This window comes from Tasmannia lanceolata, unplaced genomic scaffold (assembly GCF_043159265.1).
Source record: "Tasmannia lanceolata isolate RefF3 unplaced genomic scaffold, GAP_Taslan_0.1 ptg000006l, whole genome shotgun sequence".
NCBI lineage: Eukaryota > Viridiplantae > Streptophyta > Magnoliopsida > Canellales > Winteraceae > Tasmannia > Tasmannia lanceolata.
This window is the reverse complement of record NW_027518683.1, coordinates 13,090,240-13,351,076: the sequence shown is the minus strand read 5'-3', so window position 1 is coordinate 13,351,076 and position 260,837 is coordinate 13,090,240. Positions and strand designations below refer to the sequence as shown.

The 260,837-nt window shown below is 38.9% G+C and overlaps 10 protein-coding genes, 1 non-coding gene and 1 pseudogene across 29 annotated transcripts in view; 7 read left to right on the top strand and 5 right to left on the bottom strand.

The window, feature by feature from the left end:
- Positions 1-4,754: 4,754 nt before the first annotated feature.
- On the bottom strand, positions 4,755-28,737 carry LOC143879778 (nucleoporin). Of its 5 annotated transcripts, XM_077382348.1 has the most exons (12): positions 28,575-28,737; positions 28,131-28,223; positions 26,843-27,829; positions 21,160-26,514; positions 15,329-16,142; positions 14,203-14,888; positions 9,530-9,668; positions 9,333-9,414; positions 9,127-9,245; positions 8,958-9,034; positions 6,185-6,228; positions 4,755-5,220 (listed from the first exon to the last, which is right to left on the bottom strand). In XM_077382348.1, the coding sequence occupies exons 2-9, from the start codon at positions 28,179-28,181 to the stop codon at positions 9,143-9,145; spliced, it is 8,217 nt and encodes a 2,738-aa protein (XP_077238463.1). In that variant the 5' UTR covers positions 28,182-28,223; positions 28,575-28,737; the 3' UTR covers positions 4,755-5,220; positions 6,185-6,228; positions 8,958-9,034; positions 9,127-9,142. The 5 variants fall into 5 exon arrangements, with proteins under 5 accessions (XP_077238463.1, XP_077238461.1, XP_077238460.1 ...); XM_077382346.1 differs by lacking the exon at positions 6,185-6,228 and having other exon boundaries at positions 28,131-28,226; XM_077382345.1 differs by lacking the exon at positions 6,185-6,228.
- A 17,668-nt stretch (positions 28,738-46,405) lies between these two features.
- LOC143879776 (transcription factor bHLH35-like) lies at positions 46,406-53,696 on the bottom strand. Its single transcript, XM_077382342.1, has 5 exons — positions 53,547-53,696; positions 52,856-53,018; positions 48,586-48,828; positions 47,092-47,262; positions 46,406-46,809 (listed from the first exon to the last, which is right to left on the bottom strand). Exons 1-5 carry the CDS (start codon positions 53,618-53,620, stop codon positions 46,720-46,722), a joined length of 741 nt encoding a protein of 246 aa, XP_077238457.1. The 5' UTR covers positions 53,621-53,696; the 3' UTR covers positions 46,406-46,719.
- Positions 53,697-64,938: 11,242 nt separating this feature from the next.
- LOC143879777 (transcription factor bHLH35-like) lies at positions 64,939-69,611 on the bottom strand. Of its 2 annotated transcripts, none has more exons than XM_077382344.1 (5): positions 69,459-69,610; positions 68,775-68,937; positions 67,572-67,814; positions 65,381-65,551; positions 64,939-65,107 (listed from the first exon to the last, which is right to left on the bottom strand). In XM_077382344.1, exons 1-5 carry the CDS (start codon positions 69,530-69,532, stop codon positions 65,018-65,020), a joined length of 741 nt encoding a protein of 246 aa, XP_077238459.1. In that variant the 5' UTR covers positions 69,533-69,610; the 3' UTR covers positions 64,939-65,017. The 2 variants fall into 2 exon arrangements, with proteins under 2 accessions (XP_077238459.1, XP_077238458.1); XM_077382343.1 differs by lacking the exon at positions 64,939-65,107 and adding an exon at positions 65,207-65,284 and having other exon boundaries at positions 69,459-69,611.
- Positions 69,612-91,636: 22,025 nt separating this feature from the next.
- On the top strand, positions 91,637-130,509 carry LOC143879775 (P-loop containing nucleoside triphosphate hydrolases superfamily protein). 4 transcript variants are annotated; one of them, XM_077382337.1, is made up of 16 exons: positions 91,637-91,791; positions 100,143-100,314; positions 101,122-101,277; positions 101,603-101,692; positions 101,931-102,059; positions 103,784-103,884; positions 106,065-106,179; positions 111,373-111,504; positions 112,868-112,933; positions 114,670-114,849; positions 116,223-116,318; positions 122,262-122,402; positions 129,115-129,197; positions 129,299-129,336; positions 129,441-129,655; positions 130,244-130,509. In XM_077382337.1, the coding sequence occupies exons 2-16, from the start codon at positions 100,159-100,161 to the stop codon at positions 130,346-130,348; spliced, it is 1,803 nt and encodes a 600-aa protein (XP_077238452.1). In that variant the 5' UTR covers positions 91,637-91,791; positions 100,143-100,158; the 3' UTR covers positions 130,349-130,509. The 4 variants fall into 4 exon arrangements, with proteins under 4 accessions (XP_077238452.1, XP_077238456.1, XP_077238455.1 ...); XM_077382341.1 differs by having other exon boundaries at positions 91,642-91,786; XM_077382340.1 differs by lacking the exon at positions 91,637-91,791 and adding an exon at positions 91,804-92,054.
- A 1,815-nt stretch (positions 130,510-132,324) lies between these two features.
- Positions 132,325-155,634, top strand: LOC143879773 (GATA transcription factor 28-like). 3 transcript variants are annotated; one of them, XM_077382335.1, is made up of 8 exons: positions 132,328-132,552; positions 132,869-133,352; positions 144,912-144,992; positions 145,083-145,216; positions 147,751-147,900; positions 150,511-150,616; positions 155,004-155,072; positions 155,176-155,634. In XM_077382335.1, the coding sequence occupies exons 2-8, from the start codon at positions 132,930-132,932 to the stop codon at positions 155,332-155,334; spliced, it is 1,122 nt and encodes a 373-aa protein (XP_077238450.1). In that variant the 5' UTR covers positions 132,328-132,552; positions 132,869-132,929; the 3' UTR covers positions 155,335-155,634. The 3 variants fall into 3 exon arrangements, with proteins under 3 accessions (XP_077238451.1, XP_077238450.1, XP_077238449.1); XM_077382334.1 differs by having other exon boundaries at positions 132,751-133,352; XM_077382336.1 differs by having other exon boundaries at positions 132,325-133,352; positions 145,104-145,216.
- Positions 135,438-135,568, top strand: LOC143880535 (small nucleolar RNA snoR74). Its single transcript, XR_013251755.1, has one exon. It is a non-coding gene; the product is annotated as a small nucleolar RNA snoR74 (small nucleolar RNA).
- A 2,851-nt stretch (positions 155,635-158,485) lies between the features above and the next one.
- On the top strand, positions 158,486-164,835 carry LOC143879772 (4/1 protein short form protein). 2 transcript variants are annotated; one of them, XM_077382332.1, is made up of 8 exons: positions 158,490-158,764; positions 160,606-160,711; positions 162,671-162,726; positions 163,039-163,116; positions 163,205-163,278; positions 163,368-163,480; positions 163,590-163,685; positions 164,451-164,835. In XM_077382332.1, exons 1-8 carry the CDS (start codon positions 158,702-158,704, stop codon positions 164,591-164,593), a joined length of 729 nt encoding a protein of 242 aa, XP_077238447.1. In that variant the 5' UTR covers positions 158,490-158,701; the 3' UTR covers positions 164,594-164,835. The 2 variants fall into 2 exon arrangements, with proteins under 2 accessions (XP_077238448.1, XP_077238447.1); XM_077382333.1 differs by lacking the exon at positions 162,671-162,726 and having other exon boundaries at positions 158,486-158,764.
- A 981-nt stretch (positions 164,836-165,816) lies between these two features.
- On the top strand, positions 165,817-184,552 carry LOC143879771 (mannosyl-oligosaccharide 1,2-alpha-mannosidase MNS1-like). Its single transcript, XM_077382331.1, has 14 exons — positions 165,817-166,139; positions 169,885-169,932; positions 170,116-170,310; positions 172,662-172,774; positions 173,219-173,284; positions 173,466-173,637; positions 175,147-175,236; positions 177,702-177,826; positions 180,521-180,586; positions 180,788-180,896; positions 180,995-181,093; positions 182,650-182,730; positions 182,980-183,150; positions 183,960-184,552. The coding sequence occupies exons 1-14, from the start codon at positions 165,987-165,989 to the stop codon at positions 184,197-184,199; spliced, it is 1,728 nt and encodes a 575-aa protein (XP_077238446.1). The 5' UTR covers positions 165,817-165,986; the 3' UTR covers positions 184,200-184,552.
- A 2,034-nt stretch (positions 184,553-186,586) lies between these two features.
- LOC143879769 (CLEC16A-like protein) lies at positions 186,587-218,218 on the bottom strand. Of its 7 annotated transcripts, none has more exons than XM_077382327.1 (21): positions 217,721-218,217; positions 214,434-214,485; positions 214,279-214,355; positions 214,062-214,195; positions 213,861-213,957; positions 213,672-213,729; positions 213,325-213,460; positions 213,092-213,215; positions 212,708-212,894; positions 212,272-212,597; positions 209,428-209,516; positions 209,270-209,340; positions 207,472-207,582; positions 198,833-198,898; positions 198,513-198,650; positions 197,710-197,830; positions 197,488-197,559; positions 197,338-197,384; positions 196,911-197,043; positions 196,376-196,542; positions 186,587-187,405 (listed from the first exon to the last, which is right to left on the bottom strand). In XM_077382327.1, the coding sequence occupies exons 1-21, from the start codon at positions 217,771-217,773 to the stop codon at positions 187,085-187,087; spliced, it is 2,580 nt and encodes an 859-aa protein (XP_077238442.1). In that variant the 5' UTR covers positions 217,774-218,217; the 3' UTR covers positions 186,587-187,084. The 7 variants fall into 7 exon arrangements, with proteins under 7 accessions (XP_077238442.1, XP_077238439.1, XP_077238438.1 ...); XM_077382324.1 differs by having other exon boundaries at positions 196,911-197,070; positions 213,325-213,433; positions 213,666-213,729; positions 217,721-218,216; XM_077382323.1 differs by having other exon boundaries at positions 196,911-197,070; positions 217,721-218,216.
- Positions 211,176-211,601, top strand: LOC143879770 (small ribosomal subunit protein uS15 pseudogene; annotated as a pseudogene).
- A 20,966-nt stretch (positions 218,219-239,184) lies between the features above and the next one.
- On the bottom strand, positions 239,185-239,614 carry LOC143878743 (secreted RxLR effector protein 161-like). The gene is made up of 2 exons (XM_077380987.1): positions 239,421-239,614; positions 239,185-239,314 (listed from the first exon to the last, which is right to left on the bottom strand). The coding sequence occupies exons 1-2, from the start codon at positions 239,612-239,614 to the stop codon at positions 239,185-239,187; spliced, it is 324 nt and encodes a 107-aa protein (XP_077237102.1).
- Positions 239,615-243,225: 3,611 nt separating this feature from the next.
- Positions 243,226-260,837, top strand: part of LOC143878399 (metal tolerance protein C4-like) — an 18,091-nt gene continuing 479 nt past the window's right edge. Inside the window, exons 1-12 of one of the 2 annotated variants that reach the window (XR_013250952.1) lie at positions 243,226-243,705; positions 243,865-243,916; positions 249,687-249,819; positions 250,010-250,065; positions 250,523-250,637; positions 250,790-250,847; positions 250,964-251,082; positions 251,559-251,678; positions 256,519-256,620; positions 256,714-256,786; positions 260,372-260,453; positions 260,765-260,820. Coding sequence is in view for 1 of the 2 variants with exons in the window: in XM_077380688.1 (XP_077236803.1) it covers positions 243,390-243,705; positions 243,865-243,916; positions 249,687-249,819; positions 250,010-250,065; positions 250,523-250,637; positions 250,790-250,847; positions 250,964-251,082; positions 251,559-251,678; positions 256,519-256,620; positions 256,714-256,786; positions 260,386-260,453; positions 260,765-260,825 (1,273 nt within the window). In the remaining variant the exon portion in view is untranslated. Of the gene's footprint in view, positions 243,706-243,864; positions 243,917-249,686; positions 249,820-250,009; positions 250,066-250,522; positions 250,638-250,789; positions 250,848-250,963; positions 251,083-251,558; positions 251,679-256,518; positions 256,621-256,713; positions 256,787-260,371; positions 260,454-260,764; positions 260,826-260,837 lie in introns of those variants that run through there. The other variant, XM_077380688.1, reaches the window with a different exon arrangement.

Here is a 260,837-nt window from a genome sequence, read left to right as displayed (position 1 = left end):
GCAACGTGCCTTTATCGAATATCGTACCGGCACGTGGCAGAATCTGATACGAGTGTCTATTTAAAGTAGCGTTTCTCTTTCTCTCTCCACACAAATCACTTCAAATCGATTCACCGTTCGTTGTAATGCCACGTGTCGAAAAATCAATGGGCATCAAAACTTTGTGACTTTGACCGTTCCACGTAACATGCGGAGGGCGTGAAATGGAATGAATTCCAGACGCACAAACCACATGATTTTTGTTCTCCAACTCCTTTCAATTTCAAATCTTCAGTCTTCGTAACTTTTTTATTCCACAACTGCCGCGTTCTTCTCTTCGAATATACTCGAGTCACGAGAAAAAATTGAATTCTTTGGAAATTCTCACCTTCTACATTGAAGGTCAAGGATGATCTAACGGTCAATATATGGGTCCCACAAAGTGGGGATGCAATCTAGACCTTTGATCTTATAGAACATTATGAGCTGATCCATTGATTATGAAATGAGATAAAGATAACCTAGGGGCGTTTGGATACGAGGATTTTAGAATCCTAGTTTTTAGTTTAAAAACAATGTAAAAGAGGGTATGAATCAAGCTGTTGGATGCTGCCTTGGCAGCATTTCTTGGATTTTAAGCAAGAAAATCAGGTTTTAAAAGTCTCTCCTACATCCTATGATTCCTAAAACCTGGAAATATGGCAAGACCTACTACTCACTTGCTGATGGAAAGAGCGGAGAGAAGTCAAATATGAGTAAAAAACGACGGTTGGTCCTGCTCCTCTTTTGTCTCTAACCCTCTTTTACACTGTTTTCAAACTAAAAACCTGGATTCTAAAATCCGCATATCCAAACGCCCCCCCCCCTAATGTCTGAATAAAACACTCAAAAGATAAATATAGAAATGACTAAATTGATTGTAGGATGAGATTCATAGATTGTGAAATGAGATAAAGATAGAAACATTCTAATTCAACATAGTTACCACTTCTTGATTAGTAGCCTAATCAAGATTAATTCCCTAATATTTCAAAGATGCCTCTACTAACCAACTTGGGTATATATAATAAGATGATCCAAGACATTGATACAATCCAACGATGAGGTCTTATGACATCTCACATATTCTAACAGATCATTTGATCACTTCTATGTGGAGATTGCTCTTTCTTGTCTTTTCTTTATTAATTAGTTTCTTATTGTTTAAATAATACAAACCATAATGAAAAATGATCTGGAATGTCGGATCTTTGGGCCCCACATATATATATGCAATGACACCCATTGGATTATTTCCCAATTGATGCCCTTGTTTCCCATCCTGACCGTTCTTTATTCGTTATGCTTTTTTGTTTTCTGCATATACTTAGAATCGATTGATAGGACAATTAGGGGAGTTCGATCACTATAATTTCCGTTGGATTGAAGTTAGAACGTTTGACAATTTGGGGACCATTCAGCTAATTAGGACTGTTTGATCAATGTTAATGGTGGGCCCCACTAGATGGATTGTGTGGATTGAAGCCTGTGTGGCTATGTATACTGACTCTATTGAGTAGCCTATAAATAGCCACACAGTTATTATGCAGCCACTTGTTTTGGTGTTTTTATATGGTGAGTGAGCGTGAAGTCCTCTACAAAAACTACAGTGGGGTCAACATCATAGGATGATCCAAACCGTCCATTTGTTGGGCCACAGTATAAATAGTGTTTACCCCATGCATCATCTCCATAGGGTGATCCTGCTGACCCTCAGATCTATTGAGGTTTCGATTATGCAGCGCTCTACAGATTGGAGGTTTAGGATCGTACTATGGAAATGATCTACTAGGTACAGCCTATTTTTGTTGTGGCCCAACAAATGAATGGTTTGGATAAACCTATGAAGTGGACCCTACTGCACTTTTTGAAAAAAATAAATACGGACTTAACGTGCACTCGCCGGATAAAATCTTCTTTGTTTCGGTACTTTCCATCCATCTCTTTTATTTACATTTTTTTCCTTTACGCCTTGTTTGCAGGAAAAACATTTTCGAAGAAAACGTTTTCCTCAAGAAATTTTGTTGTTGTCATGATTTAGAGGAAAATGAAATGATTATGGTTAATTTAGGGAGACCCATGGTTTTAAATTTCGACCAAAATCCGAAATTTCGGATTTCGGTGGAGACCGACACCGAAATCACCAAAAACCAAAAAGGTATTTTATTTCGGCCGAATTTCGGCCAAAATTTCAATTTTTCCGAAATTTCACCAAAAAAACCTGTTTTTTTTTAAATTTAATTTAATATTCCACCGAAATTTAATATTGAAAAAAAAATTATTTTCTTTGTTGTACTGGATTTCGACCGAAATTTCAGCCAAAATTTTGAAATTTCAGGGTCCGAAATCGGTACTGAAACCGAAATTTCAAACCATGGAGAGACCTCGTCAGATATCGAAGGACCCTCTAGAGAAAAATTGAATAGGTTCCGTTCAATTTATCTTTTTTGACAAGTAAAAAAGTATGAAATTTAAGGAATATTTTTCCTTTCCATACATTTTTCCTTTAAATGGGTGTCTTTATAGATGAGAAATGACCTACAAATCTCGCCAATGGATGATCTTAACCATCCATTGATGATGTGTACATGAAGATGAGAATTTTTTCTTCATTTATCGACGTAGATCATAGAGAAGAGATTGCATCAACGGACAGATTAAACTAATTACAGAGCACATTAATCTAATCATAGTGGTCGGATCTAAGAGCAACTTCTTCAGTTAAAGTTTCAATAAAAGTCTTACAAGAAAGGGATTGCAATCAACTATCAAAATTCAATTACCAAACGAAGATCAAATGGTTAGAAAGTTTTAAATGAAATAATTTTTAACCAACTAAGGGCGCGTACCGCAACCAGTTTTAAAATGCATTATTTAGCCATCTGATCGAACGGTTAGGATCATCTTGTTTTCCCAAAATCATCTACACAGAATTATCTAACCATCTGATGTGTTGAGAATGGCACATTATATGTCCCTCTACAGATCGGACGGTTAGGATCATCTTCTTTTCCATAGCTGCTCAACAAAAGCTAAATAAGGACTTATTTGAGAATTAGTTGTCCACTAAAACTTATTCCCTAATCAAACAGGCCCTGAATGGATGTCACAAGATTGTGCAAATCGGGATAGTAGAAACAGTATAACAAGTCTAAAAACTTTTCTCAGGACAAGCTCGACCTTGCTACTAGGCAGAGCGGAAGGGATCAACCTATAGTAGTAAGGCCACAGAGGCTGGCAAGAACTCCAGGGTGTGGCTATATAACCTTAACTCTAAGGCTTAGAAGTACCTTTCACCGTGGCCATAGCTCCAAGCTTTGCAATCCGATGAAGCTATCATTTTTTCCCTGAGCACAGTGACGACTCAGAAACGCCCCTTGTTCTTCTCTTCCTTGTACTCACCACTAGGCTTATGGGAGACCTTTTCTTTTGAACGTGAGCACTCTCAAGAAAGAGTTGGAACTTGTGGTGAGAGGAAGAGGGACCAAGAAGAAAACACCAATAAAACTTTATAGTCCAGCCAATTTTCATTTGGTGACTCTACAATTTGAGCTCAAGAACCTTCCAAAACATAAGTGAGTAGTTTTCACAAGAAAAGAGTTGCCTTAATGCAAGGCCATACACAAGGTTAGCAAGTTTCAAAGATAGAAACTTCTAACAAGGCCCTCCATGAGGTGACCCTAGAGTGCCATAGACACTGTCACTCTCTTTGTCCTTAGGAGTGCATAGCAGTGAGCCTGAAGAAACTAGTGCACCATAACACTGACCTTGCCCTTCCTTACGCAACATGACCAGGAGGGGTTGTAGCAGTAGAGGTTCAAAAAAAAAAAAAAAAGTCCAGTTGACAGGTAATTCCCATTCCATGACACAAGTGGGTTCTCATATGCTGTATTTTTCAATACTTCAAAAAAATGGTGGATAGACAACTAAAAAACAAGGAGAGTGACAATAAGATCAGTTTTCGTCAAGGGTCTTAATCTCTACTGTGTTGGCTCACAAAGAATAATATAGGTAGAGTAGCAGTTAACATGCGTTTGTGACAAGGGCCCATATATAATCCGATGATGGACGAAGGATTCAGCTAAGCAAGTGCCCAGAGCTAATACGAGAGCTTAAACCATAGCACAAAGGATGGTTTTAAATTTCCGCCGAAATTTCGGATTTCGGTGGGGACTGAAACCGAAATTTCCCAAAATTCAGAATTTCGGCCTTTACCACCGAAAATGCCATTTAAAAAAAAATTATTACCAAATTTCGGAAATTCAGTTTGAAATTTCGAACCGCAGTACCAAATTTCGGATTTCAGTGGGGTCCAAAATTAGTGCTGAAACCAAAATTTAAAACCTTGTTTATGTGACAAGGGCCTATATTTTCCCATATTTTCAAAAAAATTAAAAGAAAAATTAGATTGATAGGGGTCTGTCAGGCCTCTAAGAGTCTAAAACCCTACATAAAATGCATTAATCTCTTCCAATTTTATAGGGGCTCAATCCCGTTCTAAACACTTTCCTAAAAAACAATAGTTTTTTCACTGTAAAAAAAAAGAGTTTTAAACGGAGTATTAAACTGTGAGCCTACAAAAAGCATTTTTTTCCGCCATTTACAACGGTGCTTTGCTAACATATCCAACAACACATAAATAACATGTTTTCTGTGAAAAAAAGATGAGCAAAATACCCTATTTTCATGCACAGCAGCAACTGATTCATGTAATTTCAGAACATTTAGACATACCATTTTCGGCCCCGAAATATATATAAATTTCTGCAATTACAAAGCTATATAGCATCATATCCTCCTCTAAAAGATATTCAAAAAAAAAAAAAAGGTGAAAATATTTCTTTCAACCTGTGTAACACAAAATACAGAACAGTACATGTCTGTAAAAAAATGCATATATAGAATAATAATATACAGGGGATAAAGAACTTGAGCAGAAGAAACCCCATATACTCCTCTGATTGAGAAGAATTGCTGAAGGGGGTCTCCTAATCTTAGTATGCATTTATTGAATGCAACCACGGCAAACTGAGATTTACAAAACAAAAAAGGAGAATCACAGCTGCCAGTATGGCCAAAATAATTGAAATCACCCTGTAGCATCAAATCTAAAAAAGAATTGTGTCATAAGGACGACTTGGCTGTCTCCCTAGAGGCATTGCCTATCTCTGTTCTGCGTAAATGGGGACGCCAAATGGGTAGCTGCAAATCAAGAAAAGAAATAGCCAATCAGTGTCCATATGGAGAAATGTAACATGTAAAAAAAAAAAAAAGCAGAGAGATAAAGCTTAAGATTGACCCAAAATCTGTTTTATAATTTATGGGTGCAACTTGGGTGGGGTCGGGTTGAGCATTGAAATCGGAAATGCCCTACGCACGGGAAAATAACTTTTGGGAACCAACATGCATGTGATGATGATGCATTGTTCAAGAACTTAATTGTAGACTACGAACTTCATCAAATTAACTTGGTTAGGCTGCTTCGAGTACCGAGTCTGCATTCAAACTCTGAAAAAGTAAAACACCGTTACCCATAAATGGAGGATTCAAAGTCGAACTCAGGCACCGAGTTCGAGTTTTGTACGATGGTCAAAGGTTCAAATATTTGTTAATGTATTCAGTCACTTAAAACACAGGGGCCAACTTCAACTAGGTTGAATGTGTCCATGCATATTTGCATGATGTAGGCATGCATACATGTTCTCCACAAAGACAAAGATACTTTTCAATTGATAAATTATACTGAGATTAATGATGATCTAACAAATACCTTCATGGCAATCACGAAGCTCCTTATTAATCAAAGATTCATTTCAGATTGAATGTCAATCAACCATAGATAAGTAAATGTAACTCTTTTGAAAGTACATTGATGGACAGTAGCAAGCCACAGACTACTAAGGAGAGATGCTCATTTCATAAGTTAATATGACAGTAATGATGACTTAAAAAAAGCCGCTGTCAGCAATCAAGAAACTCTTGTTGGTTAAAGATTCATTTCGCATTGAATCTCTATCAAACCAAAGATTGGTATTTGGCAACTCCTTTGAAGCATGCTGATCGACACTAGGTAAATCCACTAAGACTACTGAAAAGAGTTGAAGATGACCTTGAATTTGAACCTTTGGCAACGATGAATGAATGTTTAGATTTGGCCAGTACTTACTCTAGATAGGCACGGACTAGCTGAAGACAAGCTGTAGGATATACCTGCTCCGACACCAAATAAAAATGCAAGGTCAAGAAGAAGAATTTCCTCTGCGCATAAAAAGCAAAATCCCATCAACATATAGGGGTATAAGGATAGGCAACAATGCCAAGTTCCCAGAATGAGATATAGGATAAACATAAACACAAGATTGGGCATGAAAAATGCAATGCTCATTTAAGAACAAGAGATATCAATAGTTGAAGTGGAAAGGAGGACAGGGCTGCCATTGATGAGAGTCAACAAGGGGTCGATCTTAATACAGGTGGAAGGGTAATGCTTAATACTGGCACTCCGGTACCGGAGGAGAGGGCTGCCATTGATGAGATCAGCAAAGGTAAAAAAAAAAAATCTCTCTCAAGTAGAGGACAAAGGACCTTTGGACCCCAATTTCAAATTTGAATTAGGTTCTCACGAGGCTGAATCCTCATTGGCCGGGTTGCTAAGAGCATGGCAGCCTGTTGCAAAAGAAGGTCGGTTACCTGACATGACTTAGCATAGGGCATTAAATGACTCTACTCGTGGCACTGTGAGAATGGATACCCAAAGTAGAGGGGACACGAAACAAGGCAGAAAAATCGATAGTATCCCTCTTTGGGTCCCGAGGCAAGATAAGCTGTCAATTCCCCCTGTCATTGAAAAGGATGACCATCATATGGATCTTCGAAAAGGAAGCCATAGATCTTTTGTTTCGCGTCCCACTCCTGGAAGACGTGGCAACTACATTAAGAAGTATACAAAAAAGTTTCGTACTAACTTCTCCCCCAATATGCATCGCGGTTATGGAATCGAGAATAATAATTACTCAACGCACTCAGAAGTCGGTCCATCCCTATATAAAAAGAGGGAGAGTAAGCGTTATAGCAGGCGTGAATAGAATAAAAAAAAGGAAATTTGTTTCTACCCTTCTTCATCTTTTAGAAAACTTTAATATGGATGGGGATTCTAGTTCCTCTGCTGAAGGAAAGAGGTTTGACCACAAAGGTAAAAGGAAGCTTGCAAGGGAGGAAGGATTAGGGGTGAACGAGAAGATGCCCTTCAAAAGACATGGTCACGGCAAAAGGAGGAAGCGGCAACAATCAGCATTAAGGGGGGAAGTCAGGCTTTTTTGGAACTTCAGAGGAAGAATCTCCAAGAAGAAGCCAAAGACAAGGAAAAGGAGCTCCAACCCCTCACCGGCAAAAATATCTCTGGAGGAAATCTGCGCCCCTCTTTATGAGCTCCCCCACTTCAAAAAAGCTCAGGCAGAAGAGAAGAAAGACTTGGATGAGGGGTTGGAATTAGAAGAGGATTGGAAGGATGAGGCCAGTGAGGGGCTATCACGAGAGATCGGTCAGTCTAGAGATTCTATGGATGTAGATCTCAGTGGAAATATTAAAGGGTGTCTTGAAAGGGATGGGCAGGCCTCGGTGGGGGGAAATGTGGAATTGCTAGAAAAGGAGAAGCAGGCATTCTCGAAGGAATTTGTCGACATGTCAATAATGGGTCGGGCTCTGGGAATTGGTTTTGAGGAAAATGTAGAGAAGACGTAGGAGATGCTCCTTGATATAGAGAAACGAGATGTGGTTGAAAAAAGGAAGACGCCGGACAGGGGTAGTAGGGAGCTCAAAGCTCTGAAGAAATGAGGGGGATTCCTTAGGGTGTAAATAGCTTCTGGCAGGTTCTTCGGGGTTATTTTGGTGGGGAATTTGTTTTTTGGAAGGGTTTTGAAAGGAGGAAGTTGGAAAGTTTTTATCTCTCCAGTTATCGGTTTCTTGACTTTAATTGACGGATTTGGGCGGTAATGGGATTACTTGGGTGTGCTGAGGGATCTTGGTCCTTCGTTGCTCGAGGAATTATCCCTCTGATAATCTTCGCCGTGCCATGGTAAATGAGTCTTTGGTTTGACTCATGAATGGTTAGATATGGATAATGAAGGTCTTTGGTGAAGTGTTTAGTTGATTCAGATGGTATGTAACGACCTCTTTGAAGGTTCCAATAGGTCTCTTAACTTTTTTCTCTTGGCATTAGAATCTAATTCTTTGCCTTTCATATTTTGTATTCAGGGGGACTCTTGGTCCCTTCTGCTTGTAATGCGTGGTATGAATGTATTGTCATTTAAAAGAAAAAAGTACAAAGGAGGAGGGCAACATAATGCAAAAAAGTAAGCCTCAAGGAATACTAAACAGCATAATAGCATGTTGCATAAAATTAGTGAGAGAAGCAGGTCAACGGAATATGGGAACATTAAACCCTCATACTAGATCAGCGGGTGAGTAACTTTTGGTTTGCCAAAATATGGTTTGAATGCCACCCTAACCTGATCCAATTCAAAGACACTGCTCATAATATCTACCTCACTAATCAACTCGATTCGGATGTAATGACGTGATGTTGTCCCGGATAACACCATCTCATTCTCAATCAATCCTTAAACAGCATAAGACATTGCCAAAAGAACAAAACAGTGAACTTGCTCCTCGATAACACAACACATGCGATCAAGATAGATGTGGAGAAAATCTATTCACATGTGCCATTATATAATGCTTCACTCATGCAGAATGAATATGTGAAGAATCTAAGTTTATTAACACACACAAAAAAAAGTACTGCCTTAAAAAACAACAAATTTTTTTACTTTAATTCAAGTCTCCCTGATACAAGCAACATCTACAAGTGCACAAATTCCACACGTATCGTACTTTGTGAACAAGTAAAAGATAAATGGATGAAGATATTCATCACTCACCGGAGAGAATTCTTTCTCAAACAATCGAAGTTGCGAGTAATGCATGCAACGCAATCCAGTACATTATAATGCCAAGCCTTAAAGTAGGTTGTGTCTCATTAGCATCCGATCAACTGAAATACTTTGTGAACAAGTAAAAGATAAATGGATGCAGATATTCATCACTCACCGGAGAGAATTCTTTCTCAAACAATCGAAGTTGCGAGTAATGCATGCAACGCAATCCAGTACATTATAATGCCAAGCCTTAAAGTAGGTTGTCTCATTAGCATCCGATCAACTGAAACCCTGGTAGGTAATCAATGCAATTGACATTAGCTCCAGAAGAAAATCTAGGCAATACTCTTGAAAATGAGAAAGTCGGGAATTGCCTACCATAGTCCGTCAATCCTGTCAGTTACGGGCCTAGTAGCTCTTGGGACAATTCTCGAGAGGGTAAGTGACTTGAAACCATGAGCTTCAGATTAAGAGAGAAAATGTATAATTATTAGCACTACAGAGCTTCCATAGATACAGTGAAATATATTATAAATTTATTCTATAAATATAAAGGGAACAAGAATCAAACTTACCTTTATCATCATCTTCGTCATCTAATAAACTGTTGCCAGCCTCCACGTCTACAGCTATAGCAACTTGATCATTGTTGACTTTGCGGACACTGCGGGCAAGTGGTGCAATAGAGCCAGAAATAACTGGTCTTTTGTTTCTCTGTGTTACACGTCAGGTATCCATCAAGACCAATGCCAAGAGTTTAAATCATCACCATTATTTGCAGGTCAACAGAAACATAAAGTTGCCTAAATGTAGCGATAAGGATACATTCCTTTGGAATGATATAATAAAACAAGTGATGATAAAATAATAGATTCTGATTGGCAACAGCTAACTTACTCACATAAGAGAAACAAGCAAGGAAAGAGACAATATGACACATGGTATTTAACACAAACTACCCTTACCAAATATCTCGATCAGTTCTTCTAACACCCAAAAAAGAAAAGAAAAGAAAAAAAGAAGATGAGCTCCTTGGGACATGGTTAGCTTGCCTACTAAGTTCTTATGATGGTCAGTAATAAGAGCACCACCTCTCTCTCTCTCTCTCTCTCCACCCACCCCACACCCACACCCCACATCGTAAAGATTAGCAAGCTGCACATGCCTAGTTACAAAAAATAGGATTAATTTCACCATTCTCAACTTTTTTAACAGACAATGGGATAATCGATTCAATTTGCTTTGTCCTTGGATGGACAATGTTTGAGGTAGGTTAGTGGCAAGCTGGTTGTCACAATAGAGAGTATGCGTACCTGACCCCCTATGTTCCTACAAGAGGTGTCTCAACCAAGTGAGTTATGTTGTAGCGGATGCCGAAGCTTGAGATTCTACCTGGTAAGGTGGACATGCAACTTGGCCTCCGAGCGCCATGACAGACCACATCTTTCAACCTCCCTCTTTAACTACTCTGGATCTAGCGCCTCTGGACCTAGCCACGGCATTCTGTTTACTACCCCAGAGGCATAGCAATCATTCATTAGATTGCAAAACCCTGCCCAATAAGCATTTGAATATCATACTTCAAGTCTTTGATTGTCTTATATTGATGGATTCTCAACTCAATTCAACTCAACAAAGCCTTTGCCCCAAACCAATTGGGGTCGGCTAAATGAATCCTTTAGAAAGTTTTCAAGAAGAAGGTAAAAGGAATCTATCCGGCTCTAATCCTGGCTGTAGTTGGGTTCTTCTAAGTGGATCATTTTCTTCCATTCTATCCTATCCAAGGTCATGTTCTCTGTTATGTTCCTAGCTATCAAGTCTTTCCTCACTGTTTCTACCCAAGTTGTCTTATCTTGATGGATTCCCACCTCATAATCTGTTTGGCTACCTGTAAGTGCTTGTACAGTTGTACTGTGGATCATAGACCTGATTCACTTCGTTAGTTATGTCAAGTCTGGTGATGTAAGATATTGAAGCTCCTATCGTGCTGCAAAAAGTATGTGGATCTCTCAGATTTTTGCCTTCCTTTCCATTGATCTTCTTGTTATACACTACAGGAGAGCTCACTAGCTTGCAAGTCATCAAGCCGAGTATGTTAAGATCTGCAGACTTACTACAAGAAGAAATAAAGGATTGAGGCACTAATGCTAACATTTGTGGGAGGCAAACAGTGATGCCTCTAGACAAACAAAGAGATAATGCCGATGCTAATAAGGCATCCACAACAGGAATAGGAATGTAAGGGGGCAAAGCAAACTGTCCTTCAAAACGTAGATGTCGCCACAAACTGTGCATCTAGCAGGAGCTTTCCAGCTCACAAATCCTTCACAAGAACAAAAGTTGGGGAAATTAAAAAAAAAAAAAAACAGCCAAATTAAGAATTAAACTAAGAGAAACAATAATTTTTGTTGAATACCAGACATTAGATATACATCGAAAACATGGAAAGAACCAAAGGAAGAAAAGATAGATGCAAAACCAACAAAGGGTTGTGGGATTCAAGATCCATAACTCATAAATAGGCAAGGAACTGAAATAGAGAAGAGAAGTCGTGCTACGTGACTCATTCGACGTGATGGATGGCACTCATATCGACCACCCATGAAGGCTTTGAAGAGTGATTGAGAGAGATCACCCACATGATATGCCAATACCATAGGCAAGACTGAATGGTGATGGGAGTCACAGTGACAAAAACAATCAACGGCGGTGTGATTGCGACGACTACAAATCTGCCAACTGACAATATCTTCAGCATGTGGCGCAGAACAAAGAGGCAACAGAACTTGGGGCATGTGGATAAAATTGGGGCAATGCAAAAACTGGATGTGCTGGTGGTGAAAAAAGATACAAGAGAGACTACGATACAATATTAAGGATGAAGGGAAAATCAAGGGGGAAAATAGTCAAGCTGCTCCAATCTATCCCTGGATACCCCATCTTTGGCTAGCTTATCCACTACACCATTTGCGGATCTTTTCACATGATAAGCATTAATGTGTGTCCCTCCAACTCTATCTTGGAAAACATAGAAGAAAGCAGCGAATCTCCATGGTGCTGAATGTGTCACATTGATCCAACTTATCACATTCTTTGAGTCTCCTTCTATCTCCACCTTTTCCAAGTCGACACTGTTTAAGAGCTTGATCCAATGATGGGCGGCTCACACTTCCGCCTTATTTGCATCCGAGACTCCAATGGACCTGATTAGACCCAAATTCCATTTCCTTGATCATCTCTTGGTACTCCCCCAATTCCAGAAGGTCCCGGATTTCCCATGGCTAGGGCCCATCCTATTGCCAACCAAACAAGGAAGATGTCTACACATGCCTCAAGATAGTGAGGCACCTGCTACTGGAAGCGTGGAAAGCCTCATCCACGACCTTGACGGCTTGACCAGGCTATGTCCTTGACGATGTTCATGTCTAGAGCGAGAATAAGTAGGCAACTAAAGCACATCAAATATGTCAGTTGAGAAGGTGTGCAAAGTGAGAGGCTTAAATGAGGCCTTAGAGACAGACATAAGACCATGCTAGATCAGCGACACCTGAAGCTCAGACAAGGATGGAAAGGCTGAGCATGTGAGGACGGATGCAGTGAACATGGCATAGGCAGCCCTATGTCCCTGTATGGTATATTGAACCTTGTCATGCTCATCCAAAGGCTGGCAAATAGCACAAAGTTGGTCAAAGAGGCCTTTCATCTTTAATAAGAACGTATGGAGCTAGTGACTTGCCTTTCTTAATGATGTGCCTTTTCTAAAGCTGAGGCACAGAAATGCACCTATTTTAAGGATAAATTGATGGGAGAATAGAAAAGTCACGGGAAAGGGATGGAGAACATAGGGAGGGGCTGGAAAAAAAGTAATGAGGTAAATGAGAGATTAGAAAAAGGAGGATGATGTGCAAAATAAAGTGGAATGTTTGAGACTTCTAAGGTTAGGAAAATGGAATAGAAGATATGAAGAGAAAGTTAGGGTTTGAAATAAGGAACTACTAATGAGAGGAAGAAGAAAAAAGATGAAGAGAGAAAGTACAAGTACCTTTGTGATGAAGAATGAATACTTGCCTTTTGCTCTTGATCAAATTGTCTTAACACCATGTAAAACAACAATAGAATTGATAAATAAATCTTCTAGAATTTGGGTTTTACTTGTTTAAGTTAAATCTTCTAGAATTTGGGTTTTAGTTGTTTAAGTCACAAATGACACACATGTTAGGGTTTTAAGTTGTTTGGAAGTCACTAGAAGATAAAACATATGTTGCTTAAATTGTCACAAACAAGCTAGAGAGATCAAAACCACAATAGATTTGATCAGCACATGATCAAAGTAGGGTAAAACCCAAAAGCTAAATAGAGGAATCTTGTAACTACTCATTAACCTAATGAACAATGCATCAAAACTTCATATTTAGATATAGGCAAAACTTCATATTTAGATATAGGCCCAAAATACCTTAAACGCCTAGTTTAATACAAAGCATTGGTGTAGGATCAATTTCAGCCTTTAGATAAACCTTAATTAACCCTAGTTTCTATTTTAGAACAACCAAAATAAAAATAGGAGGTGTCTTATGTTGTTTTTGTTCCAAAAACACTTTCAAAATTTTCATTACACAACCCCCATCAAAGTCTACTGAAACTTTGCGCAAATTAAACAAAAATCTCCATAAATCAGGACCCCAGACGGTCAATTTTTGTGATATATGGAGCTCTGTAGGGCCTGCTATTGCACTAGCATGATGTTTCGATGCCTATGAGCCTACTTTCGGTTCTCGATCGAACCTCTTCGTTTGAATCATATTTGCAGAATTATGAGCTTAGTTACTCTCTGAATATTGCTTTACCATTAATCATGATACTTAAGGTATTGAAAAACTGCTCTAACATGTGGCCCAGCAAAAAACTAGTTTAGATTTGGCTATGTGATTTCTTAGAGCTTCACAAGTTGGGGAATATTCATTTAAGATGGGGTATGAAAAGGACAAAAGATATGACCACTGCTTTGATCAAGTTCTCAGCTCAATGCATGCCGCTTCAGATAAAGTTATCTAGGGAATTAAACACCCAAAACTATGAATTATCTTCAAAAGTGACGGATTATTTGACATCGGAAATACTCAAAATAAATGACATGAAATTTTTCAACAGAAAGGTCGAAGTAAAAATAACAACCAAAAATATTTGAAAAAACACAATGATTTGTGAGATGCATCAAGAAAAGTGTAACTTATGAGATAAAACATACCATCGGTTCAGCCTCCAACGGGTCCAGGTTGTTCAAGTTAGCTGGTTGTCCAGAATCATTCCCTCCTTGAAGTAACTCCAATTGGGATTCCTTCTCTTGTAGAGAAATCTCAAGAATTTCTCTATTATTTAACAGCTCTTCAACTTTACTTCTTTCAGCTTGCAACAAGCCATCTCTCCTCTGAGCTGTTAGCCGTAGATCATCTAGTTCAGAAATTGCAGATGTAATATGCTTTTCTAGAATCTCTGTATATGCATGAATATGACTGCCCTCTTGATCATCAATATGCACATCATAAACCCCAAAACGTGAAACCATCGTGTTCAGCCATGTCAGCAACTCATGTACCTCAGTTGAATTCTTCTTCTTACTCTCCTTTGAAGCTAGAACATCAGTAGTACACCTAGTTACCTCTTGACGTAAGAATGAAATCTCTGAATCCCGACCTTTCAGTTGTGATTGAAGATTTTCAACCTCTGAGATAAGGCTCTCTGAGAGTTGATGCAACTCATTAAATTTGCTTACAGTTGTAGCAAGCTTTGCCATAGCCTTTCCTCGTGAAACTTCCACGCTCTCCAGTGCCAGATTCTTTTCTTGCACAATTTTTTCCAGTTCCTCATTCCGGCTCGCCAAACCCGCCATCTGTGTCTCTTCTTCATCAAGTGCTTGCATGAGGTCCTCAATCTCTGCAGTTTACCACATAATATATAAAACATGTATACAGATTTCAAATTGCTCATTTCGATCCACGCAACAATCCTAAGGGGCTATTTGGATAAGTGGATTTTAGAAACCAGGTTTTAGTTTGAAAGTGGTGTTAAATTCTGGATTTTACAATCCATTATCCTGGATTTTAAGTAAGAAATCCAGGTTTTAGAAATCTCTCTCCCATCCTGAGATTTCTAGAACCTGGAAATGGGACGATCTCCTACTCTTTCACTCGATGGAAAGAAGGGCGAGAAATCAAAAAATGACGGGCGGTCTCCTTCTCTTGTCTCCCATCCATGAGTTTTAGGGAATCCAAGATTCTAAAATCCGCGTATCCAGACAGCCCCCCTAAATTTTTTCAGAGTCAAAGAATTTAGAGAACATGAAAGTTTAAAATAACAAGCTCAAAATAACTCACCTTGCTCTTTGGCCGTTAAAATACCAGTCAAAGATTTTATCCTCTCCTGTAACTGTTCTGAGGATGCCTCCAAATACTTTAGCTCATTAACTCTAGTCTCCATTAAGTCCCGCTCGTTCTTCATCACTTCAACTTGTTGCTCCAAATTATGCACCTGGTTTTTGGCAAAGTCGAGTTCTACCAGGTAACTTCTTGCAGTAGTTTCAGCTTCCTTGATTTGAGTTACAAGCTCCGCACAAATCCTATTTCTTTGGATGTCCTTTTCCTGAAGTTCTTTCTGCAAATGCAATATGGTGGCCTTCAATTCCTTTTGGTTGCCCTCTTCATGCACTGCAAGTCTATCTGTTAACCCCTTCACAGATGACAATAAGTCATCGGCCATTGTCCTGACACATTCCTCCGTGATAGAAAAAGTGCCTCCATCGGCTTGTCCTACCATATGGGCTTCTCGATTCTCAATTTCCGAGATGGAACTGATGCATGCCTCATACAGCAAGGTGATGTTTCTGCGCATCATATTAATTTCAGAATCTTTTTCCTTCTTTAACAATTCGAAGCGAGTGATATCTTGCTTTATAGATTCCGAAGATTCCTCTTGAAAAGTTATTTCTCTTTGAATGGTCTCAATGATTTTAGGGAGGCGAATAGCTTGTTGATCAAAATTAATGGAGTGTGTGTGACATCTTCTCTTCAAACTATCATTTCTGCTCATGCATTCTTGCAAGCCATGGACAGCAAGACCTAATAGATCAATTATTACACTGTCATCTTGAATCTTCAGTTCTGAAGAACCACCGATAGCAGGAAAATCCTCCTAAAAAAATCATGAAATTAGAACAATTAAAATATAGGGCAATAATACTAAGTACAACAAATTGAAAACCTTTAAAAGATTCCTGAAAAAATCATGATATGAGAACAATTAAAATATAGGGCAATAATACTTAGTACAACAAATTGAAACCCTTTGAAAGGGTAACAAATTACTATTGCAAGATAAGGAGATTTTATTTATGTATATGTTCACCAGAAAAATAGCATCAGAGGATTATTTTGCCAGAGGTTATATACTTGGAGGACAAATAAAATAATGCAGCAAAGAAAAGCAGATCATTATGTGGCACTTTAATGATATTCATCTATCATCTAAAAAAAGGAAAGCAGAAGACAGAATATATAAGAACTAAATATGGATACACATAAGAACTAAATATTCGGAAAAGCTACCAGCGGTGACCCTATGGGGCCCACGAATTCAAATTTCAAATTTCATCACCTAACAGCAGCGTCAGGTCACTTGATCGGAACCTACTAAGAGAGGGTCCAAAAGGAATAAACAACCTTCTTGGCATGCCAGTTCCATGCGTCATAAGCTACTGAAGTGTAGACTTGCGAAGTTAAGGAAATATCTGGGTATTTACATGCCTGGGACTTCTGGACTACCCACCCAGGGAACATTTCCGAATCTTAGAAACACGAAAAATGTCCATCCAAGGAAACAAAGATTCAAAATGGACACATATGATTCCATCGGGAGGTCATCTTGTGGAAGATTATCCAAGGACAAAAGGGGCATCCCCTTCAAATTCACATCAGAAGGGGTTGAAGAAGTTTTAAAGATAAATAAAACGAGGTTTGTTGGAGCCCTCTTGCTACCCAATGTATGTGTCATTTGTGGATGAGGGGGTGCCCCGAGTCTTGGTTGGGGTTAGGGGATGGCGTCTGGGAAGGTAATATTTTTTATTTTGATACTGGCGACGTAGCGTCATTGTCAATTGGATGAATGATTACTCTCATTTAACAAAGGAATGACTGAAACACCTTTTGGGACGAACCCCCAAGGAAATCTTCGAGATATGAGTAAAATATTCATTTCTTGGAACTTTAATATATGATGGGAAGCCGTAAAGAATTACCTTTATTGGGATGGCCGGAAATGGCTACTACGGCGCTATTAATATTCATGTATGATAGAAGGAGATCTTGCACGCAATATTCAGTGCGAGTTTGGACACCTGGCATATAGTCAGTAATCCTCCCGAGGCGGTTCATCATTACCACCTCCCTTGCCTCTTCGTTTTCCCTCTAATATATCCGAATATAGGAAAACTCACACCTATACACAAGATGGAAAACCAGAACGCTTCGTCCTCATCTCGCCCGTCTTCTTCGAATCCCCTGGTTTCGGGACGGAATAGGAATCGAACGGTGGAATTATCGAAAATGGAGGACTCTTTGAGAAGGATGAAAGCGATGGTATATATTGAGGAACTAGACTCCAAACAATCGCCTACTCATAGAGAAGTCATTAGAGATTTTCTAAAACGTCAATCGAAGCTATTTAAAGAGGCGGGCAACAAAAGGCTGGAAGTATTTTTCAGTTTGACTGGGTCACGCAATGTGAAAGAAACTCATTCTCCCATGCACAAACATCCCTTCTTTATCAAGGTGATGTCAGAGGAAAAGACCTCAAGACTTCTTCGGTGGAAGGAGGATAAAGAGGTGGGGATCCAAAAATTGGGGGCTATGATTTCTAGGAAGAAGGCAACAAGAGATAAAGAACCATCAGATGAGGAACTCTCGGCCATCAGCCTTGATGAGGAGGTATTTGCTTCTGAAATAGTTGGGCTCCTGACGGATTTACAGAGGTGTTCATCTTAAGGGGAGTCTCTATAAGAGGTTCTTTTTTCAGGGTTCTGGATCTTACTGTTTTAGAGGTAATTTGTTTTGAGTTTGGAAGGGTGGTCCTGGACGAATGACAAATTATAATGATTTTTGGGTTTCTTAGAGTCCTTGACGCGGTAAATATGCAGGGGACTACTGATCCCTATCTTCTGTAAATTCAGTTATATATATATATATATATATATATATATATATATATATATATATATATATATATATAGAGAGAGAGAGAGAGAGAGAGAGAGAGAGAGAGAGAAAAGTGTAGCTACACAACGGCTTAAAATACACTGGGCCTCACATTGTTTGGGTGATGCAAACCATTCATTTGATGGGCCCTCATATAGATAGGGTGTGCCCAAAAAATCAGCTCTATAGGATCATCCCAACCCTACGATTTGTGGAGGCAAAAATGGACGCATAAAAACCTTCACAAATCTGTCCATTTTTGCCTCCACAGTTTGAAGGGTGGGGATGATCCTATGGACCTGATTTTTTGGGCACACCCTATCAATGTAAGGGTCTATCAAATGAATGGTTTGGATCACCCAAACAATGTGGGCCCACTGTATTTTAAGCCATTGGTGTAGCTAAGTTAGCTACACGTATGTGTAGCTTCACTTAACTCATACATATATATATATATATATATATATATATATATATATATATATATATATATATATATATGAGGAAAAGGATTGTACGCTCGAGTGTACCAACCTTATGGTACGCTCGAGTGCCCAATCACATGTGGGCCCACATTTTTAGGATGATCCAAAGCATTCATTTGCAAGGCCCTTATATAGATGGGGTGTGTACCAAAAATCAGTTCCATAGGATCATCCCTAACCCATCCATTTGTGGAGGTCAAAATGGACAGGCACTGTTTGTCCACAAATCTGCCCATTTTTGCCCTCCACTTTGGAGGGGTTAGGATGATTCAATGGAGCTGATTTTTGGTACACACCCTATCTATGATAGGGCCTTGCAAATGAATGCTTTGGATCACCACAAAAAAATGTGGGACCCATGTGATTGGGCACTCGAGCGTACCATAAGGTTGGTACGCTCGAGCTTACAATCCTTTTCCTCTCTCTCTCTCTCTCTCTCTCTCTCTCTATATATATATATATATATATATATATATATATATATATATATTTGTTGCCTTTCAAAAAATATATGGATACACATAAACGGCCGAATGTTCAGAAATAACGAAACAAACTCGGCATATGCATACAATGATCCCTTTCATAACCCCCATTTAAAAAAAAAAAAAAAAAAACAAGGCTCTGTTTGGATTCAGACATATACCCAGTTTAATAACTACGGTCTTAGAAAAATTTTATTCAATCCTCATCCTAGACAAGGACAGGAAGAAAAAGGAAATCATGTAAGTTGCAGTCCATGTGGCACCTACCTAAAATGGTCCAGTGGATGCTGAATGTTTAGGCCCTGTTTGGATTGCAAGAAAAACATTTTTAAGGGAATTTCCTTACGATTTTTTTTTCTTCCCATAATTTAGATGGAAATAGTATGATTATGGTAAATTTAGAAGGATATTATCATAAATCGAAGGCCGCTCCAGGTAAAAATTGAATAGGGTTTGTTTAAGTAAAATGTTTTTCGCATGTTAAAAAAGTAGAAAATTTCAGCAATATTTTCAATTCCAAACTGTTCCAGAAAATTCCTGCAATCCAAACAGGGCCTTAGGTTAAACTGTATGACTTTTCATTCCTCACCAATAAAAGAATGAAACATATAAAAATCCAAAGCAGGGAAACCATCCAGGAGGCCAAGAATTCTACGCAGAGATTAACCACGCAGTAGCAACTATACCGTTAGAAACTGGCAGCGGGCTTCCGAATAAACTAATCAACTACACTATTTGCACCATAATAGGTGACATGGACGGTGAGAAAAAGACACTTGAGAGATCAACCAAATGTTAGGTACCTTACCAATACGCCTAAAGCTCAAGAGTTGATGGAACGTGTTATGCAAGGCCCTTTAAACCTGTCCCATACCAGGCTGGGTCCCAACCAGTCCCATACCTAGGCAGGCCCCCACTCAGGACCGTAACATACCACCATGCTTCCGCATCCACCGTCCTCGGCGGCCCACTCTGTGACGGCTTTCACTCGGGCCTTTTCTCCAGGTAGCCCTTTCCACAGGTAGCCCCTTCCGTGACTCGAACACGGAGCATGGTGGGTGCTCTGATACCAAATGTTAGGTACCTTACCAACACGCCAAAAGCTCCAGAGCTAATGGAACATGTTAGGCAAGGCCCTTTAAACCGGTCCCATACCAGGCTGGGTCCCACCCAGTCACATACCTAGGCAGCCCCCACTCAGGATCGTAACCCACGAGACCACTTTTGTGGGCCTTTCAAGAACCACATTAAAATCCACATTGTAACAATAAAGTGGAGTTAAAGCATATTACACTCACGTATGTGCTGTTTATTTAGTTTGTGGTGATATTTACAAAGAAACATAAAGCAGGTATTTTGCCAAACCAAATAGGATAAAAGTGATGTGATTTGCTTTATAGGACTTTATAAACATGTGAACTTAATTACATAAATGTGCCCGATGTCAGTCACTAAGATGAATCATTAGATCGTCATACCATCCCTATCTTCATACCACAATGCCACAGATTTTGATCAATATATATCTTTTTTGCAGGACAAATACATCTTTTTGTGCATCTTTCGCATAAACTCGAAATGGGTATTTACTACATCATCTGTTTAGGTACCAACACAGATCCTCCAGAATCAACCAGGTACATTGCATTAATGTCGTTAAAAGAAAACAAGTTAGAAGGCCAAAAAGTCAAAAATAGAAACAGAAAACCATCAACAGTCCTAGAGAAATTTGTATAAAGCTCAATACTCTAGATTCATTGTATCTTTTGTCTACAAAGGGTAATCCACTTAGTTTGGGTGTAAGGCACAGATTCCTGAATTCAAAATGGTTGATGAATGTACATCCTTGGGTGCAATCGTAGGGTAATAAAACAGAGATATAGTACGCTTAAACATGGCCAGGAAAGAATGTGTCTTTATGGAAATGACATAATGGAAGAATAGAAGACACAAAATTAAAATAAAATATGCAGATAAGCACAGATCTTACCTCATTTATTGGACTTGTATCAAAAATGCGTCCAGATATATGGGGATGAGGTAAGTCGACCACAATAGTACTATTCATCTGTTTCACGAAAGACTCCATACCAGATTCCACATAGTATAAGAGCTCCAAATCCTTGGAGAAACAATTGGCAAGCAGATTATCAACATTGAAGTACTCCTTCCTTAGTTGATCAACGAGATCTTTTAACTTCATGAGATTGGCATGCTGTTTTTTTCTTTCTTCTGAATGGACAGCGATGAACTGTTCAAGATTTGAATTAGCTTCAACTCTTGCAGATTCTGCCATTATCAGCTCTTCCTGGAGGCTGTCGGCCCTTTCCTGAACCTCATTCAACTCTGCAAGAAGTAGCTCAGCGGCTCTTTTAGATTTCATCGCTTCACGTTCAGAAGAAAGTGATGCAGCATGTAATTCACGGTTTAGTTTCCCGATCCCTTCTATTTTCTGCACAGGATCAATAAAATTAACTTGACCACCAACATCAATGGCATTTAAAACAGTCAATACCCCACTCAACGTATGGTTGCCATCTTGCAAATGATGCTCGGTCTCTTCCAAACGACTCCTTAAAGCAAGATTTTCAGATTCTAGAGCTTCCACCTTCCCGGGTAAGGTTGATAATTCCCTGACTTTCTGTTCATACTGCACAACGGCCTTTTCCCTTTGGTTAAGATCGTGCTTTAACTGTTCAACTTCAGTATTCATCTCCTCGACGGTTTGTTTCATACTGTCCCTTTGTTGGACCAATCCCTTCCCTTTTCTAACTGCAATATTTAGTTTCTCTCTTGCAGATGCAGTCTTTTGTTCCTCCTGAATAACTCGTTCTTGCAAATCATCCCTTTCTTTACGTATTGCTTCTACTTCCAATATTAAAGATTGGTACTTCTCCAGAGTTGCATTCCTCTCCTCCTTCAAAGGAGCCAAATTAGCCAAAGCCAAATCAAGCTCTTCCTTCAAACCCATTAAGTCCCGCTCATTGGCATCTAGTCCACCTTTCACTCTCTCTTCCACAAGGGACTCATCAGCTTCTGTAACATGTTCTTTCTCCATTGCTATGGGCACAGATTTCTCTGATGAGAGAGTGGTGTAGTTATCAATAAGCTTCCTCAGTGACCCTTCTAAACATTCAGTATTGCCTCCACTGACAACAGATTCCGCCATAGCTTGATCTGGTAATGCATCATTAACTAAACCCTGTAGTTTCGCAATCTCATTTTCAATATAGGAATATTTCTCCAGATTCTCAGCCAATTTCTCTTGCAAATCAGACATTTCTTTGCATAAATTTTCACGATCAACTTCAACTTGAAATACCTTCTTTAATAATTTCTCTTTTTCATCTGTGAGTTTCTCCAGATTTTCAGAAAAAAGCTCTTTTTCCCGTGTAACATCTACCAGTGCCGCCTTAAGATCAGCTGATTTCTTTTGCGACTCTTCCAGTTCAGATAAAATTGACTCAGAAGAGATTTCAAGGTTCTCAATCTTTTGCTTAAAAGAATTTATATCACGTTGAGCCTCAGATAGTGCTCTTCCAAGCCACTCAATCCTATCTTCTGGCTCCATCGACCTCAATTGGAAAGGTATATCAATTCTGTCCAAGATCTCTTCCCATCTCTGCACAAGGTTGTTCCTTTCCACCAATGATTGCTCCAGCATATCGTTGTGCTCAGCCAAACCATAAAACTTACTCTGGAGCTCATCATATTTTCTTCTCAAATCATCAATCTCTGGATTTGACGCCAGTTGTGAATCTTCCTTCCAGGTATCCATCACCACAAACCCCCCATCAGAATATGATCCTCCCACAGAGCTTTTCTGGTCCCAATCAGTTAATGGCAAAGAATTCCCAGTGGCTGATCTCGCCAGCCACTCAATTTTTTCAAATATGTCTCTTGAATGAAAATGCTCTGGTAACTCTAAATCCTCCAATATCTCTTCAATCCTTTGAAGAACAGAGTCTTTAAGAAGAAAGGATTCTCTTAATGCAGCGGCCGAATTCCGTATATATGACAACTCGGATTCTAGAGCCTCAACACGTTCTCCTGCCTCTGAATAGGCCTTCAGCTTTGCTTCAACCTCATGAAGTAATACTTCTTTAGACTGTAACTCCTGAAAGCACTTTTCAACCTCGCTCGTCTTCTCAGCAAGGGACTGTTTTAGACTGTCTCGCTGCACAATCAAACCTTTCCCTTTTGCAACAGCTATGCTAAGCTTCTCCCTGACAGATGATAGCCTCTGCTCCGACTGTTCGAGTTCAATTCCTTTGGAATGCAATTCTGAACGAGCCACTTCGAGGGCCTCTTCCATCTGATTTAAACGTTCTTTAAGAATGAGCATTTCATCTCCCTGCTGAATATGTGTAGAGCTTAACTGGTGCATATTTTCCTGCAATTCACTCAATTCCAGCACCTTACTGGATAAATCAAGACACGACCGTTCGAGTTCAATTCCTTTGGAATGCAATTCTGAACGAGCCACTTCGAGGGCCTCTTCCATCTGATTTAAACGTTCCTTAAGAATGAGCATTTCATCTCCCTGCTGAATATGTGTAGAGCTTAACTGGTGCATATTTTCCTGCAATTCACTCAACTCCATCACCTTGCTGGATAAATCAAGACACTGTTTGTTCAGTTCTTCAATATCTTGGGTTTTGTTAATTAACTCTGACTCGAGATTTTTTCTTGCAGACTGGAGCTGCTGCCTCTCATCTAGCAACTTTCGCAGTTGCTGAAAAAGTGTTTCACACTTACTGGGTACAAGATCTAAAAGCTCCTCAGATTCCACATTCATGTCCCTTTCCTCTACATGTCCACATGAGTCATTAACGAGCTTCTGGAGATTACCATATATCTTATCCAGCTCCCGAACCGCCACTTCTTTCCTTCCATGTATGTCTGTAAGTTTCTCATTTAGTTCCTCATATGAATTATGTATTCTTCCGTGATCCAGATAAGCTGCTTCGAGTTTCTCATGAAGACCTTCAATTGCATTTGTAGCAGAGTTGACTAAAGCAGTCAGACGGGCACAAACATCTGAGTTATCAGAGGTGGTTACACTTGGAGAGACAAGCAGCCTGATACACATATCTAGCTTTTCAACTGCATTGGAGACTGTAGCCGTTAGAGAACTTCTTTCGTTTTCAAGAATAGGCATCTTCTCACCTACTTCCTTCTGCAGATATTCTACTTGATTTAAGATTCTACCGGTTTTTTCATCCGCATTTTGCTGTAATTCATAAATGTGACTCTGCAGATCATCCGTTCTTGATTGATATTCAGTCAGTTTCTTGACCAGCTCATTGTTCTTTGACTCGAGATTGTAATTTTGTTGCTTTTGGGTTTCACAGTCAACCTCAAGCTCTTTTAATGCCGTGGTAGCAAGTCTCCTGCTATCCTGCTCTTCCTTTATTATTTCATTGGCCTTTTCAGCATCCAAGTTCAATTGCTTCAGCATCTCTAGGAGACTAAATGTATGTTCCTTTGCTATCTTAAAGGAATCTGTTGACTGTTCTTCTTCAGTCAAAGGCACTTCATCCGAAACTGTCTCATCGTGATGAACCTTTGACTCAAAGGCTAGAATTAGTTTCGATACACCAGATTCTGCCATTTTACCACCAGACCTACTTAAGGATATTGAATGAGAGTGCATCGCTTGAATCGCCTTTTCGAGGTTCTGCACTATTCTCTCAGTCTCTTCCAAATGCCCCTTAAAAACAAGCAAACCAACAGAACCATCAAGATCGTTCCTTGCAACCTGCTGAAGAGATGACCCGTACTCAAAGTCAGGCGCTACAGATTCCCCCGCCGTATTAGAGACAATATTGCCATGGCATCGTTCATTGCTTAGCTGATAATCTTCTACTAACTCCCCTCCAACCACACTTCGGACATTAGAACTTTCTAGCTGATTACCAACTTTCTCGGCTTGAAGAAGCAACTGCTTATATCTGTCATCAATTTCTTTTACCTTCTCTTTATGTATATCCAAACTGTGGGAAAGACAAATATTGTCCTTGGTGAGTTGTTCGAAACATGTCATTGCTTCTTTTAGCTCATCCTCAAGCTGCACTTGTTTATCATGTGCCATAACCAAAGAGTCCTTATGTTCAAGCAGCTCAGCTGTAAGTTTCTTGTTTTCGCTGGAAAAAAACTCTTTCTCCTCCTCAAACTTCCTTCTCTCCTCTGTTGCCAAAATGAGATTCCCTTTTAAGTTGGCATTTTCTATTTCTAAGGCTCCCAGTAAACCTTTGCAATCCGCAAGTTTGTCCGACAAGTGTGTTACCTCTTCTTGTGACTGTTCCAGTTCATTCTGCAATCTGCATGCTCTAGCACTAAGGTCCTCAACCTCTGCCCTAGCAGAAAGGCATTGGATTTCGACCTCCTCCTTTCCAGAAGCCATAGCCCGGAGCTCCAACCTACAGTGCATAAGTTCTTCGCTGATGCTTGTATTGCTTTCTTGAGTTTCTTCAACTAATGCCCGGAGCTTGGAAACTTCATCAAGCAAATGCCGGTCCTTGTGTTCAAACTCCATTTGCACCTCACTCTGTTCCGCAAGCTGCAAATGGAGAAAATCTTTCGCAACATTTGTCAAGTACAGTTGCTGTTTAAGACACTCCAAGCCATCAACAAAGCCACCTTGCGGTAGAATGCTATTACCCGTATCCCTTAAGTCTGCCACAGAAGCCAGTTCTCTCAAGTCTGCCGTAGAAGCTGATTCTCTCAATTTAAGCAGAAACCTGACTTCTTCTTCCTCAAGCCCTCCAAGAACCTTCGCCAGTCCATAAAGGTCGATGAAACCAGCATTCTTGCCAAGAGAAATGGTCCGTCCTCCAACTACACTTGCTTTTTGTGCATCAGGAAAACCTTCAATGATCTTACTATCAACAACAACAGCACCCTCTGGAAAATACACCTGTTTATACGCTTCTTGGTCAACTCTCCCTTCCTGTTCAGTATCTTCTTGAACCCCACCTTCATGTTGAGGTGAAAAATCTTGGGAGAAATATGGGTCTTCTAAATTTTTCTTCTGAATGGTATTCACCTCTACATCATCATGCTGAGAAGCTGATTTCTCCTCATGCTTAATAGCAAGAGGTCCTTCTTCGCCATGGGTTGCTTCAGCTGGAACAGAAAAGGGATCTGCCTCTTGAGTATTGTTAAATCTGGGACTACCCTCCTTCACTTCATCCACATCTGGAGTCTCAGATACCACAACACTGCTATCTGTTTCATTCGCAATTCTTGAATATCCAATTTCCAAGCACCCACGATCTTGTAAAGACCCATGACTTCCTTCAACATTTCCATCACATTGATCCAAACCAGAACGGTCAGCTTCCTGCATTGTCCCTACCCAGCAACAAATGAGAATGTAATTATACATCAAATCCAAATTACATTTCCTAATAAGACCAACATTTTCTTAGGCTCTGTTCGCTTGAGATTGTGACAACCGATTGAGAGCCCCAAACTGATTATTGGACTCAAAAATTTGACTGAGACCCAAACTGATTATTGAACACAAAATTTTGAATCAAATTTTTTAGTCCAATAATCGGTTTGGGGCTCTCAATTGGTTGTCACAATCTAAAATGAACAGGGCCTTAGAGTTGACTAAAAGAGAAGGTGGGAAAGCATATCAAGGAAGCACAAACAACATCTCTTACCTGGTCTACTGAACTATCAGATTTTGTGTCTCCATCTCTCAATTGAACTTCAATCGCATCAGGAGGATCTTGTCGTAAAGCCAATGAATCATTATCCTCTTCCAACTTCGCCCCGCCTGCTTCACCGCCCTCCTCCATTGAAGGAATGGCTGACAATGCCAATCCACCATCCCCTTCCGATGATACAACGGACAAATCAACAGGCGCCACCTCAGCATCAGCTTTAACCATGGCTTCTCCATCGAACGCCTCCTCCATAACTGATTGAACTGGCAAATCACCATGTGCCACATCGTCCGTCATAATGCCTGCTTCACTGCCCCCCTCCATAGAAGGCATGGCTGACAATGCCAACCCACCATCCCCTTCTGATGATACAACGGACAAATCAACAGGCGCCACCTCAGCATCAGCTTTAACCATGGCTTCTCCATCGAACGCCTCCTCAATAACTGATTGAACTGGCAAATCACCATGTGCCACATCGTCCGTTGTAATGCCAGCTTCATTGCCCCCCTCCTTAGAAGGCATGGCTGACAATGCCAACCCACCATCCCCTTCTGATGATACAACGGACAAATCAACAGGTGCCACCTCAGCATCAGCTTTAATAACGGCTTCTCCATTTGACACCCCCTCCATAATTGATTGAATTGACAAATACCCACGTGCCACATCAGCATCGGCTATCGACCCAGCTTCTCCTTCGCCCTCTTCCTTCACTGTAGGCATGACAGCAGGTCCAACAGACTCAACAACACTATGAAGGGCATGTAGAGTTACCCCCTCAGACGAATTTGACGCAGAACGTGAGACTATTGAATTATCAGATGCCACATCCGTGTTGGGGGCCGCAGATGGCGGGATCAACGAATTGACAGGTGCCATGTCAGCATCAATTTCATGCTCGGGTATACTGGTTTTATTGGAGGGTTTCCCATGACTAGTACTGCCTTTATTCTCCTTCTTGTTTCTGAATTGTTGGAGCTGATTGCAAGAAAAAAAAAATCAAAATAAAAAAAGAAGAAGAAGAAAGAAAGAAAGAAAAGCAAACAAACTTCAATTTGCCTGGTTTGCAAAATATGAATATGATTTAAAAAAAAAAAAAAAAAAACTACGGTTCAAACGTGTTGGATGTGCGAGCTTCAATCAATAAACAAATGAACTGAAAGCAAGCAAACTTTCAATTTGCCTAGTTTACGAAATCTGAACATACTCAAAGGGGAAAAAAACAAGGGTTCAAATGCATTGGATTTGTGAGTTTCAATCAATAAACAAATGAACTGACCTTTTTCCGGCCGGCGGCAAGCAGATCGGTCCGGCTTTTGTTCTTTTCCATCCGATCTACGCCGATTTCAACACTCCAGACATCAAAAACCCTCTGCTGCCATCATTAGCCACTTTTAAACACGTAAAATCAAACCATTTAACCCTAATTCTCGAATACCTCTTATTTTATACAAAAAAAAAGCCCAATCAAACAGTTCAACAAATTCGAATTACTATTTAACCCTAATTCTCGAAAACCTACTATTAAAACAAGAAAATAATCCAATCAACAGATTTACAAAGTTCCGCATCTAAACCTAATTTCCAAACTCCCATACTATCTTGAAATGAAAAAATGATCAGATCTTCACAAAAAAAAAAAAAAAAAAAAAAAAAAAATCAAACGAAAAAACAGTTAGATCATATGACGAAAAGAGGGGAGACGAGAATCAATAAAACGGACCTGGATTTATTAGATCGAGAGAGATGGAGATTAGGTTTTTGCCCTAACCTTAATCTTCGTCTTCTTCTTGAATTGTGGAATAGTTGTCGGTTACTTGGACGTTCATGTGGTTTTTGCCTCTGTCTCGTAGATCTAACGCCAGCTTCGATTTTCCGACCCAAAAAATGAGGCAAAAAATAAAAACTAAAAAACACTTTTAAGACATAATTATTTAATTAATTAAAGAGATTGTCTGAATCATTCTGTAATCCATTTCGAAAAATTATATTTGTTTCGGCAATACAAGATCCCAACCGTCCATCTAGTGGGCCCTACTTTGTTGGGGCCATTGCATTCTTGCGTATGGGATTATCATATCATAACCATCTGATTGGGTAACTTTTTTTAATCTTTGTTTAATTTGCTTCTAGACGTCATTTGCAAGCCGTCCTTCACAGTTAGAGTATTCTCCCTTATTTGATGGGTCCTCATTAGATAGACATCTTTTTCATCTCCATCGACCAAGGGCTAGGATTGTCTAGACCAGATTGGGCCCACGGGCAATAAGTAGGACCCTGACAACAAGATTCACAAACCCATTTTCCCATAAATTTTGGGCGTTTTCCTTTGCCAGTATCTCAAATGGAAATATAAATTTTCCATTCTCAGCAACTTTTGACTTGGAATAAAAATTACATAACAAACACTACGGGAGTGATAAATTGACCCCTGCATCTCTTAAATCAACTCCCCATGTGTCTTTCTCTCTCCCCTGGGTTAGAGAGAGAAAGACACATGGGTCGATTTAAGATATTTGGGAGTCGATTTATCACTGCCCAAAAAACTATTCTCCAAAGTAATTCCAGGCAATTCCAATGCTTGTCTCCTTGTTGACTTAACTTGTTCCATTACTCTTCGAGCCTATGCCGCGCATCCAAACGGACCCAAATGTTCTGGGACGGAGTGGAAGGTGGTCGGCTGAATCATTTTTTTTTGTAAATGTGGTTGCAAGGCTGAATTTTGTGCCTGTGCTATATTCTAGGCGATTTCTCAGGGGTTTCCTAACTCTCAATTCAGTTCTGGGTGGGATGATCATTAGGACAGCGATTAGTTAGAACATAAGGTAGAAGAATTGGCACGCCGGTTACATGTTGAAGTACTAGAATTACACCTGGATATTGAATGATCATTGCGAGAACTTCATTGGAGGTTCAAGGCCATGGTGAAACTTTTAATTGATGCGCATGGAAAGGGTGAGACTAGACAGTGACTTTCATTTGACTCTCTTGCGTTGCAATGGATTTAGTGATTGTTCAGAGCCAGGAACAATGCCCCTACTCACGCCTAACGCCTGGCCAAGGCAGCCAAGCCATAGTCTAACTAACTATTCACACTTTGTTGAATACTTACATTTATCATCCTCAGAGAGCCCTGGTCAAAGGGGATGAGCTAAAGGGTCTTGAACTGACCTCTCTAGCTGGGGTGGACCTAGAAAGTATGAAGGATCAATATCGATATTTAAGTCACAAGAAGTAGGAGTCGTCTTCTTTTCAGCTCTTCAAGTTAGAGAAGGACTTCCACCATCTGGGGACCGGGTTCGCGAGACTCTGGGCGGAGTACTCAAAATATCGTCCATGATATCCGGAGTACACCCTCTACTTTGGGCCATCTCCGGTAGTAGCCTCGGCGGCCCAAAGTCACGCCAAGGCTGCTTGGGATTGGTCCCCCAACGGGAAGCAGGTGAGCGGTATGAGCCGCCCTGGCTGGAGCCGATTCCTAAACCGCGAGGGGCAACCGTTGCCTGTAGAAGGCCGCCTCGTTTTCAGCAAGAGATCGGGGGACAAGTCCCCCTGAGTACTATGTCACTACAAGCTATACTTCTCATGTTTCATTTAAAGCATTACGCAGACGAGGTGAAATATGACGATCACAAGTCAAATCTTCTTCTAGATGATTCAATTTTAATAAATCGAGATTTCTTATGCATGCTAAAAACAGAGGAAGACCCACAATAACAAGAAGAGGTTTTAAAATCTATTTGTATTAGTCGGAAGTTTTCAGCATGATGTCGTATTTCATTTAAAAAGTAGTATCAAGATGAGGCTTGTTTCTTATGGGTCGTGTATGATATTAAAATTCTTCACGGAGAGCAACCAGAACAAAACTCTAGGACAAGAGGGGTGACACAGTTTCTAATTTTCTTTAGATTTCTTCTCCCCCCTTTTTTTCTCTAAAGGAGGCCGCCAATGTACAAAAATATCCTTCATAGAATCATATTCATATTTATTTTTGTCTATTTATGAGGGGTACGTATTTTTTTTATAACATCAAACCTACTCATAAGTCATAACCACAAATAACATTTTATTTTTGCAAATTTCATTTCGATGACCATTCTCTTCTTTGTATTGAGTCTCTTCCTTCTCTCCTTCTCGGACACTCCAAATAGATTGTGACTGAGACATAGGTGGATTCGATCCGATGTGAATCCATTGACAATTCTAAGCTTGAGAGATAAGGAAGGAAAGAATTTAGAAATCAATCAATACGTGTTCGTGCCCCAACCTTCACGTGAATCTTAGAGATTGACTACATCTCTTGCCAACTATATTGCTGCATGAGTTGGCAAGTTCACTGCATGTGGAGTTTGGATCGAAAAGAAAACTGGCATGAAGAGTCTTTCTCGCTGTTGGATTTATAAATCTCAATTAATAAGAACACATGGTTAGTGGAACTGATTTGGAACTTCTTTAATTATTTTTTTAATAGAATGACTTATTTGAAGTTTTGGATTGAGCAGAACTGTAGACACCCCATTTTGACCAGACCCAAATTCGTATTGATTGTGCAAAACCCTGTCCAATGAGTGAGTACGTGCCCCAAATTTAACCCCAGCGTAGATTAGGGTCCCTTCCAGATCCTCACAAAATTTCGTCGAGATTTGAACCCATTCACCTAGCCAACGAGCCGTGAGAATGTGCGTAGTACAGATGTAGAAAGGGAGGGTGAATCATATGTAAAGGGGCTGTCCATGGAATGGAAAGGAGGCGAATTTATCATTTCCCTTAAATATCCACCGAATTAGGGCTTTCAACAGAGGAGGGCGCCTCATTTTTCTCTCTAAACAAAAACAGAGAGGGAGGAAGAGAACTCGACCCCACAACTTCATCTCCTCCGGCCACTCCTCCGGCAAAATCCCTCTGTTGCCGCCACTACTACTTCCTCCATAGCCACCCATTCTACCCCCCCTTTGCCTCCATTTCCATTAGACCTAACCTCATCCCACCTTCATTTCCACCGACCACTTTTTCTTCCCTTTTGCCATTGATTCCGGCAACCTTGCCGGAATCCGGCGAGCCCAAGACCATCACCACCACCATCAACCTTCATTAAATCCAAAACCAGCCTCATCTCTCCTATTCCAAGCCTTCTAAATCCCACAACTTAGATTAATAGAACCCTCTTTATCGCCTCCATCTTCAACCTCCATCTCAGATCTGCGATATAGATCCCTCCAAAACCCATCTCCTCCATTTTAAACCGAAAACCCCCTTCTCTGCAATTCGCAACCCCCCAACACCTCCATTTTCGCCCATTTTATTCCACCCCCAAACCCATCTCATTTCTACCCATTCCTTCGCCCCATAATCCCCATCTCAGCCACCGATTTCACCATCAAACCCTCTTCTCACTTCACAAAAATCCCCATTATCCCTTTCCTCACATCATTTTCCGACAAGGATCGTCTTCTCCAGCCGTACTCAGGTTATATTCTGGTTGGATTTCAGCTAAACTATAAAAAAAAAAATCTGCTATTACTTTCCTTGAGCACTGATTTGGTCATTTATGTTTTAAATCTAATTCTCTATTTACAGAGCCTCTTTTGTCTCTTTCATTTGGTGGAAATTTGTTTGTTTTGTCTGAAATCATTCATGGAATTGTGATTTTTTCTACAATTATGGTGATGAATATGAGTTTTGGGGTCCAACATCTATGCTGCCTATGTTCCAGTTTATCTTTCAAATATTAGTAACCATCAGCAGTACAAGTTTGGGCTCACATATTGTTTGTTAAATGGCCCCAAAGGATTTGGACATAATGTCATGTTTTCTTTGAGCATTGACTCCATCATCAGTAGACGAATATTCGTCTACTGATAGCACTTCTCTTTATATTTGTGGATGTTAGTGTACGGTGACAATGATTATGGACAACTAGCCAAGTTGCTTGTTGGTGCTTTTATATTGTAGTTGATTGTTTTGGGCAGAATTTCAAAATTTTGGTGCTAGTTGCTGATTTGCCATTGTTGCGTTCTATCCTTGATTGCGTGGCACTTGTTACCCCTGCTGTTGGGGAATGAGTTGCTAATGTTGTGGTGATACTTGTAAGCCCTTATTTCAGCACAGTACCAGTCTATGTTGCTGCCCATGTTTTGTCATGATGCTAGTCCTTATTGCTACCTCCGTTTCAGCACAGATTCACCTCTATTTCAGCCCCATTGCTGCCCTTGTTTTAGCATAGATGCTGTCCATACTGCTGCTCCCTGTTTCAGCACAGTTTTCACCCATGATTCACCCCATTTTTAAGCGCATCTCTGCCCCAGTTTGAGGCACGATTCTGCCCACAGTTCGGTCCATGTTGCTGTCCCAGTTTCGCAAAAGTTCAACCCATGATTCAGCTCCCTGTTTTGCACATTCAGCCCATGATTCCGTCATAGATTTTTACACATTTCAGCTCATGGTTTAGTCCTAGTTTCGGCAATTCAGTTTGACGTAATGCAAGGACGGTTCAATCTCTTGTTGTTTAGTCCATGTTCTCTGCTATGGAATCAGCCCGGTTACTTGTAATTCAGCCTATGAAATCAGTCTCTGTCTAGCACAAAAATTTACTCCATAGAGATTGTATGAGTACATCATGGATGAGTAATAGTATCACTAAGATGTATGTGGATGTGTACTTGTTTGCATGCATGTAAACGTGAGTTTGTGACTATGTGTTTGAATGAGAATGTATGTGAGAAGATATATATGCGCATGTCTATAAATAGATGTATGTGTTTGAATGTGTGTGTGTTCTCATAGGTATAGTGATCTTTAGTTTTGAATTTTTCATTTTTCGATCTCAAATGCTCAAAACTTTTAAAAGCAAACATCATCAATCTTGTAGATCTCGTCGAGCCGGTCAGTTCGACATATGGCGGCCCAAATTTGGCCAAAAGACGAGAGAGTTATGCTCGTTTAAAGTTTAGTCCATAATGATATTTTTGTTCCAAGTGTTTTAGAAATTATCGTGTCGAGTAATTTTTGGGCTGCGTCTGATCGGAATTGTTCAAAACTGTCAACTGGAAAAGTATTTGTTATAATGTTTCCTAAAACTGTCTTATTGAGCAAATGTTTCCATAAATGCTTTTTAATATGTCAAAAACGACTTGCAAGCTTCAGTTTTTCTGAAAAAAAATGTCATTTCTGCAACAGCAGCTTGCTGGCCATTTTTAGGCTATTTCAGATCTGTTTCGTCCGAAGCCATACAAAGAAAAAATGTTCTTCACAAGATTTTCTAATACTTTGTCCTTGAGTGAATTTTTCCAGAAGCGATCTTTTAAGTGTCAAAACTAAGCCCGAACTTTCAGTTAAAACACTAATATGTCTTTTAATGGCGATAGATCGGAAGAGGCCATTTTCCGGCCACTTCTGGCCAGATCCGAACGAACTGGTCAACTGAGAGAATGTCATTCATGCTGAGATCTACAATTTTGATTGGTAGAGTTTTTGATGGTTTTGATGTTTGAAGGGTCTAAAAGTCAGTTCAAAGTTGCACTTTTAACATTATATGTCATAATTGTGCTATTTCTTGAAAATCATGGACAATATGAGCTCTATTCAATTTTAATGAGTGTTTGGGATGTTTTGAGCTTGGTAACAAGTTTTAAATCATATATTGAATCATTCCCATGATTTGTTTGGCATTTTTAACCATTTTGGTGAAAATTACATGTTAGGTGGAAATTTTACCTTTTCTTTTTTTTTTAGATTGTTTTGAGCCTATATTGATTCTAATGCTTGTATCGGGGCGATGAAGGCGCTAGCCCAAGCCCATCCTTAGGGGACTTGCTCAGTCCAAGTAGCATACCCCTCCTTTGTATATAGGAGACTTGTCCAGTCTCATTCTCTTGCTTAACCTCCTCTTTGTGTGTCGTTTGGTTTTGGGAGAACACCCTACTCGGCTTGGCAGCATACCCCTACCCTTATGGGTATTGGGTTGCACATTTGTTGCACCCTACGGCTAGGTAGCTGTCCGGCCCGGCTGGGTGTTTCACCTTTGCCAAATATGCACAGGGTCTCTTATTCCTTTTTACGTCATTTGTGTCTCGGAGACAAGCCTTGTCTCCTGTAGGGAGTTTCCCCTTTAGGAGGCTTACCTAGCCTCATGTTAGAATAACCCTTCCTCCTGGCGAGTCTTTGACTCATTTTTACCCCTTTCTTGGTAGTGTTTTTAGTGAGTCTCTGACTCATTTGTGCTCTTTTTTTAGTGTGTTAGTTAGTAGTTCGCCTTTAGATTTGTTGTCATTCATCCTTGTTTGAGACTAACTCAGTCATATAGAGCCTTCCCTGCTTGGGATCTTAGATTGTTTTCTCTGTTCTTGGGACACTTCTTTACATGTTGTGGTTTGTCTCTTTGAGACGCTAGTTGCTTATCCGGGGTTTCCCCTTTTGCTTTAGGGCTTTGCCCTAGTTTGTGGTATTACTTGCGTGTTCCCTTTAAGATTGAAAACATTTAAAGGTCCTGAGCATTGGAAAAGCTTTAAAATCCAAAAACATTAGAAATTTAAAACTCAAAAACATTTGAAAATTTTAAAAATATCAAAAACATTTAAAAATATAAAAAACCTTAAAAAAATTATAAAGTGTTGAGTGTTTCTTTTAGAAGCGTAGTTTGAGAGTTCGTTTCGAACTACGTTGGCTTGATCCTCTCTCACGAGGTACGTAGTGCAGCTTGGGATCTTCATCCCAAGTCCAGCCAAACTTTGTAAATAAATGCTTTAACCCGTTTTCTTCAAAACCTTGTTTTCAACAAAATCTTCCTCTAGAGTTAGGAGTTTGTCCTAGATAGAGAGTTTTAGAGGTAGGAGTTCGTCTTTGATGTGTTGTGTGTTTGTTTTAGAGTTAGGGGTTTGTCCTAGAGTTATAGGAGCGCCTCCGTCCGGTCAGTTGGCAATTCAGATCGCCGACTGATGACTAGGTCTAAGATGCGCTAGTGATCCCATTGTTTTCCTTAGGAAATACAGCCTAGTTACACAGGTTGTAGGAACCACCTGCATTAGCTTAGGGCTAACCTGCATTTAGTAAGGGCATATAGGGTATCCTAAAATCTACGATCCATTGGAATTTAAATAATCGCATAAGAAACTTTAATAACTGGTCCGGTCTTTTAGATCGAGTCTAGGATAGAGGTCTAGGTGTCTTAGGCATCCTAGTTTAGAATAGGTGCGAAGAACTACGTTGCCTTGATTCTCGTGGAGGCGGGGATACGTAGGCTTCTTTGGATGAACATCAGACCATCCGAAGGCTCGGGCTAAATCGTTTTAGAGTCTTAGGATTTTTGTGGTGTTGTTATATTGTATATTTTGTTGTGTTTTCTTACTTTCTTGTGCAAACCTTATACCTGTAGCTGTAGCATGCATGTGTTTGTCCACCAGAACTTAGACACCAGTTAGGTATGTCACTCACAACCTAGCAATATTTAGGTGGCACCTCTTTCATTTATTTTTTATGTGTTTATTATTTCTATTCTCAGGAAATGCATGTTTAGATAGACGACTCCTGAGGATTGTTCCCATTTCACATGATTTTTGCCCAAAACTCTTCGAGGTTAATAATAAATGGCATAAGAGACCAAGTGTTCGCACTCGGGCGAATTGGGGGCGCTCTTCGGACCTTCTCCATTCGTCATCAGGCACGGACCTTCTGTATCTCTGGTTATCCATTGCAAACAGAGCATTTGTTTTGGTTCCATGGCGTGTCCATGGATGGCGACTCTGAGTTATTTTCGGATATATCTTGGTTTCGAGCCCTGGCTCCGGATCAGGATGTATCTCTTTCCTTTTTACATCGCCACTCATGCTATGCTGTGAGGGTGGCATCCGTTTTCGAGAGTTCCTTGGCAGAGCTCTCTTCCATTGTGGAGATCTTAGAGGATTGCAGGAGGGATCTCGCGTCCCTCGGCGCTCGTCCTCGGATCGGGGTCCACAAGAACCCATGAGATGGTGAGAGTGACCTAAACCATCTCATCTAAATCCCCTCAGAAAACATTGAAGGCCTCTTATTTTAGATAACTGAGAAAGCCTAAGCCCTTCAGCATTCCAAATCAAATGGGCAATGAAGCTTAAAGTTAATGTATCCCAACATAACTCAAATGATTTTACAATTTAGCAAAGAGAGTACATATCAAAACTTAAATTGAAACTAAGGCACAACCAAGCCCACTCGAGGAAGTTAGTGATTGATCCGACATATTTTTTATTTACTCAAGCCGGTCGAGTGAGGTTTTTATTGACTTGGGTGAATCAATGTTATGATCCTGAGTGAGGCTTGCCTAGGTATGGGACCCAGCCTGGTACGTATGGGACAGGTTTACAAAGGGCCTAGCCTAACCTGCCCTTTAGCTCTAGAACTTTTGGTGTATTGGTTAAGTACCTAACAATCAACCACATTGATCCTGTCGAGTTTCTAATCATTGATGCATGTACCTTAGCTAACTCGATTATTTACTCGATCTCTGTAGTGTTTCAAAACCCGGATGCGGGTCTTGTTGAACAATAATCAAAGACAGAGAGTAGAAGTTCCTGAGGCGTGTCGAATGACACTGTCCTTAAGAATAGTTTCGCCCCTCTGAGATGGTATCTCGGTGCAGCAGGTTCGTTGGCGATCTACCCTCCAGGATTTAACAGCTCTTCACTACAAGCGTGCACTCGCAAGTGTAGTGGGTACAGGAACAGTACAAAAATATCCGCACTACTGGATTGAAGGGAAAATCAAGCAAAAAGAATTTTATAAAGAAACAAATTTGGGAAGGCAGTATTTAGGGAGAGAGAGCTTTTCTGGTTATGTGTATTCTGAATGAGGTGAAAGCCTCTATTTATAGGGATTTCTAGGACAATAGAATAAATAGAAAATTAACTCATATTAATTTTATGCACTCAAACGTTCAAAAAAAAAAAAACGTCAGACATAGCATTGAAGGAAAATCAAACAGTAGACAAAATCCCACATTTAATTTGGTATTAAATGGGCTACAACGGTAATGAAAGGTTGTATACAATTGTAATCTGACCATTCAATTTTTGGGACAAGCCAAAAGCTTTTAAATACTACAATTTATACAATGGATTCTATTTCACTATTTATAGCTTCCTTCCAGAAAGGAGCATCTCGAGAGGTAACAGCCTCTCTATAAGTCAAAGGATCATTATCTATTAAATAGGTATAAAAATCATCTCCAAAATTTGTTTATTTCCTTTGTCTTTTACTTCTTCTTGGTTCAATTTCTTCATTTTCATTTCCTTCATTTTCTGGTTCAACATTTGAATTCTTAACTGGTCTTTCAATTGACTCCTTTAAAGGAAAAATGTTTTCAAAGAAACTTGCGTTCTTTGTTTCAATTATTGTGTTAAGTTCTAGCACCTCACTTTTAATAACTAGAAATCTATAAGCAGGACTACTATCAGCATATCCTATAAAGACACAATCAGATGTTCTAGGACTTATTTTAGTTCTTTTGGGCTCAGGTAACATTACCTTGGCCAAGCATCCCCACACTTTCAGGTATGTCAAGTTAGGAGAGTAATTATTCCATAACTCATATGGTGTTTTTTCAGTTTTCTTATAAGGAATTCTGTTTTGTATATGGCAAGTGGAAAGAATAGCCTCCCCCCACAAGTTATTAGGAGTGCCCGAGCTCACAAGCATGGCGTTCATCATTTCTTTTAATGTTCTATTCTTTCTTTCAGCTACTCCATTAGACTCAGGAGAGTAAGGAGGAGTTATTTCATGGATTATACCTTGTTCTTCACAATATTCATTAAAATGGTTGGATTTATATTCTCCTCCTCTATCAGATTTAAGTCTTTTAATCTTTTTACCAGTTTAGTTTTCTACCATTGCTTTAAAGATTAAGAATTTTTTCATTGCTTCATCTTTGTTTCTAAGTAAGTATACTTTTGTGTATCTAGAAAAATCATCTGTAAAAGTAATGTAGAATCTTTTACCACCTCTAGTCATAGTAGATTTCAAATCTCCTAAATCTGTGTGAATTAAACTAAGTAGTTCAAATTCTCTTTGTGTAACTGGTTTACAAGTTTTCTTAGTGAGTTTTGTTTCAGCACAAATTTGACATTTATCACTATTTGTTTTTGTCATATTGGTAATTAAACCTAGTTCTTTCATTTTTATGATATATGAGAAGTTCACATGTCCTAATCTACCATGCCACATATCCATACAATCAACAATATTAACAGAGGAATTAAAATAATTTAAGACAGGCATATAAGCAGAAGAAGATGCATTCTCATTCATTATTTTAGAAATGTTCAAAAAAATAGCCCATTGTTACAATATCCTTTCCCCACAAAATTCCCATTCCTAGTCATCACTAGCTTATCAAACTCAAAAACAACCTTGACTCTAGCTTTGCCCAGCAGAGATACAGAAACTAGGTTTTGGCGAATGTTTGGCACATGCAGAACATCAGTGAGAGCAAGGGTCTTTCCGGATGTCAGCTTGAGGAGAACTTTCCCTTTGCCGATCACTGGTGAGGGCCTTGAATCCCCCATAAACACTTGTTCTTCTCCTTCTCCCATTGGAGTGTAGGAACTGAAGGCACTCTTGTTAGCACAAATGTGCTGAGTAGCTCCAGAGTCTACCACCCAGTTCTTCTCACCGGATACCATGTTCGCCTCAGAAACCACTACTGCAACAATAATATCAGATTCCACCAAATTAGCAATTAGTTTTCCACCTTGGTCACTCTTCTTATGCCTACATTGCTGGGCATAATGTCCAGACTTTCCACAAACAAAGCAATTCCTTTTCTTCTTAACAGCAAAATTAACAGCCTTGAGCCTAGTGTCATGTTTGTTGTGACTATTGTTGTTGTTGTATTTCTTCCCCTTATTCCCAACCTTATTTCCGAATTTTCTATTATTATCCTCCACTAAATTAGCCTTGGATGTTAACTCCTTAGCCTTATCAGAATTGATCAAAGACATATTTTTTTCCTCTATACGAATATGCACTATCACCTCTTCCAAACTCATATCCTTCCTCTTATGTTTCATATTGTTCTTATAATCTATCCAAGATTCTGGAGGCTTTTCAATAAAAGCCCCAGCAATAAAAGGTTCGGGTAAATCCATACCCTCACGCTTGAGTTCACTAACAACTAAGTGAAACCCATGGATTTGGGAAGACACATCCTTGTTATTAGTCATATTAAATTTCAGAAAATTTCCTATAGCATATTTCTTAATTCCAGCATCCTCAACTACATATTTTTGAAGTAAAGTATTCCAAATATCAGCAGCATGAGTCAATCCACAAAACACATCAAACAATTCATTCGACAGCGCATTCAAAATCATACTTTTACACAATTTATCAGCCTTAGTCCATTCAGCTAAAACCTTATCATAATCTTCAGACCCTTCTATAGGCTTAGTAGTTTTTAGAACATATTCCACCCCAGAAATATCAAGTATCATCAAAATCTTTTGTTGCCAACGTTTGAAAAACATCCCATTAAAAGGTTCAATTTTAGTAACATCAGAAACTGACCTAGATGCAATCAGAATACTAGTAGCAGCCATAGTAGACTATTCTTAAGATTGTTGAACAAAACTAGTCTTTTAATCAAAGATAGAGAGTAGAAGTTACTAAGGCGTGTCAAATGACACTGTCCTTAAGAATAGTTTCGCCCCTCTGAGATGGTATCTCGGTGCAGCAGGTTCATTGGCAATCTACCCTCCAGGATTCAACAGCTCTTCACTACAAGCGTGTACTCGCAAGTGTAGTGGGTACAGGAACAGTACAAAAATATCCGCACTACTGGATTGAAGGGAAAATCAAGCAAAAAGAATTGTATAAAGAAACAAATTTGGGAAGGCAGTATTTAGGGAGAGAGAGCTTTTCTGGTTGTGTGTATTTTGAATGAGGTGAAAGCCTCTATTTATAGGGATTTCTAGGACAATAGAATAAATAGAAAATTAACTCATATTAATTTTATGCACTCAAACGTTCAAAAAAAAAAAAAAAACGTCAGACATAGCATTGAAGGAAAATCAAACGGTAGACAAAATCCCACATTTAATTCGGTATTAAATGGGCTACAACGGTAATGAAATGTTGTATACAATTGTAATCTGACCATTCAATTTTTGGGACAAGCCAAAAGCTTTGAAATACTACAATTTTTACAACATGTCTAAATGGGGCCAAAAGCAAATATCAGTCGACTATGCGCAGCAAGATCGCCTACTCAGTTGATATGGTCGAGTGCTCGGTTGATGTGGACAAAAGAGTTTTAATTGACTTTGTAGGGCAAAATGAGTCCTTGGACAAGAATACGGTCAAGGTAAAAGCGAGTCGACTCGAGTGGGTCCATGAGGATGAAAGGGGGTTTGAAACTATGCAGTGTATGACCAAGAGAGACTTGTTTGATAGGAAAGAAAGGATGAATGTGGCAACAAATGCTACTTGGATGTTATTTCATTGTGATATGAACATGACCTTGGATGCTATTCCATTGCGGTCAGGAATTTCATAAGAGCTTTCAGCCCTTAGATTTTTTAGCCTTTGGATCCTCATGATGTTGTGTTTTTGTAAAGTGACGGAAATAAAAGTTTAAGTATAAGGAAATTGTTTCATGCCGCACCTTCTTTATTCTTTTCATCCGCATCAGTTTCAGTCGTTGTTGCTCTACTTCACCTTCCAACAATAGGACCCATCATTCTTTGACGTCAAGATGAAACATGCTCTTTGTGCAATTATCGTGCATGGATGGACGGTCAAGAAGATAGTAGAAAATAAAATACTAGAGAAAGGGTGGGTGCTTCACATGACTTGAATCACATCGATCGTTTTCATAGCTCCCAGCTTCTCGAGAAACTGATTTTGACCTTCAAACAAGCCCAAACCCAAATCCTGCTAGGGAAATGGTATTTTCACCCTTCAATCAGCTTTCCTTCCCCCTTTGTTTGGCTTTTCTTAAAAATATCATTTCTCTCTCCGTGGCACCCCCTTCTCTTTCTTCACAAAAGGAGTGGAGCCCTTTTAAAATGAAGAGTAAGACAAACGCCAGATCAAACCAGACATAAAACACGAGGGATGCTAAGCCTAGACAAATATGGGGAAGTGGGACCCACCATCTCATTTTTGTGAATGATAAATGGGACCCACCATCTCCTGGGCCACTATCAAACTTCACATTCACAAAGAGTGGCGACCATATAATACGCTAATGGATGAATCTCTTGATATATTACCTGAAATTACTAATAGAAAAAGGCTTTACAAAATGCATATTGCCTGTAAATTACTAATAGAAAAGAAGGCTATCAAATGTGTTTCCATCCTAGTAATAAAAATGAAGGTGAAAATGACCAAAAAAAAAAACTTATTTGAGGGTTAAATTTTCAAACAAATCTCATCACCACTAAGTTGTCACCAATGAGAGGATGCAACCAATGTCAATAGGAGTTTCTCAACCTGACTAACATGCCATCGGAGGAGGGCCTCACCAACAGAAGGTGATGATCTCCGGCCAGCCAAAAATCGATCCAAAATCTACATTCGATTTTGGAATGATTTTTTCATCGACCAAGAAACTCACCTTTCATTGGCTACACCCTCATATATATAATGTCTATTCGCCTAACAAAGGGAGTGGCCAGAGATCACTGACTATTATTTTGAAAACTTACTTATAAAATAGGGGTACTTCATTCATTTCACTGCCACTGAAAGCAAAATTTGGTCTAAACGAATATGGGTACTCTTTCTTGTATTGGGTACTCTTTCTTGTATTCTTTTGCATAGTCCATGTATATGGTCTTTCTTCTTCTTTTTTAAACGAAGACATATATATTCTCATTATCCTAGCAGCTCTCTTTATGTAGTTGGGATCTAATATTATTGCGTAGATCAAGAACTAGAATTGTTCATGATGCTGATAATTTAGGGAGTCATAAATTCGCCCCTTTTCTTTACATCGGACAGCCAACTCCAGTGTACGTGGCAATCAGCCCCTCTACAGCCATATATACACCATAGGTGGCTGTCCCAAGTAAAGAAAAAGTGGGGGATATAACATGATGGGGTCCAAAATATACGACCAACCGGCTGTTGACACGTGGCCCTCACAGGGGCCACTGCAAAGCCAACACCTGTCCTCTGCTAGGTATGCTGCCTGGACCAATCAGGGACTTCCACCAACGCCTCCTAGGTTCCACCTGCACCTCTTAGGTATGAGATCTGGTCCATACAGGGGCTACCACCTGTCTTGGACAGGTGGAAGGACAGGTGGCTCCGAATCACTATAAATAGCCTTCATTTATGCTAAGGTGAGGGTTCTGAAAAAATCTAAGACCCTTAGTGTTTTGCTCTGACATTGCTCTGCACTCCTGCTCATACTGACTTGAGTGTCGAAGCGTCCGTCCGGAGCACCACTCCGTGTCGGTCTTCTGACCCTTTGTCTTCTTGTCTGTGCCCTTGTGCAGCGTAGGACTCCACCAGCCCTCTAGCCGTGGCTTGTCAAATCAGCCCTTCCGGCCCTACCATAACCTGTTACCGATTTTAGACCTAACATAACACTTCCCATAATTTTAACTCTCTTATTTCTAATGTCCGAAACGTTGTTTTTTTTTTTCCTCAAAATGGAGGATCTTTATTGAAGAGAAAAAAATGCCTAAGACTAAGACAATCATAGGGCATAGGAGCACATGAACCAAATACCAAAAGAACATATACAAGAATTCTCAAAGGGGGAGAGAAAAAAAAAACTGTAAATCAGCTCTAGCCACTCCTGTTTGAGCAAGGTTATCTGCCTCACAATTCGCTGATCTCCTGACATGATTGTAGCGAACTACATGACCCTTGACCCGATCCAAGATCTCATCAAGGAACTCGGAAAATCTCCAAGGATGAGGAGATCAGTCTTCCAACCATCTAATGACATTAGGGAATCATCTTCCACTATGAGATTATCTAATTCTCTTTTTGATATCAGTCTAATGCCCTAGAGAATAGCCTTCACTTTCGCTTCATTTGAATATGTGGTTCCTATCAGACCTGAGATGGCCCACTTTGTGATACTTCTCTCGTCTCTAAGGACACCTCTGATACCTGAGGGCCCTGGGTTTCCCAAGCTAGAACCATCAAAATTAAATTTCAACCACGCTTGTGCAGGAGGGGTCCACCTAGGAGCAACTATCTCTTCGCCTTCTCTACTTCCACAGATCTCCTTTCAATGTCTTCTAATGTATGATGGTGAGTAAAAAAAAAAGTCAGGGAGAACTTTAGCCCTCGATACAACTAAAGCAATGATCCCGGGGAAAGATAATGAGGCTCACTTTTGGAACGTTGTTCAAAGTACATACAGATGAACAATAATGTTGGTTGAAGTACATACTATACGTAAGTACATAGGAAATGTTATTTAGTCTCTTTAATGAAATTCGGTGTATTGGTTGCAGCAGTCATGGATTTGGCACAAGAGTGACAATGACACCAATGATAGATGCAATCAAGGCAGCGGCATCAGACTCCTGCGTTGCAATGTTAGTAGGAGGTCCCTAAGTTTTTTTTTTCTCAAGATAGATAGATATAGAACCTCGTGTACTAGAAACGTGGGCAAGATGAGGATATAGACTAGGACGAAGGAAGTGCTATGAGGCTACGACTAAGGGGGTGGTGATGGACAACAAAGTGTCATGAGGCTAGGGCTAATTAAGTGGGTGGTGATGGACAACACTGTATGATAATTAATACTCGCTAATATATGCCTAATATAAAATGTGGTCATCAGCGATATTAATTTTCAGAGCTCCAACTATATATATATATATATATATATATATATATAGTCATTAAATAAAATTATAACAATACAACATGTTGCCAAGAAATTCCAGATATTTTCAATTACAATGGTATGGACTATGGACTGTTCCAAAGAGAATATGTTAACCCTCCAACAAAAAGAGGTTTCCCCAGACAATTTTGATTGTTGACATAGACATATGACCATTCATCTGGCGACAATGAGATGTCAATGAGTAGATTTAGTATTATTGATAAAACATAACAATTTTATTATTGCTCGAAAATTCTATTATAATATAGCAGGATGGGGTTTTACTGTTCATGCTAACGTGGACTGTCCCCCATCCAGCATCGATCCGACGTGGGTAAAAAGAAAATCGGTGGGAATTCCGAATTGCGCCGAATGTCAAAGCCCTTTTAAAGGCAACCTTTTTCTCTTCACACAATTCATAGTAATTCAAGATTTCCAACTTGTGCTATAATTTTTTATGCCTTTTTTGCAAGTATTCCTTAAACGGCTCTCTCTCTCTCTCTCTCTCTCTCTCTCTCTCTCTCTCTCTCTCTCTTATATGCTATTTAGGACTTTGTGGAAGCAATCGGAAACCTTCACAAAATCCAAGAGATGTAGTTTTTCAAAGAACCCGGAGAAAAATCTGAAATGCCGAACTCATGCCTTTTTGGATAATTTAGAAAAGCGAATTGCTAGCGTCCATCGCAAAATGGTCTTCTCGGTTGGTCTGTCGCACATCATACCAGCCACCTCGTTAATGAAGACAACAGCTTTTGTCTCCATTGACGAGGTGGCTGGTCTGACGCACGAAAAGCCTTTTGCAATGGAGCTTAGCAAATCCCTTTAGAAAATGTAGATGCATGTTGCATTAAAAGTAGATGCATGTTCCAAAATATTGTCCTATAAAATCATTAAAGACTGAAATCTGGGTATCTTAAATTTTAGGAATTCGGGTTTATTTTGGTCATTGATGTGAGCCTTTCTATGATTTTGCATGTATAATAAAAGCCTTGGGATGTTTTATGGTCTATTTGATCCTGCACATAATGTTGGATGCAAAATTTTCTCTTCAAATACGTGGGTTATTGTGTTCTATAGTTTATTCCTTTTTCTGTCGACTTTCAATTCCCTCTTTCATTGCCAATGTAAATTGCATTAATATTTTTCTTTCCTCCAATAATAAGGTATGTTGTGAGGCAACACAATGTGCTCTCATCCAACAAGATATGTAGGTTAAAGATGGATGTGACTTAAATGTCTTCCAATGAGATATACAATAGCCATGCACTTGGCAAGCACATCCATTCCCATCCCAAGGTACCTTACCAATATGCCCAAAGCTTCAAAGATGATGGAACGCGTTAGGCAAGGCCCTTTAAACCTGTCACATACCATGATGGGTCCCATCCATTCCCATCCCTAGGCAGGCCCCCACTCAGGACCATAACATACAACCACGCTTCCGCACCCAAAGTCCACGGCGGCCCACTTTGTGATGGCTTACACTCTGTGGCAACTTTCACTCTGGCTTTGTTTTTTTACCAGGTAGTAGGTTGCCCCTTCTGTGACTCGAACATGGGATGTGGCGGCTACTCCGACACCAATTGGTAGGTGCCTTATCAATGAACCAAAAGCTCTAGAGCTGATGGAACAAGTTAGGCAAGGCCCATGTCCCATACCAGGCTAGGTTCCACCCAGTGCCATACCTAGGCGGGCCCCCACTCAAGACCGTAACAAAAATAAACTGCTAATGCAACCAAAATTCAACTCAAATTTTAAGTTCACAACATTCAGGTACCAAACAATAATGAAATACAGTGAACTGAAACAGTTAACAGCAACAAATCACACTCATTACTAATTGTTTTCGATTTTATTTTTGCTTCCAAACCCGTGCAATGCACGGTTGGTCTCATTAGTAGCAAAATAAATGGAAAATATAAAATGGAATACATGACTTTGGTAACAGACACCAATACAAATAAGATGGCCCTTCCTCTTGTTGTAATCCAAAATTTATGGGCTGCATAGAGAAAACTTGGATAGGATTCCTTCCCTTGTACTAGAAGCTCATTGAGGTTTTGGGGACATCCAAATCTGCTATGGCAATTTCAATCTTCTCCTTCAGTTGGGCATTTTCTACTTCATCCGCCTGGCCAAACAAGTTACTCTAGTTAGCAATTTTGAGAATTTAAAATGAACCGGTCATAATCAATTTTGAGTCCAAAATTAGTTTTCAACTCAAAATCCAAAATCAACAGGGTAACAGTGGTTCCACCTTGATCATCCATAGGCACAGAATTGGGTCCAAACGAATAATCAAAACATTCTGCCCAGAATTGGGCTCGATCAGATCAATGTAGCACGTGAACGGTGTACCCAGTCTTCTTAGCATTTTTTCAAAATGAAAAAGTAGAGAATAATGGAAATTTACCTCCACACAAATGGTCTTCATAAGCCTCCCAGAGAAAGCAGTGATGTTTGCTGTGATAATTTTAAGCTTCAAAGACTCGAAAACTTCGCATAGCTTTACCATTGTATCCGTCTTCTTACTGCATGTGATGCTAATAACCGATTGCCTTTCTCCCACCTCATATACCCTAAGCTGCAATTTTATTCAAAATATTTTAGAAATGAATTTATGTATTTATTCAACTTCATTTTCTTTTCTTTTTTCTTTTTGATAATTCAAAGGAATTGGAAATTTAAACTAGATTCTTATTTCAAAATTAACGAAGTTTACAAAAAAAGAGAACCATTAAAAATAAATTGATAGTTGCACACTCTTGTTTCAATAATGGCATTCCAACTTTTACGTTATAGCTGAGTTTGGATTGGTGGAATTAGGAGTCGGAATTGGCATCCTATTTCGAATCTTATTCTAATTTCCGACTAGTGCACCAATTTTTGCTTTTAAAGGTGTTGTGAGAAAACACCAAATAGTGATAAGCGATTTCAACGGCAGAGCAAAACAAAAAGAACAAACACAAGCAAACGCACAAAGACGCAAAGATTTACATGGTTCGGCAAACCCACAAGAACCCTCTTCTCAAAGACAAGAATACGAAAATAAACCCTAAAGCCCCTTTATATAAAGTGGGGCATAACTTATTCTTATAAGGCCAAAAACACTTAAAACGGGTTGGGCCAAAATAGCATCCGGGTCGCACACAATATTTCAGACCCCAACCGGGTTGAATTCGAGACACCCAACTCAACAAAAGCTCTCTCTCTCTCTCTCTCTCTCTCTCTCTCTCTCTCTCTCTCTCTCTCTCTCTCTCTCTCTCTCTCTCTCTCTCTCTCTCTCCAGCCTAGGAAAAATGTGATAAGGCGGAAAAACAGGAGAGGAAAATTCAGGTTTAATATGGTATTGGTTAAAATAAAAACCAATACCATGGTCCATTAACACAGGATGAGGTTGGTCCATTAACAAAACATGGTAATGTCAGTATCAGTGGTCTAACTTTATTATAAGAATTATAAAAGACGGATGTTGCATTCTCAGTAACAGTTTTCTCATTGGTATTCAGAGTAACTTGGGAATGGGATCCATGGCTTACAAGATACTCGACAGCCAATGAAAAATGCAGCGTGGTATTTTAACAAGGGAATAGCTAGCGTCCATCGCAAAACGCATTTCGCGGTTTTGTCCACCTCGTGAATGCAGACAAAACCACGAAAATGCCTTTTGCGATGGACCCCAGCAAATCCCTTTTATACCACGTAAATTTTGTTACATAAAACAAAATTTACGCCCATTTTTACGATGAAAGAATGAACAGAAAACAAATTTTACGTCCATTTTTAAGTCGAAACAAACGGAGCCTTAGAGTAACTAGGGATACTCAACAATCAATGAAAACAGGGGGGTGGTATTATAACAAAATGGGGGTGTAGATGTAAATTCTTAAGAAATTATGCAACTTACTTCTAGGACCTCGATCGAACCAGTCCGTGGCCCGCCAACAACTTCACACTCACAGCTCTGCTCCATTTTCTTTTTCTTCAATCGCGAAATCGACGACGATACTGGATGATCAATGTCAGAGAAAGGTATTTTCTTTTGCTTCCCCGTCTCTAGCTCGAGGATCTCGGCTTGGATCTTCCTTTCTTCTTCCTGAAGTTCTTGGATATAGTCAATTGCGTCCTTGATTATTGATGCCTTGTCCATCTAATTTAATACCAATTAATCAATTAATTATTTGATTAAATAATAGTCTATAGCTCTATAACACACGTTAACACAAGCGTGTCTTACTCTTCATAACCTCACCTAGGGATACCATACAAATCTATTTTGTAGTGCTCATAGGTGGAATCGGGGTCCCATATAGAACGTAACCGGCACCAAAAGGAAGTGATTTATTCTCCCCCTCTACTTTCCATGGCCACCCCCATTTTAAGTGTATTTATGACTACTTTTTACACTACGAAGGGGTGGGCCGGAGAAGAAAGGGGGACTGATATATCAGTTCCCAGCCCCAAATCATGTCATGTGAGGCCTATCCCTTCCATTGATGGCCCCACCATCAAAACTAAAGCCTGTGCGGCTTTTTCTTTTGCTTTTGTTTTAATTTTTGAAGGGCGATGATAAGGGAAATGTTATTAGCACTACTGTATTTTGATGAGGGCACTCCTCACTTTACTAAAAGTACGGTATGGCATGCACCATAAGATGATCCAAACCGTCCATTAGATGGGCCACAGCCTAAATAGGCTGTCCTCAGAAAATTATTTCCATAGGATAATCCTAACGCTCCGATCTTTACAGGGTTAGGATCAACCCTCTAACATTCAGATCAGAGGGTTAAGATCAACCTATGAAAATGATTTTTGAGGCACATCCTAATTTAGGCTGAGCCAATCTAATGGACGGTTTGGATCATCCTATGGTGAGGGCCATACCGCACTTTTAATAAAGTGAGAGTGCCCTCATCAAAATACAGTAGTGCTGATAACATTTCCCGATGATAAATTCATATCCCCTATAAGATAATTCGCACCTCTTTAAACGAGGGTATATATGTTTCTAAATAAGGGGTGCAACTCAACCCGACCCGACCCTATCATTTGATAAAACGACAAATATTTTCCTGTGGTAAATACACTAGTCAAAATTAGGATGGGTATTTGGGAAAACGTCAACACAAGCTATCTATAAAGCAAAATGATGGGTTATTTTCTTCCACCCTCTGTCTTTATTTCCATTTGTGTCCTACAGCCCTAAAGTCTAATTTTGTCCCACTGCCCAGGACATTTCTGCCATTTGCATATTTCTTCCAGTGTGAGTTCTTATGGAGATAGCAGTTGTGAAGGATTCATAGTCCGATCCAAGACCGTTAAGAGCGTAAAGGATTAAATCAGTATCCGTTACAGGTTGACGGATAAGAGCAAGAGCATCGGCAATTGCCTTCAACTGTTGGAGATATTCGGTGATAGTGGAGGATCCTTTGCGAGCAGACTGAAGTTGATAACGAAGGCTCATGATCCTTGCATTGGAGAGAGAGGAGAAGGTGGATTCAAGAGAGAGGGATTCATCACAAGCAGTAGGGAGACCGACAACTTGAGCGAGTACGGTGTCTGACAAAGTGGCATTGAGCCAACTGAGGAGCATTTGATCAATGCGAACCCATGTGGCATAGTCTGGGTTTGGGATGGTGAGGACATCATTATCATCGCCAGGTTGCGTGATAAACGGACTAGGGGCCGAGAGACTACCATCAACGTGGTTGCGTGATAAACGGACTAGGGGCCGAGAGACTACCATCAACGTATTTCAAGAGGTCTTAGGTCTTAAGGATAGGGAGAAGTTGACTATGCCATAATAAGTAGTTGGTTCTATCAAGTTTCACAGAGAATAAGACAAATGTTGCATGAAAACATCACTGAAAAAACTGCCACCAAGGCTAAAGAAGAGAGCAACAAAAGGGATGCTCTATTCTATGCCGCCCATTAGTTGATCCAACATTTCTTACTATCTACATCAGGTTAGTCTACGTTTCCTTACATTCTAGCATCAACATTTTTCCTTTTCTTGGTACTTTCACCCATACATGATAAAATGGCTGACGATTCTATTATTTTTTAACAGATTCTTCCTTTGATACAAAGGCACAAAATTTTGCAATTGAATAAAACTGATGCTCGTCTTGCCAATAATGGTCTACCTACAGAGAATCAGAAGCTGTGGTGCCAAGTAAATTTTAGTTCTATGTGCTTCATCTCCGATATGAAATGGACATGTCGGCATTATCTGGCTGGACTCATGGTTGCAGTGACAAAGAGGTGGAGGAATTAACAAGAATGAGGTGAATTTTTTATTTTCTTTTAAAGTCTACCTATGACAGTTTCTTTTTACTGTTGGTTTCAAAAACTTTTAAATAAGAGGACAGGAATTTCTCCAAGCCTGCCTTTTTCTTGGATTTTGGCTGGGGATTTTTATTTCAATTTTTAGACAAATTTGTTTTTGGTTGATATGTGGACTTAATATGTCACAAATTAATTTACGCATTTCAAACGTTTTTTTTTTTTTTTTTTTGGTATTTGGACTAATTATATCATGCCGATAGGTTTTCTTTCAAGTGTTTCTGATATGCCTTTGTGTATTTCTGTTATTTAGGTCATCACTATTGTTATGCAAGATCAGATTTAGTTTTGGGTTTCACTTCAATCTTCTATTTATATCGACTCTTGTGGTTTTTTATGGGTGATCTGCATAGACTCTTGTGTTAACTCTATAGTTGTTTACTATTTCTCCAAGAACATTTCTCAACTTTATGCTGAGGCCCTGTTTAGATTGCATGAAAAACCTTTCTGTTCTTTTACATGATTTAGAAGTAAATGATAAGATGTGGCTTATTTAGAGGCATATCATCAGACATTAAACTGTGCTGGTTCAAATTATTATTTTTCATATTTGTCTATACAATGGAAAAGCAGGAAATTCTGGAAAAAAAAATTGCTTTCTTAACTCTTCCTGAAAATTCCTGCAATCCAAACAAGGTGGTTAATCTACAGAGATGCTGAAGTAGTGAGGGTGGGAATTTTCTTCCTTTTAGTATCAGCAATTCAGCATTTTGAGTTGAGCTTGAATATGATTGGTTATTGTTTTCTATAAATAACATGTCTAATTTAGATTTTTATTAAGCATCTAGCATAGATGGTGTGATGGTTTTTTGCATATAGATGTCGTGCCTTAGAAGTCGAGTTGTTGTTTTTGTGTTCAATCTCTGTTATTTTTCTTCTTCTGTTTCTTTATTTCTTCTTTAATGTTGTTTTTCTTTACGGAGTGTAGATAAGGCTGATGAAGCAAATGCAAAACGAAAAGCAACCATCAACAAGAACAATCAACAACACTGGAAATAAGAACAGTTGAGCGTAGTTAATTTGATAAAAAAAAAATTTATGTTATGTTTTGTAAATCAGTCCATGTTCCTGAGTGGTCATTATTTCTTAATAATATTCAAAAAAAGAGTTATATTTAGTTTTAACTCAGGAGATTGACTTTTTGAAGTAGAATTTTTACTCTTGTTAGAATTAAAAGTGAGGTTTTGTACTATACTTTGTCTGGTCATGTCTCATATGCATTATGTCTTGATGAGAATATTCTGAAAATTTTCAGGCAAGCTGCTGACTCATGAAGAATTTCTTACAAGAGCTTCATATCAAATGACTGAATTTATTCTTAGAATTTATTGAACATATTATGTGTAAGCTCTGGATTTGCTGAACGTTCCGAAACCGAAATCGCCCAAATATTATTTTTTATTTCTTTACAGAATTTGGGCCGAAATTTCGGCCAAAATTTTGGGATTTTGCTACAATTTCAGTTTTGGGTGAGAACAGAAATTACCCCGAAACCGAAATTAAAAACCTTGTTTATGACTACTCTTTTTCCACTACCAAGGGGTGGGCGGGAGAAGAAAAGGGGCGAATATATCACTACCCTATTCCTTCCATTGATGGGCCCACCATAAAATCTAAAGGAGCCACTCCTTTTTCTTTTGCTTTTGTTCTAATTTTTGAAGAGCGATGATAAAGTCGCACCCCTTATAGGATAATTCGCACCCTTTGTAAGGAGGAGGGTATGTGGCCGAGTTTAACGCTTTTTAACCCAATTTACGTTATAGGGCCATAGGGGTGCGAATTATCTTACAGGGGGTGCGAATTTATCATTGCCCTTTATGAATATCTCATACCTTACTGATGTTGGGAACCACAGCTCTAAGGGCAAAGAGCCTGTCGTTGAGCTTCTTCCTTCTATTTCTCTCTGATACGATGTTTTTAGCCGTGGCCGAAGACGCAGCTCCGTCAGGAGAACTCGAATCGTAGTACCCAGAAATAGCCTCATCCAATCCCCAACTGCCCAATCACATAAAAAAAAATCCAAAGTAACTAAGATTCTTTACCATTCTAATTTCAAATTATCAGCTAATTTGCCTAGAATTTTCCCAAAAAAGGGGAACAAGAAAGAGAAACAAATCTAAAAATAACAAAATAAAAGCTACAAAAACCAAGAAAATGATTAGAAAAAGGGTAGAGATCTTAAAATTTCTTATTTGAGAATCTAGGGGGTTGGAAATATCAGTTCCCTTACTCCCTGTTTGGATTGGAAGAAAATCGTTTTCAAAGGAAAAATATATATTTCTTTCCATGATTTAGAGGGAAATAATCTCATTATGATTAATTTAGAGGGATATTATCATAAATTTTAGAAATATTTTTCCTTTCCAAACTTTTCCAAAAAAATTCAAGCAATCCAATAAAATCTTTTGATTACCCAAACAAAAATAGAAGAACAAAACCCATCAGTAATCCTTGAGATCTCAGAAACCCAATACTGAAAAAGAAGAAGAAGAAGAAGAAGAAGAACTGATTTTTTTTTAATACCTGTCAAGCTCTTCGTTCTGCAAAAACATATTGGTTTCCCAATATAATTTGTATTCCTCATCGATATTCTCCATTTTTTGCAGTTTTAGGGATGTGGTGAGTGTGTGATTTCTAAGCGGGGGTGCTTTTATATAAGGGGGAGAGAAAGAGTAAGGAGATTAAGATTCTAATGGGGAAGAGGAGCCACGTGGAAAATATTTCATCTATGCAGCTTCGTAGGAAGGATCCTGGACCGTTGGATCAATAGCGGAATAGACCGAGGTAGGTTTTGAAAGACGAGGAAGTCTCTCTCCTCCACTTCTTTTCACACCATTATTGTGATACCCGTTCCACTTTTGTGAGAAAAATCCAGGTTTCTTCTTTTTAAGTCGAAATTACCATATTGCCAATTTGAGACCCCAAATTACCACAGCCACTCACATGAATTAAATGAATAAGACAAATCTGTTAAAAATTGAGCCTCTGTAACTGTTGTCGATTGCAAAAGTGAGCCGGTAAATGGGTTTAATAAAAATTGCCTAGCAAAGCTTTGTTTTTTTTATCAGGGGTGCAACTGTGGTCGGGCTCAACCGGAGCCGACAGGTTGAACCCGATTTTGGCTCAGGTTGGGTTGGGTGTTACGGTCCTAAGTGGCGGTCAGCCTAGATATGGGACTGGATGGGACCCAGCCTAGTATGGGACATGTTTAAAGGGCCTTGCCTAACATGTTCCATCAGCTCTAGAGCTTTTGGTGTATCGGTAAAGTACCTAACATTTGATATCATAGCAGCCATCACGTCCCGTGTTCGAGTCAAAGAAGGGGGGACCTGTGAAAAAGGCTACCTAGAAAAAAAGGCCAGAGTGAAAGCCGTCACAGAGTGGGCCGCCGAGGACGGCGGATGTAGAAGCGTAGTGGTATGCTACGGTCCTAAGTGGAGCCCGCCTAGTTATCGGACTGGGTGGGAGCCGACCCAACTCAACCCAATTAAACCCATCCCGACCTGGTTTGGAGATGGGTAGGGTTAGGGTTCACCATCCTCAGCCCAAGGCTTGGGTTGGGTCCAGTCCTGAGTTGCACCCTACTTTTTATGGAGGAGAAGATATGAAATTATTTAGTACTTTCAGGTATTGGAAGTGACATTTCCACCCCTTCTGTTTGTCATACCTGAGAATGACTTAAAACAAAAAGGATACGGAAATATATTAATGAGAAATCCTCCCATTTATTTTCTCCGCCACTTCCTTTTTAGTGATTTATGAGTTATGACTGACAAAGTAGCAGACGATAAAAGTAGGTGCATGGCCAAGGTTGGTCGAGAAACTATACAGTGTAAGGCCTTACACCATGTAAAAAGTGAAAGTGAGCTGTTGTTGGATAAAATATCAAGGTACCTCCAACGATAGTTGTAAGGCCTTACATCCTATAAAAACTGGTTAAAATATGGGGTGCATGTATCATTATTATATTGCTACTATTATTACGAAAAGACAAACAAAAGGAGTGGAAATATCAATTCTCTTTCATAAATACCAATGTCACGAGCTCATTTTCCTATGACATTATAATTGATCATATGAAGGACGAACTAGGGGTGCAAGTTTGGCCTTGTCAACCCTGACCCGCCCTGAGCCCGAACTGGGTCAAGGCTGGATTTTCCAACTCTGAGGGCGGGTCAGGGTTCATTTTTTTAGACCCTGACTCAGGTCGGGTCGGGTTCTGGGTTAATGCCACAGGTACCCTGACCCGGCCTGATCCTGAGTTTTCTATTAAAGAATTGAATCATCTGTGCATGTTTCTTTTGCTAATGTTTTCTATTATCTTGAATTGATGTTTCTTTAGATTATTATTATTAATTGTCTCTGTTGCCCGTCATGTTGTTGAATTCATATTGTCTTATTTTGTTCCCTGTCTCTATTTATTGATCATTTTGTTTTATATGATAAGTGGTTGTTTTATTTTTGGCACTCTTAACAGGTGTTTGCTCCATTTGCAGATTAAAAAATATATAAAATATGTCTTACAAGCAAGCCTCTAAAAAAAGCCAGAAAACATCTCACATATATACAAGTAAAATATTAAAAATAAGGGATTTGCTAGGCAACTTTCCAAAATGCAATTTTACAACTCACTTTTGCATGAGAGAACAGCCACGCATTCTCACGTTGTAGAATATTTTGTCTCATTCATTTAATTCATCGAAGGTGGCTGTTCTCCCTTTCAAAAGTAAGCCGTGAAATGGCTTTCCGCAAAATTGCCTTGCAAAACCCTAAAAATAAGGAGGTCATATTCATTACGCATTTTAATAGCATAAAACCCCTCTAATTATTTTGACCTAGCTAGCTCGTGCAACACATGAGAACTGCATGGACCAACAAAAACAAGGTCGTGCAACACATGAGAACTGCATGGACCAACAAAAACAAGGGGATGTAGACACGGCAACAAAATCATGTTTTACCGGCAGCCTTAACCATCGGATAAAGTCCTAAAATGTGATTAATTAATTTCAAAAGGAATACTTTACAATGTGATAATGTGAAAACATATATTGGATCTTGACCTTCCGCCTAAAGCGCGCGCCATCAACGGGGGAATAAAGCCCAAAATCACACCAATCAAATTATTCTAACTTTTGATTAAAGGATCTTGGTTGTTTGAAGGGTAATACTAGACAATTTGAAAACATATATTAGATCATGACCTTCAACCAAACGCTCACGCCATCAACGGAGGAATAGAGCACAAAATTACACTAATCAAATTATTGTAACTTTTGATTCAAGGATCTTGGTGTTTGAAGGGTGGTATAGCTTTTCTTCTTCTTCTTTTCCCCTCTCTTTTATTGGCCATACATGGTGCTCGAAAGTCCTCGAGATGCCCAATATGATTAAGATCGTCCAATCAAATTTTGATGATTAAGATCGTCTGATCAAATTAGGTTTGTGGATCTGGGATTGTTTATGATGGGCACTCTTGTGGCTGCTCTTTTCAAGGCCACCCTTTTGTTTAGTCTCCCTCATTATTTCCTGGTTACTGATATTGGCACTATCATGTTTTGATATATATTTAGATGAACTCAGCTTGCCTTTCTTTTTTAATTTACAGTTGTTTAAATAATAAAAAAACAAGACAAGCTAGTGCAAGAATTGTAGCATGTGGTGCCAAAATCAATAACCTATTATTATTATTATTGTTATTATTATTATTATTATTATTAATATTATTAGGGCGGTGATAAATCGACCCCTATATATATCTTAAATCGACCTCCATATAGGGCAGTGCCTAGAGAGAGAGAGAGAGGGAGAGGGGGGAGAGAGAGATGGGGGTTGACTCATTATTATTATTATTATTATTAGAGGAAGGGCGCCCCATTGATGGGAGTGTCCTTTCATCTGATTTTCTGAAGGGACCCTTCAGTTTAGACTTCCTCTTATTATAATTAGGGATTTACTAAGCAATCTCCCATAAAACCATTTCGTGGCTCACTGCAACCAAGTGGTCTCTCCTTATTAAAACAGTGACCCATGAAAGTCTCTTAACTCTCTGTACCAGTTTTGGAGGCTTTCCAACAGCCCCTAGCCCCACAACTATAAGCTAAGGTTGCTGGCTGGTTTGGAAACCACTATTTACAAGTTTTCCCTCGCCTAAAGAAAGCCTTCTTCCACTATCATGTAGATACGCTTTTGGAATCTTTGGTGAGCTCATACTGATATTGTTATTGTTATTGTTATTGTTATTAGGGAGATGATTTTTTCGCCCCCCCCCCCCCCCCCCCCCGAGGATTATGCGCCTCACTTTTAACGTGATTTGATGTCGAAAAGCGTTAAAAGTCCGCCACATTCACGTTAAAAGGCGGGCACATAATCTCTCTTGTTATTATTATTATTATTTTAAATAGCCAGTGATTTTAATTCTCCAAATGATTTGCTATAAGGTATAGTTCAAGGAAAAAAATACCACATACCTTGCTCAAATGGGTTTCATCATTTTAGGAAAATTTTGAAGACTGGGGAGTAAGTGAGAAAAGCTCTGTATCAAGTATCAACAGGGGTATTTCCGTCATATTCTGAAGTTATAGGAATCGTTCCGGCCTTCCGGGTGGAGTGTGGGGTCGATATGTCTGCTTTCTGCTTTCATTTTAAAGACGTGGATAGCAACAGCAATGCTGACGCACGTATGAACGCTGGCGTCACTGGTGAGACCACGAGAGCTGTCACGTGAGTGGGGCCTATGAGCGTTTTCCTCCGCGTTATTGCAAAGGCGTACGCTATAATTTTGTACCCTGCTTTTGAAACCATAAGGTTCACGTGCTCTTTAATAATTCCGCGTGTTTCTTGCGGAAGCACTTAGATATAAATCAAATCACGTCACCAGTGAGACCACGAGAGCTGTCACGTGAGTGGGGCCTATGAGCGTTATCCTCCGCGTTATTGCAGAGCCGTACGCTATAATTTTGTACCCTGCTTTTGAAACCATAAGGTTCACGTGCTCTTTAATAATTCTGCGTGTTCCTTGTTCGAACTCTTCTCACTGCTTCAATCTACTTGCTCCGGCCGGAAAGAAATTCGAGACTATTTCAAAAAAAAAAAACCCATAAAAGGTTCCTTTTAAGTAGAATTATCAGTGCAACGAGGTCTCGTATTTTGGTCCTCAAGCTGGAAGATGAAGACTCTGAAGAAAATCAAAGAATTTCCAACTCCTTTAATCTTCCCCTGTTCAACAAAGCCACCGAACCAAAATTCTGGCATTGGAAACCTCCTGCTGCCTATGAGATCAAGTTGAATCCGGACGCCTCCCTGGCTAGTGATACCGCCTCGATTGGAGGCCTTCTCCGAGACCACAAGGGTACAATCCTTTTTCTCTTCTCTGTTAACTGCAATCCTCACCCAATCCAAGAATTAGAAATTGAAGCCATCCATCATGACATCAAATTAGCCGTGAAGCACCAAGTTAAGAGGCTGTGGATAGAATCTGCTTCGCTCATCACTGTTATGGCCATAAAGCTGCTTTGGCCGTGCCCATGGCGGAAAATCCCAACGCTCGAATCAATTAGATCCATGCTCATATCTTTTGAGAGCTGGAAGCTGACCCACATTTGGCGTGAAGGCAATAGAGCAGCTGACTTCTTATCCAAACCCAACTGTATCTGTAAAGGAGACTCAATTTCTCTTGAATGGGTTCCACAGGAACTTGCAAAAATTATTTCTGATGATGTATCGGTAATGATCTATCCTAGATTGTAATTTTTTTTTTCTTTTAATTATATAGCTGGTGGGGGTCTGCCTAACCCCAAATTACCGATCAAAAAAAAAAAAACTCAAGTTAATATGACAATTAAAAGACTTCTAACACCTACGCCTATCTTGTCTTTCATGATAATACCATTATTATTAGGGATTTAATTGCTAGGCAATTTCGCAGAAAGCCATTTAGAAGCTCACTTTTGCACGAGAGAACAGTCACATGGGTTGGCTTTTTTGCAGATTTTGTCTTATTCATATTGTTCATCAGAGGTGGCTGTACTGATATGCAAAAGTTAGTTCCGAAATTACCTAGCAAATCCCTCATTTTAAAGAACCATAAGGATCGTGCGAAGAATGTTTAGTTGTAACAATAATGAGTGTTGCTATGAAACCAGTTGCCTAACCGTGAGTGGAGGGAACAAATCGATCCCTACCCACCCTCATGGCATAGCGTAGGCTATTTTTTCCATTTTAAGAAAAAAGCAAAGAGAAAAAGAACATAAGGACAAGTAGTTCTTAACATTTGCTAGTTCCGAACCGGTTCCCCACTCGATTACCATATAATTATTTTTCGATAATTTTATCTAGCTAGCAGATATTTCCATCCCCTTTTCGTGGCCACCCTCATTTTATGATTTTCAAGTCCACTCTAGCTAGGTCGGGTGGTGCACCCGGAGTGAAAGCTGCTCACGCGGCTGGAGTAGTAGGAAGCCGAAGATTAAGGTAATAAATACCTTTTCAAAAAAAAAGGTAATAAATAAGATAGAAGGTGTCAGGCTCTCTCTCTCTCTCTCTCTCTCTCTCTCTCTCTCTCTCTCTCTCTGGAAATGCTAAAAAGACTGGTTATTAGGCTTGTTCTTAAATAATACTTGATGGGCCCGGTTGCGCCACATATATGGGATCCTATACGTCGGGCCAAATGTCATTGAGAACACATTGGTGTAATGATAAAAGGCATTTGATCCGTCAATACTCGATTAAGGTTTCAATGAGAAAAAACTTAAAGGCTGGATTATTGTAGCCACGAGATGTTCGTTTAGTATAGGACGAAGACCAAGTGAGTCGCCTAATGAAGTACAACGGTAGTCTTGATTTCACATGTATGGCTTGTGTGGGACCCACAAAAGAATGTATGCGTTACTATATTGATCCCAACAGAGATTTCTTGGGCCTGTATTTATCAAAGTCATGAATATATCTAGCAACCCATCAGTAAGAAGCTTCATCCTCATACAACTTTAGACTCTTTAGTATGTTGAATATCTCCTAATAATTCAATTTTTTACTTCCGGTCTTCGTCAACCAAGCCATTAAACAGTCCCGATAAATCTACATGCACCACCTCTATGGAACACACGCAAACTTTAAGACACTCCAAGCTCTTTCATTACGTAAAGTCCCGTGCTCCACGCGCATCCACTGGTATAAAGGAGTCAACCTCTTTCATTACATAAAGTCCCGTGCTCCACGCGCATCCACTGGTATGAAGGAGTCAGCCTCCTCTTTTTGTTTCTATTCTTTTCTTAAACGTTTGAGAGAGAGAGAGAGAGAGAGAGAGAGAGAGAGTTAGTCTAAATCAGGTTTTGAGAATGAGTTCCAGTTAGTCAAAGTCAGGTTTTGAGAATGAGTCTTGGGAGAGTTGGAGTCTGGTACGAGATTCACGTTGAATCCATGGGGGGAGAGAGAGAGAGAGAGAGAGAGGTCAAAGTCGCGTTTTGACAATGAGTCTTGGGAGAGTTGGTGTCTGGTACAGTGGTACGAGATGCACGTTGAATCCATGGAGAGAGAGAGAGAGATTAGGGTTTTGCTGTGAAAGGGTAAGAAAAGCGGGCTCCAATGTACATGTGGCCATGTGTATTGCAATCTCCCACTGCTCATTTGGGGCCTAAACCGCAGATAGTATCCCTAACTTTACTATTAGGGCCCGTTTGGATAATGAGAAGATTTTGATTTGGATTTCTCACATTTGCAGCCCTTTTTGCACTATAATTTGAATCGGATCAAATTCTTGGATTTCTATTTCAGCAGTTGACAAGTTGACAGTGAAAAAAATCACATTTCTAAATTTGCTGTGCAAATAAGAAATTGGAAATCAACAGATTTGGCAGTTTCCTTCACCCTTTTTGCTCCTCAACCTCTCCCCTCCACTAGGAAGTACCTCCTTCCTTCTCTGTCTCCCTCTACGTGAGCTGCCGGATCTATTCAATTTGTAGTCAAAACTCAATTCCAAATCCAAATACAAAATGGGATGTATCCGAACGGGCCCTTAGGCATTTGTTAGGAACCATTGCAGATTAAAAATATATATATATATATATATATATATATATATATATATATATATATATATATATATATATATATATATAAATATGTCTCGCAAGCAAAAGCAAACCTCTAAAAGAAAAGGCCAGAAAATATCTTACATACATAAAGAAAAATATTAAAGATAAAGGATTTGCTAGGCAACTTCACGAAATGCGATTTTACAACTCACTTTTGCCAGAGAGAACAGCCGCGGGATCTCTCTTTCTATCAGAGTTTGTCTAATTCATTTAATTCATCAAAGGCGGCTGTTCTCCCTTGCAAAATGTAAGCCATGAAATGGTTTTCAGCGAAATTGCCCGGCAAAACCCTAAAAATAAAGAGTTCATATTTACTATTTGTTGTTTTAGTAGCATGAACTGATAAACCCCCTCGACTTATTTAAACCAAGCTCGTGCAACACATTGAGAACTACATGAGCCCAAAATAACAAGGGGAGATAGACACGGAAACAAAGTCGGGTTTTACCGGCACTCACAACCACCTCATATAAAGTCCTAAAATGCAATTAATTTCAAAAGGAATAATAGAGCCCAAAATCACACTAATAAAATTATTCTAACTTTTGATTAAAGGATCTTGGTTGTTTGAAGGGAGGTATTGTTTTTCTTCTTCTCTTTTTACTCCTCTCTTTTATTGACCGTATGTGGTACTCGAAAGTTTTTGAGATGCCCAATATGATTAAGATTGACTGATCAAATTTGGTTTGCGGATGATGATGGGCATGCCTACAGCTGTTTTTTTCAAGGATTTTCTCGTCTCCGATATCTACATACTCCTCGTCAAGGTCCACAAATATGTTCTCCCCCCGGCCGGCCATGAAGGGGCCTGGATGTTTATGTAGATCAGACCTAGTCCTCTCTGACGAACTAGAACCCGAATCACTCGGGGAGGAGGACCCTCCTGAGGACGATCTGGAACCCGACTCTGACCTAGAGCCACTACTACTGGACATTTAAAAGAAAACAAAATGCAAAGAGAAGACGAACTGAAACAAAATTACCAGACTGAACAGGAAAGGCCTCGAACTCAACGACGACACAGCAAACCCAGCCGAATAGACCCAGCCGAACAGGCAGAGCAAAAACAGAAAGGGGACTGCGAATGTGAGGAAAAATGAGGTCTCAAGGGCCTCTAAACCTGTCAGAGGGCGGTTCGCATCAGCGATGATGCGAACCCCAGTTTGCCACGTGGCAAACATTAATAAAGAGGGGCATCATCTCTCAACAATTCAACTTTTTGGTTCCTGTTAGGGGTGTAAACGAGCCGAGCCGAGCCGAGCTTGGCCAGGCTCGGCTCGGCTCGGGCTCGAACCAGGCTCGGCCAGGGTCGTGAGCGGCTCGCGAGCCTTATCGAGCTCGAATTATATTAATTTCACACCCCTCATCTTCCCTGGACATCCCTATCTAGTGTTTTTTTACTACTCTTTTTACACTACGGGGAGTGGTCCAAGTAACAAATGGGGTTCCAAAAAAGAAGTGACATATTTTGCCTCCCCCTTTCACTCCCTGGACAACTCTTTTAGTGTGTGTGTGTGTGTATATATATATATATATATATATATATATATATATATATATATATATATATATTAAATTCTTCAAGAGCCTTAACGAGCCGAGCCGAGCCGAGCCTGGCCAGCCGGCTTGGCTCGGCTCGTTAAGGATTCGAGCGAGCTTCCGAGGCCGAGCCAAAATTGACACCCTTAGTTCCTGTCTTCTTCAACCAAGTCAACAATGTGAACGGTCCCTACCAATCTACACGCACCACGTGTGTACGGTGGATATGTGTTGCATATGGTGCACATGCAAACCTTAAGATACTCCGATATATTAAGCTCTTGAATTACGTACAGTCCTGTGCTTCACGCGCGGCTTCTGCTATAAAGCAGTCAATGTCCTCCTTTTGTTTTCATTCTCTTCTTTTTCTTAACCGTTTTGAGTGAGAGAGAGAGAGAGAGAATCAAAGTGGGGTTTTGAGAAGGAGACTTTGGATAGGTGGTCAGGTGGTGTTTGGTAAGAGATGCACGTTGAATCCATGTGGAAAGAGGAAATTAGGGGTCTGTAGTCAAAGGGTAAGAAACGCGCGTTCCACTATACATGCTGCCATGTGTTTTGCAATCTTCTACCATTCAACTGGCGGCCTAAACCGTGCGCGGATCTGTCATTTAATAAGTGATCCCACCTTTAATAATAGGGATTTGCTGGCGTCCATCGCATGAGGCATTTTGAGGATGGTTTGTTGCATCTGACAGTAGCCACCTCGTGAATGAAGACACCTCCGGTTGGAACTAATGGGGGGAAATGCCAAAATAAGTTTCTCACCATCGCCTAGTGATATTCTGATTCCATTTTAGTTGGAATGGAATTTTTATTAGATTTAATAATCAAATTTTTATTTTTATTACTATCTCATTTCATTTTAGGGACAAGTGGAATATGATCTTCATGATTCTGTCTAGACCTGGCAAACGGGTGGGTCGGGCAGGGTCAACCCGCGAGTGATGCGGGTGCGGGCCCACGGGTCGGGTGAGGAAATGACCCGCATTTTTGCGGGTCAGAATTTAGGTGACCCGCGCGGCCCGCGGGTGGGCCGGGTCAACCCGAAGGTCACCCGCAAATATGGGATTGTAATAATTATATGGATTTGACCGCATCTGTTTTTCAGGTAATTGTCATAACTTCTTATGTTTTATTGGTATTTTTCTCGTAATTTTATAACCGGTAATTTTTCATCTAAACTTTATAATTTAGCAATTTTACTTTTTCTCATGATTACTTTTTTTTGTTTTTTTTGTTTGGTAGCAACATTTGCCATGTGCGCAGATTTGCACCCCGACGACGCCACATGCCGAGAAGTTCCCCGAGGAGAAGTTTGGTAGCAAATTGTTATAAAATAAAAAACATAAGAAAATGTTATCAACACTCTGTTTTCTTATGACCGCACTCTCACTTTATTAAAAGTAAGTTATGGCCCACACCATAGGATGATCCAAACCGTCCATTAGATGGGCCATAGCCTAAATAGGTTATGCTCCAAAAATCATTTCCATAGGATGATCCTAACCCTCCAATCTGAATGTTAGAGGGTTGATCCTAACCCTCTATAGATCGGAGGGTTAGAATCAACCAATGGAAATAATTTTGGGGCATAACCTATTTAGGATATGGCCCATCTAATGGACGGTTTGGATAATCCTATGGTGCGGGCCATACCGTACTTCCATACCGTACTTTTATAAAGTGAGAGTTCCCTCTAAAAAACAGTACTGCTGAGTGATGATGACATTCTAAAAAAAAAGATAAAAAATGCGGGTGCCCGTGGGTTGACCCGACCCGACCCATGTTTTTGCGGGTTGGGTCACCCGCGGGTTAGATTTTCACGGGTCACTAAAACTTATACCCGTGCCCGCAAATTTGCGGGTGGGTCGGGTCGACCCGCGGGCACGGGTAGCTTTTGCCAGGTCTAATTCTGTCATTATAAACATATTCCAAAATCATCTCGTGCAGCCCCTTACATTTCTTTAACCCTATTTGTATTGCAAGAGTTTACCAAAAAAGTCTGGAAAGGTACAATATTTCATACATTTTCTATTTTTCACATGCGAAAAACATAACTTGAGCTAACCCTATTCAATTTTTAATTAGAAAGACATTCAATTGTTTTAAATGATGGAAATTTATTAAATGGAAGATCTTACAAGTTACGGATCGAGGATGTCAAGAAAACAAAGAGAACAGAAAAATGATCAAATAGCTACAATAATTACGATGTTGTCGCTCTGAATTAATCATAATCATATTATTTCCCTCTAAATTGAGGCAAGAAAAAGTTTTCTCAAGAAGATGGCCCTTCCCCTTGTTGTAATCCAAAATTTATGGGCTGCATGGAGAAAACTTGGATAAGATTCCTTGCTTATACTAGAAGCTCATAGAGGTTCTGGGGACATCCAAATCTGCTATCGCTGTTTCAATCTTCTCCTTTAGTTGGGCCTTTTCTACTTCATCCGCCTGACCAAACAAGTTACTCTAGTTAGCAAATGTTACACGAGTATGTGAATGTTTAACTCTTCTTGTCGTCAAATCACATTAAAGGGGGGTGAATGCATACTGGGGGGGGGCAAAAAGTGGCTCCACCTTGATCATTCATAGGCACAGAATTGGGTCCAAACAAATAATCCAAACATTCTGCTCAGAAGTGGGCCCGATCAGATCCATGTGGACGTGTACCCAGTCTTCTTATCATTTTTCAAAATGAAAACATAGAGAATAATGAAAATTTACCTCCACACAAACGGTCTTCAAAAGCCTGCCAGAGAAAGCAGTGATGTTTGCTGTGATAATTTTAAGCTTCAAAGACTCGAAAATCTCGCATAGCTTGACCATTGTATCCGTCTTCTTACTGCAGGTTATGCTAATAACCGATTGCCTTTCTCCCACCTCATATACCCTAAGCTGCAATTTTATTCAAAATATTTTATAAATGAATATATGTAATTATGTATCTATTTAACTTCATTTTCTTTTCTTTTTCCTTTTTGATAATTGAGAGGAATTGGACATTTAAACTAGACTCTTATTTCAAACTTAAGCAAGTTTACAAAAAAAAAAAAAGAGAACAATTAAAAATGAATTGATAGTTGCATGCTCTTGTTTCAATAATGGCTTTCCAATCTTTACGTTATAGCTGAGTTTGGCTTGGTGGAATTAGGAGTCGGAATTGCCATCCTATTTCAAATCTTATTCTAATTTTCCTACAAGTAGAATGGGAAACAAACTAAAATAAGATTTTAATTAAAAAATTCTAATAAAATTTCATTCCGACCAGTGCACCAATTTTTGTTTGTGAAAAAATCCTAAATACCAATACACGATTTCAATGGAAAAGCAAAACAAAAGAACAAACACTAGCAAATGCACAAAGACACAAAGATTTAAGTGGTTCGGCAAAGCCTACGTCCACGACAGAGGTGACGAGAAAATCCACTATAAGAACAAGAGCTTACAAGACAAGATCAGTATCTCTCAACCCATCCTACAAGAAACCCTAATACCCACTTCCCCTTCTTGAGCTCTCAACTCTCTTCTCAAAGATAAGAATACGAAAATAAGGCCTAAAACCCCTTTATATAAAGCATGACATAACTTATTCTTATCAACCACTTCAAACAGGCGGGGCTAAAGGGCTGCATCCGGTTCGCACACAATATTTCAGACCCCAACCGGGTTGAATCCCGGGTTGAATCCGAGACACCCAACTCAACAAAAGGTCTCTCTCTCTCTCTCTCTCTCTCTCTCTCTCTCTCTCTCTCTCTCTCTCTCTCTCTCTCTCTCTCTCTCTCTCTCTCTCTCTCTCTCTCTCTCTCTCTCTCTCTCTCTCTCTCAGGCACATAGTTAAAAAAAACCTAGTAAAAAAACAGTCATATAAATGGAAGCGCAAAAAATATGTTGTAAATGTGTTTAAACTTTAATGCACTTTGGTATTAAATAAAAGGATTAAAAAAAGGGATATATGTGTATATATGTGTGCTCGTGTATCAATGTATATGTAAAACCAAAATCTTAATAAAATATTAACTTTAGGGTACTGTTATTGGCACTACCATGTTTCGATAATGGGTCAAACTTAGCTCGCCATTTCTGTTTAATTGGTCTATGAGAGCTTCGGGGGGTATCGTAAAGGCTAATTAAATAAAACAACACAAGATGAGTTTGGTCCATTAACAAAACATGGTAATGTCAATATCATTGACCTAACTTTAATATAAAAATCATAAAATAACCTATGCCAAAAAATATTATGGCTTGTAGGTAAAAGGCCAAAATCAAGAACCCCTCTCAGAAGTAATTTTGTTATTCTAAAATATAGTGAGTAAAGTTGTAAAGTTCGTCGGAAAAAAAAAAAAAACTGCTGTTAATATGGATGGAAAATAATGCCTTTGAAACATTTTCTTCATAAAAGAATACAGTTTAATCATTTAAAAATGTTCTAAATGGAGTATTAAACAGCAATTGTACAAAACACGTTTTTTTAAAATAATTTAACATAGAGTTTTGCCAACTACGGTTACTCAAACCCGTATCCTGAATTTTTTGCTAGGTAAACTGAGATTGAACCTCCGACCTCAAATTTGAAGATCAAATCCACCCCTACCGGATTTATTAATAAAAGACGGATATTGCGTTCTTAGGAACACTTTTCTCATTGTTATTCCGGCTCTGTTTCTTTCGACATAAAAATGGACGTAAATTTTGTTTTATGTTACATAAAACAAAATTTACGTCCATTTTTACTTCGAAAGAATGAACAGAAAACAAATTTTACGTCCATTTTTACGTCGAAACAAATGTCGACCTGAGAGTAACTAAGGGATCCATGGCTTACAAGATACTCAACAATCAATGAAAAAAGCGGCGTGCTATTATAACAAAAAGGAGGTGTAGATATAAATTCTTAAGAAATTATGCAACTTACTTCTAGGACCTCGATCGAACCCGTCCGTGGCCCGCCAACAACTTCACACTCACAGCTCTGCTCCATTTTCTTTTTCTTCAATCGCGAAATCGACGACGATACTGGATGATCAATGTCAGAGAAAGGTATTTTCTTTTGCTTCCCCGTCTCGAGCTCGAGAATCTCAGCTTGGATCTTCCTTTCTTCTTCATGAAGTTCTTGGATATAGTCAATTGCGTCCTTGATGATTGATGCCTTGTCCATCTAATTTAATACCAATTAATCAATTAATTATTTGATTAAATAATAGTCGATAGCTCTATAAGACCTAATATAGAATCCACGTTCCTAGAGTGGAAATATATTTATCATTAGTTTCTTCTTTTTTTAGTAACCTTCATTAATTAAACTTCATTAATTAGGGTATAAAAAACAAAGGCAAAAGCACAAGCAGGATGGGTGTTTGGGATAGCATACAAATCTACATGCGAATCTATTTTGTAGTGCTCATAGGTGGAATCGGGGTCCCATATATAATGTAAACGGCACCAAAAGGAAGTGATTTATTCTCCCCCTCTACTTTCCAAGGCCACCCCCATTTAAGTGTATTTATGACTACTTTTTACACTACGAAGGGGTGGGCCGGAGAAGAAAGGTGGGTGGATATATCAGTTCCCAGCCCCAAACATGTCATGTGAGGCCTATCCCTTCCATTGATGGCCCCACCATAAAAACTAAAGCCTGTGCGGCTTTATCTTTTGCTTTTGTTATAATTTTTGAAGGGCGATGATAAGTTCATACCCCCCTATAAGATAATTCGCACCTCTTTAAAGGAGGGTATGTTTTTAGGGGTGCAACTCGGGTCGGAGTCGACCCGAGGAACTCATTTTTCCAACCCCGATTTCCAAACCGACGAGGTTCAACCATCGAGGAACCCTTTTTTCCAACCCATACCCGACCTGACTCGACTTCAACCCGGCCCAACCTCAGTTTTTAAGCCTTAAAAACTTAAAAATGCCGGGTTCCACTTGGGTCAGGTTGCCAAACCCTCAACCAGAACCCGACCTGAACTTAATCCGGGTTGGGGGAAAGTCATCCCGAACCCGACCCGACCTTTTTACCGGTTGAACACCACCCGAGTTACACCCCTGGTACGTGGCAGACTTTAACGCCTTTTATTTTCCCAATTATCCTATAATTGCCTTTTTTTTATATATCTCATACCTTACTGATGTTGGGAACCACAGCTCTAAGGGCAAAGAGCCTTTCGTTGAGCTTCTTCCTTCTATTTCTCTCCGATACGATGTTCTTAGCCGTGGCCGAAGACGCAGCTCCGTCAGGAGAACTCGAATCGTAGTACCCAGAAATAGCCTCATCCAATCCCCAACTGCCCAATCACATATAAAAAAATCCAAAGTAACTAAGATTCTTTACCATTCTAATTTCAAATTATCAGCTAATTTGTCTAGAATTTTCCCAAAAAAGGGGAACAAGAAAGAGAAACAAATCTAAAAATAGCAAAATAAAAGCTACAAAAACCAAGAAAATGATTAGAAAAAGGGTAGAGATCTTAAAATTTCTTATTTGAGAATCTAGGGGGTTGGAAATATCAGTTCCCTTACTCCCTGTTTGGATTGGAAGAAAATCGTTTTCAAAGGAAAAATATATATTTCTTTCCATGATTTAGAGGGAAATAATCTCATTATGATTAATTTAGAGGGATATTATCATAAATTTTAGAAATATTTTTCCTTTCCAAACTTTTCCAAAAAAATTCAAGCAATCCAATAAAATCTTTTGATTACCCAAACAAAAATAGAAGAACAAAACCCATCAGTAATCCTTGAGATCTCAGAAACCCAATACTGAAAAGGAAGAAGAAGAAGAAGAACTGATTTTTTTTAATACCTGTCAAGCTCTTCGTTCTGCAAAAACATATTGGTTTCCCAATATAATTTGTATTCCTCATCGATATTCTCCATTTTTTGCAGTTTTAGGGATGTGGGGAGTGTGTGATTTCTAAGCGGGGGTGCTTTTATATAAGGGGGAGAGAAAGAGTAAGGAGATTAAGATTCTAATGGGGAAGAGGAGCCACGTGGAAAATATTTCATCTATGCAGCTTCGTAGGAAGGATCCTGGACCGTTGGATCAATAGTGGAATAGACCGCACTATCCTTCCTTCCACCCGATGCGAGTGCGAATAGAACGACGTAGGTTTTGAAAGACGAGGAAGTCTCTCTCCTCCACTTCTTTTCACACCATTATTGTCATACCCGTTCCACTTTTGTGAGAAAAATCCAGGTTTCTTCTTTTTAAGTCGAAATTACCGTATTGCCAATTTGAAACCTCAAATTACCACAGCCACTCACATGAATTAAATGAATAAGACAAAATCTGTTAAAAATTGAGCCTCTGTGACTGTTGTCGATTGCAAAAGTGAGCCGGTAAATGGGTTTAATAAAAATTGCCTAGCAAAGCCTTGTTTTTTATCAGGGGTGCAACTGTGGTCGGGCTCAACATGAACCCCGATGGGCTCAACTGATTTTGCCTCGGGTTGGGTTGGCTTTTTCTCCGCCGACGATAAAAGTAGGTGCATGGCCAAGGTTGGTCGAGAAACTATACAGTGTAAGGCCTTACCATGTAAAAAGTGAAAGTGAGCTGGATTAAATATCAAGGGAGTACCTCCAACGTATACTTGTAAGGCCTTACATCCTATAAAAACTGTGCTTAAAATGGGGGGTGCATTTATCATTATTTTATTGCTACTATTCTAAGGAAAAGACAAACAGAAGTAGTTGAAATATCAATTCTCTTTCATAAATAACAATTTCGCGAGCTCACTTACCCACGACATTATAATTCATACGAAGGACATTGAACCATTCTTGTCGATTGTAAGTACAAAATTAACAAAATTAACCACTCAGAATGTTAGAAAATGTTTCTGGGATTTTTTAGTTTTTTACGTCTAAATCCATATTTGTACAGTTTATATTAATTGGTCATTAAGAATAATTAGATAGAAGTTTATCATTAGCAGATTAAATGACATGAAAGAGATTGCAAACATCTTGGGGTTGCATGCATGCTCCATTTGCAGATTAAAAAATATATAAAATATGTCTCACAAGCAAACTCTAAAAAAAGAAAGAAAATATCTTACATATATACAAGTAAAATATTAAAAATAATGGATTTGCTTTAGTAGCATAAAACCCCTCTAATTATTTTGGCCTAGCTCGTGCAACACATGAGAACTCCATGGGCCAACAAAAACAAGGGGATGTAGACACGGCAACAAAGTCACGGTTTACCGGCAGTCTTAACCATCGGATAAAGTCCTAAAATGCGATTAATTAATTTCAAAAGGAATACTTTACAATGTGAATATCTGAAAACATATATTGGATCTTGACCTTCCACCGAAAGCTCGCTCGCGCCATCAACGGGGGGATAAAGCCCAAAATCATACTAGACAATTTGAAAACATATATTAGATCATGACCTTCAACCAAATGCTCACGCCATCAACGGAGGAATAGAGCACAAAATTACACTAATAAAATTATTGTAACTTTTGATTCAAGGATCTTGGTTGTTTGAAGGGTGGTATAGTTTTTCTTCTTCTTCTTCTTTTCCCCTCTCTTTTATTGGCCATACATGGTGCTCGAAAGTCCTCGAGATGCCGAATATGATTAAGATCGTCCAATCAAATTTTGATGATTAAGATCGTCTGATCAAATTAGGTTTGTGGATCTGGGATTGTTTATGATGGGCACTCTTGTGGCTGCTCTTTTCAAGGCCACCCTTTTGTTTAGTCTCCCTCATTATTTCCTGGTTACTGATATTGGCACTATCATGTTTTGCTATATATTTAGATGAACTCAGCTTGCCTTTCTTTTTTAATTTACAGTTGTTTAAATAATAAAAAAACAAGACAAGTTAGTGCAATAATTGTAGCATGTAGTGCCAAAATCAATAACCTATTATTATTATTATTATTATTATTATTATTATTATTATTATTATTATTATTATTGTTATTATTATTAATATTATTAGGGCGGTGATAAATCGACCCCTATATATCTTAAATCGACCTCCATATAGGGCCGTCCCGAGAGAGAGAGAGAGAGAGAGAGAGAGAGAGAGAGAGATGGATGGGGGTTGACTTATTATTATTATTATTTTTAGAGGAAGTCTAAACTGAAGGGCGCCGTTCCAAAAATCAGATTAAAGGGCGCCCCATTGATGGGAGTGTCCTTTAAGGAAGAAAATTACAAATCTGGCTCAAATGGGTCTCATCATTTTAGGAAAATTTTGAAGCGCTTTTTGCTGTAAGAGTAGGGGAGTAAGTGAGAAAAGGGTGTATCCACAGGGTTATTTCCGTCACATTCTGAAGTTTCAGGAATCGTTCCGAGTGGAGTGTGGGGTCGATCTCTCTCTTTAATGCTTTCATTTTAAAGACGCGGACAGCAACGGCAATGCTGACGCACTAATGATCGCTCACGTCACTGGTGGGACGCATTAATTTCTTACCCTGATTTTGAAAACATAAGGTTCATGTGCTCTTTTACTTTTGTCCTTTAACAATTCCGCGTGTTTCTTGCGGCAGAACTTTGATATAAATCAAATCAAACTTAAGTCAATATGACAATTAAACGCCTTCTAACACCCTCTCTTATCTTCTCTTTTATAATAACATTATTATTATTTTAAGGGACTTGCTACTCAATTCCTCCTAACGCAATTTCGCAGCTCACTTTTGCACGAGAGAACACCCACATTCTGTCTTATTCATTTAGTTCATCTCAGGTGGCTGTTTTCTTATGCTAAAGTTAGTACCGAAATTACCCAGCAGATCCCTTATTAAATAACTACTATTGAGTGATCATGATGGTCCCACATAGTTGAGTGAAGAATTAAAAAGTTTGCCTAAACAAGAGAGGAACGGAACAAATGCCTACCAAGCCTCATGGCATAGAGAAGGATAATTTTTCCATTTTAAGAGAGAAAAAAAATGAACATAAAGAGAAGTAGTTGTTAATGTGTGAATAGGCCATTTGGTAGCTCCATATGCGGTCCCGACTCGATTACCTTATAATTATTTTTAAATAATTGTATCTAGGTAGCTGATATATTCGTCCTCTTTTCTTTAGATGGCCACATTTCCTGATTTTCAAATGACGGGTCCATTATAGCTCGGGCGGTGCACCCGGGGTGCAAGCTGCTCACGCGGCTAGAGTAGTAGGAAGCCGAAGAGCAAGGCAATAAATAAGATAGATCGAAGGGGTCAAGATGTATAGTACTTTACAAGATGTGTAATACAAAAGCTCTCTCTCTCTCTAGAAATGCTAAAGAGACTGGTTGTTAGGCTTGTTCTTAAATAATACTTGCTGGGCCCGCTTGCGCCACATATATGTGATCCGATACGTATGGCCAAATGTCATTGAGAACGCGTTGATCTAATGTTCAAATGCATTTGATCCGCCAAGACTCGATTAGGGTTTCAATGAGAAAAACTTGAAGGGTGGATTTTTGTAGTCACGAGATGTTTGTTTAGGATAGGACGAAGACCGTGTGAGTCGCTGCTTAATGAAGTTCAACGGTAGCCTTGATTTCACATGTATGGCCCTTGTGGGACCCACAAAAGAATGTATGCGTTACTATATTGATCCCAACAGAGATTTCTTGGGCCTGTATTTATCAAAGTCATGAATATATCTAGCAACCCATCAGTAAGAAGCTTCATCCTCATACAACTTTAGACTCTTTAGTATGTTGAATGTCTCCTAGTAATTCAATTTTTTACTTCCGGTCTTCGTCAACCAAGCCATTAAACAGTCCCGATAAATCTACATGCACCACCTCTATGGTGAATATGTTTTAATATTGCGGGGGGTACACATGCAAACCTTAAGACACTCAAAGCTCTCGCATTATGTAAAGTCCCGTGCTCCACGCGCATCCACTCGTATAAAGGAGTCAACCTCCTCTCTTTGTTTCCACTCTTTCTGTTTTTTTCTTAAACGTTTGAGAGAGAGAGAGAGAGAGAGAGGTCCACTTAGTCAAAGTCAGGTTTTGAGAATGAGTCTTGGGATAGTTGATGTCTGGTACAGTGGTAAGAGATGCACTTTGAATCCATGTAGAGAGAGAGAGAGAGATGAGAGATTAGGGTTTTGCGGTCTAGGGGTAAGAAATGCGGGCTCCAATGTACATGTAGCCATGTGTATTGCAATCCCCCACTGTACATTTGGGGGCGTAAACCGTTGATAGCATCCTTAACTTTACTATTAGGGATTTGCTAGCTGGTGACCATCTCAGATTGAAAAAAATATATAAAATATGTCTCACATGCGAACCTCTAAAAGAAAAGGCCAGAAAATATCTTACATATATATATATATATATGAGAAAAGGATTCCTGAGGTTAATCTCATATAGCTTATATGAGGTGGCGCTCACAAAACATAAAGGGCCTACATTGTTATGATGATCCAAAGTATTCCCCCATCATAGATAGGGTGTGTACAAAAAATCAGCTCCATTGGATCATCCTAACCCATCCAAAAGTAGAAGACAAAATGGATAGACACTTTTTGCCCACAAATCTGCCCATTTTTTCCTCCACTTTTAGAGCGGTTAGAATGATCCAATTGAGCTGATTTTTGGTACACACCCTATCTATGATGGGACCTTGCAAATGAATGGTTTGGATCATCCAAACAAAGTTGGTGCCTTATGTTTTGTGAGCGCCACCTCATATAAGCTTATGTGAGGTTAACCTTAGGAACTTATCTATTCTCTCTATATATATATACTAGTAAAATATTAAAAATAAAGGATTTGCTAGGCAACTTCACGAAATGCAATTTTATGACTCACTTCTGTAGGAGAGAACAGCCACGCGGTCTCACACTTTTTAGCGGAGTCTGTCTAATTCATGTAATTCATCAAAGGTGGCTGTTCTCCTTTGCAAGACATAAGCCATGAATGGCTTTCCGGGCAAAACTCTAAAAATAAAGAGTTCATATTCACTATTCGTTGTTTTAGTAGCATAAACTGATAAACCCCCTCGACTTATTTAGTGCTAGCTCGTGCAACACATTGAGAACCACATGAGCCAAAAAATTTAACAAGGGGATATAGACACGGCAACAAAGTCTGGTTTTACCGGCAGTCACAACCACCGGATAGAAAGTCCTAAAATGCAACTAATTTCAAAAGGAGTACTAGACAATGTGAAAACATATATTAGATCTTAACCTTCCACCGAAAGCTTTCTCTCCATCAACGGAGGAATAGAGCCCAAAATCACACTAATAAAATTATTCTAACTTTTGATTATAGGATCTTGGTTGTTTGAAGGGAGGTATTGTTTTTCTTCTTCTCTTTTTTCTCCTCTCTTTTATTGACCATATGTGGTACTCGAAAGTTTTTGAGATGCCCAATATGATTAAGATTGACTGTCCATTTAAAAAAAAATTAAGATTGACTGATGAAATTTGGTCTGTGGAGGATGACGGCATGCCTACGGCTGGTTTTTTCAAGGGCACCCTTCGGTTAAGCATTCCTTATTTTTTATAGGCTACTGATTTTGGCACCGACATGTTTTTAAATTTACATTAACTCTACTTGTCTTCTCTCTTTTAATCGACAGTTGTCTAAATAATAAGACATAACGAGTTAGTGCGATTATTAATGTATCTAGTGCCAATATCAGTAGTCTGTCGTCGTCGTCATCATCATCATCAGCATCAGCATCAGGGATTTGCTAAGCAATTTCACATAACACCGTTAAAAGGCTTAATGCCTAATTACCTAGCATGTCCCTTGACCCCCTCTACTAGTTTTGGGACTTTCGAGCAGCCCGGCCTACCCCTATTTCTATAAAGCTCAAGTTAAACCACTCTTTACAAACCTTCTTTCATTTAAACAAAGCCCTCTTTCATTATTGCGTGGATAATCTTTTGGTATCTTTCTTAAAGTGATAGAAGATTGAGAAACCATTGCCAAACAAAGATCGACAATGCACAGATGTCTCACGGGCATGAAGAACATGAGCATGTGAGCTCAAATTAATATTGTTATTGTTATTAGGGATTTGCATGGGACAGAAAATAGCCACATAGTATGAATTAAATGGATAAGACAAAAAATAAGGTTATGCTGTGTGGCTGCTTTCTCATGGCAAGTGAAATGCCTTCTGCGAAGGTCCCTAGCAAATCTCTTGCTGTTATTATTATTATTATTATTATTAGGGAAATGATATCACTACTATCGTATTTTGATGATTGCACTCCTCACTTTATAAAAAAGTACGGTATGATCTAACCGTCCATTAGATGAGCCACAGCCTAAATAGGTTGTGCCCTAAAAATCATTTCCATAGGTTGATCTTAACCGTACGATCTATAGAGACTGAATATCAGGGCCAACCTATTTAGGATGTGGGCCATCTAAGGGACAGTTTGGATCATCCTAGACCGTACTGTACTTTTGAATAATGTGAGGAGTGCTGTCATCAAATTACGGTAGTGGTGATATCATTTCCTTATTATTATTATTATTATTATTTTAAAGACGCGGTAGCAAATAGAAATGCTGACGCACATGGATCTCTGGCGTCACTGATGGAGACCACCGCCATGATTTTTGACCTGCTTTTTAAAACGTAAGGTTCACATGTTTTTTTTTTATTTTTGTCCACTTTCGAACTACTCCTAAATGGGCGTGTTTCTTCTGTCAAACTCAGCACATGTAAACGAAATTTAAGTCAAAAGGACAATTAAACGAGTTCTAAGTTTCCAACACCCTCCCTTATCTTGTGTTTTATAATGTCAATATTAGGGATTTGCTAGGCAATTTCGTGGAAAGCCATTTCATGGCTGACTTTTGCAGGTGAGAACACCCACCTATCTGAATTAAATTAATAGGACAAAAACTGCCAAAATGTCAACAATTGTAGCTCTTCTCATATGCCAAGGCCAGCAACAAAATGGCCTTTTTTGAAAAATTGGCTAGCAGATACACTGTTGTTTTTTTTTTTTTAGGGCTAGTTCGGATGCTGAGAAGATTTTGATTTTGATTTCTCACATTTGCAGCTTTTTGCGTTGTCATTTGCATCCGGATCAAATCCTTTGATTTCCAAATCAGCGGCTGATAGTGAAAAAAAATCAGATTTCCAAATATGCTGTGGAAATAAGTAAATGGAAATCTAAAGATCTGGCAGTTTCCTTCACCCTCTTAGCTCCTCAACCTCTCCCCACCAGTAGGAAGTACCCCCTTGCCTACTGCTGGCACGGCTGGAGCAGTAGGAAGCCGATGAGCGAGGAAGTGGATAAGATAGAAGAGGTCAGGCTCCAAGTGGAGCAGAGGACACAGTTGGGATAATGAACTTGGATCCACAAGAAAAATATGTTCATATTAAAGACAATGCCATGTTTAGAGAACGACCAAAACATGATAATAGAATTTTTCTTCATTATCAACCGTAGAGACTTGATTTCTATTTAGTTGTTTTTGTTTTGTTTAGAAATAGACATTACTTTTAATTCTACTGCTAAGATGATTTCAATATATTTAGTTATTGTAAGAGAGTTGGTTTAGAGTAGAAGTTGAAGTTCGAGTTTTCGGATTGATGTTTGTTTTGGTTTTCTGTTGTACAGAGCATGCATATGCCATGGAGAGTCACTTTCGTATCGAAATTCGAATAGATATTCTTAGATAGCTGTGTGATTTCAAAGCACAACATGCACCACGCTTCACGTTTTCACACTTCTCTCAATTAATGAACAAAACCAAACTGTATAATAACTATACTTCACTAAAACTAAAACTCCATCAATCAAAATCCCAATCTACTTGTAACTCTAGAAATTAAAAAAAAAAAAACCACGACAATCACACGTATGTCTCGTATTCTATCAATAGTTGGACACTCCAATAAATAAAAAGATCTGCTCTACGTAGAATTCTAGAAATCCAAACATGTGTGGCTAATGAGTCTAAGAGTATGACTCTTGCACTTGACAGATTAAAAACATAAACGAATGAAGTTCAGCCTGCACCTTCTTCTCCGTGTCTATCGTAGTCTGCAGTAATCAAACAAGGGATTTGCTAGGGTCCATCGCAGAAGGTCACGGAACGTCTGTTGCATGAGAGTGCAGCCACATAGGCTCACTTTTCAACAAATTTTGTCATTATTCATAAGGTGGCTTCTCTCATGCAACATAAGTTCCGCGAAATGCCTATTGCGATCGACCCTAGCAAATCTTATATGCGATCGGATCCAAATACCGTAGTCCGGCCAAATGTCATTGAGAACACCTCAATCTTATGATCCAAGGCATTTGATTCATCAAGCCTCGTTTAGGGTTTCACTGAGATTAACTTAATTGTAGATTTTTGTAGTCTCGTGATGTCCGTTTAGGATATGAAGAAAACTATGAGTCGCCTAATGAAGTTCAACGGTCTTGATTTCACATGCATGGCTCTTGTGGGACCCACAAAAAATGTATGTGTTGCTATTAATCCCAACAAAGACTTCTTGCCTTTATAAAAGTTAGGAATCTTTCAACCCGTTAATACGTTTGTCTCCCAATAATTCAACTTTTTGCTTCCCGTCTTCGTCAACCAACCCCACTATTTGAAAAGGCCGGATCAATCTACATGCACCACGTGTACGGTGGATGTGTTCTTCGGGTGCTACACGTGCAAACCTTAAGACACTCCAAGCTCTTGCATTAGGTATAAAGATTAAAGCAGTCAATGTCCTCATTTTGTTTTCATTCTTTCTGTTTTTCTTAACCGTTTGAGAAAGAGAGAGAGAGAGAGAGAGAGAGGGGGGAAGGGGTTCACTAAGTGAATGTTATTGTTTGAAAAGGAGACTTGGGAGATTTTGGTGTATGGTACGAGATGCACGTTGAGTCCATGTAGAGAGAGGAAATTAGGATTCTGCAGTCAAAGAGCAAGAAACGCGCGCTCCCACTACATGATTATTTTGTAGCTGCATTTTAAGAGAAATTATATGATGAAGGGCTGTATAAACACGTACCGATCATCCCATCCTTGATATTTGATCCAACAGCAGCTGTTGGAACAAATTTCATGGGTGGGGTATCTCTGTCTCTCACCGCCCTTAAGTGTTTATAAGGCCTTTCATCATATAATTTCTCGCTTTTTAAAACATATGGTACATGTGCTCTTTTATTTTTGTCCTTTTTCGGATTACTATAACTCCGCGTGTTAAAAAACTTCTAACATCCTCGCTTATCTTATCTTGCCGTTTGTAATACCATTATCATTATTTTAAGGGATTTACTAGTCAGTTCCACATAAAGCCATTTCGCGGCGACTCACTTTTGCATCAGAGAACAGCCACACGCGTTGATTTTTTATTCATTCAGTTCATCTGAGGTAGCTGTTCAGTGGGCTGCTAAAATGTCCTTTCCGCGAAATTGCCTACCAAATACCTTATTTTAAAGAACTATTATTGGCCTCTTGACTCATAAACATTGAGTGATCATGATGGCCCCACATAAACTCGAGAATTGACAAAGTGTGAGCGATTATTCATGATTTTATGTAGTTCTTACAATAATGAGTGCTGCGATGAAAAATATTTAGTTCTTATAAAGTAGTCTGTCAATGTCCTCGTTTTGTTTTCATTCTTTCTTCTTTTTCTCAACCGTCTGTGAGAGAGAGAGAGAGAGAGATCAACAAGTCAAAGTGGGGTTTTGAGAAGGAGACTTGGGAGAAGTGGTGTTTTGTACGAGATGCATGTTGAATCCGTGTGGAAAGAGGAAATTAATTAGGAGTTTGTAGTCAAAGGGTAAGAAACGCGCGTTCCACTTTCTATGTGGCCATGTGTTTTGCAATATTCTACTATTCAATTGCCGGCCTAAACCGTTGATATGTCATTTAATAGGTGTTCCCACCTTTAATAATAGGGATTTGTTAGCATCCATCCCAGAAGGCATTTCGTTGATGGTCAGTTGCATCTGACAGCAGCCACCTCGTGAATGAAGACAAACTCTGCTGAAAAGTTAGCCTAGGCGGCTACTTTCAGCCAGACCATCCACAAAATGCCTTATGCGATGAAAGCTAGCAAATCCCAATTCAAAACCTCCATTTTTTTTGTGTTTCCGTTTTTTACTACGTTTTTTTTCAACCGGTATTGAACTATAATTTTTGCCGAATCATGTTTTGCTAACTATGATTGAGGCTTGAGAGAGAAGTTTTAGAGCACCTTTGTCATTTACAACAGGGCTACATTTAGATTGCTGGAATTGGGGATTGGAATTGGATTGTGGTTATGATTCCATCCTATTATGGCATTTGGTTTAAAAAAGAACGAAATAAAATGGGCCGAATTGACATCGGGATGGAATTAATGGGAGGGAATGCCAGAATATGTTTCTCACCCGGATCCAGTGGTATTCTGATCCATTTTGGTTGGAATGGAATTTATATTAGATTTTAATAATTAAAATTTTATTTTTATTACTATCTCATTTCATTTTAGGGAGAATTGGAATATGATCTTCATGATTCTGTCATTATAAACATATTCCAAAATCAGGTGTTGGAATTGGCATCCTATTCCAATCGAATTGCCAAATTATAGCATTTGGTTTTAAATGAATCAAATCATAGGGGAAAATGGACACCGCGGTAGAATTAAAGGGGAAATGTTGTAAATTGTTTCCCGCCCCAGGTGGGTGGTAGTATTTTGATTCTGCCCTTTATAAATGGAATATTTATTTTTCTATTTTGTTTTAATTTTATTTTTTTCCTCCACTAATAATGGAATTTTAATAGGATGCAGAATCCGATTCCTGATTTCGGTAGCCCAAACTCAGCTAAAGGACATATTAGGTAGGAAGATGATACGAGAAATGCCGGTTGTAGGACTCAATGGTAGTATGGCCCACCTACATATACTTTGCACGAGTCCTGTTATGGGTGTGGGTTTCTCCTTATCGGTCGACTTGCCATGGAATCAGTTTCCTTGTTTAGCTTGATAAGTACCGGGTTTCCTCATGGGAATTGATTTCTATATTGGACCACTGAACTTCTAGGAGAGTTGTCGTGCTAGGTTTGGTCTTTCCCCTAGGGCACTTTCTTTTTTATTCGGGGTTGCTAACCGTGGAGATGGAAAGTCCTTATTGCCCTTGTGATCTAGGAGGAAAGTTCGATTACTTACATTGGCTAGGTGCTATATGTCCTTCTTATTGGGTGCGCAGATTTCTCCCCCAACAGATGGTTTCATAGCTCTTCTTTTATTCTTCATCCCTCATCTAGTGCGGCCCCTTACATTTCTTTAACCCCATTTGTATTGCAAGAGTTTACCTGAAAAGTCTGCAAAGTTACAATATTTCATACATTTTTCTATTTTTCACATGCGAAAAAACATGACTTGAGCTAATCCTATTCAATTTTTAATTAGAAATAAATTCATTTTTTTTAAATGATGGAAATTTATTAAATGGAAGATCTTACATGTTACGATTGAGGATGTCAAGCACAAAAATGATCAAATAGCTACAATAATTACAATGTCAAGAGGGACCTTCAGTTTACAATGATGTCACTCTGAATTAATCATAATCATATTATTTCCCTCTAAATTGAGGCGAGAAAAAGTTTTCTGAAGAAGAAATTTTCCACAAGGAACCTTTTTCTTGCAATATAGTCTAAATAGGGCTTAATATTGCTTACTAAGTTTCAACGCACTTTGTATATTTCAAATGAAAATAACCAAACACTTGGTGTCCCCTTTGCAGTGCTATACTAGAGACAATCATTTTGCCCACAAATAGATTATATTAACCGAGAGTGGAACTAAACAAATCCCTGATCGCCACATGGCATAGAGAGATAGTTTTGCCAATTTGAGCAAAATACAAAAAGAAAAAGAAGCATGGTAAAGCCAAGTATAATTGTTAACGTGTGAAATATGCTATTTGATAGTTCCATACACGGTGCCCATATCAATGTTCATATTGAAGACATTGTAGCATCTCGAGAATGATCAAAATATGATACTAGGTCTAGGTCTCTTCATTATCTGAAGTATGAAGTTGATTTCTATTAAGTTGTTAATTTTGTTTTGTTTACAAATATAGCCATTACTTTTAAGAGGAAGTCTAAACTGAAGAGAGCCCTTGCAAAAAAGAGGTGAAAGGGCTCTGTAATGACCCCAAAAAACTATGATTCTATGGCCTTTCTCCCAAGCTTGTTAACACATAAAATGCATGACAATTCACTCAGACATTTCAACAAGCACTTTCAATAAGTGAATATATAGAGGACTGTTTTGCATTTCCCTTTAATTCAACCCACCAAACATGGTATTACAAAGAAAATACAGCTATAGCTTCCTTAAGATGATGACCGGAGAGGTCCAAATTCGTCAATTACAAAAGTGAAGAGCAACAAAAGGAGAACATTAGATCTTGAGATGGAGAAGTTTGCTAGCTCCGTCATGGAATTTGGTGGGATGGAAGAGGTAACCACTTAAAGTGGTGATGGAAAGGATATGCTCCAAGTGCACACTGCCACAAGGAGGAAGGGTAAATAGATGGGGTGCTCACTGCACCAATTGCTAGAGGAAGTAGAACGCACTGTTCATTCCTCTTGCTAACACACAACTTCAGTAGTCGTAGGGTGTTCTTGGTTACAAAGGAAAGATAAAAACATGCATAATCTCTTCTCCCTTCACCACAAGGCACTTATAACTCCCCAATTACACCTACCCAAAACATATGGAGTGCCTCTACCAATTTAATGCCCTCTTGAAAGCAACCACAAGAGGGGCCTTTGCCCCCAATGGACAACAAAAAGGGTGCCCCTATCATTTCAGCACGGAAGCATAAATAGTTCAAAACATGGCCCATGCCATAGCCTCTTTAACACTAGATGGCACCTTGGCCTGTATTCTAAAGAGGGTCTCCCACTCCGTATGCCCCACAAGTGGACCACCTCCACACGATCTGGCCCCACAGATGATGCCCAAACACACAAAAGGGGCCCCACACTGCTCAAACCTTGCACATTTGTCTGATCATCGGCCCACTGAGTAGTCCCACACGACCCAATCCTTGTGTTTCCATTCAATCCATAATACTTGATCAATGTTCCTAAAAAGGAACATTACAAATCTCCCCTTCCCGAATTGTTTGCTCCCAAGCAATTGGAAAAGAAATGATACTAATATGTCATTGTGACGCCCGCGATCGAATGGGAACCTGGGTGGTACGTTGGGATCATGTGCTTGAAGTTGCCCATGAAAATGGAGAAAATAGCGACGACATCCCTTTCGATTGATGTTGGGGTCCCATGTCGGTTCCACAAGATAGGGGACAATTACGAATTGAGCTCCTCTATACGGCATGATCACATGTGCCCATGCCAATGTGAGGGTCAAGTGAGCGAGGTGCCAAGAAACATCCCCATCATGGGCCACAGACTCTTGTAATAAATCACGTAGCTTGATTGCCTCCTCTTTATACGGAGGAACATCAATGATATGCACTTGAACGCTTGGTCCCTCGTCTGTAGCATCACCCCTACTATCACTGTGATCAACAACAACCACTTCACACTTGGTCTTTGAATCAGCCCCAGTCATATCAATATGCATTGGCGTATGCTGTGTTAACGGTGGTGTTGGCGTCGTCATGCAAGTTAGGAGTGGTGGTGTTGGTCTAGGAGTGCAAGTCACCATCGCATTCGCTTCACTCTCGACCGATGTCGTAGTATCCTTTTGAGCCATTGGCATGTGTGGATGGAGGGTTGGTGTATCTATATTAAGATGAGTAGAAATGGCCCTCTTCAAATTAAGGGACTCGGCCACTGCCCCGAAATTGTCACCCCTACTATAGTGAGTTGACAACCGCTCCAAAGCCTCGAGTATGGTGCTTTCAAGGCGGGCAAAGCGAGTGTCGATAGCAGCGGCGAAGCATGCTACCAACCGCTCCTCTAAATCATTGTCCCTAGACCACCTCTGTGTTGACTCCATGAGGTCTTTCCGAATGAGTCCACTTAGGCGAAGGTAGTCAATCTAATAGCTGTAGTTATCTCACAGACCACGCAACAAATAGTTGGTATGCAGTCCCTCATAGGCCACACGACAAATAGTTGGTATGCAGACTAGAAGACCTTGCTACTCCTTTGTAGGAATTCTTGCACAACACTCACATTTGTAGGATCCACACCCCACAATCCTTGCCTCAAGATCTAGTGATTGATGCCTCACAAATTACCCAACAAGAACTGGTTGTGCAGGCCCCTTGAAATATTGTTTGCGCAGACGTTTCTCTCTTGAGCATTTCATCAAACAGCTAGGGGCCTCGTTGGCAAAGTCTTTCTGCAGCCCAAAGTCAGCCAAAATGCGTCTTGCACCGGGCCTTTCCTCAAACACCTGAGGGCGTTACAACTCACAACTAGATGCTTTTGATCTAACAGATGGCAGGCTTATTGAAGCATTTCATCAAACATACGGAGGGCATCCTTGGCTGGGCATTTCTGCAGCCCAAAATCGTCCAGAACCGTGTATTTCTGTTAGGCTTTTCCTCAAACAGTTGGTGGTGCCAATGATGCAATGTCACGGCAACTCACAATTGGGTAATGTCACTCGAGCAATTCTTCGAACACTTAGGAGGCGTCATTTTCAAGGCTTTTTTTGCAGCCCAAAAACTAACCAGAACATTCTTGCTCTTGGGCCTTTCCTCAAACAGTTGGTGGGCGTCTTTGCAAGAGTTTTCTGCAGTTCTAAACAGCCCAAAACCACCTTCACTTGGGACTTTCCTCAAACACAAAAGAGGCGTAGTGGATGGAGCAATCAAGCCACTAAAAGCTGTCCAAACGTGGACCAATTTTCTCGCAGCGCGTTTGTGAGTTCCGTTGGCCGCCAAGGCTGGTAGGATGATGCTTTGATACCACTTGTAATGACCCCAAAAAACTATGATTCTATGGCCTTTCTCCCAAGCTTGTTAACACATAAAATGCATGACAATTCACTCAGACATTTCAGCAAGCACTTTCAGTAAGTGAATATATAGAGGACTGTCTTGCATTTCCCTTTAATTCAACCCACCAAACATGGTATTACAAAGAAAATACAGCTATAGCTTCCTTAAGATGATGACCGGAGAGGTCTAAATTCGTCAATTACAAAAGTGAAGAGCAATAAAAGGAGAACATTAGATCTTGAGATGGAGAAGTTTGCTAGCTCCGTCATGGAATTTGATGGGATGGAAGAGGTAACCACTTAAAGTGGTGATGGAAAGGATATGCTCCAAGTGCACATTGCCACAAGGAGGAAGGGTGAATAGATGGGGTGCTCACTGCACCAATTGCTAGAGGAAGTAGAACGCACTGTTCATTCCTCTTGCTAACACACAACTTCAGTAGTCGTAGGGTGTTCTTGGTTACAAAGGAAAGATAAAAACATGCATAATCTCTTCTCCCTTCACCACAAGGCACTTATAACTCCCCAATTACACCTACCCAAAACATATGGAGTGCCTCTACCAATTTAATGCCCTCTTGAAAGCAACCACAAGAGGGGCCTTTGCCCCCAATGGACAACAAAAAGGGTGCCCCTATCATTTCAGCACGGAAGCATAAATAGTTCAAAACATGGCCCATGCCATAGCCTCTTTAACACTAGATGGCACCTTGGCCTGTATTCTAAAGAGGGTCTCCCACTCCATATGCCCCACAAGTGGACCACCTCCACACGATCTGGCCCCACAGATGATGCCCAAACACACAAAAGGGGCCCCACACTGCTCAAACCTTGCACCTTTGTCTGATCTTCGGCCCACTGAGTAGTCCCACACGACCCGATCCTTGTGTTTCCATTCAATCCATAATACTTGAGCAATGTTCCTAAAAAGGAACATTACAGGCTCCCCCATTGGCTGCAAATCACCATCATATTTGACTTTTCGGTAGTTATTAATGCATGATGGTGACGTGCAGCCCTTTCACCTCTTTTTTACTTTTCGGTAGTTATTAATGCATGATGGTGATATGCAGCCAATGAGAGAGTCTTTTCACCTCTTTTTTGCAAGGGCTCTCTTCGATCAGTCTAGGATTACTCTACTTTTAATTATGTCTACTAAGACGATTTCTATAACTAGTTATTGAGAACACCTTGATGTGATGATCCACATCATTTGGTCAATCAAGCGTCATTCAGGGCTTCACTGATGAAAAACTTAACTGGAGTTTTTTTAGTCACGAGATGTCCTTTTGAGTCACCTAATGAAGTTTAATTAACTAACGATCTTGATTTCTTTGACCCTTCGGGGACCCACATTTGTACGTGTTACTATGGATCCCAACATCAATGACTTCTTGCCTCTAGAAATGTCATGAATCTTGCAACCCATCAGTTGTGAGAAAGCTTCAGTATGATACGAGATGCGTCAAAGTGGGATTTTTAGAAGGAGACTTGGGAGAGGTGGTGTTTGGTACGAGATGCACGTTGAATCCGAGTACAAAGAAGAAAAAATTCGGGTCTGTAGTCAAGAGGGTAAGAAACTCGCGTTCCACGCTGTACATGCGGCCTGTGTTTTGCAATCTTCTACTGTTCAACTGGCGGCCAAAACTGATCTGGCAGTTGGCACTGAATATAGTGTTCCCCTTTACTATTGTCATTGGTGCTTGTATTTTCTAAGGACTAATATCTGTAAATGGCATATGTGTCTTATGTTTACGAATTGAGAGTTGAGTCCATAGTTAGAAAAACTCCCTTTTAAATTTTAATACTCCATTCAACACTTCCACACTTAAAAATAACTCCATTTTCTTAGGAAAACATTTTAAACACGTTATTTTTGCCACCTTTCCAATTTTAACCCCGCGCTATTTTGTAAATGACAAAATTTTAAATGCTTTTTTTGTGTGTTTCTGTTTTTGTTTTTGCTACTTTTTTTTTCTTTACCAATACCGTATTAAACTCGAATTTTTCCTGTTCCGTTTTTTTTTTTTTTTTTGAGATATTTTTTCACCCCTGTAGGATGGATACACCCCATTTAACGTGATTTGACGTCAAAAAGCGTTAAAGCCTGCCCACGATTCACGTAACAGGGGGTGTACCATCCGGGTGGTGAAAAAATCATCTCCCCCCTTCTGTTTTTTTGGCCAAATCACCTGTCGGCTTTCGCTAACTATGGTTGAGACTTGAGAGAGAAGTTTTAAGGCACCTTTGTCATTTACAAGTTGGATTGCTGGAATTGGCTTTTGATTCCGATTCCATCCTATTATGGCATTTTTTTTTTTTTTTTTTAAAGAACGGAATCAAAGGGGCTGAATTGACACTGGATTGGAATTAATGGCGGAAGATGCTGGAATCTTTTTTTCTCACCCCCATCAAGTGGTATTCTGATTCCGTTTTGGTTGGAATGGAATTTTTATTAGATTTTTTAATTAAAATTTCTATTTTTATTAATTTCTCATTTCACTTAAGGGAGAATTGGAATATGATCTTCATGATTCCGGCAATACAAACATGTTCCAGAATCAGGTGTTGGAATTGGCATCCTATTCCAGTCGAATTGCCCAATTTGTTTCCTTCCCCGAGCGGTATTCTGATTCTACCCGTGTAGAAATGAAATATTTATTTTTTCTATTTAAATATTTTATTTTAATTTTTTTTTCATTCCACTTACGGTGGAATTTGAATATGACGCAGATTCCAATTCCTGCAGTCCAAACTCAGCCAAAGGACATATTATTAGATGGAAAAAATGATACGACGCACCGGTTTAGAAAGGTACAGTATTCCTAAAATTTTCTATGTTTTTTACACATGAAAAAACATAACTTGTGCCGAGCCTATTCAATTTTTATTAGTAGGACATTCGATATTTTAAAATGATGGAAAATTATTGAATGGAAGATCTTACGAGTTACGATTGAGGATGTCAAGAGAACAAAGAAAACACAAAAATGATCTAATAGCTACAGTAATTACAATGTCGAGAGGGACCTTCGGTTTACGTTGAGATCACTCTAAATTAATCATAATCCTAGTATTTCCCTCTAAATTGGGGAAAGAAAAAGTTTTCTCCAGAAATTTTTCCCATGGAAACATTTTTCTTGCAATATAGTCCAAATAGGCTTAATATTGCTTATTCAATTTCGGCGTGCTTTGTAGATTTCAATGAAAAATAACCAAACACTTGGTGCTCCATTTGTAAAGCTATACTAGAAACAGTCATTTTTCCCACAAATAGATGAGTCCATTTATGAGGCCATTTACAGGTTAATTCATATAGATATCATGATAACAAATTTTGGATAAAATAAAACTAAAATGATAAATAATTTGAGATTTGTTCAGAAAAAAAATCTTTTAAAGAATAATAATATCAAAAACTCTAAAATCTATGACTTATTTTACAAGGAGTTACGAGCTTAAAAAATGTTCGTTAATTTTCGGGAAAACGGATAAAATCGCCCCCTTGAACGAACGGTATTCGTTAAGTTTTAAAGGCAGAAAAAAACGTTAAAAGTGGTGAATTTATCCTCGAGCAGTGAACCATTCTCACAGAAACCGTTTTTTTTAGGGTGGGGGGATATCATTTCCCTAATTGCCTCTGATCACACCTCCCTAAGGGTGATTCTAGATCTTTGATCAAGCATGATGAAGATGGTTGTGTGAATAGTATTTGTCATTATAAATTATTAAATTTCCTTCCACCTTCCTCATTTATTCACCAATCACCACTTCAAAATCCACACATCTCATGGCTTTGGCTGCTAATAATGGTTTGAGGCTTGGTTTTGCTTCAACTCTTCCAAAGAATTCGATCCGCATCTGAAGCATGATAATTTTGAAGGGAATTACATATTCGCCCCTTTTCTTCCCTTGGCTACCACCTTTTAGTGTAAAAAGAGTAATAATAAATACATTAGAAAATTTGGGGGTGACAAAAGGATTTGGGTTTGCTGCACATTGGGACTCTTACGAGTAGAACTTTTATACTACCATATTGCAGACTCCTCGGTCCTCGCAGCCCTCCCACTTATCCAAAAGGTATGACGCATTCTGGTTCCTCCTAAAGTTCGTGAGTTTGGGTGGACAACTTTTTCAGGACAAGATCCTAATGGTGGACCACCTTTGTAATCTCTAGGTGTGGATTATAGACCATTGTCCATTATGTACGAGGAGTGTCGAACCAATTGATCATTTGCTGCTTCGTTGCTCTTTCGCTAGAGGTCTGGTGCTTGATTCTAAGTAAGTTTGGGATGTCGTTGGTTTTCCCTCGCTAGCTAGCAAGCCTTTGTGGATTGTTGGTTTTAAATGTCTTCGCCTCCCAAAGGCAGAATTTTATGAAGAGCTGCAATGCTAGTTGCGATATGGCTTCTACGAAAATAGAGAAATGGCATACTCTTCAAAAAAATGAGCCAACGGACCCATGTTTACTTTCTCTAAGATCGTCTCCATCGCTCTTACCTTTCAAACTTTATTCCAGCTCTGATGTCCATATATGCTGAAAGAGATATGTTATGAGTTCTAAAGAAAGCATCAGATTACCCTTAGTTGGATGCCGCCTGAACCTGGTTGGCACAAACTAAATTTTGATGGCTTTAGTTTTGGAAATCCAGGGCCGGCTTGGGTGGGAAAATTGCTTAGAGACGAGTAGAGAGTGACTGAATGGGCATTTTTGGGTCCCATTGGGGTAAAGGATTCCAATGAGACAGAGCCTAGAGCGGTTCTCATGGGGGATGAGGATAGTGGATGATATTATGTTGGACAATTTGATAGTGGAGGGAGACTCTTAACACCGTCCGATGATTGGATGGCAGCAGACAATATCCATGGATATTCGAGGTTTTGATTGATTAGAATGTGGCCATGTGGATGGTCCTCAGGAACGTTTTCAGGAACGTTTTCAGCACAGTCGTTCGGCTAACAGTAAGGTGAATTATTTAGGTAGGAACGAGTTGTATTGGACGGATTTGGAGATATTTGATTTTCTTTCCTTGTGATTAGTTTTCTGTAGGACTCATGTCAGGTTGAGGCCAACCCGAACCCGACGTGACCCAACCCAAGTTTTTAAGCGTGGTAAAAAGATCGATATGATTAAAAATGCCAGGTTTCACTCGGATCTGGTTGCCCAAGCCCTCAGCCCGAACCTGAGCCGAACTCAACCTAGGCCGAGAAAGTCAACCCGTACTCAACCCAACCCGATCCGAGTTGCACTCCTAGTTTTCTGTCTTTCTTAGGCCCTGTTCGGTTGGGATTATGTACAATCAACTGTGCTTCATAATCGATTCAACAATCGGTTATGGTTAAAGGGGTACTCTGTATGTTTATATAATAATGGCTTTTTTTCATAATCGATTTTAGGCGGAGTTTTCTGAAATTCTCATCTTTTTTTCCAATAATGCCCTCACAATGATAACATTACCCGCGATCAAAAAATTCCCTTTTGGCTCCGTTCACTTGCGTTCTCGGTAAAACGGATCCTGGAAAAACAACCCTTTTTTTCCCCAAGAAAGCTAAAATAGCAGCGTTCACTTGCTTTCCTGGGAAAGTAACAGTGCCTATGTGGAAAAAAGTAAAAAAATGACATGGATTTTCAAAAAATGACGCGGAAAGAGATCTTTTCTCACTCTTGTGGAAACCAAATCCCACTAATTTGGTGCGATTCGGTTTCCCGAGAAAATAAAGTGCCGTGGTTGGGTTTGGTGAAAGAGAAAAGTCAGTGGGCGGGTAAAAAACCCTACATCATCTTCTTCCATATCAAAGCCCTACATCGTCTTCTTCCTCCATCCTTCCATGGAAAACTTCGTCCTCTTCCTTGCATCTGCCTGAAAGAGTTGTAAGTCAATCTCTCTCTCTCTTTCTCTGTTGTTTTTTCATCCTCATATCTCATCCCAACATGATAATAAAAACATGAATCTCTTTTTTGATCGGCCTTTGTATGTGGTGCAAATTTTTCCGATTTTTATTTTTGTTTTTTATGAAAACAGATCTGGGTTCTTTGGAAAAGTAATGTGGAGGAGCAGGAAAAATCGTTTTTGCCCACAAAAAGTAGGAAAATCAATAGACAAAGAGATGTGTGTGAGACATAATCTCATGGATTTAACAATTTTGAGAAGCTATTATACCTTAGATGGATGCAAAGATAATCTGCTAACTAGTGATAACTCTTTAAATTGGAGTTTAAAATTTGACAAGTGAAGGAATTCACTGAGAATTTTGAGTTTAATGTAAATATTTTTTATCCCCTTTTAAAATTGGAGTTCTGAATTGTCCCTGCTATCCTTCCTTTCTTGTAAATTGGAGTTATGAACTAAACATCAAGGCAAATACAACAAATTAAAGGGTTAGATCATCCAATGGCGATGATTTTTGAGGCATAATATATAAATATTGGGACCAAAACAACTGAATGGTTTGGATCTTCGAACAAGGTGGGCTTCATTGTATTTTTCAAAATATAAGCTCACCTACAAATGGCCGTAATACACATTGGGGCACACCTAAAAATCGTCTACTTAGGAAAGGATTTTGGGATAATGTATCCTTGGTGTGGGCAAACAAATGAATAATATAGATTGTAGACACAAATTCCACCTTTTGAAGTAAATGACCATTTAACTCTCTCATTGATCAGTTGTGGTTTTTTTTTTGTCGCTTTTAATTTTTTAATTTCATCAGTTGAAAATTATAAAATTTTCAGGATTTCCAGTGCAAGTGAACAAGCGCGGAAAACCTTTTTCTGCACAATTTCTCGGGATTTCCTGCGCAAGTGAACAGGCGCGGGAAACCTTTTCCTGCATAATTTCTTGGGATTTCTTTTCCTTTTTGCCACGTCAGATTCTCAGGAAACCTTTTCTTTTTCTTTCCTGAGAAAATGCCTCATTTTTTTCCGAGAAACCTAAGGGCCTGTTCACTTGCGCTCCTGCAGTGAGAAAAGAAAGGAACAGTGTGTTCGTTATTTTTCCTGAGAAACCTTACAATTGGATGTTCACTTGCTCTCTCAAGAAAGCATATTTATCTACGTGGAAATGTGAAAAGAAATATGTGGAATTTCTGTTTTCTCGCTAACACGAGACTTCATTTCCTCTGAATAGGCGCGATTTCATTTCTTTTTCCGCGGAGGAAAATACATCGGGCACAACTTTTCACAAGCAGAAACCCTAGCCTCTGCCATTCTCATCTTCTCCGGTGAGAAGAGAGACTCCAGCAACCTCCTTCCCCTCTGGCAAGTACCTCTCTCTCTCTCCCTCCTATCTGTATCTCTCTCTCTCTCTTTCTCTCTCTCCTCTAGTTTCACGAGGTAGGGCCGTAGGGGAGAGCGTTTTCCTAAACCCTAACTCTATCTCTTTCCACAAACCGTAGACCTCACTAAACCCTAACTTTATCTCTCTCTCCCTCTCCACAAACCCAAGACCTCACGAAACCCTAACTCCATTTCTCTTTCCCTCTCCACAAACCCTATACTCCGTGAAACCCTAACTCTATCTCTTACGGTAAGATCCTAACATCAAGCTCTTGAGATTTTCTTCAAGTTTTTTATGAGAAATTGTACATCTTTCCAAAGCTTGTTATCTTAAACTCTTGATCTACGTCTCTAAATTGAACTTTTTTTTAATCTTAAACATTTAATAATCACTTATTAAATGTTACGGCAGAACACCATTTTTTCATAATAGATTATTTGTACAATAGGTAATTGTAATAATCAGTAGCAACAATTGCAATCAGTTGGTCCATAATCCCAATCGAACAGGGCCTTATTGTATTGTATCTCTTGCTCTGTATCCCTCCCTATGATCCTCTGGATCTTAGGGTCTTTTTCTTCTATCAATTAAGCTCTTACCATTTAAAAAAGAAAAAAAGAAGAGAGAGATGTTGGTTCATCTATATTCACCCCTTTTTACTTGGGGAAGCCCCTTGTGGTGTGTATTTATGAATTAATGAATTATGACAACTCTCTTGCTCTAGATGGGGCTGTCCCATGTAGAAAAAGGGGCGAATATCATTGAAAATGTGGTCCCCACCTCAACATTTCGGCTACTGGCATCAATTTTTCCCCCGCTGCTCAAGTTAAAAACTTGAAATCCCCAATGGCCCTGTCTGGCACAGGGATTCTTGAATCCATGGATAGCTATCCCAAGCCCTGTCAATTGCTTGTAAGTAGGAGATATTGTTGGACAAAATCAACCAATTACTTCCATAGTGCCTGTTTCAACCTATCAACCATGGAATGCTTATGTTTATTTTGGATTTTGAGAACAATCCAAAACTTATTATTGGATCAGTTTCATGTGTCAGACTGTAATGTAACACAACGTGTGTGTACACCTGTCTGTCTTCATTTATCGGCTATGATACATGATGCATTTCAAAGGACGATGCTATCGCATTGAGCTTGTTGCTGAGGAGAAAGATCAATATATTGCTCATGTAGCTTACTCGGGCGTTTTCAAGCGGCTCAATCTCTCTTCCACATAGTTCTTCAGAATTTTGAACAGTACTTAAGATCCTCTGTTTTTTTTTATTTGATAAATCACTTGGCGGCGGTTTGGATACGTGGATTTTAGAATCCAGGTTTTAGTTTGAAAATAGTGTAAAAGAGGGTTCATGATCAAGCTGTTGTATGATGTCCTGACAGCATTTCTTGGATTTTAAGTAAGAAATCCAGGTTTTAGAAATCTTTCCCCATCCTGAGATTTCTAAAACTTGGAAACATGGGACGATCGCCTGCTCTCTTGCTGTCGGAAAGAAGGGCGAGAAATAAAAAACGACGTCCGGTCTCCTTTTTCTCTTGTCTCCCATTCATGATTTTGATGAAATCCAAGATTCTAAAATCCGCATATCCAAACGGCCCTTTAGTGAAAGTTCTTGTTGGCGCCCATGGTCTTTGCAAGCCGACATCTGTGGCGTGGCGCCCAATAGGCAGAGGGCGATAAGCCAGTCACGTTCCACCATCCCAAACATCAAAGTAAACCTATTCATTTTAGATTGTGTAAACCGATTGTAAGCTCCAAACCGATTATTGGACTCAAAATTAAACGTAATTTGGAGTCCAATAATTGGTTTGGGACTCACAATCGGTTGTCACAATCTAAAACGAACAGGTAAGTTAATCAATTGTGGCTCACAATCGGTACTAAAAATGCAAAATATAGGGCCAAAACGAACAGGGAATAAGTATTCCACGGAAATCTGTTTTAGTATAACCTAAAAACTTCTCCCTCGAACGACTCCTCATCTACACCGCGCCATCTCTCCATCGCCACTCTCGTGCCCTCGTTCTCTCTCCGGCTAAGGTATCTCTCTCTCTCTCTCTGCACAGATTTTTCTCAGTGTTGTTTCTATTGGAAACAATATGCATTCATGATCCAGTTGAAAAATTAGTCCCATCTCCTTCTCATCTTCTCTTTCAGCAAACGGTTACATGGATTATAGATGCCACTATTTTGTCTTCAAGAACAGTCTATATTTTGTTTAAGAAAATAGTCGCGCGCCCAAACTAGGAAACGCTCATTAACCTTGTTTAAATCGGTCAATTTCATTACATCTGATTTCATCATCTTCTGATTAACTTGAAAATTGTAACAACTTGAAGCAAAGGTGGATTCTAACAGTTATTTGATTTCAACAGCATCTAAACAGGAAAGCATTTTTTTTTTTTGATCGGTAAGCTGGGGTTAGGCGGAAGGAAAGCATTTTCTTGACGACCCATGCTGGCGAAGTACTGAGCTCTAGCTTATTCCATTCAATAACACCTTGGTTTTTATTTTTAGGCAAAATAAGAGCAATTATTCATAGATTCTACTGGTTGAGGGACTTGATTTCGCACATGTTGTGCCACAACTAAGCTAGTGTTGGTAGAGCAAGTGTGGGTTGGCACTAGGATTCATATTTATCTGACAAGAAACCCTTTTATGTCCGAGATTTGAGTCAAGTATGTTGTGCACATGTCTTTTATTCTGGCATTATACAGGACTCTAACCTTAACCCTAACGGACTAATGTTGGCAGTAAAATTCATATTTAATTGATCAAAGCTATTCAAAAAAAGGAAAAAAAGAAAAAAGAGGACTAATGTGTGCTGCACATGCGAGTTGAGTTGCGCCGTCAGCTTGCTGGGGGTGTAAAGGGCGGCGCCTTTGCAGGGTGTCCGGGGAAACGTCTTGGAAGAAAAATTTATTTTTTGTGATACAAGAAAGGGTATTTCAAGAAATTCTTTCATGCATTGGCATTAATATATAAGCTATGTATTAGGGTTATGGGTAGCTAGATTTTTGTTGGCCTAGGCGGGTACTGGAGACGCAGATCGGAGGTTGGCCGCATGGTCCTATGCCTTGTGCCAGCAATGCCCAATGGTTTGGACTCTTAATAAAGATAATTGTAGTGCCTTTCTTTTCAGCAATTGCTTTTGAGATAGTTGGTAAGTGCCACGATCCTACAATTTTCTTTGTGTTTTCTTGGCCAAGTTGGAGGAGATTTCGTAGCCCCAAACTAAAATAGTTAAAACTCTTCTCCAGTGGACATAGGCACACTGCCGGACCACACAAATCTTGTCTTCTTGCATTGTGTGATATTGTTTCTCGCGTTCTCTTTTTATGTTTGCTGCAAATCGTGTTTATATTTAGAAGGTATTCCTCAGTTTTTTTCTACAGAGTATGCTCTGCTCAGCAATCGCGTAATATCCATTGTTTTGAAAATCTTACGATTTACGATTCGATTTACGATTCAATTAACGATTTTAGGCAAAACGATTTGAATCCCATGATTGAATCTTAATTTGTACGAATCTTACGATTTTTTATTGAATCTTACGATTCGATTGTAAATCGTACGATTCATACGATTCATGCGATTTATCCAAATTAAGTTTTGTATAAAAGAAAATATGACTTCTTTCAAAAAACCTCATTTACTTTCTACATTACAAGAAGCCTTCGAAATCCCTCTCATCAGAAGGAAGAAGACAGAGGTGTAGGAGTTCGAACGAATCGAACCAGTCAAGCACAAAGCATTTGCTTGAGGGCATTACTCACATCGAGGTGGGAGACTACCATAATGAGGACAATATCGACTTCCGTCTTTTATAATTGATATTTGTCCTTTGATGTTTGAGACTTTGAGAATTGATATGATCTTGTGTCTTTTTTTAAAGATTATTATCTAAGATGCATGGGTTTGGATGAGAATTAGATGATCAGTATGTGTCAAGTTTGTCAGCAAACAATTCATATTACGATATTGAATGCTAATCATGGTAGTTTGTATTTGAATTAATGAATTTGGATGAAAAATGAATAATTGGCTATTTTTATTCTTTAATTTGTTTATAATTTTTTATTATATATATTTTTATATTTCTGAATGAATCTTACGATTTACGATACGATTTACGATCCGATACGATTCGGCCCCTATTACGATTTACGATTCGATTCCGATTTTCAAAACATTGGTCATATCCTTATTGGGTAATGAAAATTTACTGGAAGTGATTCGGGGATATATAGATTGGTTTTGGATTTGCATTAGTCCACTATTAACGTTCTATGAATTCACATCTGCATGGAGTTTTAAACCATGGCGAGAAGTTATCCCTTTACCATTCAAATTCACTTTTTTCAGACCCTAATGAATTAGAAATTGATCAGTTCATTATTTTATTTTATTTGCATAAAAGTGTTCTTCAGTTGGTGTAGAGGTAATGAGGCTTATTCTTAACTGTAAGATTACATAGAGATGTAAGAACTTGAAATCCTTTGGATAAACACGTGCTGAAATGAAACATAAAACATGGTTAATGTCAAGGAGAAGTACAAAACTCTGTCTTGCAAGGTTACCGCATTATATGTATCATACAATCTAACTAAGGGGAAATATCGAATTATGTTCAAGTCATTTTATATTAGAGGAACTAGGGGATGAAACTGGAGTAAAAGATGTGGTTTCATAGATCTAGTTGTAGGGAGTGAACAAAAATGGTGAATGGTGTTGGTCCTTTAACCTAGAAAAGTATAAACAGACAAACTCTGCTTTGCATCAAAATAATGACTCACGAGCAGTCCTAAAAGAAGAGTATTTCTATAGCTAATAGCTAACCATAAACAAGTAGACGTTTGGTGACTAAGAAAAGAATGCAATGTCATCTCTGCTTCCTCTTATTTTTTCTATAATTTTTTTTTCTTCTAGTGAAACTATGGGGTTGACATTTTTTGTTTTTTTTTTCAAAAAATTTAGTGGAGATGCGAATGTTTAAAATTTAGACGCTTAATTGTGTCCATATGATCCTGATCGTCTGGTGGTTCCCATCATGTATTGGCCATGCTAAAATATGACACCAATACTACATTCAAACCATTTGATAGATGGGATTTTTCCCGTTGAGTGCTGGTCATTGATGTTGTCCATTTTTTTCACCATCCATTTTCCGCATGTCCCTTGTGGGGATGGGAGCTAGACCATCTCAATTTCACTTGCTTGATAGCTAGGCTACAAAATAGCGCTTTTGAAATTTATACTGTATTTAATGAGATGAGAAATGGGAAAAAAATAAAAAATGCTATTGATGAGAAATGAGCTCTTTGGTACGTTTTATTTTTCATTCCTTATGTTTTCATGTGTTAATTCTTTAGGTCTTTCTTCATTCGTTCGTTCTCTTTCTACCATTCTGCATTGCTTGTCTTGGTATATGTTAATAGTTAGTTAAGTTGATTTATATCTATGTTTTGGTGTAATTCTGTCATTTACTTTGATGTTTATTTACATTATTTGAGTGTGTCCATCATTAGTGGCCCTTAGTTGCAACTTATGTAATTATAGGAAGTTTATATCTATATATACAAGTGATCGTGGGGTTGGAATTACAATCTCCACTCGCAAAATCTTTCTCCTTTTTCTTCCTTCAACTTCTTCCATATGAAATACTTGTGGACGGATTCTTAAAACCCATCAGGGTATTAGAGCATGGTCGATCTTGAATAAGATTCAAGAGATATGTTCATTGATTTGAATCCCCAATTCTCCGTTCTCTTAGTCATTTGGCTCTCTTACGTTGCACCTTGTATCTTGTTTCTAATTTGAAACCCTAATTCCTTCACATCCAAATTTCCAATTCTAATTCCACATTCGTGAAAATTTTGAAACCCTAAATCCATCAATCTGGCTTCTCCATATATATCATTTAAATTCTCCAAAATCCCAACTCAAAATCCTAACCCTAATCCTTGAAATCTGAATTGCTCCCTACCTAATTTTGAAACCCTTATTCTTCTAGAAATCCTAGCTCTATTTTTTTTTTTGGAACGGTATCCTAGCTCTATTTGTAACCGTACTTTCTAATCCTATTCAAGTTTTAATTCCAAACTCTTGCCACATTTGAATTTCTAACACAATCCTTTCATCACATCCATTCAAAACCCTAGTTTGTTATTTCTCCTACTGTCTGTCATTTTTCTTCTCAGGCTTTCTTTTTCCCTTTGTTTACAGACATTCCATGTTGTGCTATCTGTTGCATAGTGTGCTTTGGTCAATCTGGTCTTTTTTAGTTGCTAATTTCAAGAGGATATAATTGCTATGAAGCTGTTTCAATGAAGACTAGACTATGGTGCTGATGTGCATGAAGTGTGGACTGCCTTTTTTTAATGAAAGTGTGGAATGCTTGTGTGGATTTATATGCGTAAAGTGTAAAAATTTTGCCTTCTTGAAATATCATGAAGGCAACCGTAAAACTCATCTCTTTCATAGTAGTCTTCAATCACATCGACTCACATGCAGAATGACTCATCACACAATTCTCTACACGCCTTCTACCACCGCCATTGTCTCCCCCTGGCTCACAACCACATTCTCTACCAACAACACAATGTCCTCGACTAGAATCACCTCTTCCTATTGAAGATCTCCAGGCAGAATCCTCTCCAACGCCGAACCCCTTTACGAAGTAACAGGACAGCAAGGCAACACAATCCTCAAGATGGAAGTACAACTGTTATAGAGGCACAACAATCCTCAAGAAAGCACAACAACTTACACGAAGAATGCATAGCAGCCCATACAAAGAAGGCATAGCAGCCCACAAGATGGCACAACAATTCACATGAATGCTCATAAGTCCACACGAGGATACAACAGTCCAAACTAAGATGATGTCACAGGTCAATACAGCCCTCTCATAGCAGCAATTCACACGAAGCAATGGATACCAAGACTACATAGTAGTCCACCAGAAGCTGTTACACAGCAAGAGTGTCCCATAATCCACAACAATCCACACAAAAATTGCTCAACAATCCCTTTGAAGACTTCCCACACACATGCTACCAAATAGCCGCATAAAAGCTACACCATTGTCTGAAGCGGGTCCACAGTTCATACCGGACAACACAAGTACACAACGCAGTCCTCCCAAACCGGTCAATCACAACCACTGGTTAGGGCAGCACACTAGCTACTCCACACAATGGCACAAATTAGGGCAACGCACTAGCTCCTCCACACAAAGTTACAAATTAGGAAGCAAGATAACACCAATCTCCAGAAAGGCAACAAAATGCACATGGCAAAGCTTCAGTCCTCACAAAACACAACAGTCAAAAGGATGCGCAGCAGTCCCCATAAATACAAATCAGGCCACAAAACAATGCAACAATCCTCACACAAGGGTATAGAGATACTAAAAGGAAGAGTAGATGCTAATGAAGCTGAGGTTAGGGCTATTCATCTAGGTATTCTTCGGTTAGACAAGGAGTGTCTTGATAAGGTGATTGTGGAAGGGGATTCTCTAAACAGGATTCGATGGCTTATGGGATCTTTGGTCCCTCCTTGGAGGTTCGCTCACTTTTTTGATGAAATCTTGGATAGAATAGAGGGACCCTCTATTTCTTTCAATCATGTTAAGAGATCAGCTAATAGTGTGGCAGATCGTCTGGCTAAAGAAGGAGTAGATAGGCAATCATTGTTGTGGTTTGATTTCTTGCCTCGAGTTGTTCGCGTAGTTGTATTTTTTTTCTTTTTCTTTATTTGTATTTTCCATGTATCCTTTGGGTTGACAAGCTCGCCTGTTCTATTTATTAATATATTCTCGCTACCATTAAAAAAAAGAGATACTAAAAGGAAACATCATTTCACAAAAAGGTGTAGCAATCCAAACATAGACACAAAATGCGTTAGTTTAGGTTGATTTACGTCTAATGTTTTGTGTAACTTGTCTTTTGCTTTTATGTTTATTTATATTGTTAGGATGAGGCCCATCGTTAAAGGCTCTTAGTGGCAACTTATCTCATTATAAGAACTATCTTTCTCTCTCTCTCTCTCTCTCTACAAGTGCTCCTGGCGTTGAAGTCATATCCACAACTCCCACGAAATCTTTCTCTTCTTTCTTTCCTTTTTTCCTTAGTTTCTCAATCTATTCTTCTTCCTTCCTCTTCTTCCATACGACATGCTTGTGGATGGATTCTTAAAAGCTCAATAATATATTTCCATATTATGGGCATTATTATTTATGTTATGAACATTTTGATGCTACTGAAACCACATTGAAATTTAACTTCTTCTGTCATACTGTTTGGTTATAACTTTTGGATGTAGATTGAGCTTGCTGCCAATGGCTGCTGTTGCTGAGAACTTACCCAATGAGAATGAAGAAGAGGATCTAAGCTTTGAAGAACTTGGTCTGGAACCACGATTGATTCGTGCTCTGACAAAGAAGGATATTATGAAACCAACTCCCATTCAGCGGGTGGCTGTTCCTCTGATTCTGGTTAGTTTGACCATGATTGAATTTAGTAATCTCGCAGCATCTTTTGAAGTCTTTGGAAACTTAACTGTGGATCTTTTAAATTAATACACTTATGACTCAAATTAGAAGTCAAAATTTTCAATCTGGTTATATGTATTTGTTTATGCGACAAATTGGCTTATTGACTTTCATACTTTCTTTTGTGAATTTGGGTTCTTTTTACCAAAATTCCGGGATTAACTTGTTTGGCCCCATTATTAGAGTCTTTATTTATGCGAAACTAAATCATTAGAATGAGTAGAACTTTTAATGCTTTATTTGCCCAAACTTTTTTTAACTATCCATGACTGTTTATATGACGGTAAGGATGTTGTTGCACTTTTAATGCTTTATTTGCCAAAAGTTTTTTATAATTAGATTTAGTAGACCTTCTCGCACGCTAGAAGGCATAGTTGCAAATTTCAGTAAATTCCGGTCAATTTCGGTTGAATTTCGGTCGATTTCGGCTGAAATCCAGAACGGAACGAAATTTTCGTCATTTCGTTCCGGTTTTCGGCCGAAACCGAAACGTTTCGTCCATTTCGGACGAAACGAAACGAAATTCACAATGATGCTTCGTCTGCCAATGCCGAAGCCCATAGACTTGCGAGAGAAGGGATGCACAAAGATAGTCTGGAGCTTTTTTATTTTCTCCCTCCTTAGTTATTTTGTTTTTTTATCTTTCATTTCGGGTTTAGAGCATATCTTTTTTGGACCTCCTCAATCTCTGTTGTTTTAATGAAATATATTTGCCATTTAAAAAAAAATTATATATGACTCTGTCTATAGGAAGGTAAGGATGTTGTTGCTAGAGCGAAGACTGGTTCTGGAAAGACCTATGCCTACCTTCTTCCCTTGCTTCAGAAGCTTTTCTCAGAGACTGCTTCAAGGAAGACCGCCCCAAGTGCCTTTGTTCTTGTACCAACTCGTGAACTGTGCCAACAGGTGTGGTGAGCTTTAGTGTAATTTGCTTATAGCAGTGTCTCTTTTTGCCTTATAGTTGTTTGTGTGTTTTTTGAAATTTATACGACTCGTGTAGTGAGTTTTGCTTGAAGTAGTGGCAAGTCTGGTGACTGTTCGAAGTGAATCCTTCATCATTGGAGTGATTTCCTGATTTTTTTAATTAAACCTGAATTTATCTATGAACCTGGGGAGGCACCTGAAATTTTATTAAGATTTCCTGATGTTTATCTTGGCATTTTAGCAAATGGAATTGATACCTTGCATTTCTCTATCTTTTCATTGGGTTGTTGACTCAACACTTTCCCAGGTTTATTCAGAGGTCTCATCTCTCCTTGAGCTTTGTAGAGTCCAATTGAAAGTTGTACAACTGACAAGCAGTATGACGGTTTGTGATATGGTACGTTCATTTTGTAAAGATATGCTAAATTTGGCTGGGTCTATGGTTGGGCATGCTTCAAACAAGTGTTATCTTTTTGGCCAATGCTAACTGAACCCTTTAGAGATGTCAGAATTTAGTTCTTATTGTTTTAGCATATAGTTTTAAGCGATAATGGAAACTTAGCAATTCTCTTTCAGTCTTTTGAAATCTGAGTTACTGATATTCTTGGCTGGTTGACACACTATTCTGTTTGCAGAGAACTGCACTGGCTGGGCCTCCTGATATTCTGGTCTCAACACCAGCTTGTATTTCAACATGCATGTCAAAAGATACCTTACAAGCAGCATCCCTTCAGGACTCCCTTACTATTCTAGTTCTAGATGAGGTGCACAATCATTTTTTTTTTTTTTGAGTAATACAATAAATTCTTTACATACTATTACTTTTCTTTACATGATTTTTTGGCCTGTGATTGGATTATTTATAACTTAAAAATATTTAGATTAAGCCTAATGGCGAGGGCGAAATTGCATTTTCATGGATTATTATGCTTTTCTTGAGGACACTGTTGAGAGAAGCCTTCACAAGAGACATGGAATATGGGTTTTCATTAAAGAAATAATCTACAAATTGTTTTTTTTTTAATGGTAATAATCTTCAAATTGTTACTGAATATCTCTACAAGTATATTTGGAACTCATAAATGATTTTCACCTTTTACATGCATCCAAATAGTATGCTTAATTAATGGCAATGGAATGGCCATAGCTTGAGGCTGGATCTCTGGAATCTGCCCTGCCATATGCATCTACTCAACTCTCATCCAGTGGTTTCTATGATGAATGGAGCTTAAGAGAATTATCTATTTAATAAATATTTTTCCAAAAGAATTCCCAAGAATCACATGTGCGTTCATGTGAGCTTAGTAAAACCAATTATAATACAATGATACAAATTTCGAGGTTGTGGAAGCTAGCTACGCGGCACAGTCGAAATGTCATAGCGAGGTTGCAACGGTTCGAGCATAAAAAAGTACTGTATGTCGCTGGGTTTTCCCGTGGCGACAACTGTGAACTGTTCTGACAACATGAGTGGTATCTCTAGTTATCGTGATGTTGATTGGGTCGGGTCGGCCACTGATCAACGTTTTACATCTGGTTATGGTACCTTCAGGAGAGGAAACTTAATCACCCTGGTTGTCTCCTATTCTAGCTTCGAAGCAGAGTATCAGCCATAGCTTAGGGCATGTATGAAGTTATGTGGTTACAATACCTCCAATTGGAGCTTGGTTTCCCCTCGAATGCTCCTAGTTCTCTCCATGACAAGCAGGCTGCCATCCACCAAGGTTTTAAATTTCGGTTCGGTCTTGATTGGCATGGAAACAGAACCGTTTCAGTTTCTATTGTAAATTTCGGTGGAAATCTTGTAATTTTACAAAAAAGTATGGGAACATGTGCAAATGATGGACATTTAAGATGAAACTTCACGAAGTGCTAGAATAATCATTTTTTTAATGGAAACACCAATCATAATATATACTAAAAATCATTGGTAAACGAAAAAACCACCCATAATTGTTTGTCAACATCAAAACCTAGTGGCATACTCTTCAGCTCATATGTGATAATTAAATACATACCACATTTCACATATAATTAATATAAATACTTGTACACAATACATCCACCACATTTCACTTGTAATTCATATAAATATAACAACTTTGGATTTGCTAGCATCCATCGCAGAAGACATTTCGCAGATGGGCTGTTGCATGTGAGAGAGAAGCCACACAGTCTCACTTTTCAGCAGATTTTGTCTTCATTCATGAGGTGGCTGCTCTCATATGCAACAGCCCATCCGTGAAATGCCTTCTGCGGTGGACGCTAGCAAATCCCTAACAACTTATATTTCACTTGTGCCTTAGAAAAGTACACTAAGGCAGAGTTCGCCCCGCATACAACTTATCACTAGCCTGCCCTCTTTTTGCATGGGCATCAAATTTTTCATGTTAAGCATAACCGATGTAATTTGATTGTATTTGATTCCTCTCATATTCTTTCCTTTTCTATTGCAAGTGGCAATGCTTGATCTCTATTTTATCTTCAGGCAGACTTGCTTTTGTCATATGGCTATGAAGACGACCTAAAAGCCCTTATCCCTCATGTCCCTCGACGTTGTCAATGCCTTCTTATGTCTGCGACTTCAAGGTTGGTTCTCTAAATCTTTTATCAACTGGATTGTAAAGTTTTTAACCCACTTCATTTGTTACTTTTAGTATTTTCTTTTATGTTTCTACGCATTCTTTTGGATTACTTTATAGACTGTCCATAGCATCGGCTGATCATGTGGGAGCATAGTTACACAATTTGGAGAATAATTGAATCTTAGCATTTAATCCAGCTAAATTTTCATGGCATACATTTTTGATATATTTGTGAGATTTGTTTTTTGAAAGGTAATATATTTGTGAGAAATTATTTAGTCTCCCGATGATTTTTTTTTTTGAATATTTTTTGAATTTTTTGTCAAGACCTATCCTTGTGGGAATTGAACTCACTATCAATAATACTAGGCGAATGCACTAGACCAGCTCATCCTGTGATTCACTCGTGTTATTATTTTAAATGAAATACTCCCCCATAAAATTCTATGTGATTTAAAATTTTAAATAGAAAAAAAAATTTCTTGATCTTTTCTTGAACTTCTCTAGTGGTTTTTGGATGTTTGCCTTGCAGAATATTCCTGAATTTTAGCTCTGCTCTAAGGATTTCTGTTGTTCGTCGTCATTTCTCTTGCCTTGATGATTTTACCCTTAAATTTGTTAATCTGATTATTCAACAAAAGTTGGATAAGTTTGGAAAGTTGACGTGTACTGAAAACGATCAGATAACTTTTTTTTACTGGTGAAAACTATCAAAATACCTAGTCTTTTATCAATTGAATGCGCTAATCAAATTTCATCTGGGCATTCATATGCAAATCAAATATGCAGCTCAAAACCAAAAGGAATTGAGATAGAAGAAGAACAAGTTGGGAAATAAAATAGAAGTTCAAAATTGAGCAACTAGAAGCTGAGCCACAGGAATTTTATTCAAGTCCAGAGTATTCTCACAAACATAGAATGCAAAAATCTGTTTACTCTTTCTATTCATAATCCTTAAAAAAATAAAATAAAAATCAATTCCTAGACTTTTTTTTGAACCAATTCCTTGACTCATGATACAGTTAGAAACCACACTCCTTGATTCATCTTACTAAGATAATAAAACCCAGAAAAATCTTTTCTACAACCATCTGTCATTGCTAAAACAAGACTGCTTTAGATGCAGAACCTAGGGATTTCATGACTATTGAAACTTGAAGGCCCTCCTGAATCTTCTCTACTTCTTGGTCCTCCAAATTATTGGACGACTTGACCCCTTTCTTGGGCCCTCCATTTGGCGACCTCTGCAAAGATCATTTGTCTTTAATTGAGTTTTGACCCCCTTAACACATTGTCTCCTTCGTGTATTCCATTATTAGAGCTCTCACCTCTGTATCCATTCTATATGAAGCTACCTTAGTGGCTTTCCCCACCACTCATGTTTCCAGGATTGTATCTTCCAATCCTACCTATGGGTTAGAGTTTGCTTGAATGAAATTGCTGCATGGAGTCACTTTGGATATAGCATCAACTTGGAGCTTATTGTAGGATAGAAGGCATGGAGTAGCATGCAGATGTTTTTTTTATTGCAGAGCCCCCAAAGTGGCGTTGTCGTTGACAGTTACATTTGGTGATGGAGATTAGAAGTGACTAACCAAAGTAGACGTTATAGAGGCGGTGCTACCAAATTCAATCAAAACTCTTTGGGCTATTAGTTTGTCCTCCTAACATTTCTATTACAAAATGCCTACACCTCCTTACCTCCTATGCATAAAGAGGTCAAAAATGGCGCTGACCATATGTTTCCAAAGAAAAAGAGCATAAATATGAGTGGGACCCCTTATTCAATGACCCTGACAATTATTTTTTTCGGGTCCATTGTGGATATTCCATGACCTAAAATCTCTCCCTCATTATAATCCTAACCCTAATTAGAAGGTTCATGCAACGAATAGTAATAGTGGGCTATTTTAGATCCAAAAGTATGGTCTGTGATACCCCAGAGCAGAAGCAGCACCCTCAACTCAACTCAACTAAGCCTTTTGTCCCAAACTAGTTGGAGAAGCAGCACCCTAAGTAGAATATTTATGAGACTATGGTTACTCACTTTTATGAATGAAATTTCTTTTCAGGTATTAACATTGTAGCCTTGCAATATAAATTTTTTATTTCATTTCCTTCTTTCTAGGGCTGGTATCAACTGACTTATGCCAAGAGCCTTGTGTATCTCGTAATTTTTTTCAGTGCTGATGTTGAGAAATTGAAAAAGCTTGTGCTACACAATCCGTACATTTTGACTTTGCCAGAGGTCGGAGACGTTAAGGATGACATTATACCAAAAAGTGTTCAACAATTTTGGGTAAGAACTTGTCAGATAACTATTTAGTGAACAATAATAGTTGATTAATTTGTGTGCCTTTATAGGCGTGATAGCTATAACTTAAATGGGATTTGCTAAGGTCCATCGCAAAAGGCATTTCACAGAACGTCTGTTGCGTCAGAGAGCAGCCACATAGGCTCACTTTTCAACAGATTTTGTCATTATTCATGAGGTGGCTGCTCTCTGACGCAACAGACATTCTGCGAAATGCCTTTTGTGATGGACCTTAGCAAATCCCAACTTAAATATCCTACATTATTTTCCATATAACAATGGCTTGCATGCTCCTCTTCTCTCTTGTACATTCTCACTTATTTATACGTACATATACTGTTTAAAAAAAGAAGAAAAAGAAACACTATTGGAACATCTAAGGGCAATCTTGCGATAAACCTATGGCTACACATTGTATTTCAACTGACAGAGGAGAAAGTACTATGAAAGGCAGGCAACATTCTAGACTCCATTCATGATTCTTATGTCTGAAGTAGATGTTCAGACACTTTCAAGGCAACGTTTTCTTTAGATATCTTTGTATCTGTTGAGCTCTTAATCTATCATCTACTTCCAATTCGTATGGATTGAGAAAAGAATAAGAGAGAAAGAGAAAAGAAGGAGAGATAACGAAAAGAGAAGAGGAAGAAATTTGTGTAGGTTGTACTCCAAGTCCATGTCCCACACCCTTTGTAAGATTATCGAGTTCACTTAATTACATGAATTGCCACAAGCGCCAACCACGATGTACCCCATTTTACTAATTTAAATAAACACATAACTCAAGCAAGGGATTACGCCAAAGCACAAATGTAACACTAAACTATATTAACTCTTAATCCTCCCATTCTAATTCAGGCATATATATTATTGACCCATCCATTGGCAATAATGATCTTCTCAAATAAATGCTGCTGTGACCCTTGTGAATCCTGGGAGGTTTTCTCAAATCCCAAAGGTAAGTGTTGCGTGCGGATAAAGTCTACTTGGGAGCCCCCAAAATCTGGATGACGGCGGTTGGATTTGGGAGGGCTTCGGAGAAGGTATATACGCTATTTATCGACCCAGCCATTGGCAGTATTGATAAGCTTTTAAGGCAGATTTCACTAAGGAATAATGACCTTTAATTTGCGGAAGGACAGGGATTTCCGTTTTTTGGGAGAAGCATTTAAAGCATTTTAAAACTTTTACTCCAAGTATTGATCTCTCGAATGTACCCCTCATCAATTCATCATGGGAAGTCGAAAAGGTTTCCTCGAATTGGGACGGACGTCAATGAGTAATACGACGCCATTAATGTACATTTATGGCAGGAAGAGTTGAACGCAAAGAGGAGTTTGTGTATGGACACCTGTCCCTTGGTCAGAGGTCCCTTCGTGGCGGTGATCTACATATCAGGGAATTATCGTCTTTTTGATTCATTGAGAACAAAGGAGAAAGAACTCATTTGAGATAATCAATGTAAAACCTGAACGATACCGCCTTACCCCGGCCCTCTTCTTCCATGGCGGGCCAGAGGAGGAAGCGGGCCATGGAGTTACCGGAGATGGAGGAAATATTAAAAAGGATAAAGGCAATGGTTTACTCTGAAGAGTTGGCCTCTAAAATAGTCCCAACACCGAGAGAAGTCATCAAAGACTTCTTGAAAAGGTAGTGGAAGCTTTTCAAAGAGGCCGCTAATAGGAGGTCGGATTTATTCTTTACTGTATCTGGGTCACGTAATGTTAAGGAAACTCACTCTCCAATGCATAAGCATCCCTTCTTCATCAAGGTCTTGGAGGAGGAAAAGACGTCGAGGCATTCAAGATGGAATGAAGACAAGGAATCAGGAATTAGGAAACTAGAGACCATGATCAAATAGAAAAGAGCACCTGAGGCAACATACCCGAATGTCAAGGAAGCACCGGCTACTAATCTTGATGAGGAGGTTTTTACAGCTGAGATAGAAGGACTTTTGTCGGACTTAAAGAAATGCTCATCTTAGGAAGAAGTTTGGAAATACGTCCAGGTTTATGAGAAGGGAGACCATTTTGAGAATAGGAAAAGGTCCCAATGGTTTTCAAGATTTTCGGTGGAAGATCGCAACGGTTTAAGTAATATTTTTTGAAATTCCTTGGATATGGGAAGTTTTTTTTTTGGAAGTTAGATGGGTAGTGATGAATTCAGATATATTTTTGGTGGACATGGAAGACGGTTGGGAGGCTAATCGTTGGTTTTATAATTGTCTTTTTTGGTTTTTTAAGACCTGGATTGATCCAGGTTTTCATACATTGTAATACTTGGGGAACTACCGGTCCTCCATACATGTATTCTTCGTATGATCTTAATGTATTTATGTCATCTTTCAAAAAAAAAAAAAAAAAATTATTCATGCCCAGCTTGGATCAAATATTAGCAAATTGAATGCGATCAAGTGCCTTCGTAAATATTTCTTCTAACTAGTCTTTTATCTCACACACGATGTAGATATCAATTTTCTAGTGAGATTTTCACGAACAAAATGACACTCTACTTCAATGTGTCTTCAACCCCATTGCACAATACTCTAATTTTGCACTGGATCATGCAACCATATTCCACTTCTTCATGTTCCAAGTAACTTGGTTACTTCCAACAAAATACAATAGCTTGTTGTCGTACGCCTGATTGAAGGTTCCTACCCAATCTGGATCTAGAAAACTTTCCTCTCATAAGTTGTCACTTTTTTTAAAATAATTCCTCTACACGGTTTACTGTGTCTCTAAATACGTTGAATTGCATCCCAATGATCAACCATAGGATCAAGCATAAACTGACATACTGAACTCATTAAAAAAAGCATTACTATGATGTGCCATGTTTGCCAGGGTCCTCAAACGAATCACCCTTATCCTTCGATAATTTTACATTAGGATCCATGGGAATATCCATAGGCATTGGCTCTAAAAGACACGTCTGACAAAAGATTAGTAACTTCCTCCACAATAGACTATTCCCAAACCTTTTTTTAACGATAAGAAAGCTTTACTATCATTCCCCCCCAAAAAAGATAAGAACCCTTTTTTTAAAAGTGGGGAAATGTTATAAGTGATCAATATGGTCTAAAAGGAAAAAAACGTTAAAGCTACTAAAAAAGCTAATTAAGGCGAATTGTCAAAATGGAATTGGTCACGAGTAACAAGGTTCCTCTAGACACACCACCACGAGCCAAATCGTTAGCCTCTCTATTAGCCGACCTATGTTGAAACTGACCATGTAATTCCAATGCCAAGGAAGTACCATAACTGCCCCAAATCTTTAATATGCACATGCGGTTGCAAATACTGCCTCAATACATCAATTCTTCTGTGATCATTCCCTGTAGGCTGTAACCATGGTTCAAAATTTCGGCCAATATGGATACGTATCTAGCGATATGGATATGTATCGACCGATATCTATCCATATCGACAGAAGCCGATATGATGTTGACCCCCTGTGTCGTTTCTCACAAAAAATCGCAAGTGTAACAGCCAATATAGTCGATTTACAAGGTGTATCAATCGATGCGATCGATATGGGGCCGATACGGGGGTACATATCACGTCATGTTCACGTGAATAATCCAAACTTTTTTTTTTTTCATTTTCGAAATGTTTTTGCTTGAAATAAGGTTGGATAACCTTAATCATCATAGGTCTAGATTCACACACAAAAATAACAAAAAAAAAACAAAAACAAAAAAAAAACAAAAGAAAATTGAAGTGTGACTAATGGATTGAAGATTCACAAAATTTTGGGATTTATCGTCCTAGGGATTTGTTTTGGGATTTATCGTCCTAGGTAAAATCCGTACTACTCTCTCTCTCTCTCTAAATCATGGATTGGTTTTAATGCACCAAAATTTTGCATATGTCATTTAATCCAGGTCCAGCAGGCACAGGGTTCTTTTGAGGAGTCATGAAGGTGTGAGAAGGTGGGCCTTCACAAGGCCCATTGGCAAGAAAGACTTCAATGAGGTTTAAGTGTAGGCACCTCTATACGGAATTCGCCTTGTCGACTAGACCCTGCGTGATCATCTTATCATTGTGAGAGATTCCCTTAATTTTATTAGATGGGTGAGAGACGACTTTAACTACCCATGGATATCTGCGGATGAGATTGAGGAGATTCCCAATTTGACAAAGGGTCACAACATTGAGATCCGACATGTGTGACGTTTCGCATGTAACGAAGCAAATAGACTTGGTCATTCTGGTGTCAATAGAGCCGATGTATCGGTTTTTTTCTTCATTGAGGTTTCCTTGTTTCAAACCTTACGGATGGGGTGAGACTTTAGGGTTTCAATGTGGTGAGAATTAAGTTTCAGAGATTTGTGAACAATGAGATTGGATTTTAGGGTTTCAAAGTGATGAGGGATGCACCTAGGGTTTGATGAGAGATTGGGTTGGGATTTAGGGTTTGAAATTGCATAACGAGAATACTAGGGTTTGATGAACATCTCTTTTGGATTGTGATCAACTATACTCTGGTACCATGTTGAGCTCAGAATCAATCGTCTACATCTATTTTGTATTGAAGGAGGATGGAAAGTAGTCGGAGGAAAGAGCGAAAGAGGAGAGAAGACGAGAGAAGGGAAAATGAAGAGGAAGAAATTTTTTTGGAGTTTGAACTGCGACCCTTGTATTTATCTTAGTTTACTTAATTACCTAAATTGCCATTAGGACCATCCCTACTGGGTCTTAACCTATTAATGTGAATAAACATAAAACTGAAACCAGGAATGACACCAAAACATAAATGTGAATCTAACTAATCTAACACAAACACACATCTTAACGCGCTCCGATGATAATCTTTTTACTGTTGAGGTATTTCTTTTCGAAATATCTCAGTTTATTCAACTAAGACTTGCTATAAATGATATCTATTTTGTAGTCATCCTCTATATAATTTTACAGGAAATGTTCTAAATGATATGTAATTTGCTGTCATCCTCTATATCTTCAAGCCTTTCTTCTTATTCAATAAATTTACAGGAAGGACTTGGACCTTATTTAACAGTTTCTTTTTGTTGCTATTGCTTCGTAAATGTGCTTCAATTTGTTGGTATGTCCATGCGTATGTTTCATTTCTATGCCTTGTTTCAGTTTGTTGTCGTAGACCTTTTTTCACTCAGATTGCAAGAATCCTAATGTATTGTTCTTTTCCATTTTTCAGATTTCGTGCAGTGCTCATGATAAGCTGCTTCACATCCTGGCTCTTTTGAAATTTGAACTTGTACAAAAAAAAGTGCTGATATTTGTAAACACCATTGACATGGGTTTCAGATTAAGACTCTTTCTCGAACAGGTATTTTACTTATAAGTTCAAACTCATGCCTGTGTTATTATTTTTCTCCTTTTATGTTGGATCTCTGTATCCACTTGCTCTCTTCTTTGATCACTTTGACTTACTCTTTCTAATGGCTTATGGAATAATTTAGGTAATATGTTGCCTGTCGTCATCCTCAATCCTTGCCTAGAATAGTTTCAATATGAACAAGTTTATTTGTTTTGACCATTGTGTTCCCTTAGTTAATGTTAGTTGTTGGTTTGGGACTTAAGGTGGCTCTGACTCTGATGGTATTTAGTATTTACCTCTGTTGCATACGAGCCCAACATAGTTGATAGTGTTCCTACCACAATTGTGGTTCAGAATCTTGTAGCAACCAATCACTACTCACTTCAGAGGAAGGCCGGGAAATTATTTTCTTTAGAACCCCACAAATTCAGTTTGTATGGATGATTTTTGTCTGCCAAGATTGCTTGAGTTGGAGGTTGAAACATAAGTTTGTGCTACAACTGTAAAGTGAATATTACCGGCGAAATTTAATTTTCGATTATGCTCAGCTCTCGCTTGGAAACGTATCTCACCATAATCCTGTGTGTCAGATACCTTCTAATAAGAGATACTCTTTGTTATGAACGAGTGAAAATGAAGTTGCTTTTTCTTTGAAAAGGAAAGGATACTTTGTCTTGGATTTGTGTTCTCTGCCCATGACAAGTGTTTATTTCATTTGAAGGAAACTTTACTCAATCTATCTGATTCTAGAAAGGCTATCTGTAGCCATTGTTACGCTCATTTGAATGGATTTCATTTTTTAATGGCATTTGAATGGGTTTCATCTATGCTGTTTGCATACATAGCCACAATTTTCTGAGTAGCTCTCGTAAATGCAATAATAACTAGTCATAGTTCACAATTTCAGATATTAAATTTAGGGAAATGATATCTGCACCAAGTGTTTCAATAAACATGCACTCCACTTTTTTGTCGTGTAGTATTTAAAGGGTTTGAAGAGCTTTTTGAGAACCGTAATATCCTCTGAAATCCCTTTAAATACTGCACGACAAACAAGCGGAGCGCTTGTTTATATAAACACCTTGGCGCAGATATCATTTCCCTAAATTTAACTCAACTTAAATTTTTGGATGATAATTGATAAGTATGACTTTGATGGTGAACAAGCAAAATATTAGATGCTGGGCCATATAATGTTATGTGATTTTGTTCTGTGCTGTCCGCATATATCTTTTTCACTATCAGTGCATTTCTTTTTTCCCTTCATATTTGAGTACAATGCTTACATTTGATGCATCATCAATTTGTCCTTAGAGTTGGAACTTTGTTTTTTCATTTTAATAACTGAGTTTACATTTCCTGTTTATGTCAGTTTGGAATCAGATCAGCTGTTTTAAATGCTGAGTTGCCACAGAATTCACGTCTCCATATCCTTGAGGTACATTATTGATTGGCTTCATTTGTTTGATTGTGTTTCGAGAAAGAATTATACTTAATACCACCAAATCTCTCTGTTCATTATTCTAGCAAAAGTATTCAAGCTTTGCTGATCTGATATTCCAGATTTTAATAAGTGGCTCCACGTTTGGATTCTATTTACCTTATTTATTTCAGTCACTTAGTTTTAAGTTATTTTAAGTCATGTTAGGTGGGTCCACTATTCACATTTACTATTCACGACAATGTTCATGTGTTGAGACTTGATATTAGTATTTATGCCATTCGAAGAGCTCAATGGTGCCAAGTGGGATTGGGGCCTCGTGAGGAACTTCATCATATACCGATTCATACTGGTGAATTGCGATTGGAGTAATCAAATCTTCAGTGAAGCACAATGGGCTGTTGGATATTTTGGTGAGTTGGGATTGGAACGATTCTCAATCAAGCCCAATGGCTAAAAATCTTAACGGTGCCGGGTTGACATTTACTATTCATGCTATTATTCGCACCATTATTCATATGTTGAGAGTAGTAGTATTTATGTCATTTGAAGAGTTCAACAGTGCCAAGTAGGATTGGAGCCCGTCAGGAACTTCATTATATACCGATTCATATTGATGAATTGGGATCGGAGCAATTCTCAGTCAAGCCCAATTACCCGTTGGATATTTTGGTGAATTGGGATCGGAGCAATTCTCAGTCAAGCACAATGACCCATTGGATTGTTTGGTCAAAATCTCAATGGTGCCAAGTTGAACTACTCAACTTATGACTGGGAGTTCAAAGCCTTGCAACACTGTTATTCTCGTTTTGATTATTGCCAGACATTCAGATTGAGGGTGTTACAGATCTGAACGATTTCATTCCAGATCTCACATCTCTTTAAATTGCCGACATTAGTTATTATGGGCACATTTAGCAGGAGACAGTAGGGGGGTTTGGGTGTAGGTCTTGGTTGGATCGTATCATATTGATTTGTTAATGCTTATAGTGGTCTCGACCCTTGTTGTAATTGTTATATTGACCATTTAATCCACATTTTGCTACCAGGATTTGAGTTATTTTTACCCCTATTAACTGCTAATCTGGATAGATATTGAGGGAATAAAAGTTTGCTCATTCTGACTATGCAACAATGCAAAATAATGGCTGAAGCATTTACATCTCCTTAAGAATCTAGCATTCACAGAATCAGTTCTCAGTGTGTGTGTGAGGAAACTTGCTAATAAGGTTGATGACAATTTGGTAAGAGTGGGTGTAAATAGAGATGTATTATGTGTTAGACAATCTTTTCTCCTTCTGTGATTTCCTTTCCTTAGTTTTGTTATTACTGAAAGGAAAAGAAAGTTATCAACCTTATCTGTATTTTGGATGTGTGGAATATCAAGACAGATGCAAATCATTTCATGGGCAAGCTTGCCAGTTAATTGCTTTGTCGTTATTGCTTTGATGTGATGATTTTGGATATCTTAGTATATTCGTAATGTAAAAGAAGAAAAGCATGGTGCCATATGTGGGAGGTCATTTGATCGTGCAAACATAAATTATTAGTTCATACTACTATAATTCTTGTGTTCATAATGTTTGCTTCATTTAGTTCAATTCATGATATGTTTACTGGTGGTATTTTGTTGATTGCAATTTTTTTAAATTGATCATATTTTTTGCGGTTAATAATCACATGTATATTCTGCATGCCTTTCTTATTCCTTCTGTTTTACTACTTTTTCTCAGGAGTTCAATGCGGGACTTTTTGACTATTTAATAGCAACAGATGACAGCCAAATAAAAGGGAAGGAACAGATCAGTGGGCAAATTTCTGTTGGATCAAGAAAATCTAAAAAACATGTGAGGCAAAAACTAGACTCAGAATTTGGAGTAGTAAGAGGAATCGACTTCAAAAATGTGTATACGGTATGTAAATGATAAGTATGTGTTGGTTTTACATTTTAGTGGGAATCCCATTGCATATTATTTTTCTACCACTGATTGTCATGCTTGCTGTTGACAGTATCGTAAGGTACTAGTGTAGGATTCATTATATTGTAAGCGTAGTTATCACTCTAAAGGTCCCATCACATGGTGATTCTTACGCAGGAATTGAGACGAAACTATTTGTAGGTTTCTGCTAGTATTGGGGAATTAACATCTAAAAAAAATCTACGATTCCAAAAAAAATAAACTTCTAAAAAACCTCCAAAAAATCCCGTTGTAGCTCAATGAACTTCCAACTTAATTGGTATCTTTATGCCATTCCCATTCACTCTTTCTGCAAATGGACATCTCATAAATGGCTATTACAAACCTGTTGCAGTCAAAGCCTTGTAGGCTGCTTGCTGTTTCTAACTGAAAGTTCTTTAATCTATGTTGGCTAAAATCCTTGTACAATAACCACAGTAGTTTATTCTTGTACGCATGTATTATCTACGTCTTACTTATATTATTCTACATTTGCTTTTAGCAAATTCCTCTACATAGACCTGATACAATGTCATGTATCCTTGTTTGAGCAATGATATTTGATAAATTTAGGAGTCAAGTAATAATTAATGCTGAATTATCTATTCATACCATTGTCTGGAACCAGTTTCTAGGTTTGAATCATTCATGTTGATGTTAGCAGTGGTCATATTTTAGCATTAGGGGTATTTTAGTCATGTTGACCAAACCCTACATATGTGAACTGTAACATGTGTTTTTAGATGGAGAATGAATTGGGCTCTGTCTTCCACAAAAAACCTCTCCTCCCCACTCCCTAACTTCTTTGATCGATGTAATTATAATTAGGTTTTACATGCCATCAGAGCCATACGATCAAGATCATCAACAGGAAGCCCTCTCATCTTTTTTAATCTACTTCTCAATTTCAAGTTTTGTCGGACAAAAAAAATCCTATGACTTGATCAAGGTGAAATTGGCCCATTTTTGCTTTGGATTCACTTGAGACCCTCCCGCCACAGAGCCTATGATCCAACTACCCCGACGAAAATTGGAAGACCAGCCGGCAATGTTTTTGCTTTGGGTTCATTTGAGACCCCTATACCGAGTTGATTAGAGAGCACCTTTAAAACCTCTCTTTTCTTTTAATGCACTCACTATTTTTATTTGTATAAATGTATTCCATTGCCCCGTGTACATATGCACTGCTCCTACTGTGATGAAATGCACCAGAAACCCTCATAGGTGAATGTCTTTTGTGATGTACTTTAAAAAACAGCTTTCCTTTTGACCAGCAGTGAATTTGTTATTTCTGCTATTCACAACATGTGTACCGACTTTTGTGACAGGTAATAAACTTTGACATGCCTCAAAGTCCCGCGGGATATGTACATCGGATTGGACGTACTGGAAGAGCATATAACACTGGTGCATCTGTTTCTCTTGTAAGTTTCTATGTATAGGCATAGATAATAGTCAAGGCAGTCAAAAAAACTTTTGGTGGTGTTTGTATGAGATTTCCATTGGGAAAGAAACACCAACCATGGTTTTAAATTTCGGCCGAAATAGAATATTTCTGCTAAAATTTCGGATTTCCACCAAGACCGAAACGAAATTCGCATGGAATCGTTTTTTTACTTGATTTCCCTGAAATTTACACTGAAATTTCCTTTTTACAAGATTTCCATCGACATTAAAGAAACCAAAAATTTTCCACGAAATTTACAAGATTTCAGCTGAAATTTCCACCTACACCGAAATATTTTGATTTCCATTGTGGGCGAAACCGAAACTGAAATTTAAAACTTGATTCCAACTACCGGATTGCTTCTTTACCCATTGATTTGGCCGGAATTGCTTTACGTCTTTTAAATGACAAGCTTGAAAATTTTGCAAGGATTTGTGGCTCGATAGTGATCCTTTATGCCATGTCTATATGAGCCTTTATATGTTAGCTGCGTCAGAAGGGGTTCCTTATTATGGGCGAGTTTTTAAATTTCGGTTTCAGTTTCAGTTTCAGTCGGCATGGAAACAGAAAGTTTCGGTTTTGGTTGGAAGTTTTGGTGGAAATCTTGTAAATCACGGAAACATGTGGAAACATTTGCAAATGATGAAATTTTAAGATGAAACTTTTGGAAATGCTAAAATATGCATAAATACATGCTTAGACTCGCATAAACAAGAAAGACATCCATAATTGCTTAATTATATTGAAGTTTGAAAACCTAGGGGAATCAAATTAGGGTTGGGGAAAGTACTGAAGATACTTGGTATCCAGCTCTGAGTGCTCAGGCATTCAATCAATATTGGATTGGGTAGGTGATTGGCTTTTCTGTTATAGATCTTATATTTTAAAAAAGAAAAGTTGAACTTTTTGGTAACTCCGTCAAGAATGTATGTAATGGGGTGTCTCCCGATTCTTTCAGAAAAAGAGAGACAGTAAGGGTTAGATGGGAGATAGAGGTATGTGATAGATAGTTATCTATCTTGGTGGTATATTTTGCTGTCTTTTGAGACTTCCAAGGGGTAACTGTGTATCTTGCATCCTAACAGACCGAGAGATTTGAACCTTGTTCCTACATGACCCGATCAGTTCGATCAGGCACTCGCCATCTATTTTCATTGTTCAACTGTAAACCGACATTTGGAGGAAAAAAAGGGGGGGTCTTCTCAATATTCCTTGGTCTCAAGGAAAGGTTATCAATCCTGATAAAAAAAGAATAGAACAAATAGAGAAAGCCGACTATCGAAATCGAACCGATGGCCATCACATTACAAATGCAATGCTCTAACCTCTGAGCTAAGCAGGCTCATATAACAGAAATAGCAGAACAAAAGGCGGGGAAACTCAACCGTCTACTGCAAAGAGATGCAGCAATGTTGAAGAGACAATTATCTCACGTGCAAACAAACACTTTGAATTTATTGCTGACACGTGTCGTGTCCACACATGTCGACACTCCTTTCAAGCCTTTTAAATGTATTCTTAGAAATGTCCGACTTAATGTTGGCGGGTTGATACGTGTTTGTACCGTGTCAGTTGTGACATTATATTTTATTATTGAACTAGTTGCAGACCCGTGCGATGCACGGAGCAATTAACAATAAAAATATAGAATACAACAAAAAATAAGTAAATTTACAGCCAAGAAACCCAAAATAGAAAGAAATTAACAAAAAAAATACAGGAAAAAACTGTAAAACAACAAAAATAAATCCCAAAATAGAATGATATTAAAAAAAAGTAAACCCCACAATGGAAAGAAATTGAAACAAATCAATAACATATAAATAAAGCCCAAATTAGGAAGAAATTAACAATAAAAATATAGCCAAAATGAAATAAATAAAAATACTGTGAGACTTAAAGCTCAAAATAGAAAGAAATTAAAAAAAAATAAAAATAAATGCCAAATTAGGAAGAAATTAACAATAAATATAAAGCGAAAATGAAATAAATAAAAATACAACCAAAATTTAAAGCCAAAAATAGAAAGGAATTTACAAAAAAATACTGCAAAAAAATGCAAGTATAAAATAGAAGCACAATGTAACGCATAAAAATGCAGAAGAACTGAACTAACTTACTCAAATGAAAATAAGAGTGACACTGATGGCTGCCATGTCTGAATCAAACAGATCCTAGATCTAAATACAGGATCAAACCATTAGTTTTTTAGATCCTGGTGATACAACAACTATTCTGCCATCACAGTTTAACCGGGCACCATAAGAGGCTCTCCTTGAATTCTTGTATTAGACCTGTACTTAGCAACCCGCCTCAGGCCTAATATCACTCAGCTCTTCAAAAAAAAATCAGAGGAATTATCTACAGATTTTCTTAGAAATTGTTCTTAAAGTCAAGGCATTTTCACTGTTTCAAGTTGGCACTTCGATCATGTTTCATGGTGGCCTTGAAGTCTGGTTTTCTTTTAATTTATTTTTAATTTAATCTCTGATATAATCAACTGCCATAGATGTTTTTGAACTACAACGATTCTATTTAGCATACTAAAATGCACAATAAACACTGCTTGCATTACAAACAAAGGTAAAGATCTAAATAATTTAAAAAAATAATCACATGTTAATGTCAATAGGTAGTCATATAGAGTAAAACAATCATTTTGTGAGAAAACTATAAACGAAAGAGGAGCATTTCCATCAAATTGGAAAAGAAAAAACAATATGATATCTTTAGAAAATGAAAAACTGTATCCAAAAGGACGAATCGAGAAATCAGGGTTTTTAAGCGCTAAAAAACAAACACCAAATATGAACCAAATAAATTAAAAACAAAAACTAAAGCAAACGCTTCTGATGTAGTGGTTGAAGAAACATGTAGTCGATGAAGAATTAAAATCAAACCATAGACAGACCTAAAAAAATACAATCAAGCAAAACCTTCTGACATAGAGAGAGATATAGAGGCAGAGAAATAGAGACTTACCACCGAAAGCGCTGGGAAAAAGCAGTCACGGGCAAGGTAGAAATCATTAACATCCATTAAATAGAGGAAGTGAAGCGTTGAGAAGAACACGAAACGCCAAAAAATCGTGAGTAGAGGAAAGAAACTGAAACGCCAAAAGGGGATATGAAACGTATGTAACTTTCCTTTCTCTAAAATTTAATTTAGGATAGGAATCTAGTGCGACGCTTAGGGTTTCCACATTAGGAGGTAATTCGTGCAGCAGGGTATGCGGAACGATTTTAGGAAGAGACATTTTAGTCCTTATCTAGCGTTTTTATTCAGTAATTATAATTATCAAGCGTTTTTAAATTTTGGGATGCAGTGGGGGTGCCACGTGGCGACATCCCAGCTTACCACATTCAGCTTTATAGATATAGATAGATATTGTGGTTACCGCTTTTATTATTAACTCTTCTTTTATTACAAACTCTTCCTTTAGCTCATCTTTAACTAATATTTCCTGTTATATCCCCTTCCCAAATCTAAAACCCTAAAAAACCCTTATTCCAATATGAGAAAAGAGTAGGTACTCCCTGAAGTAGATAACTTATCTACTCCCTAGCCTAAAATAACAGTTGGGGCCACATTGTTTGGGTGATCCAAAGCATTCATTTGATGGCCCCTCACATAGATAGGGTGTGCCCAAAAAATCAGCTCGATAGGATCATCCTAACCCCATGAACCGTGGAGGCAAAAAATGGACTGATCTGTGCAGGTTTATACACGTCCATTTTTGCCTCCACAGTTCATAGGGTTAGGATGATCCTATCGAGCTGATTTTTAGGGCACACGCTATCTATGTGAGGGGCCATCAAATGAATGCTTTGGATCACCCAAACAATGTGGCCCCAACTGTTATTTTAGGCTAGGGAGTAGATAAGTTATCTACTCCAGGGAGTACCTGCTCTTTTTTTTCTTTTTTTTTCTATAGGTACCTGCTCTTTTCTCTTCCAATATTATATATATATATATATATATATATATATATATATATATATATATATATATTGTACCTATTTGTTTCCGTCTCTCGCTGTACATTGGAGGCGGAAGAGGACTTGATTAAATTGATGAATGCATTGTTATTTGATTAACTCATGTATCCTATTTGTTTCCCTTTCTCATTGTATATTAAAGGCGGAAGAGAACTAGATTAATTTGAAGAATGCATTGTTATTTGGTTATCTCATGTTTGTTTTAGATTATACTTGATTAATCATAAGATTTGTTAGTTAATTAAATGAATGCAATATTTATATTGTTGCAAATTATAATAGTAATCAGTAATTTTATATGTACCTGTACGGACGGGTCACCATTTCTAGATTTTTAGTTGTGGTGACGTCAGACACCTCATATCCGTATCGAAACTCGACACACAAATCCGTGTCCACAAATCATGATTATATGTACTTTCTATTTTAGTCGTGTCCCTGTTTCTAAATTTTGGGGGTTTGTCATGCCCTACACCGTTTCCGTGTCCACAAATCATAGTTGAACACCTACTGAGAAACATTGTCGCACATGTCTAAATTAGTTGGGATTTCTCTCCTTGTTGTCTTGAAAATGTTTTTGTTTCATCTTGTTGTTCGAATAGTAGGATTTGGGCCCCGTACCCGAAAGGCTCCTTTTCCGTTCAATTAATTTTCCTTTATTTGGTAAAGGATGGCCATTCATCTTTTAATTAGATGGAGCTTTGGTGTTTGGATAGTGGATGCCCCTTCGAAAGTCCAAAGCTTTTGTTGGGCAGTGGCTCCCCGGAAAAATCAACACCTCGATAGCCTTAAAGGAAAATTGTGCACTTGGCAAACAGATGTGTGTTGTGCAAACATCGCTTCCCTTGGTGCAAGTTCATGAGGGAAGTGTGGGATCAGATTCTTGATCTGTTTGGCATCCCCTGGGTCTTCCCCTGCCTGGTTCTTCCTGCTGTCCTTGCTGTTTTAGAGGGCTGGACCTGCTACCTTTTTGAAGAAAAAAGACATGTTATTTGGCTATTATCTCTATCCGCAGTTGGATATGGTCAGAAAGGAACAATATGATTTTTTGAGAGAAGTGAACTGATGGGTGCTATTAAATGTCTTATTCTCGCGGGACATAGGTAGGGAGTAGTTCTAGGGTTACTCCACCACCCAAGACCTCCATTGAATGGGAGGAGATCATAAGATCGAGTGTGAAAGAACAAGAAGAAAGCTAAAGTGGATACCTCCTCCCCCCTCTCAATATCCTCAAGCAGAATGTTGACAGTGTTTTGATTGACAACATGGATAAGGCGGGTACCTAGGGAGTGAGGCTAGGGATCACTCAGGTAGCATTGTTATATCTTATTCCAGGAAACACACATGTTGCTGACTGGGTTACAGCCTTAACATGGGTCGTAGCCTTATGATGGAGGGTGTCTCTTCCAGCATCATCTCATCGGCGAAGAATACCTCAGCATTCCCGTGGAGATTTGTAGGAGTCATTGACGAAATTTATATCTTTGCAGTTCTAATTTCTTATCCTTTTTTCCACATCCCTCACAACACGGATGAAATTATTGATTCGCTTGCGAACGGAAGTGTAAGGACATTCTTGTGTATGGGGCAATCTCTGCCCCAGCTGTAACTTGTCTTTTTAATGAAGTTTTCCTTTCCAATTACAAAAAGAAAAAAACATGTATGTTGAATGCTGATAGTTTTTTGGCAACAATATGTGGATTGCCGTGTTGAAGGCTACTTGGTTTTATTAGTGAGAGGATATTCATGTTTTCAACCTATACGGATTGTACAGTATTATAAGGCATCTGTGTTTTTTTTTTTTTTTGAACAGTACATTATAAGGTATCTGTTACAAGTTTAATTTAGGCACAAATATGTACATGGTTCAGAGAGTTGAATTTATAACTTTCTGATATTGGTATTGCTTTAATCATTAATAGGTTTCTTCAGATGAAATGAATGTTTTTGAAAAAATCAAATATGTTTTGGGGGATGATGAGAACCAGGATTCGCCAAAGTTCATTGCTCCATTTCCTTTACTTGCTAAAGGTGCCGTGGAGTCTTTACGGTATAGAGCTGAGGTAAACATTGGTACTATTTGTCTTGTCTTTCTTCTTTCAGAGGGGTAAATACTAATGCTTTATATAATAATTAGTGATGTACTTCTCAATGACAACTGTTTCTTTGTGCATGTATGAAGTACTTCTAGGTTGATAAAATGCTAATTAAACTATCATAGGTATATTACCTTTCTTTTCACATGTATATGATTCCCCTTGGCATTTGTAGAATGAATGCTTAAACTCCAAACTATCAGCGGGTATGGATAGGTCTCTATGAGTAGGCTTCTAAAGTTGGAGATGGAAAAATATTCTAATTATGGCCGACTGTTGGTGCGGTTAAATATTATCCTCAGATTTTTTTTAGGCATATCTGAGTGGCTACAGATCGGCTTATGATTGATTACTGCTACTTTGATCAAGGTTGTCTGTGCGGGTAGTGAAGGCTCTCGGGAACGTGGGAAACAGGAAGCGTGAAGGGAAGCAACGGGAAAGCGTAAAAGGAAGCGATAGGGAAGCATGAAATAATTAAAAAAAAATGACAAACTTTAAAAACACGTTTCCAACCAACGTAACCAATTTTTTTGAAGGATGACAAAATATATTGATAGATCATACGAGAATTACATATGAGAGGGACCAGGGGTCCCTCATGAAATTACATTGTATGAGGGCCTAGGAGTTAACTCCCGGTCCCTAACATAAAGATCCAAGTCATTTCCTCCATTACTATCCACTCTAAATCACCATACAAAACAGAAACAAAAGTGTAATTTCTGCTATCTTCTTAGAAGATCTTCATAAAGAAACCCTGTTAAAACAACCAAATACTTTGCGATCTTTAACGAAGATCTTGAAAACCCTTCCTTGAAAACTTCCTTAAAAACTTCCACGTGTGCGATCTTCTTCAAAACTCTTTAAAAAACCTGCAAAGTCTGAACCGAAACCTTCCATACTTTGCATCCACAACACCTGAATAGAATCCCCTTCATCAGAGACTTTTCTTCTCCTTACTTTCTCAAAACACCCAACCTTCAAAAAGAGATCAAATCACCAAACCTAATTATATCTACACTGACTCAAAACACTCCCTAAATTGGCAAACAAAGTTCCTTGACGTTGTGAGTGCCTGTTAGTGGAAAAAGCTCATCAATATTTTGCATGTAATCTTCCTTAAATTGGCGCCATTGTCTTTTGATGATGCGTTTGACAATCTCTCTAAGAGTGGGTGATTCAGTAGAGGCTTTGGTTTCATCATACCTCCAGAGTTTAATCATCTTCAAATTCTCATTCCACAAAGAGCAATCTATAAACTCCATCCTCTTCCTTTTGAAGGTGCGAACTTCCAGGGTGGTGGATAGGCTTGGCTCCATTTTTTCAATCCTTTCTGATGAGAATTCCTCTACTTTTCCTTTGAAACCCAAGAGACTATATTGTATACACTACGGCCCATAACTGTCAATAAATGGGCCCCACGATGTATGAATGACGTGTAAAACAAATAATACTACCCTATGTTTCTTCCTAACAAAGGTATACGAGAAGGTCTCATTATAGAGGAAATTGCCACCTCCCATTTAATGTAGGTGGTGACAAAACCAGCTGTCGCCGTGCAAAAAGGTACTTAGTTTCTTCCAAGAGAAACGCTTCCCCATACAAAGTCTAGATACTACTAATTTCATATAATTTCCGTCCTGTGAGCGCCTTGTTTCAAAATACACGTAATACCCTAGGCCTTAAAAAAAGGAGGAGAGTTTGAAATCCTCCTCCAGGCTTGTTGGCCAAATATTTGTTCTAAGAGTTTGCACATCTTTAGTGCTCCACGAGTTGTAATTGGGGCCGGATTATGCCCAATAATACCCCTTCTAAGGGTGTGAAGCACCTTATTTGCTTTTATGTTGGCGACTGAATTTACACAACTCAGATGAGCCGAGGTTCGGCGCCTAACATTTCTTCTGCCATATTGACCCTGCTTCCCACTAGAAACATCTTTAGTAAGCGGAACGGGTTCCTTAGGTATAGTATCCACTTTCATCCGGTAAGTGACTTTCTGCGAGGATTTTAATAATGACGGGTCATCACCCAGAAAACAACCATTTTCTAAAGGAATAATCTTGGAAGACCCGTTCCAAATAGACTGGGGAGTTTGAAATTTGAAATTTGAAAACTGCCCGTGCAAATTACACGGGTCTGGCACATCAGAGCGGGCCGGATGGATTATGGAAGGTCTACCAACACTGCACTGGCCGAGATCCCCGCCATTGATCGATTTCTGGGCTAGGGTCCGCTTCCACTGACCGATGGAGCGACCCCAAGATCACTAGGAACGGCCGACAGCCGGTTAAAAGTTCCCGGGCGAGGCTCCAAGGGGGGATCCACCAAGGAAGAGAAGAGCTTGACCGAAGATTCCTTGGGATTATAAATATGCTTTTGTACCTTCTTCTACGATTTGGAGGCAAAGGAGCCTGGATTTCTACTCCTATCTTGAAACATATATTATGTATCCGGATATGGTCAAAAGGTTTGATTAGGTGGCAATCAGAAGTGAGAATATGCGCCGATGCAAAGGTCATACCTTGACCATGGCTTCCTTCCATTCTAACTTCCAGTACCTTCCCAAAAAGACTGCCCAAAGCATCCATTGTCGAGGTTGCCCATGCATGAAGGGGGATCCCGATGAAGTTGACCCAGACTGCCATTTCCCCTTGATTGTGTTCCGGGCTCCACGCTAGTAGAGAATGGAGGAAGGTGCCTTGTGCCTTTTCTTCCAGCTTCAAAATCCTTAATGCCATATCCTCACTTTCAAACATAAAGAGAATTTCATTAGGGCCAAGAATGCCCAGTTTAGCTAGGGACGGAATTTTCCATAGATTTTTAGCCCAATTCCATGTATCAGCAAGGCCCCAATTTTTCCATTTTATCCTACCAACCAGGCATGCTGTACGGCTCAGAATGTTGGGCCACCAAGAAGTAGCATGTGCATAAGATGAGTGTAGCGGAGATGTGAATGCTTCAATGGATGTGCGGCCACACAAGGCTAGGTAGAATTAAAAATGAAGACATTCGTAAAAAGGTGGGGGTGGCTCCAATTGAGGAGAAGATGAGAGAGCACCACTTAAGATGGTTTAGACATATCCAACGTGGGCCTTTAGATGCTCCAGTGAGAAGAGGTGACTCTTGCCAAATTGATGGAGTAAAAGAGGTAGGGGCAGACCGAAAACAACTTGGGTAGAAACAGTGAGGAAAGACTTGATAGCTAGGAACATAACATAGAGCATGACCTTGGATAGGATAGAATGGAAGAAAATGATCCATGTAGAAGAACCCAACTAGAACTAGGATTAGAGCCGGGTAGATTCCTTTTACCTTCTTCATGAATTTTTTCTAAAGGATTCATTTAGCCTACCCCAACTAGTTTGGGACAAAGGCTTTGTTGAGTTGAGTTGAGTATCCTACCAACCAGGCAGGATTTTAAAAGATGTGTGCGAGCTTCCACCTCCTTCCCTGAGATGGTTAAGGTTGGAATTCCTTCCTCCAACCCAGATGATATGTCTCCAGAATCAGGCCAAACCCCGTCAATCCCCTCTCCTGATGATGTGGGGATATGATCTCCTGACGGTAAGGGCCGCCTTGATCTATCTTTTCTCCACCCATACTTGCAACATCGACAATTTCTCCGCCATCTGAAGTTATGGTAGCCACATTTGGTGCAGAACCAATCGCCCCTTCCGGTTTCCGAAAACATCCTTCGCTTCCGAGTCTGTGTTTTAACCAATTTTAATCCAGCCATCATAAATAACATCCAAATCTAAAAGCATTCATCTCCTAATTACATCATTTATCAAGTCTGATAAAATATAAAGATATTATCTTTTTCTTTCCCTTAGGGTCAAAAGCATGTTCACTTCATCCTCCTTCTAGTCCTCTTCCTTCTACATTTCCTGTAATATAGACATGTAATTAATTAAGTTAATATTTAAAAATCTGGGTCAGTTGGTATAGGTGGTGTTCTAAGGGATTCCAGGGGTGAAGTCATTTGGGATTTTTTTGGGCCTATTGGGTTTCGGATGCAAGTGAAGCGGAAGTTAGAGCTGTTCACCAGGGGATCATTCTTCTCCAAAGGGATTACTTGGATAGAGTTATAATAGAGGGAGCCTCTCTTAATGTCATCAGATGGCTTAGAGGTTCTTCGGTTCCCCCTTGGAGATTCGCTCAATTCTTTGATGAGATCGATATAGACAGAGAGGTGTCTCCTTATCCTTTATGCATGTAAGAAGATCGGCAAATGGGATTGCGGATAGATTAGACAGGGAGGGAGTAGACAAGCAGAGTCTAGAGCTTTTTTATTTCCTTCCCCTATAAGTGGGGTGTTCTCTTTTCTCTTTATTCTCTTCCGGCTCTGTATTTATGGTCTTTCTTGTATGTTCTCTTGGGGTGTACTTACTCAGTCGCCCTCTTATTAATGAAATCTGCTACTTTTCAAAAAAAATAAAAAATTAGAAAACTATTATCTTCATTGAAAAGTAAAACTTTTAAAAAAGAAGGGAATCAGTATTTTGGACTTCTAAACGTGTTTCTCCTGTTACAAAAGAACGCCTTTGTATTATTATTAAATGCCATTTCCAAAACCAAAATGCGAATCCCCAAAAAATCAATACACGCTGCCCAAAACACAGAAACAAGAATCCTAGGAATTGGAAAACGCGCTTCCCACATTTCGGAAAGACGCTTCCCCACATTTTGGGAATCGTGCTGTTTCCCGCTTCGGAAACGTGCTCCCCACCTAGGGGTGTTTCCGGCAATAGTGGCTTTGATAGGGTAGGCAGCTGCTTGTATGTAGGGATGTTATAACCAAATGACATCTCAAGGGCATATGATTTTCTAGGATTTATTTATTTTTTTGAATGGTAGGGATAAATTCATTGAAGAAACGAAGATCGAGAGGGTCTTGAAAGGATACGAAGAAAGGGCCAATAGAGCTGAAACAATACAGATGAAAAAAAAGTCTAGGATTTTTTTATTACATATTATGAAATGAAAAAAGTCTTATTTTTTTAATAAGTAACTAGTGAATTCCTAGTTCTTAATCCGTCTTTGAGATGGTTATGACTTATGTATGACACAAGCTCCATATTGAATCTACTACGGCTACACATTGGGTTGCTTTCACTTGGAAAGTTTTAGTGAATAGAATTCCTATAATACAGAAAGTTTTAAATGAAATATTGTAGAGGATGAGATTTGCATGCTCTATGACTCAGGACGGTTAAACAACGACTCCCATTTTCTGGCTTAGCTGTTTTCTGAATGAACTTGGACTTATTTCTGTCATTGATTGCAATGACCTCATAATTTTGCGAAATGTTGGGCGAAAATGTAGAATTTGTAGAAATTTGTGGTTTCTAATGATCTCGCTTTTCTCTTTCGTCCACTTGCTTCTCTTGTATCAAATGGGGAATTATGGATGGAGAAAACCATAAGATTTCCAGAAGATAAAGTTTGATTGGAGTGTTCGAAGGGATCATGGCTGACATTATGGAAAAATCAATGCTACTTTCTTGTTTCACTACATCTCTTTGCTGTTTTTGAAAGATTGGATCAGTTTGTGTGTGGCCTATTAGGCTCTCCACCTGCCAAATTATGCTCTGACCTCTCCATTTGAGATTAATTTTTATGGAAGCCATGACAACAATTCTCCAGTTTGTTCTCTATTGCTCTTGCTCCCTTGTGGATTGATGGGGAATATGGTTTATCGCTGCAAGACACGACTCTCCACTGCTTCTTTCCAGTATTTGCAGCCATGTTACATGGATTCTTCTAATTGGGCGAAGAATCCATGCCGGACACGCTCGGATTCCAATACTTCAGGATTCTTTGAGACACTTCTAGATCTCTTTATTTATTTATTTTTCTAAATACCACTTCCACAACTTTATAATTACCTAAGGTTTTGAGTTTTACCCATCCTCTAGTAAGTTTCTTAAATGGAAATAAAATGTTATATTTACCTAATCTATTTAAATTTTTAATATATTTCTTGTTATAACCATATTATTCTGTAAAAAAACAAATTTTGAACGTTGATTAAATTATTTTGGTGAAACACGAATCGTTATTTTTGAGGTTTGTCGAATCCAACACTCGATACCCGTGTTGGATTCCGACACTCGTATCCATACTGATGAGACACTTGTAAATCCACTACTTATTTTTACTGCGACCGCCGACCGTCCCCTACTGCCTTCTCTTTCTCAGTTATTAGAGCTCTCAGACATTACAAACAATCGCATTAGAGCTTGTCTGGAAGAGATTTGAGAGCCTAAAAATTAGATGCTGAAGCAGTCGGCTGAAATTGATGAGATTTTATGAGTCCTTCTGTTAAAGAAAATTAAGTGGGGCTGGAAAGTGTTAGTGCCTTCAGTACTTGCATAGATATTCAGATTTGTTATGTGCCGGGAGTGTTGCTTTCATGTATAATTCTGGAATTTCTGAGTCTATTTTACTCACTTAAGACCCTAGATATACATGAGAAGGACTAACCCTTGATTGTTTCATGAAAAATACACCTTTTGGGATTTTGTAATGGGGAATCATTAATTTTATTTTGCAATATTTTGGAACTTTTGTTTAATGAGTAGAGAGAAAGTGGAACCCTGATTACATGAAATCTAGTTGTTTAAATCTCAAACTTGGAAAATCTAAAAGGAAACTTCATTAATGAGTTTGGTTACAGGATGTTGCAAAAAGCGTCACAAAAGTTGCTATAAGAGAATCACGGGCTCAGGATCTGAGGAATGAAATTCTTAATTCCGAGAAGTGAGTATTGCTCAATTGTCGCTTGACCATTGGTTGTGGTACACATAGCTTAAGAGCTTTTCTCTCCTGTTTTACTGAAAAAATTCAATCGTGTTGATTAGGTTGAAAGCTCATTTTGAAGATAATCCAAGGGACTTGGGTAATGGGTTTTACTTGAAGATGCATTTCTTTGTGCTGAATTTTCCTGTGTGTGTGATTTCCACAGACGTGAATTCTAATAAGTGGGGCTTGTTGATTGGGCAGATTTATTAAAGCATGACAAGGTATTGAGCAAGAAGCCACCTCCGTCTCATTTACGTGTCGTACCCGATTACCTTTTGGACCCAACAACACAGGAAGCGAGCAAGATTGTGAAGCTCGCTAGAGCTGCAATGGGAAAAACTGGATCAAATCGTCGCATGGTGCCAAATAGAAGAATCGGTAGAAGTAGAGATCCACTCAAGACTTTCTCCGCCGAGGTGCGCACACATATTTTCTCTTTCTCCTGAATCTCCAATGCCATTTAAATTTCTGGTTTTAACTACTATGCTCTCCCTTTAACTCTAGCAATTGAAGGGATGGATCTTTGTTATTTCTTTAGTCATGTTTCTTGCATCTGTAATCACCTCTACTTTTTGTTATTATTAAGGAAAATATGCCTGAACCTCTTGTAAAATGATTGACGTCCTCTGCAAAGAATGGGGACCTTACTGTTGTTTTCATCATAATAATGTACTGAAATTGATCTTTGTGAGGATAAAATGACTGGATTTTTCATCTTCGCAAGAGTCAGGAACTTATTATCTTTTTCCCTTATTTATGTTCAATGGAGCTTTTCCTCGATAGAAAGCATTGGAGTGATACCAAAATTTGTAGATGATAGTTGTTTCTCATGACATAAAGAACAACAAGAAGCTTTTACCATCTGTTTGTTGTCTTTCCACCCATCTGTTTTAATCCCGATTTTACCTTTATCATAAACAAACTTTTATAGTCTCATATGAATTTCACTCTAGGATTATGATTTCTTACTCCATGTCATTTGTTTCTGCATGAATGTGGTCCAGACACGAAAGAAATCTCACAAAGGTGGGATGAAAAGGAAGGAGGGTAAAGAGGGAGGCGCAGACCACCGCAACAAACATAAGAAAAAGGCCAGACGTTCCGTCTGAATCCTTATATCACTGTAATCCCATATATATTATTTGATCTTGGAAACCAGGGTTTGATGCATCTGAAAAGAAAAACCATCAGGGTATAAAACCCCACAGTTTTGTAGTCAAATGTTAGTGATAAATTATTGAGTAATATCTTTGTTGTGCTGCTTGATTCAGTTCACTAACACTTTTATATGTGATTTTGAACGTCTTTGGTGTGCCACTTAGCTCATTGACAAGTCAACGCTTTTAAAACTGATTTCAATATTAGGACATAGCACTCAGCATGTATTAACAGATTTTGAACTCTCTGTTGCAGTATATACTATAAAAGTGATGTATGAGTTGTACGGGGAATGTGGTGAATCATTTCTCTACCTTCTTGTAAGTAGGAAAATGTCTAAATTGATTGATTTCATATGCAACTACAAGATTCCATAGAGATTGCAAAATTTCTCATGTTTTGGTTGGCTTGGGGCACCACATCATCTAACCTTTTTGTTTATGAGTATCTACTTGGTGGTGTTTGTTGGCATGTTTTAATTCAAGCTAGGAGACTGCTTGCTATGAGACTACTTACCTCGGCTATCCCTCGTTTGCCTATGTGATACGACATTTTGTCCACCACCAAACAGTTTGAAAAAGCTAGTAGAATTTTGGGATTTAGCACTCCTCTCTTTCTCTCTTTTATTTCCCTCTATTTTGGTAATGACACTCCTCACCACGAAACCACTCTAGTTGAAAACCAAATACTAACCACTACTCTACACTACAAGAAATAGGAACCCACTACACATAATGAACTACTCTACAAGGCAGCTAAGTGCAACTAAACATAGCCTAAAGGCAGGAACATAAGTGAGAAAGAAAAGTGTGGTTGGGGGGGCAGGGGGTAGACCACACTCAATGCTATCCCTCTATGTTTTTGTTACATTATTAACACGAACTCGGCATGATCTGATCCTTAATTACAGACAACGTGATGTGAAAACACCTTATATTATACAATGCTAAACTTACTCCATGCGCACTTATCTAACATGACTACGATTTTTCTACTCATCTCAGTTGGATGGCAAGGCCTGTTAATGAAGGGCTTCGATCATTCTAATTTCATGTGAGCTACCACCCATTGGATGAGCGGCTTGGATCATACTAATTTGATGTGGACTCCACATTGGATCAACGTCACCCAATCACCAAACTTATCATTCCATCAAATTTGCATTTTAAGTGCCAAACTTATCATTTGAATTACTCCCCAACAACTGTTAGGTTTGTCTGACTCATCTCAGACCCTCCATCCTTTCTCTTAATCATCATGATCGGAGGGCTACGAACATCCTATGGAAATGATTTTTGACGCACAGCCTAAAAGGGGGGAGAGTATCTCATTCCCCCCATATTATGTGCGACTGTAGAAATCTATGCCTTTCGATTTGAGAAAGAGGACAGAGAAAAGGTTTATCAAACGAAATGTCTAAGTTGGTGATCCTGACCGTCCATATGGCGAGCATCGTGATGGATTAGCTGTCCCCCAAATATCTTCATGGGTACGAATTCTTAACCATCAAATTTGTGGCCTACAAATGGACGGGTGACAGAGATAGAGAGAAGGCAATGGTCCACATTCAAGAAGAAACAAGTCTACCGATTGAATTGGATAGAATAATTGAGTGGATGAGATTTTTCTACACAGTTTGTCCGTAGTGGGACCCACCATTACAGAAAGAAAATCTGGAGTGAAGTAATATATTCGACCCCTTTTCTTCCCAAGACCACCCTCAATGGGTGGCCCATGTAAGAAAAGGATGACGAATATATCATTTCCCTAGCCTCGATCACCAAACGTGGGTCCCACTTTGAGTTAGGGATAGACATATATAGGCGCCAAATGTTCAGGGTTGTTTTCGTCAATTCGTTCATTTGCATTTATATCACTATAAAGAATTTCCGTAAATAGGGGAAAAACTCAGGGGCATTTATTACATTCCAAAAAAAAAACGTACTGTCTATCTCTCTTCTGCTCCGCTTTTTTCCTTCACAGGATAAATGAAAACAAAAAAGAAACCCCTCTCTTCTCTCCGATCTTTTCTCTTCAACCTCGTTCTCCCCCAAAAACCCCTCTTTTCAAAACCCTAGAATGATCCGATCCGTCCGTTTGGAGAAAATCATCGACTTCTGAATCTAGCCGTAGATCTTTCGTTTCATCATCATAGGTTCGTCTCTCCATACTTCAGATCTAGATCTAGCGTTAATCTTTCCTCTTTTTTTCAAATCTCATTATAGAATTTCACTCTCTCTGATCTTAATTTTCACTGCTCGAGCTCCTTGGGATTTGTTTCGTTGATCCTCGATTCAGGTGATCTGGATCTCGTTTTTTAACTGATATTTGTGGTCTTGGATGAAATCGGCAGGTTCAATTTCATGATTAGGAAGTGATTTTCTCTTTGCTTGAGTTTTAGTTTCCGCTCGATCGATTTTTAGGTTTTTCTCTTTTGGAATCGTTCATGTTGTTCGATCGATCTGGTGCAGAGGAATGTGAGATAGAGAGAGAGATAGAGAAAGAGAGAGTTTCATAGAAAGAGAACTAGAGATGGGAGATGGACAACACGTTGATGTGAAGGTTCAAGGAGCTAATGCTCTTCCACAGCAACATCTCAATGGTTACATAATTCAACAAGTTCCAGCACATGTTAATGTGCAACATGTCCATCTACTCGCGGCCGCGGCCATGAGTCTACCAGGACAGATGGAGGATATGCACGGAGCCGAAACTCCGATGGCGATTCCCGCAATTCCAGCAATTCATGTGGTGGATGCTCAGCCTATCCAAGTGCATTACATGCAGGATCCTGATCAAATGATGGAGGATGATCAGGATGATGGCGGTGAGGGCATGGAAGGGGATGCCTCCTCTGATCCTGGAAATTTGCAGGTCCGTAATCAGGGCGCAAATCAGCTCACCCTCTCGTTCCAAGGCGAAGTTTATATATTCGATTCTGTTTCCCCTGACAAGGTATCTTTTTACTCTCTTATTCTCTTTTTCTTATGATCGCTTGTGAGTAAAAATTGTGTTTTTCTATAATTCTGATTCCACTGTTTATGTATTTGGTTCTGGAAATCTCTTAATTATGCTCTTTTGTGAGAAATTTTTTTGTTTTTCTATAATTTTGATTCCATTCCTTTTTCTTTTCAGTTTTATATATTTTCGTTAGTTTGTATTGGATTTTGTTTCATTCTGTTGATCCCTTTTGATCTCTTCTTGGGTAATAGGGCAACTTGGTGATAAATGCCAAAATCATATTTTATTTTTGTATGCATGTATACTATACACACGCACATAAGGACTTGTAGAATATGCACATATATATTCACATGTACATGCTTACAGGCATATGTACTTACACATGCTTGTATACATAGTTAAGAATAGAGTAATAAGGCTGTGTATTACTTCTTAGTTTGAGGAATTGTGTTGCTTACAGTTTCCCAACTTTCTCAAAGCATAACTCTGGACACTGAATACAGAAGCATTTTTTGTGGTTAGTTAAGACTTGATTATTTGTGTCTTACATGTGGGATTGGTCTCTTGTTACCTGTTTGCTAGCAACAGTTACAAGGTGCTACTTGGTTAAAGTTAAACCTGTGTAGCGTGAGGGGTTACATGTGGGATTGGACCCTTGTTTTGTAATATTCAACATGTAAGAAGAAGCACAGGGGTGGTAAACTTCCAGTGTACATATGAGATACTACTATTAAGTGTTTGTATGACATGGGTTTGTAATGTTGTTGCTGTGTTGAGCTAACAACAAGCAGCTTAATTATTGAACTGGGTTTTAGATTAAAATCTTTCTTTTGTGCCATTATTCCATTAAATGATATTGGCTTGCTCTCCATGACTGGCAGCTTGTCATACACTTTTTAAGTTGTCAGGTTGCTTTTTGGCCTGTTTTTCAGTGCAGCTTCCTTGTGCGGATTGAATAGGTTGCCTTGTGTTCGTGGAAACTTGAAAATTATTTAGAGTTCGTACGAAGTTGAATTGTGTTCATTGGTTACACTGTTTGTATGAAGTTGAATATTGTTATTCATCCCTTTTGGGTTGCCTACCAATGCTAAGAAGTAGATCCACTGTGTTATTAATGCCCACAGGCTCTACCTATGATTCAGCCGACGCTTTGAATTTATTGCCGGCACATGTGTCCTGCCGTGTCTGACACAACACTCGTGTCCACATGTGTCGACATTCCTTTGGACATTTTTAGTTTGTTAAATGAATACCATATTTATATTGTTACAAATTATGATAATAATCAGTAATGTTATACACATTTATGTGTCACTATTTCTAGATCTTTAGACGTTGTCATGTCAGACAACATGTATCCGTGTCGAAACCTGACACACGAATCCGTATCTACAATCATGATTATATATACTTTGTATTTTAGATGTGTCCCTGTTTCTAAATTTTGGGGGTTTGCCATGTCCGACACTCCGTGTCCATGTCGAGACACGTCCGTGACCACAAATCATAGGGCTCTACACACTGAATTATTGTAAATGTCCAAAAAACCTTTTCCTTTTCTTCTTAGTCTCTAACTAAATAAAAAACTTCAATCAAATAATTATAATATGAATATAGATTTGGTGCTTGAAAAACCCCAAACCATAGTCCAAACATCCCTTTTGAGCTCAATTGACCCTCACTGAATCAGCCTTACTCTAGGGTGAGATGTGAATCAATATTTCGAAGTTGAGGCTGACCATTTTCAAGAAGTGTCTGTTTGATTTGTTGAACTTGATCTGACTAAATGGCATGGCCAGCTTAAAGAATGAATCAAAGGTGTATAAACATTGAATCAAGCTATGTCATGAATGTGAAGGGCCTCCAGATGAATCAATTGTTCTATGTTGATAAGGGATGACCATTTATTTCTATAGTCACCTATATGTTTTGTGAAACTTGATTTGACAAACTGCCATGGCTGGTAAAGTTTATCAATGGGAAGTATTGAATTGATGCATTTCACAATCTTTTCACACTCTTCCATATTTAGAGGTTTTCATGTCTAATATTCTTGTAGCCTCTTACACCTGAAGAAAAAAAGCAGGGTCCTCTTGTCTATATGAATGGGTCTCTCGTAAACTTCAGGGAAATTGAGACCATTGTTATTGGGTGAACCTCTGTAAATGTAGTTAATGACAAAAGGTTCAGTAAATGATGGCACATTATGAACTTGGCCTCAGAATTAGACCATTCAAAAAAATAAAAAAAAAATCTTGGAGCCTCTTAAAAAAATTGAAGTTAATGCTATCCCCTTTTAAGATTCATGCGTAAAATTTTCCAAGATGGGCTACCTCCTCCTTTAATGATATAGCTTTGTATCACAAGAGTTACCTTATGACCACATCATTGGTAGAGATAAGCCATAGAGGCACATAGTATTATCATATATATGGCAGCAAACAAATAATTTATAGATTTGTCATTAATATTATGATACATAGTCATTAACAGAAAATCTGCAAATTATTTGTTTTCTTCCATATAGAAATGAGTGTAAACACATATAATAGAATCAAACCTTACTACCAATTTGTCTCTCCTATTACCCCTTCTCTTCTTCCAATCTATCTATAATATATACTAAGCATGTTTCTTTTTATTTGTCATTTGTCTTTTCTAAGAATTTTTTTTCTCTGAAAAAGTTGTTCCCCTACAAAGACGCATCACTATTAAGTTCGTTTTCTATTTCTAAGTCAGTTTTGCTTCGAATAATGGGGCAGTTAATCATGGGATTTATGCGCCACTACCAATTACGTTTTGCCACCTACTAAGTCAGTTTTGTGACCATTAATTGCGGTATTTATTGCAATGAAATTTATTTTTGGAAATCTTTTTGCCCTACGAAGTCATGCCACTACTAATTTTGTTTTACCCCACTAATTTCTCACCATCAATTGTGGGATTTATTGAGGTTCGTTCTTATCTTCCTTGCCATTCACAGTTCCTACCATTTCATGGTATCAAATTCTGAATTCGATTCCTTCAGTTTCCCACTACTCATTTTAATTTTCCACAGTTTTTATAGACCCACTATTAATTTTGGTAAATAGTGTTTAGACCCACAATTGTTTTAGATCCACTGTTTCCTAAAATTTTGGTACCCACTTTCTATATTTTACTTCTTCAACTTTCCTGCAATGAATTCGATTTTGAACTGCCGAAATATTATTTTATTTTTGTATGCATGTATACTATACACACGCACATCAGGACTTGTAGAATATGTATGCTTACAGGCTTATGTACTTACACATGCTTGTTTACATAGGCCTTGTAGAATATGTACATATATGATGGGCCCCAGGCCATCCACGACGACATTGAGAGGATGTGGGCCCATCCCAAAGCGCTAAGGAGCAAGCTTAGGTGCAAAGAGAGGCAGCCATGAGACTTTCCATTTCATTGCATGCCAATTGGGGCATTCATTTCTATTTCCGTGCCTGCCAATTGAGTTATTCATGTCTCTATTTCTGTTCCTCCCAATTGAGTTATTCATGTCCGTTCCCATGCATACCAATTATGACAGATTTATTTCCTTTTTCCTGCATGCCAATTACAACAGATTTGCTTCCATTTTCCTGCATGCCAATTAGGACAGATTTGTTTCCATTTTCTTGCATGACCAAATAAGGAACATGTCCACATGTTCATTCCATGATAGTTAATTAAGGTCATTTGGCGTTATGTTTACTTTTTTTATTTAGGTTGCCTTTAATATGAGTGCCAATTTTAATTTTTTTTTTCCATTTTCTTGTATGAGATTCCTTTTTTAGAATCCCTCCTAATCTTATTTAAAGGGAGTGGAAGAGACATGTAAAGACTTTTGGCTTTTGATTATCAAGTTAAAGAATTGAAGAGAAAATGTCAATTCTTTGAGTTTTGTTCTTTTCTCTCTATTTTGCACTCTTAGGTTTCTTGTGATTAATTTTCACACTTCTGTTTTACGCGATCACATCAATATATAATCACATGTATGTTTATACATATGTACTTGCACATGTGTATTATAAACAAAAATAAAATGATATTTTATTTTATTATTGTAATATTATATTTTTTGTATGCATGTATATTATACACACCCACATCAGGACTTGTAGAACATGCGCGCACACACACAGAGACAGATATATATATATATATATATATATATATATATATATATATATATATATATATATATTCACATGTACGTGCTTACAGTCATATGTACTTACACATGCTTTATAAATAGTTAAGAAAAGAGTAGAAAGAAAGGCTGTTTACTACTTCTTAGTTTGAGGAATTGTGTGGTTTACAGTTTCCAAACTTCCGCAAAACATAACTCTGGAGACTGACTAAGGACACATTTTTTGTGGTCACTTAAGACTTGATTATTTGCTTTACGTGTGGGATTGGTCTCTTGTCACCTGTTTGCTAGCAACAGTTACAAGGTGCTCCTTGATTAAACCCATGTAGCATGCGTTGTTACATGTGGCTGACCATTTTCAATAGGTGTCTGTTTGATTTGTCGAACTTGATCTGACTAAATTGCATGGCAAGCATAAAGAATGAATAAGGGTGTATAAACTTTGAATCAATCTATGTCATGAACGTGATGGGCCTTCCGATGAATCAATTATTCTTTGTTGATAAGGGATGACCATTTATTTCCATAGTCATCTACATGGTTTGTGAAACTTGATTTGACTGGCTGTCATGGCTGGTAAAATTTATCAATGGTATATGAGTATTGAATTGATGCATTTCACGATCTTTTCACGCTCTTCCATATTTAGAGGTTTTTGTGGCTAATCTTCTTGTAGAATATTAAAAAGATACAACTTAATGATACCCCTCTTTTAAGATTCATGGGTAAATCTTTCCAGGATGGGCTACCTCCTCCTTTAATGATATAACTTTATATCACAAGAGTTAAATGACAGTCTTATGACCTAGTCATGAACGTGACGGGCCTCCAGATAAATCAATTATTCTTTGTTGATAAGGGATGACCATTTATTTCCTCATCGATATGGTTTGTGAAACTTGATTTGACAAGATGCCATGGCTGGTAAAATTTATCAATGGTATATAAGTATTGAATTGGTGTATTTCACAATCTTTTTCACACTCTTCCATATTTTTAGAGGTTTTCGTCGTTGTTTTGAAAATCTTAAGATATATGATTCAAATCTTACTATTCAAATCAAATCTTATGCATTACAATTTGAATCCCACAATTGAATCTTAATTTGTATGAATCTTACTATTGGATTGTAAGTCGTATGATTTATGCGATTTATCTTAATTTAGTTTTGTATAAAAGAAAATAGGATTTTCTTTTGAAAGACACATTTTACTTTTGCTTGAGCAGAAGCCCTCAAAAACCCTTCGTGAGAATGAAGAAAACAAAGGAGTATTCAAATAAATCGTACTAGTTTGAACAAGTCAAGCACAATACATGTGCATGAGGGCATTACTGACATTGAGGAGCGAGGAGACTATAATAATGACAACATTGATTACTTACCAATTTTTTATAATTCAATTTAAAAAAAAAACTAATTTTTTATAGCTCATTTGATGTTTGCGACTTTGATAATTAATATGATCTCGTGTCTTTTATTATGTTTAAGATGACTATCTAATAATCACAGGTTTAGATGGGAAATAGATGATTAGTATGTGACAATTTGTTAGTAAATAATTCGTATTATGATATCGAATAACTAATCATGGTATTTTCTATTTAATTTATGGATTTGGATGAAATATGAATACTGGCTACTTTATTATTCTCTGATTTCTTTGTGATTTTTTACTATTTTATATGTATATATATATATACACATGGATGTGAATAAATTTTACGATTTACGATATGACATACGATCCGATACGATTCGACCCCTATTATGATTTACGATTTGATTCCGATTTTCAAAACATTGGTTTTTGTAGCTAATCTTCTTTTAGCCTCTTTAAAAGATGCAACTTATTGGTATCCCTCTTGTAAGATTCATGCGTAAATCTTTCTAGGATGGGCTACCTCATCCTTTAATGATATAGTTTTATATCACAAGAGTTACATGTCAGTCTATGACCACATCATTAGTAGCCATAAGAGATAGATGCGCATTGTATTATGGTATATATGGCAGTAGGGGTGGTTATTCGGTTTAAACCAAACCGAATTAACCGAAATTGTGAAACCGAACATATTTCGGTTACTATATTTGTTGAACCGAAACCGAAACCGATGGGGTGAGCTACCGAACCGAACCGAAACCAAAAACCGAAATCTGTTTTTTGGTTAAAACCGAAAAACCGAATTCAATAAAAATAATCAGAATTCCGTTTTTCGGTTTCGGTTTGGTTTTTAGTGCTAATCGGTTTCGATTTCAGTAGAAAGCATAAAATAGATTCTTTTGTCCCATACATGATTCCATTGAGATAATTTTACAAACATTTTATCTTCATGACCACATAGAAAGCATAAAATAGATTCTTCAAATCTTTATTGAAATCCCAACAAACCAATTTAAAGTAGAGAAGATATATATACCTGGTGGAGGTAAGTGACGAAGGGGAGATGCGAGATGTTTTACGAAGGCGTAGTAATCCCCCTTTAAATCAATGGATTTGGGATTGAAGAACCGTTGTTGAACAGATGAAAATGGATGCACATGGGTTTTTCCCCAAATCGATTTGATGAGGAAGAGCGAAAACCCTAGCGTTTGGGTTTTGGTCGGAGATGAGTAGATGGAGATGGAGACCGGCGGATGCCGCGGATCTAGAGAGTAGAGATGAGAGGAAAAACCCTAGCTTTTTTGGGTTTCGGAGAGAAGACGGGAGAGGAGAAAAAACCAAGGTTGCCAAGGCGGGAATCGAAAGCGGGATTCAATTCGGGATTCAAAAGCGGGAATCGAAGGCTCCTGGGATGGTGGGAAGCGGGAATCGTGGGTTTGCCAGAGAGTCGACGGGGATTCGTCGGGGATTCGCTGAGAGTCGCTGGGGAGTTGGGATTCGATGGGGATTCGCTGGGAATCGCCTGGGAATCGGGGTTTTCATAAATTGGGAATCGGGATTCCCAAAATTGGGAATCGGGGTTCCCCAGAATCGGGGATTCGAATCGAATCACGGTTCGGATTCGCGATTCGGGGATTCGCGAATCCCCAACTCCAGGTACGAATCCTGCTTCTCTGGAAAAAACCCTAGTTTCAATCGTTTGATTAGACCCTTTTGGCTTTTTTTGCTACTGTGTCGGTGCCTTGCAAAATAAAAATCGATTAAATGACTTAATAGTAATAGGTTTTGTGCCAAATTTTTTACCGGACAACTAGTAGTGCCACTGGGGCTGTCCCAAGTGAAAAAAGGTGGGGTATCAACCCAAGTTAAGAAAATTCTTAATTTCAGTTAATATTGAAATTTCGGTTTTCGGTTTAACAGTATTCTTTTCCTTTTATAACCGAAACCGAAGACCGAATATCTCATTTTTCTAAACCAAAACCAAACCGAACCACTCCGGAACTAAACCGAATGGACCGACGGAATTCGGTTCGGTCGGTTAATTCGGTTTCCACCGATTAATGCTCACCCCTATATGGCAGCAAACAAATAACTTATAGATTTGTCGTTAATGATTATGATGCAGTCAGTAACGGAAAATCTGCAAATTATTTGTTTACTGCCATATATAAATGAATGTAAACACATCATAATAGAATCAAACCTATATATATATATATATATATATATATATATATATATATATATATATATATATATATATATATATATATATATATATATATATATATAGCAGAAGAGAAAAGGAGAGAATTATTTGAATTTCTCCCAAAATTCTATGAGAATTACACATCACTTTTTCTGATTTTTTTTAACAAAAGCACCCATTGAACCCACATATTTTCAATCCTACCCCCTCCTTTATGCTTTTTAACAAAGGCACCTATTAAAGCCACATAATTTCAATCCTACCCCTCTCCTTTATGCTTTTTTAATTATGGAAACCTCTATAGATTGGAGGACTAGGATCAGCCTATGGAAATGATTTTACGGGCACAACCTATTGATGTTGTGTTCCATCACATGGACAGTTTGGATCAACCTATGATGTGGTCCGTACAGTTCTTTGTCGCCCCGTGCATCGCACGGGGTTTTTTTACTAGCGTGTGTGTGTGTGTGTGTGGAGAGAGAGAGAGAGAGAGAGGTTATATGGTGGACGACCACAGACGTCCTTAAATAAATCGTGCTCTCCACTGGATCGGGAAATATCACCTATGTGGGTAATAGGCAGTTTCGCATTATTCTCCGTTTCCACCATCTGACTGCCTTTGTATTTGGTTTTTTTTCACAAACTTTTGCTCATCCCTGATCATGTGATTCGAACATCCCGGATCAACTATCTAATCTCTGGAATAGTCTATTCGGTCACCTTTGTTTGTGTCCACGGAACTAGCGACATCTACAACCTCTGGAATCGTAAGAGCGCAACTTCACGACATCAACTTGCTCTTCTGCGATTGAGAGAAGAATTCCACTCCTCATCGTTATCATCCTTTTGGAGATCTTCAGATGTTGTAGTGTTGCCTTCCTCGTTCTTCTTCTTTGGAGTATGACAATCTTTAGCAATGTGGCCTGACTTGATCTTACTTCCTTCAGATATAGTTTACTTGTCCCTGACCGATGGCTTCGATGATCGTTCAGTAATCCTTGACCGGTGGCTCTGGTACCACTTGTTGAAGAAGAAATCTAAGCAAGAAGCAAAACAAAAAGAACACAGCAAAAGAAGAGAGAAAACTTTTTCTCTTTGAGTATTATTTCAAAGCTTTTCACTATACACTTTACGTTTTGCACATTCTCCCTTTTATAAGCAGAACCAAAGAAACCTAATAGAAGTCTAACTCCACTAACCAACAAGGACTCAAACTCCTAACGACTACATGTCCCCACTTTATAAAAACAAACCAAAATAAAAATCCTAACGACCACACGTTTACTTCTTCTAACTTCTTTGATTATCCAACTAGAGGAAATAACAACCTTCTTTCCTCAATCACCAAAATACTAACCATCTAACACATTCCAACTCTGTCAAGGCCCTAATACTAAATTAAAGCAAGACCCATTCACGTCAACCTGGCCCTCCAATGTCGTGCGTGAGTCGATGATGACTAACTGCTCACGCCAAGCTCCTTTCTTAATTTCACAAACTTCTTATAGCTCAACCCTTTGGTAAATATGTCAGCAACTTACTCATCCGAACGAACTCCTTGGGCTTCTTCAAAAGATGCAGGTTTAGTAATACCGACTTCATCATCTGATATAACTGTATATGCCGCATCTGCAAACTTTAGATTTGGCTTCCGTATCCGAGAGGATCTTTTAGGCTTGAGTACTTTAATGTCAGGTTCCTCTAGTTAAGGCTCTCATCTCTTAAGTTGTTCTTGTATGATGAACAACTATTTTCCATGAAGCTTCCTCAAACATCACGTTTCTAGAAACGTGAACATAGCTAGTTTCTAGGTTTACACTTCTCCAACCCTTCCTTTCTCAGTCGTACAATTCGTACCCAATAAAGACATCGAAGTGCCTTGGTATCAAATTTGCTGCGCAAATGGCCAAGCACAAACATATAACATGCTGAACTAAAAACTCTTAAATGACTTATAGCGGGTTGATTTTGACAAACTAGGTTAGTAGGAAATTATCTTGACAAACTTTCTGATGAAATGCGGGGTATAGTAGATTGCCCCCCATGGTAAACTCAGCTCTGAGAGGGTGAGCCAAGACAAAGATGAGATGAGAAGGTTTTGATTTTCTTTTTCTATTTACTGAAAGAGTCTCCTAAAGGTTTTGATTTCCTTTTTCTATTTACTTAAATAGTCTCCTATATGAATGGTGGGATTTTTCCATGCAAGTCCATCAATGATAACCATCTTGAAGTGGCAGAGTTGGAGGAGGAGGACGAAGGGAGAGGAGAATGATAGTTTGGGGAAAAGATTGTTTTCTCTAGCTGCTTTTTTTGGGGGGGGAAGAGAGAAGGTTGTTATTCTGAATTCGAAAGTAAGGGGAGAAAAACTTTCAGTTTCATGTTTCATTTGATTTTTTACAGAAGTCTTGAAAGGAAGACAGACGAGTTGGGATTAAGAGAGGTGTAGTATAATTATTCGTATAAGATTGGGGTAATTATAAAATGAGTGGTTGTTCTGAAGATGGAGGGATTCTATCCTAAGATGATTTTTTTTTAATGATATCATTCTAAGATGTTAGTGAGTGGTTTTTGTGAGGATGGGGGGGGGAGCATCGACAGATTCCTAGGTCTGGCTCTGGTGATGCAAGGAGAAGGCGTCGGTGGTTGATACTTCAAGGTGGGAATTCTCCTTTAGAATTCCAAGGCATCGTGCAGCAGCTGATGACTCGATGCTGAAGCCTTACAACGGTTGGAGGATTACTTCTGAAATCAATGTTTCAGGGTTGGAGAATCTTGGAAAATGATTGGGTTTGGATGAGGAAGCTGGTTGCTGTAGTAGCCTAGAGTGTCAGGCTAATCCAGTGTGAAAATTTGTAAATCCAAGGTGGACAAAATTGAAACAGAATTCATTATTTCCTTTAAGAAGGGCATTTTAGTTTTATGTTTTAGCTTTTTTTTTCATTAATAAAAAAAATTAGGCTGGTCATTAAAATAAAATAAAAAAAAAATTAGGCTGTTAGTTATCATTTTAATGGTGGGTGGTTCTTTGCAAATTACCTACAAAGACTCCATTCCTTAGCCTAGTCTATATCCACAGCTGACGTGACTCCGTACCGATGGCTTTCCCTATGGAGATGGCCAAGTTTCCCTTAGTTTCACTTACCTTCAACCAAGCTATTTCATAAAAAACATGTCACTTTCTTCGACTATGTTCTTCCATAACCACGGGTATTTACCAAAACCAACTGTTGTGGCGGTTATTTGTGAAATGGGATCATGCTAACAAGTGGATTATATGTTTTGTAATTTTCTCTTATTAATGCACTTTTTTCATTTTCAATTTTATTTTCTCCTAAGCTGTGGTTCTCGGGCTCCAGAGGTAGTAGTGTACGCAACACCTCCATAGCCCTTGCTACCCCCTGTTAGTGTAGAGGCGTTCCCTTGCCATCTTGGTTTTGGGTTTCGTGCTACATACATACATTATTATTACTGACGGGCGTAGACAGACTTTTTTATGTGAATGATTCTGGGACTTTATTTTCATTTGCAGCCTAAAACTTTGCTGTTACTGTTATGTGCTAACCATTGTTCAATGCAGTCTGTTATCTCGGCAAAAATTTCCTTTTAAGTTTTATCATTTCTTTATCATTAGTCTTATGCATTCAAGTCTAAAAACTGAATAACTTTTGATGCTCTTCTTTTTATCATGGCTTTGCTGCACTTGCCTTGAATTATTCTTCTCCTTTGGTACTTGGTACCAAAATCATTCCAGAAGATGTGTGTAATTCTGTTTTTATCACATTCTACAGGTTCAAGCAGTGCTTTTATTGTTGGGGGGACGCGAAGTACATGCTGCTTTGCCTTCTGTGCAATCACTTCAAAATGCTAGGGTATCAATTTTCCGTTCTTTGTCCTGCTTTGTGATTTATGTTGTTTTTTTGGTTTCTTCTGCCCCCTTTCTTACTGGAGTATTCAACCAGGGGTCATCTGATGTTCCACAGCGCATGAACATGCCTCAGAGAGTTGCTTCATTGATCAGATTCCGTGAGAAGCGAAAAGAGCGAAACTTCGATAAGAAAATTCGTTACAATGTTCGTAAAGAGGTGGCCCTTAGGTATGTGATGCATTGCGCATTACAGCATTTTATTTTCCTTCTGCATCTTTTTCCTTGTATGCAGCACATGGGTCTGATAGAAAAGGCAAATATAGTGGTCGATGGCTGCTTGCCAGGTTATCATTATTTTAGTATTAAGAACCTGGACACCATTCAAAGAAAAAAAAAATCAGAACCTGGATCATACTGGTTTTGTAGGGAAGGAAAGGTTGACTTTTCTCCTTCACAGGAGATTCACCTAGGTTTGGCAGCTGTTCTATTTTTGTTGTGTTTGCATCAGGGCTAAACTTCAAAAGTGAGGCATCTGGAAATCAGCAACACAGTTACTTTTGAAGCAGTTCATTTTTTGCATCTCCAAATTTGTATTTTAGGGTGAATAAAGAACTAAACATTTGATGAAAATAAGAAATGTTGCATTGTTTTCAATTGTTGCAGGGTTTAATGTTTTTTTCTTAATCCCAACACCAAGTTGTTCCCAACTCTGTCGCAATATTATGTTAGATTTAACGTATCAATTGTTTGTGGTGGTTCTCAACACACCATCTTATCCCTTTTTAGATCATCTTGGTATCTTGGATTGAAGGTCTTTATATCCCTTAGGCAAATGCAAGTGCCAATTGGCTTGCAGATTTGGAAGGTTTGATATGGGCTCTGCCACTTACATGTGTCGTTATTTGTATTAAGAATTTCGTGTTCTCTTTTGAGTGTCCTGTTTATCCTATTTTTCTTATTACTCTTTTGTTTGTGGTCTTCTTCCATTGCCTTAAGAAAGAGAGTTCTATTCCTACTGGTTGGGCTAGGATCCACTATGTAATGCCTGATTCTTCTGGGTAGGGTTATGGCTCGTTTTTATCCTCTCCAAGGTGGGCCCTATGACTGCCCATGTCGATAGTAAATGAGTTAGATGCATCTGTACTGCAGTATAGAATCGGGTATTCTTGTCTGCACTGTGGGATGAGGTATTATTTGCTTGAGGCTCTTGTGAGAACACGAGATGCATGCTTGCTTCTTTTGGGGTGCATTTGGTGTTATGATACCTGGTGGTGTGATACTATCGAGATGCTTTTGGTACTATGGTACCCAGATACTTGTGGGGGCCTAACGTATCTCTTACATGATTTGGTTACCAATACATGTTCCGTATATTTCATGGTTACTTCTGTTGGTCAAAATAATTGTCATGTTTCAAGTCTTCTGATTATGATATTTCTTGCTTGTGTCACATTTTATAATTTTGAGTATGTTTTTTTATATTCTATTTTAAATTTAATATTGATTTAATTATCTAAGTTAGATCCGTTAAATTTTTTTATAATGTTTTATTTATACATGTTTTTTGTCCATCTCATGGCATAGGATACCCAAAGTTGTATCTTTGTTCCCATTTCCATGTCAGTCCATAAATGTATCTAGGTATCTTGGTGATGAGATTACACAGCAAACTTATTTATCCTAGGAAAAAACTGAAACCAACTATGAAATTACTTATGTTTTGGTAAGCAGTTACCGATCATGTCTGCCTGCCGACTGGAAGGGTGTTTATAACTTTCTTGGTAAGATCTAAGATGTGAGTAGACAGCAAAAGTTTTTTATTCTTAGAAGAAAGGAAAGCAAGAAACAATTTAAGGTACTAATCGAAAGGCTGTCATAAATTTCTTGGAAACTTTAGTTGGTAACTTATTCTAGATAATTAAAGGCCGAGGCGCTGAGTTTCTTGCTGAGGCTCTATTATTTCCTTTCAATGCAGGATGGTTCTTGAAGCCTCTATACAGTATACTTTTAGACTCAAATTCATTGAAGTCATTGTTTGAAGGTCCATTCATAGTAGAGTAGGACTCCCTAAATGTCATTGAACTCTCGGTATGAACACCTGTGGAGATGGTGAATATGATTGAAGAGTTATTGGATCTGCTGACATGACGGTGGGTTTCCTTTTGTCATGTGGTGAGGGAAGCGAATCCAGAGACCGATTCACTAGCATGAGGAGTTAACAGACCAACATTGGTTGTTAATTATTACTATGTGATTATGGAGGAAAAGTGATCCATGTCTTTTATTTCAATTCGGCTTTTCTTTCATTATTTTCTTCCCTTTCATGACCATCTATCGGCTTTGATGCTGTTCTAAAGAAAGAACTCCTTGGTCTCCTTTGTAGTACATATTTGTTGTAGCCGTGTCATTGGAAAGCAGACACGTAGGCATGCGCTGCGAATGTGGAGGTTGAAACTCATCAGCATATAATAAGCGTTTTAGCCTTCAAAACCACTTTTCACTGGATTTTTTTTTACTCTATTGATGTTAGCCTTTTGCCATCCCGATATAAATGCAGAACCCATGCATGTAAGTCATAAATGTGAGGTTGAAGCTAAGCAGTTTATGAGGGACAGAGTGAAAAAGAATTTGGCCATTCTTTTCTTTTTTTTGGTTATAATAGCTATTACTTTCCTTTCATATTTAAACAGACTTTTGGTGCCATGCTTTTGCTGGTTTTAGAACTGCTTTTAGTAATTACTTTTCCACCGCGTATTTTGTAGGATGCAACGGAACAAGGGCCAGTTCACGTCATCAAAACCAAATACTGAAGAAGCAGTAACATCTCCAACAAGTTGGGAAACTCCTCAACGTTGGACTCCAGACAGTAATGGGTCTCAAGCGCTGGCCACCACTCCCCAATCAGCAACTGCGTAAGCTTCGAACATTTACTTCCCGTACACATTTTTATACCTACACACCCCTGCCTTTCTTGATCTGCACTCTGTTCAATAATGAATGTGCATCTTCTTATTGGCCAGTCTTCTCATATTAGGCTTCTTGGACAGATTCTAATCTTGGTAATTTAAACTGCTTTGTCTGTATTTTCTCATCGATATAGGCTTTGCAATGATTTCCCTCAATTTTTTTTTGTTTAATGCCTATTCGCCGGTATGGAGACGCATCTCAGCCATTTAAGTCTTGAAGTCTAGAATATTTTTATTTTTCTCATTTTATATAATTAGGTTGGATTTGTTGCTTGTGCCGTTCATTCGGCTCTGTCACCATTCTTCAGTATTGTGGTCTACAGCCATGGAAATGGAGCCTGGAGTAATGTAAATGGGCACTTATATGAGCTGCTAATCCTTGTCCTTTGCCTAGTGCTATATGTCATGGAACCATTATGTGACAAGGACACACCAATTGTTAGAAATTCTTTGTTGGAGACATGTATAATGGTACATGGCGTCATAAAGCCTTATTGCATCCTGTTCTTATGTTTCTGTAATACTTATATCCTTGTTCTTATGTTTTAGTAATACTTATATAATGATCATCTAAGCCATTAAAAAAAATGATCATATATATATATATAGTGTTTGTTAAACATGTTAACACAAGCACTTAAAGGGTATTTTGGTCAATGCACACAACACATAATATAAAATAATTTTCGTGTGGAGAGAACCCTAACTCTCACGCACACTTCTCTCTAACTCTCTCTTTCTTCTTCCCTTCGATCCTTAATCTCTTTAAACCATGTAATCATCTAACACACATATATAGAGGGAAATGATTGTGCGCTCGAGGGCCCAAACACATGGGTCCCACATTTTTGTGGTGATCAAAACCATTCATTTGCAAGGCCCCATCATAGATAGGGTGTCTACAAAAAATCAGCCCCATTGGATCATCCTAACCCCTCCAAAAGTGGAGGGCAAAAATGGGCAGATTTGTGGCAAACGGTGTATGTCCATTTTGCCCTCCACTTTTGGATGGGTTAGAATGATCCTATGGAGCTGATTTTTTGTACACACCCTATCTATGTAAGAGTCTCTCAAATGAATGCTTTGGATCATCCTAACAATGTGGGCCCACATGAGTTTTGTGCCCTCGAGCGCATATAAGCTATATGCGCTCGAGCGCACAATCATATTCCTCATATATATATATATATATATATATATATATGAGAAAAGTGTTAGTTTAAATGTTTGGGTCCCACTTAAGCACACCAATGGGAGGCATTATAACAACTTAAGCGCACCAAAAAAATGGTGCGCTTAATCTCACCAACAGTTTTCTCTCTCTCTCTCTCTAAAATAAAATAAAAAATATATATATATATATATAGAATGGTTTCAAAATTCATTCCAAAAAGAGATGATTAAGTAAATCATCCCCAAAGATACAAGAAAAACGGGAATATACATTAAGGGACAGAAGAGAACAAAAAAGAAAACCAACATCACGGAGGCAAACAATTGAACATCTATCTATATTTTATCTACCTGTATTTTTTTATCTAGTTTTATACCCTATGCTTCGACAAACTAGTATTTATAGAATTATATATTTTTCAATGTCTTAATATAGTCCTCATATTCGTGTAACACCTCATATTTTTAGTATCTTAAATAGAATTATATATTTTTTACCTGTATTGTGGACTTGTGTGTATAACACCTCATATCTGTTTCTGGTACCATTCCTTCCCCCCCCCCCCACCCCAAAAATAAAATAAAAAATACCTCATATCTGTTTCTGATACGATCAAATATGTCCAGCTTGCATAGTCCGATTACTTTGGTTTTATGATACATACTCTTTGAACATGCCCATAGGATATATGTTGTTTTTATTTTAGAATTGTCCTATATGATGTTTGTTGTTCTGATGGATTTGTATATATTGCCATGTCATTCTGTACCCTGAGAAATAAAAACAGTCTGCTAAGGATTCCATGTTCTTGTTTAGTATGATCGGGCTAGAGGTACGAACAATGATAAATCTGGGAGTTCTATTTGAATTTTAATGGATTTTATAATTCTTTTGCATATTAGTTGATAAGATACTTTAGTTTTTGGAATTGTTTCTCTAACGTGTTTGCTGTGCCCATTTGAGAATGCGGAGATTACTTCTTCTTCTTTTTCTGTTAATAATGGTTTCTGAGTATTTTTATTTTCTCATAGAAGATAGTCAGGTTAGTCCTGTAACATTTATTAGTCTTTGTGCCATAATTTGGTAGCTTGTTTGGGAGAGCTGACTTTGAGCTAGTGACAAAAATCAGAAAACTTGATATTTCAAAATCAAGTTTGATGCTCTAGTACTGTATATTCCTATCTACAGCATATTGTGAATGCTAGATCTTACTAATTACCAGTTCCCTTTGCTGGTAAGCCTTTGTGATTAATTTCCAAGTTTTCTTTATCTGGTTGTCTATATACTATTTAAAAGTGAGGATATTTGTATTTAATGTGAATGCCCCACAGTTACACTTTTAAGGTAAGGTTGTTAATTTGTTTTTAAATATTAAATTTCAGATGTCGTCACTGTGGTACTAGCGAAAAAGCAACTCCTATGATGCGCCGTGGACCTGAGGGACCAAGGACCCTATGCAATGCTTGCGGACTTAAGTGGGCAAATAAGGTTTGGTACTTGTAGCTATTTTCTGCTTGTACAGCATCAACATCAAAATTTTCTACATTTCCTCGTGATTTTCTGCTTATCAACCTGACAATGTAACCATTCGAACAAAAAAAATTCAACCTGATAATGTATGATGCCATTCGTTAACTCCTATGGCTTGTTTTGGTTATGTTGCGGCAGTGTGTAAAAAAGTGCTTTACGTTCTTTATATGCTCATTGATAATCTTAGTTGTCAATTCCGTTCCTTAGGCCATTCTGTTTTCTCCTGGATTCAAACCTGATAATGTATGATGCCATTCGTTAACTCCTATGGCTTGTTTTGGTTATGTTGCGGCAGTGTGTAAAAAAGTGCTTTACGTTCTTTATATGCTCATTGATAATCTTAGTTGTCAATTCCGTTCCTTAGGCCATTCTGTTTTCTCCTGGATTCAAATGTTCCAGTGTTCATCCCTTTCCCATGTTTTGTTGAGAAAAAGATGCTGCAAGATGTAAAAAATAGAAAAAAATATAGGGAACCATTATATCAACCAAATTTGACAAATAGAAACATTTTACTAAAAACGTCTACCAAATGTATCTAGCCATGAAATTGGCTTTTGATAAGCCTAAATTAGTATCATAATTCAGTTCCATCACTCTCACAAGTTAGTCAGAAATTGTGAAATAGTTACCCTAAACATATATAACCAAATTTGAAATTGATCATTATCTCTTCAAATCTGAAATGTCGTAAAAATCTCATTCTCTTAAGGGTGTGTTTGGTTGCACAAAAGCTCGGCTGCCGTCGGAATTTGGCTTGGATTTGGAAATTCCAACCAGTAATATTTTCTCAATACTGCAAAAATTTACCTGTCTCAAAACTTCAAGTTGTGGCTTACAAAGAACAGATCACTCAATCTCTTATCCTCCACCCAAATTCTTCTTTTCTGAGTGGTTACTCTAGGTCCTTTTGCATCACACTACAACTTTGACTAAGAATCCAAAGAGCAGAGGGTTGCAGTTCAGGACAGTCATTTCCAACCTATTGGCCACCATGCAACTGCAATTGTAAAGTTGACTTAGGCTGCAATGCCTCCTTAAATTTTCAAAATCAAATTAAAGCATATATAAATACAAAACCCCTTGTGCTCCCGAACTGATCGAGTCCACATGAGTTAATTGAGGTGTCTACACAGGCCTGTGGTCCTCTTTTATATTCTGTCGAGAGTTCGGCAAGTGCCGAAGTGAACTCCTTGTTCTGTTCCGCTAGTTCAGTTCTATCCATTCGTTTTGTTTCCCTGATCCGCTTTCCTCGCGAGATTTTTTTTTTTTTTTTAAATTGGCATACTTCATTAATACTCATAGAGCATGGTCCCAGCCTGCATTACAAGAGTTTAACATATATTGGCACGGGCATACCCGAAACCAATGCAAAATAAACCATACAAATATCACATAAAAACGTAAACTATCCCTTTCCTCTCTTTTCTAACATGCCTTCTTTAAATTATCTATTGCATTTCCAAAGACTTTCATATGTACCCCTCTGAAACTGCACAAAACTCTGATTAACCTAACAAGTACCTCTGAACGATTGATTAACTGATAATTATGAAAATATCAATCTCACACTTTGAGATTCTAATGATCTAAATCTAGAAGCAACACCAAGAAGATATAGCAAAGCTAGAGGATCCAGACATGAACAAAAAGTTGCACTCACTGGGAAATCTAAACCGCACACTTCCCTAGTTCGTCCAAGATATGCTAGATTAGAAAATCCGGCATTTCTATGAGAAGCTCCTCCGGAACCCACTCCAAGCGGCTAGGGATTTTTCTATCAGCAATCCTCTCTTCCACTTGCCGGATACCAACGATTTTGTTAGCTTCCCATTTAAGCCTCCTCAAATCCCTTTCTTCAGCCAAAAGGAATTTAAAGAAATGATGCGCTAAAAGAGGTGATTGGGTTTCCCTAATCTCTCGTGACCCAGTGAGACGGGCTAAGGTGAGCAGGCAGTCCTGAGCTTCTAGTCTGAAAATATCCCACCACTTCCGAAGCAAATCATCGGCTACCTCTTTGGGCAAAGGATCCATGATTGCGGCCTTTTCTTCATGCTAAACCATCGCTTTAATCCTCCTAAGAATGTTTTTCGTAATCATTACCTCTGTAGATAAGCGCCTCCTTCTTTCATCAGAGGAGATAGAAGGACAACTAGAATCGCCTTGAATCTCCATTCTCAAACTAGTATCTTGAAGACAGGAACTAAAATCAACAGGAAAACAAAAAATGCCCCGAGAAACAAACAAAGAGACGCAAATAAGCAGAACAGGGCTAAAAAAGACCTAAAAGCAATCCTACAGGTAACCGCTACACGGGACATAAAATAATTTAATCTAAGCGAGAGGGACCAATGAGCCCCACCTCAAAAGCCCAATAAGAAAAATAAGGAAAGGACATGCCAAACAGAAAAAGAGACAAAACTACCCACAAAAGAGAGAGAAAAAAAAGACAGAACCCCTATAAGATTCCAGAAGCCAACCCTAGAAGCAAGACGGCGGGTCAGGGCTCAGGCTGGCCCACCCTGACTAAAGGATTTGAACCAAGATGGCCCTCATCAACGAACCAATTAACTTTCCGCTTATTGGCCAGGGAAACCAGCACCTCGAGGTCTACCGACAGGCTCACCTGACTTGAGGGTCTGTCAAACGCAGGCGCAAAACAACCCACATTGGGCAAAGCGCCAGAAAGGGAGATTTGAAATTTGAAACCAGGTGGGGGACGGAAGGGACAATGGGGCCCCGACTCAGCCCCGCAATCGGGACCGAAGCCAAACGGGCAGTAGGCACCTGCCAAGCCAAGGGGGCAGATTGCCCAGAAATCTCCGGAATTTCAATCCCAATTCTAGACATGATTCAAAATTCTAATTTTGGCAAAAGAGACTGAGACGATCCTTCGGGAGACTAGAATTTTTACCAAGACAAGCTCATACAAGGCTGGTGATTTCCTTCAATTTTTGTTTCTAGGACTCTTCCAAACAAACTTCCTATAGCCTCCACCTTTGATATGGCCCAAGGCATGTAAAGGAATGCCATAGAGGTTAACCCACAAAGTTTTCTCACCTTGAACGAATTCCTTATTCCACGGAGCAAGCGAACACAAATGAGGTTCCAAAGACTCAGAGCTACTAGAAAGAACCTTAGAGGCTCGCAGTTCAAAGTCAAACATAAAAAGAAGCTCATCTTCCGACAATATACATGGGCATTGCAGCGATGGGATGTTCCAAATCTTTTGCGCCAAGAGCCAAAGGTCCTCTAAAGATCCGTTAGGGCTCTTCTTTTTCCCAATCAAACAGGATTTTAGGGATTCCATCCGAACACCCACTTCCTTTCCCGAAATACACAAGATCGGAGATCCTTCAATCTTGTGAGGGATAGTGCCAGTGTCAGGCCATAGATCGCCCTCCGCATGGACCAAGTCCGGGTGGGCTAGAGGGCGGGATAAAGAGCGAGGAACCCATTTGGGAGGGATTTTATTCGGGCAGCACCAACGACAATTTTCTCACCACTCGAAATTGAGATACTGACAGGGAGAGCAGTGCCAATTCCCATTACCTGTCTTTTGATTCCATGTGAAAGCAACTCCCCTCGCATCCGGTTTCACTATATTTCGATTGCAGATTCTACAAGTTTCCCGCCAACTGAAATTATGATAGTGGCAATGGCGACATTGCCAATCCTCCAGCCTTCCTCCACATAACTAACGTCAAGATTTAATATTCTTTTTCAAACTATGTACATATCATACATATATGTATCTGATATGGGGTCTTGCATTTCTTGTTTGCTACTCCCTTTCAATATTCACCCTGTTTGCCATGGAAAGAGTTTTTCATTTTCAATGCACAGATCAGATTCTTCAAGTTCAAACGATGATACATGAGTTTTAGAGGGAGAGAAGAAAATAAAAGAACAAAGAAAGCTCCAATCCAAGTTGAATTTCCTTCCCTCGCGTGGTTTGGCTATGCCTTTATAGGTGCATCTTGAAGCAAGATGAGCCTGTACCTTCTTTCCTATTCGAACATACATCAATTGGAGCGGAAAGCCGGTCTTTTCTACATGTAAGAGTCGACGGGAGATTTCAGATATTTTATCTGGGGAAAAGATGGCCTTAGCAGAAGCCTTGCTCAGAGATTCTCCCAACTAGCAAGCACCGTTCTCGCAACGGTTCTCCATTCAAATTAACATTAAAAACGGCTAAAATTATAAATTGTCGTATGTATTGTCCTGTCTGTATTGTTGGTAACCAAAGCATGGATTGGAGCTCTCACTGTAACTGAAAGATAGTGCTGATACAAACTCTAGTAAGACGCTTTCTTACGTGCTTTTGGAATACTTTTGAAATGTACAGGGAATGCTGAGGGACCTTTCGAAGAACATCCTTATACCAGTGCAAAGTCCAGCAATCCCGATTGTGGAGGTAAACCTATCCAATGGACCTATCCAATCAGCTTCTTCCGGGCAGATTACAATTTCCCTTTGATTTTTAATCTGATTTCAATTTCCTTTCTTCTTTTTTACAGAGCGATTCCATAGTCGAAGTGAATGTGCAGCAAACCGAACAGGTGACTCTTGCCATCCCTTTAAATGCAAGCATGAATTCCAATTCCGTTGCTGCAGCCCCCTCAACTGCTACTGCTGAAGGTAATGCACTTGCAAATGGTCATGATTCCACAGTGTAGAGCAGAGCAGCGTGGGAGAGAATGGGAATTGAGTCATGGAGCTTTTCCCTTTTGAAGGGTATCTCTTCATATTATCATTTATACGTGTGACACTGGATACCTGAAATTAGAATAAGTTATATTACTTATTAGGGATTTGTGTCTGACTTGGTATGAATGATTTTATTTCTAACTCTTCCTGTTAATACATATGTATTATAAATTGGGTTTTCGTCCATTATTCAATTGCATCTAGGTAGGATGGCCTTAGATGCAAGTGTCAAAACATTACCCCTTGAAATTTCAAGATCTTTATTGTGATTGTGTGGGATTTGTGTTTTGTTCTTAATTTATCTTCCCAATTGAATTGAAGGTCAAATTTTGTAGGGTGCATGCAGGAGATGATGTGAATACTGGAAACAAAATGCAAATGAAAATTCTGACAATTAATTGCTTTCCAACAAACATCAGGAGTAAAAGTTTTCCTGGGGGTACTGAAAGATGATATCACCACTACTGTATTTTGATGATCGCACTCCTCACATTATTAAAAAGTACTGTATGGCCCGTACCATAGGATGATCCACACCGTCTATTAGATGGGCCACGGCCTAAATAGGTTGTGCCCCAAAAATCATTTCTATAGGTTGATCCTAACCCTCTGATCTATAGAGGGACTGAATATTAGAGGGTTAATCCTAACCCTCTATAGATCGAAGGGTTAGGATCAATCTATGGAAATGATTTTTGGGGCAAAACCTATTGAGGTTGTGGCCCATCTAATGGACGGTTTGGATCATCCTATGGTGCAGGCCATACCGTGCGTTTTAATAAAGTAAGGAGTGCGATTATAAAAATTCGGATGTGGTGATGTCATTTACCTTACTATTATTCAGGTAGAATTTATATGATGAAGGGCCGTATAAAGACTTATCATCACTGTTGGTCCGTTGGATCAAATATCAAGGATGGTACTTCTATCGTACCACCTTTACGTTTTTACACTGCCCTTCATATAATTTCTCATTATTCACGCGATTAGGATCATTTGACTATTAGAGATAAGACATGACGGATGTGCCCAATGTTGATTAGTTGCCAAACTTATCCCAAACTTCAAACCCAAATGGTCACTTTTTTTGGTAGTTTTCTTCCGGGGACTCATGATAGCATCTCATCTTTTTAAGGGGAGTGAATCGTTTGTGGGAAAATTGGCCAACTAAGGCCATGTTTGGCAACTGAATGGGAAGTGATATATTCACCTCCTCTCTTCCCTGACCCACTCCTAGTGTATTTAGGGTGGCATGACCCCACTAAGGTCCGTTTTCAAAATTTCAGCTACTTTTTCGACTAAAAGATAGGATTCCTTGAAGCGATAAATAACCGTTTCTAAAGTTTCTCATCACTTCGTTCCACCCGATTCTTTAGGCGAGAATGAAAAGTGTTGCCGAACTTGCCCTACAAAGGGGTGCCCCGGTAAGCAAAATGGGTGAATATATCATTTCCCAAAAATATTCCATGGAATATTAGTGGGGCAAGTTGTGAGTGACGGGCAGAGAGGGAAAGACTTTGAGAGGGTGAGACTGAGGGAGCATGAAAAACTCCCAAATAATAGGAAAAAAAAGGGAAATGATTTCTGAGCTCCAGTGTTTTGATAAACATGCGCTCCACTTGTCTGTCGTGTAGTATTTAAAGGGACGTGAGAGGATATTACCGTTCTCAAAAGGCTCTTAAAGCCCTTTAAATGCTACACGACAAACAAGTGAGCGCATGTTTATCAAAAAATTGGAGCGCTGAAATCATTTCCCAAAAAATATACTCAATTTGAAGTAGGGTGTTCACTGTTTTTAGGGATTTCTCAGGCTCTCTCTATTCATGCCCTCTCTTCTCCTCCTTCCTTCTCAACTCCTCTTTCAGAGTTGGGCCCACGGAGATTCAATGAAATAACTTTTCGTGGTTGCCAAACATGCCCTAAATCTGTTTTTTTTCTAATTATCATTTATCAAATAGGGATTAAGTTTTACAAATTTCCAAGTTGGGCAAAAGTATAAAAAGTCCAAAATACCGTTTGGTAGGGAAAAGAAAACTCTCTCCCTTGTTTCATACCCCTCTCATCTATGATTTTGGGGATGAAATATCATCCTCTATCTCTACACTTTTTGCAAGAGAATCTCAGTTGAAAAAAATCTCTCTAGACAAAATTATCAAGGGAGAATAGATCATAATCAAGCTTTCTCTAATTTCATAGAAAGATTCTCTAAAAATGGCAATGATAATAGTAGTTAATTTCGGCCTAGTGCTAGGTAACATGGATGCCGATTCTAAATGGGTGACTTTCTTGATGTTGTTTGTATGACACTACTTGAAGGTTTGTGGTTGAAGGCATGAAATGAATGCTTTGTAGATTCAAAAGGTCTAAAAACATGAAACAACCAATTACTCCAAAAGCTTAAGCCGTTGGAGATGGCGTTAATTTGCTAGCGTCCATTGCAAAAGGCATTTCGCGGATGGTCTGTTGCATCTGACAGCAGCTACCGCATGAATGAAGACAAAATCTGCTGACAAGTGAGCCAGTGTAGCTGCTGTCAGATGCAACAGAGCATCCGCGAAATGCCTTTTGCGATGGATGCTAGCAGATCCCTTTAATCTTTTATACTTTTACACTCCCTCTCAAGTGTGGTCCTTTTGTTAGGGTTGACCTACACATGGCATATGGCCTTTCTTTTGGGTTGGCCATTACATGTGAATTTTTAATATCAAGAATTTTGAAACCAAGACCTTTAACACTCCCCCTCACGTGTGGCCCCTCGTTCTAGAGTTGGCCTACACATGGCACGTGTTCGCCATTACATGTGGATTTTTAATACCAAGGATTTGTTGGGTTATGAACTCAAGACCTGCCGTGAGGCAATGGCTCTAGTACCATGAGAAACAACCAATTACTCCGAAAGCTGAAGCTGTTGGAGAAGGCTTTATTCAATCTTTTATACAACAATGGTACTAAAATTTTTACCAAGTACTCTCGAAATTTAGGTTCAATAAAATTTGTAGATCAATATACATCTCATGGTCAGTTGGTCACTGAGAGCAAGTTCATCTTACTTTGTTACATGTTAAATCTTGCTTTTGTTGTATGTTGATGACACCCCACTTGCTAGAAGTAATTTAAGCATGTTGTTTGGAACCAAATATCTCAATGAGAGGCATCGTATATGATAGAAACTGAACTTCGACAGGTTGCCTTTTGATAATAGCGTTCAAATAGTAAGTGGTCTTTTGTAAAAACCTGCATCATCTTTGTACACAGAGCCAACTGTTGTATAAATGCCGACCTTTTTGAAATCTTCGGAACGGTGAGGGAAAGCTTAGAAGAAAAAAAACCACGAAAATGGCGGCAATCAGCGAAGAGGGAATGGAATCTTTGCTCCGCAATTTCGATCAGATCTACCAGGTACTTACCCTAATCCATCAATTTTAGGGTTTTTCAACGGATTCGAATTCCCTTTCTTTTCTGATTCGATTGTTCTATTGAGATAAATCACGATCTGTGTTAAAACCACTTCCAAAGTAGTAATCATCCATGTATGGCTGTTGATCTTTGTAATTATTGTCTTTATTTCTATTTTCTTCTTTACAATAACTGTAGAAAAGATCCAGGGAGCATTGTGTTGATGTAAAAAACATAAAAGAGGCTTGAAAGTTAGGGTTAGGGTTCTTGTAATTTTTTCTTTCTTTTTGAAATGTGTGTAAGAACTACAGATTTCTAAAGAAACAGAAGGTGGAAAAGGAAGACGGAGAATACACCTCACTCTTACTTTTCTCTGTTACGTTTTAGTAGATTTTCTCCATTGCTGAAGAACTGGCTAGACATAGACCTGTTGTTATAATAAAGTAATGGTCCACATCCAATGCAGCGTGTACGTTGTTGAAGGATAAATCTCCACGAGGATATCTGTACTTGATTCTTTCCTTCTTAGGCTCTGTTTGTTTTAGATTTTGACAACCGATTGTGGAGTCCCCAACCGATTATTGGACCAAAATTTGCACTAAATTTGAGTCCAGTAATCGGTTGGGGTCTCCACAATCTGTTTTGATAATCTAATACAAACAGGGCCTTAGAGTTTGGCACCCAGCCAACTTCTCTTTTTCTTTTGTTAGTTTGGTTCACATCCAACTACTTCTAACTGTATTCATGTAATCTTAGATTTCCTGAAAATTGTAGATGGGAGACGAGAGAAGGAGACCGGCCATCATTTTCTGATTTCTCGCCCTTCTTTCCGTCAGCAAGAGAGTAGGAGATCATCCCATGTTCTTTGTTTTAGAAATCTCAGGATGGGGAGAGATTTCTAAAACCTGGATTTCTTACTCAAAATCCAAGATTCTAAAGAGAAGCGAACCGGACCGTCTCCTTCTTTTCTTGTCTTCCATCCAGGATTTTGAGGAAATCCAAGATTCTAAAATCCGCGTATCCAAACGGCCCCTAAATATCACACGATTTTGGAGTTGCCTACTTATTTCCAAACAAATGTTATTTGATGGAAACCCTGTGACCACAATTGGTAAGCAGCTTTCCTCTTACTGTGAATGGGCCTAAATGATAATATCTTCAATCAACTATTTTACTACAGTAACTGCACTTGGAGATATATCACATGAGACATAGTTATGTTTTAGAAGATGACATAGCCGCATTGATGCTTGCAACCCTTACTACAAGCTAATCTGGTTTTGTCCAAATCAGTTGAAAATCCCTTAGAGCTCGTTTGGATGCCGAGAAGATTTTGATTTGGATTTCTCACATTTGCAGCCCATTTTGCGTTGTGATTTGGATCCAGATCAAATCCTTGGATTTCCAAATCAGCGGGTAACATTGAAAAAAAATCAGATTTCCAAATATGCTGTTGAAATAAGTAATTGGAAATCCACAGATCTGGAGTTTCCTTCACCCTCTTTGCTCCTCAACCTCTCCCCTTCAGTCCCTCTCTCCCTCAACATGAGCTGGCGGATCTATTCATTTTGTATTCAAATCCAAACGGGCCTTTAGTGAAACACTTTCTGCTGGGTTGTATAGAAATACATGGACAGACAATGACTGATGTGGAAAAGTATATGTTTACTACAACATATATAATGCCAGGAGTTTGATCTATGAATACCTTTTTAAATATTATTATGGTGACAGTATTAGTTACTTCTGTTCCATTTTGATTTTTGTTTGGCCAAAAGAAATATGCTGGTTGATATTTAAATTATGTTTTTGTTCTATTGCTGCATTTATGAATGCCCTTCCAGGAATACAAAGATGGGATTGCAGAGATCCAGTTACTTAAATCAAGGTGTAATGATGAAATTAAGAGGCGTGAAGCACTTGAAGCCACTTGTAACAGTCTTAAGAGAGGTTTGGAATCACCAAATTTCACCCAGCATGTGGAAATAGTGCATACTCCCCTATTTTGAATAGTGCAATAACTGTATAAAAGCTCCCTGAGTAAATCATCAACTTGGCGTTGGCGGAGTCGACATGGTTTTGGGCCTATTGTGTCAATTTTAAAAAATCATAATGCCATCATTGACTCACCTGAGTCATTTCGGTTTTACCTCTGCTAAGTTCTTCTCCAAGTGTGGTTGTTTAAACACTAAGTGCAATAGCATCTGTTTCTCTTTATTTTTCTCATTTCTTGTTTGGCTGGGTTGATTAAAACAAACTGTTAATTTATTTTTTGATGGTACTCACTTCAACCTGCATGCCTTTCTCTTGGTGCTTATTTAATAGGCTTTCTAACGAAGTTGCCTATAGGAATTGTATGAGCTGGTATTGTGTTATGCCGCTTTGTATTAATGATCTTTTATTGCTGGTAAAGTGAACAATACCATTGTTACTTCAAATATTTTGGATTCATAACTTTTCGAATGTTCACTGAAGGCGACTCTCTTAATGCAATTAGAATTAAGACAGGCCAATATATGATCATCTTCTCCAGATTGCCTCATCCTAGTTGAAAATTACTTGAGGGAATTGATAAATCTGCCCCCCATCCCCGGTAGAGGTTTTATAACCAAAGCAAATAGCCAAAAGAAAATCCGGGGCCGGGGGGAGGGTGGGCACTTATCAGTAGCCATTACTTAGTTGCTCACGTGCATAGGAAAGCAATTAAGATGACCATGGATTGGATAGGATGGAGTTTTCTGGGAACTTTTTGCCTTATAATTTGGGACTTGAGGCCTTATGTGCATATTCCCGTATCAATTAAGAAATCTGTACAGATTTTCAAAAGAAAAAAGAAGTGGAATGATATTTTCTTTGCCAGGACACAAATTACATGGCAAGACCATTTTCACATCCAAGAACATTTTGTCCTTGTATAGAATACCATAGCCATCTAAAATTATTCCTGACCATTTTACCTTTTTTGTTGGTTATTGTACTGAATCATCTTGTACATCCAAATTGCAATTTCTTCAGTGAGGCCCTGTTTGGATTATATCATTTCCCTCTCTAAATCATGGAAAGAAAAAAATTTCCCAAGTAAAATTTTCCTTTGGAAATGTTTTTTCTTACAATCTAAACAGAACCTTAATTAATTTATTTTTGTCTGCTATCTTAATAGGTTTTATTTTGTCTGTTAGATCAGATATATATTTTTTCTTTTAGTAATGTACTTTCTTGTAAACTTCAAGTACTCTATTCTCTGTTGTTCTTATATTCTTTTATGAGAATTTAACTGGTCTGTCGCTGTTTCAAATCAGTCATTGACTCACCCAAGTCGACTCCCTTTTACCTTTCCCGAGTTCTTCTCCGAGTCCGCAATTTTCCGTATCTAGTCAATCAAAAGTTTAAAACTCCCTTGACTCTGCCAAGTTATGACAGCATCAATCGATTACTCGGCCACGATGCGCTGAGTCAGCTGGGATTTGCTTTGGTCACATTTTGGCCCCAATCCGCATTTTGAAACACTGCTCTCAGCTACCCAGTATTTTCATGTCTTCAAGAATCATGGAACTTATCTGTGTATTTTTTCTGTTTATTTCTTCGGTAACCACGAATCTAATTTCTGTTTCAAAAAGATTCTATACGGGTCCCAAGTCCTAACAACCTTTGTCAAAATGATACCTTACCTTCAAAGTTTCTTTTTCTTGATGATGAAAAGATTCCCTCCTTAGTATGTAAGCAAGTGTGGGCAAAGTTATTCTCAATTTCTAATTCTTATTGCAACACGAGTCTGTTGGCTTATTGTTTAGCTAGAGAGCCAAATGTGTAAATAGTTTTGTATAACTCAGCAATATTTGCTGATAACTGAAGTACGCAGGTTATTAATAGTATGGTCTGATATTGACTTGAGGAAGTGCGTGAATGTAGATAACGAACGTCTGATGAAGATGTATACTGAATCTTTAACCAAACTGGCTAATCAGGTATTTGTTCTTTACGCTTCTTTGGAAGATAGTAATCAAACTGGAGAAAACGCTGTTCGGAAAATTTCACACTTTCTTTTCCTCCTTCATAAGAGTAATACTCATGTAGTCATGCGAGTAATAACTGCCTTCTTTATCCCTATGATTAATCTTGGAATCCGGGTCCACCCACATAAAGTTGCTCCCTAGATTGCTCCCAATCCATTGAAAACTAACTCGTACCCCACTCCTTCCACTCGCACCTCTGCTAGTGGCTTCTAAATGACTAACCCAATCCACTTCTTGCACTGACTATTTTCTTGCGTTAAACAGTTGGACAATCATGCAAAGTGCCAAAGCATGAAAGAGGAACTGAAAAGAGTTAATGATGAACATGCCATTAAAGAAGATGTAAGTCACTTGGAGCTCTTCTAAGGTTAAGCTAATGGAAAAGAACACAAAGTCCATGTCCATTGAGAAATCCGATTGTTCTGAACAGGAACATAGGAACACAATGGAAATTCTTAAGCAAGAGCATGCAATGAAAATTAAAGATCTAGAGAGGCAATTCAGGTAAGTTTCTTGTTTATCACAAGAGTTCTTTTATTTTCATTTCCTTTGTTCAATAGTCATGCTGGAAATTCATGCCCCACGCCCGTCAGATGTTGTCAAGATGTAAATGAAGAACTCCAGCAGGACTTGGCTGCCCATAAGAACAAGATAGATATCCTAACTAACAGCTTGGCACAGGTTAATACTGATGTGGAGTTAAAATGTGAGATTTGCAGAGTTACGTTAGAACCCGGAGTTTTTTTTTTTTTTTTTTTTTTTTGAGTGTTGCAATAAATATAAGTTCTGATATGGTTGTGCATCCTTTGTGACAGATCATCATGAGATACAGGATTTGAAGGATTGGCTCATGCTAGAGCAGGAAGATAAAAATGACTCGAACAAGAAGCTCCAAAATGCGGAAAATGAATGTAAGTGCCAAGGCAAACAAGTTACAAATTCAATGTCAGATTACAGTTTGAATACCACAACTAAATTTATGGTTGAAAATGAAAATGAAATAAAAATGGAAGGAAACAGAGTTTTGTTGTTAATTGTTTTAGAATTAGTTTTTGTCTGGTAGATGAAGCTTCTGAAACGGAATTGCTAGAATGTACTAAAACAGGCTTCTTTCCAATAACAGGTTTTCTGTGCTTAGTATAATTTAGGCTACTGAAATTTGCACTACCTTGTTTTAATAATAAGCTGAACTCACCTCGTCATTTCTGTTTTAATTGGCTGCTGAGAGAGTTTTGGGAATTTTAATAACTTTTGACAGCTAGATAACTAATAAAAGACAAGGTGAGTTAGGCCCATTATCAAAACATGGCAGTACCAATAACAGCAGCCTATAATTTATTATGATATATAATTTTCATATACTTAGGAATTGACTAAAATTTCAGGTGGAATACTTGAATGTGGTTGATTTAGTCCTGTTTTGCTTTAGCATTTTGTTTGTGTGTATTTATTGCTTGTTTCATTCAAAAAACTGAAAATGAAATCTTATAGACTTACTGTCTGATTTTACAATTATATTCTTTTTTCTCCCTGCTTTTAATCGTAAATTTATTTTTCAGAACATTAACTTGGACTGCAGTTTTGCTTGTATTAAACACATTTTCGTGTGGGTCTGTAGAAGTTTTATAATAAGAAGTTTATTCATCATAGCAATATTATTCCTTTGTATGGTTCAGTGCAAATCTGCAAAATGAAGCAGGCAGAACAGCAGAGCGAATCAACTTCAAACCGGCGTGTTGACACATTGAAGCAGAAGATTATGAAACTAAGAAAGGAGAACGAAGTATTGAAAAGGCAGCTGCATGGACAGGCTTTTTGAAGTTCACATGTTTGCTCCCATCAACTGATTCTGAGCTAAGTCAATCTGAAGATGCTTTTGGGACACATCATTAGTTCAGAAGCTTAATTGTAGAGGGGGAAAGATACCAAGTTTGGATTCGGGAATACCAAGCCCAAATTTAGGAATAAAATCTAAAAATGTTTGGAAAGTGTTTCTAAAAAATTCAAGAGTAACACCCTCATTGCTGATTTCGTATTATTCATTTAGGCCACGTTTGGATACCTCGTGTATTTGGATTTGGATTTGACTTTTGGATACAAAATACATAATCATCCTCATGCCCATGTTGTACGAGAGGGAGGGAGGGAGAGAGGGACCTCTGACTGCTGCTTCAGCAAGGTCTAAGAGCAGCGAGGGTGATGGCAATTGCCACAAATGTTGATTTCCAAATAATATCTTGGAGAACAGATTTGGAAATAGGATTTTTTTTTTTTCACTGCTGTCGCTGATTTGCAATTCTAAGGATCTAATCCAATTACAAATTTCAACTGCAAATGTGAGAAATCCAAATCTAAAATCTTGTGCGTATCGAAATCGGTATTCATATGAGGTGGAACTTTTAAAATTGCATATACACTCCCTCTGTTATATAGCTGCTATCATCAGATGCAACAGACCATCCGCAAAATGCCTTTTGGGATGTACGCTAGCAAAAACCATAGTCATAATATCATTTAGACAAAGGGAACTGATATTCGCCCCCCCCCCCCCCCCCCCGTTTAAGGAAAAACGTTAAAAGGAGGGGGATTTTATCCGTCAGTACGAATAGTTGAATAAGTGTAGGATGGCAGTAGTAATGATATGGTGAGAGTGGTTGTAAGGATTGCAGGATTAGCTTGATTTTTGGGCCATAGGAGATTGAAAACAAATCTTGTCGAATGAACGGTCCAGATTAATCAAAGATGGGAGGCTACAATCCATTTGGGGACTCTGAACTTTGAATGTGTGGAGATCTAAGCTCTCTCTGACTCGAGTGAACTTTAAAGTTACCCAAAAACAACATTCAATTTTTTCTATTAATTTATGGGCTCCACTTCGTGTGTCCCAATAATGTATCCAAATACAGATAGAAATAATAGAAAGGAATGGACGGTGTACATTTATACGAAGAAAATTCCTCTACGTCTGTCACAAATTAGTCACACTGACCGCGTCTTCGACCCTCTCCTTTTCTTTTTCTTTTTTCAATTCAAAGACCTAGACTCCCATATGGCTGCATTGGGATTTTTTCATTACTCATCCCTATTGTGGGACCCAGAAAGAGAAATTTCTTCAAACCATTACTTCTGGAGATCCAGTTGAATTGAACAAGGATTAGACTGAGAATTTGTGATTTTTGACCAGGCAAAGGTGAGATTTTTGAGAAGCTTCAATGGCTAGGGCTCGATCTTCCTCTACTCGGTGGCGATGCCTTCAACCAACGTATTACCTAAAACGCCCTAAGCGTTTAGCCCTTCTCTTCATTGGTTTCGTCGTTGTAACCTTCCTTGTCTGGGATCGTCAGTCTCTATCTAGAGAGCACGAGGTTCGTGGATTTGTTTCCTTTTTTTATGTATTTTCCAGTCCTTTACTCGTTATTGCTTTTCTATTTGGTTTTAATTTCCGTCCAAAAAAGGTACTTTTTTTAGGGATCTGGTGATGGATACTAGTCTTTTTCCGGATCCCTATTCTCCTCTTTTCTTGCAATCTGGTGTTGTTGTTTTTTTTCTTTGTTGTGGTTGGTTTTTGCATTAGATATGGATTTGATGAGGTTCTTTGGAAGGGTAATTTATGATCTATTGAGAGATGCTTTGTGGAGCTGGTAATTGTTTTTTCTGCTCTAGGCGGTGTCGTTTAGACAGATCTGGAGGGGAAAAAGTGAACTTTTAGAGGCAAGATTTGAGGAAGAGGAGTCAATCGATCTTTTAGGAAAAATGGGGTTTGGGGGAGAAATGGAGAGGGCAAATGAAGGTGTGGTTGTCGAATCCATTCGTTTCGGTTCCCATAAATGGACCCCGTAACTTTAAGGGACTCTTCTCCATCTCGAAGTGTCTAGGACAAGATGACTTACTAGCCTTGTTTACAGTTGTAGAAGAGGTGGGATGGAAGAGGAATCATAAAAGTGGCTCTCTCCAACCTACCCATCTACTCCATATCCCTATTCAAGATGTCCATGGAGTAGCTAAGAGGCTAGAAAAGATCTAAAGGAACTTTTGGGAAGGTAAGGAAGAAGGCAAAAGAACTTAGTGAGATGGGAAATAGTGTCTAGGACCAAAAGAGAAGGGGGATTGGGGGTTGCTAATTTGGTCTTACTTAAGGTACAATGTGCTTTAAGGGAAGTGGTTTTGGAGGTTTGGAGAGGAAAAATAAGCTCTTTGGAAGAAATTAGTTGCAGAGAAATATGGGGAGGGATGGAGGGGTCCTTCCAATTTGGGGTTAGCTTTAAGCTAGGAGATTGAGAGGGTAAAAAGTTGGCAAGATATTTGGTTAGATAAGGTTCCGTTCTCCAAGTTTTTCTGAGCTAATTTATGTTTGATTATTTTACTACGCACTCTTGAAGAATGTTTTATATCTCAGGTTTGTAAAAATGAGAATTTGTGGGGAACCAGAACCAAGCGTGAATCATCAGTCAGATCATTCTTTCGGCACAAATTTCAAGTAGGATAGAAGCGTTTGTTTGGGCATCAGTAAAAAATAACTGTGCTAGACGGGATGAAACGAATTGGGTTCCATATGGCTAATATGTGCATCATTTTCAAGAAAGGAGAGACGGTAAACCATCTATTTGCATACCATCCACTTTCATCTGGTTGAAAGTCTATGAGTGGTTCGGGATGGGGTGGATTGAGCCGAACTCGGTGGAGAAGCTATTGGAATGTTGGCAATGTTGCCATCCAGGCCCTACGGGGAGGGCACTGTGGTTCATGGGTCCACTTGATGTTTTCTGGGGTCTGGACTGTGAGAAATGACCGGACATTTGAGGACAGGTTCTTTGCCTATTCGTCGATTGTGTGGAAGATCAAGCTCTCGATGGTTACCTGAGCATCCATTAAGAAAGAGTTCATTGGCTACCACATTTGAGACGATCCTTAGAAATTGGACTGAGCTCCTTCCCTAAGTAGAAAATTAGGTCTAGATGGCTCCCTCCACCTACCAATCACATCAAGCTGAACATCGGTGGTTGCTCTCTTGACAACTGCGGTGCAGTAGGTATTGGGGTGGGGGGAGGGGGGTATTTCACAACGAGAATGGTGAGATCTTCCTATCATACTCGAGTCCCATTGGCCTCCAAACAGATTTGATGAAGGTTGAGTTTCAACATTATTTATTGGGATAAAACTATTCTCTTCAGAATTCAATGTGATTGATCATTGAAGGTGATTCCTCAAATTTAATCGACCGGATGAAAAGAGAAAAATGTGGTCTTAAAGAGTGGACCAATATCTAAGAGACTCTGCGAAGTCATGTAGAGGCATAATGGATTTTGTTCACATCCCAAAGAGTGCCAACAAGCATGCTGATAAGCTCTGCAAATTAGGGGTGTCAAGACCTGAACTGTATTTAGGGAAGTTGCTGCCTGCTGATTTACTTTTGTTATCTTTATTTTCTTTAATAAAAAATTTATCCTCAAAAAAGAGTCGATACTTCTTTATTTGAATGATGATGGTATTCAAAAGAGAAACTAAAACGCCCAACATAGACCGATGTGGTCTATCAGTAGCAAAAGAAACAAGAACATCAAAGCCTACGAATGATGAATCTACATCATAGGGTAGGAATCAGAAAAAAGCAATGAAGGGTGTTGGACATCCTTTTTGGTCAACTTGTATGCAATCTCATATGCAGGACATCACATGTGTGTTCGGAGATGCAGACCATCACCTTGTCAATGGCGTCATGGAAATGCCATGGGACCCTACTTGGATCCTTTAGCCATTGGATCACATTTCGAGAATTTCCTTCAATGATCACAGGCTCAAGAAGCTGAGGGGCCAAACTTTGACTATAGATCTGAGCACCATAATCTCAACAACAATAGAGTCAAGTACCCTTGCTTTCCTCAGGCAATTCACTCTAGTCATCTTATGAGGTTGGTGAAACTCGGGATTGAGCCTCTAGCTCAATGGTCAAGGCGTTGTTCTTCAACCTGGAGATCAGAGGTTCAATCCCAGCTTACCTACCAAAAAAAGGAGGTTGGTGAAATTGCACAATAGTGAGGTTCCTGTAAGAACGGACAAGCCGTGCACCTAGAATGGGTTCATTAATAAAAATACTGCTTGACCAAATGAATCCTCAAAGTTGTTTGATGATCTATGTAATGAGGTGGACTTGTCCTTTGGGTGTTTGCCTTTAAGTTGCTGATTTAGACTAATTAAAAGTTTATTGGTTACTTTAAAGAGCTCCTCCCAGGATGTTTATGATTGTCAGGATATCATAGACTTGGTAGTGGCCATCATGCAGTACTCCCGTTTTTATGGCCCTATGGATTGATATCGAGTCCTCATTGAACTCAGCTTTGTGCATTTTTTCTTACTATGGGTTCCATCAGCAAATCAGGTGTCACCAAACTCAGATAACTGACTTCCTTTTCTTCTTTTTAAGATTCGGCCAGATTGACTTATGTTCCGTAAGTAGTAACTGACCAATAATCAGTTGTACCTTGATTTGTTGCCTAAAGCTTCTACTGAAGCACTTTAGAATCTTGCAGTGGTGAGATGCTTAAGGACATAAAAACAGAAAATAGCTTAGTTTCTACCTTTGTTTTGCTGCTTTGTGGTAGTGGTGGTGGTTGGGGTGTTACAAATCAAGTTGTCTTATTGATGAAAATCTTTGGGAATGGGGAAAATCTTTCTTAAGAAGGCAAACTGATTATTGGAAAGCCATCAGAGGAAGTTTTGGTTGTGAAATAGTTCTATCAACTCCATTCAAAACAAAGTTCTATAGAGTGCCTGTATCAAAACGGATTACCCTGTAGCCATTTACTTTGAGTTGATTTGTTTGTATTGAGGCCCCAAAATTCCGAAATTTCATTTCATTTACTGTGTTATGAAATGAGAGACCCATGAGACACTTCATTTTTCAGCATATAAAGAAGAAAACAATGCAGAATTTTCATTGCCAAATCTCAAAGGATTTGTTTATATTTGATTAGTTCCATCCTTTATGATTTTTTTTTTCATTCATAGAATTCTTTTGTAGTAAATGTTGGTCTTCTGTTAAACTTCTGACGAACTGGTGTGCCTTGTGTGAATTTTTTTTATTATATTAACCGGCTTCATATTAATTTGCAGATAGAAATTTCCAAGTTAAATGAAGAACTGACCCGACTGCAGAACCAGGCAAGTCATATGGAATATATTTATGTTCATCGGATGTATGAAACCAAGATTATATTACTTTTTGTTTGATTGTTAAGATTTTAAGTACACCATATAAACCTTTTACTATTCTTTTTGTTTCAAATAATCTGGTTAAAAAATTTGGTTAAGCACTATCAATTGATGCTCTGTAAAATGCTTTAGTTGCAAGATTTAAAGAGCTCTTTGGGTGATTCGGGTGGAAACACCCAATTCACTGAGAAGTCTAGCAAACCCACCAAGACGAATTTTGTTCCTGATGATCCCATCGACATTCGGCGAAGAGAGAAAGTAAAAGGAGCAATGCTTCATGCGTGGACTTCGTATGAGAAATATGCATGGGGACAAGATGAACTTCAGGTTTGCTAGTTTTATATTTAAGAAATTGTCATCGCGTACTTTTCCTTTTTTCTTTAGTTACCTTTTTCTGCTCAAACATTATTATCTCTTTCAATCTAGTAATTTATGTTTCATCTTTTGTATTCACATGTTCATGTCTTTTGACAGGGGGAACTTGGATAAATTGTGCTTTTTTATTATACCTAAGTACGACAGGCATTTGGACATTGCCTTTTGCTATTCATATTTTGTGTGTAACTCAATTTCTAGGCATATTATTCTTGAGAGTTGAATCAAGTAGGGTTTAGCATCAATCTTGGAAAGATTCATTTACATTATAATGAGTATTTTTTCTGTAACTTTTTTTTTCTTCAAGATATTTATTGATAGAGAGTAAATGCTATAGAACGATGTGTAGGCTTATTGCTTTTGGTAACCCTAATTCTCTTAAACTTTTTAACTACACTGTTCTTTATCTATTTATTGATTTATTCTCTGTTTTGTTTCAATCACCATTGTTTTTATTCTTTATCTTTAATTCTTAAATTCTTTATTTCTTTATTCTCTTCAATCCTCGTCATGTTTTCTCAATTCCTTCCATCTATCCATCAATCGCTTTCCAACTGATCATTTCTAAATCCACTTTTTGTTATTCTTTTCTCAAATTTAAACCCCTGTTTCCTTCTCCAATATTCTCAGGTTTCTGTTTGTACCTAAGTTTTATTTCTGGTCTGAAATTACATTCCCTAATTTCATCTTAGAATTTGATTTATTCTGAATTCTATTTCCCATTATGTCAGGTTAATTTTAACTTCTATCCATTGTGCTCACTGTTTCTTCATAAAGCAGCATTCTTGGCTGTCAATTGGCTTTGTGCCAGGTCCAGGCTTTTGGCTAATTTTCCAAGTTGATTTATATGGGTTGTGGCACAATATTTTGAAGGGTATAAAACTCATGTTTCAAATGTGGTCAACTAAACATCTTTAGGCTCAGATTTCTAGGGCTATTGTCAAAATAGTTATCCTTTTGGCTTTTGATTCAAGATGCTCCAACATATTTAAAGAAATACAATTGATCATCATTGGCACACACGACTTCTGACTAATGTCATCTTTAGACCAAATGTGTTGTCTCACAGCATAGGTAAAACATAGTTGACTCAATTGAGTTGATGATTGACTCGAGGAATTTTTAAACAGTGGTTAATATTGGACAATGATCATTCCTAGTTCAAATGTTGTTTTATAGCAGACAAAAGATAGCACATGGACAGATTAACCATACGACAGAAAGTCAGAAATGCAGCTGGGATCAAAATTTAAAAGTCAGAAATGCAGCCTGGGATCAAAATTTAAAAATGGATAAGTCACAGGCATGCCTAGTCACTAGTCATGTAAGAGTAGGATATTTCTAGTGCAATGCCGATTTTTGGGATTTCTATGGTTAATTTCATCACTAAATCAAGTACCCACTTCAAGTTGTTCAAATCGATTCAATTTCTACTCATTCATGGCTATTTTCATATTAGATAGCACTCAGTATGAGCTTTCAATTCGAAGTGGATATATATAGACACATGTAAACAATACGATTCACTTGATAGAACCCTTGTGAATGGATCTTTCTATGAACTTGCAAGATATTATAGTGAGAATGAATTCATCATCTTTCTGGAAAATGGAGATTGGATAAGCAAGTGGTGTTATATTTCCTTTCTACTTTCATTCCCCTCTATGTGTTGGTGATTTTTGACTGCCTGTGATACCCTTTACAAAATGAAGATAAATTAGATATAATAACTTTTTAAGTAGAGGTAAGACAGGCCTTATCTAATCCATTGGTCTACTTCATATAATTGTATTACATTCAACACAGTTGGGGTTCTGAAATACTAACTGCTGATATAGTTCCAAAGTAATGCATTGGCTGTTGACCAAGCTGGCAACCCTTCCTGATGCTATTTTGTAATTTTTGCAGTATTTCCTTTTAGAACATGTACATTAATGGATTAGTTGCTTGGATTGGAAGACATTTCTTACGACAAGTTCTAAACTGAAAAACAACTTGGTATATCAATGTGCGTCAGTAACTTTTCTTTTACCATTCAAAATGAAAAAAAGACATAATTAACGGTAATTTTTTATTTTGACACATTCTATTGTGCTTGGCATTAGTTCACATCATTACCCTTATGTTAGCCACTTGGCTCTTCTTCTCTGGGCTTCTTTTCAGTTTCAATGCTGATTTTAAAATATGGAGCTACACTGAAATACCAATCATGCTTGGTTTTCCCCAAGTATTCGAATTTCTTATTTTACAATTTCATATGCATGCTTTCCTCAAACCAAAATGTTATGTATCTTTTCTTCCAGCCACAGACAAAGAACGGTGCTAATAGTTTTGGTGGGCTTGGAGCAACTTTAGTAGACTCTCTCGATACATTGTACATAATGGGTCTAGATGAGGAGTTCCAAAAAGCAAGAGAGTGAGTACCAACTTTTTGTCTTGAAGTCCTCTTTTCTCAGAGATAGTATCTTCATATTTCTTTATGAGAAGCCATTCAATTTTGTATCACTTTAGAATGAAAAGCTTACATTGGATATCCTATAAAATTTTGTTCAACAAAGGTTATTATCAACTTGAAATGACAACTATTCGGGTTTTCTTATATCTTTTCCCTACTAAATGGGTTTCCTTTTCATATTCCTGGGGCATTGCTTCAAGTTATTCTAAAATATGTAGTCACAATGAACTTAGAACCAGTCCACCCTTTTCAAATTCCTGGGGCATTGCTTCAAGTTATTCTAAAATATGTAGTCACAACCTTAAGAACCAGTTCTTAAATGATTGGATCATTTTTTTGGTTGTTTTATCATTGTTATTAAAATCCTCTGATCTGATGTTAATCATTATTGTTGCTTTATGGCAGGTGGGTTGCAAATTCATTGGATTTCAACAAGGACTATGATGCTAGCGTTTTTGAGACAACCATAAGGTTGCGTTATAAGGTTTAATTTAATTTTATGGTCATTCTCTGATTTGTCTCCTTTCCTGATGGAAAGAGGCCTTGTAATGGCTTGCAATAATTTTTGTCATATTAATTTAGAGCAAGAGATGGCTGTATTCCATGTATGCTTCTTCTTCTTATTTCATGTCTCCATTTCGATGAATTCCAGAGTCGTTGGTGGACTTCTGAGTGCATATGATCTCTCAGGGGACAATGTATTTCTTGAAAAGGCTAAAGATATTGCAGATAGGTTACTGCCTGCATGGAATACTGCTTCTGGAATTCCATATAATAGGATTAACTTGGCAAATGGACACGCACATAACCCCGGATGGACACAGGTAGTTTATGAACTTCTTTACTGGTTTGATTTGTAATTATTTCCTTGACAACACATATTTATCTGTTTGTTTTATTTTGGGGCTTTGTACTTAGACACGTGGGGTACTTCATTTTAAATGGTGTCTTTTTTTTTTTGAGAATGTCATTTTAAATGGTGTCTCCTTGCTGCATGATACATACTAGCATGAATATGCCATGTTTTTCACTTAATTTAGTTACTTTCTTGGTATTTAGGTTCTTAATTCCTTTTGTTTCTGCAGTTGTACACAATTTCGTGTTGTCATTGGTCTTACAAGATCTAGTTATAGAACTGTCATTGGCATGAATTCTTCCAAGTTAAAAATACATACATGTGGAAGTTTATTATTTTTATTCAACATCCTATCATTGTTTTCAGTATACACAATGTCCTAAAGTAGTTTATGTAGATATGTATCAATTCAACTCTTTATAATCTTTTCTTTTCCTGGCAATTTTGTTTCATTTAGAAAAGCCTTTTTTTTAATAGAAATTGTATTCCTGCGAAAATGTATCTACTGATTTTCCATACACGTGCATTCATACTAAATTCTATTTCAATTGACACACTCTAACTCATACTTATCTAAGCTGTGCCTTTCCTAAAATTCATTCATGTACTCTCTGCAGCATAAGTCTTAGGTAGACTTTTCGTTAAAGGACTTCTTTGGCCTTCAAATTGTTATATATTATTATGACAAACTTCTATCATCTCCAATTCCAAGAAATGTTGTTTTCAAGTCTGTTCTTTTAGCATACTTTAAACATGTTAAAATTGAACTGTTCACAATTCAATTTTTATGATTTTAGTCGGATGGTATATTCCACTATCTCGAATATGAAACAAAATCACGAACATTCTACATTTTGTCCATAGATACTGTGCAAGTGTGCATTCTCTGTCAGCTCATGTATTGTACAAAATTGAGTTTTTTTCTTCAAAGTTTTTTGGACCTATTGAAGAGAGATTAAATAAATAAAATCAGTCAGCACTCTTCAGAAGCATGCTGTCAAGAACTAAACTCTGATTGACTATGAAGTATAGTACTGACATGAAGTTCCAAGCTAGTCATGGTTGTTTGAGTGGACAGTTTTGTGATTAATCTACTTCTGTTAATATCCAAATCCCATCACATCCGACTTCTTTGTTCATAAAGATGTAACGAAGCCTGAATTTCAATCCTTTAACCTGTTTAATTAGGAATCTGACTTCCAGCCGCTTCATCCTAGACTGTGAATTGAATCTAGAACCGAATTGTTGTTGAGTGCCAATTGATGGTGGTTTGTGATTTTGATTAACCAGTGATCTTGATTAACCTTTATAGTTCCTTTTAAGTTTGAATCTTCAACAAGTTACCACTTTAACGCTGTTTTGATATTATCAGTTCATTCAACCAAACATAAACATCGACATTGTGCTCTTATGTCTATGTCATATGCATTCGCTTGGGAATCTTTTAATCAATGTTTATAATTTTTCATGTTCTCAGGGTGACAGTATCCTAGCAGATTCTGGCACTGAACAGCTGGAGTTTATTGCGCTCTCTCAGAGGACAGGAGATCCGAAATATCAGGAGAAGGTTCCTTTCAATTATAGTTTTGATAATTAATCATGTCTTATGTCATTGATTAATGTTGAAATATGCATATTTTTCTTATATTTGCACATGTGCATTTATTTCAATTTTCATATGAGGATATGGGTGCTATGCATGTGCTCCCATTTGTATGAACCTGTGCATATGCATCTGAAGCTATTGCTTGTTTCTTTTAGACACCTTGGACCCTTTGGCAGCGTCTTAATCTATTTATTATTTCAAAAAAAAAAGTTTTCCTTTCTTGTTTCTATACGGTTTGAAAAAGCTATGACGATTCGGTTTTTAATACTGGTGAGAACTAGGAGTTGAGGGTTCTCCTTGTGTATGGAAGGAAGAAATCAGTATGGAGAGACATCATGAGGGGTTTGGAGGATTTTCATGTAGGGTGTAGATATCGAGCAGGTGTGGGGATCAGATCAAGTTTTGGTAGGACACTTATACTATGATAGATTGTTGATGGTGGTGGCAGGACACTCATACTATGATAGATTGTTGATGGTGGAGTTCCCTTCCATATTTGGAGTGGCAGCCAACGAACATGTAGAGTGTGGGGAGGTAGGTATATGGGTAGATGGAAAAAATTGAGTGGGACATTAAGTTTCAATGATTAATTTTTGATAGGGAAGTGGATACTGTTATGGAAATATGGAGCGAGTTGGAGGTAGTCTATGAGAGACAAAGAGCTTTGGATCGTAGGATGTAGAAGAGTTGTTCAGATGATACCTTCTTTTTTTTTATCAAAAATCTTTTATTTTGGGCAATTAGTTTCTACTTTAATCTTTTATTTTGGGCAATTAGTTTCTACTTTCTACTACTGAGATTTTGGTGCCAACTAGGTGGGTGTGGAAGATTTTGGCTCCTGCTCAGGTGGTTGCCTTTTGTTGGATGGCTAGCTTAGATAAGATCCCCACTATTTATCACTTGAGTCATTGGTATAGATTCATCACTATTCACTAGCTGGTTTGCATGTGTGGTGATGACAAGGAGAAAATTGATCACTTGTTCATTGCAGATATATCAGGGAGATATGTAGGTTTGTGCTTGAGTTATTTGAGGTTAGATGGGGTTTCCCTTGTTACATCACTGAGCTGATTGAGAGTTGTGAGTTTGGTCATCGTTCTCAGAGTGGTAAGATCATCTAGAGACTTGCTCTTGTAACCCCTTTGTGGCTTGTTTGGAATGAGAGGAATAACCCCATTATTTAAAGGTAAGTTGACAGCTGCTCACTTCATTTGACAGTCAATTTTCGCTATGGTTGTGCGGTGATTGGGGTAAGAAGGATTTAATTCTTGGCTGAGGGATCCTTATTTCTTTCATTTTTCATTTCAATTTTCTCGAGTTCAAGTGGGTGTCAGAGACCAAGTTAAGGATTGCTTGGGCATTGCATAGAGATACATACTATGCAAGATCGGCCATCCCTTAGGTAGTTCCCTCCCCTTTTGGGGTTTCGTAAGGTGAATTGATGGTTCTAGCTTAGGGAATCCTGGTTCAACTGGCATTGGAGGTATTCTTTGGGACCATGATGGCGATGTTACATGGGCATTTTCTGGTCGGATCGGGGTTGGGGATTCTAACAAAGCCGAATCCCTTGCCCTAAAGACGGGGATCCTTCTTATTGATCGTGATTTTTTCAACTCAGTGATCGTCGAGATAGACTCATTGAACGTGATTCAGTGGATGTTCAAGAAGGGAGGTTTTCCTTGGAGGTGTGTTGATGCGTTGGATGCACTTCTTGATCATGTAGAAGGAAAAGTATTTTCATTTCACCATGTTCACTGCTCTGCCAATGACTCGGCTGATGAGCCAGCCCGAGTTGGAGCGCAAAATGTGGAGAGTCTGATCCACGGTCATTTTGTTTTTGTTGGATTTGACACATTTTGCTTTTGTTTGCTTACTTGACCAGCTCGGCAGAGGTTTTGTTGGAGTTTTTGCACTTAATATAATTTTGTTGCTACTAAAAAAATTGTATCGACCTCCCCCCCCAACACACACACACACAAAAAAAAATGATACAGATCAGCCAAGATGATACATTTTACATATAGACCGCTATTTTGAACCTTGGTTGTACTTGATTTTTTTATTTGAATGAATGACTCCGGCCATGTGAAGGCAATACTATAATTGCTGGGTTAAGTATTTATCAGCACAGCGAGAAAAAAAACGAATTGGGACCCATTACAACGGGGATTATAGATGGAATCTTACTTCTAAGCAATACCAATCCTTGGCTGCAAGTGGATCAAGGAACTATCATGCTATGTGCATTCTTGCGATATTTCAATATTTTCTCAAACTTTTCCATTAGTTGTAACTTGTGTTTATGTCATGTAGTTGCCATCTCATTGTACCAGAAAATAGTTCTCTTGCTGGTGTTTCATTAACAGTTATTCATTCAATCAAATTTCTTGCATTAAGATGGATTTTTTGGCTATTTTCTGTTTCAGGTGGAGAATGTGATTACACAACTTCGTAAAACCTTCCCTGCAGATGGTTTACTCCCAATCTATATTAATCCCCACTCAGGAGCAAGCTCATATTCCACAATTACATTTGGTGCCATGGGTGATAGGTATTAATACTCTTTGGATACCTACTTGGAGTTAGCAAATATTGAACTAATTACTACATTGTCTCCATGGCAAATTTTTGTCGAGTTGAGCCTTTATAAATGACTGGGACCTCATCTACTTTTATGTTTTGTTTAACATCTAAAATTTGAATCCTAGAACATAAATATGACTTCAATTGTTATTTCAATATATATATATATACTTCCAAAAAATCATGCCGGAACCTGGATTTCCACAGGAGCTGGCTGGGGATTGTGATCAAGGTTTTAAATTTCGGTGTCAGTTTCGGTTTCGGTGGTGATTATGATTTTGTTTCAGGCTGAAATTTCGGCCGAAATCATTTAAAAATATGATTATGATTTTGTTTTGTTTTTTTTTAATGTCGACCGAAATGTCTAAAATTTCGGTGTGATCAGCGATTTCAGTGGAAATTTTGGCTATTTCGGTGAATATTTCATAAATTTTGGTGGGAATTATAACATTTCAGTGGACTTTTTTAAATTTTCGGTGGATTTATTTAAAATTTCGGTGGAAATTTTGTAAAAAATGCTAAAAATGAACCAGAATTTCGGTGACATTTCGGCAAAATTTCAAAATTTCACCCTGAAATCTTGTAAAGAAAGTAAGAAACGACTTCATGTAAATTTTGTTTCGGTCGCTGCCGAAACCACAATATTTCGGCCGAAACAAACCATGATTGTGATTGATGAAATAGAAAACAATTGGCATTTCCCATCAAATGGGACTGCCTTTTGTTTTCAAGAATTACAAGATGATTGTATCAAAAAAGAATTACAAGATGATTAAAAGGAGCACCTATTAGATGGGCGCGGGAAGAATAGATAAAAATATAGAAAGCTTCAGTCATCCTTCCATGAGTATTTGTTATGATTGTGGAGCTTAGTTGTCGATTCCGTATTCTTCGGCATTTCATTTCGGTTAGTGGAACAAAACATCTCGGTGTTTTGACCGTTTCGGCGTTTTTGTTTTAGAAAAAAGAATCTACGGCCGAAGATTTTTTTTAATAGTTAAATTTTTTTTTTAAATCCAAAAAATGAAAAAAAAAAATTAGAAAAACATAAGAAACCATTCTTTGAACCAAATTTAAAAACACAAGACAAAAAAACATGTTTTATTACATAAAATGTGTTTTTAAGTAGAAGACATGAGATGAGTAGGGATGGTTGAACTCGAAGGAATTGAGAGAGAAAATTTAGGGTGTAGAAGTGAAGAAAATGAGGGCTTATATAGGGTTTTTATTTTTTGGGAATGCAAAAAGGCAGAAAATACCCTTCAAGCGGCTATAAAATAATTAAATACAGCTATAAAATAATGGTAAAACAGTTTAAAAAACCAAAATATAGCTATTTGACGGCATTGCAGTATTTTTTTTGAAAAAATACTGTGTTCCACCCCTCTATTTCGGCAGGAACAGACCGGAACACACCAGAACAAGCTGTACGGACCACAGGAAGCCAAAATCTAGGCCGAAATGGAATGTTGGTGGTTTCTATTCCGTTTTCCTGACCAGAACGAAACATTGCATTCGTATATACGGAACGGAATTCAAAACTAATTTGTGGAGAAAAAAACAATTAGGGAACTTGTTAAATTATAAGACAATAATATATGATTGCAAAATCTACCAAGTTGATTCAGGAACCAAATAATGAATCTAAACCTGTCAGAACCTAGAGAAGTTACTCTCTGATAAGTCATGAAGAAAGTTTAGTTTTATGCAATGTCTTCCTTTTCTGTTAAAAAAGATATTGACTTGAGATACTTATCTAAGTGTACGAATAAAGCATTTCACTCATCTGAGTAGAGCAACTCAAAAGGCTATATGTTTTTCATTGCTCTGTTTGTAGAATGCCAAAAGCATTTATTGACCTAAGTTTTTAGACGTCTATTTTTTTGTTGGTGTCTTTGTAAATAGTCTTCCATTTGGAGTCAATAGTATTCCATTTGGAGCAATATACGCCAGCGCTCCATTCAAGTTGCAGGGTAGTTTCTTCTTTCCTACATTTTTATTCATAATTATTTGACAGGAGAAGAGGAAAGATGAGATTGAGAGAATGAGTGAGTTGAAGATGTGGTGGCGTGGAGGGAATGGTGAGTGGAGGCAGAGTTAGGCCGTTAGGGTTTCTTCCAATGGTCCCTAGGGCATCATAAACCCGTGAAACGACCAGTTACTCCAAAAGCTCAAGCTATTGGAGAAGGCGTTATTTTATCTTTTATACTTTAACATCAAACAACATATCTTTCATGGGTTTATGATTGTTTTCCATTCTGCATCGCATTCTTTTTTATTATTGATTTGTCTCAGCGAAGTACCCCTGTCCATGTGTCAGTCCATAAATACCCAATTTCTTGCCTTCTTGAGATCCATATGCTGGTTACTTCTTATATTCATGTTATTAGTCTTCATCTTATCATCATGACTTCAGTTTTATTCATGACATAATCGAGTGCCATTTTTTTGGAAGATTTTATTCAAGTCTACTATGGACACGACCTTTCTTTTTGGTCGCTCAGAATGATTTTGGCAGTTCTCTGATTCTATGGACTTGGTTGTTTTGGTCCACTGTATAATAGTTAATAAAAGTATTCTGTTGTTATCACTTGCTTTATTGAATGTAACTTCATTTACCATGCCTAAATAATTTCTAATTCTGATGGTTGTCCCAATGCAGCTTTTATGAATATTTGCTCAAAGCTTGGATACAAGGGAACAAATCTGAATCCGTGAAGCATTATAGGTCAGAAATTACCCTTTCAACATGGGGAGCAATATTTTACTGTCTCATATAACTATCTCATTTCATTATTTAAAAAAAGGAACACTTCTAAACCATTGTTGACACATGTTTACCATAATACTTTATCTAGTTTTGGATTCTGCTCTTAGAAGAACCTGCTACGATGAAATAAGCTCTTAACTAATCAGCTATTTGAAACAGAGAAATGTGGGAGACATCAATGCAAGGTCTGCTGAGCTTGGTTCGAAAAACCACACCATCATCTTTCACATACTTATGTGAGAAAAATGGTGATTCTCTGTCCGACAAGGTAGTTTCTAGTTTGAGTGCTGTAAAGGATTCTTCTTGAGGCTATAGTTAGTATAACTCATGTGGAGGCTTGAGTGCATCATTTTCTAATGTATGCAGATGGATGAATTAGCATGCTTTGCTCCAGGGATGCTGGCTTTAGGATCAGCTGGTTATGACTCTGAAAATTCGGAGAAATTTTTATCACTTGCAAAAGAGGTAGTGCATAATCTATCCTAGTTATAAACTTATAATTACATTTCAGATAAACTAGGCTTGGAGTGTGTGTGTGGTGTTTACAATTTTTTTCAAGGTGTCCACTAACTTTGCTCTTCTCTGTGGAAGTGGTGGGAACAGATAAACATGTGAAAAACATAAAAGAATCTTATCTACAATATCATCTCTTTCTATTTTTGTTTTTCTTAAAGAGGGGGTGGGGGTGGATTAGTTGGAGGGGATAGGTAGCCTGGGTTTGATGTCATCTATTACATCTGCTAATATCAATGACATTAAATCCTAGTTAGGTATCATGGGTTTGACGTCATCTTTTTTTTTTTGTAAGGTAACAAATTTATTCCAGAGAAGAAAGAAAATACATAGGCCCCAAAATCTTGCCTGCTTTATAAGCAAATCACCGTCTACAATATAGGGAAGGCCTAAAAGTTGTCTTCAGCATTCAAAGGAGCATGGGTTCTTACTTTGTATAAGTTCTTGATTTCAAGTGAACCTGTATTAGCTCCCACATCACACTTGTCTCTAATTACCCTGTTAACTACCATCAAAGTCTGTCTTGAGAAGTTAGACACCAATGGGTCTCAAGATGTTAGCAATGCCTCAAGGCCTTCGATTGCTCCAGCTGGGGTTTGAAGACTGTCACCACTCTTGACTTGGCAGGTACAACTTGACTTGAGTTTCACTCAAGCTGAGGCAACCAACTAAGATGCTCCAAACTTGGATTGAATGATTTGACTCACTCTAATTCTGATCTTGAGTTGAGTTGACTTGCTCCAAATTTTAATGAAAAAATTTGCAAAGCTATCAACTTGAGTATCAAACATTATGTTAGTATACCATTTCGAAAAGGAAAAAAAAGAAAGATAAAGCTTATACTGATGTTAGTGCATCTACCTGATGAGTCCCCAGCTCAACTATATAATGTATAAATGCTGCTCATATTATTATGTAAAAATTAAATTTGTGAATCGATTAAATTATTTTGGTGAATCCACAAATCTTTCTTTTCTTTTCCAAACCGATACTCGATACCCGTATCAGATTCCAACTCTCATACCTGTACTGATGCAACATAGGATTCAACAATGTAATATGATTTACTTTGGCAACTTGTAGTATTTTTATATTATTAATGGCACTCCTCTTTTATTTGACACTTTACCAACTAGCTGTTAAATGCTGTTATAATTTGCAAATATCTATTAGCAGCCAATTAGAATAGATCTAATGAAGTGCCATCATCATAACAAGTGAGTGCAGATATTATTACCCTCGAGTCCTATATATTAAAAATTGTCGTTTAGCCCTCTCATGTATGCACTTCTTGATTTCACCAATGCACAAATCCACATCTCGGCCACTATCTCAGGCTTAAATTTATCACTTTTATTGTAATAGGTTTTTCTCAAGTGCAAGGTCAATAATATTTGGAGTTGCCCCTAAAATCTTTTTGACCAACACATATAACAGCTTTCTCCAACGTGCAAATTTTATTTATCCTTTTTTGTTTCTTCGATTAAAAGGTTTTCTTCCTTGTGCAGCTTGCATGGACTTGTTATAATTTCTATCAGTCAACTCCAACAAAATTGGCAGGAGAAAACTATTTCTTTCGGGCCGGACAGGTTAGATATTCTCTTTCTGCCCTTCACAAGATCATTTTCAATGGTGGTTTCTCATTGTGGATGATTAATCACAGATACCAAGTGTATAGTTAAGTCTCTAGTTTCTAATTTATGATCTTCAATTAAGCACATGGATTTTTCATTTCAAATGAATGTGATCATTTAAGCACATATATCAACTTGGTATGATATGATCATTAAGCATTGCATTGTCTGACAGCCTGCATACTTTACAAAACATAATTGCAGGACATGAGTGTTGGGACGTCGTGGAACATATTGAGGCCAGAGACAGTCGAATCACTTGTGTATCTCTGGCGATTCACTGGTAACAAGACATACCAAGAATGGGGTTGGAACATATTCCAAGCATTTGAAAAGAACTCTCGTATAGATTCTGGTTATGTTGGATTGAAGGATGTATGTTTTCCCATACCTCTTCTCTAAATCTCTTCTTTTTTCATTTTGCCTATTTGCTTATTCTACAAAAAAAAATGATGGTGCAGCTGTATTTTTATAAGGAAAATCCTTGACTAAATTGTCCATCCTTTTGAAAATTTTATCTATCTACCAATTATTGTCCATCCTTTAAAAAATACACATGTGGGAATGCAATGTTATCCATGTACAAGTTTAACAGAAGATGCAGTTTTAAAGGAAATGCAGTTTTGTTCAACTTGGAATTTGTAGACAGTGTTAAGGATGGGAGGATTGTCGCTGGTTCATTAGTTTTTCTCTGCATGACATCTGAAAAGATAACCATGGTTATTTCTAATTACATTTTTTTAACAATGCTTAGTTATATAACTTATATCTACATTTTCGTCATTTCTAAGAGGGGGCAGGCATGTTGTCCATTTTCTTAGGCATGTCCCGCTTGTTTTGGCATATCTAAGAAATATAAACAAAAACCTTCTGAACCCAGAAAAAAACCCTTTCCTAAAGTTGTCAATACATGTATTGGGCAAACATGATGATTCGGGTGGCCAGGAATCTGAGATTATATAGCCATCTTTTTTATCATTTTTTGTAGTATTTGTATATGTTATTATTCTGTACACTTTCCCATATATTGTGCTATTATGAACAAATATTTATATAATAATGCATCTTTTGGATTTTCCATTTGAGTGTAATTGCTTGTTTATTTGTCTGTAGTTGATTCTTCAGTTCTCCATTAGTCTCTTGTCACTGGATGCTTTGTTTACTCATGATTTCTGGGTGCCCAGGTTAACACTGGTGATAAAGACAACATGATGCAAAGCTTCTTCCTTGCCGAGACACTCAAGTATCTGTATCTTCTATTCTCACCACCCTCATTCATGTCCTTCGACGAGTGGGTGTTTAACACGGAAGCCCACCCGCTGAAAATTGTTCCTCACCACAACAGTGGTGGGGCTCTCAGAGGATCAGAGGGAAAACAAAAGCCTCCTGCCCGATTAATTGGCAGAAAAGAGATCAGGGGATAATTAGGCTTCTGCTTTGGAATTTTGGATTCGGTTCCTTTTCTAACTTCCAGGTTTCATTCAAGATAAAGAGCTGGGGACTTTGACTAATTTTGGCGTGCAATGAGTAGTAGGTCTCACATGACATGGTTTTCCTTCATAGATATTAATGAGTTTGCTGTTAATGGAAAAGGAATGGCAACCTGAAAGAGGACTGCGAATCATATTATAGATTGATTCCATTCAGTTCAAATGCAAAGTGTAATATAGACTGAAGCTGCTAAGCTAGATTATTATTTGCTGTTATAATTATCTTACAGTGTAGTTCTTCCTATTTTGAGAAGCAAGATTGCAATAAAACTCGTTGGGTTCGGTTAGTGACAGCTTGATAGAATTTTTTACATGCTCTTGTTTAAAGCTTTTATGTCATCTTAACTATTCCAGTGAATGAGGATTGAGAACCCAATTGAGAGACCATTCTTTTTTGTAGTGATTCTGTTACTCTTTTATTATATAGTAAGCCCTCTAATAACTAAGTTTCAGTAGAAAGCTATTCAACAAGTTTCTTGAGATTATCAGAATTAGTTCATTCTATTTTTCATTTATTACAAGACCATTTTTCACATTTCTTTTAAAATCTTTGTTTTCAAGTATGTTTTGGCATTGAAAAAGAAAGGCTCCTAATGTTGGCGTGAGCTCTGACCCTTGATCTTTTAGATCTTTTGCTCATTCTTCTCGTGTATGGAATCTAGAAGAACCAGAGAGATGCTTAAAGTTTGTTACTTGTTTGCTTATTTACAAAAATGTTTTGTCTTTTACATTTGGATTGTTTTGATATTGGCAGCCCTCTATATGTCCAGCTTTCCTCATTGATGATGAATGATAGGATTAGGATTTTTTCTTTTCTTTTTCTATATATAAAGGAGTTGTCTATTTTTCCATTCTTAAACCTTCTGTTAATATATTCACCATATAAAAACTCCTGTTAACATATTCATTTGAGTCATGATGTTGTCAATGTTCAAATCTAGGAGTGTCAATGGACCCAGGCAATCTGATGGATCCAAAGGATTTGAATATTAATTGATAGGATATGGGCAAATAGCTGGGTCATGACCCATACTTGGAAAATAAGATTTGAAAAACACATTTTCACATTTCTTACTACTTGGACTATGAGCTTCTATTTATATTCCCTCATGCTATGAAACTCTTGATGGGTCCTGAGTTCTACATGCATTAAAAAACTAAATGATGATAAATAACTGCTGCTGCATTTTTCAACCCTTCTCATTCTCCATTTTCCAAAGTGGGGCGAAATAGGCAGAATAGCTTCGTTTTCGAAAAATCAGTGGTTTTAGCCACTGGGAATCAAGGATTTAGAGAAATAGGTAGAGCGGGCCCTGTTAGTGAAAACCATTCACCAGTTTTTCAATCTTTTCCATTATCCGCAGTGAAAAAAGTGCAGAAATTTGGTTCCTTTTTAAATTGGATGCCTCTTCCATGTTAATGGCCCCTTTGCAGAATGCGGGAGTCTATAAATCCGCACTACTGAGGATACTTTTTGATGTTATGCATAAGAAAATAATGTGTTTTACTAATGACACTCCTCTCCATTTTACACTTGTAGTAAGCTGTTTTACACTGCTACTATTCAAAGAAAAATAAACAGTAAGCAACAAACAGAAAGGCTTCTGATAAAGTGAGAAGTGCTATGATCAAAACAACAGTGCTGAGGATATCCTTTCCCTATTTATATTGCTTTAAGCGATGACACTTCCCCTATTTTTAGATGGGCCCTGAATTTCCTTCTTTTGGAATGGAGGGCCCTGAATTTCCTATAAATTTCATTCTGATATAATATCACAACCTTGGATTTGCCGTCCAATTTCATGGAAAGCCATTTCACGGCTCACTTTTGCAGGAGAGAACATCCACACAGGCTCACTTTTTAGCAGATAATCGTCTTATTCATTGAATCCATCTGAGGTGGCTATTCTCTCCAGCAAAGTTAGCCGTGGAATGGCTTTCCATGAAATTGCCTAGCAAATCCCTTATTTCCTTTAGAAGGAGAATCAAGTAGGACTGATCCAAGTGCACACCACTATCAAGAATGAAGTAATGCTTCAATAATTTACAGTAATGCTTTAGAGGTGGCAGTTTTAACAGATCAACTTACATAATGAACAAACCGGTTAAAAAAACAGAAAATCTATGCATAGTAGCATTATATGTAGAAAAAATCTAACCAAATGTAAGGCATGTTTGGTGCCATCACCAAAACAAATTAGTTTGGATATCTTTTTCCTTTATTTATAAAGACTGCTTACTACATACACACATACGTAATCATGTATAACGACTGATAGCATCTGATGCAGATAAAAAGTAGGAACTTTTGCCTCAGTGTCACTGTTCAATCTCTTCCACATTTATATGATATTGAATGAATAATTTAGGATCTCAAATTTACACTTATGTTTCAGCTGAATAGAACAAGAGGAAAAGAGAAGCACAAAAAACTCAAAAGAAACTGAAAAGACACCCTATGGTATAGGGCTTGTTAAAGAATGAGAAAAATGATACATAAGGTTACAAAATCAGGGTAAGAGAAAGCAACCTAGTATACAAAGAATGGCATTGAATCTCTGATGATTCAATGGCTGAAGCACCACCACTCTACATTTATGTTTTCTAAAGCTGCCTTGTGAAACTAATAATATACAAATGGGTGAAGCACATTTGCAAAAGACAAACATACGTCTCCTTCCCAGCCCTTTTTTATGACATAGGATATCCCCACCCCATTTTAAGGTAGGACTAATCCCTATGGATGCACGCAGTCACCCGTGAACCATCTCCTTCCCCGCCCATGAAGTGACTATTATTTCACTGTTCGCCCGTTGGGCTTAGAAAGAATGTGTTGATGTTGTGGAAGAAGACTCCGAAAGTAAATGAGGAGAATGTACAGGTCGGTCGAGGTCGAGGTTGAGCAGAGGCTTTAGTATTCTCTCCACCTCACTACTTTGTAGATGCATCTCCTCGAGAATCATAGACTCCGCAGACTTGCAAGATTGCTCGTCCCTGAAAGAAAGAGTCCATCTACCATCAACCAGGGCCTTCGTCTTTGCTCTTCTGAAGGTGTCGGACTTTGTGGGGTCCATGAAGGGTAAAGTTGATGGTCGGATACGTAAATGTAACCATCTTGAATGTTTATCATCTATTCTGGGCTGGTGGAGAAACACAAGTTATTGGTCAGTATGTTGTAACTGCTTTTCCTTGCCAATTTGCTTCAGAAAAGATCATTTTATTCAGATATATAGAGAATATTCACAAGATGAATTTTAGCTCTGAGCTGGTTAAAAGAAAATTTTCAAAAGCACACTAAAAACCCATTAGGGTTTGATTACACTAGAGAACTCATACAGATCTTTCACAAGATTAAGCCCCTAGTTGGCAAGACTCAAAACAAGTTGTGGGGATGATATTTACGGCTATGTTACGTCATTGACTGAAGAACATGAGAAAATTTCCAGGTCTCATCAAATTAGACCTGGAAAACCCACAACTATGCATATCAAAGCTAGCTTCTGGATTCGTGTTCCTAAAACTCGGTTATGGATAAAACTGGCAGCAGAAAAAAAGAAACAAAAAGTTTGTGAGAATAAGACACTTTGTTTGCTGAATGGAGAAATCAGAAATTTTCTTTATATTGCTTTGTTTTTGTGTGTGCTGGACTGAACCTGCAATATCAATACAAGGCACTTGGTCATAACCACCAAGGCAGAGGTTCAATCTAAACTACCAGAACCAACCGAACAAATAAACATCAATTATACCTGCAAAAAGAAACAATGGCAAAACTCCTGCAAGGTACGCAAAATTAATAGGAGAAACCTAAACGAGCAAATAGTCCACATTTATCTCTATAAATTTTATGCAACTATTCATACTCAAGTGAAATTATTCAGTCATTTCATCAGACCAACTTTGGCATTCTTCACACAGAGTGATCATAAGAGGGTTTTAGTGAATCAATCCAGTTGAATCAGTATGTCATTTCATAAACCATACCATTGAAGGAAGTGTAAGATATTTTGACCTCTCTAATCTCAGTTACCAAGCCATCCAGAAAAATATACAGCTATCAACTTAATGATATCAAGGGACCAATCGTTAGATACATGTACCCATGTCAGTTTATTTATTTATTTGGAATAATATGTCAAGATTGACGTCTGCATGTAAACCGAACTTACGGACTTGCAATTGCAATGACAATTAGTTAGTTCCAGTATATTTATGTGATTCTGCAACTCAATGTATTCAACCCATTAGGGGCCCCTACTTCGAGTTTTGAGGTGGCAAGATTTGAAATTTGGGATGTTGGCAGCCAAGTACAAACCTAACACAGGTCTAGGATGTAGGTATGGGACCATGGGAGTGGCATTAGAGGATCACAGATGAACATAGAGCGCAAGTCGAAGGACAAATCACAAACATTTACAAAGACAGGATTGAAGGCTCTTTACAATATTAGAGCTCTGAAGGGCCCAATACTACAGCTTGATTGGTAACTTTGAACAAACAACCGATGTGCAATAACATAACATGCATGAAAATGAGAAACAAACTGCGAAAGTTTTTCGATTGTATTCTCAACATACTACACATCGTACATGAAGCTGGAATGAGGACGGAACAGAATTGATAGAAATTCCGGAATCGTGTGAAAACTGGAATCCAATAGAAACCAGAATTGCACGGGACTTTCCGGCGATCACCCAGAATCGCCACAAAAAACTTTTTGTGCGATTCCAATCAAAAAAGGAAAAAAAAAAGAAATATTGTTTTGGATTTGTTACATTTTCCATTCTGGAACAGAAAATTTCAGGATTTTCATCTGGCGCAGAACGGAGTTGCTAACTAAGATGATGGTTAATATTGAAAAATCACGGGAGGCTAACTTCACCTACTAGTTTTCTCACTTGGAGAGCTTTAAAAAAGAGTCTCCGCCTGAGAAATGGTCTGTAACAGTTGAAAGGTCCTATGCCAAGGCCAAAGAACGAAACCAAGAGTGCGAACAGACCCATGTTAATGCCCATTCTTGAAATTGGAGTAGACAAACAAGTTGTCCAGCCTTGTAAGTTGTAATTGTTCTAAATCTTATCTCCTATCACAACGGTTTGCTTAAGTAAATGTCAGTTGAATTTTCTATGATAGTTTTATACATATTACACGATTGTTGTTCTAGTTTCAAAACGATTTGATAAAGTAAATGTCAGTTAAATTTTCAATAATATGTCAGTTGAATTTTCAATAATAGTTGTATACATCTTATCTCCTCTTTCACTACTGTTTAATCAAATATTTCTGTTGAATTTTAAATATTAATTTCATGCATATTATAGATTATTATTGCTCTAATCCTATTAAATCAAATTACGTGTGATGAATTCTGTAGGGAAAAAACCACAACCAGATGGAGCTAATTTACTACACATTGTGTTTTAGATGATGCAAACTGAAAGATAGAAGAAGAAAAAAGGAAATTAACAAGGATAATAATAGGCTTGCTATCTGTATCTAGTTACATAGGATTAACATGCCTTAGCAACAATCAGTTAGTACTGCAACTAACGAGACGAAAACAGTAAAATAGGACTGATAACGCAAATGTTGACCAGCCCTACTTGTAATTTTTCTACATCTTATTTCCTTTTTCACAATTGTTTGGTTAAGAATTTTTGTTGAATTTTAAATAATAATTTTGTGTATATTAGATTATTATTGTTCTAATCATATAGATCAAATTTTGTGTGATGAATTCTTTAGGGAAAAAACCACGACCGGATGGAGCTAATTTACTACAATTTTTTTATTTTTTTTATTTTTTTTTGAAAAATGACATATTTCATCGAAATTAGAGAAGCATTAGGGGCGAGTAATCCCCCCTGCATTACAAAATATCAATGAGAACTGGAGTGGGCATACCCAACCAGAGAGAAGCCTTAAAATAAAGCAAAAACAGGCATGTATCTTTTCTTTCCTTCGTCATTCCATTAACATGCCTAATTTTCTTTTCAGAATTCCACACAATTCTTTCTCCATCTTCATTAATCCCTTCAGGACGCCCTTTAAAATCTTCAGTCGGCTCTCCTATGCAGAGCACTTCTCCAATTCCTCCATGATGTGCTTGATTTGAAAATCTAGCATGTCAATGAGAAGGTGTTCCGGCAGCCGATTCAAGAATACAGGGTTTTTTCTGCTGGCGATCCTCTCCTCCACCAGCCGGATACCTACAATCATGTTGGATTCCCAATTCAACCGCCTCACAATCCTTTCCTCTCTTAACATCAGTTGGAAGAAAGGGTGTTCGTACAACGGCGAATGGGTATCCTTGACGGAATCCATCCCACAAAGCCTATACATGGTGAAAGGTCGATCTCCAACCTCTAGATTAAGTGATTCCCACTGCTTTCGGAGAAGATCCCCCGACAACTCTTTGTGGGTCGGATCATTGATAAAGGCCCTCTTCCGTCGTAGGTCATCGATCTCATTCTCATGAGAATGTTTTCTAGGACCAGAATCATGAGATACCTCCTATTCCTATCTCCAGAGCACGAAGAAGATTCATTACCCATATCCTGGTGGTGGAAGTTAAAAATTACCCAAAAAACCTATTGGCTTTGTAACGACCCAAATTTTTGAGGATTTTTTTTAAAATCTCAAAACCTGAATCGTTACCCCAAAAGGGAAATATTAACTAACCAATTTTATCCCATGAGGAAAATTCACTAAATAAAATGAATAAATCTTATACCATTATGAAATTAATGGTCCATTACAATATTAAAACCTAATACTAAAAATACTATTGAATTTAAAATAAAGCTGAACTGCAACTCAAACTAAAACACCATAACTGAATATAGCTCGACACTCTAACCAACTCCCAATCCCGTGACATTTATAGTGTGACAGAAGCTCCATTGCCAACACCTAGAGAACCTGTGGGTGGTGACAGAGTCAGCAACAAGCTGAACAAGATCCTCTAATGGCTCGCAAAGTAAGAGCCACTAAATGAGATTGCATTATGAAATTATTTCTTATGATTTAGAGGGTTAGCATAAGCAAACAACCATTCATTAAGATAAAAATAAAAAACAGAACTAGAACTAGAAATAGAAATAGGGACCAAACTTTAAAATGCAAAGATGCAAGGATGCAAAATAAAAATGCATGAGACTACGCCAAGACCATACGGTATTTCAAACCCCCGCTTTCATTCATTTTCTTTTTCCTTTATTTTTCATTTCATGGCATTTATATGCCGCCGTTGATCTTGACCATCTAGGCCCCCACCCCTATCTGGGTGTAACCTAGGTAGGATTTCATCGGTCATCCTGTCTACCAGGTCCACCTGAATGCATTGCCAGCCCAATGTCGTACGCTCTCCTCAGGGTGGCTTTTGGCATCTCGCCAAAGGTTGGCTCCAAGGGGGTATCCCATTGGCCTCTCTCCCATAGTATCCTATATGTGAATGCATGTTTTTTTATACGTACCTCTTTTCCTCTCTGTCATGAGGGGTTTTTCTTTTACTTTCTCCTGCATGGTTAGTGTACTAGCATATTATCAACAATTTATCAAAACAGAGCTTGCTATCCATTTTAACCATTAGAAAAGAATCTAATCACACGAAATGCAATCATAATAACAAGACCATTTATGTAACCGTTGCTATGAAAGACACCATCACTTGCCTTAGAGTTTGAGTGTAAAGAGATGAAGTGAATGGCTCTAAGTGTCAACCGAAAGTAAACCTGTAATTATCACATCTCAAAGTGTCAATTAAATTAGTTAAAGCTAAAAGTTATTCTCTAAATAAATTGGTTCGTCTCAACCTATTTATTCTCTCTTATTATAGTTAGTCATAAGTTGCTCCAATGAATAACCTAAGTAAGTCTTTCACCCTAGCAGTTACTTTTCGAGCTATATCATATTCATTATAGTTTTCATTATAAAACCATCAAGATTTAGAACCTAATATCTACAATGATTTTTCAAAAACGATTGTTAATCTAACATCCAGCTCCTTTAGGTGCTATTTTTACTAAAATCGGGCCCCTATAACTTAAATACATTATACACTTATATTAAACTACATGGAAAAATATATACACATATTATGTAACAAGTATCTAAAAGGATAAAAAAACAGTTTTTAAAAACCCTTTGTCCTTTTAAAGAATATCAACACTTTAGGGCTTAGTAAAACACCTAAATAAATATATATATATATATGGGAATTGCTAGTGTCCATCGCAAAAGGGTTCTCGCGGCTAGTCTGTCGCACATCAGACCAGCCACCTCGTTAATGAAGACAACAGTTTTTGTCTCCATTCACGAGGTGGTTGGTCTGACGTGCAACAAACCAGCCGCGAAAACCCTTTTGTTCTCTCTCTCTCTCTCTCTCTCTCTCTCTCTCTCTCTCTCTCTCTCTATATATATATATATATATATATATAGAACAATACCTTATAACTTATAAAATACTTGAGTAGAGAATCTACACAAAACAGCCCATAATCGCACTATTTTTATGCTGATCTCGTATGAATATCAACCCTTAAAATATATTTAATGTACCTACATATCACACTTTTCAAGAAAAACAACATATGTACTATATACGACAAGTACACATTGAAATCTATACATAATAATCATTCTTATATGCTGATTTTTTATAAAAACGGTGAGAAATACATTAAAAAAATAACACGCATAGGATAGATCGATTAAAACAAATCTCTTAACACTTTGGGTTACTCCTAGTGGAGTTTATAAAGAAAATATAATATATACGAATTTAGGGCATAAAACTTTGAAAAGGCATTCAAAAATAAGGTTATTGATCCTTAAAGAAAACAAAAACTTCAAGAAAACATTGTATAAACCCTAAGTAGATCAAACCGAAATCAAACGGAAGCGAAAACATCGAATTAATCAAAGAAATACGAAAAAGCACATGTCTCGGGCACTTACTCGAAGACGAAAACCTAATCGATGAAAGCCCTAGCCTTCCTCTTATTTTCTTCTCTTTTTTCCCTTTCTTTCTCTTTTTTCTCTCTTCTTTTTTTTATTCCCAAAATCTTTCTATTTTTAGTAATTCAAATTTTACTATAAATAGTAATACGGAAATTTTACTAAAAATAGTAATCCGAAATTACTATAAATAGTAAATCCGAAATTCTCAGATTTAATTATCTAATTTTAGACGAAATTTTCGATTTGTAACCCTAGTTTTATGACTTTTATTATACTTTTGAAATAGTTCAGGGTTACTTGTATGATGACAAAAGCCCAAAAGAAGTGAAGACAAAAGCCAAATCCTTCTCTCTCTCTCTCTCTCTCTCTCTCTCTCTCTCTCTCTCTCTCTCTCTCTCTCTCTCTCTCTCTCGTTTTGGGCGAGCGCATGAATGGAGAGAAAAACCCACGTTTTTTGGTTTTATTGGGTTTTTATAAAACCCATTCACTTATGTTTCCTAGATTAAATCAAAGAGAATAACATGTCTCCTATTCTAACTCTCCTTCTATTTCTTTGTTTCCAATTAAAATTAGTATTGTAAGGTTTTTTCCTAACTCTATTAGGTTTCTTTTATTCTTATTTTATTAATTAAGTTAACTAAAAAGGAAAATACTAAATTTTAATATTGGCACTCTTAGAAATTGTCTAATAAGACAAAACTCGTAACTATGCATCCTAACAGAAAAAATGCCATAACTTACTCAAATCACGTCCCTAAATCTTGGGTCTGTTAGATAGGTATTCGAAATACCCATCTACCAAGACCAAAATCATGTCGAACGGACAAGAATTGATGCCCCAAAAATAGGTTATACTTAAAAAAACGAAAATACATGGTTATTTTTTGTCTAGGGATCTACGGTCCAGATATAATTAAGGTTATTAACTTTTCAGTCCGTTTGGGGCCGGGTCTTTACAGGCTCCAAAGACTTTCTTTCGGTAGTCTTATTGTTCTTCAAAACTCTATACCCCGGATGCCCTAGAAACCCAGACCCCAGGTATTACCAATTTCCGCCCCTTTATAATAAGGACAAATCACTAAGGGAAGAGAGAAGTGTCCACAGGTCACTAAGACACGACGCTTAGGGTAGCATGCCAAGGGAAATTTATAGCATTTCCCTTTTCCCAAAAAGAAGTAAATTTAAGGAAGCTTGTACTTCACGATTTAACCTAAAGGCCTCACATCACCTAGAATATACTAGATGGTGGGCACCCCGATCTAAACAGCCAATATCTACTAGTGGCAGGGGGGCTAAAGATGAATTAATCGAAGGTGAACCCAACTCTGGGCAGATGGGAATTTAATTTGATAGGTTTTGGGAGCCGATTACTACTTTGCACCTTTATTGCTCCCACGGATTTCTCCAGATAGGTTGAACAAAGTTTTGATCTTGCCACCTCCGTCTTAGTTTTCTGCCAGGATTGGTCTCGCCAAAGGCAATATTCCTTGCTTTAACTTGGTGACCACCTTTTTTGCTCAACTTGGTAGATAGGTCCAACCACGATACTTTCCGCCTAGGGGCAGGAATGTCAATTGACTTGTATCCTACTAGAGAAAGGCAGGAGGGGCTCTCACTCTCAGGAATGGTGATTCCAAGACCTTTGTCAGATCCGACCTTGGGCAGCGCACCATGGACCGATTCGAAATTTGAATTCAGAATAGGGGACGAAAATTTGCAGGAAGGCAGCCTTGGAGGATTCAATTCTCCTTCTGTCGGCGGCAATGGCGGAAAATCCAAGCCAACAGGACCCGAAGAGGATTTAGTCCAAGAATATCCATCTAATTTTTCCGGAATTTCAATCCCAATGGAGTAAACTTGATCTAGAACCCTAATTCTAACAGATGATCCTAAAAGTTTCCATCGGGGGGCTAAAATTTTGACAGAAACAAAACTCATACAATGTTGATGACTGCCTTCCATCTTTATGTCCAGAACTTTACCAAAAAGATTCCCTAAAGCCTCCACTGTAGATGCAACCCAAACGTGTAACGGGATACCATAGAAATTGACCCACAAGGGTTCCTCTCCTTGAATAAACTCCTTATTCCACGGTGAGAGGGAGATCAAATGATTCCCCAGAGCTTCCGGGCCTTTGAAGAGGACCAGCGAGGCCTACAATTCTTATTCAAACATAAACAGGAGTTCATCCCCCGCCAAGATACAGGGGCAATGTAATGATGGAATATCCCAAAGCTTTTGTGCCCAAAGCCAGAGGTCCTCTAAAGATCATTTGTGGTCTTTCTTTTTCCCAATCAAACAGGCTTTTAGAGAATCCATTTGGATTTCTACTTCCCTACCCGAGATGGTCAAATTCGGGTTACCTCCAATCTCTTGTGAAATCATTTTACCAGTATCAGGCCAACGATTGCTCTCACCATAATCAATCTCTAATCGAGGTAAAGGACGAGTACGGGGAGCCCAAGAGGAAGAGGTCCTGAATCGGCAACACCAACGGCAATTATCCCTCCATTTGAAGTTAAGGTACCTGCAGGGAGAGTAGAACCAGTTTCCATGGGTAGAACCTACCTCTGATTTCGATCTGCCTTTAGACTCATCTCCTTCCCCAGACAGCGAAGCCGATTTCCCATTATCTTGTTTATATATTCTACATCTTTTTCGCCACCTGAAATTTTGGTAGCGGCAATAGGATCATTGCCAATCCTACAACCCCCAACTCTTCCGCCTTATAACGGTCCGAATTCTTCAAGTCTCATAGTTTTTCCCTCACCATCTTTGCCTTCCTCATCATACTAATCATCATTCACATTTAAATAATGTCCTTTTTTCCAATCCCAGTTTTTTGCTACAAATTGTTTTTTAGATGATGCAAACTGAAAGACAGAATAAAAAAGGAAATTAACAAAGATAATAGGCTTGCTACCTATATCTAAGGACACAGAATTAACATGCCTTGCCAACAATCAGTTAGTACTGCAACTAACAAGACGAACATGGTAAAATAGGAATGATAATGCAAAGGTTTGATATCTAATTGTCTATTTGCTAAAGAGAAGTGCAAGAGATGATTTGAGTGCACGAGATGATTTGAAACAGAAAAGCTCCAGAAAATCATTTCAAAATCTGAAAATGATTAAAGTGATTCATACATTGGAGCCAGCCAAGGGTGCCGCAACACGAACAATTCCGAACTGCTGCTTTAGAGGTAATTCTTCTGCAAGAAGAACCCACCCAGATGTCCCCCTTGACATTGCTAAAAAACAAAAATGTCGCTCCTTCCCTCTCTCAAATGCGATTCTACAAGGCACTGCATCAACTGCAGATGGTAGACATCACCACCGTTTTGTAAGTGAAACACCTGAATGCATTAATTTTTGGGAAATGTTATCACCACAACCATGTTCTGATATTTGCACTACCACATCTTATCTTTTATTATTTAAAGACCAGTCAAAGGTCATTACCATTCCCAAAAAGCTCTGAAAAGCCAATTAAAAAAAGCAAAGACAAGCTGCATTTGTGCAATTATTAAAACATCGTTGTGCTGATAACAATTCCCTAATTTTTTCATAAAATAAAAACATCTCATGCGTAGTCACTTTGGACCATTACCTGTTAACTTTATATAGCTAGAGAAAGAAAGAAAGAAAGAATAACAAGAAAGGCACAAATGTCAAAACTGACCAAGATTTATTTCAGTGCCGGGTTTTGGAACTAAAACATCCAGGCCAGCACTTTTTGCTCGGGAATTTACAGGGAGATCTACTGGAGAAAGCGCCAGGGGTTGATCAGGTAGAATTCCTCCAGCAGAGAAAATCTGAAGTTGATGACAAAGTACAAACACCTGAACATGAGATGATAAAAAAAAATGAGCTAGAGAAACACATATGAACATAAAAACACATGAGATGATAAATAAAAAAATGAGCCAGAGAAACAAATACCAAGAGAAAAGCAACACGTGTGTGTGCACACAAACTTAAAGAAAATGAATAGAAAAAAAAATCTGTTTCACTAGTTCCAACTTAAAGAACACTTCTCTTCACAAGAAACCACAATAAGACCTACAGATTCTCGATAAGGAAATAATCAACATGAGATCAGATATAACCTTTACTACCCCGTGCATTCTTTCACCAGCAGCAAAAGATGATTCAACTGGAAAAAAATTAGCAAAGCATGTAAAGATGAATGGAATGGCAAATCTAAAAAATTTCATCTCTCAAATTGATTCAATGCACAGGAAAATTTTCGATCTAACCTTCTGAAGAGAAAGTTCTTGATGACAAGAGTATGTCCTTCGGTTCTTTCTTAGGAGATGAAGCTTCTATTACTACAATTAAGAAGTTAAACTTAGTTTGTTTTTTTTTTTAAAGGTTTAAATCGCTAAGAGAGAGAAAATTGGGAGAGATACTTAGTCACACACTGATAAACTAGAAAACACGGTTTCATCAACCACAGATGTCAGAATTCAAATAAATACCTCTTTTGCAGTTCTTCCATTCATCTACAAGAACTGTTATAAGGAGATCAGACCAGCTTTCTCTTATTTCCTCAAGAAGGCCATTAGTACAGTTCCCGTACAAATCCTGTGCATCAAGAAACTAGGATCACTCGTTAGAAGAAACAAGAAAGTATTTCACAGCTCAAGACTTGTAAAAGATACTCGATATTTCTTCCACATTGTATCTGAACATATAAATGCATGTACCCCATGATTGAGTGGCACACCTGTTAACTAATGATATTAGTGTATGTAATTAATGTGTGGCACATGTGCATGCTGTGATTGATTAATGAACAGTATGTATTAGAGTAGAGTAGGCACTTTCTAGAAAGTGAAACAAAAGAAAAAGTGATTTAAAGAAAAGGCGGATCAAATACTGGTTAAGAAATTAACTAAACGGTCCACGACACTTAATCCTAGAGCCCTTATTTTCAGTTATCTTGATCAATGTATTCTGGTCCAATTAAAAAGCATGTGGGACGAGATTAGATCACCATCATTTTTTGACTCCTTGTTTCAACTAGTTACCAGATAACAACAAAAATGAATCAACAAAAATGATATAATTGTGACTAGGTTATAAAGGGGAAAAAACAAAAATGAATCAATAAAGAAAAAACGTTCAGTCCCCCAAAAGTTTTGAATTATGAATATTATTGAGACTAGGTTAAAATAACATTAAAACTTCACCATTGAATCCCACTTACAAACATAGACATGATATCAGCAAATACTCAGCATCCAAAAATAAATCAAGATATCACTCTTAATCAACTTACTCTAAGTAATTTAAGGTGATGAATGTTAAATTCTTCCTCACTATATGGAAGCAGCTGGCGGAAAAGCCAACCACCATCCCACAATGTCTCTGCAGATATATTTGACCTACAGAAAAGGCTGACCAATGCATCGAGCACCTACATAAGAAAGATATCCATCATATTAATAACTATAACATTCCATTTTATTAAAACTAAAGATTTTTCTTTGTATTCCCCACAATGATATGCCCTCATCCAAAGTATAAGTTTTACTTCCGCGGCGACATTATGATCAATATTAAATGATTAAAAAAATATGCTGGAGCAACAACAAGGACCTGGTGTCTATGTATTTGAGAACTTGTCCTTGGTTCCCTCAAAGGACATAACAAGCCATATTGATCCTGCAAAAAGCACAATGCAACAAACAGAGTTCAACTTAGAAAGTAAAGTAACAAATAAAATAATGTAACGGAATATAGTTGACATAAATAACAAATGAAAAGAACTTAAATACTACCATGCAAAATGCAGGAAAAATGCATGAACTTTCTACTCTTCAGAAAGAATTATGACTTCTGAAGAGCAGTAAATCTGATTAAGGACATAAACCTTATTGGCTATGGAAATATAGCATGCTCCCAAACTTCATATGGAAAGATGATGTTTCTATTTGCAGCCCTGTCTCTTCCAAATAGACGCTAACAATTAGCACAACCAAATTACTCAGCAAGGATACCCAAAAGCTAGAAATGTATCATCCTACATCCCCACCAATGTCACCCTCAACAGACCTGGTCGGAAATCAAACCTTTTTATCACGGAATTGGACCTACAATTAACCTCTTATCTATCAGTCACACTGGGTGATGGGGACCATCCCAGATCCAAAAGAGGACAAGTAGGTCATTCCGGGCAATTTTAAAGCTAATTGGGGCCCATGCCACACTAGAATCCCTGCTAGAGGTTTCAAAAGGAAACCAAGTAACATTATGAGTAAATTTGAAATTTGCGACAAGTTTGACTATGCTCAAACATGCGCAAATGGAGATCCCCCTTTTTTGGGTTTTTGAAGATGAGAAAGAGGGGATAGGGGAGAGGAGGTGAGGGTTTGTGGTTAGGATTGTTTCTGACATTGTTACAAGTCAAGAGAGATAAGATTGCACTAGAGTATCCACTTAAGTGATCTATAGCTCATTTCAAATATTACCTCAAGACTTACAAGGCTGTTTTTATTAATTTTGTAAGATTTGACCTTTAGGACAGTTAAAAGTGACCCAAAGTTCAGTCACGAGACCATCCAAAACTTCCTTTCAATCCACAACCGGCAAATTTAGGCTTTCTCTACTGGGAGTCATCAAACCCCGGGTCCGTTGAGGATAAAAGCACGGGAAGCGCTCCTATCCAGAGGGGGGAGGACACCTTCTCTGGAGAGACATGGCCCAAAGTTCTGGGTTTTGCGCTTCTAATTGACTTGAAAGTCCGTCCTGCTACATAGCAGAGGGAAGGGATCTAGCAGATTTAGAAGCTGGCTCAGGATCCGTAGTTGAATCTAGTGGAGATTGGCATTTCGCATAATCACTTGGGATTCTCCATTTTCATTACAAAGATGTATCACGTCAGGATCCGTTGTTCAAACCGAATCACACCAACATTATGGAAGTTCCTGGATCGTGTGAAATAATAGTATCAAAGGCACCATCTGATTTCAGAATCCAAAATGGAAAATGGGCTACTATATTTTCCACTTAAGTGCGATAAATGTGGCAAAGGATTTCCTCCACCAGAACCCGCCATCAAAATCAGCCCCATTCACACGGAGCAATTCCGAGAGAGAAAACTGACTCAAAATCGCTCCACGATAACCTATGAAGCACGGGTACAGGTACGCGGGTACGTGATTTTCCCAAAAAAAAAAAAAAAAAAGCCTGGGTGCGGGTACGTTCGGATATGCCGAATATAATAACATATTTTATTATTTTATTATATATTTAAAAAAAATTTAAAAATAATAGGAGAGCAATCAAATAACAATAACATCACCAAAATGGAAAATTCTAATATTATTCTTCATTTCATAAGTGATTAAATTCCAAATTGTTCTATATTTCATCACAACATAAAGCACCAAAATACGAAATACATCATTCTTCATTAGAAAAGAAGTATGTCGCCTCATCTCCAATATCGCCCTCTACATCGTCGGTAAAAACAATGGACTCCAATTCCGGCTCATCCAAGGAAAGACTAGCAACTTCAAGTACCCCAACATCCTCAAAGGAATCAAATGTATCTCCACCTATGTCCCACATCTTTCTCTCTCCTTGATTATACTGTGGAGATTGTCCTGATAGAAGGCGAAGATTGCTATGAACAAAAACCAAATCTTGAGCTCGTTGTGAAGTTATCTTGTTCCTCTTGAAGGAATACACAAAAGAGTAAGTGCTCCAATTCCTCTCGGCACAAGATGAAGATGAAGGTTACATAAGAAGCTTCAATGCTATGCTTTGAAGCATAGGAGCACATGCACCATGGATGGCCCACCATTCATGAAGCTTGATAGTGAATCGTTCATTGATGGAATCAATGTCATTGAATAATCCGGACTTCATAGAGAATTGGGCAAACTCCACATTAGCCATCATGCGATCCTCGAAATTTGGGAAGTACCTTTTGAAGCACTTTACCCTCTCCGTATAAATTTCTGCATCCTTATGTGGAGACACCCGACTTGAATCCTCACTAAGCCATTGTTCACTATAATACCTTTAAGAAAGAAAAAATTAATTTAGTTTCAACTTTCAACTTTCAAGTTAAAAGTAAGAAATAAACATAGATAGCTACAAATCCAAATAAATTTAAAGTTTAAGTCACCTAACCTTGGATTCAATGAATGAGCCAAGCAATGGAGTGTTGCTCTTATTCCAACGATCAACAAGAATTTTGTGCACCACATCATAAAAGGTGGACTCATATTCTTTCCTCTTTTCTTCCTTCCTATATATCGCCACCTTCACTTTCTCTATCATGGTGTCTCATAAATCATAAACCAAATGAAGGCAAGGCATATCCGTATCACACTCTCTAAGCATGTCATAGAAAGGGGATGTAAATGAGAGTATGTAGTAGATAGAATCCCAACATATGTCATCTAACACCTTGTCTTTCACAAACCTTGCTCTCCCCACATCATCCTCCCTATAGCAACTCCATTTGTCACTAATCACCATTGGTTGAAGACCTTGCTTTAAGAGTTGAATCTCTTAAGCATGACGTTTGAACCTCTCAAGCATGACAATAACACTTGCAAATCGTGTCTCCTCCACGGAAAGCAACTTCAAAGTATTGAACTCGTTGAATATGGCTAATCTCATGAAATGATTCATTATGAAATTCTTAATGATCATAACATCTTCCGAAACATTAGTGCTCCAACTACATTTCTCATATGTATCTTGATTTGTTTCAACATTCTTTGCCGCATATATGTTCTTCACAGCAAGGTTGAGGGTGTGCACCACACATGGGGTCCAAAAGATAGAAGGAAATTGCGCCTCAATAAATTGTTCGGCCGCCTTGCAATTTGCGGCATTGTCGGTAATTACTTGAACAATATTTTCATGCCCAACCTCTATAATTACCTCATTCAACAAGTTGCCAATGAAATGCTTGTCCTTTGTCTCCCCCGAACAATCTATTGCCTTGAAAAACATAGGCCTACGCTCGGTTACCGCCATGAAGTTAATGAGAGGCCTCCTTTATGAGTTGCCCCATCCATCACTAACAATGCTCACTCCTTTATCCCTCCATGTATCTCTAAAGGGTTGCAACAACCTATCAACATTTGCCCTCTCTCTTTGTAGTAGAGTCGACCTTAGCAAATTGTATCCCGGAGGCAAATAACCGGAAAGTGGGTTATTGGCGGCATACGAGTATGAACTCGCGTAGTGTGGGTTCCTTGCTAGGTGAAATGGCAAGCCACCGGAGTAAAACATCCGAGCAATCTCGGCATGTAGTTGATCACGGGCCGCCATGTTGAATGCCTTTTCAACAGCCCTCACACTTCCACTTGGACCACTAGTCTTCCTCCTCTTTAGGTCAAAACTTGGAGGTACAAACATATTACTCATGCAACCCAATGACACTATTTGATGATGGTGGCAATGGCACTCTCTTGGGAGCATTTTGCTTCATAAGCTCCTTGCATTCTTCCTCCAACCTTTGCATTGCAAGTAGATCACTTGCTTTCACTTTAGTACATCTCTGATTCCTTGTCCCCCTATCTTCAACAAGTGCACCCTAACCCTTGTGTAGGAGCTACTGAAACTCTTATGACAATAATTACATTGTCATCTCACATTCCCTCCACCCTTAGGATCTTTATCAAATCTAGAGACATGCCTCCATAAGGGCTTCGAGATATTTTCATCACTAGAAGGTGAATGTGCGGCTTGGGCGGCACTACTAGCCCCAGATGAAGACATTCTTAAATCTATTAAAGAACAAAAAAAACTTACTACGCAAGGTAGAAAACCAAACAAAACAAGGGACTCTTAATTACACAAATTGAAACAAACAAGACAACAACAATTGAAACAAACAAGGCAACAACAACAGCAATTGTAAATTTGTAATGCAATGCAATGCAATTAGTAAGCTGAGGATGTAAACACAACCAAACATACCCATGTAAATTCAAAAGGCAAGCGGCAAGCCAATGCAGTGCAATGCAAACATGCAATTATAAATTTATAAGGAAGCAATTTTAATAAGCAAAAGAAGCAAACCCCAACCGAGCGTGAGCCCCAAACAGATTATTGGACTCAAAATTAAACAAAATTTTGAATCAAATAATCAGTTTTGGACTCTCAATCGGTTGTCACAATCTCAAGTGAATAGGGCCTAAATGCTTTTGAGTTTGACAAGTATCGATATATAGACAAACCACTAAACCAGTATTATGTGACTAACGAACTATCTGAAATAATTTCATTTCAATAACCTGCAACTGCAAAAGAAGACAACGAAACCATATTTAAATGTCTACATAGAGCATCTCTAATCAGGATAGGATACCTATTAGGCTATTAGCACATTATTTCAGTCACAAAAACAAAACAAAAAAAGGAAAAAACTGATTATTGGACCGAAAATTACATTTAGGCCCTGTTTATTTTGGATTTTTGAGAGCCAACTGTAAGTCCTAAGGCCCTGTTAGTTTCAGATTATGACAGCCGATTCCCAGCCCTAAGGCCCTGTTCGTTTCAGATTATGACAACTGATTTTCAGCCCTAATAACAGGTTTGGGGCTCACAATCAGTTCTTATAATCTCAGAAAAAAGGGCCTAATAGGTTTGGGGAACACAATCAGTTGTCATAATCGCAGCCTCTGTAAAAAGAAAAAAATGGGAGAGAGAGAGAGAGAGAACTGGAGATACAGAGAGAGAGAGAGAGAGAGCGCAGTACAGAGAGTTGTAGAGAGGGGGTTAGAGAGAAAGAGAGATTTACCGTCTAGAGAGGGAGAGCCGGAGTCCGCGAGAGAGAGAGAGAGAGAGGCGTTGAGAGAGAGAGAGAGAGTGAGAGAGAGAGAGAGGAAAGAAAACCTAATTTCTTTTAGTTTTAAGTGTTTTTTAAAACACTCCCCCCCCCTCGCGACGCCCCACCTAAATTTAAAAAAAAAAAACTCAAAACGTGCCAGGTGCGCACCTGACATGCACCCAACTCCAAAAAAAAGGGTTTTTTTTTTTAAATGATGGGGTGCGTACCCGGGACGTACCCGCACCCCATACGTGTCGGGTACGGGAGCCTCAGGAGAGTACTCGTACCTGTGCTTCCTAGACGATAACTCGAATAGAGGCGATTGGAATACCCCAAGAAGCGCTTCAAATTAGGGTTTCTAAGAGCACCTGAGGCCATGGAAGAACAGACTGAAACGGCGAGGGATATATTTTAGGGTTTGTTCAGTTGCGTAGAGAAAAAGGAAAGGAAAAGAAAAATCGCAGAAATGGGTTTACAAAAATCCAGAAATGGGTTTCACAAAAAAAGAAATACAGGAAGAGAGGGACGACGCTTACACGCTTACGGGAGATGTCTCCGGCGGCTCACCGGAAGTTTCAGCGCTTGTTGTGGTTTTTGAAGAGCGAGCTAAAAAAGGAAAGGTAAAGAAAAATCTCATAAATGGATTTACAAAAATCCAGAAATGGGTTTCACAAAAAAAAAGAAATACAGAGAGAGAAGGACGACGCTTACACACTTAATGGAGATGTCTCCGGAGGCTCACCGGAAGTTCCAGCGCTCGTTGTGGTTTTTGAAGTAAGAGCTTGGGTGAGGGAGTAGAGGGGTATTTGTTTTATGATTGCTAAGGCCCTGTTCATTTGGGATTTTAAATAATTGATTGTCTAGAGCAATCAATTATACAATCGGTTGTACTTAAAAGGGTGTTCTGTTAATTATTTCTTTATTAATGAAAGATAGGAGTTTTCATATCATTGTGCAGATGACCTGCCCCCTGTCCTTAATAATTTTATGGTTGTAAATGTATCGGTTTTGATGCTATATCCATATAGTATTTCCGCAATATTTTATGTTTGCAATTTTTAACTTTTGTTGAGTTTAGTAGTGTCATTTCACAAGTTAACGGTGTCGGGGTAATCATATCTTGCATAAGAGAAAATCAAATATTTCGATTTCTGGAGTCAATCCGAAAGCGCCACGTGTAATAGATTCCATTTTTTAATGTGACGGTACACTTCCCACGTGCGGACGTAAGGAAATTATTAGAATAAACCCTAAACTTTGCCCTTTCAACTCTCACATCTTCTCTCTTAAAAAACTGGGGGGTTTTACCCATCTTTTCTGGCAAGCTTTGGAGGTTTTTCAGCAACGTTTCTCGAAAATTTCCGATGAGTTCTCAACTCCTCTTCACTTTTCTTGAATATCTTCCGTTTTTATTTTTCAAGCTTTTCTTCCTAGTTCCTGTTGAAAGTTATCTTTCGAAGACGACGTCTGATGCTACAGATTCACAAAACCAGTCCTTTGAACCATCCTTTGAAAAAGAATCTGATTCTTCTCCTATTAAGAGAATGGGAGATGAGAGTGAAGAGGAAGGATCTTCCAAACCTTCTGAAAGTCCAATAGGTATCAAAGAGTGAAAAACTAGAGTTAGGTCAAATAAACCTGAATCTTCTAGAGCTCTTAATATTAGGTTGGTAAGGAGAAGTCCTGATAACACTTCTAGGATAGCGGGCGTCGTATCTCATCGGGATGACCTTCTGCTTTGGCATATGACCACTGTATGTCCACATGTTCTCCTTATTCTTATATGAATCTAACAGTTACTCTAATCTAAGAAACACGATCAGCTTCTGCGTTGGCATATGACCGTCCCATTCCCTAGACTAGCCAGCAGTTAGATGGCTATGGAAGGCCACGAGGCTTAATCCTTTTTACTAAAACCCCGTCTTACAACTTAATATTGTTTAAGAGGGTTATTACATGTGGGAGTATATTTTTCTTCATGCATGTTTAATAACAAACAACCATCATATGTAAAATGAAACATACATAGTAAACAAGCAACCACGCCATCCATTACATGAAAATCAAACATCCAAACCATGGAAATAATTCAAACACCATCTATGAATCCCAATTTGGCATCTTGGATCATGGGGTTCTCCCACTAACCTTATTTGAACAAGGGAATCCCTACAACGCCATATAGCCAAATTGAGGGTGAACAATGGGCAACTTTATGCAATAGCACGAGGAAAAACCGCTGGCTTCAAAGTGAATTTTCCCAATTTTACCCCTACCATAAACTTTGTTGAGTATGAGTGGATTCATCTAATCCATCATATTATAAATATGATTTCCGATTTGATTTTGGCCTCCAAGCATCACAGTGTATTTATCATTCAGGCATCAACACTCTTTGCTTGGTTAAGCTAACACACACTGCCTCGAAATGATTTTTCAAAACATACTAGCTTCTGCTTTGGCATATGACTAATGTATTTTGCAAATATCCCTTATCCATATAAGAATCTATTAATTACTCTAGATAGAACCAAATGGAGATCCCCCTTTTTTGGGTTTTTGAAGATGAGGAAGAGGGGATAGGGGAGAGGAGGTGAGGGTCTGGGGTTAGGATTGTTTCTGACATTGTTACAAGTCAAGAGAGATAAGATTGCACTAGAATATTCATTTAAGTGATCTATAGCTCATTTCAAATATTACTTCAAGACTTACAAGGCTGTTTTTATTAATTTTGTAAGATTTGACTTTTAGGACAGTTAAAAGTGACCCAAAGTTCAGTCATGAGAATTATAATGATCTCTTAATGAATTTAAGAGTTGCTTCTAGTAGGCTTCAAAATTCATGAGAAAGGGTTTCGTCAAAATTAGTTTCTATTTCAGTGAATTATAATTATCTCTTAATGAATTCTTAAGAGTTATTTCTAGTTCGTAGGCTTCAGAAAGATACTAGCTTGGAAATTCATGGGAAAGGGTTTTGTCAATATTAGTTTTTTTTTTTTTTTTTTTTTTTTTTTTAAATGCTTGTCAATATTAGTTTCTAGTTCTGATGTAGCCATCAGGAAAGCCCTTCTACATCTTTTTTAACAACTAAGGTTAGATAAATATGAATAATGAATAAATTTGGGTCTTTTACACATACTGATCTGCTAGAAATTAATATTCCATTGTTACGTTTTCTGAATGGAACAAAATTTAAGACCTTTGACTCTTGCACCTTGATTGACTGGCACGTTTGCACCTTGGTTGTGTTACATTGCTCGGTTCCAATATATTTGTTTTTAAATTTCCATCTTGACAGCCTAGAGGACTGGCTAGACCCACAATATAGATCAGCCAAGCAAACTTGATGCGGAGAAAACAAGTATTTTCATTATACATCCCATCAAAATAGGGCATTCTAATAGTAAAATTAAGCAAAATCTTGTTGGTGTGTGACGCACCTTGATCTTGTGCAGATATCTATCAAGTTCACTACTGATACCCTCTTTAGAGAAGCTATTTTCTGGTGAAAATAGCTGCTCTTCACCTGAGCCTTCCCCCACCAAAGCTTGCTGCAAGCATAAAGAGAGCCACATCAAATATTTCAGGAAGCAATGTAACATAATGAAACATCAACTCCTAAAACAAAGTATAACAACATTATTAAAAAAACATTATTCCCACAAGTTTGAGTTACTACTTAAGAGAATTAAACACGAAATTAGAAAGCAAAATAAGTTCACAGATAAGCACTGCAACTACCTGATAACTAAAGATCGGGTGAAATGAATGTACACTGACACATTAAAATGAGAAGAAAGATGCGTAGCAAAATAACAGAAGCAAACACTGCAAGTACCTGATAACTAAAGATCAAGTGAAAAGAATTTACACTGCCACATTAAAGTGAAAAGAAAGATGTGGAGCAAAATAATACAGGCAAATTTTCTTTGTACTACCGATTACGGAAGCTACAATTTAAAACATTGAACAGTTGGTTGCCAGTCACCCACGAGGGATTAGGACAGCAGGTTATAATTTCTTACTGGAGACATGCTGCGCGGAATTTGTTCCGCTCTTTGCCTACAAAGAAAATTTTCTTCATAACTTGAACTGCCACTTTAACTTTTTCCTTTTGAACTGATTTCTAAATCATTTTATCTGTCCCCCGTGTAACTACCTATTTCGTTTATCAACAAAATTGCCATCTATCAAATAAAAATAAGAATAATAAAACATTTCAAAAAAAAAATAAGAATAATAAATGCATTATTCATCGCAGTTAGCAACAATCTTAAATGCATTCAATTCGCTTACATCCAAGCTGTAATTTGCCCAATGATGCAGGAAAGCACGAGTGTTGAGAACATTTACATAAAGAATATGTAAGAAATCACATAAATCATTCTTCCTATGCAATATCTCTGTAGAGAAGACCTCATAAGCTAAATGGTACTTGTAGTTTGTACAGTTGCGGGCTTCCGTGTATAAGAATACAGCCATGAGAAATTTTAGGTGGCGACTCACCGCACCCCCAACAGAACTCTTTTAAAACACCAAACTTTAGAAAATCAAAATTATGCATTGTCTTAAAAAAGAGAAAACTTGGTTGGAAAACAAAAGGTCCACTCACATACGATAAGCAATACATTAAGAATCAGAATTATATAAGCTTATCTGCCGCAAGGTACCATAGGTACTGAAAATTTTGGTCATCTACATGTTTCAAGCCATCAATTAAACATGTTTTTTTTATGATTTAATTATCCTGAAATGATATCCACCATTCAATATTCCAAAATTAAACAGTTTCCAATTTACAAATTAAAAATATTGTCCCACACAGAAATTGAGGCAACTGTAGACGTTGGGGTGCTGCTATTGTCATCCCTGCTTTTTTTTCCTATTGGTAACCCCTTTTCCATTTTTTATACTTTTGATTGGGACTTTAATTTTTATGCTACTGAAAGTGACATTTTCCAAAGGGTTAGTTGAGTTGAGTTGAGTCGAAAGTGACATTTTCAAGGCAAAGACAGAGAGGACTGCAAATAGACAAAGACACGGACAGAGAGGAGTGCAAATAGACAAAGACAAAGAGGAGTGCAAATAGCAGCTCCCAGAGCCCAATCTTAGAAGCTATTAAGTATTAAAATGGAAGAGATATCAACCAACCCTCTAAGATCTTAGGGTAATGCATTGTAATTGTTTTTTCCATTCAAAAAACATCTTTGGGTAATGTAAAACAATACTGATGCCTACCAGCAATAGCTTCTTATGCTGTTTTCTCTGGGGAAGAATTCCAAGTGCATCTAGCATTGACTCATCCAGTTCTACAGAAAATAAATAAAGAAAATCAGAATGAGAACATCAAGATTAACAAAAGCACATAAACAAATGAATGATTTAAGTATTTTGACCTTTTGTTTGCAACAAAGTAGCCAGCACAGTTAAAGAACCCAAAACTCGTATGTCATCCCCACTAACAATATAGGACAGCAACACATCCCTACACAAAGATAATTTCATATTAAAAAACCAATCCTTAGACTAGGAAAAGAGATAAATATTAATTTTAATTTTTTAATGGCATAAATAATAATTTTAATAAACTAACAAAGTCAAACAAAAGCTTTCACTTAGCCTCTTCAATGTTCTTTTGAACAAGTGAACCATGTATTCTCATTCTTCAACATGCGGTTTGTCGATTAATAAAACCATTCAGGAGAAAAAAAAAACAAAGTCAAACAAAAGAAACTTCTCAGTTAAGAAAAAGTAGCTCCAGCCATTAATCGACAAACCGCATGTTGGAGAAGTCCACAACTGCGTCCTTAGTGTTGCAATTTTTATTTTTATTTTTAAAAAAGTAAATACAATATGAAATCACAAAGCACCAAAAGCATTGATAGCAATCAAAGGCACAACCCTAGGAGCAATGTATACTTCATACACAAGAAGCCAGGTTTATTAATCGACGAACTGCATGTTGGAGAATGAGAATACATGGTTCACTAGTTCAAAAGAACATTGAAGAGGTTAAGTGAAAGCATACAGTGCAGCCCAGAGAGACAGGTTTCTTGATCTAACGTAGAAATTCAAGTAAATCACCATTTTTTTTAATGGTTCAAGTAAATCACTATAAATTCTAAAATTTCTTATTCTTTTTCTCTTATTTTTGGAACAAGAAATGAAGGAATTTTAAGAGATATAACATAGGGATATACTGCAATGTATTTAACACCCGAAATATTTGGGAAAGGGGAAAGGTTCCCCTGAGAAGAAATTCCCTTAGCTTCTTTTTTTTTTCTTTTTTTTTCCAACTCAAGGGTACGAAGCCTTCCACATGCGCGCGCGCACACACACACTCACACACTGACAATTCTTTTTTTCTATCATGCCTACTTTAGCATGATAGACCTGCTAAAGCACTTCACAAGAGAGGAAGGTTTTGTAAAAATTAAGGGGCAGCCGCAATAGCCTTGTCACAACCAACATGCAAGTCTATGCAAAAGGTTATGAAGTTTATGGAATGCTTGGGAAAAAGGGTTGGGAGCAATTATAGTTGCATGCTGCTGATGAACATCAGAACATATAGCTGGCCACACACACTACATCAATTCTATTGATACAGAGAACTTGCTCACAACATGCCTCACGATATTTAACCAGTTCTATAGATATGGATAGCTTTCTTACAACATGCCTCACGAATATTTAACTCAGTTTATGGGCACGTCATTAGGATGGCCCTAATATCACACTTTGTAATTATTTTAAGTATTATAAATATGATATCATGGATTCAGGAGAAAAAGCCACAGAAATTCTATTCTCTTCATCTTTTTTTTGGAATGGTTCTTCTCTTCATCTTCTCCTTTTTCTTCTGTTCTTCTTCCTCTTCCTCTTCTACTTCTTCCACCGTAAACGATTATGATTGGATGAAGAAGCTCAACAATAATTGTTAAGCAACACTAAGAATAAGTACCTTAAAATCTATGTCATTGATACTGCTCTTTGTAGATATCATCCGTAGATGAATCCTAAGTTGCAAGCAACAAGATCCCTATAGGAAAATTGATTGACAGTCGAGGAACCCTCGGAAAGAGAGAGGCGATAGAGGAGGTGGAGGCGTTAGAGAGATGTAGAACCCCATCCCTCCGACGCTATCATGGAGTGAAACAACACTCACGAAAAGGGCATTTCTTCTTCGGCTCTTCCATACAAGAGGACGGCTCCTAGCTAGCTGAAGATCTCTTCTCAAGACCTCGAGGACAATATCTGCAAATTCACAAAGGATTTGACACCATCTCAGATCAGCATCATTCTCCATAATTTTTATGGTATCGCCAGGTCAAGAGTGTCATCAGGAGCAAGATCTTTTGTATTTTGAAGGCACATACGCTTGCTCGTGAGATTTCGAAAGATTTTTACCATTTCATCAATATGGCAGTGACAATTGTAAAACATCAGGAGAGGAACATGAAGGGCAAGGATTCCAAGTTCCGGTTGATCCATGTTGAGATACAAGAGGACAAAGAAGCTTCCACCAGTGTAGGGATACAAGTCTACCACCATCAGCACTCACGTGGCTTAGGTTAGTTTAATTCTTCACTTAATTTTGGGTCACACTGGATGGACAAATGGGTGCGGGTGCTTTTGTAATGGACTTATCCCAGTAGAACTTCGAGTGTTGAATTTTGAAGCACTGTACGGGACTTAACGCGGCAGAACTTCGACAGTTGAATTTTGAAGTTTTGTGCACTACTTGTCAAAGTAGAACTTGAAGTGTTGATTTTTTAAGTTACTACAGAAAGCCATTTGATGTTTCTTAATTTAGTGGGAGCAACTAATCTTTGAGTTGAAATTTGGTAAAAAAAAGTTAAGGAACTAAATGCATCTCTCTACAGCGTCGAGCAGTTACATGATGATTGCAGGCGGCTCACGTTTTATGATATATTTTGAGTGACAATGATAAGTTGCAAGACTTTGGCAGACTCTTTATACTTTCGCTGCAATTCAATTTTCGGTGTATTTCAATATGAGTTTCCTAATTACAAGTGACATCCAATGTTGCATGCTTGAGGTCACAAGTTCAATCCCAGCTTACCAACCTAAAAAATTAAAGTAGTGAACTGCCATGCTCTGAAAAGTACGAAAATTCATAGAAAACTTAGCTCTGGTGGACAATCAAATGGTTTGGTTTCCAACAAACAAAAAGGATAGAAACACCCGTCTTTTATGAATGACTATTATTGTGACGTTACCTCAAAGCCAAATGAGCACCACAAGGATTATGTTGCACCGAAAAATCATTTGATGGATGAATCTGAGAAGAAGAATTTGGTACTGCAACATTTAAACTTGCTGTGCCTGCCTGAACACCAAGAGCATTGTAGTTCGGATGTTGGTTCTCGGGTGTGAGACCATAACCAGTCTCATAACCATTGGGTTTTGTTTCAGAGTTCAGAGTGAAGGCTTCAGGTGGACAGAAAAGAGCAACAGTGATAATACTTGCAAGATCCTTAGTCTTAACGATGCGCAAGATGGAGCAGAGTAAATATAGGGAAGTAGTTGCACCAATTTGTGTTTCCTGGAGAAGCAAGCTCACAAATGGTAAGAAATAAGCAGTTGCTTTGAATATCATGGGAGAACCAAAACAGAGAATTAATTAACCGAAAAAAGGGAAGAAAAAATGCATACATCACTAGACTCTATGCTCAAAGAGGGTAGAAGAAATGGAAACACTAATAGTTGCAAAATGTTGTCTGTTATTAATCTTCCAAGATTTGGAACCCCAGAAGAAATAACATCGCTAAAGTAGTACAGTGTGTCTTCAATTTCATCTACTGCAGCAAGAATGCAAGTTGAATCAGATACGCTTGGGTTCCTGTCTCAAAAGCAAAATGATGCTTGTTAGGAGGCAGGAAGTACAATTAACAACTTGATACTAACAGTCTAACACAACAAATTCAATCCTACTATCTCTTAATAATGTCATTTTTTTGAATGGTGTAATAATGTCATTTTGTGAACATTGTACATACAAGAACTGCCCATTACTCCCGACTAACATCAGATTCTTACTTTGCTGCTTCGGGGACCAAGCCATCCAAATTGATGCATTGCTTCCTGAAATCTGTAACCAATTTTGAAAAATAATCTTCTAGAGGGGTGCTTGTGACATATTTGTTAACACATTCATCTCCAACTGAAAACAACAGAGAGGAAAATATTAAAGAGATGTGACCGTTGGGTAAATGCACTGAAAAAAGGGTGGGTGGGTGGGTGATAGTTGGAAACAAAACGTACCAACTTACCATGATAGACATTAAGTGTCAAAGCACGAACAGCAATGCGGACCATGTTCTCCTCATGGAATGCAAATCGTATCGCCTCAGTGTACAAAGGAAAAGAAACTACTTCATCCTGGATGCATGCAAAATGATAATTTACCTAAAATAAATAAACACAACTTGGCTCAACAAGGTAAAGAAAGCAGACAAAAGCACCCGTTATCTGGCCAAGTTTCTTTGTTCTTTATCAGATAACTGGAATCAAGATGGAAAAGCTAAACTTCAATTCAAAGTTTCCACTAGCAGAGTTTTGACAAGTGTGCAAAAAGATTGAACCATTGCAAAGCAGCGGAGGTGCAACGTACACATACATTTTGAGTCTTTACTAGCAGAGAAATTGTATTTTTGTTCAGCTTCCCACTTATTGCCCTTAAGATACCACAATAAACAAAACCGATGAGTGATAGACTAGCTAGTAATCACAAGTAACCAAGACAACATGTATGAAACTGAGAAAATGAAAAAAAGGAGGGAAAGAAAAAACGGCAAATTTTGCAAACCTTAGAAAGGATATGTAGTATGACAGTATCTCTTCATTGTGGAAGTCAAAGGAATATGTTATAAAGTAGTTAATATGTTCATTGCTAAAAATGTAATCTGCAGAGCATGCCAAACGTCAGACCGTCACAATATTTAAAACCAAGAGAAAGCAAAAAATATATATAAATAAACTAGTTCAATTCCAATATATATTAACTTACAGATAGCATGTTCACTTTTTAAATTCTGGATCATAATACTCATTGTCTGTAGCAACTGAAGGGCAACACTCATGGTTCTGCTAACTTTTAGTATGCGTGCAAAATCCCCCATGACCTGTTTCTCCATGAAAAACCTACAAGAGATCCAGAATTCAATAGAAATAGGGCAACAAGCCACAAATACTGAGAAGAAAAACCAGATATTGTGAAATCTCACTCAAAAAAGGTTGGATCGTGCTGGTCACCATATGTTAGTAACTCGGCGATTGATCTCAGAGCCTCAATGACAAAATTCTTCATAATAAACAAAGAAATGAGAACATAAGATAAGCAAAACTTGGTAATTTAAATCCAAATCTATAGCTCACGTACCTTGTTAATTTCATTCACAATTTGAACTTTTTGAAGCTGATCAGTTAAATACCTGTACAGGAAGATTCAGATTAGCTCACAACAATTGAAAAATGAAAGAAAAAAGTTAACTCCCACAATGTAGCAATTGAGCTCCAAGATAACATCAGAACAGAAATTTAGCAACATTCTGGTGCTGCTAAAGAATGAGGCATTTACATGTAATCTCCAATTTGACAGAAAGAACCATCAAGCATATCAGGCTACCTTTAGTCTCACTGATAGGAAAACACTCACTGATATCTAACCCCCACCCCTAAGGGGAAGGTAGACGCGTGTATGCAACGGGAGTCCCTCTCCACCTAAAAGGTATCCAAAAAGAATTAACAACGTATTTTGTAATTTACTGTGGAGCAATGATACTACATTTAGGAGTGTGCATTTGATTAACTAGGAATATGTCTGTCAACCGAAGCAGGCTGGTGGTCTTGGTATTAATGACATCAAAACCCAAAATGGTGACCCTTTGGCAATGTGGTGATGGAGACTCTTTAACAACACTAGGGAGTTCTGAGCTAGGGTGATCTACTTCAAGGATCAAAATTCTGAAATGTGACTTCGGCTTTGTGAGTGGGAGGTTGATGGCTCTCCAATGTGGAAGGTATGGAAGTTAGAATAAGACAGCGTCCATCCATCTAGGTCATAATTCCTCCTTAATTTAAAATTGAACGAGGAAATTCTTTAGTAATCGACACACAAGCACAAAAGAGCAAATAACCTCATGGGGTTTCTATACACAATCAATGGGAGAAGCCTAGACATTGTGGTCCAATCTACACAGACAGATCTAGGGTTTCCAGCGTGTGAAACTAGAAAGGAAAAAAGAAGGGCTACAGAATTCAAGGATCAGATCAGTGCTTCGATACCATTTTAATGTAAAATGAATGTAAAATGCTTGGAGAAAGAACCCAGACCAATGGAAAAAGGAATAAGATGAGAAGAGACAGAACGGAATGAGAAGGGAGTTCATAGGTTTGGAGAGCATAACCCACGACTCCCATAAAGTGAATGTATATATTAAGGAGTTTTTAAACCAGACAGACACGGAAACCGAATCCACGGAAACCGAATCCAACTAGTAGCGAAAGTAGGTCAATCAATCAGGTAAATCACTCTATCAATGAGTTCCCACCCCACTTGTTAAGCATTTGACTTTTCACGCATCACGTCAATCAATCTGATCCTGCACTTTCCATGAATATGGTGCTCGACCGTCGAGTACTGTCAAGGCGGTACCACTTTTGATATTTGATCCAACAGCAGCCCACTTTTTAAGAGGCTGTTGTTGGATCAAATATCAAAGGGTGGTACTTCTGACGCACCACCTTCACGGGACTTGACGGTCTGCCACCATAAAATTTCTCTATATTACGAAAATAATAAATATTTTAAGTGTGAAAGTTACTTCTAATGTAAGATGGATCCCCATCCTAGCAAGAACTCCGAATAATTCTCTTGAAGCTCATCCTCTTTATGAGAAAGGAGATAAAAATGAAATATAAACTGTCCTATATCTGAACAAAAGCAATGAATCCGCAATTTGAAGCAGTGAACCTATGAATCTCCCAATGCGGTCGTAAGTGAAGATTTTCCAATAGATAGCTCTCCAAGATGGTAGTAATGTAGTATCATGATCCATTTCTTCTTATCTGATAGATATACCTTGCTTGATTGTGTTGCCATTGCAAAGTAAGCTGGGGACACATTCGTAATCTCTTTCTTTGCCTATTCTCATCTAAATTTTAGGCATTTTCTAAGAATATTTCAAGTCATATCATTCTTCTTATAGAAGAGGAAAAATTTACAAAGGCCAACTAAGATTGATCTTTGACATGGATCACCAAGACTTTTGGTCAAAGAGATTTCCCATCATTGCATGGAAATTAAAACTAAAAATAATGCACTTGACAAAATTATATTTTCTTCATCATCACTCATAATCAAAAAACCAAGAAGAGTTCCCCTTGATAATTCGCCTCCCGAAAAAATCACAAAACAGCCAAGAAAATCAACACGTGGCACCAAGTTGACATCAAAATCTCATGGCTCCTCAGCCACCAAATATTGTTCATTGACCCTCACTTGTCCAAGGTACAATCTCTATTCAAATGGTACTTTGGGTGACAATCCAAGACCCAATACTTGGATGTTCATTGTGAACTAAGAAACACCACATCGATAAATCATAGTGAGCAAACTAACAAGATGCTAAAGTGTTGGATCACCCAAATGAGTCAATGAATACTTCAACCCATCCCACTGACATCACTTGTCTAGATCTAGATTCATGAATCTTTGTTGAATCACCCAACTTACTCTGGTGGCTCCAAGGAACATCTATTCCAACCTTCCCTGGTAGAAAGCCTCTCACAATTGGCACTACGGCAACCAAATGAGTGGTTACATTCGAAAATTTATGCATCTACACAGGTGCACTCACGGACTCCTTTCCTTGCTAAAAATGAACATTAAAACACTAAATACAGGAATTTTAAACATTGTACCTAAATGATCATAGTAAGTTTGTGTCGGTTCTGATAATGCAAATAGTTAGGGATGTGGAAGATCCCGTGTCACTGATTGAACGACATTGAGGAAAGCACCCATTACTATTGAAAGATGTGCAAACCATGAAAAAAAATCCACCAAGGCTGCGTAACACCTCAATTTGAGCTTCTCCAATCCAGAAAGGGTAACTACCATAAACAGACATTTTCTCACAATGGTAAAACTTAATTAGTAATAATTGATTTAATGATCACGAGCATGGTGTAAGAAGTACAGCTCATTCTGTTATTTCTTCTTCGTCATAAGAGAAATGGCATTGATTTTAATATGAATAAAACCACAGTCACCAATAACACTAAGCACCTGCCTAAATCCACTCTTGGGTATTTTAACTCACTTGCCACAAAGTACAGACTAGCTACTTACCAGACAGAATTCCAACAACATGATCTTATTAACAGTTGCAACAAACTTTTGCAGCATCAATTTAGTCATAACCAAAATCATAGCTAAAACAATTCCATTATTGAATATTTTCATAATTATAAGGGTTACAGATCTTGAACTCAGTCTCCCAACATTAACCAATAATTCAATATAATATGGACCCAAAAGGGCAGAGAAAAAGGCGCATAACTTCAAAAAAATCATCAGAACAGTTACGAGCGAATATTCTCCCTAAATTCCAGATAGCACCAAACCCTAGCCAACAAAAAAAAACAATAAAGAGAGAAACGCACCCGAGTTCTTCCAAGGAGAAACGATCTCTAGGTCGCCAAAAAGAAAACCACATGATGTTGAAGAATTAGGGCTTGAAATTACACATGACAGCGCGCGAAAGGGAACAGATCCCAACGCCTAATCCAGATTACTGCAAAAAGATACGGCATAGATGGATTCCTTTCTTGACTGAAAGAAGATCAGATCTCCCTGAATTTTTAAATTCAGCTCTATCTGTAATTGAAAGAGAGGGAGAATTTAGAATTTGTGTTGGTTAGGGTTTTGGTTCTTGAATTTCTGCATCTCTGTTATTCCCTTCTCTTCTTACCCACTAACATAAATACCGGAAAGTTGAGTAGTTTTTTGTGTAGGATTCGATGTCTTTGTCTACGATCGGCGATTGTATCGAAGATTGATATGGCCGTGGGTCGAGTCACCTTCGCCCTAAGTATCCGTCTTTGTCAGGAGAGTTAAGAGACCCTTAACTTCCTACTTTCCCAAATGTGAAAGGGAAATAGATATGTTTTATTTTAACGAAGGAGATTTGTATACGAGTCAGGTAGGACACTGGACATTCTCAGATTCTTATCTTGGACCTCTAGTTAATGAAAAATAATAAAATAGTATTTATCAGATTATCCTGATGGTTGGATCGTGAACCTCCGGATGAACAGTCAACAAAATTATATGGACAATGGTTAGCATTCAATAAATATTAATAGTACACAATTAATTGGTTTTTGGGCTATTGGAGATCTAAGAGTAGGATCCACTAAGTGGACGGTGCGGATCGCCCAGAGGTGGGACCATTGCCTGTTTGTATCATAATGAAGTAGCTAGCACCTTCATTTACTAAGCTGGGATTTGTTTTTTGTCCTTGGATGGGCTAGCTGACCTCTGTTTGATCTATGGAGGTTTCTATAATGTGCAGTCCCCCCTAGAGATCGAAGGGTTAGGATCATCCTATGGAGATGATATGTTTTTACGTTGTGGCCCAACAAATGAACGGTTTAGGTTATCCTTTGGAGGGGGCTCCACTCTACTTTATGGACTTCACCCTTACATCTCATATAAATATAACTCATATGATCACTCGATGATGACTTTGTGTTATTCAATAAAATGTCCCTCGAAATCATTTTAGACATGGGAGAGTGATGATTCGCACCAACATCGTGGTATCACTAGGTTTTAGACCCTCATCCTAATGTAGGTTAGGCAGAATAGTGAGATGTCAGAACCAAAAGATTTACGTAATTTATTAAACATGCATTTTAGCTATTACTTGCTTGTCTCAATGTTTCATATGAAAACATGTCTAGTGCAGTGTTGTTGTGCAACATATGTACATTTCTCTTTGTTAGAAATATTAGTTGAACTCAGTGGATGGTATATTTGAAATGTAGAATGGTGTCGGCGGCAAAATGCACCTCCGCTCCTTGCCCGGCAGTGTTTCTGCCTGGGCATATCAGAATTGGTCACAGTTTAGTATGCGACCAATTTCAACCCGAAGTACCCAGACGATCATGCAATCACTTGCAATCGGGGTTCCCCAGTTGCTGTTTTGGTCACTCGTCCAAAATCAAGCAGTTACAAAGTCCCCTCCCCACCCCTCCTCCCTTCTCGCCCCTTCCATATTGAAAGAACTCCGAAAGGTCGGGGCACTCGCTCTCCCAGCAAGTTGGGATCTGTCCCATTTCCTGTTTTGCGCTGCATTAATACTCGAATAAATCATTTTCGCAATTGGGCTCATAGATAGAACTAAAAAGTCATCGATTCGTAAAGCGTACGGGTCAAGTAAGATTGCAAAACAACCATTTGAAAATACAGGGAGTTTATAGGTGTAGTGGTTACCAGCATAATAAGGGTGGCCGTAAAATACATGAGCAATGAAAGGTAAATGACAATTGCAGAAAAGTAAATGACTGGGAAGTAAATATTTGGATTGCAGATGATAATAGAAATGTAAATTATATTAAGGGCACTTCTGGATACCATGATTTTTTTTCGTGATAAACTAGTGTCTCTCAGAGGTGTAGGGCGGGCGGGTGAAGTGGTTAAAATTCAGGAAACAAAAATCAGGAAACCAGTGCCCCCAAGTGGCCAGAGTTGCTAAAAATCAGGAAACAAAAAACTACTAAAATAGGATTCTCTTTTTCCTGATTTTTAGCCACCCCTCACCCTCATCTCAATTGTGCCATCTCAAATCTCTCTCCTTCTCCCACCCTCCCATCCCCTGTCACCACTTGGAGACACTAATTTATTGTGGAAAAAAAATCATAAACAAAAAGCAATCATGGCTTCCGGACATGGCCTAAAAGTAAAATGCGTGAGGAATGTAAATGATGAACAAGATACATGGGTACCTTAGTCGTTATTTAGCGACTAAAAGTAAATGAACTTAAATTGAAATGGAAATGATAGACAAGCCCAGGGTTGTTATGGGTTATTTATATTAATGGCTCCGAAATATTTTTTTTCTCGCACTTAGAGGGTGTGTGAAAACAGGCATTTCGTGGATGGCCTGTCGCATGTGAGAGCAGCCACACAGGTTCACTTTTCAGCCGATTTTGTCTTCATTCACGAGGTGCCTGCTCTCACATGCAACAAGCCATCCGCGAAATGCCCTTTGTGATGGACGATAGCAAATCCCGGTTTAAAAAAAGTGTAAAACATGATTAGTCATCCCATTATCAAGCATATGGTCATGCAGCTTAAGCCCTTGGTCGATTTTTTGTGCGATCATTCTAGTGAACAGAGGCAAGTTGAGAATTTAATGATTAATGCTCCGAAAAATTATGGTCTCTTGTATCCAATTGTTCATACTATGAACTAACACTATTCCCATACTGGTAATTTATATTCTATTAGTTATAATACTTGATAAAAAAAATCCAATAATACAGGATATAAGAGTACCTTTTGTTAGGCCTGAAATCGGTAACAGGTTATGGTAGGGCTGGGTGGTCCGAGCTAACAAGCCACGACTGAGGGGCTGGTTGAGTCCTGCGCTGCACAAGAGTACAGACAAGAAAGAAAAGGGTCAGAGGACCAACCCGGAGTGATACTCCGGACGGGCGCTTCGACACTCAAGTCAGTATGAGCAGGAGTGCAGAGCAATGTCAGAGCAAAAAGCTTAGAGTTTTGGTTCTCAGATTTTCAGAACCCTCACCTTAGCACAAGTGAAGGCTATTTATAGTGATTCTGAGCCACCTGTCTAGGACAGGTGGTAGTTATGAGCCAGGTGGTGGCCTCTGTATGGACCAGGTCTCATACCTAAGGAGGGCAGGTGGAGGTCCCTGATTGGTCCAGGTGCCACACCTAGTGGAGACAGGTGTTGGCCTTCCAACGGTCCTTGTGAGGGCCACGTGCCAGCAGCTAATTGGATGCTGAGTTCGGACCCTTCAGTGCTGAGTCCGGATTCCCTCAGTGCTGAGTCCGGATTCCCTCAGTGCTGAGTCCGGACCCTATCAGTTGCCCCCTGGTTCTTCAAGCCATGAAAGTGGCTAGAAGAAGCAAAGAGAAGGTAAAGACAGCGTCGGGCCGGCCTTAAGACCTCCAGGCAGCTTAGGCCGGGCTCAGACTCAGTTAGGAGGAATAGTGGCCGGACAGGAGACTCCGGGCGCCCTGGCCTGGCCTTGGAGTTTGGCCTGAAGGAGTACGGCCGGGCAGAAGGCATTCGGCTATCCAGCACGGCTAAATTTTTGACCAGAGGTCTGGGCGGCCAGGCTTCCTGGACGTCCTTGGTTCAGGAGGTTATGTGGTCCTGTTCGGCTAAGGCTGTGAACGGCCAGCCGGGCAGGTCTTTGCTGGTAAAGCTTTTTGTCGCCTAGCGCTTTTGTCGTCTAGCGAACGCGTCATATCCTGTCCGGACAGCCGGACAGGTCTTTTGTCGTCTGGCGCTTTGGGACCTGTGCCTTGTATTTAATGCAGGCGGCGCATTTAATGCGGTCGGCGCATTTAATGCGAACGGCGCATTTAATGCGGAAGGCGACGTGGCGCACTCCGGCTGGCGGAAAGGGGCGGGATTTTTCCCGCTCTTCCCAGCCTCTCTATAAATACTGAAGTTTACTCTTCATTTCTTACTTTTCATCTTTTACTCTCCTCCTCCTCTGTTCGGCCATTCAAGTTTTCTGCCCGCTTCGGATCAGTGAGCCCGGAGGTCCTCGTCCAACACTTCAGTTCGGTAATCTTTTCTAGCTTTTCTTTTCTTCCCTTTTTTATGTCTAGCACTAGTTCGGAGACGGACTCCAGCTCAAAGGAGTCCGGTTCGACCAGTACCGCCACGGGGTCCGGGGCGTCGGAGAGGGCGGTGCCGGCCTCACCTATAGTGGAGGCCGGTATTGAGGGCGAAGAGCTAGTAATCGTAATAGACGAGGAGAGCGGTGAGGAAATGAGTGTGGATTTAGACACAATCCCGGCCTGTGGGGACGGACCGGACCGGGTAGAAACCAGCGACGATGATGAGGACGTCGAAGCGGCAGTTCCTCAATCGTCGCGCATGCCAGTCGAGGTGATAGCGGAGGCACAGATGGAAGCCAACCCACAGTATAACATCGGTGCCCTATACGAGGTGAACCATCTGTGGCCGAACAGGCTTCAGATCGTGAGGGACAAATACTGTATTCCTAGCCGGTACATTCTGAGGGCGGCTGTCGAAGGGGATCGGGCCAGCAACGATAGCGCAGACCTCTGCGTATATGAAGAGGCCTTACGGGCCGGGCTTAGGCTCCCCTTCCACCCCTTTTTTGCGGACGTACTGAATTATTACGGGCTGGCAGTTACACAGGTCGTCCCAAACTCTTGGAGAACGCTGATCGGCTTCTTGTACCTTCTTGAAGTCCGGCTCCGTAGGAACCCCACCGTGCCCGTCTTCAGGATGTGTGCGCACCTGAAGAGGCATAAGGACGGCGGCTGGATCTACATTAGCCAGAGGCCTGAAATGAAAATGATCACTGGGATACCTTCTTCCATTCACACATGGAAGAACAGGTTCTTCTATGTAAAGGACACCGTGCCGGGCTCGCACTGGCCATTCTCATTACAATGGAGAACGCCGGACACTCGCCGCCTTAGTAAGAAACCAGCCCTCGAGGACTATGACCATATGACCTTCGCTCTGATCAAAGAAGAGCTCAAGCGAGGTCCAATACACTGCTCAGAGTTCGAAGAAGAGGCCGAGCTGGTCGCACTCGGGGTCAGTCGTGCGACGCCGGCACGTACGTAGATCTTTTAGGATAGCATTTTGGTTTTCTGAAGTGTTCTTCAATTTTCATATTTCTGACTGCGCTCCGTTCTCTTTTGCAGAAATGGTGAAGCAGATGTCCCTTTTGGACAGAATCAAGCAGACCTCGGGCGCGTCCCCAGCGCAGGAACAGCCCCAAACAAAGGGCAAGAAGAGGAAGGTGCCGGAGTCGACTCCGCCGATGGTCGCACTGGCTAAGCCTCTGAAAAGCAGCCGGGCGACGCATAAGCTTGCCCTATCGAGCCGGGCAGATACCACGGGTCAGAGCTCCAAGTCCGGAGCGGCGACAGGGCCAAAACACGGCGGGGCAGTACTGGGTATTCCGGCCGCCGCATCAGTTGGAGGCGACAACGTCTTCCGCCCGAACTGGGCCGTGCAGAAAACGGACACCGGTCTGGGGGATACCCGGGTGGCCACAGAGTTGATGTACAAGGGCGTCCTCCCACGCGACCGGTTAGAAGTCGAAAAAGAGGTGCCGGAGACCTGCGAAGCGGCAATCAGCTCCGCCCTCTATCAACTCCAGGTCTACTCAAGGGATATGGCTAAGAAGCGATATCTCTTCTCTGAGACGATCACAAGGATCGAGTCTGAAAAGGCCCAGCTCCAGAAGGAGAACGGCGAGCTCAATGAAGCCGTCCAGATCAAAGAGGCCGAACTCAACAGCTTACAGGACGAACTGCAGAGGGTCAAAAACCAGGCCGTGCAGGATCTCCTAAGTTCGGCAGAGAGGGCCGGAAGGAAGGAGAAGGCGGCCGTGGAGAAGGCCGTGAAGGAAACCGAGGAGAGGAAGGAGGCCCAGCACTTCGACTTAGGCCTCCAGGCTTACAGGGCGGGTTTCCTTCTCTGCTCCGAGCAGGTGAAGAGGCTTCACCCCGGCATCTCCTTGGACGGGCTAACCGTCCCGTATGCACCTCCGGAGGAGGAGGAAGATGAGGAGGAAGACGAACCGGACTCCTCCCGGCCTATTGAGGTAGATGCGGAGGTGACTGTGGCCGCCGTCTCCTCTGCGGAGGGCGGCGAGCTTGCAGCCCTCACGCCCACAGAGGTCGTCACCGAGGTGGTGGCAGACGAGGAGGCCTGAGTAGAAGCCTTCTTTCTTTTTGGTGATATGTTTTTTTGCACAGTTTGTAATGCCCATTCTTTGTAAGCCAGCTCGGCGAAGAGAGCAATTTTGTAATATGAATACCGAATACAAATACATCTTTGTTCAACTGTCTGTACAGCATTCTTATTTTTTGTACGCATTATTTCTGTGCTGCGTCGAGAACCGAGCTGGAAGCTTGGTACTCAAACACTTAGAAAATATTTGAAGGTGGTTTCCATGCGGGCGTCCTGGCTGGAACTGATCTCCAAGCCACTAGGATGAGCCGGAGTGCACCACTGCTGCTCGTCCTAAGTCTGCGAGAACCGAGCTGGAAGCTTGGTACTCAAACACTTAGGAAATATTTGAAGGTGGTTTCCACTGCGGGCGTCCTGGCTGGAACTGATCTCCAAGCCACTAGGATGAGCCGGAGTGCACCACTGCTGCTCGTCCTAAGTCTGCGAGAACCGAGCTGGAAGCTTGGTACTCAAACACTTAGGAAATATTTGAAGGTGGTTTCCACTGCGGGCGTCCTGGCTGGAACTGATCTCCAAGCCACTAGGATGAGCCGGAGTGCACCACTGCTGCTCGTCCTAAGTCTGCGAGAACCGAGCTGGAAGCTTGGTACTCAAACACTTAGGAAATATTTGAAGGTGGTTTCCACTGCGGGCGTCCTGGCTGGAACTGATCTCCAAGCCACTAGGATGAGCCGGAGTGCACCACTGCTGCTCGTCCTAAGTCTGCGAGAACCGAGCTGGAAGCTTGGTACTCAAACACTTAGGAAATATTTGAAGGTGGTTTCCACTGCGGGCGTCCTGGCTGGAACTGATCTCCAAGCCACTAGGATGAGCCGGAGTGCACCACTGCTGCTCGTCCTAAGTATGCGAGAACCGAGCTGGAAGCTTGGTACTCAAACACTTAGGAAATATTTGAAGGTGGTTTCCACTGCGGGCGTCCTGGCTGGAACTGATCTCCAAGCCACTAGGATGAGCCGGAGTGCACCACTGCTGCTCGTCCTAAGTCTGCGAGAACCGAGCTGGAAGCTTGGTACTCAAACACTTAGGAAATATTTGAAGGTGGTTTCCACTGCGGGCGTCCTGGCTGGAACTGATCTCCAAGCCACTAGGATGAGCCGGAGTGCACCACTGCTGCTCGTCCTAAGTCTGCGAGAACCGAGCTGGAAGCTTGGTACTCAAACGCTTAGGAAATATTTGAAGGTGGTTTCCACTGCGGGCGTCCTGGCTGGAACTGATCTCCAAGCCACTAGGATGAGCCGGAGTGCACCACTGCTGTTATATGCTGATGTCTACATAAGTTACTCAAAGAGGAACAATTGTTCGGGAAACTTATTTTATTCATTCCAGAACTTGGATGATTACAGCAGTTCTTTACAAGCCTATGAAGGCAAACAAAATTACTGATAGTAGATCCGAAGATTTCTAGAATTCCAGGCGTGTGGTAGCGTCTGTTCGTCGAGGGACTCTAACCGATAGCTTCCTGGGCGGATGACTTCTTTGATTCGGTATGGTCCTTCCCAAGTCGGAGAGAGCTTGCCCACGCTTCTTGGCTGGGAAACGGAGGCTTTCCTCAGGACTAGGTGGCCGGCACGGAATTCTCTTGGTCGGATCTTAACGTCATGATATCTGGATACTTTCTGCTTATATGCCGCCGACCTGATCTGAGATTCCTCACGGACTTCTTCAAGCAAGTCAAGGTTGGCACGGAGTCCGTCCCCGTTGAGCTGCTCACTGAAATGGGCGATCCTTGGGGAGGGGACGCCGATGTCAACCGGGATCACTGCTTCTGTTCCGAAGGAGAGATTGAAGGGCGACTCGCCTGTGGCCGTACGCGGAGTAGTCCGATATGCCCAGAGCACATGATACAGTTCGTCTGCCCAACGCCCGGCCTTGCCATCCAGTCTCTTCTTTATCCCCTGCAAGAGGGTCCTGTTCGTCACCTCTGTTTGCCCATTCGTCTGAGGATGTGCCACAGATGTGAATCTCTGCTCTATGTGCAGGTCAGAACAAAACTTTCGGAAGTTCCTCGAGTCGAACTGCTTGCCATTGTCCGTTATGAGGACCCGGGGGATTCCGAACCTGCACACCACTGATTTCCAGAAGAAGTTCTGTACATTCTGCTCTGTGATCTTGGCCAGAGGCTCTGCTTCTACCCATTTTGTGAAATAATCAATGGTGACAACGACGAACTCACGGCCTCCCGAGGCCGGCGGAAAGGGGCCCAGAATATCCATTCCCCATACTGCGAAGGGAAGAGGACTGATGATCGGGGCCATCGGAACGGGTGGCTGGTGGACGGTCGGAGAGAACTTCTGGCACTTCTCACACTTTTTCACAAGGCTCAGCGCGTCCTTCCTCAATGTAGGCCAGTACAGACCTCTCAGGAGGATTTTAATGGCCAGGGCCTTGCCCCCGAGGTGCTCTCCGCAGATTCCTTCGTGGGTTTCCTGCAGGGCTAACAAGGCATCATTGGGGCGAAGACACTTCAGATACGGGAGGGTATACGACCTCTTGTATAGAGTCTCGCCATCCAGTGAAAACCTCGCTGCCCTCTGCGTGACCTTACGGGCCTCCTTTCTCTCTCCCGGGAGCTCTCCGCTGCGCAGATACCTGATTATCTCATCCATCCAGCACGGCTCGTCGTCAATCTGCATCACCACGACGGACTGGGCATCGATACTGGACCTCTTCAGAAACTCCATGCGAATTTCTCTGAGGGCGGTGTAACCTGATGCCGCAAGCTTTGATAACACATCTGCCTTTACGTTCTCTGCTCGGGGGATTCTGACGACCTCAAAGCACTTGAAATGAACGGCCAGACTGCGGACCCTTCCCAAGTACTTGATCATTCGCTCTTCACGGGCTTCGTATACTCCCTGGATCTGACAGACGACCAGCTGTGAATCGCAGTACGCCCTTAACCTCTGAGCACGGGTCTGCACAGCGAGATTCATCCCGGCTATGAGCGCTTCATATTCTGCTTCATTGTTGGACGCACGGAAACCAAACCTCAGGGCATAGTTCAGGACGAAGTCCTCTGGTCCAGTAAGAACTAGTCCTGCACCACACCCTGTCTTGTTCGATGACCCGTCCACATAAACTTCCCAGAGCGGCTCTTCGTCAAAAATTGGGTGCGCGATGACGGACTCAGTCCCGGGGGGCGGTGATGCTCTGGAAACGACTCGAGGCTCCGGTAGAGCCAGCTCTGCTTCTGGAGACGGAACTGCTACCAGCCCGGGGTCTGGGTCCGGAACTGTGCACTCGGCTATGAAGTCAGCGAGAATCTGAGCTTTGATCGCCGGCCTGGGTAGATACTTGATATCAAACTCACTGAGCTCCACGGCCCACTTGACAAGTCGGCCCGAAGTGTCTGGTCGGTGGAGGATCTGTCTGAGAGGCTGCCCTGTCAAGACCTTGATTGTGTGCGCCTGGAAGTACGGCCTTAGCTTCCGGGCCGCCATAATGAGGGCGCACACGAGCTTCTCTACTCGCTGATATCTGGTCTCTGCATCGTGGAGGACCTTGTTGACATAATAGATCGGCTTTTGCTGGTTAGACTCTTCTTTGATCAGTACTGCTGCAACTGCCAAGGGTCCCGCTGAGAGGTATAGAATCAGCTCTTCTCCTGGCTCCGGCGTGGACAACAAGGGGGGGAGGACAAGTACTGCTTCAGCTCCTCGAACGCTGCTTGACATTCCGGAGTCCAGGGCGCGGTTTTTATACCTTTGATCGCATTGAAGAACGGGAGGCATCTCTCGGCGGATTTATAAATAAACCGCCCCAGAGCTGCCACCAGTCCGGTCAGTCGCTGTACTTCTCTGATAGTGTTGGGAGGAGTCAGCTCCATTACTGCCTTGATCTTCTCCGGATTCGCCTCTATTCCTCTCTGGCTTACCATGAAGCCCAGGAATTTGCCTGCTCCGACGCCAAACGTACATTTGGTCGGATTAAGCTTCATGTTGTGTTCCCTCAAGACTTGGAAGGCCTCTTCGAGGTCGGAGACGTGGTTGGAAGCACTTCTGCTCTTCACTAGCATATCATCAACGTAGACCTCCATGTTCCGACCGATCTGATTTCTGAACAGCTTGTTGACGAGACGCTGGTAAGTGGCTCCTGCATTCTTCAGTCCGAAAGGCATCACCCGATAGCAATAAGTCCCCTGGTCGGTAACGAATGATGTCTTCGGGATGTCTGACTCGTACATTCTGATTTGATTGTATCCTGAGAAAGCATCCATGAAACTGAGCAGCTCGTGACCTGCTGTAGCGTCGATGAGCTGGTCTATTTTTGGGAGTGGGTAGCTGTCCTTTGGGCAGGCCTTGTTCAGGTCTGTGAAGTCTATACAGGTCCTCCACTTCCCGTTGGACTTTTTCACCATCACCACATTCGCGAGCCAGTCCGGATACTGGATCTCACGGATGAAATCGGCTTTCAAAAGCCTCTCCACCTCTTCTCTGATGGCTCTCCGCCTTTCTGGTGCAAAGTGTCTCCGCTTCTGCTTCACGGGCTTGCAGGTCTGATCGACACCGAGCTCGTGGGTGCTAATCGACGGGTCAATGCCGGGCATGTCTGAAGGAGTCCAAGCAAAGACATCTGCATTGGCTCTGAGGAACTGAGCGAGATCCTGCTGCGCGGCCTCTGGCAGGGCAGAGCCGATCTGGACAACCCTCTGCTCGTCACCGCTGTTCAATTGAATGGAGATGAGGTCCTCTGCGGGCTCGTTGACCGTGACCTGCGCTTCGTCTCTCAGATCGTACAGCTCGATTGGAAGAGACTCGGACGCATTCTTCCCTCTCAGCGCTGCCGCGTAGCATTGTCTTGATTGAGGCTGATCCCCTCTGACCTCACCTACGCCTCCTGGCGTAATGAACTTCATCTTCTGATGATAGGCGGAGGGAATGGCTCGGAGGAGGTTCTGGCCAGGGCGTCCTAGAATGGCATTATAGGCCGACTTGGCCTTAACCACCAGGAAGGTCACCATGGCAAAGGACTGGCGGGGCGGCTCCCCGATAAGAACTGGAAGCTCAATCTGCCCTTCGACCTTGACAACTTCTCCTGAGAACCCGAACAGATCTGAGTTGGCCGGTTTCAGACGGTCAGCTCCGATCATCATCTGTTCGAAGGCGTGATAGTAGAGGATGTCGGCGGAGCTCCCGTTGTCGACCAGGATCTTCTTCATTTCCCAGTTCGCCACTAGCATTGTGACGACCAGGGCATCATCGTGCGGGAGGATCAGACCGTCAAGATCTGCCTCTGAAAAGGATATCTCATTTTCTGGCTCGGCCCTCTTGCTGCAGGCATGGACGGCGTTGACCTGCCGGGCATAGGTTCTGCGGGCCGATGAAGAGGTCCCTCCCGCGGTCGGCCCTCCTGAAATGGTACCAATAACACCATGAGGTTGAAGTTGAGGTTGAGGTACCTGAGGAGGGAGAACGGCCGGGGCAGGAGCCTGGATGCGGTCGCCCAGGGGTTGTGTAACGACCCGATTTCCGTCGTGTCGCTACGAGCAAAAGAAAGTAAAAATCATGGAAATATTTTTTTTTTTTTTTTTTTTATACAAGCATCAACGACGATCCCGATAGAATCTTATTACAACTTAAAAATGATACATGACGTAAGACGTCAAAATGCAAGGACTCCAGGAACGAACTCTCTGATCACACAGTCCCTTATCCCATGGTTCCTTCATTTGCAAATGCTCCGCCATCTAATGCCTCAACCCCTGTGGTGGAGGAATCAACGTCAAAGCAGGGTCATCCAAAGACCGAGCAGAGTAAAAGAGACAATATAAACAGTTCATACAATATAATCCACATTTCAATAATGTCTAGAATAAAGATTACAATGCCCATGGCAATATAAATCAAAGGAGTGACAATAATTTCAATGTATGCTATGTATGCATGTATGCAACAATTTTATAAAATGAGACAGCACATTCCCCAGGTACATCCGGCTTTTCCCCCATTTATTTTTCTGTCAGTTCTTTTCTGACTTTTTCATTTTCTTTTATTTTTTTCTGCCGGTGTCCTTGCCGCACGGCTAACCACTACCCCTGTCTGAAGGCAGTGACGTTATGGACTTGGATTACGGTCTCGCATTTGCCGAGCCGGGGATACTATCCCTCGGGGATACTTTCCCTTTTTGGTTGGTTTGCCAACGAAAGGCAGTACACGCTTCTCGCGTTGGCCTTTGGACCTTAGGTCCCAGGATGATTCCACCACACCCTTATGTTCCCCTTCACTCTCCCCCATGTATGCAACATGTATGCAATTACTTACCTTTGCCTTTCTTCCTGCATTCATTTCAATTCATTTGATTCCAGCATTCATTTCAATTCATTTGATTCCAGGCAAGCGAGTATAAATTCACTAAGCAGGTATTTATCAGGCAATTTATAAGCAGAGCTACATTGCATAGAAAATTATATTGAACACCATTACAAGACAAGGTCTAGCTGTCACCTGCATACATTGCATAGACAATTATATTGAACACCATTACAAGACAAGGTCTAGCTGTCACCTGCTTACATTGCATAGACAATTATATTGAATACCATTACAAGACAAGGTCTAGCTGTCACCTGCTTACATTGCATAGACAATTATATTGAATACCATTACAAGACAAGGTCTAGCTGTCACCTGCCTTTTCTTATAGTCGCAGTAGGACGAGATGGCTCCTGTAGGCAAATAAGTGAAATAGGTCAACTTATTTTAGTCTAGGTCCTTTTAATATCACACAGACAACACTTGTCCTTTCTGTGTCCATTTATGTCCTAAAATAAGGTTCCCTGTGTTCACTATTCATGTGGGCCCCACATGCTACTATTCATGTGGGCCCCATCATGTCACTATTTATGTGGGCCCCGCATGTCACTATTTATGTGGGCCCCATCATGTCACTATTTATGTGGGCCCCATCATGTCACTATTTATGTGGGCCCCATCATGTCACTATTCATTTCACCATAAGTTGATAAAGTTTACTTTACGGTTACTATGCTAGTATTTCACCGTTAAGTATATAGGTGGTAGAACCAACCATTACTTTATCCATATAGGTGGTAAAACCAACCATTACTTCAAATAAAATATAGGTAGGTGGTAGAACCAACCATGAAAGAGATCATTAAATAATTTAGGTGGTAGAACCAACCATTGAAAGAGATCATTGCTTTCAAATAATTTTAGGTGGTAGAACCAACCATGAAAGAGAGACTATTATAAAAGACTTACTTGGTAGTGGATTTTCTCTTTCCTTCCTCTCTCTCTTTCTTCTCTTCCTCTTTTTCTTCTCTTCCTCTTCCTCTCTCTCTTTCTCTTTCTCTTTCTCTCTCTCTCTCTCTCTCTCTCTCTCTCTCTTCTCTTCTCTTCTCTTCTCTTCTCTTCTCTTCTCTTCTTCTCCTCCTCCTCCTCTATTTATAGACATTTTTTTGCATAGTACTTTTTGCATAGTAAAGACTATTTACTATTTTAAATTATTATTTTTGTCGGTCAACAGTATTTTTGCATAGTACTTTTGCATAGTAAAAACTATTTACTATTTTAAATTATTATTTTCGTCGGTTAACAGTATTTTGCATAGTAAATAACATTTTTTTATTATTATTTTCGTCGGTCAATAGTATTTTTGCTACTATTTACGATTTGTTTATTATTATTTTCGTCGGTGCGATATATTTTCGTTTCCACTAGGGATGGGTCCCGCTGGTCGTGGGGCCCGCTCGTGTGGGACCCGCTGGTCGTGGGGCCCGCTCGTGTGGGACCCGCTTGTGAATAGTATTGGGCCCGCTGATGTGGGTCCCGCTTGTAAATAGTACTCGGTGGGTCCTACTGTGAATAGTAGTTTTGAATAGTAATTCTGCATAATAATCTTATAATAATCTTGCATAGTATTTTAAATAGTAATTATGAACAGTATTTTAAATAGTAATTCTAAATAGTAATCTTGCATAGTGACTATTTTTAATATATATTTTTACCGGTTATTACATTCTACCCCCCTTAAAAAAAATTTCGTCCCCGAAATTCACTATTCGCATAGGCTATCAATTACCATACCTCACAACTTGAGCTGAATCTGGGATCAATACGCTCCATCCTGTACCTTAGTATCGTCGTTGACAAGGGCGAAGAAACGCCTCTCAGTTCCTGGTGGTGCGTTCTTATCTTGAGCCAGAGGATGGTATTGATTTCCTTTTCTTTGGTGTTGCTGTGGCGGAGGTGGGCGGTTTTGGATGAAGGCTGGTGCCTTAGGGCAATCCCTTCTTCTCCAGCATTGCCCAACGTGAATCCTTCCACAGTGGGGGCACAAGTTCTTTGATGGTGGACCACTATCAATTTTTTTTTTTTTTTTTTTTTTTTTTTTTTTTTTTTTCCAGTTTACCCTTGAAATGTGACACATCATATGTCACCTATTAGCTATCTAACCCTACTTAACGACACAACCCTCAAGCACCAGATTTTCCGTAAACCCGGGAATGGGGTCTACAACATATAATCCAGGAACTTTCTCTCTCCGCTTCCGATGTGGGACTATTACAATCCACCCCCCTTAAAGGGCCCAACGTCCTTGTTGGCAGATCGTACTAGAGGAGGTATGGCTCTGATACCATAACTGTAACGACCCGATTTCCGTCGTGTCGCTACGAGCAAAAGAAAGTAAAAATCATGGAAATATTTTTATTTTTTTTTTTTTATACAAGCATCAACGACGATCCCGATAGAATCTTATTACAACTTAAAAATGATACATGACGTAAGACGTCAAAATGCAAGGACTCCAGGAACGAACTCTCTGATCACACAGTCCCTTATCCCATGGTTCCTTCATTTGCAAATGCTCCGCCATCTAATGCCTCAACCCCTGTGGTGGAGGAATCAACGTCAAAGCAGGGTCATCCAAAGACCGAGCAGAGTAAAAGAGACAATATAAACAGTTCATACAATATAATCCACATTTCAATAATGTCTAGAATAAAGATTACAATGCCCATGGCAATATAAATCAAAGGAGTGACAATAATTTCAATGTATGCTATGTATGCATGTATGCAACAATTTTATAAAATGAGACAGCACATTCCCCAGGTACATCCGGCTTTTCCCCCATTTATTTTTCTGTCAGTTCTTTTCTGACTTTTTCATTTTCTTTTATTTTTTTCTGCCGGTGTCCTTGCCGCACGGCTAACCACTACCCCTGTCTGAAGGCAGTGACGTTATGGACTTGGATTACGGTCTCGCATTTGCCGAGCCGGGGATACTATCCCTCGGGGATACTTTCCCTTTTTGGTTGGTTTGCCAACGAAAGGCAGTACACGCTTCTCGCGTTGGCCTTTGGACCTTAGGTCCCAGGATGATTCCACCACACCCTTATGTTCCCCTTCACTCTCCCCCATGTATGCAACATGTATGCAATTACTTACCTTTGCCTTTCTTCCTGCATTCATTTCAATTCATTTGATTCCAGCATTCATTTCAATTCATTTGATTCCAGGCAAGCGAGTATAAATTCACTAAGCAGGTATTTATCAGGCAATTTATAAGCAGAGCTACATTGCATAGAAAATTATATTGAACACCATTACAAGACAAGGTCTAGCTGTCACCTGCATACATTGCATAGACAATTATATTGAACACCATTACAAGACAAGGTCTAGCTGTCACCTGCTTACATTGCATAGACAATTATATTGAATACCATTACAAGACAAGGTCTAGCTGTCACCTGCTTACATTGCATAGACAATTATATTGAATACCATTACAAGACAAGGTCTAGCTGTCACCTGCCTTTTCTTATAGTCGCAGTAGGACGAGATGGCTCCTGTAGGCAAATAAGTGAAATAGGTCAACTTATTTTAGTCTAGGTCCTTTTAATATCACACAGACAACACTTGTCCTTTCTGTGTCCATTTATGTCCTAAAATAAGGTTCCCTGTGTTCACTATTCATGTGGGCCCCACATGCTACTATTCATGTGGGCCCCATCATGTCACTATTTATGTGGGCCCCGCATGTCACTATTTATGTGGGCCCCATCATGTCACTATTTATGTGGGCCCCATCATGTCACTATTTATGTGGGCCCCATCATGTCACTATTCATTTCACCATAAGTTGATAAAGTTTACTTTACGGTTACTATGCTAGTATTTCACCGTTAAGTATATAGGTGGTAGAACCAACCATTACTTTATCCATATAGGTGGTAAAACCAACCATTACTTCAAATAAAATATAGGTAGGTGGTAGAACCAACCATGAAAGAGATCATTAAATAATTTAGGTGGTAGAACCAACCATTGAAAGAGATCATTGCTTTCAAATAATTTTAGGTGGTAGAACCAACCATGAAAGAGAGACTATTATAAAAGACTTACTTGGTAGTGGATTTTCTCTTTCCTTCCTCTCTCTCTTTCTTCTCTTCCTCTTTTTCTTCTCTTCCTCTTCCTCTCTCTCTTTCTCTTTCTCTTTCTCTCTCTCTCTCTCTCTCTCTCTTCTCTTCTCTTCTCTTCTCTTCTCTTCTCTTCTCTTCTTCTCCTCCTCCTCCTCTATTTATAGACATTTTTTTGCATAGTACTTTTTGCATAGTAAAGACTATTTACTATTTTAAATTATTATTTTTGTCGGTCAACAGTATTTTTGCATAGTACTTTTGCATAGTAAAAACTATTTACTATTTTAAATTATTATTTTCGTCGGTTAACAGTATTTTGCATAGTAAATAACATTTTTTTATTATTATTTTCGTCGGTCAATAGTATTTTTGCTACTATTTACGATTTGTTTATTATTATTTTCGTCGGTGCGATATATTTTCGTTTCCACTAGGGATGGGTCCCGCTGGTCGTGGGGCCCGCTCGTGTGGGACCCGCTGGTCGTGGGGCCCGCTCGTGTGGGACCCGCTTGTGAATAGTATTGGGCCCGCTGATGTGGGTCCCGCTTGTAAATAGTACTCGGTGGGTCCTACTGTGAATAGTAGTTTTGAATAGTAATTCTGCATAATAATCTTATAATAATCTTGCATAGTATTTTAAATAGTAATTATGAACAGTATTTTAAATAGTAATTCTAAATAGTAATCTTGCATAGTGACTATTTTTAATATATATTTTTACCGGTTATTACAGGTTGGGCGTCTCGAGGGCTTCGGTCTCTGGGCCTCGGGTTGTCCTGGCGCTCCCTTCTGTTGTCATTATTTTTTAAGTACCTCCCAAGGTACCCTCTGCTTATCAGCTGCTCGATCTCCTCCTTGAGATGAATGCAGGCATTGGTGTCGTGGCCGTGGCTCTTATGGAACCGGCAATACCTTGACATATCTTGGGTGCCCGCCTCTGGCGTCTGCTTCTTCGGCCATCGGATGAAGTCTTCTTTCCGAATGGCTGCCAAAATTTGAGCCCTAGATGCGGTGAGCGGCGTGTAGCGCTCCCTCGTCGGGGGGCTCCTCTCCTTTCGAGGCCGGGGGGAGCTCCTTTCCTTCCGGAACGGGCTGCTCTCCTTCCTCTGGGGTCTGTCATCCCTACGCTGCTTGGCGGGGTTCTTCTCCTCTGGTCTTCTCTTGCTGACGGAATCCAGGGCAGCGAGAGTTTCCTCGACGGAAATGTACTCTTCCGCCCCGGTCATCAGATCTGCCAAGGACTGCGGATTGCGTCGAGCGACTGCTCTTCTGAAGTCGGTGGACCGGGCTCCGGCCAGAAGAGCATTCGTTGCCGTGGAGGGATCCAGGTTGGGCACCTGCAGGGCCTCCCTGTTGAATCGGCCAACGAACGCTTTTAAGGCCTCGCCGTCTTCCTGCCTCAGGGCCATCAGTGAAGCCGTTGTCTTTCGAGGTCTTCTGCTGCTCATGAAATGCCGGGCCAGGTCGTCCCCGAAGTCGTCGAAATTGTCCACAGACTTGGGCTTCAGCCGTGAGTACCAGTCTCTCGCGGCTCCAGTTAATGTGGTGGGGAGTGCCCTGCAAAGGAACCCGTCCGATGCCCCGTGGAGAAGCATCGTGGTCCTGAAGGTCTGCAGATGATCCACGGGATCGGTGGTCCCATCGTACTGCGGGATCTGCGGCATCTTGAAGCCCAAGGGGACTGCCGCACCGAGTACCCTGTCTGTGAAAGGGGGATTGCTACTGAAGATCCTTGAAGCAGGGCGGCCATGATCTCTAGCCAGCTCTTCGATTCTATTATCGATCTTCTGGATTCTCAGTAACATCGGATCATCCCTCTGTTCGGCCAGACGGGCAGGTCTACTCCTTACGGCTGATGGGCTCCTTGCGGATCCGGACTGGCTGAGGGGACTCCTTCGCCGGTGCCGCGATCCCTCTCCGTGCATAGGGTCTCTCTTGCTGCCACGTTTCTGCACGGAGGGAGATCGTGACCGGTGATGCTGACGAGGCTCAGGGCGCACGTTCCTGTCCCGCGAGCGGTGGTCTCTTCTTGTGGAGTGACGAGTTTGGTCCCAGGGTGGAGACGCGCGTTCTCTGCAGGAGCTTTCTCCCCTCTGAACGGGTCGAGAAACCTCGACTGGGTGTTGCTGGAGTGCGGGGGCCGCATTCCTGAACTGCGCAACTACAGCAGTCATTTCTTGAAAAAGGGCCCGCATCTCCCTTGGGGTCGGGGTAGGGTCTGAACGGTCCGAGTGGGGCGAAGTCCGCTCCACGGCCGCCCCGACCTCCACCTGTGAAGCCAGCCGCTCACTTCGTCCTTCACGGGGGGCCGTAGCCCGGGTAGCCCGAGAAGTCGGAGGTGCTCGCTTGCCGGTCTGCCCTACCATTTTTATCTGGGTGAGATTTCGAACAGCTTTTTGTTGCGTGGTCCCACGGATGGCGCCAAATCTGTTAGGCCTGAAATCGGTAACAGGTTATGGTAGGGCTGGGTGGTCCGAGCTAACAAGCCACGACTGAGGGGCTGGTTGAGTCCTGCGCTGCACAAGAGTACAGACAAGAAAGAAAAGGGTCAGAGGACCAACCCGGAGTGATACTCCGGACGGGCGCTTCGACACTCAAGTCAGTATGAGCAAGAGTGCAGAGCAATGTCAGAGCAAAAAGCTTAGAGTTTTGGTTCTCAGATTTTCAGGACCCTCACCTTAGCACAAGTGAAGGCTATTTATAGTGATTCTGAGCCACCTGTCTAGGACAGGTGGTAGTTCTGAGCCAGGTGGTGGCCTCTGTATGGACCAGGTCTCATACCTAAGGAGGGCAGGTGGAGGTCCCTGATTGGTCCAGGTGCCACACCTAGTGGAGACAGGTGTTGGCCTTCCAACGGTCCTTGTGAGGGCCACGTGCCAGCAGCTAATTGGATGCTGAGTTCGGACCCCTCAGTGCTGAGTCCGGATTCCCTCAGTGCTGAGTCCGGATTCCCTCAGTGCTGAGTCCGGACCCTATCACCTTTCATATGAAACATTGTTTAAAGTACTGCATATAAGCATGGTTTTAAAATTCGGTTTCGGTACCCATTTCGGTCGCGGCCGAAATCCAGTAAACATAAAAAATATTATCTAATTACATACTTAATTCCAGCCGAATTTTCTGTAAAATATTATTTAATTCATAAAGGCGAGATTTTTGGGCGAATTTTCCTTGATTTCCTGGCGAAATTTTGGAAAACGAAATTTCAAACAAAAAATATAAACCATTTTGGGTATATACGATTTCGGATTTCGGTCGAAATTTAAAACCTTGCATGTTAGTACATATTGCACGTAGGGACATAGTAAAAGTTCTCTAGTCTCTTCAGTGAAAGTCACTTCAGTGGTCACAACATCTACGGATTCTAGTGTGGTAGTAGCAACAACACTAAGGCAGATGCAGGCAAAGAGACTCTCCATGACAATGGTAGTAGGAGGCCGCTGTGTTTTCTTATTGTCAGATAGATATAACACATTGCAATGAAAATGTGCGTAGGGCAAGGATAGAGAAATGGACAAAATAAGTGCTTCGTGGCTAAGGTAACGGAGCAAGGTGATGAATAACACTTATCACATAATCAATACTATCTAATACATCGTACAAGAGTACGGGTACATACATTGGAGGGAGTTGTCCCAAGTAAAAAAAAAGAGGGCAAATATATCACTTTGCGGCCAATAAAAATATCAATTATTAGAGCCCCAACTACATAGTTTTAGAGGTGCTTTGAATACACTGATCTTGCTTTGATCGAAAGTAACAAATTTACTAATTTAAAATGTACATGAAATAGTAATGCAGAACCCACATAATTGGATGATCTAAACCATTCATCTGTTGGGCCTCTATGGCGATAGGCCATGTCTAAAAAAAAATTCTACAAGATGATCCCAGTCCTCCAATTTGTGAGGCTAAAATGGACTACATGGTCAGAAATCAACAGTTTAGATCACCCAATCATATAGGCCCCACACGCATTTTTTCCCGCTGCAAATTATTGCGCGTTCATCCATGTAAAACCCCGACATAAAACCATCCCTGTCAATTTATCTGAAATGGGTGGAATTACCCACTTATAAGGGTGGCAATTCTGTTAGAATGAAACCAACTAGGTTGGAAGGAGAAGATGAGTTTCAAGAGAAGAAAATTGTTCTCTTAATGTCAAACACACAAAGAAAGTAACCCAAGTTGTTGCACTACTCAAAACCCCTTCAAATTTCAATAAAAACTTTTACATGTGAAGATGATACATGGTCTAAAATATGGCCTGCAATTCAAATCCGGAATTAACTTTTCTTAATTACTATTAGCTTTCATAAGCACAACTAACACACTGTCACATGAAAAATAAAAGCATTACATAATTCCAAAGTGGTCAAGACTTGTCTTCCAAGCTTCCAAGAAAGTAAGTAACTTAAGTCCCAAGAAAGTCAAGTTGATAGATGATTAAGATCTAGTGGTCAAGATTAATTTCCAGCAGCCCCCCTTAAGCTGGGCCACTACCATGCCGAGTTTTGTCTTCATCATGATGAATGTATCGGTCTTCAAAGCCTTTGTAAAAATATCAGCAACTTAATCTTTAGTTTTCCAACAACCCCCCTTGTGTGCTTGCCTTTTGCCATGAAAAAATGGATTCTTTGTGAGTGAGATTGCGGAACTATTATCACAAAATAAACTTGTACCACGATCTTGCAGATGTTTGCGTTCTTCTAATATCCATTATAGCCAAAGAGCTTAACAACCCGCCGAAGATAATGACGTGTACTCTGCTTCCGCCGTAGAAAGAGCAACAACCGATTGCTTCTTCGATGCCCATGAAATTGCACTTGAACCAATGTTAAAAACATAGCCAGAAGTACTCTTGCTATCATCAACACTTCCGCCTCAATCACTATCACAATAACCAACCAAAGTTGAATCTTCAACTCTTCCATAGCATATTCCATGGATCAACCGTTCCACTTACATACCTTATAATTATTTTACCGGCTTCCCAATGACTTATTTTCGGTGATTCCATAAATCTACTAATCATACTCACCGCAAACATAAGATCTGGTCCTGTGGTCGTCAAGTACATGAGACTACCAACAAGACTTCTATAAAGAGTTGCATCAACTCCTTTCTTATCCTCATTCTTGAGAAGTTTCAAGCTAACTTCCATAGGTGTGCTAATATGTGTAGTACTTCCATTCTAAACCTCTTTAGCAAATATTTTGCATACTTCTTTTGAAAAATAAAAATTCCATCATTTGTTTGGTTGACCTCAATACCAAGAAAGAAATGGAGAAGACCCTTATCAGTCATCTCAAATTCTCGCATCATATTTCTTTTTAATTCTTCACACATGCTTGAACAATTACCGGTAAAAATCAAATCATCAACATATAAGCAAACAACCAAAAACTCACATTGGGTGTTCTCTTTGATGTAGAGGGTGTGTTTATAAAGACACCTTTTGAAACTGTTCTTCATGAAATATCCGTCAATGTGACTATACCATGCCCTTGGTGCTTGCTTCAAGCCATACAAAGCCTTCTTCAATTGGCACACTTTGCTTTCTTCACATAACCAGGAGGTTGATCAACATACACCTCCTCTTCAAGAAACCCATTCAATAATGCCGATTTGACATCCATTTGATAAACTTTCCAACTATTTTGTGCCGCCAAAGCTATAACCATACGAATTGTCTCAAGACGAGCAACGGGAGCAAACACTTCTTTGTAATCAATGCCATATCTTTGCTTGTAGCCTTTTACTACTAAGCGAGCTTTATACTTTTCAACTTCACCATTTGCATTCAACTCTATCTTGTATACTCACTTCACACCAATAGTCTTCTGCCCATTTGGAAGCTCAGTTAGCTCCCATGTATTGTTTCTTTGGATTGAACACATTTTCTGATCCATTGCTTGCTTCCACTTTTCTTCTTGACAAGCTGCTTCAAAACTAATCTGATCGGCATCAGCAAATTCAGCAAAATCTGCTAACTCTTCATCAGTAATTCTTCTAAATTTTTCATAAATTTCTCTTATACTTTTTGTCTTCCCTGGACAATAGTCGGGGCTTGTTGACGACGATGAAGATGATGGAGCAGAAGAAGATGAGAAGAATATGGAGTGATAGGAGGAGCCATATCTTCTTCATTTTCTTCAATTCCACCATCATGTGTATTTTTGCTTTCATCCATATCTACCAAAACTTCTTTCTTCTTCTCATTTTGATTCCAATTCCAATACTCTTATTCGTTGAACTTCACATCCCTACTTATGACAATCTTCTTAGTCATGGGATTGAACAACGGGTACGCTTTTGAACTTTCGCTATACCCAACAAGGATGCATTTTTTAGATTTATCGTCCAACTTTTTTCGTGTTTCATCCGGCAAGTGAGAGTAGGCAATACTACAAAAAATTATCTAGTGATAAAATACAATTCTTATGACCACTCCAAACTTCTTGAGGAGTCATACCTTAAACACTTTTTGATGATGTCCGATTCAAGAGATAAATGGCACATGCAACGGCTTTCGCCCGTAACATATTAGGCATTCATTTTGCTTTCAACATACTTCTAGCCAATTCCATAATCATCCGATTCTTCCTTTCGGCAACCCCGTTTTCTTGAGGTGTGTACCAAGTGGTAAGTTGATGCTGTGTCCCATTCTCTTTCAAGAAATTCTCAAACTCATGAGAAACATATTCACCACCTCTATTGGAACGCAAAGTTTTCAACATGAAACAATTTTGCTTTTCAACCAAGCTCTTGAAAATTTTAAAGCAACCAAAGACTTCTGATTTTTCTTTAAGAAAATAAATTTATATCTTTCTACTATAATCATCAACGAAGGTGAGAAAATATTGATTACCTCCAATTGATGTTGTTTGCATAGGCCCGCATAAATCCGAATGCACTAGCTCAAGAGGATTTGATACCCTCCAAGCCTTTCCAACCAGAAAAGATTCTCTCTGGTGCTTTCTAAGTGCACATCCTTCACATACTTGATCTTGGCAGTCGATGTTCGGCATGCCTCTCACCATATGCTTCTTGTTCGTGAGAGATAAAGTGCTAAAGCTCAAGTGACCATAGCGAAAATGCCGCAACATGACATATCTGTGATAATGGTGTTGAAACAAGGAAGACCTTCACTTTGAAACTTTAGAAGAAACATCTTGTTTTGAGTCATTCTCACCTTGGCTATTAGAACATGATTCTTGTCTTTGATTTCACATACATATTCCTCGAAATGAACATCATGCTCTTTCATTAGAAGTTGCCCAACACTCGAGAGATTGTGCTTTAGACCGGGAACATAGAAAACATTAGAGATGCGCTTGACGCCTTTCTTTGTTTGAACAAGAATATCACCACTTCCCCTTACGGAAAGCCTCTTGTCATCACCCGTTCGAACTTCACTTTTGAGAGATTCATCCAACTTTACAAACACACCTCTGTTGCTGGTCATGTGGTTACTTTCCTCCTTCTCATGCATGAAGGTAGATTCTTTCTTATTTGTTTCCGCAATTTTTTTTTCTACAATACTTCATGGTATGACCAAACCTTTGGCAATGATAACACTGAATTTGTGATTGAGATCTTCCTCTCCCTCTTCCTCTTGTAGAGAACCACCTTCTTTTTCTTCATATTATTGATTTCTTTCTCCACCATTTCTTTCTCTTCCATGAAAAGAATTTCTTCCTCTTCCTCTAGAGTCACTCCTAAAAGAGACTTGAGTTTGAAAAGCTTGTTCTAGAGGAGAAGAATCAAATTACTTCATTCGTAGTTCATGGGATTGGAGCAATCCCAGGAAGCTTTATAAGGATAAAGTAGCTAAATCCTTTAATTCTTCAATTGCAACAACAATATACTTAATTTTTCGAGTCAAACTTCTAAGTATTTTCTCCACAATTCTTCGATCTTGAATATCTTCACCGATTCACAAGAGAAATAACACGTTGTAAAATTATTCAACCGATTCTGAATCCTTCATCCTTAATGCATCAAACTCACATCTAAGAGTTTGTAATCTTACTAACTTTACTTTGTCTTCTCCTTTGTATGATGTATAGAGTGTATGTATCCTATGCTTTTTTTGCCGAAGTCACCGATGAAATTCGTTCAAAGATGACTTCATCCACCGCTTGATAGATAAAAAACGAAGCCTTATTGTCCTTCTTTTGATTGCCTTCAACTCATTGAGTTGTTGTGGGGTGAGAATCGCTTGATCCTCCGGTTCTTCAACGCCATTCTCAACAATATCCTATAGATCTTGAGATCCATACAAAACCTTCATCTGAATGCTCCATTGATTGTAGTTATTTCCATTGAATCGAGGAAGTTGAGGTTGCAATATATTAGAAGTCACGATCAACCTTCAACCTATGCTTTGATACCACTTTGTTGGAATAAAACCAACTAGGTTGGAGGGAGAAGATGAGTTTCAAGAGAAGAAGATTATTCTCTTGATGTCAAACACGCAAAGAAAGTAACCCAAGTTGTTGTACTACTCAAAACCCCTTCAAATTTCACTAAATTTTTTTATATATGAAGAAGATACATGGTCTAAAATATGGCATACATTCCAAATCCGGAATTAACTTTTCTTAATTTCTATTAGCTTTTCTAAGCCCAACTAACACACTATCACATGAAAAATAAAAGCAGTACATAATTCCAAAATGGTCAGGACTTGTCCTAAGTAACTTAAGTCCCAATAAAGTTAAGTTGATAGATGATCAATATCTAGTGGTTAGGATTAATTTCCAACAAATTCGAGCTCCCTCTAAAAGACAGAATGGCGAACAGCTGAAAACAGAATATTCTCAGACCTTTCGAACTTCTACATACTCTCCCGGATTCCTTCAGAACCCTATGTAAAACCAACGTTCTGATTTTTATCTTGACCTTCCTTCACCCTTTCATGGAAATTGTACAGCATGCGGAACAGAAACCCTAGCTTCCATGTGATGCGAACAGCTCACCTTCTCAAATCTCTGCGGGAATCTGTTCTCAGTCCCAGGCATTCGGCGCCTCTCTCCTCTTTTTATCCCTCTCATCGATTTGAAGAATCATCGCCTAAATCAGTAGAAAATCTTCGACTTTTTCGGTTCGGTTCTGATACAATCTTCAGAGGAAGCGAGTTCATAGTTTCTTCGAGATCGATCGGTGATTTTCTACTGAGAGATCGTTCGAGACAAAGCGGTTCAATAGCTTTGGTATCATTCGGTTCTTGCGGACGGGTTTCTTCTCGCAGTAAGTTTTTTTGTTATTTTTTATGAGCATTAACAAGAAAGTTGTGAGTATTCTAGTAGTAAGTTTTGAGTTGTTTGATGCTTTTATAGATTGTTTTGTTTCCTTTTTTTTTATTGATTTCTGAATTTTAGATTGAAATTTGGTTGTTTATACTTTTAGATTACTTCTCTAGGGTTGGGGAGATTAAAAAGACTGAACTTGATGAGACAAGGTAATTATTTTCTCTTTTTATTTATTTATTATAATCTGTTGATTGTTGTGGTTTTCTTATCTGGCATTTTCATTGTCACTGGATTTAATTTTGTGAGTAATCACGCTGTTAATTGTAAATGCTGTGTCTATGAATTCCATTGCACATGATTTTATTATTATTTTATTTTGTTATCTGTTTTATAAATTCAAGATGAAAGATGCATTGTTTACATTAGACTAAATGGTAACTCTACTCCACTAATAATGCCTGTACAATGGAGTGAAAGGCAGAGAACTAGTATAGTGTGAATTAGATATACTCACAGGAAGAACCTGCTAAGCTCAGATTGGTAGTCTCTGGGAAGATCTAATTAAAGAAAACTCCCTTCACACTAGATGCAAAGGATCAACGCGGGAGTGTCTTTTTATTTGTTTACTTATTTATTGAGATGTAAAACTCAATGTGGGGCTGTTGGGTGGGTTCCAAATGCTAAGGACATGAGGATGAAAACTTGTATAAACAAGCCGTGGTGGTCCATCCTGGTTTCTCTTTACCAAGGCAATATTTTTGCTCGTCTTAAATGGTTCCTGCAATGTTAGGATTCCCTTCACGGAAAGTATCAATATTAAGAAGCCTGGGACCATTTTTCTGACGAAAGATAGCAAATTTATTAAAAATAAAAGGCGATTACAAAGCAATATCAGTGGGGCCCTAAGTATAAGACACCTCTAGAAACCCCTGATTTAGCCAACTTATTGGACAAATCATTTGCGCTCGGGATGTGTGTGAAAACGATATCTCTCTTTCTAACCAAATCAGCAATCTCACGAATGCATCCTTGATGCAGCAGATAAGCGTGCGTAGGCTTCGGATTTCCGGCAACTTTGAGATTTGGGGATTTTTTAACTCTTCTTTATGGATTCTTGATACAAAAACCTGAAATTCAGCAAGGAGATGCTGAATTTTGTTAAAAAATAGATGAAACCTTAAATTTCAAGGTAAAAGAAGCTGAAATTCCATGGAGGAGCTTGATCTCCAAGCTCAATTTCTCCCTTGGATGAAAATTCCACAAGAAAATCCTCTTCTGCAAGAGGTTTTCCCTCCAAATCCACTAGATCCAAGATCTAGAGAAAATTCTCTCTTTTCCAATTCAAATTCAAATCAAGGTCTCTTTACTAATGGTGGGAAATGGCCTTTTATATAGGCAATTACAAGTAAAAAAGACTAATACAACCCTCTCTAATGCAAAATGCCTAAAATGCCACAAGTACTAGAAAAATAACCAAAATACCCTTCCTAAGATGCAAAGACACAAATGGACATGTAAAATGACACCTAACACAAGTAACATAAAGAGCAACAACAACTACACTAGTAGAGCAATGTCAAGGCTGATGGGCGAAGTGATGCTTCTGCATCAACCCTGCAAGCCTCCATAGCCCCAAACAAGATCGTAAGACCAAGAAATCACATCATACAAATCGTCCTCACACCTCGAGCTTCCCTTCCATTTGTCTCAAAAAGCTAAGTAGATCAAAATGAAGAGTTTTCACCTCCACCATCAATCAATTTGCATGACCATCGGTCCCCAAAAAGACTAATGAGGAACCAATTGATCCAATTCTCAACCAATGTCTTTCCACCTTGAGAACATATTTGCTAGGGCTGATAATGTAAGAAGAGGTGACAAAATGGCACTTCCTTGACTGGCCTTTCGGCTCACTTCCAAGTCATAATATTGAACGAGAGGCACTGTTATAAATCACTATGCTTTTTGGGCCATAGCTTGATTCACCCCTCACTCCCCTAGTTGACCATATATTTGTGAAGAAAAAATGTAAACAAAGTTGAATAATATGATCCTACAATTCCACTTCTTCGTTAAAACGTGGAGAATAACCAGCAATATCGTATTTCTACTGCATCGCGCACTCTAGCACGCTCTCATGCAAGCAGGTAAAACCTTGTTGATAGGCTTCCCATGAAAAAAAATTCATAGAGAAATGATTGATTTGGTATCAAAGTCTCTAGTTTTGTGCAAGAAAAAGTGATGAGATCATGTAGTGATGACTTCTAATTGTAAAACAAGCATGGGTTAAATTTTGGCCCTTTGCCTATGAATCCTATTAAAGTGAAAAAAAGGAAGAAAAAAGAAGCCTTGAAGGAGCACCATCAAACCCCATGATCACTTTTCTCTGTATATAATTCACTCAAAATTGTATTTCTATTCATGCCACTACGGTCATCCATGATGAGCCCTAATAAACATAAAAAATTGCACCAAATCTATAATTTTAATACTATTGAACCACTGCAAACACTCTCCCTCAAGACGAAGCATGAATATCTCAAATAAGAATCAAGCACGATGCGCAACTAGACGTCAAAAAGAGATACAAAAAACACAATCATACAAAACAAGAACACAAGCTTTACGTGGTTTGGCAGTGTGCACACATCCACAGGAGAAGAGTTCCACTATCTCGGTTTAGGGTTACAAAATTCTCATTTCCTCTCGGCCAAGAAAACTCACAGAAACCTCTACCTGTAACCCCCTGTAACCCTAACATGTGGCTTATATATCAATGCCACTACATAAAAAATAACAGAAATACCCAATAGCATAGGACTAAAAATTAAATTTTCCTGTCGGGGCGCTGTTCTGGAAACCCCAACAGGGGTGTGCTGCTCCTTGCACCCGTAGTGAGCTGACCACCTTGTGTGTCCGTCACGGTACTATGTCAATGCCAGAATACAAGACATCTGCACAGTAGAACAAATACTGTATCACCGCCAGAATATAAGGCATCTGCACAACAGAACAAAAACAATTGAATTTACTATGAACAAGTGCCTTCTTAAATATATTTGCCAACTAATCGGAGAAGATCCCGGAGGAGCACTAGATCCAAAGTCTTTTGTCGTTGCCAGTCTTTTTAATGTAGCGTGATTCCAACGTCTCCAGAAATTGGGTCACCAGATCCAGCTCTCTATCAAAGAAATTGCGTCTGAAATTTATCCTCTACATGATCCTTCCCTCCACCCGCTCGAAGCAATCTTTGACAAAGACATCCTTACCCAAAGACCTCTCGCAAGCTCTGGATACATATTCTTTAAAGTAACTTCCTGACACAACTTATCATACCACAGCTTGATCCCGTCGCCGCATAGACTCTGAACTATATCCCCTCGTTGAACTTACTTTTTTGTGTGTGAATGCCCCTCTGAACGGTCGATCCCCCGAACCTGTACCTGCCATCAGATATCCAATGGCTCGGATTAGATCCATATTTGTTATCGATGACTTTAGCTCATAACCGATTTCTCTCTTCCCCGTACCACCAAAGCCACTTCCCAAGAAGTATTGTGTTAACACCTTTCAATCTCCTGACACTCAGTCCACCAATTCTAATTGGTTTGCACACGTCCTCCCAACACACAAGATAAAACTTCTTTTCATCTATCGGTCCCGTAGAAACCTTCTTTGGATCAGTTCAATTCGTCTATTATGCTCATAGGGCAGCTGAAGACCGACAAGTGGTAGATCACAATGTTAGCCAGCACTGCTTTAATAAGAGTTAATCTGCCTCCCAGGCAAACCAGATTTTGCTTCTAAGAGTCGAATCTTCTCTCTACCTCTGAACAATTGGATCCCATGCTCTTTTCTGAGGTCTTCCTACACCAAATGGCAAACCAAAATATGTTGTTGGAAACTGATCCACAATACACGCAAGCAATCTAAAAGGGCGGCCCAGTGCACGAGGCTCCCGCCATTGCGGGGTCTCGGGAGGGCTAGATGTTCTCAGCCTACCCTGCTTTGCCGAGAGGCTGTTTCCGTGACTCAAACCCATGACCACCAGGTCACAATGAATAAAGCAACCTTACCGTTGCGCCAAGGCTCGCCCTCACACCCAAGCAATGCTAGCCCATTAATCTCATAATCAGAAGTGTGGATACCGAGGAGTCTAGACTTGTGAAAGTTGGATTACTGGCCCACCGCCACTTCATAACATCGAAGTATTTCCTTTAACTTAAACTCCTTATCTACTTCATGTATGTTGAACACCAAAGAGTCATCCGTAAACTGTAGGTGAGAGATCTCCTGCCCTTGTTGACCTATCTTAATATGCCATCACTTATTTCCTTATCAATCACTCTACTGAGCGTCTCAATGACAATTAAGTAAAAGAAGAGGGATATGGGATCTCCCTGCGTCAAACCTCTAGGCAATTTGAAGAAGCCTTTAGGAAAACCATTAACCACGGCACAAAACCAAGTAGAAGATACACATCTCATAATCCAGGCATGCCACCTGCTTCCAAAGCCCATCCTCCCTAATTAAAAATCCAAAGACTCCTATTCCACCCGATCATAAGCCATTTTCATATCCAGTTTGGATATAATGCCTCTGTCTCTCCCTGTTTTACATAATAGTCCACTACCCCATTAACAATCAACGCATTGTCAAGAAACCAAATAGATACTTCTAATTGCAAATAGTACAAGTTGTTCTATATTCATAATAATTCTGCTAATATCTTAGCTTGTTATAGCTTATGTCTAGTCCATATCTGTCTAGTATTCACAATGTAATAGGAAACTGTGCCTATGTGTTTCATCTGTCTAGCTTCTCTTGATCTCCCAAATAACTGCAGCCACTTGTTGAGTAGGTACCTTCTATTTGGTTTGTAGTGTTGGCTTTGTGGTCACATGCTCAACAAAAAGCATTTAATAATTTTCTTCTTTTATGATCCTGTTGATGGTTTTGCGTTCTTTGCAAATTTAGTGGGTTGAACAAGGTTTATGTTAATTACTTCAATGTGCAAAGCACATTACACAATGTGGTTCCTTTTTGGGCAATTATATTAATTTTCGCTTTTTTTGGGGGGATGGTGAAGATTTTATTGAAGAAGAGAAGAAACACCTAGACCTAAATGCCCAAGGCACACTAAAATGGCACAAAACGTGCAACAATTCCTAAGCGGGAAAATGATAAAAAAACTAGCGGGGCAGGGGTCTTCTAAGCTTGAATCATCGAAGTTCAGCTTAACGAAACTGGGACTGGGATTAGGAGGGGACCATCTATGGAAAGGTATTTCATCAAGAATATTCCCCTCCCTAATAGCGTCCCAGCAGAACCGAAGAGTCGACTAAGAAATGCTTCTGAAATCAGGAAGAACTGCCGACAAATATATAAAGTGTTATGGGATTAAATATGAAGCCAAAGTCTGATATTGTGTTTTACATGCAATAAACTGCTGTTTAATATTAAATTCAGTAGAAGTTCAATAAAATTGTGTCCTAGTTTATTTATTTTAACTGCTTTTTAATTCATTTACCTTGGCTGACTACCTTGCTAACTAAGAAGTTCCATGCACATCTAAACTTGATCTTAGATGCCTAGCTTGCAGGTATCTGGTGTTCTTTTGGCTATTGATCCTCGTGTTATGTTCATAACTTCTTTAATGAGTAGTTATGATTTTTTTGAATGGTAATAGTTATGCTTTTTTTACTAAGAAAGTGATGTACTACGAATCTAGTAAATGCTTTGTAACTACAATGATGAACTTAACAAAATTTGTAATGACACGTAAATTGAGCTATTGCATTTTTATGTAAAATCTAGGTTTTAATATTGTTTTCGTTGTCTTTTTATTGTTACTGAGTATTTCTAAGACAAAAACATTCACATGTAGCCTAATGCTGTTTTCCATCTTTTATTATATTTTTTTTGCTGCCAGTTTTATTTTTATGTCTCTTCTGACTATTCATGACATGCTTACTCCAGCCAACGAGCAGTTACTACTGCATTGTGGTGCAACTTCCTTGTCTTTTCTCTGAAATTTAGTGTGTGGATGGTAACTTCTAGCCATGTTATGCTAGCTGAAGTGGTACATTCAGTTGCTGATTTTGCAAACCAGGTATTTACCTTTGAGGCCTAAACTAAGTCTTAATGTTCCCTCTTTCCTACAGCTTTTATCATCTGCAACCAATCCTTAGGACTTGATGTGTTTACCTTTTTTCTTTTTTTCCTTGTTCTTCTCTTTGCCAAAGTACACTCTTGAGGCACATATATTCAGTCTCTAAACCTTGTTCCTATTTATATTGTAGGCCCTTCTTGCTTATGGTCTGAGTAGCTCAAGACGTGCCCCAGATGCTCTGCACCCGTGAGTTTTTTATCCACCATATGCTATACAGTTTTTGAGTTACCATTTAGTCTGTCATTCCACAATCAGTAACCCACTTTGGGAATTGGAAGAAGTCAACCTCCAGATTGTTTTGTTTGGCCAGTATTCATAAGGGTCATTTAAGGCTTGCATCACTGTTCTACACAGTGAATTGGAAAATAAAGCCCTTCACTAACAGCTGCTAATAACATAATCTAGCTTCTGAGGGCATTTATTGGCTTATCTATGTATGATCTTTTCCCAAGTATGATCCCTTTGTAGACCCAATTTTTCATCTAAAAAATTGATACTTGATTATTCTGCTTGCCAAGTCCTTGCACTGGCATGATTTTTTTTTTTTTTGAATGATGCGCTGGCTTGAATGTTTGTAATACTTACCTTTTTTTTTCTTTTTTTAGATAACGCACTTAGTTGTTTATTTTGTGATTTTCTACAGTTATGGCTATTCCAAGGAAAGATTTGTCTGGTCTTTGATATCAGCTGTTGGTATTTTCTGCCTTGGTTCTGGGGCTACAATTGTCCATGGATTTCAGAACTTGTGGAGTTCGCAGGTGACCAGATATTTAATTATTATATAAGATTGTCAAATACTTGTTAATAAATGTAAATTCTTGAGAATTTTTAGTGCTTTTGATCCCGATTCATAACTTAGCTCAGTACACATGTGGCATGTATTGATTATGAGTATCCCTTGTTAGAACAGCCCCCTGCAAATATTCACTATGCAGCTTTGGTAATTGGTGGTTCTTTTTTCATCGAAGGTAAATATATGAGTCAACATTAATGTTTTCTAAATATTTCTTTTGACAAAATAAATCATCGTGTTTTCTAAATATAACAAAGTGAAAAAGTCATTTGTTGTAATTTTGTTTTATAGGTGCTTCACTTGTAGTAGCTATAAATGCTGTCAAGAAAGGTGCAACTGCAGAAGGGATGACAGTGCGTGACTATGTCTGGCGTGGTCATGATCCAACATCTGTTGCGGTTATGACAGAGGTAATTTTTCATGTCAACCCAAGTGCAATTTGCAGTTGCTGTGCTGCTTCCAAGTTTTGTTGGGCTGATTGACTGTAAGTCAGATTTCATAATAAAGTCAAATAGTCAATAAACAATAATACAGCAGTGACTAGAAATTATAATTTGGTTTAACATTCAAATATTTCGGTCAAGGCCACACGAGTGATCAGCCTTCTGAAAGTATGTCCTTGCCATTTTCAATTCAAGGTAATGCATTTCAAAATTCAAATAATTCTTGTCAGATTTTAACATGGGCTCAGGGGTGGGGGTTCTGTTATTAAAAGTAGTTATATGGAAACTTCTTTTCTCTCTTTAATATCTCTGGGAGAGAAAAGAAGGTTACTTTAACCTTCATATTTTGGAAAGTCGTTATTCGTTATCAATGTTTCTTTTGGCCATGATGTGCTTATAATGTAATTTGTCTTATGTTGTTAGACTTAATCTTGATTTTGCAGGATGGCGCTGCAGTTACTGGTCTTGTTATTGCTGCAGCATCATTGGTGGCTGTTAATAGAACAGGAAATGCAATCTATGACCCTATCGGTTCTATTATCGTTGGCAACTTACTTGGAATGGTATTTATACTTATCTTTCATTTTGAGAGTCAAAATTCATTTAAACTTCTTATCCTTTGCTTTGTAAACTCATTTGTACTTCTCATCCTTTGTTAAGTTTATGTACTCTAAACGGACTATCATCAATTTAATTTATGATTAATTTGGTCCATCAATTTAACACATGTGAATGCTTATTATAAATTATTAATTTGGTCCATCAATTTTGACACATGCTAATGCTTATTATAAATTTTGTGTGTAGAATCAACTTATTATGAAGCTCCGTGAAGAAAGCAATGCTTCATGTAGTTGTTGATGAAAGCAAAATCTTGAGATTAGGAATGTGACCTGCTCCTGCTTGGGGTTTTCCCGAGGCATTTGAAGGCATGTTGCAAATGTCTTATCCCAACTGAGATACGGAGCTTCAGTTGTTTCCAGCCATTTGGAGACTTGCAACCTTGCCATTAGGGGGCTTGTATGTTAGGTGGAAACTTATCTCATACTCCCAAAGGGAGAATTGTTGGTTGTACACTTGCAAACATAGCCCGCCCTTGTCATAATTCTTGAGAGAGAGAGAGAGGGGGGGGCATATTGGCAGCTGAACATGTTGGCATGAGCTGGAAAGTATTTCTATTTGTTGCTCTCATTGGGCTGGTTTGTATTTGACTCAGTTTGAAATAAGTGGGAATTATTCAGTGGGACATAGATATAGAGATCGGAGATTAATTCCCGAGCAACGGCATATTGGCTTTGATCAATAGGTAGAAGCCATCTTAGCAACTTCTTGTTGGCTATTTTACTTGTTCCTAAGACAAAGCTATGTTTCATGCCATTAAGAACTTCATAAGGACCTATTTAAGGGAGAAAATCTGAACTCTATAAATTGATGGATGATCACATAGCTTCCTTGAAATGGTTTTAGTTTAAATTAAAAGGTTCTTTGAAGGATCTATAAGACTCAATGGAAGCAGGGAAGTCTACTTGCTTAAGTGTTGATGGTGGGGTCATCATTCTTTAGGCGATATGGTAGATAAGGGTCTCTGCAAATGAATCTCGGCGAACCATCTACACCAGCATTGTGAGTTATGGAGTATGGGGATAATTGCATGTGACATAAACGTCCTAGATACTGGGTGGTTCCAGTAGTTGCACTAAAGAAACAGCTAGCTCAATTGCATCCGAGACACTGATTATGGATTTTTTAAGGAGTGGGAAGGCTCCCTAAGTCCGTCACTGGTATTGCTTGATGCTTTTTTGATCAAATGCCCAGTGCTGAGGATAAAGCTGGGTCGGGGATAGTTAACCCCATTAGGTGGCGGAGACAAGAATGCCACTTAGGTGGTCCGACAGGCATATCAAAGGTGTTGCTGCTGTTCAAAAGAAAGGCTTCCCTGATGGTTTCATTTCATGTTCTTGGAAATCTTTGCTACTTTACAATTTGTGTCTTCAATATATCATGGCCACAACTCAACTCAACGAAGCCTTTGTCCCAAACTAGTTGGGGTCGTCTAAATGAATCCTTTAGAAAAATTTCATGAAGAAGGTGAAAGGAATCTACCTGGCTCTAGTTGGGTTCTTCTACGTGGATCATTTTCTTCCATCCAAGGTCATGTTCTCTGTTATGTTCCTAGCTATCAAGTCTTTCATCACTGTTTCTACCCAAGTTGTTTTCGGTCTGCCCCTACCTCTTTTTACTCCATCAACTTAGCACAAGTTGCCTCTTCTCACTGGAGCATCCAAAGGCCTACGTTGGATATGTACAAACCATCTTAAGCGGTGCTCTCTCATCTTCTCCTCAATTGGTGCCACCCCCACCTTTTTACGAATGTCTTTATTTTTAATTCTATTTAGCCTTGTGTGACCGCATATCCATCTAAGCATTCGCATCTCTGCTACACTCATCTTATGCACATGCTGCTTCTTGGTGGCCCAACATTCTGAGTCGTACAGCATGACTGGCCTCACAGCTGTCCTATAAAACTTTCCCTTCAACTTGGTAGGGATTTTACGGTCGCACAGAACTCCTGAGGCAAGCTTCCACTTCAACCAACCTGCTCTTATTCTATGGTTAACATCCTCTTCATTCTCTCCTTCCTTATGTAGAATTGAACCAAGATAGCGAAAAATATATCCCTCTTAGGTACCTCATGTCCAGTCATATTTAGTACATCCTCTTCCCGCCTCCTTACATTACTAAAGTTGCACTCCATACCATATACTCTGTCTTAGTCCTACTTAGTCTAAAACCTTTGGATTCCAAAGTAGTTCTCCATAACTCTAACTTAGCATTTACACCTGCTTTGGTTTCGTCGATTAGTACTATGTTATTTGCAAATAACATACACCACGGCACCTCATCCTGGATACCCTCCGTAAGCTCATCCATAACTAGCGTAAAAAGATAAGGGCTTAGAGCTGATCCTTGGTGCAATCCTATTGTAATTGGAAACTCACTGGACGTGCCATATGTGGTTCTGACACTAGTTAATGCTCCATCGTACATATCCTTAATTACATCAACATATTTAGTAGGCACTTTTTTCCTTTCAATGACCCATCACATAACACTCCTGGGAACCTTAGCATACGCTTTCTCCAAATCAATGAAAACCATATGAAGGTCCTTTTTATTTTCTCTAAATCTCTCCATTAGCCACCTAATCAAGAAGATAGCTTCCATAGTCGATCGTCCTGGCATGAAGCCAAACTGATTATCTGACACCTTAGTCTCTTTTCTTAGTCTATGCTCAATTACCCTCTCCCAAAGCTTCATGGTGTGACTCATTAGCTTAATTCCTCGGTAATTGGTGCAACTTTGAATATCCCCTTTATTCCTATAAATAGGTAGTAAGGTACTCTTCCCCCACTCATCAGGCATCTTCTTAGTCTTCAAAATATTGTTAAATAATCTAGTTAACCAAACCAAACCCACATCACCCAAGCATCTCCAAGTCTCAATAGGAATATCATCAGGCCCCCTAGCCTTACCTAATTTCATATTTTTCATAGCTACTCTTTCCTCTGATGTTCGGATTCTACGAGCAAACCTCTGTTTTGTATCATCAAAAGCGTTGTCAAGTTCTCCCAAATTCGCTATAGGTTCTCCATTAAGCAACTTATCGAAGTAACTTCTCCACCTCTCTTTAACCTCGAAGAGAGGTTCAAGAGAATATATCATGGCCATAGAGAATAGAATTTCCACAGGCAAATCTTCTTGCAATACCATGAAGATTTAATCTGCTACAAATGTGATAGCCCTTTTATTTCAGTCTAATTTTGTATTTCTACTTTGCTTTTTGTCGTAGTTCCTTTACCATGTGTGAAACAACCAATTACTCCGTAAGCTTAAGCTGTTAGAGATGGTGTTATTTAATCATTTATACTTCAACACTACCCCTCACGTGTGGCCTTTCTTTTTTGGGTTGGCCATATACATGGTTTTTTATTATCAAGGAGTTGATGGTTTTGAACCTAGGACATTCCACGAGGCAATATCTCTGATACTATTTGATCATTTATACTTCAACACCGTGCATCCAACATTTGTTTCAGAAAACGAGAAAGAAGATCAATAGCCCCAAAAGGCATACATATATGGTTGAGAGCTCTTTGATCTTATAGACACACACACACACACACACACACACACTAATGAAAAGTGGCTGGGGAAAGCTTGAACCCAATTCCTATAGTGATGAATATAAGCACAATTGAAATTCCCAGGGAGTTATACATTTTTTGTATTGATAAAATCAGTCACTTTTTCGTGGAGATCGATTTCTCCATTGGATGAACTATATCGGCAAGAGAAACCATGATCCAGAACAGGGGATCTTGCCTCACCCATGAGTAAATATGTCACAGCTAGCCTCATTAGACAGTTCATATCTCTTGGTATATCCAAATAATAGGTAGAAGCATAAACTGAAACATTTTGGAGCCATGCACACACGCACTGGGGTCAAGAAATAAGGACTCACCACAGGCAAACATAATGAAAGGGATGGGCAAAGATCTCATTCCCATTATCAAGCCTTAGTCGCCTGGTGCACTGGCATGTTGTTTTATCCTTTTATCAAGACCCCGAGGCCAGATGGAAAGGGTGGTGTTCCACTTCTGATACTTGCCTGAACCTGTGCACACACTCAAAGAACTTCTGCTAGTTAATTGTCAGTGTGGCTACACCCTTGCTCTACTAGTCTAATTTTAGAATAGTCATTTGGCCATATACTTCTATTTGTTCGTATAATCGGTCATGTTGCAGCATATGGGGATGGATAGATGCATTTTTCCCCAACTCCCATGGATCGAAAAACATAGTTTCAGTCGCATTATTTAAATAACAACGAAGACATGTCGAAGGGAGGGATATGGTTTGCACAAATATGAGGGTTAATATTTTAGCATTTATTTTCTTCTATGTTAGTAGAATTATAGTTTATTTCCATGCAACATATTTGTAGTGCCATAAGGCAACTGCAAGACACACAGCTGATAGTGGTTTTGTGATTGAGCTTCACTGCATTTTATTTGATCATCCGTGGTTTTGTAATTGTGCTTCACTGCATTTTGTTTGATCATCCCATTAAGCTGTTATTCATGCATAATGCCTCTAGTATTCTCTTCCTCTAGCTGTTGACTGTAGTAGATGTTCAAAAAATCTGTTTTTTTGGGTGTTCGGTCGTTCACAGTTTATACTCATGTGGGCTAGGTGTAGATGTTAAAAAAATCTGTCGTGCTTGGAAAAATGCAAAATCTCTTCTCAAGTTTTGAAGCGTCAATTACATCATGTTTCCGTTATGGTCTTTGTTTCGAGTTTGTTTTCAAGGTTAATGCTGAATTGAATTTTATATTGCAGGTTGCTATTTTTCTCATCCAAAGGAATCGACATGCTTTAATTGGTAGAGCAATCGATGATCATGATATGGAAAGAGTTCTTCGTTTTCTGAAATCTGACCCGGTGAAGATAATTCCACCATATAATTACACCAAATGCTCATGTAATATTCAAGCTTCTATAGTTTGACAATGGAATGTTGGTTTCTTGCGACAGGTTGTGGATGCTCTATATGATTGCAAAAGTGAGGTGATTGGACCCGGTTTCTTTAGATTCAAAGCAGAAATAGGTGAACCACTTTTGTTCTTTGCCTCTTAATCTATTTCAGTTTCACATGCTGTGTTGTGTGGGCTCTTTGTCCCCCTATTTCGAATCCGCGTTGACACGCGAATCGGATATGGATTCGTGTGGGACACACCCGGATTCTTGTCGTAGTCGTATCCCGCATGAATCCTATTTTTTCGGGTGAATCTGGCACATTGTTGTCTCTTTTAAAATGCAAATCCTGTATATTTTCTCTTTAAACACATTTTCTGCTTAACTTTTTTTTAATATAAAAGCCCAAGCCGTCCTCTTTTAATAAAAACCCTAGTGTCTCGACCCTCCGCAGTTCACCCTCAAAATTTTAATGAATATATATATACAAAAACATATAAATATGTATGTGTGTGTGTATATATTTAATTATTTAATTTAAAATTTTTATTTTATTTAATAAAAATTACTGAATCTACGACTCCTACTTTTTGGGGTTTGCTGAATCCGACACCTCCAATCCGTGTCGGATCCCGAAATGCGAATCCGAATCCATGCAACATAGGCCGACATCCATAGGTACAAAAACTTCATTATGAGCATGTGTGTTGATTCTCACCGTTCCTAGATCTCTCTCCCATACTATCCATAGCTTTTATGTAGGAACCACCCATTCTTGAGTTGTTGTGCCTCCTTACCCTTTCCAATTGATTTGGCAATCTTATTAGTCCTTACACGAAGCACTTAGAGAGAAAATATCATTAGAGATAGAGGTGAAGGAAACAGAATAAACAGTAGCAGGGACAAAATTTGGGAGAAAACAGATTTATTGGCCATCTTTTAGGTTATATAAAATGATTTTGTACACCGGTTCTATAATACTCAAATTAGCCTAATTGTAGAAGAAACCGAAAAGTTGAACAAAATCGCAGGACTAATGATACACAAACCTTCTTGGTAGTAAATAGTTTTGGATCTTTCTTACAAATTATTATTATTGTTAGTGATTATTTAAGTTCTAGAGAAAAGTCAAGAGCACTTTTTTTTTTTTGAAAATTATGACCATCGTATAACAGTCAAGTCAAGAGCACTTCATACCTAAGAAGTGGAAGGAAGAAGATGAGAGAGAGAGAGAGAGAGAGAGAGAGAGAGAGAGAGAGAGAGAGAGAGAGAGAGAGAGGGAGGGAGAAGGAGACTAGAGTAGCGTGGGAAGATTTCATGGATTAATTTGTAATTATAACTATGAACTTATCAACTTTTGCTCTTATTCTACAATTGCAATGATCTCCCTCCAAGTCACGACCATGTCCTCTGATATCAACTATCATGTTCTCTCCCTAACACAGAACCGCTTCCTCTGCCAAAACTTCGCTAATCATGCGAAGGAATCACCACAAACCGATACATCTGTCCAAGGGAATCCATACGCAACAGCGAAGGCAAAATCCACACAAAAACAGTGCCTTCACAATAAGGCATAATAACCCATAGAAATGGCTTAGCTGCAGCACATCAAGATTGTACCACAGTCCATAAAGAAGGCTTCACAAAATCCTAGATAGCCCACATTACTCAGCTTCATAGTCCACATGCGACAGCACAATCAACCCAATCTTCTGAAATAGATCAGGGACAAATAGTGACAATGGAAACATACTAGCTACTCTACGGAATCCACAAACTAGGGTAGCAAGATAACATCGACAAATTGTGACAAGGGAAACATACTAGCTACTCTACAGGAATCCACAAACTAGGGTAGCAAGATAATATCAACCTCAAGAGAGAGCGCAATGCACAACAGCTAGACTAATGCGCAACAGTCCACCTGTTTATCCATTGTAAGATATCAAGAGTGATTTGGGCTTTAATTCTGGCCAGGTTTGGGATTTGTTGGGTCTTCCCCAAGTCCTTAGCCGATCTCTTCTCGAGCTGGGATTATGTCCCTTGGAAGAAAAAAGGTAAGATGCTTTGGAGGTTATGCTTGGTTGCATTATGGTGGGTCATTTGGAAGGAACGAAACTCGAGAGTTTTCGAAGGATCCGCAAAGTCAGCAGATTGGTTATATAATAAAATCATAGCGCTGGTCATTTTTTGGGTAAAAAGCATTCCTTTGTTTAAGTTCGTCTCAGCTTTCGATCTTTGGGAGGGTTGGCGCTCGGTGTGCTCTGAAGGTATGAGTCGTCCAAAGAGAAATCTGAAATGGGAAGCTCCCCTTGAAGGTTTTACTAAATTAAATTTTGATGGGTTATGTTTTGGAAATCCGGGTCCAGGTGGGATTGGAGGCCTTCTTAGGGACTCCCAAGGGGGCGTTTTGTGGGCTTTCGCAGGTCCCATTGGAAGATCTGATTCGTCTGAAGCGGAAGTAAGGGCGGCATATCAGGGGATTAAGCGTCTAAGTGTTGATTCCTATGATAGGACAATTGTGGCAGGAGACTCTTCTAATGTTATCGGTTGGTTATCGGGCCGAGTGGTTCCTCCGTGGCGTTTTTTAAGCTATTTTGAGGAAATTCATGATCTTATCTCAGAATCCGATATGGTTTGTAAGCATGTTAGGCGTGAAGCAAATGGAGAGGCGGATTCCCTCGCTAAATATGGTGTTGCAAGAGAAGGGCTGGAGTGGTTCGACTTCCTTCCTCCGTGAGAAAAAGGGGCTGTTACTTTGATGTTTCCTTTCCTGTTTTTCTTGTATTAAGATTCTAGTTTTATCTTTGTATCTCTGGTGGTCCATCTCGGATCCCTTTTTCTATATATTATCATTTCAAAAAAAAAGAAAAAAGAAGAATATGACAACTTTCACTCTAGAATAGAGCTGCTACAAGGACTGAAGGACTTAGCAGTCCACAAGGAATTATTCTTGTTCTTTTGTTGATTCCATGTGGTTAATATACACTCTTGTACACTTATGGTTATTATGTACTGTGTCCATCATCATTGCAGTAATTGAGTTCAGAAGTACTGGAATCTGAAGACAAAAATAATTCCTTTATGAAATGAATTCCTTTGACATGTCCCATTGTGTGACACTTTGATTAAGATGATTTTGTTAAGGAATGCGCGTGAACAAAGTTTGCACTTTTTAAAAGATATATAAGCATGTGGCGGTGAGATCAACATGACTCCCTACATGTCACATGAAGGAATTCTACTGTCTTATTCTCCGACAGCAGACTAAGTCTTTGTAAAAATTATTCCTTTTTCCCAGTTAAACCTAAGGCATGTTTACATTAGAAATACATTCTCCTGTCCAATCCATAGACTTCAATGCTAAATGCCTAAATCACTAACTCATATATTTGAAGTTCTTTATGTTGAATCTCTTTAAGTGATGCCTGATTCTCCTGACACTTTCTACACCCACCAGGTCTATCACTTGTTAAGCTGTTAAAACTATTACCTATGTATTGCAAAAGTGTATACGCCTTAATCAATTACCTTGATAAATAGTTTGCCTTCACGAGAAGCATTTTAGGACCTCCCTTTCGTGCAGAGTAAATGAATCTTGCAAACATGGTTCTTTGTTCTTGCTGTAGACCTTAAATTACCACTGGAAATTTGCACCAGTCTTTTCACATTTTATAGAAAAAACTTCCTAATTTCTAGGCGATGTTACTGACAGATTGAATGCAACAGCTTTCAACGGTGTGGTGGTGGTGCAAAATTATTTGGAGAGGACTGGGCGTGAAGAATGGGCCAAACAGGTATTCTGCTTAGTTCCCAACGTTTTATGTTGCTCACTCCAGAGCTACTTGCATCTTGCAAGCAGCCATAATGGCAATGTGCTGAACCTTGGCAACTTGGCGACGACAGTTATTACCTGTCCTTGCCTCCAATATATTTGGTGACGCTTTCCCATCATTTTTTTCATGAAAAGACAACGAAGAGTAATATTAATAAGAAGCAAAATTAGAAAGAGGGGGCAGAGTTTAGGGTTTAGGAGGATTTCTGCACAACTCCCTAACTTCACTGGCCTGCCCATCATTACTGACTGGATTTTTTGTGTTTTGGCAAGTTTCGAGAGGCTGCAAAGCATAAAGGTGACAGTGCACTCCTCAAGGCCATGTCATGCTATGGTATGTACAGAG

What these genes read in the sequence shown, in the direction of transcription:
- LOC143879772 (XM_077382332.1), top strand. Translation starts at nt 158,702, where the DNA reads ATGGCGGCAATCAGCGAAGAGGGAATGGAATCTTTGCTCCGCAATTTC. An exon ending in ATTTCGATCAGATCTACCAG is followed by an intron (nt 158,765 to 160,605) that starts GTACTTACCCTA and finishes ATGCCCTTCCAG; the next exon opens with GAATACAAAGATGGGATTGC. An exon ending in TAACCAAACTGGCTAATCAG is followed by an intron (nt 162,727 to 163,038) that starts GTATTTGTTCTT and finishes TGCGTTAAACAG; the next exon opens with TTGGACAATCATGCAAAGTG.
- LOC143879777 (XM_077382344.1), bottom strand. Translation starts at nt 69,532, where the DNA reads ATGGAGAATATCGATGAGGAATACAAATTATATTGGGAAACCAATATG. An exon ending in TGGTTCCCAACATCAGTAAG is followed by an intron (nt 67,815 to 68,774) that starts GTATGAGATATA and finishes GTATTAAATTAG; the next exon opens with ATGGACAAGGCATCAATCAT. An exon ending in GTTCGATCGAGGTCCTAGAA is followed by an intron (nt 65,552 to 67,571) that starts GTAAGTTGCATA and finishes ATAAAATTGCAG; the next exon opens with CTTAGGGTATATGAGGTGGG.
- LOC143879776 (XM_077382342.1), bottom strand. Translation starts at nt 53,620, where the DNA reads ATGGAGAATATCGATGAGGAATACAAATTATATTGGGAAACCAATATG. An exon ending in GTTCGATCGAGGTCCTAGAA is followed by an intron (nt 47,263 to 48,585) that starts GTAAGTTGCATA and finishes ATAAAATTGCAG; the next exon opens with CTTAGGGTATATGAGGTGGG. An exon ending in TGAAGACCATTTGTGTGGAG is followed by an intron (nt 46,810 to 47,091) that starts GTAAATTTCCAT and finishes TTGTTTGGCCAG; the next exon opens with GCGGATGAAGTAGAAAATGC.
- LOC143879778 (XM_077382346.1), bottom strand. Translation starts at nt 28,181, where the DNA reads ATGGAAAAGAACAAAAGCCGGACCGATCTGCTTGCCGCCGGCCGGAAA. An exon ending in TTTAACGGCCAAAGAGCAAG is followed by an intron (nt 14,889 to 15,328) that starts GTGAGTTATTTT and finishes GGTAAACTGCAG; the next exon opens with AGATTGAGGACCTCATGCAA. An exon ending in GACAGGATTGACGGACTATG is followed by an intron (nt 9,246 to 9,332) that starts GTAGGCAATTCC and finishes ATTACCTACCAG; the next exon opens with GGTTTCAGTTGATCGGATGC.
- LOC143879771 (XM_077382331.1), top strand. Translation starts at nt 165,987, where the DNA reads ATGGCTAGGGCTCGATCTTCCTCTACTCGGTGGCGATGCCTTCAACCA. An exon ending in GGGGACAAGATGAACTTCAG is followed by an intron (nt 170,311 to 172,661) that starts GTTTGCTAGTTT and finishes CTTTTCTTCCAG; the next exon opens with CCACAGACAAAGAACGGTGC. An exon ending in GAGTTCCAAAAAGCAAGAGA is followed by an intron (nt 172,775 to 173,218) that starts GTGAGTACCAAC and finishes GCTTTATGGCAG; the next exon opens with GTGGGTTGCAAATTCATTGG.
- LOC143879773 (XM_077382335.1), top strand. Translation starts at nt 132,930, where the DNA reads ATGGGAGATGGACAACACGTTGATGTGAAGGTTCAAGGAGCTAATGCT. An exon ending in ATTCTGTTTCCCCTGACAAG is followed by an intron (nt 133,353 to 144,911) that starts GTATCTTTTTAC and finishes CACATTCTACAG; the next exon opens with GTTCAAGCAGTGCTTTTATT. An exon ending in GACTTAAGTGGGCAAATAAG is followed by an intron (nt 150,617 to 155,003) that starts GTTTGGTACTTG and finishes TGAAATGTACAG; the next exon opens with GGAATGCTGAGGGACCTTTC.
- LOC143879775 (XM_077382337.1), top strand. Translation starts at nt 100,159, where the DNA reads ATGGCTGCTGTTGCTGAGAACTTACCCAATGAGAATGAAGAAGAGGAT. An exon ending in TGGCTGTTCCTCTGATTCTG is followed by an intron (nt 100,315 to 101,121) that starts GTTAGTTTGACC and finishes CTCTGTCTATAG; the next exon opens with GAAGGTAAGGATGTTGTTGC. An exon ending in GTATGACGGTTTGTGATATG is followed by an intron (nt 101,693 to 101,930) that starts GTACGTTCATTT and finishes TTCTGTTTGCAG; the next exon opens with AGAACTGCACTGGCTGGGCC.
- LOC143878743 (XM_077380987.1), bottom strand. Translation starts at nt 239,614, where the DNA reads ATGGAAGTTAGCTTGAAACTTCTCAAGAATGAGGATAAGAAAGGAGTT. An exon ending in GCCGGTAAAATAATTATAAG is followed by an intron (nt 239,315 to 239,420) that starts GTATGTAAGTGG and finishes TGTTGATGATAG; the next exon opens with CAAGAGTACTTCTGGCTATG.
- LOC143879769 (XM_077382323.1), bottom strand. Translation starts at nt 217,773, where the DNA reads ATGTGGTTTTCTTTTTGGCGACCTAGAGATCGTTTCTCCTTGGAAGAA. An exon ending in CACGATCCAACCTTTTTTGA is followed by an intron (nt 214,196 to 214,278) that starts GTGAGATTTCAC and finishes GATCTCTTGTAG; the next exon opens with GTTTTTCATGGAGAAACAGG. An exon ending in AGCATAAGAAGCTATTGCTG is followed by an intron (nt 207,583 to 209,269) that starts GTAGGCATCAGT and finishes TTATGCTTGCAG; the next exon opens with CAAGCTTTGGTGGGGGAAGG.